General features: G+C 42.3%; 12 protein-coding genes and 3 long non-coding RNA genes across 35 annotated transcripts; 5 read left to right on the forward strand and 10 right to left on the reverse strand.

Annotated features, from left to right (window-relative positions):
• Positions 1-1,172: 1,172 nt before the first annotated feature.
• On the reverse strand, positions 1,173-33,260 carry srbd1 (S1 RNA binding domain 1). Its single transcript, XM_058058835.2, has 21 exons — positions 33,122-33,260; positions 32,792-32,853; positions 32,278-32,611; positions 32,006-32,212; positions 31,373-31,539; positions 30,647-30,764; positions 30,428-30,566; positions 30,215-30,311; positions 29,944-30,133; positions 24,882-24,985; positions 24,639-24,746; positions 23,901-24,058; positions 23,593-23,683; positions 23,348-23,455; positions 15,145-15,236; positions 12,815-12,897; positions 6,918-7,024; positions 5,970-6,137; positions 5,370-5,513; positions 2,740-2,924; positions 1,173-1,524 (listed from the first exon to the last, which is right to left on the reverse strand). The coding sequence occupies exons 2-21, from the start codon at positions 32,851-32,853 to the stop codon at positions 1,232-1,234; spliced, it is 2,955 nt and encodes a 984-aa protein (XP_057914818.2). The 5' UTR covers positions 33,122-33,260; the 3' UTR covers positions 1,173-1,231.
• Positions 33,261-33,603: 343 nt separating this feature from the next.
• Positions 33,604-35,494, reverse strand: LOC131108084 (SLC35A4 upstream open reading frame protein-like). Its single transcript, XM_058058839.2, has 3 exons — positions 35,382-35,494; positions 34,876-34,974; positions 33,604-34,541 (listed from the first exon to the last, which is right to left on the reverse strand). Exons 1-3 carry the CDS (start codon positions 35,481-35,483, stop codon positions 34,347-34,349), a joined length of 396 nt encoding a protein of 131 aa, XP_057914822.2. The 5' UTR covers positions 35,484-35,494; the 3' UTR covers positions 33,604-34,346.
• Positions 35,495-41,616: 6,122 nt separating this feature from the next.
• On the forward strand, positions 41,617-71,700 carry LOC131108082 (inactive phospholipase D5-like). The gene is made up of 10 exons (XM_058058836.2): positions 41,617-42,018; positions 60,023-60,159; positions 64,141-64,327; positions 65,651-65,759; positions 66,276-66,403; positions 67,431-67,628; positions 67,799-67,935; positions 68,013-68,178; positions 68,270-68,360; positions 68,434-71,700. The coding sequence occupies exons 1-10, from the start codon at positions 41,827-41,829 to the stop codon at positions 68,883-68,885; spliced, it is 1,797 nt and encodes a 598-aa protein (XP_057914819.2). The 5' UTR covers positions 41,617-41,826; the 3' UTR covers positions 68,886-71,700.
• On the reverse strand, positions 41,682-46,538 carry LOC144894493 (uncharacterized). The gene is made up of 3 exons (XR_013625123.1): positions 45,999-46,538; positions 41,814-41,991; positions 41,682-41,732 (listed from the first exon to the last, which is right to left on the reverse strand). It is a non-coding gene; the product is annotated as an uncharacterized LOC144894493 (long non-coding RNA).
• LOC131108085 (uncharacterized) lies at positions 54,463-72,478 on the reverse strand. The gene is made up of 7 exons (XR_013625121.1): positions 72,289-72,478; positions 67,428-67,626; positions 64,233-64,316; positions 63,710-63,779; positions 62,324-62,363; positions 57,877-58,036; positions 54,463-54,824 (listed from the first exon to the last, which is right to left on the reverse strand). It is a non-coding gene; the product is annotated as an uncharacterized LOC131108085 (long non-coding RNA).
• Positions 72,098-78,274, forward strand: cfap36 (cilia and flagella associated protein 36). Of its 3 annotated transcripts, none has more exons than XM_078787357.1 (11): positions 72,098-72,491; positions 72,866-72,930; positions 73,422-73,523; positions 73,601-73,715; positions 73,772-73,859; positions 75,356-75,521; positions 75,687-75,734; positions 76,097-76,157; positions 76,273-76,430; positions 76,692-76,859; positions 76,926-78,274. In XM_078787357.1, the coding sequence occupies exons 1-11, from the start codon at positions 72,386-72,388 to the stop codon at positions 77,007-77,009; spliced, it is 1,161 nt and encodes a 386-aa protein (XP_078643483.1). In that variant the 5' UTR covers positions 72,098-72,385; the 3' UTR covers positions 77,010-78,274. The 3 variants fall into 3 exon arrangements, with proteins under 3 accessions (XP_078643483.1, XP_057914568.2, XP_057914569.2); XM_058058585.2 differs by having other exon boundaries at positions 72,099-72,491; positions 76,097-76,202; positions 76,926-78,273; XM_058058586.2 differs by lacking the exon at positions 75,687-75,734 and having other exon boundaries at positions 72,100-72,491; positions 76,097-76,202; positions 76,926-78,269.
• On the reverse strand, positions 78,056-87,633 carry ppp4r3b (protein phosphatase 4, regulatory subunit 3B). Of its 4 annotated transcripts, none has more exons than XM_058058581.2 (16): positions 87,050-87,626; positions 86,476-86,531; positions 86,098-86,196; positions 84,913-85,536; positions 83,928-84,005; positions 82,360-82,476; positions 82,152-82,268; positions 81,923-82,054; positions 81,725-81,827; positions 81,599-81,640; positions 80,863-81,021; positions 80,609-80,778; positions 80,380-80,519; positions 79,417-79,565; positions 79,200-79,330; positions 78,056-78,984 (listed from the first exon to the last, which is right to left on the reverse strand). In XM_058058581.2, exons 1-16 carry the CDS (start codon positions 87,189-87,191, stop codon positions 78,883-78,885), a joined length of 2,361 nt encoding a protein of 786 aa, XP_057914564.1. In that variant the 5' UTR covers positions 87,192-87,626; the 3' UTR covers positions 78,056-78,882. The 4 variants fall into 4 exon arrangements, with proteins under 4 accessions (XP_057914564.1, XP_057914565.1, XP_057914562.2 ...); XM_058058582.2 differs by having other exon boundaries at positions 79,200-79,327; positions 87,050-87,619; XM_058058579.2 differs by having other exon boundaries at positions 81,599-81,827; positions 87,050-87,633.
• Positions 87,634-87,836: 203 nt separating this feature from the next.
• pnpt1 (polyribonucleotide nucleotidyltransferase 1) lies at positions 87,837-95,462 on the reverse strand. The gene is made up of 28 exons (XM_058058583.2): positions 95,242-95,462; positions 94,573-94,633; positions 94,416-94,490; positions 94,230-94,335; positions 94,093-94,142; positions 93,959-94,022; positions 93,830-93,877; positions 93,654-93,767; positions 93,384-93,570; positions 92,429-92,480; positions 92,303-92,360; positions 92,128-92,224; positions 91,950-92,052; positions 91,812-91,882; positions 91,660-91,696; positions 91,444-91,510; positions 91,270-91,359; positions 91,149-91,202; positions 90,960-91,069; positions 90,811-90,882; positions 90,660-90,723; positions 89,880-89,963; positions 89,720-89,803; positions 89,541-89,647; positions 89,110-89,165; positions 88,931-89,009; positions 88,808-88,855; positions 87,837-88,727 (listed from the first exon to the last, which is right to left on the reverse strand). The coding sequence occupies exons 1-28, from the start codon at positions 95,358-95,360 to the stop codon at positions 88,563-88,565; spliced, it is 2,322 nt and encodes a 773-aa protein (XP_057914566.2). The 5' UTR covers positions 95,361-95,462; the 3' UTR covers positions 87,837-88,562.
• A 522-nt stretch (positions 95,463-95,984) lies between these two features.
• On the reverse strand, positions 95,985-147,836 carry ccdc88ab (coiled-coil and HOOK domain protein 88ab). Of its 5 annotated transcripts, XM_078787352.1 has the most exons (38): positions 147,067-147,835; positions 146,873-146,973; positions 135,588-135,696; positions 126,546-126,615; positions 120,819-120,877; positions 120,662-120,745; positions 120,452-120,592; positions 119,691-119,863; positions 116,863-116,944; positions 115,555-115,713; positions 115,289-115,435; positions 115,076-115,220; positions 114,564-114,742; positions 113,109-113,246; positions 112,432-112,615; positions 112,223-112,353; positions 111,834-112,127; positions 111,570-111,752; positions 111,215-111,493; positions 111,010-111,134; positions 109,766-109,904; positions 109,233-109,409; positions 108,974-109,135; positions 107,498-107,775; positions 107,280-107,423; positions 107,023-107,209; positions 106,283-106,428; positions 106,111-106,203; positions 105,816-106,018; positions 105,612-105,659; positions 103,432-103,509; positions 101,236-101,463; positions 101,104-101,157; positions 99,472-99,561; positions 99,040-99,323; positions 98,395-98,839; positions 97,279-97,372; positions 95,985-96,712 (listed from the first exon to the last, which is right to left on the reverse strand). In XM_078787352.1, the coding sequence occupies exons 1-37, from the start codon at positions 147,127-147,129 to the stop codon at positions 97,314-97,316; spliced, it is 5,661 nt and encodes a 1,886-aa protein (XP_078643478.1). In that variant the 5' UTR covers positions 147,130-147,835; the 3' UTR covers positions 95,985-96,712; positions 97,279-97,313. The 5 variants fall into 5 exon arrangements, with proteins under 5 accessions (XP_078643478.1, XP_078643477.1, XP_078643479.1 ...); XM_078787351.1 differs by lacking the exon at positions 97,279-97,372; XM_078787353.1 differs by lacking the exons at positions 97,279-97,372; positions 99,472-99,561.
• A 4,151-nt stretch (positions 147,837-151,987) lies between these two features.
• On the reverse strand, positions 151,988-186,521 carry camk2g2 (calcium/calmodulin-dependent protein kinase (CaM kinase) II gamma 2). Of its 10 annotated transcripts, XM_058059098.2 has the most exons (21): positions 186,347-186,521; positions 185,319-185,413; positions 170,552-170,611; positions 170,294-170,348; positions 170,152-170,217; positions 168,399-168,471; positions 166,102-166,204; positions 165,929-166,012; positions 165,761-165,855; positions 165,453-165,575; positions 164,853-164,936; positions 164,739-164,781; positions 164,126-164,185; positions 162,305-162,345; positions 161,797-161,829; positions 159,298-159,342; positions 158,488-158,533; positions 153,649-153,724; positions 153,480-153,574; positions 153,121-153,364; positions 151,988-152,143 (listed from the first exon to the last, which is right to left on the reverse strand). In XM_058059098.2, the coding sequence occupies exons 1-20, from the start codon at positions 186,409-186,411 to the stop codon at positions 153,132-153,134; spliced, it is 1,575 nt and encodes a 524-aa protein (XP_057915081.1). In that variant the 5' UTR covers positions 186,412-186,521; the 3' UTR covers positions 151,988-152,143; positions 153,121-153,131. The 10 variants fall into 10 exon arrangements, with proteins under 10 accessions (XP_057915081.1, XP_057915073.1, XP_057915072.1 ...); XM_058059090.2 differs by lacking the exon at positions 161,797-161,829; XM_058059089.2 differs by lacking the exon at positions 161,797-161,829 and having other exon boundaries at positions 158,479-158,533.
• Positions 186,522-194,133: 7,612 nt separating this feature from the next.
• On the reverse strand, positions 194,134-214,966 carry LOC131108225 (arylsulfatase I). Its single transcript, XM_078787356.1, has 5 exons — positions 213,525-214,966; positions 213,236-213,435; positions 209,811-209,893; positions 195,876-196,208; positions 194,134-195,718 (listed from the first exon to the last, which is right to left on the reverse strand). The coding sequence occupies exons 3-5, from the start codon at positions 209,822-209,824 to the stop codon at positions 194,632-194,634; spliced, it is 1,434 nt and encodes a 477-aa protein (XP_078643482.1). The 5' UTR covers positions 209,825-209,893; positions 213,236-213,435; positions 213,525-214,966; the 3' UTR covers positions 194,134-194,631.
• synpo2la (synaptopodin 2-like a) lies at positions 202,112-208,630 on the forward strand. The gene is made up of 4 exons (XM_058059087.2): positions 202,112-202,478; positions 204,650-204,801; positions 204,875-205,584; positions 206,054-208,630. The coding sequence occupies exons 1-4, from the start codon at positions 202,377-202,379 to the stop codon at positions 208,591-208,593; spliced, it is 3,504 nt and encodes a 1,167-aa protein (XP_057915070.2). The 5' UTR covers positions 202,112-202,376; the 3' UTR covers positions 208,594-208,630.
• Positions 211,376-215,228, forward strand: myoz1a (myozenin 1a). Of its 2 annotated transcripts, XM_058059103.2 has the most exons (7): positions 211,376-211,444; positions 211,555-211,601; positions 212,813-212,899; positions 213,240-213,427; positions 213,519-213,792; positions 214,167-214,329; positions 214,633-215,228. In XM_058059103.2, exons 3-7 carry the CDS (start codon positions 212,815-212,817, stop codon positions 214,865-214,867), a joined length of 945 nt encoding a protein of 314 aa, XP_057915086.2. In that variant the 5' UTR covers positions 211,376-211,444; positions 211,555-211,601; positions 212,813-212,814; the 3' UTR covers positions 214,868-215,228. The 2 variants fall into 2 exon arrangements, with proteins under 2 accessions (XP_057915086.2, XP_078643484.1); XM_078787358.1 differs by lacking the exon at positions 211,555-211,601 and having other exon boundaries at positions 211,426-211,444.
• Positions 215,229-215,694: 466 nt separating this feature from the next.
• On the forward strand, positions 215,695-237,984 carry hhat (hedgehog acyltransferase). 2 transcript variants are annotated; one of them, XM_058059100.2, is made up of 12 exons: positions 215,696-215,935; positions 216,430-216,579; positions 216,659-216,723; positions 216,791-216,904; positions 216,978-217,172; positions 218,357-218,569; positions 218,754-218,931; positions 219,120-219,270; positions 221,322-221,357; positions 229,832-230,033; positions 231,849-231,993; positions 236,871-237,984. In XM_058059100.2, exons 2-12 carry the CDS (start codon positions 216,459-216,461, stop codon positions 236,954-236,956), a joined length of 1,506 nt encoding a protein of 501 aa, XP_057915083.2. In that variant the 5' UTR covers positions 215,696-215,935; positions 216,430-216,458; the 3' UTR covers positions 236,957-237,984. The 2 variants fall into 2 exon arrangements, with proteins under 2 accessions (XP_057915084.2, XP_057915083.2); XM_058059101.2 differs by lacking the exon at positions 221,322-221,357 and having other exon boundaries at positions 215,695-215,935.
• LOC144894492 (uncharacterized) lies at positions 218,082-221,536 on the reverse strand. Its single transcript, XR_013625122.1, has 3 exons — positions 220,900-221,536; positions 219,383-219,499; positions 218,082-219,301 (listed from the first exon to the last, which is right to left on the reverse strand). It is a non-coding gene; the product is annotated as an uncharacterized LOC144894492 (long non-coding RNA).
• Positions 237,985-239,442: the final 1,458 nt, after the last annotated feature.

The raw sequence follows: 239,442 nt of genomic DNA on the forward strand, positions 1-239,442 counted from the left end.
CTGAACCAAGAGCTTGAGTCAAGCAGCAGTACTTGGGATCAAAACAAATACAGTACTATCCTGGTCAAAATCTTAAGACCGGTTGGAAAACTGCCAAAATATGCATTTTGCACTGTTGGAGCTTAAGGTTCAAAATAAAAAAAGAAGAAAGGGAAGCATGAGACAAAAAGTTGGAGCTGGCTTTTGTTGAAAACTGCATTGAAAATCAAACAGAAAAATGGATTCAATGTCATTTTCTGTCACACTGTCATACCTTGTGATGACAAAGGCAGAAACACTTTTTGTCTTTGGAGTTTTGAGCTGCATCATAACAGGGAAGACCTGAAAAGTGTTTTTCTTCTATAAAATGCCTGCTCAAAACGTTTTGTTCCATTCCTTCTTTTTACACTTTGAAGTTCAAACTTGGAACCTTCTTAAGTTCCAACAATGCAAAATGCACATTATTGCAATTTTTCAAGTCATCTCAAGATTTTGATTTGGAGTGTACGAGCCAATGTCAAAGGAAGTTAGCGTCACACGGAATGAGGCATGCAGATAGGAAAATGCGATTCTCTCTAAAAAAGAAATGATTGTGCAAATAGTGGCTATATTATGCAAGTCGAGCTTTGTCAGCCCATCTGAAAGCAAATTGCCACATGTGATTAAACTTGATCAAATATTTCTTTGTGTTTGTGCGTCTACAATGTATTCTATTTGTAGCCCAAGGGGAGGCAGAGGCCCTTACGGTGATTAGGTATTCTGCATTCAGTATCAAGTTCAGCACAGGGGACCTCTGGCTTTCTCTGAACCATATTACGTTTTTTGCATCTTCTATTTACTCCAGCTTTTATAAAAACAAACAAATGAGATAATGTGAATGGGGAGCCTGGGATTAATTTTGAAGCAACTGATTAGCATGTGTGTCCTGGGATAATTATGTCTGGGACCGTGCCTAAAAAGCCTCCAGGCTTTGCTGCAGTCTAGAAAATAGACTCATGCTCCCCGCCTCGCATCTCCAATTCTAACCTACACTTGTCCCCCTGGAATACTGTCAATATTGACTACAGTCAAAACTACATGTTTTGACTTTTTTTAATGGCTGTCTTCTTTTATCTTCCATCAATCCACATGTCCTGTGTCTTACGGCTTCATCATTGGAAAAAAATCTAGAGTGACAGATGTAGTCCAGTTCGAGTCTCTTATTTATTAGAAAATGTAACGCTTCCCAAAAAAACAATAAATAAAGTGAAAGTCACTGCAGAACCGTGATAAGGTCCAGGCCGATGCGTCCCCGCTGAGCGTCCACATTTAACACCCGGACCTCCACCCTCTCCCCTGGTCCCAACGCCAGGCTGCGGCGGCGCTGAGTGACGGGCAGTTTATCCAAAGTAATGTTGCTCTTATGGATGAGACCAGCACGGCCAACGCCGATGTCTACGAAAGCCCCAAATAGACATGTGTTTTCCACCCGGCCTGTCAGGACTGTGCCCACCTGGAGGTCATGAATGGATACAATGCCTCGCTTAAAGTCCTCCTGCCCAAAATCTGGAGACGGTAAAGAGAGAAGATTAAAATATGACATCAAATTAGCTGTTTTGGGGGAGTAAGGACAAGGGAAATTGAGGGGGCATGGTAGACATGACAAAGGCTATTACATTTCGCAAAGTAACCAAATACTCGTCTACACATGCTTCCTCATCTTCCTCTTCCAAACATCTGTCCATACAGCTTGTACATGAGACTTCTTCTATTCCCCCTTCTGTAGTTTTAAAACAAAGACTTGCACCTAAGGATACAGCCGGGCCCAATAATGCTAACAACAGCACGTTTTAGTCTGTTTACTCAGCTGAACACGACTCAGAGGACAAGTGCGGTCTTCTGCAACCAAAGATATTGGATGCGAGAATTTTTTTTTTTTTTTTTGATGGAACATTCCTTCATTTTTGCATGGATACCTTTGGTGGGTTGCCAAATGAGACCATAAGAAAGGAGGTGCTGGTAAAAAGCCGTGGAAAGGATTTTACTTTTAAGTGACTTGTGAAATGTGAAATCTCCATTATTTTTACAGCTATGTACATTATTTTGTTAAATACATGTGATGCTGAGAGATGACATCACTTTAATGTGACACCTCATCATTCACGTCATACAATAATGATGATGCTTTATTTTGTTGACTTTGCTGTGTAATATGTATTATAATTCATAGTTTAATAGATGTGCTTTCTAATTCAACAAGATTATATAATGTTTACACATTAAGTGCAGTATTTGTTGCAATCATAGCAATACTCATCAAGCATAACTTTTTTTTAAGTTTTTGAAGTTGTCTAGAGTTAGCTACATGTTATGCTTTAATATCATTTGTCAGTATATAGACGTTCAAGGAGAAACCAACAATATTTTTTAGGATTTAGTCAACACCGAAGTTTCGAACACATTAAAATGCACCAGGAAGCGAACTGTAAACATTGTGCAATGTAAAATTCCTACGGAAAACATGCAAAATGTTTACTTCCTTCATCATCAGGAATGCATATGGAATCTAAATCATCACTTTGATAAACCTAAGTTGGAATTGCTAAACTTAATGTAACATGTGAATGTTTTTTTAATGTCAGATTTTAAACCATATAATTGTGTCATCCTGTTTGTATCAATGTGGAATCTAAACACTTGACGAAGAAAATGAAAACACAATTTGAATCCTAAAATGTGAGTCTGGAAGACCTCTGTATGACAGAAAAGGACCTACTGTACCTTGGCGTATGTCAAACCCTGGGGGCTGCGTGAGGCCGTCTATGATGAGCTGGAGGGTCTCAGGTGTGGTGCCCAGCGCTTTGGACAGCTCCTCGACGCTGCTGGAGCCAACTTTCCTGTTTACACACTGTTTGAGCTCAGCACTTCCAATCTGGTTGGCACCGCCACCAATGAGGCAAAGAAACCTGGCGAGGAAGGAGGGAGGTACAGAATAAAATGTGTCATTACGTGAGGTTAACACAAATACTGGACACATGTTTAATGGTGAACAAAAAGCGACTGACATGTAGATAGCACAATAAGTACAGGATGATTGAAAAGCAAAGCTGGGTGAGGATGTTTAGTCAATTCCTACTGTCAGGCCTCTAGAGACAAACGAGCCCCAAAAAAATTGAATATCAAAAGAGTCATATGGGCGTGTTTCCATCAAATTAAAACCTACTTGGAGCTATAAAACTTATTTGACCAATAAATTGAAGTGGTTTCCTTCAGCGTATTCTGTCTTCTTGTTCCTCCTGGTGGCATGAACCCACACTTGTTGCCACCTGGCAATTAGTCATGATTATTAATCCCTTTCTTAAACCTAAGTTGATTTCAGATCAACATTTGCAATAAATGTATTGTTACACAGGGGTCCCTGACCACCAGACTGGGCTGACGCAGAGCTGCGAAAAGACTACATGGAAAGCATAAACCAGCTGGAGCCACAACAGAAGGCTAAAAGAGTTGCAGACCCCTGGGTTAGGGAGATACTTTATTGATCCTGATGGAAATTCTTGAAATCCCAGCCACTCCCTTTTTCTAGGTCCCATAAAGCAGATACTGTATGTTTAGAGAAATGCACCACAATGTAAAAAGTGTGTTGTGCACTCCTTTGCAAGGGATATATTTACAGAATTTTGAATACTAATGCCTTGTGAGAGCAATACATTTTATTTTAATTTACTGCATTAATTTGCATTTGTTGAATTATGTTGTTGTAAGAGGTAAAAAATGTAAAATCTAAGCTGAGTAATGTTTTGCAGCTCCAGTCTAAAAAGAGGGCAAAATGGCTCCATTGATGGTAAAGGTTGCAGATACCCTGGTATAAGGGTTTATATTATTTACACTTTCCACATCTGGTGATAGATGGGAATGTATTAGCCTGTATATATGTGCGTGTGTGTGTGCATGCGTGTGCGAGCGTGGACCAGCTGGGTGGTGTCTGTGATGGATGTCGCGCACTGGTAGCCTGACGCCAAACAGACTCCCCAGCTGTCCCACCCACTCCCACCCGCTGCCCCAGTGATGGACTGAACAGGTGGGCACACACAAAGTTGATTCATAGAAAATGTTGTTGAGAAATGCTTATTTGGCAGTAGCAGGGGATGTAAGTGCGGATGTAAGAGGACACGGCTTGTGTACAAATTCGTATGAGACAGCTGTGACGGCAGAGGGCCTACTGTGAGGACGTGCTGTATTACGGAGAAATGTAAAGATTTTCCATTGACATCTTGCTATTTTTTAAAACTATTTTTTTCTTTGTCTAAAAACATCAATAATTTGCCATGCTTATTTGATTTTTTTCCCAGTCTCTTGTATCATTTGTCATGTTGAATTTGGAGGATTACTTAGGATAACTTTCACACACTGCATTGAACTACTAACAAAAATTTCCCAGAAATGAATGCATACATCCATTTAAACCTCTGTGTCATCTCAGTGACATTTTAATGGTAGCACCTGCTCCATTACTGATCATGTCAATATAATATTTTTGTCTGTCTATAAGAGAGGGAATGTGGGTTACACGAGGCTACACTAAGTTATGTTTGTGCCTCCGTGTTCATCCCTGTGTATGTGTTGTATTCAGTTACTAGTGGGGGGCGATGTGTGGGCCCTCACCAGTTATGGAGGATCCCGTTTCCCTGATGTGATGAAAATGATATTCCTTACACACCTCACACAGACACAGACAAACATGCACATTCTTAAACCATCCTCTATTGCAGTTTTAAATTGTATTATGCCGTTCAGCCAGACTCTCTCTGGTTATGGACTGTATATTATATTGTATTACATTTACAATACTTGGCCATGTGGTAGTTTTTTCCCCGATTGAAATAGATTTTTAAAAAAACTGAATTTGACTAGAGAGAAAGTGATTGGAAATAATTGGTTGGCAACGAGTAAAAATACATGCATCATCTTCACACACATGCACAGGGAGACATTCAGCCACAAACTTGCATTGAGGCCATTAAAAAGGCACATCAGAGCCTTTAGTGTCAGAATGTATGTAGACTAAACACACTTGAGTGACCACAGCTGTAGCAGAGTGGGATCCCCCACACTCACCCATGCCACATGAAACACACATTGTTGGACATGCTGTTGGTGGCTGCATCAGCCCTGCTAACAATCATAGCGCCTACAAAGACAGATGCTTACAAAGACACAGTAACGAGCAACGGCAACAGTGGAAAGCGACTCTGTGAAAATCACATCATGAATCCTTGCGCCAGAATAAGCAGCACAATGTGAGACGCTGTCCTAATCAACCTCATCTTTGCCCAAACATGCTTCAGCCTGTGGGAGAGGCTGATGTCCAAGTGTCCGTGTGTCGCTGTGTGTCTGTGTATGTGATGTACCTCTGTGCCACATCGTAGGACTCTGGGTGTATGCAGGTCTGGTCTAGAGGGTTGAAATGTGTTGGTATGATGACACTGGACTTTCCTTTGACCTTCTTTGCTGCTGGTTTATTCGGGACCGCTGGATGAGGTGCAGACCTGCCGCTGTTGTTGACATGACAAATGCATAAAAGTCCTATGAGGAAGCCATCCTTTACAAACCTCGACAGTAAAATGCCCCGGGATACAAATAATAAAACATCCCTGCAGATTTGCCAGTAGAAAGATGAACACTGGAAGAGGGATGGCAATGTACAAATACAGTGCATACTAGTTTTTGGATTGTGAGAAGCCACAGTTAGAAAATCTCCGGTGTGGGAACACTTGGCCTTTCCTGGTGAAATACATCAACTGTCAAAAACAGGTGGGTGACACAAAAGCAGTGTGTCACCATTGTTAGTAGAGATGGGGAGCTACTAACTGGGTGTTCAAACACACAGTTTAAACTCTTACTGTTTCACTTGTCTGCATTGTTGCACTTTAAACCCCAGGTATGGGGAAAAAAATGATTAGTGTACCAACAAATAATGACAATGTGGCACGGTGTATTAACTCAATCACCTGTGCATGGTTTGCTTGTTGATTCTGATGAAGCCGGCACACTGCTGGTAGCTCTTTGGTCCTATGCCTTTGACCAGTTTGAGCTGCTCCCTGTTGATGAAGGGGCCGTTTTGCTCTCTCCACTCGGCAATATTCTGCGCTCTGCTCGTACTTAAGCCCGCTATGTGCCTAGAAGAAAACAGAGAAACGAGAGAAATGCTGTGCATTAAAGTTGAATCATAGAAATAAAAAAATGTCAGTGTGTGAAATTCCACCCTCGGCCATCTCTGTGCGGAGTTTGCATGTTCTCCCCGTGCATGCGTGGGTTTTCTCCGGGTACTCCGGTTTCCTCCCACATTCCATAAGAAAACATACTAGGTTAATTGGTGACTCCAAATTGTCCATAGGAATGAATGTGAGTGTGAATGGTTGTTTGTTTATATGTGCCCTGTGATTGGCTGGCGAACAGTCCAGAGTGTACCCCGCCTCTCGCCCGAAGACAGCTAGGATAGGCTACAGCACCCCCGCGACCCTCGTGAGGAAAAGCGGTAGAAAATGAATGAGTGTGTGAAAACTAAATGGACACATTAACAAAAGACAATAAAGCCAAATTGGAGGGCATTTGTCCAGTTTTGTCTGAGCAATACAGAAAGGTGATCTGAAGCCCTGTGACTCACTGACTCTTAAACACACTGCTGCGTCAACACTTCACATAATACCTCAGTCATCAACACGTCTGTAAGGGTTTGTGTGCATGTGTGTCTAGCATGACTTCTTGGCAGGGCTCAAAAAAGCTCACTTGCAGCGCAGACAGGTAAACAGATGACCTGATGGCGGCATTGGCAGCCCAACGCCAGCTCGTTTCATACCGTGTTTGTTTCTGCTGTGTTTGATTGTCTACGTGCGTTTGAGGCAAAGGCATGTGCATGTATGTCATTTATTTTTGGTGCGCGTGAGCGTGTCATTTACCTCATCAGAGTCTCAGAGCAGATGTTGATGTCGACCCCGACAAAGCTCACACACTCCTGCACCACAGCATCCAGAGCCGCCTTCAGAGCTCCGGATGAAACATCATGCTGGAAACACACACAAACAAAGAAATGTTAGAAGGAAAACTGATACAAAGAACAAGTAAGCTCCATTTCACAGAACAGAATTTCATAAACCATATTTTGATATATCTATCTGTCTGGAATTTAGGCAAAACTTGTAGGCACAACATCCCCTGGGAGGATTATTAAATTTCATCCTGAAAAGAGATTAACAGCAGCTGGGCCAAAGCAAATCCTGACACACCGAGAAACATTTGATTGACAACTACTGTAAAAAGAAACATGAAAAAAAATCAGAGAGCTGATTGACAGATGGAAAGCGTACAGAGGGCGTAAAGACAGTGAATGTTTAGCTTGGCAATCGATAAAGTTCCTCTAATTGAACCCGGTCTCAGCCACCAACCCAACAACAATTTGGAAATATGTCCAAAAAGGAATGGAATGTTTTCCTTATTAAGACAGAGTAGCGAGCAAAAAGATAGGAGAGATTAGATCAAGTCTGATGATGGCCAAAGAGTTGGACACCTCAGCAACTGCTCAAGGATTAGCTGACAGGCTAACTCCAGGCTCGTACTGGTGCTAGTCGAGTCCTGACTAGAACAAGAAAATATGACCATATTAGTCCAGTAGTCAGGTCTCTGCACTCCCGCGGGTGCCCAGAGTCAGGACTTTTTTCATCTTGTAAAAAGGCCAATAAACATCATATATACTGTCTTTAAAAAAGCAAAGCTTTGTGTTTGTGTATCATTCATTATTGGTATTAACATTTCAGTTTTTTCTTGTGACATTATGCCTTTTGCTGTACTTTATTTTTGTATAATGTGCCGCGAGCCAATAAAAAACAAGTAACAGGCCATACATGGTCCCTGGGTAGCACACTACAGCCTACAGCTCTTTGCCAGTGTGCAACTTATGGCATGATGTCAACTCAAGCAACTACAACTATGGACTATTAAGCATGTTAGCTTCCTTCATCGCAAGTGCACAAATGTAATTAAAGAAAGAAGGGGCGTGTTATTGCAGCTGGATGTACGTTGCTGCGTTTCAACAGTCATTTTTATTGCGAATGTTAATCCAAAATTATAGGACCAGGTGTTCACGGAGGTGTACTGTACTGAAGGAGTCGTACACCCACAAGAAATGACCAATCACAGCTTTATGATCCACGTTGCCTCAACACTAGATTTGATTTTTTTTTTTTTTTTTTGGAGGTGCTTGTCACATTAGCCAACAGAGTTTGCACGTGGAGGAGCAATCCAGTGTGTGAAACTGAAATTGACAAAATGCAAGAAAATGCAGCAAAGTGTACAAGCATAATTAATAAGTGTCAAAATGCATGAAAAGTACAAAAAAGCAGTACAATTAAAATGAATAGCATTAATTCCCCCAATCATTGATAAAGGCAACTGATCCAAACGCCCATGCCCAGTGATGACAGAACCATTTGACGCCGAATGAAGAAGGATCCTGAAAGGCAGCACAGCTGGAGGCGACCTGAGGACAATAAAACAAACAAGGCATGCCCATGCAGGAGAAATGAATGATTTATGACTACGATTGAGGGGATACACAAGGTGGGAGGTGTCAAGGGAGAGTTAGCAGAGTGGAGGAGGAAATCACCTGTAACGTTACACCGGAGAAGAATGTTTTCACATGAGAAAAAAAAGGTGGAGGTGAGTCTTCACCTGCAGTAAGGCACCGATGAAGTGTTCCCACATTCTTAATGAAACATTAGAGCAGGTGAGAATAGGGCACTTCCTATGACACACTCAAAAAATGTGCTCGACTGAAACCGACTTTAAACTTGTAGTGTGTGATTCCTGTTTGCACCCACAGTGGTTTATATAACCGGTCAAACAACAGCACAAAAAGAGGTCATTGATGACTGACAACTGAGTGTTTAAAAAAAACTGTGAAACAGGTCAATGTTGCAGAAAGGAAAAGAGGTAAAGGTGCAGTTCTGCCCTATTAAACCCATTCAGTGTGTCATGACATCCAAGACGTCCAAAACCTCATGGCACCCTGCTTGGTTTACAGTAAGCACTAAATATACCAGTGGAGCATGTCATTCTGTATCAGTATATCTCCATCTTGACTGATGGGCATCTTCCTTCACAATGAGCATACCACACCTCATTTATGCTTTCCTATCTGTCATTTTCTTGGACGTCTTACTTCCTTCCTCGCTTGTGCATGAAGATGTCTTAACATGCGAAACCAACGTTATTCTTGTGAGAGCTACTTTTACGAAATGAAAATGGCAGAGAGCTACTCATTTTTGTAACATTCATTTTCATAGCTTACTTCAGTAAGCTTGTTTTGTGTCATTAACAAGACGCTGGTTTCCGTAACTCACAATTGGTATTAAAACAATAAAAATATTTTTGCTCATCTGCATCCTACCTACAGCCGTGCTGGGAGCTGGTGTGTGCGATCCAGCAGATTACCAAATTAAAGTATTTCATATCCACGCAAAAACATCACAATCCGGGAGATTTTTAACTTCAGCCCTTCAGGATGTCGAGAGGCAAGTGCAATTTCCGTCAGTCTGGGATAGTCGGCAGCTCTGCCAGAGTCACTGGTTTTATCCAAATCATCAAGTGTGTATTTTGATTGGTTACAAACTAGCCGTAGGCAGGCGACCTATATGCCGCAGACCTCAAGGCAGACCTTCTGTCTGCACCTTGACTGCTTAAATGCCGCAGTTACCACATCAGGGCTGAGATAAACTGTATACTGTACACTAAAATAAGCTTCAAAATTTGCCTTTGTCCTGCTAGAAAACCGCATACGGAACAGCGGTTGCCAGTATAACATTAGATAAACAGCCACAAACTGTAAATAAGAGGAAGCCGAAAGACAAAGCAAAAAGGAAAAAAAGTAAACTGCTGAGATGTGATGTGCTGATGGACGATGATGACAGGAGACCAAAATACCCTTCACCAATGATGAGCTTGGCAACTGGAATATTGCTGGAGCCACGCAGGCTGCAGACACTAAGAAGAGCCTTAGGCCTGTAAATGTTACAGGAGCCAACTGTTAGGTCCTTGCAGTCTTGTGGACTTGACATGTGCGGATTTAATAATCACAACAACAAAAAAAAAGCCAGAGACATTAGACATTATGTAGGAAACCTTTGCTTGTTGATGTTGAATGTTTGCAATGCATTTGAGGAATTTGAAAAGGTCATATGCAAGTTAATTACTCCTGACCTATTTGAAAAAATAAGTCTGGCTAAACTCAGGCATATTCTGTCACCTAGTGGCTCTTCATTGAAATGCACTGTGCAATCTTTACATTAAAATCCTTATCACTATCTTGTTTTACTTGTGTAGAATGAGGCTGCAATTCATACCTGCATGCACACTAAAAAGCTTAAGTGTTTTGCAGCCTTTCAACTTAGCTGAAGTGATTTTACACATTGCATTAAATGAATACAAAAAATGAGAATATCATGAATGAGTTCATCTTCCCGTATGTATCCATTTCCTCCATCATCTCATCACTCATACACTGACAGGATAATGGACAGTCAAAGTAGTAGTAGATTACATTTGGCAGCTTCCACCATTGATAAAATATTTTTTTTCCCACGCCTCCAAAAATTGGAGGAAGGAACCATCAGCCTTTGTCAACGCCCAATTTCTTACCTCTCTTTCCGTCTGGTCTTGTCTCGCCTGTGGGCACAACCATTCAAGAAAGGCAAACTCTGCACACTCACCTGCCCTTTCAGATACACTCATAACACATGAGTCAAGCCAAAGAAAAATTGTTTGTCAAGCATGATTTTCTTTTCCTGTCACTTTTGTCTATCTCCAAGATAGCTGCAGATTGGCCTGATGAAAAGTGCAAAGTTACAATTTGAGACAAGTGTATTTACTTAAGGTTTGTAGCTTTTATACAGACTCCGCTGAATGCAATTCTAAACGTCATACATCCCAAAAATATTCCATATTTTTATATTGAATCCTACTTCAACAGAAATTAACTTCATGCAGTCGAGTATGAAACCAATTAACCACAACAAACAAGAAATTATTGTATTCCAGCAAATCTATCATCTTTTCAGGGATCACACACACCGATGGGAATTTTGCCATTCAGCTTCTTGTTAGAGAAGAGAAAAGTCCACCAACATTGAACAGTTGGACATCTGCATTCAAAAGTTTAGGTCAGATTAAGTTCATCTGCAAAGGTTATAATGCATTTTAAGTTCAGCCTGATATTTCATCCTGAAAAATCCACGCGGGTCCCCCTTAGCTACGACTAACACCTCCGAAAGATGGGGTAAATAAAGGGTATGCAACACCCATCCATCCAGACAAGAAATCCTGAATTCAGTAAACAGTGGAGGGTGACAACACACAAATGAAGGGAGCAGTGGCAGTGGATTTAATATCCGGCAGGCATGGGCCGGCCATGTTTTCTTACTCAGCACTCTGCATGTGTGAGTGTGGAAACGGCAAGAGACTGACAGATGAAGAAGCTATCCAAAGACCACACCCAATAAGGGTCTGGGGGTTAAATCACAGTTTGAAACTTAAAGTTGTTGAAATGACTATATCATCATGTATTTCACTATATGTGACCATCTTTTCATAAAGACATTTGTGTGGACATTGATGTCTAACAAAGTATTTTGCCTGTGCTAGCATTGCAGCAGTGAAAAACGTTGTTCCCACAGCAATAGTTAAACTCAATCTGATTTTAATGGTCCTCACTTTTTTCACCCTTAGCTCATTTCCTCTATTCTCTCAGAGCTGTCACTCAACCGGGGCTAAAGCAGGGAGAAGTGAAAGTGTGATCCCGCTGTGCCAGCGATGCTAGAGTTACATCTGCCCTCCATCTTTTCAGGCCTTATGGGCAATAATCTTTCAGAAAGAGACCTCAGAATGTCACAAACCACACAGGAAAACTTGCAAAAAAAAATATAACGTTACACAAAGTTGTACGGTACTTTGACATACGGGGGCTTTAAATATACACACACCGTGTAGAAAGCTCTCGCTCACGGGTCAAAGTGATGTGCCGTCTCATATCTGTCAGCACCCGGGGTTTATTTACCCGGGTATATTATCATTTGTTGACCTAGTCACATGATCTGAGGGTGGGAGGTGCTGCACCCCCGGCACCCCGGAGAGCCATGTGATGAGAGATGCAGTCCTGTGACCTAACAAACTCACACACACAAGCACTTACACAATATGACCTATGGACTTTCATCAAATTTCACTCTGCACTGACCCGTCAATGTTCCTGTCGCTTTTTCCACTGACTTTTGTCACCATCTGCTGTCCTGTCTTAATCCCCATATTTCTCCTCCCTCCCTAAAGTCAATATGGGACTTCTTCCTGACCCCTTAGGGGCAATGACTCACAATTAATCCATTAGGCGAGCCAATGAAAATTGTTTGTCAAGCATGATTTGTTTTCCTGTCACTTTTGTCTCCTCTAAGATGGCTGCAGAGTGGCATGATGAAAAGTGCAGTGAAATAACTTGTTTTTGTGAACATAGCACACACACACACACACACACAAACTTACGTCACTCAGGGTCATTAATCAAGTTAGCAGCCACCATAAACGTCATCTATTCACACAGACCTCCACTATGGTTGATCTGTTTGCCTCTTCTATGTATTTCCTACTGTTAATTTATCTATTAAACAGACTCATTACTTCTACTTTTTTCCCTTCAGGCTCAAATACTATAGGCCTAATCAACACAATCAAATTAGTAGTGTGCAGTATATCTGTCAAATGTGTTTTTTTAAGTATATTTCCCATGTAAGTGCTGAAAAGTCAAGTATCTTACCTGGTATGTTCCAATGCCTATGTGTTTTGGATCTATTTTCACAAGCTCAGCCAACGGATCCTGGACACGTCTTCCAATGGACACTGTTAAACACAGACAAGCAGATAAGACGCCAACAAGACATCAATTGAGATTCATGAACTTCAACTATCCACGGTGCTTATTGGAATATTCACAGCTGTGTTATTTAGAATGAGTGAAAATGCAAATGTTCTAACAACGTGGGCCTGAGGGGTAAGGCCGAATCCAATTTCACCGTTCCTGCAACCCAATAATAATTAAAGGTGGCTTTAAATTAGAGGCGCTACATCTGTTATTTAGATAGATGTGGAAGACACACACCTTTGGAAGCATTCAATCAGCCAGCGCAAATAAAGACAACACATTTGTAGCAAAGCAGGGCTGAGCCTGAAAACATTCGTTAGCGTGCTTGTGCCGCAAATATATTTGTCCATGATGATGCTGACAAGGTTAATTGACAAAAAAAAAACTATTTCAAACACATGCATTATACGACATCACAATGGCACACAGACCATGTTTTTTTTTAATTTACCGTCATTTCTTACTTTTGAATCTCAGAATAAAACTCCTGAATTGAAAAGCCTGCGACAATGCATGGAGATAGTAGTGTTTGTGGTAACATTTCTGTTAGAAAGGATGAGACGCAGAGGCAGAAAAAAAGAAGGATGTGCTACAGTGGAGGGAGTATGTCTGGAATCAATGGCTTCTCCTCTCTCTTCTCTCGCTGTGGTGGGAGGCTGCAGCCTGAGATAATATTTAGACAGGAATGGAGTTTCAAACCTGCCCTTGCTCAGTGCACAACCAAAAGCTAGCTCCTATACTTTCTCTGCAGTCTATCTCAGCACTTATTAAAAGTTTATGGGCACTATAGTTTTGTGTTACTTAAAATACAAGAGAAAAACTGAAGTAAGAGTGTTAAAACGCACACGTGTGCGTTAAAAAAAAGCAAAATCATTTTGCATGTGTGTCGTTATTTATCTGGAGACAAAGCGAAAACGGTGGATTAAACTCATCTGTCACCTGTGGCAACCAGGTAAAACACTGGGGAGGGTACGAACGAGTGACCTTCTTCATCTCAAGGCTCCCCTTCCATGTCCTGTTGTTACATTCTAGACTTTGGATAGAGGTTGGGGTTGGCAGAGGAGACGTGCACAAAGAAGTGAGGAGAAAAACAGTCCTCCTGCTGACTAGTTAAAATATTGTCCTGTACCGCTATAGGTGTCCTTTATCTCAACTGTAGGTGGGAGGGATGGAAGCTCCATGCACAGAACAGCCCCATCACCCCTCTGTGGCCTGGTTCAAGTATATTACCACAGTGACACTGCTGCAGTCCAAATTCAGTTGCTGGCTCAATGGTAAAAAAAAAAAAAAAAGAAGAAGTGCTGCTGATCACAGGAAACTGGTAAGGAATAATTCCGTCTCTCTTGATTTAAGGCTTTTATAGAGGAAGTCTGTTGGAAACATTTGTTCTGGGCAAAAGTGTTTTTTTATTCTGCTGTGTTTTCAGTGATGGAGTATGTGGAAGAATGCCACAGAGACATGAGAAAATCTAATAGAAAAGCCAGATATTCACTGGTAGAGTGGCATTTTTTCTGCTGGAGTGGAAATTTAATCAAACGCAAAAGAATCTATAGAATCACTGCATAATGCTAAGTACATTTTGTACACAAAAGTGCTAGTAAAACTACTGACATGTTTATACTGAAAAATATAAATGCATAAATACACAATCCTTCACGGGTTTAAGTCATTTTCTGTGTTCACAAAAGGTCTGTATTGTCCAAAACTCTGTCGAAATCCGTGTTCGTGAGCACAGGTGGGGCAAGATGCTGGTGACACAGCGTGTGCCTTAAGCTGGCCACAATAAAAGGCCACTGCACAATGTGCAGCTTTATGTCGCAGATGTTTTAAGTATTGAGGGAGCATGCAATAAGTCCACCAGTCGACCCTCGCTACAACACGGTTCAAATATCGCTCACTCACTCTTTTGCAGTTTTTCTCTTTTGTGGTTGACTATAGCCAGGTATTCCGTGTGGAAGTGGTACATTTTTGGCTGCCTATTTTGTCCTTTTCCTCAATTTCAAACCCATTCTTATCTTTGGAACGAATAAATTGGAGGCTTATGTCTCTACCATAAACCATTTCCAAATTACAAATAATATTTGTGAGAAATAGGCTTTTTGTGTAACAGATAAAGTTGTAATCTTTGAATTGATGGTGTTTATATATTTAAGTTGTATTGCTGACCAATCACATTATCTGTCGCAAATGAACATCCTCCACCCTGGTAGTTGAGTTACCATTACCTGCGCTCCTCAGGTTGGGGTCCAAATCTGGCATCTCCTTGACCGCCTCGGGGCTAACACTGTAGATAGATGCCCCAGCCTCATTGGTAATACTGGTGTGGGACAGGAAGACAAACTCATCAACACAATAGATGAGGAAATACTGTAGTACTGACACACTAAGTGAGGAAAAAGAACAGTCAAATAGGGAATTTTAGGTGGTTAGGGGATGAGGAAGACAACATAGAGTGGTTGAAGCAGATGACCAGTCTAACATGTTCATTCATTCAACTCTAAAATCTGACATTATGGACAAATTATCACCACTCTGGCTTCACAGTAATAATACAATTAAAAATTGTGAAATAAATTCATCTTAAGGGTTCTTCTTCAGGTAACTGCAGAAGCTATAGCCTCATTTTGGTCCTTCGTGGTATTACGAACACTCTTGTTTTGACCATACGCAAAGAGACGGGGTGGAACTACCATTAGACAAACACAGGCAATTGCCTGGGGCCCCAAACGATTCATTAAAAAAATATTAATTTGTTAATTGCAAACATGTACTGTAAGTATTAAAGCGGTAAATGTTGATTAATGTTCTTATCAATTACAGTAAAAGTGTTGAGATAATAGACTTGTTAGGTTATAATAATCACCCAGGAGGATGTTAAGGACTTCATTAGTTCAGGCTATATAACTTTCTCACATTCACGCTTGTTAAAATATGATAAACATGAATATTTCAAATTGTTTGTGGGGGAGTATGTAAACATGACAACAAAACTAGCAACATAAACTGATAACTGCAACAGATTTCATGAGCATGAAAAATTACATGCTCACTTTTTGTAAAAATGTGGGGTAAAAGGATGTAGAAGGCCCCTAAGGTAGGTTCGCCTTTGCCTTGCCCCCAAATGCCTAAACACGCCCATACTAAGAGTCAAACGTTTGTTTGTTAACGAAGCCCTCCGTCTCTGTTCATGTGACACTACTGTCATCTAGCGGTCAGTGTGGTATACTGCAAATAGTTGATGAGACATTTATACATGTAGATCTGTAGTTTGATAGCATTATCTGGCTTTAAGTCATATCCAAAATTACAAAGAACATATTTTAAACAAAACTGTGTGCAAAAAATCACAATGATTTCTTTTATCTGACAAATGAAATACTGCAGATTTTAAAATGACAAGCACACACACGAAGATATGATGCAGGGAATCATTCATTGATGAATGCATGAAGGCTGTATGGAATTAATGTGCAATTTTGTGGTCTGTAGAGAAAATCTCAATATTAAATTAATGATAAACAACTTTGAAATCAATGTAATGATGATTATGTTTGGATGATAATACTTGGTCTATAGAAACAGTATACAAAAAGCCACCAAGGTACAATGAAGCTGTCATGTTGCTGTTTAGTCCTTCTGAAAAATGCAAAATGGGTGGGGGATGTCCTCAGGGCCTTCCAACGTGACGAAGTCAGTGCCTCCTCCATGTCCACAATTTAGAATGCAACCTTCTTTCAGTCACACGCACACACATACAATTTTAAAAAAGGACTCGTGCTCACTCGTCATTGTGTCCTATTCATCACCACCACCACCACCACCACCCCCCACGCTGCCCCACTGTTCTTTTTGTCAGCTTCCAATCCATCGTGCTGACAGCTGACATATCGCCATGGTGACGCCACTAACGAGCACTGGCACATGACCTTCAAAGGGGTCAAATCAGAGCTGGTCATTAAGCCAGCGACACACGACACAAGACATTCACACTCACCAAGATGACTAAATGCGATGAGACAGGAAGAAAGTCTTTTAAATATAAATTACAAAAACATCTCCACAAAGATGCAGAATGAGGCAAGGCTGCATGTGAGGTCAGCAGGTTAAAAAAAACACTCCATTTTGGTCAATGGAGGGTGGGGGTGAAACGTACCTAATTCAATCAAGAATGAGTAAAACAGGTGCAAGTGATGAAGAGATATCACAAAGCATAATAAGGGAGTCTTATTATATGGAAGTGAATTAAGGCCGACAGCGGGGCTGCTGGGTAACGGCACAGTCACAGATACAGCTCTGGGCCCTCAGTGACATGGCATCATTGGCCGTCGTTACGACGAGGGTATCAGCCTGGCAGCCAGCAGAAGGTTGTCTACTGGCCAGCTCTGAGGCCTCGGTGGATCCATGCTTGACATGCTAACACACACACACACACACACACAGCCAAAGTCATTGGTTGCCTCTGCTTGTAAAGCGATGACTTAGAGGCCCTGTGGGATGGGGATGGAGAGGGGGGGGTTCCATCTTTTTCGCGCCCTCTTAACCCCTAAACACACGGGCCTGCCAGTAGACCTCCGTGCCTCCCTGGGGCAAAGTCACAAGACGGCTACGCTATCTGTTCTTTGACTGGTGGACTGAGGGACACAGCCTTGGGCCTGATGCACACACAAAATGACTGACCCCTGCCTTCTTGAGGCTTAGCATGGGAGGAGACGGATACACACTTTGATACCTCATTAGAGCCTGGGAGAGTGCACGCATAGCCTTGATGCAAATCACAAACAGCGCATCAGATCAGTCAGAAAAGACGAGGGGCAATCATATCACTGACTAATCTGATACAGAGGACAAAAGAGAAGTTTTTGTCTTTCCTAAAGACGCCATTGTTAATATTGATATTTAACTATATCACAGCCATCTTGGTGACTCATTTCAATTTCAACAACGGGTATATTCCATTTCAATTTCCTTCATTGGGATTAACTCCCCCATTTCAGTGCTGTCAAAAGATTTGGACACTCTGGAAAAAAATCATGACTACCAAAACGATAAAACACCCCAGCATAAGAGATTGACAATGCTGAAAAGATCATTTACTATAAATTGTGCAATTAATTCCTAGATACCGCCTACATAAAACCCATGCATTTATTGACTTTGACTAAGGCAAATGTGGAAAATATACTGTACAATTATGTAACACAGGTGGATTAATAAGCAGAATGAAAAGGCTCTCTCTGACACAAGCCACAGTGCAAAGCACCAATGAGGTTTGAAATCCAAAAAAGTATGTCTCGCAACAGCCAACAAGTGCATGCTGAGTGATAAAATACACTTAAAGTCGTAAACAGGCATTGGTCCGACACCTCAGATGAAAAATATGACCTTATGAAACTTAAAACAATAACATGCCTGAAGCATATCGGTATGCAGAATCACATTATGGACCAGATTGAGTAAAGAGCTCAAATAATGTACTAAAAAGGAGCCAAATGTTACAAGCAGTTGATGTTTACAAAGTATCAGGTAGAAGAATCCTGAACCACAGTGTACATGCTATGTTGAACAAGTATTGCACTATGGTACTTTTCTTACGACATTGTATGTACTCACTCTATTGTGTTTCTGTCAAAGACTTTCATTACTTACTACTATATATTTATTATTGATTCAAAAGTTATATAAATTATTGGTATTGATTTACAAACCTTAACTCCTATTGTAGCACAGTGTTATACAACCTTATCATGTTATTTCACAATTGGTGATGATGATACATGCTGATTACAGGAAGTAAACAAACAGTATTAGCAATTGATGTGAAACAAAGAGGTGGGAGGATTAAATAAGCCTTGCTTCTTTCTGCTCCTTTTTGGACATGTGGAAATCTGAATTTTAATATGTGATATATTCCAACTTAACATATATGCATGTTGAAAATACATGAAATGCTTCGATTGGCATCATCCCCTTCCAAGTGTGTTAAAAAAGCTGTGAGGTCACAAATTAGCACTCCAAAACGTGTTCACAAAAAGCAAACACAGACACACACACACACACACACACACACACACAAGTTGCTCTGTCCCGGCTGATCAAACAGCTCTGGTCCATTGTTCAGTCAGCTGCAAAGCTTCACCTCAGGGACATAAAATGAGGGATGCCTCCTTTCTCTGTCTCTCCCTCAAACACATACACACACGTCGGGTTTGAAGACGATGACATTTTTCACAGAGAAAAGCGTCCAAATGGCAGGTGTCAAGGGCCGTCAGTCTCTAGCAAAAGATGCTAGAAGGCAGGCAAGGCAGGCACGCAAACATGCACACACAAAAACTCCAACTGCCAGTGTGAGGCACGTCTGAAAAGAGCAAAGCCTCACAGTCAGTCATGTCAATCGTGTTGCAGGACGGACTGTGTGTGTGTCACACACACACACACACACACACACACAAACATACACTAAAGACCGAACATACATATGGCATTTCACAGGGACTCATTGGCTTGGGTGGCAGATGCAAATGACAAAAAAGAGGGGGCAGAAGAGGATCCCCAGTGAGACCCAACAGGACAGCTCATTGGTGGCATAGAAGAGAATGGGAAAGCCACGAACTGCCAAGTGAAAATTTCATAAAATTTGTGAAATCATATGCTGCTTATGATGTGGACATAGTGGTAGCGTAGCAGCAAAAGCGGTATGCAAACGCTACAATAAGTAAAAAAAAAAACAGAAAAATATGTCTCATGATGCACAGAAATGAAATAGGTCAAAAAGTCATTAGGCAAGAAGAGAAGAACTCCACAGGAGTTTAGTTTAGTTTGGTGATGCCGCCTTAGAAGGGTGCCAGCGATGTTGAATGAAAAACATATGCCGATATAGCCTCACATACTGTGAAAAAGTGGTACTCAGTTCTGGCTGCTCAGTACAATATGGGAAAAAAGGTCCTGCAAATATTTTTTTTCCACTCGACCCTTGAGTGATACAACATGCCTCTGAAATGAAGATGCAGCAAACACTGTCTTTACATGCTTCTTGTCCCCTGTGCTTTACTTTCTTTCAGTCCCTGGGTGAGGCTCGGGTGCCTGGATCGGCCTCACAGTCCACACTGGTTCTGCCAGTGCATGTTCATCACTCACTCAGCCTGGCCCTTGGGAGCTAGCCCGGACACAGGACATGTCAGAGGATACACACCGCCGCCTTCACACGCAGTCATGAATACACTCTGCACCCGGCTGTCCTGCAGCTCCATCAGCTAGCCAATAAAAAAAAAAAAAAAAAAAGATCTCATCCCAGAGTGTGCTTCAGGGCGACAGGGTCAAGGGCGTATCGTTCCAGTTCCAGATCCAGGCATGTGTCGTCCTGCAGCTTCATGTGTCGCTCTCGGACAGTTGAGGCAATCAAGGAGAGGATGATGACTACTTCTTGAAAGAGAGATGGCCTGCCACTTTTTAAAGTCAGCCGGGGCACAACTTGAGGCAAAGACATGAAGACGACGGTGCATGTCCAAAACAAACGTAACCAATCCATGAAACAAAGCGGATCAAGTACAGTAGAAAAATATGTTACAATTCAAAATGAGTGCACTTCCATTGGCTTTCTGGGAGCTTTTTAAAGAGTGGGATGGGGAGGTTATCAGGGTCATTTGGCCTCTTGCCTTCAGGAGTCACAGAGCAAGTGGCCAAGAAATCAGTCATTTTTACCGGCCTGGAGCTCTCATGTTTGTGTGTGTATCATCACCATTGCCCAAAGACCTTTCTGACCCAGCCCACATCCGCAACTCCTCCACCCGCCATATTTTTGCCCTCTGATATCATTAGCATCAGCTTGTTAGGGCCAGACACTGTCAACTTGTCATTCTTTCTGCACACAGCCCCGATAACACGCTCACACACAAAGTACATCCTCTGTGGTGCAAAGAAACTAAAGACAGGGCTGAATGACACCAGCAACTACGATGTGAGATTATTTTCTTTAGAGGAAAGTGAAGACAAACACTCATAAGTGCAGACAATTAACTAAAGAAACGCAATAGGATCAAGTGAGGGGGTCCAATTTTAAAGGCTACTGCAATTAGGGTGATGTTCTCCTAAAAAAAAAAAAAATCGATTTTAGCTAGTAATGATGGAGCAAGGGACGCACAATGCTGAGCGTGTGCGTCCGTTACCAATTAGCCCAACACAAAGATTCACAAAGTGCCCACCCCTCGTCGATCCCACCCACACAGACTCACACAGAGGCACATCTGCACCGGTTGTTGCACTGCCTGAGCTGTTTTATGAGCTTTGACAAAGCCAGTGTGTGCTCTGCCAGTCAGCGCTAAAGCACAATGACAGACAAGGTCATGCTGCTAAGAGCCACACACAAAAAAAAACCCCACAAAGGTTAAAAAAAAACAAAAAAAAAAAAGTGGTGCTCTTCTTTACGGGTGTGTCACAAACTGACATCCAGCAGGAGGTCGTCATATTATTGGGGGCCATGCTGCACGGCGAAGAAAACTAATGTGGATGCAGAAGGGGGCCGTCGCGGGCACAGACAGACCTTGTCAGAGAAATAATAGCCCACGCTGCCGAAATGTCCTGCGGGATACTGCTCATTCCTCAAGAACTTGTTCAAGTATAATCATGTCATGTAAAAGGTGTTATAAGCCTAACAGTGAGATAAGGAGTCCAGGTCTAGCAATTTTTGCAACCTAATAAACTGTGATTCGAGTGACAAGTTCATTATTCAAGTCATGGGCATGTAGCAAATCAGCTGTATCTCATAATAAACACAATGTTCCGAATAATATAAATAAATCCTTTGAACTTGTTTTGTTTCTTTTTGCCTGGCTGCATACAATCGGTTGATTTTAAAGGCCCTTAAAACTACACAAACGCACACAAATATAAGTAAGGATTGCCCACAGGCTGCCATTTCTGGCCGTCATTCCAGCTGAGCACTGAAGCAGAAGGACAGACGGAGAGGGTGGCGAACACACACTGAGACAGGAAGCAGACGGTGCAAATGAAGCTGCGGCCTTGAATGGACTAATGGTGAGGCCCAAGAGTGCAGGCCATGCACTCACGTCTATGAGACATTATTTACAGTAACAACGGTCAGATTGACCCTCCCATTAAACTCTACAAGTGTACCAAAAATGATGACTGTTGAGAAGAAGCACTGTGTCACAAAGCATTCTAGAAAAAATGGTGACTTAATTGTAATGAAGGCAGTCCCAGCGAGCCCAAGACCCCATGCTGCTTATCTCGCTTGCATAGTTGTTATTGCATGTCACTGACATCATTGCTTATTGCTGGGGTAACGAGGCACGCCGAGGTCGGCTGCGGGTCAGTCAGCAGGGAAGAACGACGGTCATAGTTAGCGGCAAATGTAGCGCCAAAGGAGCTGTGCACCCCAATCATTATCCACCACTGAGGGACCGTGTAGTGGTCTGAACTGGCAGGGCAGCATTCCCCTCTGGATATGTTCATGGTGTCTTGATTAATGAAGGTCGGCAAATTAATTACTTGACAAAAGCGCTTAAATTATTATTAATTGAGAATAATTCATATTTGAATATTATATTATATATCATATGTGACTTTTTGTAAGTGGCATAATGAAGTAGTTTTTACTACTGCTGGGTAAAACCCCAAAAGTCCCAAACTTTTGTGCCGGTTCTGAAAAGTCAAAATAGTGCCAGTCGTAGGAGCAGCAGGAAGATAGCTTTTGCAACTCAACAGAAATTACATCTTTAATCAAAATAATCACCTTAATATAATAACGCCTCACTTTCACAGGCTGCTCTTGAAAACAGAACACAAAGTAAGCTATTAGAGCAAAGGTGTTGCTGCTGAAGTGCACATGAACCCGGAGACACGCATTCCGGTTACATGGTTTCAGGCTGCGGTCCCAATGCTAACCCCCAAGTCAACAAACAGAGAGAGAGAGCGAGACGGAGCAAAGTGAGACCAGTGGTTATTATGCTTGGACCAAACTCCCGCGGTGTTGTATGCCGAAGTGTGGACTGGGCCTTGGTTATAGACAACGTGGACCGCAAAGCGTCTCCTTAATTGGCCCAAAGCGAAACAAAGTCCAGATGGCTTTAATAGACAATATTCATTGGGGGGGGACACATTCCGATTCGCATGCACCCCTCTCGCTCTCTCTCTCTCTTGTCCATGTTTTGGCTTTTCTACATTCTTAACCCCTCTGCTCACTCGCCCTTTCCTCACTATTATTTATTATATACAGTATGTTCATCTACTTAAAGGCAGTGTCCCTCTTCAGCTCCAAATTACACTTTTCTAAAACAAAAAAATAAATAAAAGAACACTACCAGCTAGCAATACATTTATATAGTTGTCAAAATTCAAAGTTAAACTTTGTGGGGAAAAAAACAAAACAAAAGCAATGTTTGGCAGGATATAATGCCTAATGGGAGAGCTTACCAGTACGACACATCCAGTGGGTGAAAATAGCGTCTGGCAATAAGGTCAGCAAAGAAGGACTCGGTCTCGCGACACGCTGTCCCATTTCCAATAACGACCCTGCTGCAGCTAGTATTGACAAGAGAGGATATCAAAGAGTGAGATAAAGAAAAGGTATACCTTTGCTGGTAGTAACACCCAGAGTAGATTAAATAAGATTAAACAACACAGGTGGCAGTGAATTAATGATAGACATTCTGCAGTACCTGTATTTTGTCATTAGGTGGCGCAGTTTGTCTGCTTCTTTGTGGTTGCGGGAGCCATGCAGGTAGACTATGTCAGTATGGAGAATCTGACCTGGCAGCAAAGACACAAGGACAGGCTAAAAGACAAACCTGGGCAGTTCTTCTATCGACAGTAGGTTTACTTAAAGCAAGGTGTCTATCATAGAGGACCATATGGAGTATAATAGTCATATACCGTACAACCTACCAGATATTTATATTTGCTGCTGATTTGAAAGGTATATGCACATTAATAAAATGTGACACATTTTCATCCACTGTTGTCTTACCAGTCGGGGAGAGGACTGCCAGCTTACAGCCATGTGCAAAGCCAGGGTCCACCCCCATCATGACGCAGCCTCGAACTGGACACACTAACAGCCGCTGGCGTAGGTTTCGTACAAACATGGCGACTGACTCCTTCTCTGCTACTGTTGTAAGTTTGGTTCTAAAAAGAGGAACGAGAACAAAATGAAATTGATATAATGAAGTAACAAAAAAAAGCACAGTCCTGTATTATTGATGAAGGTCAGCACAGGGTTCCTGAGAATTTGACATTTCTAAATTCCATACTTTTTGTGAATACTTTTAATTTCCTTCGTGATCCATGAAAGCAGATCTATTATTTTTGAGTTTTAGGCAAACAGTGATTAACATGTTTGCCTCTTTCCTGATAACCACTAATCACCATTAATCGATTTGGTCTATCTCAGGACTAATTAATTACTAAATGGATTACGTAATCAAAACAACACCCTTGAGATGAATTGACTAAGAAAATAATTAATTGCAGCTCCAGAGTCAAGTAATTAAATTATGGAATCTTCCCAAATATTTTCCGGGATGCGTCACCCACTGCATGTGTGTGCTGACACAAACATCTTAACTGCCCTAGCGAGTGCCATAGAGAAACAGGTTGATCCATCTGTTGTTTTTAGTTATTCATAATTTTACTTTTTGAAAACTTTTTTTTTTAATCAAATGACATACACATCCATGCTTTGGTAGGAAAACCCGTCTTCATGTACCTGTACATCCTCGTGAGGAAAGGCAAAACAAGCCTTTTATAAGAATCCTCCACTGAACTCTTGATGAGTGCGTGATGCTCCTCTCTTGCATACGTCTTTGGTTTCCATCTGCAGTGGAAAATAAGGTTAACAATTGATGTCAACACAGTTTTACTGACATTCTTCTGATTAATAACATGCAGAATTAAAGTGTCTTTTGATATGCCGTGTTGGAAGAGTGTGTGCATTTTAATTGTGTCTGACCTGATGTTGACGCACCACCTGGTGAAGTTACTCTTCACACTGTCAGGAATGTTCACCTTCACTGTCAAAATCTTCAGACTCTCCCCTCTGTTGATGGCCAAAGTCTGTGCACAGACATTCAAGTAAACACCATTGATGAATTGATCAAAATCATCGGTTTACTGAACAGAATACGAGGCACACTTTTAATATGGTGTAAATTGATTAGACGTATCAAGGCCATGGTTTGTATTGCATATTTCATCTCTTTTACAGACAAAAATGTTAAGCTTGTTGATTCGGTTCCTCCTACCTATGTAACACAATGATACAAGAAACCATTCATGTTCCAGCAGCAGCTCATTTTGTATTGACATTCCAGAGCTAGCTAATTATTTTTAAAAAATATTAAAAGGTTAAGTAAAGGAAACAACATTAAGTTTTAAAAACATCACCTAAGTACCAGAAGTAATAAAATTAGGAAACATATTACGAATATTGCAAAGTGCCTCCAAAATATACACAACCATACAGAACACAAAATACCTTCTCTCTGCACTAACACACACACACACACACACACACACACACAATTGAGAGTGATGATCCTCGGGGTATGTCCCGTGGTCAGGCCTGTTGTGTTGCGTATTGTCCCCCACCCCTTCAAAGGAACTGTTACATGCTGTTAAGCAAACAGTAGTAAGTGTCTGACCTTTTCAGCGGGGAACCTTTAGCCCGCCACAGCACAGGGCTAAGAAACAAGACGTCAATCTGGAGCCCAAGTGGAAAAAGCGAGCTGACAAATGCCACCGCTGTGCCACCATCAGCGCTGAGCACCGAGGGGCCTGCCGCCCCCCCCCCCCCCACCCCACCCCACAAAGGCCCGCACGCGCCGTGTCGTGCTGCAACCATTAACCACTCAGCAGCACCCTCACACACGACATGAAAAAGCACAGCTCGTGGCATGGTAAGGGTGAGGGTAAATGCATCTTGCTTGAATTACAATGAAATTTACATTTCCCCTCTGCAGCGCTTGTCTTGACTGCAACAATATTTCTCAGGCCAACTACAGGCCCAAGAGTGAGACTGTCAAAAATAAACAATCGTAGACACAAAGCAATACGAGACGAGGTGATGCAAGGCACAGCCAGAAGTGTGTGTTTGTGCATTAAGTCAGGCCAAAAGTGACGGGTCGCGAGGTACCGGCCAAAGCCTGACGAGAGCAGACAGACCGCCACCACCACCACCACCACCACCACCACATGCATTCATTCATTCGTCCACCAGCTACCACCACCCTGGAGGGAGGGCAGCGGGCCAAGTGATCTGTCTCCTTGTCTCTCTCAGCCTTTCTTTAGAGGAATACTGTCATCAACACATCCATCCACACCATGGAACAAGTATAAACACACACACACACACACACACAGTGTTCGAGGTACAACTGGGACATCAGGATTACTTAAAAATCTCAAACAACTCAATTTTCAAGCATTTGAAAAAAATATTGTATAAAATATACTGTACATCGGCGACAAGCATTTTCGCTGATTAAAAATCTCACAAAATTTAGAGACATAACTTTCATTGGATTTCGTACAGATATTACACAGTTGTATAGAAATTAGTGAAAAGGGATAATAAATTAAATAAAAATGTAAAATAATTGATAATTTGATTGCATTTTAATTGAACGAAACAAAAACACACGTTCTGTGTCCATGTTCATTTTTCCTAAAAAATGTGATATAGTGTTGTGAAGTAAATAATTACCAAATTAGTGTAGACTTGCCCACATCAAATATATCCATCCGACCTACTTTTCCCACCAGGAGAAAAAACTACACAAGGAGATACAGAGAGTCAATACTCACTGAGGCGTTTGGTAATACAGTTGAAAATCCAGCATTTCAAGAAATGCTGCAAACGTTAGACAGTATGAATTGCCTGTGAGAAAATACATGTCACAAACACCACTTCCACAACTTTACAGACTGAAAGATATTAAAATAAATATTGCATTATTACGCATTATTATTATTTGATTATTATTATTGTATATTATGAGTGTTTTTGTCTAAAAAAAATTAGACAATATAATTTATTGTGTGTATCCAGTCATTTTTTTGATTTTTTTTTTTTATTAATGTTAAAACCTTGCCCTATCTCGTGGACTCAATCTTGCCTTTTTTTGTGTTGAGTGTCTCATGACACCGCTTTTACAGACAGAATAACTCTATGGACGCCATATTCAAAAAGATAATGTGCATTTCTATATCATTATATCATTTTTTGTGGTATTAAAACTTAAATTAGTGTACTACATTGTTTTGTTTTTTTCTAACAATAAAAACATTAAAGATTCACTAAGGTAAAGGTGTTGCCATCTTATATTATATTGTTGATAAACAAGCACAAGGAAGAATGATTCATCACAAGGGAAAACAGCAAGGCAAGGCCCACTCATCTTTACACATAGACCACACTCGCTCGGTCCAAACGTTTGGACCCTGACACTCATATTCAGCCCCTAAAAACGAACCCACAAATGCACTGTTAAAAGGGATCTAAGAACTTCAAAAATGTGATTTCATTAGTTTGTTTACTATCTTAAATTTATTAAATGATGGTATACGGTGTATAAGACTAACACTATCAAACAAGTGCTGCTTGTATGCAACAAAGCCAAACAAACTTGTTCCTCCGCACCTGTCCATCAAATAGGAGTGTTTAATTGATGAAACAGTTCCATTTATCCCCAGTCCCTCTGCAGGCAAGCCCCTGACTGGTGCGCTTAGTGCTGCGCAAGTGGCATCAAAAAGTAGTCCAGCGCACCCTCCACAAATCCATCTTGGCATACGCATAAGTGTGCCGGCTGGTAATAGCTATGAGCTAAATGCGTACACTTCAAATGGAGGCCTTAAAATCAAATATGATGGAATTAAGTCTGAGCTCAGTGTCCTTACAGATGTCAAGAGAGTTCTGCTTCAAGATGCCGACGTGTTATCAGTGGATTGTCATTGATTAGATTATCAAACTGCTCAGTCAATAAGTATTCACTAAGGCTCGTAAAAACTTTTACTTTCTCTTTAAACTGAAAATAATAATATTGAGTTTTGAATGTAGAAGAGACAGTAAATAAAATGTACATTTCTATAACACAATATAAAGTCATGTATTAAGGCCACACTGAAACATTATGGATTTTTTTTTGTCTTATTATTTTTTTCATGAAAAAGGCAGGCTTATTTGTAGAGCACCATTCATACACAAGGCAATTCATAGTGCTTAAAAATACAAAAAAATATTACTTTATTCTCACCATATTACAATTTCATTTTTTCCCAAAAAAACCCCACTTAATTGACTTTACTTTGACCATATTAAATTACATATATAATTATTATACAATAAGTACAACTTATTTTTTTCACTCAATATTACATTTCCCTTCTCCTGTCAAATTATTTTAAACTTACTGCTCATGTCAAAACTATGACATTATTGTTGTCTTGTGTTCTTTTCAGTGTGGCTTTAATGAGCCCTTTATAATACAGAATTCATACAAATTTGATTGAATGCAAATTAATGAAAATGAAAACTAGTTTTGAATTTGATTATCAATATGGTTCTTAATACATTTAAATCCAGCCTGTGAAATTCACATCAGTTTATTGCATTACAGGATTTTAAGGTTATTTAAAAATTTACTTAAAAATGGCAAATGTTTTCCAATCCAAGTGAACTGATAGAGGAGTAACTATTCTACTCTTGCGCTCTTAAGGCACCCCCCCATCATTCCCTCCAAGAAAGCAGCTGAGCTGGAGTTTACCAAAATGCGATGAAGCAAACGGGCAAGTGTCTGTCTGCACGCCCGCTCACTCACACACACACACACACACACACGCCTCCTGTCAAAACACATCCCCCACCTGCTCCCGCTTCCCGCCGACTTGACGGCTAGAAAAGGTTCATTTTAGCCGCAGTCCGACAGCTAGCAGGGTCACGGCGGTTTGTGGATTAACACTCTGTGACAAAAGCGAATCATCGAATTAAACGCAAGAGGGAGAGGACGGGGTGTGGGGTGGGGGATTGTATAGCTGAGCTTGAGTCAGCAGGGGAGGAGGGAAGGATGGAGATAAGTGATGGGCAATCCTCCTCCTTCATATGGGCTCGCTCTCTCCCTTCCTCCTACTCCTCCTCTCTCTCTCTCTCTCTCTCTCTCTCTCTCCTGGTGATGGGGTCCGCCTGTGGGCCTGGCAGCAAGAGCTGTCACAGCCGGAGAACACCTGTCAGTCACAGTGCTCTAATCCAATGGCATGTCGGCAGGGGACATGTCACATATGTTAAGAGGAGAGAACGAGGGGGACTTGCTGGATGTGTGTGTGTGTGTGATTTAACTGTAGGGCAAAGCCTGGTTGCCACACAGTGTTTGTGTGGCACAGAGGCAGCGGGTGATGGGAGCTGTGCTGACACATGAGGCCCAGGACCAACTCTGAGTAACCCACCAGTCACTGGGGGGACAGAGGGGAAGAGGGGAGGTGGTGGTGATGGGGGTAAATAAATTGGGGGGGCATGGGGCTAACTGCATCTGACGTGGCTAACATTCGACGGTGGAATGCACGAGGCAGGCAGCGATGGCAAACAGATGGCATGTGCTGGTATGGGGGCATGTGTCCTGAAAGTGAAAACACTTATGTCCTCTGTGATTTAATTTCAGAAAAAAAGGCACACTTTTATGACAATAAATAAAATTCGGTAATTTTAGTAAAAAGTAGTGCTGCTCCAATCAATATCGTGCTTGTTCACTGATAACATCCGATACTGATTGGTGGCCGATCGCTTGAAATATTTGTAAATATTTTCAACTATTACTCAAAGCTGAGATGCAGTTTTGTTGCCTTACCAAAACTGCATCAAAGTGGCCCTTGCATCCTTCCATTTTCCACTATGTGGTCCTTTTGTGGACACCCCTGGTAAACTACGTATACATAAAATCCAAAAAATAACTTTTCGTTGGATTAATATAAAATTCAATGATATTTTGGTGAATTAGTCTGCAATAAATTAAGAGGCGGACTACCTGATGAGGCTGAATGCGCTTGATGTTGCAGGTGAAGTCAAAGTAGAGCTGGAACTTGTCAACATCCTGCTTTTTTTTTTTCTGAACTCCTGGCTTCTTGTGGCCTTGGTCCGACTTCTCCTGCTCTTCTTTCTCCTTGAGAGCCGCCTTGGTCACTGACGAGTGGAGAGTCACCATGCTGGTCTCGCACCTAGACATGAATTAAAAAGGCAGATATGCAACACAGGAAAAAGACGACAGCGCAGATGTGTGCATGTGGATGTGACCTCACAATGTTTTCACAAAGCTGAGCGTTTCAGGGTCTTTGGCGATTGTGTAGGCCAAAATATGCTCAACACCTGTAGCCACCTCCTTCACAGATGACAGACCTGATGCATACGGAAATAAATGAATACAAGGAGGACAAGCAGTATAGAAAATGGATGGACGGATTTCCAAGGCCGAGGTGTGGACACAGTTTTAACATACTGTACAAGTCTCTTACCCTCGGTTCCAGGTTTAACCCATGCGCTTAGATCCAGATTGTGCGGAGACTCCATGAGAGCAGTGGCAGCCGCCTCGAGGCCGAGAGCTTTGGCCTTGCGGACTTTGGTCACCTTACAGCCTTTTTTATAAGGAGTATACTGCAAAAACAGAAGAAGAGTCAATCACATGGGTTTTTTTGTGCCTGTGTATAATTAGTTGAAGACTGTAAAACTCTGACCACATGGTCCAGTTCATCAGCGGATCGGCAGGTCCTCAGGCTTTGCTCAAGTTCAACAGTGAGGACCCCATCTTTTTTCAGGGTGTTAACCACAGACTGAGTCTTCTTTGCCAGCAAGCTATAAAAACATACACGACAGGTAACATACACACTAACACTGTAATATTATTATAGGCTGATGAAGAGAGTGCAACGTTTAAAAATAATGAAAATAAAAATTGTCCCTTGGCTCCACCTAGTGGCCAAATTTTAAAAAGCACTCTGGAAATAATAACTGCATTTGGGGAAAATGACAGTCTCTTGAATAATTATTCATTCATTCATTTTCTACCGCTTTTTCCTCACGAGGGTCGCAGGGGGGGCTGGAGCCTATCCCAGCTGTCTTCGGGCGAGAGGCGGGGTACACCCTGGACTGGTGGCCAGCCAATCACATGGCACATATAGACAAACAACCATTCACACTCACATTCATACCTACGAACAATTTGGAGTCGCCAATTAACCTAGCATGTTTTTGGAATGTGGGAAGAAACCGGAGTACCCGGAGAAAACCCACGAACATACAGGGAGAACATACAAACTCCACACAGAGATGCCCAATTGGAGATTCGAACCCAGGTCTTCCCGACTGTGAGGCCAACATGCTAACCATCATGTGGCTCATAATTATAATAATATCCTAAATTATATTCACACAGCCGCTCACCCTAGTTAACGATTACTCACCATAGTTCTTCATACACCAGCTGGACGTCCCGCACGGCATCAGCATCCATGTGGTTGATCATCTCCTTGCGATAGCGCACCATAAAAGGTACCGTGTTCTCTTCTCGCAGTAAGGTGACCACATTGCTGCACACCCATCGCTCCACGCACGTGAGGGTGGACAGCACCTGAGCGAAAAGAAGTCATGAATGCGGTTATATAATAGAATATAGATAGCGGGAAAAGATGTTATGATAGCCTTGATGCAACATTGACTTTATTAAGTATGTTAAAAAGAGTGAATGATAAATGCACACCAATTGGCAATTTCCTTCAGTCACGTACAGACATGGAAGCTACGTACAAGTTTAGTACTTTCATTTTTCTATAGCGAAAGGTCTAACCTAGCGAAATGTTGCTGTTAAAATGTGACTAAAGTTAGCCTGTTAGCTCACATAGATATAAGCGTTGCTAAAGTTTGCTTCCTCCTGTGCCACTCCATGTTATGTTGTTGTGATTGTGATATATTGCATGTACGTATTACACTGAACAAGTATGGAGTCACAGTGTACATGTAAAAAGGATAACATACACAAAAGAAGTACTTGGCTGAAAGAGCCGAAAGAGAAAGAAGACGACGACGGAGACTAATACCTCTATCATGTCCCAGTTCATATTAAGGTCCCCTTTCTCCACAGCTTGAGATCCTTTTGTCGGAACAGCAGATTTCCAGTCATTGCCTGTCTTCTGTTTCTTCAGCGCAGGTTCATCAAAGGTGAAGTCTTCCGCTTCTTCTTTCTTTGCTGTCCAGCCAGCAAACGATGTGCCTTCGTTGGCGTCTGACACAGTAAATGAAACCCTCTGTAAGGAAAAAAAACAGGTATGACATATCAACTCCTGATTAGATCTTTGTGTGTCTTCCATACCTCCTCTTTTGGCCTGACACTTGGTCCACTCTCTGCTGCTCTCTGACTGGCCGGCGATTCTTTTTTAATGTCTCTTTTGCCTTCACCTGCATTCATCTTGTCGTTTTTCCTTTCTGCCCGACCTTTGGGTGCCTTGCTTTTGGCATCAGATTTATGCAGCGTTTCTTTAACTTTAGGCACTTTGGTTGCTTTAGGCTCCTTGGCTTTTGAGGTTCTCTTGGCAGCGGCTGACTTCTCACCTGCAACCAAGGCTCTGGGGTTCTGGCATGGAGCTTTCGGCTCAGGTGGCCTCCATTCTTCTTCATTGGGGTCATCGCTACTGAAAACTCTGACCCTAGTAGGGTGTAAAAATAAGTAAAAAGTAGGATATACTGTACTGTATGAGGTATAGGAACCGCGTGGAGCATCAAAAACAGGCCAAGAGAGACATAAGCTAACCTCGACATCACTAACTATCATAATAAGGCAGCGGGAAAAGGCGGGAATTCAAAAATGTTAACCATAAAATGCTCACCGGTCATCTTCACATTCTCCATAGTCCACAATTTTGACAGTCGCTCTTGGTTGTCGATTCATCTGTTTAAGAAAGTAAACAAAGATAACGAGAATGTCATAAACCTCACAGACGATATCTGGCTAATTTGTAAGATTAATTACTACCAAGAAACGTTTGTTTATTTTGCTAATAGCGCAAACGTCAGCCAAGCTTGTTTGCTAGCTTGAACATTACCAAGCTAACTCATTTCAAATTTGGCGCGTCATGTCACCGCCATGACGACAAGCAACGACTTAGGCTCGACGTTTTCGCTTGACAGTGTGTCATGGGAAATATCACAAACATTACCTTTGTTTCTCGATATGCTCACATTAGTCACGCTTGGCAGTAAGTTGGTTAAAGGGAAACAACACGAGCAATGTCCCAACTTCATCTAATATCGAATACGAGAAGAGAGTTGGGTCTACATGCACACCAGCGCCCACTACTGGCCCGGAGGGAGCTGTAGCAGTTTAACAATACTGTAAGTGCAATGCAATATAATGAGTGGTATAAAAAAAGTGAGCTAAACTTGTACTTGTATATTTCACACACTCGAGAATTAAGTCATGTTATCATTAGTACTATTTTACTTAGTTATTTAAGTGCTTTTTGTGCAGCACTTCAGAAGCTGTTTATAATATGCTGTATATAAATGTATATGAACAAAGTGTAGTGGCCATTTTAGGATGCATTCTCATTTTGGCAATCTTTCCACTCAGGGATTACAACCTGTGAAATACATTATAACTATTTTATACAATGCAGATCATATAAAAACACCATTTCAAAATCAAAGTACCCATTTATTTAAAAATGCAGAGATGCAGCACCATAATCCTGCGTCTTACATGAACCTAAATTACATAAAATATTCAATTGTAAACAAAAATAAGCATGCAAAGCAAACTAAAAATCCACCAAATTTCCAGCAACTAAACATTTTCTGAGGCTTTCCAGTCAAGATGAAAATAAATCCCAACAAGTGTATGTTATAAACGATGTTCCAGTATGTTAACACGAGTAATATTGCACACCACACCAGGCAAGGCACATCAGATAATGTTTTTGTGCAGTATTTTCTCTACAACATATCCACAACTATTTAAATTTTGGCATATATATTTTTCTCTTTTGATAAACTGCTGCACTTGTGAACTCCCCATCTTTTGCAGTGTCAGCTTGCATAGCATCAATAAGTCACTCATAAACAGTGATTTATACATGTAGAAAAATGACTTTACAAGTGCAGGATGTGAGACAAAAATGTTTCAAGTTCAAAGTTGACCTATAAGGACAGCTGTAGGGATGGATACACACGTCCTGCAAAAAGTGCATTGCGCTGAGTGCTGCTATAGTTGACCTCTGACCAGTAGGGGGGCAGAAAAACAGAGAGAAACGAGAAAGAGGACAAATATAGAGTAAACACCCATCAACTAAACACAAAATGAAGCAGTTTAGTTCCCAAATCCTTTGCCATATGTTGCTAATGGCGCCTTCTCCTCTCATTTATGTCCATTCTGATCTCTTCTCATTAGCGCCCTCCTTTCAGACTGCTTATGTAGTCTTTCACCGTGTTTTCAACATTGGGAATCTTGTAGTTTTGTGCTGCATAGATTCCCGTACACGTTCCGACCACCACGCCAAGCAGTGCAGACGAGCGGAACCTTGCCACAATATACCCGGCCAGAAAGCCCTTCAGGAAAGGAGAAGCCAGCAGACTGCCACCCTGGTGATGAGGAGGAGACAGGAAGTTGGATCAATTGTTTAAAGTGGAAATGTGGATGCAGATGTTAAAGGTTGGGGCCGCAAAGTGGTTAGCATGTTGGTCTCACTGTCAGGAGATCAAGGTTTGGAATCTCCATGTGGGCATCAGTGTTTGGAGTCTTCCCACATTGCAAAAATATGTGTATGAATATGAGTATGAATAGTTGTTTGTATACAGTATGCGTCCAGGTCTGCCTCTTGCCCAAAGCCAACTGGGATAGACTGCAGCTCACCTGTGACCTTAATGAGGACAGAGGTACACAAAAATGAAGGATTCAAATTTAGGGGCAACTTACAGCAGGGACTCCAGCCTGTATCTCATCCTCCATACGCCTCTGGATGTCCTCCAGCTGATCCTTCAGCTCCACCAGGTCCTTCAGCTGACCCAGAGGAGTCTAGACATATTTATTTATAACATTAATACAGTAGGCCATCAGACGCTAGCTGACACAGTATAAATGTTAGCAGAAACTTGTTGCAGGCGGTCAAAAAGTTAACGATTCACTTCACATGTAGGGTAGCTATGCTTGTCTACTATTGGACCATCGATAATTAACAAGTGTTACCAAAACAAATGTTACAATGTTACACGTTTCTCCGGTATTCAACAGCGGTTGTTAGCTGGCTAAGTGTAGCTAACAATGCGGCTACATCAGCTTGCTATGTCGCCATTTTGGTTAAAGCTCACCAGCAATGACGAGTATAACGTTGTACGCTTATTCGCCCACTTTAAACACAATTAGCGTCTTTACGGCCACTAAAAACAACCGTTTGTGTACTTTATTACGTCAGGGATACCGACCTTGTCATTTGCCATATTAGCTTGGATGGACCTCTTCTTCGTCTGCCGTCCGGGTGACAATAATGGACCATACTGCCTCCTAGCGGTTACCTGTGGTATCATCAATTGATATTATCAAGATTTCTTGATATAATAATAAAAATAGTCAACATTAACCACCTTGAACATTTCTGAATATTATTTAATCTATTAAAATAACCATCCAACCGTCCATTTAATACACTATACAGGGATTCATATGAAATATTCTGCAAAAATGTCAGTTTTATGAGAACAAACTCGGAATATCCATTCAGTCATTTTCTACAGCTTATCCTCACAAGGGTCGCGGGGGTGCTGGAGCCTATCCCAGCTGTCTTCAGGCAAGAGGTAGGGTACACCCTGGACTGGTGGCCAGCCAATCACAGGGCACATATAGACAAACAATCCAAACTCGGAATAATATGAGTGAAAATAATGTCATTTTAGTAGTTAAAATTTTTTTGTCTCAATTTGAGAAAAATAAAGTATAATATAACAATATAAGGTATAATATTATACTTATTATATATTTTTTTAAATATTTTTTCAGAGAAAGTCAGTTGTAAGTAGAATAAAGTCAAAATGTTATTGGAAAAAAATCTAATGAGAAAAAAAAAGGTCACAAGTACAAGAACAAACCTGTAATATCATGAGAAAATGTTAGCCAATTCACCTGCTTTATACCACACAGCTGAAATACATTTGTTATCTTGAAATATTTGACCAAATATCAAAGTGTCCCTTCCATCCTTGCATGTTCCAGAGGAAAAAGTGTGGCCCCACCTGGTGTAAAGACTTGATCATACGTATGTCCACCTAAGAATATACAGTATCCATATCTGCAGTTGCGCTGGGAAGAAAATGTGTCTAATTAAGTGGAGTCCTCCTGTGCATACACTGTTGGTTGCTGCTGCTGGAGGCTCTGCATGAGCAAGCGTGAATAATGAGACATCAGGAAGTGAGAAAGGGTGTAAAAAGAAGGCACACGCTTGATAAATTCTACTTCCGACTATAACATATAATAACCTGCACACGGAGGAATCGGGATTTATGCAGTAAAAAAGTTTTTCCTTGATGATGCAGCCTTTGGTGTGTCACTTTTGACGGAATGCATTGTGAACTGAGCTGTGTGATGTGTGGAAAGGCTGTGAAAGTTAAGAGTGGCCAGAGAAGTAGAGACTTGACATACGACTAGTAGAGACAAGAACACAACAATACAGAATGTAATAACTTCTAAAAAATGACAAGAGGTTTTTAATCCTCGACGGGACAGAATGTCCATTAACCTCCTGATTCAAGGTTATCACCAAGTATTTAATGATGTGTCCATCTTGGAGTGAAAGACGAGGACGCACACTCCTCCTCTGGACCGCTAGCTGTGAAGAGTCGGACTTCAGGAGCGAAGCATGGAGGTACTGTATCATATTGACATAGTTGTGCTATCACTTTAAGTACTGTGTGTGCATGCACTGACTAACCACCTGTACATTCTAATGGGATCAACACAAGACAATATGATTTAACATTAGCATAGATGTTTTTGTTATGCATTGGATTGAATACTATATTGCATCATATCGACATTTTTTTCTATATGCTATATTCTGATATTGGTGCATGAAATAGACCACATCAGATTGAGTCGTGCTCCAAACAATCTCAATGGTTTGGCATTATTTCCAAGTTTCTGTAAATATGTAATTTCTAATGACTATTCAGTGCTGGTAATACTTCTAATATTAATCACACCTCAGGTAGGATCACTCGGAGTCACAAGCAGCGCATGTGATGTTTAAGTAACCAGTTTTTTCTATGTTTATTTCTATGATTGCATTAGTACGTTTTATAGTTTGCAGTTTGCTTTGTCCTTACACGACGTTTGTGCCGCATAGAAACGTGCATCTCTCCATAATGCATATCTGCTGCTGACAGTTGTAGGACTTTTATAATTGACTATTGATCGGGGTGTTTTTTATTTTGTTGATGGTATTTTTTCTATTAACATCACAGTAAAATAAGCAATAGGGTGGTGATTACATGACATTATTAATATGAGGGAAGAGCAGCTGCCAATATCAGTCGTGGGAATGAATTACTGGACGATATCAAGCAATATATAAGAATCTGCTCTCAGAATGATGCAGATTACTGCAAAATATATTTTCTATGCCGCTTATCCTCACCTGCTCAAGGGGGTATGCTGGAGCCTATCCCAGCTGTGTTCGGGCGCAAGGCGGGGTACACCCTGGACTGGTGGCCAGCCAATCAAAGGGCACATATAGACAACATTAACACTCACATTCATACCTAGAAGCATAGTCTAGATTTCCCCATCCATTGAATTGTCCATTCTAAATAAGCTTCCAAACTCAGTAATGTCCCTTCTGTGTGTTTCCTGTGTCCATGAGATATGCAGGTATGGATTGTTTTCCTCACTTGGTCGTGGAAGCCAACTCTCTCCCAAGTGCCTCTTGTGTCATAAGAGCAAAGTTATATAGTTTCATAAGATGCCACCTCTCAGGGGGCTCGCCTTGATGCTATCTAATGTGTGATCATCTCTGCTGCTCATTCCCTTGCACACACACACACACACACACATGCACACATACTAGCTTTATTAACTCCAGCGGCAACACTGTCGTAAAAACGTCTCCCTGAGCTTCATGTTGTTTGATGGTGGGGGGGGGGGAATGGAATGGAAGGTTTTCATTTAGTAGATGCATTTCTGCGTCACATAAAACATGGCAGGTTTCTTTTTTAGTGCTTTTCTGTTGGCTTGGCTCATGTTCAAGCATTCAGCCTGCATGCCAGACGCATAACGATGCGGTACATAACTGTTGAGTGTATGCAACGAGATTGAATAAAAAGAGTGCAGGACTTGAGTGAAGCTCCCTGATGGATGACTCAGCATTGTTTTTGATGAAAAATGAATTCGGCTGATTTATTTATGCATGTTTTTTTTTCATGGAGCCCTTTTTAGTACATTCTAAAAATGCATAAACAAATACACTAACTGCATCATTAATTCTAATGAGATTTACAAAAATGTTTCCTTTATAAAGATAATGCTGTTTTAGTGTAATATCCGAGTTGTTGCGTGTGCCATTAAGGAACGGGACCAGGGAAGTGATGTATGTGATGTCAGTCAGTGAGAATTTACTGTGTTTCGCTGAGTGTTAACAGCAGCGTCTTTGGTTCGAAATATGGAGAAAGCAGTGACTGCTTTGACTTGTGGCCAACAGCAGCTACCTAGCTCTACACTGGTCACTAGCTGTCGGTAACGTTACATTGACGAGACAAAGATATTTTGTCAGCGCAGGAAGTACGCTGTCAATGCTAATATGGGAGTATGTCTAAGATGCCTTATTTTCTATTATTACGTCTCCTATATTGGGTTATATGAGTGTAAAGGTGACTATAGGGGTGTTATTTGATGTCTAGAGGGCTCTAATAATGTTGAAAAAAAACATCAAAAAGGTCGTAACTACAAAAATATTCCACATGAAATATGATCTCAGGGAAGAACTAAATTTGAAACACTTATATGCTAGGACTACGTTAAAAAGCCATAGCATTTCAGTATGTGGAATCAAACTATGGAATGGATTGACTAAGGAAATCAAACAATGCACAACGATGAGCCAATTCAAGAAACAATACAAGCAGTTGATGTTTGCTAAATACAAGGATGAAGAGTATCGTGATATATATATCACGATATTGACAGCTACTATTATGTACCCATTATGTCATTGTATGATCATATGACATTGTACTTCGGTACGGGACAAAAAAAAACAAAAAACTTATATTAAAAATATATTAAGAAAGCAGGAAGTGAACAAATGTAACAGTTACTGATTGTAAAAGTACCAGATGGAGGGGTAGGATTTAATAAGCTTTGCTTCTTCCTACTCCTTTTGGACATGTGGAACTGTGAACTGATTATGTGATGCATTCAATTGTAATCTGATGCATGTTCAAATGAAATAAAACCATTACCATTACCATTACCATAAAAAGGGGGACCCCTCAATGCTATACTGTAGACATACCATAATACATGAATAGATAGTGATGGCATAATCAATGTTAAACCACATGTGGCAATCTAGTAATACTGTACATGCAGGTTGAATGTATTGTAATAGTGACAGCAGAGGGTGGAGACCAGGTCATTAAAATGGATTTTCCATTTCACAGAGTTAAGCTGTGTTGCTTCTTTGCAGCCAATTATTTCTAACAGTGCACAAACGCAGACTAGCTAGACCTATTAAAGTATTGCAACTACTTGATAAAGCAGTGTTACGTGACGCCTCAGAGACCGTTCGTCTTCAGACACCATGCATTAGAGTTTTACGTCTTGTGTGACATGGCAAGTGTGGCACTACATCAACATGTTAAGCAGTGAAAGCTGTGCATAATACATTTGCATGCACTCTTCCAAAGCTTCTTCCAGGTTGTTGCTGTGATTTATTTCAAAGAGTCGGGTTTGGACAGAGACAAGAGACTTGAGGAGGATAATTAACACTTGCAGGCTTTGCTGCGCTCTGTTGCTTCTCTTGGCACATCTGGGCAAGCGGAGGTAAAGCGAGAGCTCGGGACTGCAGCCTCACTGCACCACTCTGCTTTGTGTGCACGTGTGTGTACGTGTGTGTATGTGTGCACGTGTGTGTGTGTGTGTGTGGCAGCAAACACTTAAAAGAAACGGGGAAATGAACAATAGCAGCAGATAAAATAGCAAAAATGTAAGTGAAAGGGTGGTGGGTGTCTTTCATGGCTTGAATCATTGGAAAACCGGGGGACTGGTTGTTGGAGGGATACGGGGCACTGTTGAGGTGCTCTTAAGCAAGGCATCAAACCTCCTGAACACTAAGGAGTAGAGATGTCACTATAGACACTGAGATGATACATGACATTAGGCCTATGAGAATGATACAAGACGGGATTTTAACATTATTTTTAAGAAAATTGCTATGAAAAATGTATGAGTGGACAAAGAGACTTTTCAATTTAACTGAGTTACAAAACAATTGCATTTTGAAACCACTCGCATTATCAATTTTTTCATTTTTCATTTTCTACCACTGCTGGAGCCTATCCCAGCTGTCTTCGGACGAGAGGCGGGGTACACCCTGGACTGGTGGCCAGCCAATCAAAGGGCACACATAGACAAACAACCATTCACACTCACATTCATACCTATGGACAATTTGGAGTCGCCAAATAACCTAGCATGTTTTTGGAATGTGGGAGGAAACCGGAGTACCCGGAGAAAACCCACGCATGCACGGGGAGAACATGCAAACTCCACACAGAAATGGCTGAGGGTGGAATTGAACTCGGGTCTCCTAGCTGTGAGGCCTGCGCGCTAACCACTCGGCCCCACATTATATAGATATAAATGTAATATTTTGTGATGTCTGTGGCAAGTATTTTCTCATGGGCAATTTGTACTGTCTGTCAAACATTTGCAGCATTTCTCAAATGCTGACTTTTCAACTATATTAAAGGGCAGCATTTGTTTGCAATGTAGCAAAGTAAACTTTCTGTGAACGCACACCATTTTGAGCTGTTCTCTTTGTCAACCAAACACCAAAGGCTCTGCATCTCAATTCCTCATGGGAAAACTGGGTCGGTGGGGAATTTTGTTGTGTTGCCTTTTTGTTGCCTTGTTCATTTGGTTTAAAACCAAAATGGTCTATTTCCCTCCCCTGACTTCTCCTACATTACCTTGCATTGCTCCTCTTCTGCTGTGTGTATGCTAGCAGCCCCGCCTCCTCTCACAGAGACAAAGAGAGTGTATGACTGACAAAAGAGGGCTCACTTTGTTATTTACTGAAGCAAAAGTGATTTCAGGGGCTGAAATCAAGCACAGAGTGAACCTTCTTTGTGCCTGTCTGGAGATGAGCCATGGATTTGCTCTCGAAAGCAATTATATGATTGAAAATGTTGTCTTCTAATAATTGTCAAAACATATATCTTCAAAAACAGTCTAATTGATTATAAAAAAAAATACAATACAAAAATTTAGAAGTGTTTGGGTCGCCATCACTTTCTTTTCTCGCTTCTCTTCCTCAACCCCTCCCACCTGGGTTCTCTCACCCCTCCCTCGCACTGGGGATGTCTCACTGGAACTCCATCAGTGTGATGAATCTCAGCTAAAAAGCCAGTCTAGCTCAGCCTAGAGTCCAGACTAACGTGCGCTCAGTCCTATACTTCATGAGGACATGATGGCTACATGAAGACACCATCGAGGAATATTTGTTACTGACCGTTCTTGCAACTGCTGCTTTTTCTTTTACCTCGGCATCCCATCAGAAGAGACTTCTGGAGGAAAAAAATACTACTTTTGTTGCAGAATGAATAAAAGAAACCAAAAGTGCAGCCATGCCAAGATCAGAAGTATACCTCATGTTCTTCCATGAGATCGGAGACATCCAGAAACATGGATCAGCGAGGGAAACGGGGGCCGATGGTTGGCCTGCAGGACCTAAGGGGGTTTGGGTTCGGAATCCCGGCCACCGGGATCCCTGCCAGTAGCATCATTTCGGCCGTGCAGCAGCAGGACTACTCAGCCAGCGTGTGGCTGCGCAGGAGAGACAAACTAGAACATGTAAGTGATGGACACTGGAGATCATAACATTTCAATCATTATTTCACCAATAATTTAGAAAATTGATGGACTGATGTTACTCCACTTCAGCGTGATTATATGAAAATGTTCGGTGAAGACACCAAAAAATACCGTACATTCTAGAAAAGATCACCCATTTTTCTGCTTTTTTCCTGCATGTCGGTGATCTTTCAGGTTTAACAAGGTATAGTGCTTGCAGGTAAACAATGCAATACACTGCACTGATTGCCTGCAGGTGGACTAGAAAACACAAGAACTACAAAAATGGAGTGTATGTGATTAATATTTAATACTGAAGGTGGGAAATAGTGACTTATCCAGAAAGTTACTGTGATGAATTATGGTAATGGTAATGGTTTTATTTGATTTGAACATGCATCAGATTACAATTGAATGCATCACATAATCAGTTCACAGTTCCACATGTCCAAAAGGAGTAGGAAGAAGCAAAGCTTACTAAATCCTACCATCTAGTACTATCTAGTACCTCCATCTAGTACTTTTATAATCAGTAACTGTTACATTTGTTCACTTCCTGCTTTCCATAATACAGTTTAAGTTTTTTTTGTTTTTTTTATAATGTACCTTGTACTGAAGTACGAGGTGATATGACCATACAATGACATTATGTGTACCATAATGTATATTATGTGTATATAATGTATACTTCCAAAAGGAGTAGGAAGAAGCAAAGCTTATTAAATCCTACCCCTCCATCTGGTATTTTTATAATCAGTAACTGTTACATTTGTTCACTTCCTGCTTTCCATAATACAGTTTACTTTTACAATCAGTAACTGTTTCATTTGCTCACTTCCTGCTGTCCATAATACAGTTTAAGTTTTTTTTTTTTTTAAATAATGTACCTCGTACCAAAGTACAAAGTGATATGACCATACAATGACATTATGTGTACCATAATGTATATTATGTGTACATAATGTATACTTCTTTTCTCCCGAGCACAAATATATTAAACAGTAGCTGAGGGTTTGGTTCACTCACACACACACACACACACAGAGGTGTTAAACTGCAGCTTTGCACTGACATGATGTACTGGAGACGTCTCCCTTTGTCATTATTGTAAAATAAATGGCCACACTATGGAACACACTATGTATACGCTGTGATATGTAGCAGATGTAGCTGAGACTCAACGGACCAGAAATGATATTAACAGCGCTCTACTTCCATGCGCCTGTTGCAGTCATTTAGTGCTATTCCCTGCACAATATCATGATATTCATTTCCAGCTTGAAGTGCAGCTAAATTGGGTACTCATGCATGGGTAATTATATTTGTATGGATTCTCCATTACTTGACTCTGTGTTTTCATCGTCAGAGGCCCTTCCAGACACTAATAACTAATTAGGTTTTAAAATAAAGGATGCAGCCTCTTTATATGGATGTAGTGTAGTCAAAAGAAACATAGCAATGTGTCCCAAATCATGAAAAATGACTGTAAACGACAACATCTAGCCCTATGTGGACAAATAAAATAGATAGTTGTTTAACAATCATACAATGCTTTTGTGCAGTTCACTATATTGTAAAGAGTTGATCGGGGGTGTTTAACCTTTATCCACTTGCTATTTGCGGGGTTACGCTATAAGACCAACCATTAATTTGTTCTCGACTCAACAAGATAAGTTCATTTCTACGAAGTAGGATATTTTTGTAGTTATGGCATAGAAAACCTGTTTAATAACTGAAACATTTCCCAATTATCTAGACATGAAATAACCCCCATGGAGTAACCCTTTACTTTCATAATACCCAATACAGAAGATATAATCACAGAACACGAGTCATATCGGGGGTTCAGAGTTGAGTTTTAGCTTATTGTGGGCCATGGATACAACAGTAGCCTGTGTTATTATTATGATTATTATTATTGTGAGATCATTAGAACAAGAAACATAACAAAAAGTTATGTTTGAAGTTTTCCCATAATGCATTGTGTTTGAGCAACGCAATCATTGGGGCGCTGCAATGACGTCAGCCTCCCTCCGGGCTCTCAGCATATGATCTATGCTGCTTGTCCTCCAATGCAAAATTCATCAGAAGAAAATGTTACAATTTGTTATTTTCATTTTAAACTCGCATCGGTGCATATCTGTATATTTTTGATGGATACCTTTTGCGTGTTAAGCTGCTGCATGATGAGTTTAATTTTGTTTCTAAGAGTTTCCAGTGGGTGGTGAGTTTGTACACAGCTGATGATTATCTGTTGTCAAATAAACAACGCCCTGATGCTCAATAAGCCATTTTATGCCGTGGACATGTGCTGTTTATACACCGGTGTGGCTTATATAGCGGCTCCAGACCCTGCTTTGGACACCCCTGCAGTAGACGATGCATTCAAGCACTGTAATTGCTGCATGTAGCCAACAAGCGTGCACGTCTCGAGGTTCCGTTTGGATGGAATACGGGCTCAAGGTGGAGTTGTTTCCCACGCTGATTGCATTTCCAATTTCATGGTGACAGTGTTGATGTATGACACCCCCGCTTGTTAAAATTGTCTGACCCAGCATGAGGGAGGCCCTGACGCTTCACCTCGTCATTAATACAAGTTAAAAAAAATTACATTTGGACTATCATAAGTAAGATTAGCATTACCTTTTAAGTGAATGTAGCATGTCATGCTGTATAAGCTACAATAAACACTAAATGCTTTGCAGTGTTACACTTTTAAATCCAATTCTAAGTCACTGAGAAGAAAAAGGCTGTTAATGTTGGGTAAATGGGCCTTGTTGTATAAACAGACGCTATAAAGTGAAGATTTATGAATCCAAGTCCAGCAGAGGGAGCCATTGCCAAATGTTAACAGCCAGTGGGAGGACTTAAAATACTGTCATTGCATTTTTTGTTTGGAATCGTTTAGCGCATCACACATACTGTACACATCATAATGAAGCATATTAACAGTGACTAAGGATGCATGTGTGTGAGGTGGCTTTATCGGTGTCTCGCCACCTTTTCACCATCAGGCACAGCGACATATGTGATAGATTAAAAGGTCAAATTATTAAACAAATGAAAAAGAGTCGCAGGGAAAACATGTTTTTTCCCATTGGTCCCCAAAGTATACATCACAGGGACCATTTACAGTCCACAGCTTGTTTAAAACAGATTATTAAAACTAAATTAAGAGTGGAAGATGTGATCGTCACACCACAGATTGAATTTCACAGACTCTTATTTAAAACAATATACAGTATATTAATAAATCATGCTGTTTCATGATTGAATACAGCCTAGAATTACTGAAAAAATGCATATTTAAGCAAATTGTATGTATTGTTTTCCTAAATTAAGCATTGTCAAGCACGAAAAATGGTTAAATGAACTAAAATATTATATGTAAGTGATGTTATATTGATATTATATTTTTATATTATAATATAAAAAATTATAAAAAGTAACAAGTTTTATTTAAGTCTTAATAATAAAGATAATAACAGAAAATGAGTCATTTTCTGTTATTATCTTTATTACATTGGGTAATACCTGTGTAAAAGTACCTATAGGGCTGTTATGTCATGTCTAGAGGGCTCTAATCATGTTAAAAACTGTTAGTTAGAAGGTCAAAAACAGGTTTTCTAGTGTGTGAATATATTTGATTTATAATTAAGTAGTCGTACTTATGGCAGTTGTGTCATAATAAAACGAGGGATTACTATAATATTAAAATATGTTTGATTTCCGTGCCTGTATCTTGTAAAGACAAACTTGACTAGTCACTAACTTGACGCACAAAGTTGGCATTTCCTAATCCAATGAATGAACCCCCTCCTCCATCTCTTGTGTCTCGACTCTATCTCAACATGCTTTGTATCGATTTGCTTTCATGGAAAGTTCACGGTGCAGCCTTGCCGCCATGAGAAATATCATTGGCTTTGGCTGTGCTACTGGAAGGAGTGTATATGTTATCTTTACATCAAGGTCTCACTTACTGTATAGGAGCTGCTCAAAGAAATGACTCAGAGGACTCTCGGCTGGAGACTCTTGGCACAAGTCATGCACGCTGCACTTGGATCACGTTCAGCTCCTACACTGGAGAGGACAAGGCTAATTTGATTAGATCACAGCATGGCTGCTGCAGAATGTGAAAGTCTTTTATAGTGTGTTGTGTTGGAGACATCTTTTCTTTTAAAGTCACAGAAGAACTGCATCGAATTACCGGTTAAAATATTAATATGTACTGTCAGGGGTGACATTTGTGGGTTGTGAGGGGACAAAAATCAGAGATTTCAAGAATAAAGTCGTAAATTCTGACTTTTTTTCTCATTAATTAACTACTTTATTTACATTTTTTTCACAGTGCCCCTAATACGCCTCCGTATATGCATGCTAGCATGTCTTCCAAAGCATTTTGTGGAGTTTGCATGTTCTCCCCGTGCATGCGTGGGTTTTCTCCGGGTACTCCGGTTTCCTCCCACATTCCAAAAACATGCTAGGTTAATTGGCGACTCCAAATTGTCCATAGGTATGAATGTGAGTGTGAATGGTTGTTTGTCTATATGTGCCCTGTGATTGGCTGGCGACCAGTCCAGGGTGTACACCGCCTCACGCCGAAGACAGCTTGGGATAGGCTCCAGCACCCCCCGCGACCCTCATGAGGAAAAAGCAGTAGAAAATGAATGAATGAATGGTATCTAAAAATAATCATAAATGATCAAATGGCATTTACTGCTTGTTTTGTACCGGCGTCCTCTGTTGGTGGTTCTGTGTCAGTGCAGCGCTGCAGGGCTGTCACACTTGCAAAGATCCAACTCCAATCTGCATCTGCACAGGAACTGCATGTCAATGTGCCATTTTCAGACATTTCCAGAGCTCAGATTTCCTCACAGATGCTTTGATGTGCCATGCTTTTGCTCTCTTTCATGAATTGTGTCGCTTTGTGTGCGTCTTCGCGTTAAACGGCAAGAAATGATGCAGGGTGATATAAAAACACTTCAAGAGTTATTGCTTCACTGCACCATTCTACAGCACTTGTGAGAAAACAAGTGGATCCTATGTGTGTGTGTGTTTTGTGAGGGCAGGGCAGCATCACACACACACACACACACACACACACACACTCTCATACACACAAGGATAGAATGAGAGGAGACAAGAGCCGGACCTTCTATTTATTCTCCCTTTCCCTCCCACTTTCGGTGTCCATAAGGGAGAAGAGAGAAATGTGAGCTTTCTAACACGGGGGAAGAGAGGATGGAGGAGGCAGGGAAGCAGAGAAGGAGCGAGTGAGGGAGAGGGAAGGAGGGATGGATGGAGGAAGCGGGAGAGTTAGAAAGAGGTGGACGAACACACGATACGCAGAGAAGACAAGAGTAGGAAGGCAAGAAGGGAGCAAAGAAGAAGAAGAAAGTAGTGAGATGCTGTAGCTGGATAGACCGCTAGATAGATTACTTCCTTTTACCACTTGGGAACGAGGGATGCATCATGAAGGTGAGATCTTACAACTACAAGTGACTTTTATTTGATTTTACTATGCATGATGAGACGCTAATCTATAAATCCTCCTGTTGTTGGCCGGTATGGGGGGGATGATGTACTGTACATGCTTGGGGGTCGGGGGGACCCCATTAAAAAAAATCATATTGCACCAAATCTCTATTTTCTGGTACGGGCCCTTGGAATTGTCCTAATTTCTCGTCCCTATACGCGCCCCTGTGGGTGATGACAGGTGTTCTGAGTTCTTAGTTCTGATTGTTGTAAACCATGGCTGCCCATGTCGCCTCCAGTCCTGTATGTGGCGGTAATCCCTCGTTTATAGCGGTTAATTAGTAATGGTAATGGTTTTATTTCATTTGAACATGCATCAGATTACAATTGAATGCATCACATAATCAGTTCACAGTTCCACATGTCCAAAAGGAGTAGGAAGAAGCAAAGCTTATTAAATCCTACCCCTCCATCTGGTACTTTTACAATCAGTAACTGTTACATTTGTTCACTTCCTGCTTTCCATAATTGTCTCCAAACCCGTCCGTAATACATGAATTTCCATTAGAGCATAGAAAACCTGTTTACAACCTTAAACATATGGTTTGGAATATGATTGGAGCCCTCTAGACATACAATAACACCCCTGCAGTCAGATTTACACTCATAGTACTGAATATAGTAGATATCATTGGAAAAAAATAAGCCATTTAAGACAAAAATAAGACTTGTGTGCGCGTGTGTGTCAATAAACGTCTTCCGGGCATGTAGACAGGAAGTGACGTCGAGGACTGTACTGAATGACAATGTTAATGTTAATTTTTCACTGAAAAACAAAAGTGGTGCAACAATTTTTTTCAAAAAACACACAAAAGTGACTGAACATGTCAGGTCAGTAGCTGGCGATGTTACATAACACATTGGCAACAGAACCAATGTTGTAATAGCGGTCAGGAGCAAACTACTCGGCTATCATGAATAGCGCTAATGATGTTTTTATTGTAAACAACAGTACGGCAAGTGTAACTGGTGTTTTAAAGCGCATGCAGAGGTAGATAAAGCTGTTGGATGCTGACCTTTCTTGTTGTAGACCACGCACCACACAACGATTCATTGCATAGTGAATCGTATAGTGAAGTGTTTACAGGTTAGAAAAGTAAGCATGCAGTCCGCCATTGTTGTTTTGGTTGTGACTTAGTAGCTCATGCCGTATTTTTGAAAAACATACACTAGAAAGCTCAATTCCACCCTCGGCCATCTCTGTGTGGAGTTTGCATGTTCTCCCCGTGCATGCGTGGGTTTTCTCCGGGTACTCCGGTTTCCTCCCACATTCCAAAAACATGCTAGGTTAATTGGTGACTCCAAATTGTCCATAGGTATGAATGTGAGTGTGAATGGTTGTTTGTCTATATGTGCCTTGTGATTGGCTGGCCATCAGTCCAGGGTGTACCCCACCTCTCGCCCAAAGACAGCTGGGATAGGCTCCAGCACCCCCCACAACCCTCGTGAGAATAAGCGGTAGAAAATGAATGAATGAATGAATGAATACACTAAAAAGCCAAATGGCCATGTTTTTTTGGCAGCGTTTTTGTATAAAAAGCGTCTAATTGAGTAGAAACGATATTGATTGGCTGATTACTCTTCGTTGTAAATTTTCTGTTATCATATTACGGACGGCTTTTCTAACATCACACCCTGCTAGGCTCATTAAGCCATCGTTGTAAGACAAATCACCCAAGATGTTGCGTACCTGTTATTAGTATTACACAAATTTGTGGTTCAAAATGTAACTGATTACTTGATGAGCCATTTCCAAACACTCTTTTCCTCCATCTGTCTCTGCCTCTTTGTGTCATTTCAACCTGAATGAACACAACGCTCCTGGAGATAAAACAGGTCTTGTGGGGTTCTGATTGGACTGTGCACGTGTGACCCATTCCACTCACAGTGTCTGTCTGAGGGGAGACGAGAGAAGGGAGGGGGTCGTCATAGCAATAGTGATGAGAAGGAAGGAAAATATCATTTGTAATTCTGCTCACATACACTATTGATATTGCTTGGTATAGTGGACACACAATGCTACATCACACACACACACACACAAACACACACAGATGAAGGAGTTGACACACTATCATGTGAGTCAAGGCTGAAACACCTGAAACAGTATCCATGGCAACCAGACTAGCTCCCGCACAGTCAAAAAAACCAAAACAAAACCCCAAAATCAGAGCGTTATGGCTAAAGCCGAGTCCTGCAGGAAGTTTGTTTACATTGACGTGCTCATTTGGGAAAAAGGTGAAATTAGTCAGGAGCCTCCATCTGCTCGTCATCCGTTGCACTCACAACAGGTGCAAAACAAGCGCGTACACATTCTGACACTTGATTGGTGTCTCGGAGGCAAACAAACATTATAGAAACACTACAGTATCAAAATATATCCCTTATATCCAGTATACTGGAGCACTACTGCAAGGGTGTTATATATTCATCATATTCCATCCAAGCAACTATTCATCCATCCATCCAAGGTCGCGGAGCTGGGGCCTATCCTAGCTGTCTTTGGGCAAGAGGCGGGGTATACCCTGGACTGGTCGCCAGCCAATCACAGGGCACGTATAGACAAACAACCATTCACACTCACATTCATACCTATGGACAATTTGGAGTCACTAATTAACCTAGCATGTTTTTGGAGCTTTGTGATATACCGTCGGTGAACTTTTTTTCCACATTTTCTGTAATTTTGCTGTAATTTTCCAAATATTTCAACTTTTTTTTTCTGGAAATATTACGACTTTATTCCGATTTTGTTTTTATAATTTTCCAACTATTTCAACTTTTCTCTTGTAAACTTTCTTTTGCTAATATTGTAACTTTGTGGCTTTATTTTTGTCTGTTTCTCATAATATTACCACTTTTTAGAATGTCTATTTGTTGTCATGTTTCAGCTTTGTGCTACGACATGTACAATGTTATTCTTGTAAAATTAAAACTTTTTCTCATATGATTATAACTTTTTTCTCAATATTTGACTATTGATTTTTTTTTTTTTCGTTTTCTTGTTGAATTATGAATTATATTCTTAGAATGTGCTACAGGCTAATAAAAAAACAGCCACTAGCCAGAAATGCTCCAAGGGCCACATTTTGGACACCCCTGCACTACTATGTATATTGACAATTATATTGAAAAATAGTGAAACTCATTGTCAGACTGTGCAGCTTCTTAAAGGAATGATGTACTATGATAACGAACTGATGTAAATTCACCAGTTAATGTCTCTCACACTGAAGGTACATACATATATGGTCTACAAAGCAAATAACCACAAGCGTCTCTAATTAGCAGCAAGTCTAAAAACATTGGCAAACTGTCTAGAAACAACTCATCAAGGCTATTAATGCTGGCTGAGCCTGTTTTCTCCCGATGCATGTACTGTATGTATTACAACATTGGATCTGTCGTTGCTGTGTTCATAAATGTGGGACGTTTTTTCTTTCTCATGCACTACAAATAGAGAGAGTGGAACGCTGTCGTAGAGTTGCTGTGTTGGCATGAAATAGTTGTGGTGGGTCACAAATCCAATATATAGATACAACTCATAGTAGAGTGTAGTAGTAAAGTGCTGTCTTGACATTTTTTCCTGCATGCGGCCACCACACACAAATCACTTCAAGCAAAGCAAAAACGTGTTTTTAAAGTAGTCTATGTACTTGGGCTTCACATCACGTCTCAGGGTACTAACTTGCACACTACTAACGTGTCCAACTTGTCGCCTTGAGTATCATCAGGCACCGATACCAATATTTTGTAGGGCTCCGGATACGCGATGGTGTTGGTCACATTAAAATCTGCATCTATATGTGGCCAGCCACATATAGACAAACAACCATTCACACTCACATTCATACCTATGGACAATTTGGAGTGGCCAATTAACCTAGCATGTTTTTGGAATGTGGGAGGAAATCGGAGTACCCGGAGGAGAACATGCAAACTCCACACAGAGATGGCCGAGGGTGGAATTGAACCCTGGTCTCCTAGCTGTGAGGTCTGCACGCTAACCACTCAACCGCCGTGCCGCTGGCTGATATCAGTGTCTGATAATTGGCTAGGTGATATCTGAGATTTTCAATGCAGGCCAATCAAATCTTACCATTCTTTTTCTGATATCGGACTGATATCCGATCATCTAAAATGTCAGATATCAGCACAAGCACACGCCGATACTGATGTCGGATATCAGTCTGATGATGCATCCCTGATGTTTTTTAGATTTTAGATTGTAGATGTACCTTGAAGAACGTGTCTGAGAAGAAAAACAAAGCATTAAGAATTAAACAGGGAGGTCACAGACTGCAGTGCTTCCTCTATCAGGACACTCAGCATGGAACTGCTCGTTGCCTCACGTCACCGGACGACTGAGAAGTGAGCACTTGTGGACAATCGATGGCGACGTTCTCACTTTTTGCAGCCGTCCCTTATGTTTTCCCCCCTGACACGGCACTCATTTAGCAAAGGCCTGCAGCGGCTCGTCAGGGGATCAAACCCGAGCGTCACCGTACTGGCAAGGCTTTAATGAAACACTTTTGGCTGGAGCCGGATGCCTCTGATTGAGTGTGTGTGTGCACTGAACCAGCTACACCCTCACTCTGAGAAACGACTCATCAGTCCACACACACACACACACACACACACACACACACACACACACACACACACACAGCAGCTGAGGCAGTGGAATTAAACATGCCAAGTTGCTTGTGTCCAGCAGCAATGTGATACACCTGCTGGTATTGATGGCAAGGAAACGCTGTCGGAAGCGTGGAAGAATATGCAGGAGCTTGCAAAAACATCTGATCTCCTGCAAGACGAGAACTCTGTGGGTGCAAATACTTCCTGTGTCATTACGACAACACTTTATTCCCAAGTTGTGTTGTTTTATGCATCTTTGTTGGTTGTACGTGTTTTGTGTGGGCAAATTTGGGTGTGCTGTGTTCTGAGAAAACATTAGGGGATATTTTTCAACCCTTATATTTGAGTCACGGTTTCCTATAGAGCAGCTACACACAATAACCCACACAGAAAACTTTTTGGATTTTGCAGAATCTGCGCCTATTCCAGATGGATTTCCTTTGATTTGTGCTTCCTGTCAAAACAGTCTGTTTTAATTAATTCCACCCACGGCCCGCCTTCGGACATGCCCACTCTGCTGTGATTGGCCACACGCCCAAAGTGCTTCCAAACTTCTAACTTCCAAACATATAAGGATGTCTGTTCCTCTGTGATGTCACAAAGGGGCAGTTTGACCACGCCTTTTGAAACTGAGCGTTCTTTCAGGGCTCGCAGAGCTCATCATCTGAAACTATGGCATCGTTTAACACGAGAATACAGCATTCTAAATACATTTATAGTTCGGAAAAGTGGAAAAGCAGACTAGGTCCCCTTTAACCTTCAGTTGTAATGCTCAGGACTGCCGCAGTTTTATTAACAGTAAAAATAGTATGTATGCTGCATCTCGTATTATTTGTTTAGAAAGTACACTAAAACCTGAAATTGGCGTCTGAAATAGGGGCGGATACTAACAGTATAGTTCAGGGGTCAGCAACCTGCGGCTCCAGAGCCGCATGTGGCTCTTCAGCCTCTTTATTGTGGCTCCCTTTGCGATGCTTGAATATTTTTAACACCCAAGTGGGGAAAATGCACGTCTTTTGTAATGAGTTTTAAAAAATCCAACTTTGTCTGAGACCATGAATGCATCCTGAGTGAGTTCTGACTGCTATCCAGTTCAGTACATGAAGAAAAACAAGTAATACTTACCTACAAATCTAAAAAATAAATTCGAGATAATTTAAAAACAGCGGCATGGGAACTTGTTTTTACGTTTACAGTAGTTTACACATACATTTATGTAAGTTTATCTCCAAAACTAGCAAGAGTACTCCAACTCGTCTTTTCTTATCTGAACTACTTTGATACCCCCAAATTCCCTCCAATGTTGTTTTAAACATACTATATGTTTTGCGGCTCCAGGCTATTTTTCTTCAGTGGGCATTGGGTAAAATGGCTCTTTTCATAGTAAAGGTTGCCGACCCCTGGTATAGTTGCAAAAATAATAATTTGTGAAGTATTATTTGTATTTTGTTAGATTTTGTGCAAAGGTGGCTCTAATAGGGTTTTTTTAATCATTTTTTTTCATGGTAAATAATGGAAATACAAATACAACCTTGGTTAGCGTCAAAAATTTAGGCCACAATGTTGCTTTGTTTTGAGTGCATTCTCCGGTTAGCAATTTTTTTTAATCACAAAACATGCTTCCTTGTTAGCATCACATTACCTCGCAAAACAAAATGGCAACCGAAACAGAAAGTGACGTCACTCGATTGTGATGTCATCAGAGGTTGACAGTCAAAAAAGGTTAACACAAAACATGTTTTTATAATTTCACATGCAAAAAAACAATTCTAAAGACGTATATATGATGAATGAAAGGGCTAAATGAACTATTAAGGGTACTATTGATGTGCTTCACACATTTAATTTCAGTCACGTAAGTATAAAAAGAAGTTAACCACAAATTCGTTAAAAGAATAAATCGCCTTTAGCTTTGGTTGACATGGCTGACAAGGCTATCATGTCTTTTTAATGGCTCTATAATTGATTTATTGATTTGGCGTAGCCTTGCTGGGATCAATGGGCATGGCGCAGAGGGAGGATGCACGGAGCCAGTGATGAAGAGTATGAGCACGAGGGCCGAAAATCACATCGACAGTTTCCTTCTGTGCCAGATTAAACTCCGAATGTGGCCTCACGTGGCACACAGGAGCTTTACTTTTTGACATTCGTGACAAAGTGAGGTGCCTCCCAGAAACCCCCCTGGGGAGGTCCAACTGGTAGAAGGCCTTGAGGAAGACCCAGGACATGTTGGAAGGACAATGTCTCCCAACTGGCCTGGGAACGCCTCGGACAAAGTGGCCGGGAAGAGGGAAGACACAAGCCTAAAGACACAAGCAGCAGTGACTGCGATGGAATAAGCTGGGTTTGAACAGTCGACCCACAGTTTCCTGTCCATTGGTAGCTACTTATGTCATGCTAGGTCAACTTAAGCCTTGCACTCTTTGCTATTTGAAGAATTATTTCCTAAAAAAAAACACCCCTGAGAGGTTCTTACCTACTTCCAAACTGCTGATTTGTAGCGATGTTGTCACTTCTGTTCAGCGTGACCCAGTAACAATGGCATCTGCGGCATCAGTCACAGTAGCACATCAATTCCTCTCGCCTCTAAATTGAATGTCAGCCTCCGTGTGTCCCGGCAACCAGCCCGGCTGCTGCAATTGAAGTCATAAATTACTCTTGCTTGACTCGCACAACAAACAAATTGCTCAGGCAAACAACACATGGATGTTATCGGGCTAACCTGATATAGCATTAATGCTTTCACGGGGATGGATGCTGGGGGAACGGAAGAAATGTGCAGGCTTACAGATGGAATGACTCCATTAAAACACAGAAACCAGCAGAGCAGGAAGCAATGAGGTTTAAGGTTGGTCCGTCACGGTAAATCAGCAAGATGCTTACAACTTCCTGGAGGTAATCATACATATACAGTCGTATCTCCAATATTCAAGCAATTGAATATTGAAGCAGGTATTGCAGCTTTTTGTGTGTTTCTTTCGGCTTTTTCCTTATTACGGAGTCGCCACAGCGACAACAAGCACAATAATACCTATTAAAAATCCCTAATAAAAACATATTTTACTGTAACCCATGTCAAGCTGGAACTCAAGTTTGAACCTACTTCCTGTCCGCCCGCCACTCAGCTCCCCCCGGGTATCCATTTACAGCAACATACACAAGCATGAGTCTTACTTAGGTCTAAAATGGCTTATTTCTGTTATTATGTCTACGGTATTGGGTAATATGAGTGTAAATGGTGACTATAGGTGTGACGCCTTGTGTAGGTTCCCACGTGACAGTTTATGTTTCCTTCTTGGGCTTTAGTTTCTGTTCGGACGCCCTTATTTTGCATTTACTTCCTGCTTTGTCCCCTTTTCCCCTGTGTTGCTATTATCACCCACACCTGTTCCCAATTTCTGTGTCCTATTTAGTTCAGGTGGGCGCTTCTCCTCTTTGTGGGATCATTATCATTTGTCGGTCTGTTTTCCTCAGTTGCTGTATCCTGCTGCCATAATTATTATTCAAAATAAACATTTTACTTAATCTGACATATAGGGGTGTTATGTCACATCTGGAGGCCTCTAATCATGTTAAAAAACGTATTTCAAAGGTTGTAAACATGCATTATCTATGAAAATATTAAATTATAAATACTGACTGCCATAAACAATAGATTTTTTGAATTACTTTAAATGACATTTGTGTGCTTTGGAAAACACATTAACATACATTTAATACAGTTTTATAAACATGTAAAAAATAGCTTATCGACAATGTTAGTGTTTTGTTAAGTGCATGGAGCTGTGTGAGAAACTTCAAGTCCATATAACTTACAGCGGTGTAGTGTGTGGTTTTATTTGTCAGAGAAAGTGACAGTCCAGTAGGGGTGCATGGCTTATTTATGTACACATTTCTGTAGTGTGTATCTGTGCTGGTTCAAAGCCCTTGTACCACATTAGGGGTCAAAACATGTAGCACCTAATGCTGTGACATGTTGCAGATTAAAAGTCAGGACGTTGCAGACTAAATACCAACAACTAAGTCAGTCCCGGTGTCTTGTGATACAGATCATATCAAAACTTCAGAAGCCCAGATGGAAACCGGGCCGCTGTCCAGCCGCTGACTGAAATTCGTCGTCAGGTGCTTTGTAAACATTGGCTCCTCATCCAAGAAGCCTTTTGTCCCGTCTCTGTAAACATACGGCACTTCCCTTAATAAAGCAGCTCTGACAGACCTTAAAGGAGCCCAGATGTGTCTGGGAATCTCTTCCGACTATCAGAGAACGCAAGTAGTTGAGTTTAGCTTAGAGATTATTGCTGGAGCTGCCTGTGAACGTTAAAACAGTCAGAATTATACAGCAGTCTGGCCTTCAGGGATAACCCAAAGCGTGTAAACTGATGATTGACTGAAAAGTCGACATGCGGAAACACATTTTTGTGTCGTGTAAGTCCTTTTTCAGCGACTCTTCTTTCAGTGTCAGTCTGCTTTTGTTTGTGTGTCCATCACCTGGGTGTCTGCTCAGCCTTTCACAAGCTGAGTGATCCACCATTGGCATCACGCTCCACACACACACACACACACACACACATACTTCATTCCCTCAGCAGCACAGCTTGGTTACACCACCACAAAAGACTGCAGCTAACCACTGACGTGTCACAGAAATCACACAACTGATTAAATAAGACAGAATACTCACACAGTTGGAGCTTTTTGGATGCCCTCATGGATATGTTAACATGTACTCTATAGCTACCTCTGGTCATAAAAATGGTAAATATGCTGCTAATGTTGGTAACGTCTGTGATTTAGAATAGAATACCTCCAGAGAAAAGACAGGAAAGTACCGAGTAGACAAGACGCAGACGTCTACTGAGACCAAAAACGGACAAGAGTTAATGAAATTTGACTCATCTCCAAAGAGATGGCAAGTGTGAGGGAGTTTATTGGAAGTGAACCACATTCCTGGCACATATGCGCTTCCTTTGTCAGCAATTTGAGTGCTTGACAGCGCACTGTGATGTTGTTTTCCTCCTGTCAATCACTGTGCACCTCGGGGATTCAAACTATCGTGTGTGTGTGCGTGTGAAGACCTGTACACATTTCCCCTTGGACGACATGAAAGTCAAAGCTAGTGGTGAACTAATACTTTTTCACAGTACTGTTCGGTATCTCACAGATCTGAGCCCCCACCCCCAATTTTACCAAAACACAAGACTATTGAAAGCAAACCCTTAAACTTAATGCAGTTAATTGGTTCCAGAACCTAATGTTCCATTGTTAGAGCCCTCTAGACATGAGCTAACACCCCTATAGTCACCTTTACACTTGAATTACCTAATTAAGGAGACATAATTAGATAAAATAAGCCATCTAATACATAAATGGCATACATAAATAAGACTCATGCTCGTGTGTGTTACTATAAATGTGCTCCCCTCAGAGACCTGAGTGAGTGACGGACAGGAAGTGACAGTCACCTGTGTGATTGAAGCACTGAAGCCCAAGAGGATTAAGGCAGGGCAAGGTAATAATGAATGGTGATTAGAACAAATATTCCTACCAAGACAACAATTGACTAAATTTCAATGCATAGTAACAACTCCATACACTGTCCACTGACTACTCTAAAGTATATCCAAGTTCACTTTTTACAGTATTTTCCCTTGTGAAGATATATTGAAATTCTGGCGGTGTACTCACTTATGAGAGATACATACTGTCGACTTCCGAGGAGGTCTTCGAGCTTGGTCAGATGAATTAAACACGTCATTGGGTACAGTTCCAACTTTCAAGGACTGCACTTTGATGTTCTTTCGGAAGCGCTTCCATCACTTGTTGTGTCCTAACATGGAACAGCCGCCTTTATAGGACCGGAAAAAAGCAAATGTCAACAATGGCATCATCTGTGTCCATCTTTCATTTCAGTGCATTCCTCTAATTCCTCAGCCTTGCAAGCCTGAATATAGTGCATTGATGTGATTGATATTAGCTATTCCTACTGAGAACATGACTGCTAGTAATAGAAGGTCTATTGATCCTTGTGCCCCGCCCCAGCGTCAGGTAACACTTTACACACTGTGCACACAACATTATAGCTACACTTAACAGGATCAATATAACAGTTGTATTAAAATTAGCCTTTTCAAACACAAACACATTACTGCTCAGCTATTCAACAATAACCGATATATGCAACATGGGCGTGGTGTATCAAAAATATTAGACACACTGCGCACAATGACAATAATGCTGCTTTTCCACTGCCAGACACATTTGACCTCCACAGACGCCAGTCCGGTCTGCACTTGTAAACCCAGTGACCTTTAACCTTCATTCAAGTGACAAGCAGAATTCCACGATGCATGCACAGCAGCAAACGGGGATGACATTCCATCCCGCAGAGCTGGCGGGTGGGGAACATAAAACCGTTTTCCCATGTCGGACATCAGTCCAGATGGCTCGCGGTGTGTGTGAGCATGAGACGCTGAAAGCAAATATCCCCTCCAGCTCCGCCTTGGGCCCATCGGGCATGACTCGATTTACTGGTGGCAAGATTAATTTAATTCCCACATGCGCCACAAATCAGTGCCCGACAAAAGCAAGCGGCTGCGTCTAAAGAGCGCCTGAGAGAGGCTGATGGCGGGCGTAAGATGTGAGCAATATGCGCTAGCTGTTAATGAGCTGTCGTGTTCTCGCATAATGAGTTTTGCTTTGGTGTTATTGTTTTACAGCATGATTAAGCAGTTCTTTCTTGTGGGGGTGGAAGCCCATCTCTCTTCGCTATTCCACTAATTTGAAATTATTGAAGTTTTCCGGTTCAGTGAGCAGAAATGAGAAGAAACTAGCTACAACAGAAAATTAGTCGGAACGAGTAGGAAAGGAGCCAAGGTAAATATCAGTGGCCGACACCATTGGCTGTAGGAACATCACGTCATGCCGCCAAGGAAAAAAGGAGCCATCAAGCTCCCCCACTAAGCGCTGGCACATCACGTCATGCCGCCAAGTAAAAAAGGAGCCAAGCTCCACCACCGGCAGTCGGCACATCAAGTCATATCGCCAAGGTAAAAAGGAGCCAAGCATGATTAAGCAGTTAGGAACAAATAGGAAATGTGCCAAGTTTGCCACTGGCTGTAGGAACAGCATGTCATGCCGCCAAGGAAAAAAGGAGCCACGAAGCGCTGGCAAATCACGTCATGCCGCCAAGTAGAAAAGGATCCAAGCTCCACCACCAGCAGTTGGCACATCACGTCATGCCGCCAAGTAAAAAAGGAGCCAAGCTCCACCACTGGCTGTAGAACCATCACGTCTTGCTGTCAAGGAAAAATGGAGCCAGGCTTACGAATTTCAAATGCCTTCCAAAATGTGCAGTGAATTTTGAAACTTTTTCAATTACAGTTCTGTGACAGGTTTGGAGATTTTTCTTTCCATGGTAACTAATTAGAATTATAAAGGAATAATTTTGCTACTAATTCAATTACATTTTGGGAAAGTAACTGGCAACTACAAAGAAATATTTTGACCAACACTTCAAACCAGCACCGCTTCAGCGGCCTTACTAAACATGGCGGCACATGTGAGGATTTCCAGCCCAAAATGTTACTGTGCATTCATCATTGCGGCTGGTGTTATTTCCGTGCGAAGCCTGTGAGGTCAGACATTCATCACATGTTTGTGTGCAATCAGTGTCGTTGAGCCTGTGTGTTAAATCACATGACACACACAGCAGCTAATGGAAGTCAAGGTTGAGGCACTTTGGCCTCTTTTTTGACTGTGCTATTGATAATGTGCCGTGTAAAATCAATGTTTTTTCTTTTCTTGTTTTTTTTTTTCCCCTCATCTATTACAGTCTCAGCAGAAGTGCATCGTGGTCTTTGCCCTGGTGTGCTGCTTTGCCGTGCTGGTGGCTTTGATCTTCTCGGCCGTGGACATTTGGGGCGAGGACGAGGATGGAATCACGGAGGACAACTGCAGCAGGGACTGCAGGTGGGAGGTGGACAGATAGTAACTCTGACACGTTTACTACCAAAGCCAAGGGCAAACAAAAAAAAAGCCTTGGCGAGAAGTTGTTTTGGGTTACTGTGCTTTGAGTTGTCACTAAGCTTAATATTCATGAGTGTACATGATATGCTTGAGCTAGTAAGGCATTCTCTTGAAGGGGCTACATACTGTATACATAGCATTCATACCAACCAAATTGCACAGGAACCATTCTCCCCACCCCAGAATCAAAAATGGTACTACTTTGCACTTTGTGCATCTTTTAAGGATGCTCATCCGTGGCCAGGATCATGGCAGATGATGAGACCCCGTAGGTGGTGATGAAAGTGTCTGATCAGCAATGGTTAGGCTGATACAGCAGTCCTGTCTTCTGTCCATTAAGACTCCTATCATAACATCAGCAAGCCAGCTGTCAATTACGTCCTTTATCTCCTTCTTTCCATCCCTGTTCATCTCCTCTTTCATTCCTCAAATCTGACCGTTAACAAACACTCATTCATCAGCCTGACATCCTTGTCTTTCCAATAGAGCTCAGTTGGACCTCTCCCAACTGCTGCTGTACCAGAAAAGTAATGCAGAAAGAGAAATTTGAGGATGGAATGATCAGCAAATCCTGAAGCTGAACAACTAGACGTTGTCGGAATATACTGTAACTACCAAAAATATGCCTCTGAAGTCAAATAGAATCACCGTACTTCACAAGAGCTCAGTTCTGGTTCACTTTGTCTTTCTTTTGTAACACCAAACAACACAGTTTGATTGTTTTTACCTTTCATGCAATGCTTAACTTCTTATTACACTTTAAAATCAATGTTACAAAGTGAGTTTCATTGATTTTAAGTTTCAATAGTAACAGTAGTACAGTTAATAAAAACTTTATGATGGCAACAGTTTGCCGCAGGAACTGATTATTTTTATTCCAGGTGTTAATGGAAAGAATCGCTTCAAAATCCAAACAAAGATCATTAATGACTTATTTATTCCAAACTATTCCCACAGAGTACCGCTACATGATGGTGCAAGGTGCAACGCCGCTAACGATTCCAAAACAGACAGCAAGGTGATAGATTAGTGTGAGGCTCACACATTTTTAATGAGCCAGCCTCAACGTTGCTTATTTGCACTTAAATGCCTAAAAGAACTAGCAATCCAGCATTGGAAATGCAGGCTATTTTAACACCTACAACATATGCTTGAACCATTAGATTGCTTTTAGGCTCTATGTGGTATAAATACATCATGCAATATGATAATAACCATATTTTAAGCATTTAAAAAATATATAGTATAATTGTAGTATAATGACATAAAAGCAGAGCTTATACCGGTAATTAGTACGTGTGATATTTCACATATTAGCATTTATCGTAGGAAGCTACAGAAAATTGACCTCCTGTGCAGTACAACAAGCGTTCCCTTCAGGACTCACAAACACGGTGAAGTGCACGTTGTAATAACCCAGTATCGGTCGCCTCGTAAAACAGCTTACTATTGATCTCCAGCTGCCGTGCAACAAGCCTGGTCACGCCTCTCCTTCACCGTTTTGTCTGTTCATACATAACTCTCACTTTTCGACAATAGAAGGTCACTCCAAAATGTGATGTTTTATCACACAACACAATGACGCTGATGTCACATTGGTAATGCGGTCATCCCTCGTTTATAGGAGTACACTGGTTCCAGACCAGACTGCATACATTAATTCCTGTGATATAGGATTCAATGTTAATAAATTGAATATTTTTGTAGTTAGAGCATAGAATATGACTTTCTAAATACAGTTTTTAACATGATTAGAGCCCCGTAGACAAGAAATAACATGCCTATAGTGACCTTTACACTTCTATTATTCATTGCTTACACCACATTGCACAACTCTTACGCTGGGACTCGAGATGGCTAGCTAGCTAGCTAGCGAACTAACCAATTGATTTCTTCTAAACTCAAGAAGATATAGCGAGGGAGTGATAATCGAACCGCGATATCACAAGTGAACGACTGTACAGTAAAACCGCACATTTTGGAGGAGCCTTTTATTGTGGCCAGCACCTGAGCAATAATCATGTTGTCTAATCAGTCTCAGCCAAATCAGCCAAAAGGAGAACACACAAGCATGTAATTTATGGAGCATTTTATGAAAGAAACTTACTAGAGTGGCCCACTGGGATCCAATATCATTTTAAAAGCCCCTGAAAAACAAAGCAGTTCATTTGAAATGGCATTAAAAAATAACAAAAATTAAAAAACACCCTTTGGAAGGGTGAAAGTCTCTACTAGCGCCTGGTGAATTCAGCATGTGGTCATTTTGAGGCTCCTATGCTGTCTATAACCTTTGGCCGCTTTCCAAAATCTGAGCTTTGCTTCTGCCAGCAATTTCTAATGTGTGAGCTGGCAAAGCGATGCCAGGAAATGATCACACAAGTGCCCTTGAATGAGTTGGCTGGGTTGGCTGCTAACACACTGACGCTCATGTAAATGTATTAGCAACTACATGTACTGTACATATATGAAGGATGCCTGGTGGTTTACATTGTGTTGGCCTACAACCATACATTTCCTAGTTTACCTCTGTCTTTGGTTGTGTGCATGTTTTGGATTGGCAGTCGTTCAAAAGTTTTGGACTCAACCCTGCTATTGCTAGCTCATTTACAAACAGGAAAGCGGGTCACGCTAATCACTAATTGTCCTTATTAGCCCAGTGGACAAAACAGCTCTGGGTGGAATGAGCAACATACAAACTAACTAATATATTCGTGCAATGACTGCAAAATATGTAGAGGAGTGTAATCAGAGAAGTAAACCAGGAGTTAGCATAGTCTTGATACCCAATGTTCATAGTTCATTAATAACGCAGCCCCCCTCTGGTAAGATTAATGAGCAAGGTGAGCTCATCAACACAAACAAGCCAGTACACCAAATTAATGCAAAAATGGTAGCAGCATAAAGGGCATCAAAACGAACTTGATCATCTCAAACATCCGCCCAACCCAATTTTTTTACGCATGGAGATGCAGGGCCTTCGTCCGACAGTTTGATTGGCAAAGTAAATACAAAAGAAGTGGTGAAAAATGGTGTGCGCTCACTGAAAATCAGCGCAAAAGAAATGCTGTTCTTTAACAGTTAATAAAGCAGCATTTCGAGAAGTGCTACAAACGTTAGACAGTACAAACTGCTTGAGAGAAAATGCATGTCACAAATTGTAATTCCATAACTTCACAGACTTTACAAGACTGGTGTGGAATGGAGGGTTGTAATGGCGCCGAGCATGAAGATATTAATACCACAGCTTCTCTCGTTTATTTTGTGTTTACTGAAAAAATATGTTACATGATTAGTACATGAAAGCATAGCTTTTATTATGAGTTTCCCTGCGTGAGCTCAATTAGTGGCTACTGTACTGTATCATGGTTTTGTTCCTCCTGTTGGGCGCCATAACAATCTGCATAGCTCACTGAAATTTATGCCTCCCCAGGTGGCAAACAGTACAAAACACAGCACGAAGCAGTGTGGCACAATTTACTGTGTACGTCCTCACCTTCTGTGGAGACTCCGAGTTTACAGTAAAGAAGACATCATAGTTGATTTTCTCTTCATGCTCAGGTGACCTATTGGGGTAGAATTAGAACTGAACTTCATTTAAAGTGAAAAAGCATAATTTAATAACTCACTTGAGAACCCCCCCAAGAAATGAGAGAATATGCGGCAGTGCTTCCTGATGGCGTGGAATCACATTAACACTGCTGAGGTGCAAGAACCCACCTGCAATTAGTCTCAACAATGTGTAATAACCATGCCTGGCGTAGTCTAGTCCACATTAAAATGACGTTGCTGAGAAAGCTAATTTAGGTTGCGGTAATGTCTCTCGTGAAGGCAGGATAACACATAACCTTGTTTGTTTGCTACTTGTACAGTATGGCCGAAGCATTAGTTTCTATTCATTTGACAGTTTTGTCATGTATTACTCAGAGTTGTCCTGGTGGAGAACATCCCGGAGGACCTCTCCTTCCCAAACAACACCGCGTCCCACCTCCCGCTCTCGGCAGGGCTCTTCAACTTACTGGATCAAGCCATGCGCGTTGTGGAGATTGTGTCCCCGCTGTGGCTTCTCAACTCCTCAGAATACGAGTCCAGCTTCCAGCCAGCTGCCAGACAGGTAGGACAAACAATCTAAGGAAATACAGCTGGAATAGGTGCAGATTCTGGAAGATCGAGAAAGCTTTCTGTGTGGGTTATCGTGTGAAGCATGTGTGGAATTACAGATGATACTTCAGAGGTGGGAATTAGACTGAAAATTTCATTAGAAATATGATTCAAAATTGAATAGGCATGACGAATCCAAAGAAAAAATGCTAGCTAGTACTTGGATGTGCAGTTTTAATGTTTGTGTTTTTTGGCCTGTGCTTGTGCTTTATTGTTTTTGTGTTTTACTATAAATATAGTTCCTTTTTGCACCTACATGAACTATGCTATAATGATTACAGCCGTTATGTTTGACTCTGGTACAGATTAATTTTATTTCCACTGTTTTCTGCTATTTTTGCCATATCTTCTCTTAAATTTGGATTTCAATGAAAGGAAATCAAACCACAGTCAAATACAAAATATTCAATAAATATAGCATTATTTGGGAAAATATATTGTGCTTTTAGCTTATTCGAGGAAGATCTTATGACTGGGCTTGTTGCATAAAAGTCGTCCACTCAATATAGCGCTGTCTTTTGCATTTTGTACAATTGCCAACTACTCTAATGTCCCCTGAGAGGAGGTTGCATGTTGGACATAAAAGTAATAAAGGTGGAAAACAGCTACAGTGGGAGAGCTACTTGTGTTGTTGCTGTTTAGGTTGCATTAAATGAACTACTCATTTCAGGTTTTGGAAAATGAATAACTGTTATTGACTCAGTTTGAAAGGCTTGGCCAGGCACAGGCACATGCATACTGTACACGTACAGTACATCATGAATGATAACAGCTGGAGGCTGTTCATTAGGAGGTACAGTAATGCCCCCGCCCCCATCCCTTTATAAGCCTCAGGACCAGAGGAGCTAATGGCCTTTCAGCTGCACGGAGGTGTGTGTGTGCTCTGTATGTGTGGTTTGCTTGAGCATCCGCTGCCACTTTACTGATTGATGAGGTTTTGCTTCACATTAACAAACTGATAGGGCTGCGAAATTGGACACTTCCCATTGGAATTCATGTGAATTTACTGGGATTAGTGGTCACAAACTGGCATTTTGTAGATTAGTCTGTAATAGGGGACTTCGATTGCATTGAAAATAAACATCTTGCGGGATGATCTTGCAGATTTCTCAATTTGAATGTCTACCCTTCACTGTGCATCACATGGAAAGCCTCCATGACAGTTTCTGGAAATGTACCTCTAACAGCCCTATAAAATGTGCATGCAGACACACAAGCAATGATATCCTGTTTAGATATGTGTGTTTTTTATTGTGTGTGTGTCGCTCCTTAACAGGGCAGACTTCTGCTGTCCAGGCTGCTGGCACTGAAGGCCAAGAAAGTCCAGCTGAAGATCTCCAGCGGGATCGCAGAATCGACGGAACTGAAGCTGCTCACCAAAGCAGGTGGAGGGCATGGTTTATATTTTATATATTATATTTTGGTGTAGAATACAAATTAAGGAAGCTGCACGGTGGACAGGTGGTTAGGCACACAGCTAGGAGACCGTAGTTCGAGTCCACCCTCGGCCATCTCTGTGTGGAGTTTGCATGTTCTCCCCGTGTATGCGTGGGTTTTCTCCGGGTACTCCGGTTTCCTCCAACATTCCAAAAACATGCTAGGTTAATTGGCGACTCCAAATTGTAGATGCATATGAATGTATAATCTGTATGTGCCCTGTGATTGGCTGGCGACCAGTCCAGAGTGTACCCCGCCTCTCGCCCGATGACAGCTGGGATAGGCTCCAGCACCCCGTGATGCTTGTGAGGATAAGCGGTAAAAAATGAATGAATAAATTAATACAAATGAAGGATATTTTGGGGCCTTGGTGGAGGTCTATGGTCTCCAGACTGCCATTCTAGTTAAATGTTGTGTTGTCTCCTTATGAGAAAGTCACGTATCCACCCTCTTAATGCTTGCAGGTGCCGAGGTTCATTTTGTGAACACCACAGTGCTGACCAAGGGTCACCTTCACTCATCCTTCTGGGTGGTCGACAGGAAACATTTCTACATCGGCAGCGGCAGCATGGATTGGAGATCCCTGGCCATCGTATGTAGCATGCACACACGTACTGGATGATAAGTACCATCGCCTACTCTTTGATGCTTACACAAACCGTGATGCAGGGGTGTCCAAGCTTTTTTCACTGAGGGATACAAACTGTAAAATGTAAGGATGCATAGGCCACTTTTATCTAATTGCCACACATGTAGAGACGTTAAGAAGTTACGTATATACTGTGTATATTTCAAGAAAAAAAACTGCATCTCCTTTGTAATACAGGTGAAAAGTGTATTATTAATATTAACTCTGCTAATTTTTCAATTTCACTTTTTAAAATTTTGCTTTAATTTTCCCCACATTTTAATTTTTCAAATAGTTCAACCTTTGAAAACATTTGTAAATTCTCTTCTCATAATATTTTGACTTTATTCCCATAATATTCTAATGAGGGTGTCACAAGATATATATCATGGTGTCATTATTCTTGTAAAATTGGAACTATATTAATTTCTGCTGTTTGTTTTTACATATTTTTAGGTTTTCTTATCATATTTGAGTTTATTGCTGTAAGATTTTGACTTTATTCTTATAACATTTACTTTTTCCGCAACCTAATTTTTCAAAAAATGACACATTTATTTGCTATTTTGTTTGTTTTTCTAAACAAACTAATTCCTACTATGCTACCAAAATGATGTTTTTTTTCTAAATATTGCCATGTCATTCTCCTAAAATTACTACTTTTTTATTTTGATTCTCTTCTTGTAAGAAAAAAAACGGTTTAGAATGTGCTGTGGGCTAATATAAAAACAGCGGTGCGCCGCAAATAACGCCTAGGCCGTACTTTGGACACCCCTGCCATTACACCGCTATTCAAATATTATTTTTTATGAGAACAACAGCTGAGAATGCATGAATGGTTTGTGTGATGAAGGCCAAAGGTGCCTTTGTGTGAAGGGGGTGATGAACATCCATTATGTTCAAGTGATGATTTGATTATTGTCTTTTCCTGTCATTCTAATCTAAGCCTTAGTGACAAATCCACTGGTGTGCTTGTGTGTGCGCTCACCAGAGGAAGGAGCTGGGCGTGCTGGTGTACAATTGCAGCTGTCTGGCGTTAGACCTCCACAGGGTGTTCAACATCTACTGGGGGTTGCAGTCCAAAGAATTCATTCCTTCCTTCTGGTCCAAGCGCCTCTTTGCCCTCTTCAACAAGGACTCGCCTCTGGAGCTCAACTTCAACAACACCAAGGCTCAGGCTTACATCTCTGTGAGTCAAAACATCATGTTACATGTTTATTATACCCAACGGGTATAATAAATGGGTTTGTATGACATTAGAAGCAGATGACATTAGTTTCCATGCAAGGGAGTGTAAGAACACTGTGGACCAAGTATCCACATTGCCATCTTTTTAAAATGTGTTTCTTCTTTTGATAGACCTCCCCAGATGCCTTCATTCCCAAAGATCGGAGCAGTGACCTGGAAGCCATTTCCCGGGTCATTAAAGACGCCCGTCACTTCATATACATCTCCATCACGGATTACCTGCCCCTCCTCAACACCAGTGTTTACAGGTTAGCCACCTGCGACTTTAATAAGTGTCGTATCTGTATTTAAATCCTGTCTGCTTTATGTGTACTTCCATGTCAAGGTACTGGTCTCGCATTGACAGCTTCATTCGGGAGGCTCTGATCCTGAGAAGAGTCAGAGTTCGTCTGCTGATAAGTTGCAGGGAAAACACTCATCCACTGACGTTCAACTTTGTGTGGTCTCTGAGGAGTCTGTGCATGGAGCAGGCCAACTGCTCCCTAGAAGCTGTGAGTCCAACCCCAAGGCTTACTGAGTTACACCATAAAGATGATCAATGCAGCTATTTACGGTAAATACTGTATGTATGTGCGACTGCAGAAGTTCTTCAACCCGAGGGTACAAAGAGATGGAAGTCTCCAAGGGATAAACCACAACAGGTTCATGGTGACGGACAGAGCAGTTTATTTGGGTATGTCGTATTTGGCTTCATTTTCATTGCCGCTAAGCCAAAAAATGACCTGTCTGTGTCGATGTCCTGACAGGTAATTTGGACTGGGTGGGGAATGAGTTCACTTACAATGCAGGAGCAGGCCTGGTCATTAACCAACTGGAGGGCGTGGAGGAGAAGAACTTTACGTTGGTGGACCATCTCCGAGCTGCCTTTGAGAGGGACTGGTTTTCCAGTTACAGTCGCACCCTTCAGGCCAACAAGATCCCAGTGTGCAACAATAACCAGATGAACAAGATGGTGCCGGTCAAAGCCAGCCAGCTGGATCGCAGACCAGCACCGATGAGGAACAATCCCAATGACGAAGGACAGCAGAGTGAGACCAACAGACTGGATCCAGTTGGAGACACTTTGCAGCAGAAAATCCGCCTTCTTGAACAGAAACAGGCACTAATCAAAAGGACTGCGTGGGAGGACATAATAGGAACAAATAGTCCGTCGTCTGACACCAGCAGCAGCAGAGAGGTCCTCCATGGTCCCCTGTGACTGGGAAAACCGATTCCTGGATCTTTGTAGCATTTTATGATTGGCCTTTTGTAGTTAACTAGAGTAGCTCTTAGTTTCCAGAACAGGGGGCCTCAGGAAGAAACCTCAATGCTTCTCTCTGATGCTACTCGTGCTGTTTGGGAAAGACTTAGCGGTTCTGAATAGGGATGCTCTGATCAGGGTTTTAAGCTACCAATTACGATATCGATCACTCGTGAGCGTGATCGGCCAATACTGATACCGATCACATGGATTAACACTACATTTTTAGATTTTTTTTTTTATAATGATAGCTATAGGCGGCACGGCGGTCAAGTGGTTAGCGCACAGACCTCACAGCTAGGAGACCAGGGTTCAATTCCACCCTCAGCCATCTCTGTGTGGAGTTTGCATGTTCTCTCCGTGCATGCGTGGGTTTTCTCCGGGTACTCCGGTTTCCTTCCACATTCCAAAAACATGCTAGGTTAATTGGCCACTCCAAATTGTCCATAGGTATGAATGTGAGTGTGAATGGTTGTTTGTCTATATGTGCCCTGTGATTGGCTGGCAACCAGTCCAGGGTGTACCCCGCCTCTCGCCGGAAGACAGCTGGGATAGGCTCCAGCACCGCCCGCAACCCTCGTGAGGAAAAGCGGTAGAAAATGAATGAATGAATGAATGAATGAATGAATGAATGAATGAATGAATGAATGAATGAATGATAGTTATTGGTCAGGTGTGGCGTTACAATTTGGGATCGGCATACGCTGATCACATGATTTATTTTATTTTTTTACAGAAATCGTCTGACATTGATCAGTGGTTGATCGATCACAACATCCCTAGGTCTGACGCCATGGAATTGCCTCATAGCACTTACTAAAAATCCAATAAGATTGTTCTGATGTCATCAGTCACTAGGGGTCATATTTGCATGGTATTCTGGAATTGCTATGATATGCTGTCATTCTAGTCCCCCTTTTTAGTGTTTTTCTCAGCATTTGAATACAATTTCTAATGAAGTGCTATTGCTAGCTGATGGTAAAATTATATGGCTTTGCACGCACAAGCTGGGAGACATTTGCATGTTTATGCAAAGAAAGGAAACCATTGCAAAATCTTTATGTAACCATGAAGTGTACTCTCAAACAACTTAAGAGTAGTTAAAGTTATCAACGCTACTAAGTACGTGCTGACATTTAAGACTGCACATGTAATTTAGTCATCTAACTGCACCGCCGCTAAAAGCACTCTTTAAAATTAAAAGTATCAGGGTCTGCACAGATTATTTTTTTTATAATGAACATAAATAAAAACCAGTGAATCACGGCGCTCTAAAACGTCAAATCATCCCTTCAGTACATTTTAAGCAGCTGAAAGCATTCATTAACATTTAAGCTGCTGCATTATTTTCTGGCGTAAAAGGGTCTAAGAGTTCTTTTAGACAAACATTGCAGTGTCTGTGACACTGAATTTCCACTGAATGAATACCAAAGGCGCAATTAGGGGTGGCTTCAGGGTGTGTCCATTGTCGGCCGAATCAGTATAATTAATTTTGAACACAAATTGACTCATGTCATGTTCAGTCTCTTGGACGTGACAGAGCAATTCATTTCGCCTGTACTTAAAGCTTGTAGTCATTTCGAATGACTACTATTGCATCTTTTGTGTAATGTAGATGTCTTTATTAAACCTCTAACGCTATTCATCTGGGATCATTTGCAGACAAAATTCTGTAAATAGGATTTGCGCCTGCCCTATAAACATTACATGTATAATTGAGCCAGTATCAACATTTTTACAGCCATTTAGGCGTTACTCAAGATGGGACTGAACCTCAGTGGATATCCAGCACTGCCTAGTGGTGACTGTGCAAACGCCAGGATGGCAAACAGCATCGTGATGTTAATAGTGTTACATCAACAGAAGCACAATCCAACCCAGAAATATCATAAATATCAGTCATATTCCCTTGTTATGCACTGAGGCAGTACACAGGCACAATACACACATCTGGTCTGTTTTCCAGCAAAATAGTCAATAGTATTGTGTCAGTGTAACGCTTATGGAATCAGCTACAATCTATAAACTGCTGATATTCTAATGGGGGTGTCACAAGATATATATCATGGTGTCATTATTTTTGTAAAATTGGGACTATTTTCATTTTTGCTGTTTCTTCTTATGTTTTTTTTAGGTTTTCTTATCACATTTGAGTTTATCGCCGTAATATGTTGACTTTTTCCGCAACCTAATTTTTCAAAAAATGGGTTTGGGTTAGGGTTGGGGTTATCATCTTTATCTGCTGTTTTGTAAACAAATTTGCAAACTGCAAACTAATTTATACTATACTACCAAAATGATGTTATTTTTCCAAATATTGCCATGTCATTCTCCTAAAATTACTACTTTTTTCTCTTTTTTATTTTGATTCTCTTCCTGTAAGAAAAAAAATGGCTTAGAATGTGCTGTGGGCTAATATAAAAACAGCTGTGCGCCGCAAGTAACGCCCAGGCCGTACTTTGGACACTTAAAATGGAAAATGTACACTTAAAGGTGTTTGTTTTTTTCTCCAGTTTTTAACCTCCACATACAAATGTAAAACTTTTTTGTTATTAAAAGTCGCCTACCTTTATGCTGCTTCTGGCATGACCGCTGCCTTGCATGCCCTGCTCACTTGTGCACTGTAGATATGCGCCTTTCTACTCTTAACACCCACCCAACGATATATACCTTTAAAACACATGAGGAGGAATGCATATTTATTTTAATAATAATAATAATGATACCTTTGTTAAAGCACACTGCTGGATTATCTGACTGCTGCATTTTTACTGTTAATAAAAAATGTGTACTCTTATATTGGTATCATTTTTATGTATTGTTTGGAAAGAATTATGGCAATTTGAATATGGCATTCCATAGCCGTATAGCTATATGTGTGAATGTGAGGATGTGAATGGTTGCTTGTGTTAATGTGATTGGCTGGGGGCCAGTTTAGTGAGTACCTAGCCTCTCCCAAAGTCAGCTGACACCCGAATGAGAATTGATTGGATATGGGAATTTTACAGGAATAAATGGGAATAAAGTCTACATTTGCACTGCTGCATATTAGTCCATGCCATGGAGCTAAAGTGTAGCTTTTGATATGATACTGATGCAAAGTATTGTGTTAAAAACAGATTTGTGTTAATTATTTATAACCTGAGTGAGCAGCTGAGTGACGACACTGTTACCATAACAACCAATCAGGCGTCATCGCTCTTCTGCAAGAGAGCGCGATTCTTTCTGCTCGTCCCCTTCAAGAGGGAAAAATAAACAGCGCCCTCGCCCACCTGGGATGTGTGCGTAATGGGGGGCGTTTTATGATTGTCAATATCCATAAATGAGTGCATCTGTATGTGCGGGCTGCGTGTGTCTGTACCGTAGCGGAGCTGGACGCGCTCAGGCCGGAGGAGCGAAGCTGGTGGCCGGCCTGCCGCCGCTGACATCCCCCGGCAGCGGCAGCAGCAGCAGCCAACATGGCCGAGGACGACAGCGAGTGGGTGGTGGAGAGCATCGTCGGCTACCTGGGGAGTCCAGAATGGGTTATTCCAGTCACGGACTTTATGGAACACAAATGCACAGGTAAAGCACCTCACCTGTTTTTTTTAAGACAAGCTTGTTTATCTTAGCACCATGAGCTTGCCAAGTTGCTAGCTCATCCGGCTAAGCTAATGTTAACACGCGTCGCCATGTTTATCACTGCCGTTTTAACCTTTGACGCCCAGTAGTGTTGTTTATCGAATATAAAACATTTAAATGAACTTTACATTTATCTAGTGCTATCAACGAGACGAGAGAAAAAAATATGGCAATTAAAATAAAAACAGTAACACGAGCTAGCTAAGTTGTCGATATGCTAATTGACACGCGTTGATTACAATTCCCGTGATATGAATTTCGACAGGTAGGACTCTAGGACCTTGTTATAATCTACTGTACATGTCATTACTTTTCAGTGTTTGATGATGAAGATGAAAATAAATTGTCATACACGGAAATCCATCTGCAGTATAAAAAGTTGGTGAGTACGTATGTCAAATAAACAAATAATGTAGCACCCAATGCGCATTAGGGGTGGACGGATCGATCCAATACCGACGGATGGTGTCTGTGTTGGGTTGATACAAGCCGTTTGTGAGTCGATAGTAATTTTAAAAGGACAATATCAACAAAATATGTCAATAATCCTGGGATTATTGACAACTAACAATATCAACAAACTATGTCAATGATCCTGGGATTATTGACATGTTTTGTTGGTATCGCCCACCCCAATGCACAGGTCGTTGACTTTGAAATAACTTTATTTATACCCACAGTGCAATTAAAGTAATAACTTAAAAGTACATACATAAAAATAATATATATATTTTATATAATATATATTTATATATTTTTAAAATATATTTAGATATTATATATATATTTATATATATATATATATATATATTTTTTTATTAATTTATTTATTGTTTTTTAAAGATACATTTTGCTTCACCTTTGCTCTTGCAGGTGGAAAAGCTGCTGGAGAATTACATGCAAGAGGTTGGCATCAACGAGCAACAGTTTTTGGATGCGTGCACCTCCCCTTTTGCCAAGTCCAAAACTGTGCAAGTATGTCAGGCTGTCACACAGATACTGTAAACTACAATAATATGACACTCTGGTTATCACATCTCTGTTGGGTTTAGTCTGTTTTCCAGCCAGTCCTGGCCACAGATGACTTCCAGATGTTCCGCTCGTTGATGGTCCAGAAGAACATGGAGCTGCAGCTTCAAGCCCTACGTGTGATCAAAGAGAGGAATGGTAAGCTTCATTGTTGAACACAGACATGGCTACAAGTAACAAGAGCATGTCTCCAGGGGCTCTTCCCGAGTGTCTGACTGATGGCGTGGATGACCTGACGGAGCTGCAGCAGCAAGAGATGAAGATCCTGCAGGAGGTCCTGAAGTAAGTTCTGTTTTTGTGCAACATTCTGTCTTCATCACCAAGATACTAATGTTCGGATTTGAGGTATGACATGAACATTATGTTTGATTATGGTCATAGTTTGCAGTGGTAGAAGTGACTGGATGGGACCATATTCCGTATTGATTGTAATATCTCCTGGAACGTGCCCGTCGTTCTTCAAGGTCCCACATGTTGCTGCCCTACCTGCTCTCTAATGGGATTTAGATTCGTTAGAAGAGCACACTTTAAGCTCCTTAGCGTGCGGCTAATTTAGGTTGGAGCAATTGACACCAGCGACCAGCAGCTGAAGAAAAATAGTTTGTTTTGGTTTTTTTTTTTAATCCACTTTGTCCAACCGGGGTCACTCTCAGATCTTTCACTTCCTCTTGTAAAAGCTGTCATGCACCAACTCACCCACTAGGTGGAGCAACTTCACTGCTCTTGCCTACCAGAATGCATTAGGGAAAGATATTGGATCTCATTAGATTGTGTATTTGAGACTTAGCATTTGCGACTCTGAATTAATGGATTTTCAGTCAAATTTTAATTTTTTACGGGCATCTGGTTTACTGTTTTGTTTTTTTCCGCCGGGGTCGTCTCATAATGTAACATCTCATAACTAGAAAAGCAATTGGAGAGCCCATATCCCCATATATTGTGATTTACACCTTAAATATTACTCCTATATTTATTTTATCTACATATTTATTTATTTATCGATATAAACTTTATTTATTGATATAAACTACATACTATGGATCATTATCATTATCATGCTAGCAATGCCAACATTAGCATGCTAACACCGAGCATGATACTGCTAAGTCTATACAAGTGTCAACCTTTGAAAATGGCTAAAAATGCTATTATGCCAATGTTAACATGCTAGCAATGCTAACACGCAAACACTAGCACGCTTACACCGAGCATGATAGTCCTAAGTATTGATATATGTGTAGAATATTTATATATCTTCTTATGAAAATAGCTAAAAATGCTAGTAATGCTAACACATAGCATGATAGTCCTAAGTATTGATATATGTATATATCTTCTTATGAAAATAGCTAAAAATGATAGTAATGCTAACACCGAGCACGATAGTCCTAAGTATTGATATATGTATATATTTATATATCTTCTTATGAAAATAGCTAAAATGCTAGTAATGCTAACACCTAGCATGATAGCACAATGTACTGGGAAGGCTAAATGCCTTAAATTCACTTATCGCCAATTAACGGTGAGAAAAGAGGGACAACTGTATAAATAAAATAGCATACACAATACAGATAGTGAATGACTTACCATAGAAATATTCCTCCTTTTTCCTGTCATAAAAAAAAACAGCTAAATTGTCAAACGGAATTTGAAGTATAATTCTATAAAGTGATGTCAAATAATTGTTATATATAGTGGAACCTTAGTTTTCATATGATGATGATTATTATTATGCCTTTTTGTTGTCTCGATAAACTTTGTCCCCCTCCCTTCAGAAAGTCCAAAGAGGAATACGACGAGGAAATGTCGTGGAGGTTGCTCCTGGAGGAGGAGCAGGGTTCTACATCCAGCGGTAGATGTGACCCCAAGCCCCAAGGTGCTGGTGGCGGTGGCGAAGTGGCCAAAAGCTCTCCTCCCAGCCAAGACAGCAGCTCTGTCAAGGTAAGATGCGGCTACTGCTAATTGCCAAATTGTGCAATTAGATCAGTCGTACTCTCACCAAAAGGAATTCCCCCCCCCAGCCCCCCACGAGGTTAACCTACTGGATTTACCAAAGTGGTTTGTTGGATTGAATGGCTTCCAATGTGCTATTTATTCCTCGCTCAGGCCAAAGCTGACGGTCACCTGGTGAATGGGAACACTGCAGCTAATCTGGTAACTCACTGGAGTTGCTATGGTAACGTAGTAGAAGCCCCTATGATTAGCAAGTGCTAGTATCCTAGCTTCACATTTTAACTGCTGGGGTGTTTGAGTGTCAGTTGAAAGCAGGTGTTGGGAGGCTGTTATTTATTAAAATGATTTTATTTATTGATTAAAATGATTTTATAATTGACTATTTATTCAGCCTACAGCTGCAGCGGTTAATGCCAATACGCTAGAGATTGAGGTTATTTGCTTTTGTAGACCCCCCCCTCCTCCCCACCCTTGTGACTTAAGGTTTTTTGATGGCTAAATATAGATGTGTAGTTATGTGATGGACGTTTATGTAGATTAATGTGTCACTTTTTTCCCCAAAGGTCAACGGAAAGACACCCAGAAACACTGAGATCAAGATGGCAGCCACAGGAGACGGAAAGCATGAGGAGAATTACAGTTCTTCTTCTTCTTCCATGCGTACCTCTGGTAATAACAGCAAAATGTATATGTTACAAAGTGTGTATATTATTCTAAAGTGAATCTGTGTGTGTTTTAGATGGTGTCAGTGCTTGCCTGCAACCCAGAGTCCTGCCTCCTGTGAGAGCGCCCATCAGCTCCATCCCTGACCGCAAGGAGCAGAGCAGCAGCCAATCAGCAGGGGAATCCTGGCTGGAGGAAGCACACAGGGAGGCGGGCTTCTCTCAGCCTTACACTGTGAGTACATGGGGGACATTTTTTAGTTATTTTTTTAATTTAATGCACACATTTATAACATATTCATTGACTAAATAATAAAAACAAATAACCCTAAAAATTTAATAAAAAACTTATTTTGATTTAAACTAAGAGGTAAAAACAAAATTGGACAATAATATTTGAGTGTATAATATAAAGCACTAATATAAGAGTGCTTTATCTCGTCCTTGCCGGGTTTCATTTTAGAATCTTACCCCCGTCCTCCATCTTTTCTTCCAGGAGTTGTCGGCGTCACAGCAGCATCAGCTCCAGCAGAGGGCGGCTTACTTGTGTCAGCAGCGAGACAAGCTACGTGCGCTCAAGGAGCAGCAGAACAAGACCAAGCAAGCCGGCACGCCCGAGGAGGCGCCCGGCACCCCCTCACCACCGACACCTCTTCAGACCTCTGTGAGTCCATTAGATGTTAAGATTGGGTGGAATATATCCTCATTAAAACCCACTTTTCTCCTGTAGGAGATTTCTGCAGAGGAGCGGAAGAAGCTTCAGAAGAGAAAGCATCTGGCTGACAAGCTGAAAGAAGAAGTCATCAAGAAATGAGCGCCGCGTGCATCCACGTAAAATACGAACTCTCCTTTGAATGCAGTCTAAGGTTCCTAAACTCACCTTTGTTGTGTGGAATCAGGGTTTGTGCACCATGTCCTCGCTCAGTACACATCAAGACAAGTCAGAGATCTTCCTTTGTGACGATATGACTGTTTCCTTGTCTTCTCCAGAGGATGTCAAAGAGTGTGTCGAATGGAGCACTCTGATCTTAAAGACTGTTTTTTCACGTCATCATTGGACTTGAGTGTCCAGGTGGAAGAAAATCATTGTACATATGTTGAGATGTAAAAAAAAAACCCCAAAAAAAACATTCCACATGCATGCAACTTGCAGAAAGATATCTCAGAATGCAATGCTTGGAGCTTCAGAAACTGGACCCGCTGGTTCATGCACATTTACACCACTAGATGGCAGCATTTAGAAAGCATGTGTACGTAATAGTTTCTAAGTGGAAACAACTGTGATGCAATATTATCCCATGTTGTTACATAAATAATTCGTAAAGTGGATGTTATTAAAACAAATGTTAAGTAATATGCCGTCAGTACCAGATTATATCGGACATTCAGGGTCACATTTGGTCAAAATGTTACAAAAATGTCAAGACAACCTGCCAGGTGATAGTTGGGTCTATTCCCCTTTAGAATTCCTAGAGAAAACAAAGACTATGGCCGAGTCAATCCCTCCTTGCATGTTTGTAAGAAGACATTTTGTAATAAAAATATATGCAACCCTCATTCGCAACTAAATTAGTGCTTCATTAAGATGTCATTTAATTGATGGCATCGCTCCTCCCATTTGCAATTTGGCAGACACCGCTTAATACTCAATTGAAATATAACTTGAAATAAGACTGGAAATAACCCACAAAGTAAGTGAAATTGCAGAAACAGCTGAATAGAAGTAATGGGCCGAGGTACAAATGTTCTGATTGAATGTGTGCCAGGAGAGGAAAGGGTGAAATAGCACCAGAAGGGTAAGAACAGCCTAGTAAGTAAAAAAATACATCTAAAATTCAAAACTCAAGACATCCCAAAATGTTGGCTGCAAAAGTGAATTTACTGCAGTTTTAATGTTTGTTGTTTTTTTTAAAACCAGCATTTGCAACTTACATTGAATCAAAGGAACTGGACTGAAAGGGAGAACAATGACATCACCGCTGTGCGATGATTACAAATTAAAAAAAAAAAAAAACAGTTGGGTGAGTATTGCTGTCCCCCTTTCCAAATGAAACGGGCAAATGATTTAAAAAGAGGCAAAAGGGAAAAAAAATCATCATCTGTACAGTACTTTTTAACAAAAGTGGTGAAATACGGGATCCCTGGTCGCCTGAGACGTCCTGCTCCTGTGTTCCTGGTTCACACTTGGACATGCGTGACCAACGACATGGAGCGGCCAGTCAAGCGTCCTAACAACTACGAGGGCTAGTCCTGCTAGCCTGACTGGCCTGTGGCACGGTGTGTCCACGGGCTGCCTCCATCGCGGAGCTCAGCGGCTCGGGCTTGGATGGGGGGGGGAGGTGGGGATGAGGCGATTCCTGTACCACATTAGGCTCTGTTGCTATAGCAACAGAGGCAGCAACAGGAGACGGCCTTGGCACTTGTATTTCCGCTGTAGCCTCTCTGGTGGCGTCGGTGTGGAGGGCTAGGAGGACAGTGTGGGTCAGACCTGGGACGGCGATGGAGGAGGCGAGCCGTGAGTTAGTTAAAGGTTAGTGAAGGTCCTCGGGAGGAGGAATGGAGCGAGGTGGTCTTAAATCCGCCTTGACGTGGTCCGAACAGTTCCAGGGGGGGGACCAGTGACCAAGTCCAGCTAGAGAACAGGAGGGACCGTGACGCCCGTCCCGACACTGGGGGGACATTCAGCCTTAACAGCTCAGGCGGGGACGCTTTCTCGGGGAGTGCTCCTCCTCGTCTTCTTCCTCTTCATCCTCGTCGTCGGGGTAGTCCACCAAGCCAACCAGAGTCGTCTAAGAGGAACATTTGTCACATTGACAACATGATACCTCAATTTATGTACTGGGAAATACCGTTATGGCCAGACCGTATGAGGAAACCAGTATGAACTCGAAGCGGGTGATAATTGTAGAGGTGGTATTTAAATAGATTTGGAATGCAGCCTTTAGATAATCATAATAATAGTGTCTAGAAGTACCGTTAGCCAATCACGTTACTTTATTTTTACCTTCACTACAGGAGAGGCGGGCAGAGCGACCGTCTTGACCGAGGATGTCGAGCTGTTGTTGGGTGTGGCGGCGGGCGAGGAGGGCGGGAGAGCGGCGGCTTTGCCGTTGTTGGCTCCGTTGGCGGCGCCTGCTGAGACAACGCGGAGTTGGCTCACCTTGGAAGGAGAGTCCTAAAAGGTGGACTTCGCGTTATTCCGAATGAGAGCCGCTGTTTACCTTTTTTGGCCTCCATGTATTTGCCGTAGCCGTCGGAGTAGTCGTCCTCCATTCGGCTCTTGTCCACGGCGTCTGCTTCGTCGTCGTCTTCCTCGTCGTTCAACCACAGCTCTTCGTCCTCGTCCAAAGATCGAGCATCTCTGCGAAATCTTTAAATGACGCAAATGCATCACGATGAGGATACTTAGTAGGGATGAAAATGAGTCTATGATTTTCATTGAAAACCTGTTTACAAACATTAGTAGAGCCCTATAGACATTGGATGGATGGATGGATGGACGGACGGACGGATGGATGGATAGACTTCCTTTATTGTCATTGCACAATAACACAGCAGTGAAATTGCCAACGAAATGTCGTTGCCTGGCTCCCCTATAATAAATATTAATAATAATGTGGAGAATAAATAGATGACAAACAGTAAATTACACAAATTATTTAAATAATTTTGAATAAATAATTATGTATATATTATAAAATATATATATATTATATAATAATTTAATGTTTTTAATGTCTAACTTTTTATATCTGACTGCTGTGCCCCGCCCCGCTTTTACTCGTGTTTTAACGAATGAATGTTGTATTTTAATGCATCTTTTACTCAGTTGACTTGCTTTTATTCAACTCTTCTTTTATTCAACATTCTTCTGTAAAGTGTCTTTGAGTATTTTGAAAAGCGCTATACAAATAAAATGTTATTATTTTATATAAGTTTTGTGTGTGCGTGTGGGCAGGTAGAGGGGCTTATTTGCCAAGTATAAATAATATGTGTAAATAACACAATATAAGACATATCAGACTTAAATAGGATAACTGACGCATTTGTAGTTCCTTTCAGGAATTCAGGTATCTGGATCAGAGGTGGAAAATATGTGGTTGGGTCACGAACAGAGCTGCTGAGTTAGTCCACACAGATGGACCGTCGACATCATTCCATTGTAGGGTAAAAAGCGTCCAAACCTTGTGAGCTTCTGACTCTGCCTGTCTTTCTCCTGCTCGTATCGATCTTTCAGGCCCTTGAAGGTCTGCACGTACTCGATGGATTCAAGTGCTTTGTAGAAGTTGTCCACGATGTGAGCAATGAGGGACTTGACGTCCTCCTGCAAACAAAAAAAGACATCCAGTGTCCAAACCATCTAATCGGGGCGCCTCAACATGAATGAACCCTTTTTTTTTGTCGAGGGCTCACCACTTTGATGAACTCAAAGAGCTCGATGATGGCCGAGTTGAGGAGGTTGTATCGTGTGCCGTTGTCCAGCAGGGCGTTGATGACCGGCTCAAACAAGTTCCCTTTGATGATGTAGCGGTTGTAGTACTCGTCCTTGAGACCGATGATCCTGCGCATGAAACGCAGGGCGCCTTGGACCGCCACACACACAAGTCAACTTGGTACGAATCAGGCTGTGGTGTGTGTATGTGTGTGTTTATATACTGTACACTCACAAAGAGCAAGGAAGGTGTGCTTGGAGTTCATGAGCACAAGCACTCTCCTCAGCAGGTCTTTGTTCATGATGTAGGTCTTGATGTGGTACGTGTGGTGCTCCACACAGAAGGTCAGCAGCTCCAGGATCAGCGCCAACAGCTGAGCCGTCTGAAAGTTATCTACAGAAAAGGTTGAGGAGTTTTACTGATTGGATTTTTTTGTTTTTAACGTCCCCTAAAATGCCAAAGTGACTTTTTAATGAGATTCCAACAGTATTGTTATATCTATCATCTCCCTCATGCGTTTGCTTTATTTTTTATGAAGGACATGATTGGTGGAAACACTTAGGATGAGCCCGCCCCATGGATTGGATTGGATTAGATTAGATATACCTTAATTCATCCCTCAGTGGGGAAATTTACATTGCAGAGCAGCAAAGAGGACATAACCAGTTAAACAGTGACAAAATAAACAAACAACCTAAAAGTAATAACAGTTTAACAATTTTAATTATATGACATAAAATGAGATATATGACCAGTATATACACGCCCACCACAATGGAAAAAGCAGGCTTCACTACACATATGAAAATAAAGTCTGACTTTCTGCAAACTATCCGTCAGTTAGTTCCTGACATGAGAGCTGTGAGTTCAAAGACGGGGAGTTGAAATGTTAAAATGCTACTAAAAAAACTTTGCCAGTACATTTAAGAAAAGTTTGAAGACTCGTGTCACGGAAGGGAACCGAACTAACCTGGACACACGGGGTTGATCTTGGTGGATCCCTCTTGTAAATCTTTGAAAAAAACAAGCATAAAAGAGTGAGAACCTCCATTCGTTGCACACGTTGAGAACGTAGCATGTGTACAGCCCCGCTCACCCTTTGAGTTTTTGTCATGAGCCGTGTTGGCCAGCAGCGGTGCGGTTAGAACGTGCATGCAGTACTTGTAGAAGAAACTCAGGAATTCCGTCTTTTCCGTTTTCTGGAAGGACACAGAGAGGCGTGTGATTCCTGGGTAAACGCTGTCAAACACAATACAGACTTGCGGCTTCTCTAAGAGTGTCGAGATGTGCCTACATTGGTGGAGGCCAGCATGTTTTCAGGGTCGATTAGCGTCCTGAGCAGCCCCATCAGCTGGACGGCGCCGCCTAACTCGGGGTCAGAGTCGCAAATCATTTGCTTGATGACGACATTGATGAGGAGCACGTCCTGGAAACAAACACAAAGTCAGCACGCTGACACTGAAAGGCATAAAGAAGAACGTCAATCAAATGTACGTATATACGAAGGGTACTTGATTGCTTACATCATCAGTCTGCTGTGGCTCCTGCATGACAAACTCTCTGACCATGGACGGGCTGAATTCCACCAGGTAGGAGAAGATGTCTGTGGCCGCTGCCCTCACCTGCAGGTCATCCATTCCCTGGAGGAGAAAAACAAAACAGCAATCAGCAGCTGAGATTCCGCACTCCATCCTCGCGGTAATTCCACCCGAAATATGCACAGCGCCTCACCATGACTATTTCCAGCGCAGGCAAAATGCCGAGATTTGCCAGCATTTTGAAGAAGGCGTCCCTGTTTTGAGGCTGCAGCGTTTGCGAGAACGCACAGAACTCCTTGACGAAGTTCACCTGAGCATAAGAGAATCGAAACAAGGTTAAAGAACAACAAAAATGCTTGGTGTAAGTACTTTTTAAAACAATAAGCAGCTGTGATATGAAGTTTTTCTCATGTATGATGTGTGGTATATACTGTTGTATGTCAATTGCATGAGTACATGTCACTGTTTATGCTTATGTCATTTTATTGTATATGATGTTAAGTGTTGGATCTCACTTACACGATCTTTCATGTGTACCAAGCATGAGTGCATGTCAGGTGATGACTATGACGCGTTTAAGGACTACAGATTAAAATTTCCTCAATGCTACATCTGGTGCATGCGTCCATTCTATGTGAATGTGAAGTACACGCTGGCCATAAGTTAATATATTTTGAAAAATCAGTTCCACTTGTCCAGTAAAGACGTGACTGCTTTGAATACATGACATCACGTTGCAATTGTATTGTATTAGTTTTGTAAGGCATTACTACTATGGGAGGGGGATTGATCCAAATATCGATAGTATCACTACCAGGGTGGTAGGCCTGTCACGATAATCAATTAAAGGGGATCTATTATGATCATTTTCTGGCCTTTTGTATTGAGTTGTGGAATGCTATAGAGCAGCTACACATGATAACCAGCACGCCAAGCTTTCTAGATCTTCCTGAATATGCACATATTCCAATTGTATTTCTTTGGATTTCGTGGTTTCCACGACAGTCTAAACAGTCCGTTTTAATGTATCCCACCCATAGTTTGTAGTTTGAGGATTTCCGGTGTTGTGTCGCTAGCTGCAACCCCAACTTTATAGGACTTGATAATACAGGTTTATCTTTTTTTAAACGTACGGTTTTAACATACAGCCATATATGTTGGATCCCGAATCCGATCCGGAAGTAGAGACTGGACAGTCCGAAGAGGTTACTTCAAGGTGTCGCTCAATGGTAAGTAGCTTTAGCATTTTAGTGTTAGGTTTTCAACAGCATTGGTAACATGTAATGTGTTTTTTTTTTGTGGGACTACCAGTGTTAAAACAAAAAAACTCAGGGACACCCACTAATTGGGGTGGGAAAAAACCCCAAAATTGCTTGTGTTTCCGTCTGACATTTTGGAAGGAAATAAGGAAATCTGAGGTACCAATGTATATTCTTAAATTGTTGTCATAAATGTGTCATTAAAATGTCGATTACCGCAAATATTTGTCTTGTCCTATGTTTTATTCAATTATGTCCAACAAATTGAAAGAAGTCTCAGCGCTGCATTTAGTTGGAATTGGACTGAGGATAAGTGGTATAGAAAATGGATGGATGGGTGGATTGATTCATACCAAAATTTGACGCATCACCCACCTCAAGCTAGGACCACTATACTATAGCAAGTGGAAGTTTCTATTAAATTGTACTTCAGGTATGCAGGGAGTTAAGTATATATTACCATACCAACAGATTCCATTCAAAAAAAAAAGTGTTGACTTACAAGTTCCCGCCGTTTACTCTCCTCTGTGGATTCATCTGTGAGCTGTGCAAAAACCTCAGTGAGGAACTTCTCATCCTCCTGCAGCATAGGAAAATACTGATGGTGAACAAATCAACACCAAAGGAAATAACCTGGTCGAGCATCCAGCAAGTTAAATGTGACATACCATACACAATCTTATCTTACTAATAAAAATACAGGTGTGTAAATGTGTTGGTCCCCTTTCTGATTTCTTCTTTTGGCATTTTGGTCACACTTCAATGCTTCCGATCAAAAAAAATGCTGTTTGTTTGTTTTTTTTAATGAAAATTACCCCAAGAGCACAACGACGACTCATCTGAGAGGTCACAAAAGACCCCACAACAACATTCTGCAGGCCTCACTTGCCGCAGTTAACGTCAGCGCTCACAGCACCACCATACTGTATGGCGGTACGAAATCTGATGCTGAACAAAAAGAACATTGAGGATCGTCTCAATTTTGCCAGAAAGCATCTTCATGATCCCCAAGACCTTTGGGGAAAATACTCTGTGGTCTGACAAAAACCCTCGAATGTGGCTGGCCTCTCCTTCCTGCTGTGGTGTCCTCGGACTTTGAGGCATTCAGGCACACTCGTAATTTTGAGTGAATCGGTGGTAATTGTTTTTCATTTTTATTCATGTACCCCCTGTGGCAATAGACGTACCCCACTTTGGGAACCACTGCTATATATGATATGCACTAAGAAAAATTATTTGACTTGAATTATGGATGGTAAACTATTTTAGATACCTGTAATGCAATTCACCGGACAACCACGATATAACAATGTTGCATTGAATTGGTGCAATAACAATAAAACATGAAACTTGATAAATAATTTAATATAAAATTACAAACTTCAACTTTTGCGCTGAAAATAAAACATGTAATTAATGCATGTGTAATAATCCTGTCCAAGAAGTGATGTAGACGGTCATTGTGATCCAAAAGTGTCTGTTCATACCTGCAACATACTGACGATCTCCACCTTGTTGAAGAAGATGAAGGAGTTAAGCGTGGACAAGAAGTTCTCCTCAAAAACCGATGGCGTGGGAAGGATGATGTCCTGGATGTACTGCACACGGTAGGTCTGGTGGATCTTCTGCCGTAGCTCAGAGTCCGTGATGGGGATGACCTCCTTGAACTTTGCCGTCTTGGTCAAGAACTCCCGGTGCCGCTTGGGCTGGACCAGCGCAGGGTCGTACTCCAGACAGCCCACCACGTCCATGATGCAGTCGTCGGAGAACATCACCTCGAAGAGGGCGGCTTTGTTGAGGAACAGGACGCCCCGGACGATCTCGTAGAGGTGATGGAGGCCTTCCCTGTTGTCCAGGTCCTCGCACACTCTGAAGAGGCCCAGCAGTTTCTTGAGGTAGCCTTCGTTCATGAGGGCCAAAGCCAGTTTTTCCCTACGGATGGGCGACGACAACACCGACGTCACCAGGTCGGCTATCTCCTCCAGGCGGCTCAGCTCGCAGGGGGGCAGCTCGACAAGGTGGCTTGTCTCTGGGATCTCCTCAAAACGCTCCTCCTCTGACTCGTCAATGGGGTCCTGGGTGATGTCCAGAGCGGGGTCCTTCCCTTGCACCTGAAGTCAATAAATGAAAAAAAAACAAGGTTAAATGCCATACTTTCTACATGCCAACCACTAGAAACAATCATTTTCTGTTATGCCCCCCCTTTTTAGCCCCAGCCTGATTTGAAATGCTAGAGAAATTGATAATATTTATTTAATTATCTGTATAGACCGGACTTGAAACTGAAAAATGTAAGAAAAAGAAAAATGAAGAGCATCCAAGTGTATTCAGGAGTCAAATTGCATTCATTCATTTTCTAACGCTTATCCTCACAAAGGTCACAGGGGTGCTGGAGCCTATCCCAGCTGTCTTCGGGCGAGAGGCGGGGTACACCCTGGATTGGTCGCCAGCCAATCACAGCGCACATACAGACAAACAACCATTCACACTCACATACATACTATTTGGAGTCGCCAATTAACCTGACATGCAACCGCACTTGTCCGTTATAACTAGACCCAAAATGACAAGTGTCAACGCACCCCAATACTGCAGTATCATGATTATATCCAGCCTTCACATGACATAACTTTCTTATCCAAAACAACACCAAGACTAGACTTTGCCTTTACCTGGCAAATCTTCTCCCAGATCTCATCGCAGCCTGCCTTCTCCTGGAAACTCAACGCCAGATCATAATTGTCGGCCTCGGACCAGACAATCAGTGTGTCCTGCAAAAAACAATGATGCGACAATATATGTGCATAGTTTAGCACACATATAAAATGATTGTGCCTGTAAATATTCTCATGAATCCAGTTCATTGCATGAAAATGAAAGAATTCCAAATAAAAAATGTACAAACTAGGAATGCAAATGATTATGTATGAGGTTTAAGTGACCGTTATAAACAGTTGAACTATTTTGGTAGTAAAGATTGCAAAAATAAAACATTGTTTCAAATGTTGTGATTTGCTTTTGTGGCTTATCCAGACTAGAGCTGCACTTACCTGTTGTTTTTGATATGCAGTATTGGGGCTAATCTTCGACTCTAACAAAAGTGAGCCTAAAACAAAATCAACAAGTTAGACTTGGGGAAATAAAAACAAAACGAGGAAGTTGTTTGCTGGTTAGTTTCCATCTATTATATGCTAGTAAGGACAGACAATGTGAGACCTGGCTTATGTTTAGCTTCGGACAAAGACAAAGTTCGACAGAGCTTGTTAGTCACCGCAAAACATGTGCGTTTTTTGAAAAAACACACCGAATATCGGATACAAGAAGAAACCGGTTTAAAGGAAAGTGTAAATACAAATAAGATCAGACTTTAAGGGCCCCCATGCTGAAGCTATCACGCCAATGCTAAAGAAATTAGCTTGCTAGCACACATTGTCCTAACAGCTATAACATATGCTAAAAGATACACACATTTTTAGATTAAACAGCACCGCACTCTACATAGTTCGCTCTCGACTCCCCCACACAAACTTGACTCGCGGTTAAAGCAAACAACAATAACGGAGCACACAATGCTAACCTTAGCTAACCTAGCATTAGCGTGGCTTTGCTAACGTGGGAACTTACCGTCCGATTCCGCACGAACCAATAAAGATATCCCCTTCAGGCGCTCCACAAAGGTGGACGAAACGTGCCCGGTACCCCGATCGTCCCACTGTCGGTCTTCGTTCAGCGTATAAACCTTCACACGCCGCCGAGTGTCCGACATTGTGAAGGGAGTCGGGGAGCTAGCAGGCTAGCTGTACTGCTAACGAGCTACTACGCCTTTCGCCGTCTTTCTGTTTTCCTCCCTAGCCTGACAACTTTGTTTGCAGCCGCATGTTATGGAACATGCAGCGTGAAACCAAAGTGTTGGAGAAATGCCTACTGCCTCCTTAGCATACCCGGCGACGGAAAAAGTCAAAGTGGAGCCCTCGTTCGGAATAGTTTTTTTTTTTAAAAATGCCAGGAAGACAACAACTACGGCGGCCTCCTCGCTAACGTCCACTGGGCGCCATCTTGTAATCCGATCTTCTGCTCTTTGGGTCGCTCGACGTCAATCAAATGCACCCAAAGAGGAAATCATTACAGATTCTATCATGAAAATCACGTAACGCAACGAACTTTATAAAACTAAAACGCAAATCCTCAAAAACATGTCAAACAAACGGTCCAATTCATGCTATTATCACGATAACAATCAACTACAATTACTTTACTTTATATTGTAATTACGTATTAAATTTTGTGCCAAAATTATTTTTTACATACATATTTAATGAGTTATATTTAAAAACTTCATGTTTACAATTGGGACTGGAAACGTGCATGTGCATCATACTGACGTTTTTTTGAAAAAACTTTATTCAACACCATTAGAGGGACACAACATTAGAAACACTACTACTACGCTATGACGCACCCAACAATAATCATATTTAATGAGAATTATCATCCTCGGAGATGCACATCACTGTCTGACTGCCACATTATATAGTTTATCAAATAAATACCCTGATAATTGGGACTTTCGTAGTACAGACAAAATGAATACAACTGAACACAGTACAGACCATACTGAAACTAATCCTGCAAATAATTGTGGTTGTAGCTTGCAGTTGTGGCGTATTATTTTCTTCAATTAAACTGATTATCTTTGGAAAGCCAGATTTGTGTTCCCAAAATGACATCGAATGTAAATTGAAAATATAAAGACGGTCACATATGTAGATTTTTCCAATTACTTAACCCGACAATTAGGACACAGTCACAGTAATGCACAATCCAAAAAGTTTATTTACATAATGACTGACTCGGATTGATAGCTAGATACATACTGTAGATACAGGACTACTGGTCATTACTGTATTGTGAAAGATAATGACATATCCCACCCAAGTGGACCACTGATATTTAAAAACAATATTTTACACCTTTCATACGATGCCTTTGTCTGTCGCATAATTCCTCACAGCTCGAAAGTCACTTTGTCACAGTAAATGCAAAACAGAGCACGTTTATAACTTGTGCTCCGCATCCAGGCTGGACTGCATTCAAGTGCCACATCCAAATCCACCAGATGATTGGCATTTAGTGTCATTCACTTGAGATCAGCTAATGAATCTGTTGTGTTGTTTGCGTTGGATCCCATGGAGATGCTCTGCTTCTCGCTCAGCGTCTTCACCACCGTGGCCGCAGGAGACTGGAGGACTTTCCGAGACAGTCTCATTCTGCCGTCTGTGGGGTCCCGTCCAAAATACTTGACCTGGTGAAAGAGTCACCGTGTGAAGTTTACATAGAGTGTGGACTGTTTGCTCATAAGAAATGCTTCCTGTGACGGCCAACCTGAATCTGCTGCCCCACGTCTAAACCCAGAGCACTTGGATGTTTGATCTATGAGGGGAAAAAAAAAGAACATTTAAATGGTGACTGGAATTGCAAACATGTTGCAGAGGGCGAGCTACATACCCGTTTGTGGTCCAGTTGGGAGTTGTGCAGAAGCACGGCACTCATGTTGGGATAGAGCTTCACCATGACGCCAATGTCCCTGCAGCACAGAACAAAAAAATAATAAATACAATAAAAAAAAAAAATCTCAATTACCATTGAAAACAGCCATTCCATGTTTTTTAAGGGCCTGGACTTACCTTACTTCAGTGATGGTGGCAGTGTAAATAGCACCAAATTCTAGTTGCTGCTCTTGCTGCAACAGAAAATGCACTTTATGTACACACGAATAGTCATAGTAGATGATCAGTCACCAAATTTTGAATTGGGCAAGTGGTAAACTTCGCTACAGATGTTGGAAACAAATAAAACCTTTACCATTACCCATCTAAAGTATGTTCAAGTGCAAGGACAATCACTCCTCTGCATTTTTGTTGACTGCTTGCTGCTTACAAGTAATCTGTTAAATAGACAATCTATGTCAGCAGTGTTAGTGTATACGTGTTTGGCGCAGAGTCCTTAGCTTTTTGAAAATTCGGTACCTGATTTAGTTGAACATGAATGAATGTTTGTGGTTATTTTAGATTAAATTTACTTATATTAAAAAAAGACAAACATCTTGGAGGCTCACATCATCTCTGCAGATCTCACTGATGAAGTCCTGCGCCTCGCTGAGGGCTCCTGGCGTGGGTGCGAACACGGAGAAAGTCTCCTCGTCCACCTGACTTATTGTCACACCTTAAAACGACACCAAAGCCTTCCACATACGTATATACTGACCATATATAAAAACCAAACAACCGATGTTACCTGTTTGAGCTTGTAATCTGCGAAGGTTGTACCCTCCTGGGCCCACAAAGCGAGCCCGTCTGGACACGGGGACGTGCACGTTCTCTGCAGACGCACGAGCCATAATTTTGTTTAACTTCATTAGGTCAAAAGGTTATACTCGTTTCTATCCAAAACTCACCGACAACTGGCCCGTTCTCCTTCCTGGCTGCCCTCGGCTTTGGTATACATTTGTTCATGATGCCCAGGATTTCTCGCTTTGCCACTGAAATGTCATTAAAAGAGGTTACCAAACCCCCACATTACAATTACTGTACACAGAAGTAAGAACACCCATGTTTAAGGACAGTATACTTTGCCAAGACACAACACAATAGAGATGATATGCTTTAGAGTAGTCTGTGTACAGCTTGTATAGCAGTATCGATTCACTGAACATGAGTCAACACACGTTAGCAACACAAGTTACAACGTGCATGAGTGCTGCGGTCAACATGTACGGTGGGTGACACTGAAGCGGAAATTGGGTTGCATGGCAGTTTTCCCAAATAAGGAGCCCCAAAACACCTCCAAGATGGTGAGTGCCTGGCTGAGGAAGCTGAAGTGGAAGGTGCACCAACGAAGGAACCATCTCCACCAATGGAATCAGTAGAGCTCTGGTTAAGGCATTGCAAGATACAATGGTGCTGTCATGTGTACTCACTTGCGTTGTCAGCTGTTAATAACAATAATAATCATAGCCGTTAATAATAATAACTAGTTGTCAACCATTTGAGATAGCTATTTATAAAAATAATGGCTGCATGTTGAAGCATTTTCAATGGAGAGCAAATGTATACTGCAGTACAAGCTGTACACTGACTACTCTAAAGTATCACCGAGTTTACTTTCTACAGTATTGTCCCTTGGCAAGGTATAATAAAGTAGCTGAAATCTACGTGTCTACGTGTATAAACCCTACCTGTGCCCTGCTGGATGGCCTCCATGACCACCCTGAGAGGCAAACCTGGAATCTTCACGTCAGCCTGGAGATGTAACAAGCGGAGTAAATAAGTGAGCAACTGGTGTTGTGGGAAAAAAAAAACACTTCAAGATGTCGGCGCCCGTGTTACCTGTAAAGCAGTGATGCCTTTGTTTGTTCCTGCCAGCTTGAAGTCCATGTCTCCAAGGTAGTCTTCTATTCCCTGGTCCCCCCCAAAAAACAACCTCATCGTCGGATTTATAAGTGCTTTATAGTCACTGTTATTTCACCAGATTTTACCAGAATGTCGGTGAGCAGTCTGTAGTCGAGGATCTCTGTGGGTTTCTCTGGGTTGGACTTGGAGATGAGGCCCACGGCGACACCAGCCACAGCGGAAGAGATGGGCACGCCTGGTAGACAGCGGAACTCAAGTATCCGTTTTTCCCTTTTGCACATAAGTAATATTTCCACACATTTTGTGAAGAATACCTGCGTCCATGAGAGCGAGGCTGCCGCCGCATGCCGAAGCCATGGATGAAGACCCTGAGAAGTAACGCAAGGCGCGTGAATAAACAGTGAGGAACGGGGTCATCATTCGTCAGACCCTCACCGTTTGACTCCAGGACCTCGGCAGTGACCCTGATGGTAAAAGGGAAGTCTTTGGGGATGACGGGCCTCAGCGCTTTCTCAGCCAGGGCGCCTGCAAACACACACATTGGGTGTTCCTAATCAAGTGTCCAGTGTGTGTTGCTGGTGTATTAGGAGGAACGGAATCCACGCTGACCGTGTCCGAGCTCTCTGCGGTTTAGACCTCCCATCTTTCCGATCTCATTGGTTGCATAGGGTGGAAACTGGAATAACAAGAATTAAAAAGGTTTATTATTATTATTATTAATTTTAATTTTGCTGGGGTTTTGTTTGTTTAATTTTATTTCTACAACGTGCTGCATTTTTGGACACCCCGAGTGTAGGACAACGAGACAAAAAGGAGTTGACTTACTTCATAATGAAGCATGAAGTTCTTGTCCTTGATGCCACTGTTGACAGAAAAACAAATCACGCAAACTCCACACAGAGATGAGACGTGGAGAATCGAACCCGCGTCTTCACGATATGCTCAACATGCCAACCACTATTCCAAAGTTGAATTACCTTAATGCTGTGGTGATGATGTCGGTCTTAACGCTGGATTCCAGCGAATCAAACGTGACGCTGCACAGAACCTGAAAAACAACCACAAACATGACTCGGAATCAAACCTTTGTCCTAACTAAAGCCTCTCCAACACACCTGGGTTTGCCCCCGCTGGAACAAAGCTGAACCGTGAAGCGGTTTAAAGAGGTCAACGTCACAGGAGATGTTCCTCAAGGCACTGAGCTCCCTCCCATCACACCTAAACGTACAATCACGTGTTTTAAACGGATTCTATCATGGAGTGTAAAGAGATGGGAAAGTACATCTTGTATACCTCCTGTACTCGTTCAGCACCAAGTTCCTAAAGATCTCTTTGCTCACGGTGTTGAAGGACTCGATGACCTCAAAAGGTTCAGCTTGTGGAAATTTGTCTGTAAAGTAAAGAAAGGATTTCATCATAACTGATCATGAACACGTTTCTTTGTGTTACCCCGCAAACAAAAATGTACCTTTTAGTTCCTCTTCACTTTCTAGTCGAATCTTGTTGATGGCTTCATCTCTTGAAATCTACGTATGACAGTTGTTAACCACTTTATATAAACCCACACAGGGGGGCAGGTGGGGTTGATGCGTACCTTATCATGAGTGTGATCAGTGAAAACAGAATAAATCTTCTCAGAAGTTGATCTGCATGAAAATATGAAAAAAAAAGTTATGACTGAGGCCATGAATGGAATGGTGTTTCGTCTTGTTTGAAAATGACAACTTGTTCGTTACCTTGTGTTTTTTTCTGATGTCAAACTACCACGAATCATTCATAAAAGTAATGTGACATCTACAATGTACAGTATATAGAAATATGTATATATAGACACAGGCTGCACAGAGGTCCAGTGGTTAGCACACAGGCCTCACAGCTAGGAGACCCAAGTTCAATTCCACCCTCAGCCATCTCTGTGTGGAGTTTGCATGTTCTCCCCATGCATGCGTGGGTTTTTTTTCCGGGTACTCCGGTTTCCTCCCACATTCCAAAAAAAAACCATGCTAGGTTAATTGGCGACTCCAAATTGTCCATAGGTATGAATGTGAGTGTGAATGGTTGTTTGTCTATATGTGCCCTGTGATTGGCTGGCCACCAGTCCAGGGTGTACTTTTTAACATTATTAGAGCCTTCTAATCATAAAATGATTAGAAGGCTCACCCTTGCATCTGCATTACTCAATATAAGTGTAGATAAAACCCCGGCTTGCAACCTTAGTGGCGGGTGGACAAATGTGCGGAGGACAGGAAGTGATGTAAGAGGTTTAGAGTTGAGTTTGAGCTTGTCGTGGGTTACGGCCCCAACAGTAGACTGAGTTGTCTGATATTGGCTTTTTTGCCGAAAACCGATTTTTATTGGCCAACTCTCAATTTCCGATACCGCTATCAGCAGATACCGATATGTGAAACATATACCCAACACGTGTTGTATACAGCATTTTTTTTTAAATATCAGTTTTCATGATCAGGAAAAAATCTAATAGCGATAATATCCCTAATAATGATCATAGTTTTAGAATTGTGACCGTCAACCATCAGCATGAATCTTACTGTCGAATGTGGGCCACCATGTCCGCCGGGGCCGAGAACACTTTAACAGGCGTGCGCTTGGTCACTTTGAGCTCGCGCGCCAGCTGCTGGATGGCCAGGATGATCTGCTGGGAGTGTTTGACTCCCATTTTCACCGCGTGGGCGAAGTCCTGCTGCAGCATGTTCTCCGCCGACGCTTCTATCATCACTGACAACGAGTAAAGAAACAAGAGATGAGCGCCAAAGCCTTCAAAAAAGTAGATGATGGATTTTATTTTCTTAAAGACCTACCCACTTGACTGCTAGGGGCTCCAGCTACAATCATGTTAAGAGTACTGGAGGCCATTTCTGTCCTGGTGGGGTTGACCAGTAACTCGCCATCAACCATTCCCATACGCACGGCACCTGCAACACACACGTTTGTGAATTAACACAATGGATTCCAACCGATCCAAAGGATTGCTTACCAATGGGTCCATTCCAAGGGATGTCAGAAAGAGCCAGAGCAGCCGAGGCTGTAAAAGTAAGACAAAAGATCACTTAAAAAAAAACAATCGCAGTATCTATGGCCTCAAAGTGGAATATTGCATCATTACCTGCGTTGATGGCGAGTACATCTGGATCGTTGACACCGTCCACCGCGAGCAAGTTACACAGGATCTACAGGCAACTTTATTCTTATTTCATGTTAACAAAAAAAACAGTAAAATGTGCAGAAACGTAAACACACCTGAGTGTCATAAAAGTAACCAGGAGGGAAAAGAGGCCGAATGGACCTGTCTGAACATTGAAAAAAGCAAAATAAACAGCATAAATTAGCAATAACACAATCAAGTTAATATAAAGAAGGATTTCTCATCAAGTCACCTATGAGTCTGCTGGTGAGAATCTCATGGTCAGTGGTGCCCAGCTCTCGCCTTAAATAGTTAGTCGGGATTCGGCCGGCTGCGGCCGCTTTTTGTCTGTAGTCCACCTGTGAATAATCGCCATGTTATTTTGTATTTTGAGCTTCTTCCTGTGCAAATATATCAATAAATGCAAGGGTTGGTGTACCACAAGAGGCATAAACTGAGATGGAGATGGTTTGGTTTTGCTGACAGCCGTCACCATCACGGAGGTGTCGCCCAGCTTCACATAGCAGAACAAAAAACAAGTTAGCAATGCTATAACATGGATGACTATATGATGGAAGCAATGTGCATGGACCTACCTGAACTACAGCAGCTCCATCAGCAAACTTTGCTAACCTCCCAGAGGAGATCTCAAGCTTTCTACAAGTCACAAACATACATACAATACATATTTTATAACCAATGTTGAGATTTTTTGGGATGACACCAAAATTGAGTGTTTTGGTATCAAGTTGATGTGTTTGGAGGCAGAGAAATGATGAAAATGACACCGACAAAACCACCGCAACATCAAACATGGGGAATGTATGGGTCTTCCATGACAAAACATACAACCAAGGCAACAAAACAGTGGCTGGGGAATAAGTACATTAGTATACTGGGTAGGACTTTGACGGTCTGATCCGTCAAAACCTTGAGGTCTTGGATGGTGTCAGTGAAGAGGAGTGGACCAAAATGACACCTGACCTCTTTTCTTGCCAAAAAGTACGAAGCCATGTTTTGCTTTGACTGTATCAAATACAAACCCATTCATAACCTTTAATACATTCCCTTCTGGATTCTGTATGTTAAAGAAACCTACAATTACACGTCTGCCATTATGTATTATTCATGAAATGAGGCTAAGCTAACGCATTTTAGGACTTTGCAGCGTTTCAGGTGATGCTAAATCTTAGTAGCCCTTCCGAGTAAATCGAAACTACTCCATTAATGGGAAAATGAATGGGAGCAAGGAAAAGTCAACTCACTTCTCTCCAAGGTCCACTCCCACACGTCGTACGTTTTCATGACTTCTGTAAACACTCTGGTGGCACAAACGAACATGGCGGCGAGGAATAGAACGTCCTATATATCGTAAAAACCACATTATTAAAAAAACAATTGAAGAAAACAGTGACTTTACGACGCAGACAGACGCGTGCGGGACTCCATGACAGGGGGTCACATGTGCGGAAGTGACTTTGAGAAGGATGATTCCGATTGGACGTATTTGTTGACTGTCCGACAATAAAAGCGGTCCGATTTGCAACAGGACAAATCGTAGAAATGTATCGGTCCAGTTTATACTTCAAAATCAATTGTTACTTTTAAGGACCAAGGACTTTACCAAGGACAACATTTGAATTTTATTATATTTTTTATTGTATAGCAGGCTTAAGCGGACTGGAAAAACATGCTATATTTGTAGTTTCCACTTAAACTCAGATGTTTTCTGATCTAAATGACAACCTGCAGTTACTGCAGTCATCACTAGAGGTCGCCAGAGACCATCTTATCATTACTGATGGTTCTATTAAGTGGGGGTGGTGCTGTATTTTAATTTCTTCCCCCATAAATTAAAATTATTTATATACATGAATGACCCATAGATAAGTACATATACACTCATATAGAGATATATAAAAGAATTGGTACTGCATAATAATTTTAATACAGTATAACAGACAACTGCTACTTTAGAAACATTATGAAAAAAAACACACACACACTGTGCTCTTGATGAATTTTAATGACATCAAATGGATTTATGTAAAAGTGGAAAAGCAGGAAAACTCATCAGCGCCATCGTGTTCGTCGTCACAGCAACAATAACGGATCTGCAGGTCAAAGTTCAGCTAGACACTCCTGTAGGTTGGCTAACAGAAAGAATGTGTGTGTGCTTTTCTGTGTGAATAAGATGACAGAGAACTGCTTGAATTAATCCTATTGTTAACATGCGTTAAGATGACACATACATACAGTGCACACGCAACCGTCATGGCTTATGCAGTCATTTTTGAGTGTGCTGATTGGTCCACTGATTGCTCCATGCACATTGTCATTCTCCACTTGGAAGCATGTAAGACTTGTGTTGTTCAAACAGAATCATCCTCCTCGTTATCTTTTTTTTTTGGCTGTGATTTGAACATTGGCACTTAAATTGTCTTTTTATTTTTAGAAAGTTTAGTGCATCATCACAGTCCATCACGCTGAAGAACACGTGGCAGTTTGGTCTGCAACAAACAAACAAACAAAAAAAAGGGGGCGGAGAGATAACTGGGGCATCTTCGTCTGTTTCCTTGATTCAAGGAAGAAAAACAAAACGGAGAAAAAAGCAAAATTTCTCTACTGGAGGAGTGGGAAGAAATAAACAAGGATTTTACAATCTTTTTTTCCTCTCTCGCTGCTTCAATCGGCGTTCTCTACTCGGCTTCAGACACTCCGAGGCCGCCTCGCTTGCTGAGTTCCCCGGCCAGCCAAGAAGAAGAAGAAGAAAAATAGAAGAAATAGAAGAAGTGTGAAGATGACAAGAGAAGTTTAGAAACAGACAAGAAAATACAGCATCTCACATTTCAGCAAGCATGTCAGTAATACTCAAGAAATCAAAGCTGATTGTACTTAAGAGAAGTCAGTGTACAGCTTGAATAGCAGATTTACTAAACACTGATATTGTCTGAATAGTTGAACAAGATGCCATAAAATGCTTTCTGAAATGTGAGGGGTTGAGATTCACGTCGAGACAAACAGGAAGTAGAAAAGGAAGTTGATAATGACGATGAAGGGAATGAAAGGAAAAGGGAAGCAGCCAGCCGGGAACGACATGTAGAAAGCGGACGAGTCGTGGAGGGGTCGAGAGGGGGGTTGGGGGGTATGTAGGGGCAAAAAGCCATGCAGACAAAAAGCTCCACTAACGCGATGTTAGGCGACGTCTGTGCACCGAGTGAGGGATGACACCATGTTTGAGGTTCCCATGGAGACAAGCATCCCCCCTCCCACCCTGAACCCACCTCCCTGCATGCACTCACCACGCACTTCCAGCAGGGGAAGACGTGGGCGGGGCTTAGCAGCTTGGCTGCTGCGGTTCGCCGCTCCTGCTTTTTGACTTTCTGCCCTCCACATCTGTGGGACAAAGCAATGTGGTTGTGAAAATTACACACACACACACACACACACACACACACACACACATATTGATAACAACAACTAGAAGGAATAAATAATCAATCAAAACAAGTCTAGCACAGGAAGCAGTGCTCGTCTTTGACAGATGATAAGTTAGCGTGTATGTACAATCCTCGGCATCACGTCTGCACACTTTCATGACCTTCGCATAAACTTGCTTTTCCTTCATTTCCACTCCCCCCCCTCCAACCATCATTTTAGCCCCCAAGCAAAAGAAGCCCACACCCGAGAGGAAATAATATCCAACCACAAAGATGAAACCATGAATATGAAAGATTGGCAGCATGCATGTGAAGAATGACATTCATGTTGTGTTCAAGGTCGCCATTAACGGAAACAATAGCTCTCATGTAGCTAATAGTCAGGTTCAAAGAAACAACAGGGGTGGGGAGGAACAGACACCAGGTTTCCGAAATGAAAACAACAACAAATAAAAGGCACCCACGCCCCCCCAGCACCATGGAACAAACAGAACAGAAAAACAGCCCCCCCCACACACAAAGTAGAGATAGTGTTGTGATAAATATTCATGCACAAGTTCCGTGAGCGTGTGTCATGTGTCAGCGGGTCAGAACCTCCCCCTTCCATCCTTCACACACACCCGTACTCGAACCACAGCGACTGGTTCTCCTCCGGATCCAAATGGTCCATACTTTCAGTGCCAGACCTCATTAGGTCATCTGATTGGCTCTGCTGGGTGGTCTGGTTTTGGCTGGGGGTGTACTTGGCGAGCGGGGGTCCGCTGATGTTGCTGACCAGGGTGGGGTTGATGGAAAGGAAGGGGAGGTTTTTATCCGCCGACTCACTAAAGATGGAGTCCATGAAGACCGACTCTGCAGTGAAGGAAGGCCCGAGGAAAGACTCAAGGGTAGGGAGGTCGGGGTCATCCGAGGTATTGCAGGGTAAGCTGACCGACTTGGGCATGGTGGCGCTACAGAGTCCCTTTGGGTGGTACTCACTGGGCGCGGGATGGGCACGGACCCCGGGTTTGGCGCTGACGGGAGGCGACGCGTCGACGGACACGGGCTGGCGGACGTCCTTGGACAGCATGTCGTGGATGCTGGTGCGCCGCGAGCTGCCCTCCGCCGTGGAGATGACGCTGCTGGCACGGGGCAACGTGGAGGAGGCGGAGTCGAGCCGCTCTGACACCGACGTGGCCTTGCCCTGTGAGGACAGGACGGGGCGGGCCGAGCCCCTCACGCGGGTGCTCTCCGCCTTGCGTAGGGTCGGACGTCCCGGTTGCCCCGAGGATCTGGGCGGACGATCTGCGCTGACCGGTGCCGCTTTCCCGCTGGATGAGCGTAAGATGCCACGCCCTCTGGTGGTGGGGCGCTCTTTTGGGGTGCGGTCAGAAGACGCGGAGAGGCGAGGCGAGTCCACCGTCAGGTTCTCCTGGCTGCCCGACTACACAACAGAAGAACCGACCATCAGTGGAGGTTTTCTTCTGAACAAACGTAGCATTAGCATTAGCATTAGCATTAGCGAACTGTGTGCACCATGCCCAGCCTAGGGAGTACTTACAACGGGGGCGGGGGGGTCCAAAATGTTGAGGCCCACAGTTCCGTGACAGTCGACAGTGTACAGTAACAACAAAAACCACCCACCTCCGCAGGGTCGATGCCCTCATCAAGGAACTGCTGCAGAGAAAGCACCTCGCTGCCCGGGGACGCAGTCTTCCTGATCTGGAGCGGGGCGGGGCTTCCCGTGGTGGTCCCCGGCGGCTCCAGAGTGCAGCGAGGGGGCACGGGGCTCTGGTGGGAAGAGCGTGAGGATGAAGGCTGCTGGACGGGACTGCTGCCACTGCTGGACCACGCGTCCTGGTCCAAACTCAGGCTGAACTCGCCGCTGCTCTCGCTGTGAGGACGACTCAGGCTCCCGTTTAACGTGCCTGTGGGGGTTATGATGTCACATATGTCATATATGATATATATATATGTCATACAGTATGTTATACTGCATTATGTAATACTTGCGTGTACAACTACAACAAGAAAAGTTAATGAGGAAGAGATGGACGGGTAAAGGGAGGAGCGTACCTTTGCCCTCGAGGGGAGAGGTGAGCTGGGAGTTATTGTTACTATTACTACTGGTGGTCCTGTTGCTATGGCAACTGGAGGGTCTGGAGGCTGGGGAGGGAGAACAAAAGGGAAGACACACACAGATTGAACACAGAACACTTAACATGTGGTAACACACACACACACAGGAAGTAACATGTAGACTTGACAGCATCCACACCCCCCCACTCCCCCCCTGCTGGGGCAGCAGATGGCACGTGCCAGGCGGAGGGACAGGAAGTGCGGCCGGGTGCCAGGCTGCGGCCATAGGAACAAAAGAACACAGCCACAGCGAGCAAGAGGAAGGATGACATGCAAGAGTGACTTTTTTTTTTAATGATGCTGTAACGTAAAGCGTGGTTGTGAGCACGAAACCCTCACTTGTTTGCGACACTTTTGAGGGAAGACGCACTAAAACACTTTCTTCTTAAGTTGCGGCTTTTTGTGAGATCATGAAGGCAAAACATCTAACCCGCGCTAGCTAGGTGAGCTCACTCCGTGTATACGCCCACCACAAAAAAAGCTTCGCTACACATCTTAAATTAAATCCCACAGTTCTGCCATCTATCTGTCAGTCAGTTACAAATGCGAAAGCTACAAGTTTGACTGTTTACTTTTTATTAGAGAATAGGCTAACCTAGCTGCTAACCTAGCATGATGCAGCTGCTGTTAAATGCGACTGTATAAATGTTAGCGCTTGTGTCCTCCTGTCCCACTCCTTAATGTTACATTGTAGGCTCCAGCGGGGGGTGCTGGAGCCTATCCCAGCCATCTTGGGGCAAGAGGCGGGGTACACCCTGGACCGGTGGCCAGCCAATCACAGGGCACATATAGACAAACAACCATTCACACTCACATTCATACCTATGGACAATTTGGAGTCGCTAATTAACCTAGCATGTTTTTGGAATGTGGGAGGAAACCGGAGTACCCGGAGAAAACCCACGCATGCACGCGGAGAACATGCAAACTCCAGGGTGGAATTGAACCCGTGTCTCCTAGCACGCTAACCACACGACCGCCGTGCAGCACCGTTGTTGTATGAGACATCTATTAAAAGTTACAGACTGACCGTGATGAGTAAATTTCACCAAACATGCTCTCTTCCATTGTGGAGTTGCATCATCACCTCTTTTTGTCTGTAGCTCAAAAAAACGTCTCTGGGAACGAATGAGTTAAAAGTGCAAGAAGACAAGCGTAGTCCGTCTGCAGACGAGCAACAGTAATGGCTGACTCATTCGGGTATTAAGTGGATTTTTATGAGTGGATGCTAGGAAGTCATCATCAGCAAAGTAGCATCCAGAAATGCATTTTAAAAGGAGCCGTTTGAGGGATTAAGAACACATCTGTAGCGATAAAGCAAGTTTAGACCTGGCTTAATGAATGTCTAACATCTGGGTCAGTGACTTTAAGGTGGTGGTGATAAATTACTGCCTGGTTGTAGATTAATCGCCCTGAATAGCATCTTGCAGGCTGCGACGGAGTCAATCCTGCTTTGGATGGCTTCAAGTGTAGATCAGGCTTAGTCAAAGAGGGGGGGGGGCTCTAAGACTACCAGAGGGGCTGCTGACCTCAATTTCATGACATTCTGTGATCTTTTCATGAGCTTACCTTGACTCTTTGGGTCGTCCGAGGAAGCGGCAACATCTTCACAGGAGGCGTTATCTATCGGGGAGGATGAGGAAGGTAATGTCACGTATTATTTTTCCATGCAAATAAATATGTCTGATAGTAACTGCTGACCTTTGATTTGGAGTCTGTGCTTGGCCTTCCTATGTCCAGCAGAGGGCAGCGTGAGCGCCGCACAATCGATGGCGTTGGTGGAAAAGGCCAGCTCCTTCATGCGCTGGCCGCCGCGATGCCCTCCGTCCATGTCTCCTGCCTCGGCGCCATCTAGGTGCTCTGAGCTGCCAGCCCAGTCGGCGCCGGGGCCGCCGGCCACCGCCATGGTTTGCAGCAGGTCGTTCATGGCTGGATAGACGAGTGCGATGGGACACATTAAGAAAATGCTCCCGGATAATAAAACTGCTAATTATTTTTTCTTGATTGAAAATAGCACAAGCAAGCAAAAATGTGTCTTGTCAAAGTCAAGGCACATGCAGGCATTCGGCTTCATTAATATACAGTGGAACCTTGGTTAGCGTCCACCTCAGTTATCATTTTATTCAGTTAACATCCAAACTTTTGCCTCGGTTTCACATACAATACAGCGCGTAACATGTATTTTTATTACAAAAGAAGCTATCTTGCCAGGTTACAAAATGGCAACTAGAACAGCTAAGTCGCCCCGTCTATGATGTCATCAGCAGTGGACACTCAGAAATGTTAACATCTTCCTGTTTTGTCATGACTTATTTCTATCACCCTCTTTGTCAAAATACTGGCACTTGAAACTTACAGTGGCTCCGTTTTTGAGGGATTATTGAGGTGAGAAAGAGCATTGAATTCAAGAAATATGTCATGGCAAAACAGGAAGGTGGTGTCCGTGTGATGTCTTGGTGCTATAGCGTGTCTTTGGGAAGAGTCAGGTTAAGAATCACGCCTTCAATGAAGCTAAAAGTAACCTTAAAAGTTCATTTTTCATTTATATGCATTTGGAATTGTTTACTGCGTGTGAAATTGTAATTTTAAAACTATAAAAACATGTTTGGCTTTCTTGATTGGATTCATTTGACTTATTTATTATGGGAAATATGGACTCTGGAATGAATTAATTCATGACACAAACCAATGTTCCGCTGTGTAAGAAAAAATAAGAAAATGAAACTAATTTCAGCGACAATCACTGGCCATGACACAAATAAATGGTCTAATTATTGTCAGGGTGTTTACTATTATTTCCCAAAAGGTGTTGTTTAATTAATTAATTTACTTGAATCCAAGTCTATTGCACAACACAGCAGCAAGAAAACCAATGTTGTAATAAAAGTAAAACATTAACAGCGCTGACGAGTTTGTAAACAACAGTTCGGCAAGTGTAACACACTGAGTAGCACAATTTACAGCGCATGCAGAGGTAGATAAAGCATAAAATGACATCAGGAGGTTGCCTCCAGCCACAACCACTTTAACCCAGCACTAATAAGAGAGGTTTTTTATAGTCAACTTGGCAGTGAAAGTTAATAATGGCGTAAATTGGCGCAGTTAATCTAATGACATCCAACACTAGAGCTGTACCAATGATATGGTCCATCATGTAAATGAATGAATCCATTAAAAATTGAGCATTATTGTCTTTGTTCCAGCCTTCTGTCGTATTGGATCCTATTAGATTACACAGGTGTGCCTGACGTTTTATAGCCAGTGAGTGTAAAGTAGCGATAAAGGCGACCACTGCACTGAGCCGACACACACAAAGCAGTGCGATGAAGGCAGGCAGGGATGCAGCACGGTGCACACAACAATCAGGCAAATGCATGTTGGCAGATGTGAAATGATTCATGAGAGATGCAGAATCAGAGAAGGTCTAGGTTCCATTCCGTGTCCTCCAAGATGTGGCGAAGCTGCGATTAAGGGTTAGTTTTTTTGTTTTTTTTTGTCATGCAAACACACCAAAAAGCGCTTGAAAGGCAAACACACAAAGTGCCTTTCAACCAATCAGCACTCACTGATTCCAACACACACTTTGTTCAATCACATTGTCTTGACAGAGCAAGTGAAGAATGTACTCAATTGACGAGGTTAGTCCTGATTTGATCCCTTCTATGTTAACCACTACATCAGTGTCTATGGAAGGAAGCGGAGGAGGCGACACAAGGGGTGAAGGTCCACCCACGGAGGACAGGTCACTGATGTTCAGCACATTTGCTAAGAGTAGAAGTTCATGTTAACTAGAAGAGAATGTCAGCTCCAGCACCAACATCAGTGACCAGCTCCTCCTGGCGGCGGGAGGAAGAGGAGGCGAGGAAGACTAGCGCTGGCAGCTAACAGAGGTCTTACACATGGAGCGTCGGTAGATGGCCTTGGCCTTGTCTTTGTCCTTGGATCTGTTCCTCATGAAAGGCAACCTTTTTAAAGCTGTCATCGCAGCGCAGCCACACAGACAGACGGACGGGTGGGGGGGGATTGGGGCGACGGAGAGTTAGACAAGAAAAAAAAGGGGTGGGGGGGTACAACAGAGGGATTCTGTTAACGTTGTTACACAAAATGAAAGGCAGCAGGGAGCAAGCTGAGGCCCTGCACAGCCGGCACACATGGCTACGGCTATACAATATCACGGCAACATCAGCATGATGCTTAAAGTACAAATACAGCTCACTTCTACAACACTTCTCTGACGTCAAAAAGTGAGCATTATTACCTCCGCCAAGGACCGCATGGGTTTTGTTGGTTGTTATAGTACACTATGGTGACATTTTTATAATGTTTAACAGTCATATGTCTCCCTAAAGCGGTGTATGAGCACCACATAAAAACATCCAGCATTCGCTTCAGAAATAAGGTCTTATCATGACACCGTGACAGAGAACCCTGTCACACATTAAACCCGCCCCCTGCTAGATGATCCCCGCCCCGCGTGTACAACCACCATTTCACGAAGGACAACATTACAGTCCTTCCTCGCCACTTCGGACTTCAAATTTAGCGGGTTCGATCATCCGTTCTCCCGGGCTCATGATACTAAGATACATTACCCAGTTGCTCATGATGCTGTGAAACATAAAAACAGCAAAATTAACTAAAATGCATTCAAAGAGATGGACAATATGTAGTATTCAATGTTGGCCACTGGGTGTCAGTAATGTTTGGTGAGACAAGCACTAGATTGGATTGCCGGAACAATTTGTATTATTCTCAACAAGGTTAATGTTATGATTGGTTCTTGAAGATTCCCTTATCCTCTATTCGAAACCCACTTAGAGTCCTCAGGAGGAAGGATTTCTACAGGCTGTAACCCACGGCAAGCTAAAACTCACTCACTTCCTGTCTACCCCTCATTCAGCGATTTAAGCGAACATTTATAGCAACACACAAGCACAATTCTTATTTATGTCTTAAATGGCTTCTTTAATCTTATTACATGTGCTATATTGGGTAATACGAGTGTAAAGGTAACTATAGGGGTGTTATTTCATGTCTAGAGGGCTCTAATAATGTGAAAAAAACTATTTAGAGGGTAGTAAACAGATTTTCTGTGCTCTCGCTCCAAAAATCATGCTTTGCTGGCTCTGGAACCGATTAACTGTGATAAATAATGGACTATTGTATATAAAAAAGGGTGGAAAAGCATGATGCCGCTGCTAAAAAAGTCATGTGACATATTTCAGCCTTGGCGGAGGTCTAGTGTGGGTGGGTGTAGACAAATACACTAATCCACCCTACTACAAATATATCATTTAAACACATGATCTTTATAAAAACATGCAAACACAACTCTAGCAAGATGCTACATTCTTACCACATACATTTTTACACACATTTTGACCTAAACTCCCACTAAAGCTGACTAACGACTGCTAAATGATCCTTAAAGCTACAGCATCACAAAAAAAAAAACAGTGGTGCGGCAAACACACTTGCAAGCACACTCGTACACCAGTTGTGTTAATGGCCATCATTTCCGAAACCGAGCATCACCATCTGCACACAGCAACGCTACACTTTTACACTCCAACGCATCGCTACGGCAACACGACACACAGATGATGGCAGTATATTAAAGGGTGCAATCATGAAGAGCGGAAAATAAATTACTTATGTATTAACTAGTTACATGGCTGCAGCATTAAATATGAATGTAAATAACAATATTAGTGGAGCCTGTCAAATGATTCAACAAGGCCGTACTTAACCTCCACAAGTTTTTTTTTCATCTAAAAGTCTGATAATTATGTGCAAAAATTAGATCTCATTTGAATAACTATCATTGCACAGGATGCTTTGCACCATTTAATAATGAAAGCGGCGCTAACGTAATGTTTCCTCTTTACAGGTGAACTGCCCAGATCAACAGGTTGACCCAATAAAGCTTGACTAGTCGGGGAGTCAACCTCGTGGCCTGGCGCAGCTCAGCCGTAAGCCCAGCTGACCCACACAGACAATGGACTCACAAAAACATGCACCGAGAGAGGTGAGAGCCGGCTCGTGAACCCCACCCGCCCTCCCTGTTCGCAGCATACCATTGGTGGGGCCCTGCTCTTGGGCAAGGCACCGCTGCCCTCTCCTCCCTTTGGCAGACAGAGAGAATAAGGAGGCGTGGTTAAAGGGGGAGGAGTTTAGCCTAAGAGCACACAATCGGAACCTGGCTTTGGGAAAGGTTAGTCATGTTGCTGAAAAGATGGACGCCACTCTTTATTGGTGTGTGTGTGTTTGTGTTTACTCACTGCTGCTCCTCTTTTGCGTGAGCGTGTCATCCAGCGAGTTGGAGCCGGAGCCGATGGACGAGCTGTCCTGGCTGTCGGGTGGGAAAACCAAGAAACCGTCACTGCAATCGGAACGTGACGGAGTCAACGTGACTGAGCGAATTCTCTCGCGGCTTTTGGGCTTGATCAGCTTCTTCATCTTCAGGGTGATCCAGTTGCCACGCCTACGGAGGACAAAGAAGGGGACTCATGCTACTGAACTACAAGGTCACATATACGTAGACTGATAACCACGAGAGGGAGCTCCTGTTCTCACCTGCGAGGAGGAGAAGGGTCGTAGAACTTGTACTGGTCCATGATCTTCTCCTCCAGCTTCTCCTTCTGTCTCCTCAGCTCGTTCAGCTTGTCGCTGGATGGGAGACAACCACAGATGTGATGTGTTTTGATTTCATATTGTTATCTTATTTAGGCAGGAAGAGGGTGCTTACATATACTGTCTTTGCTCTACATGGAACAGATCTTTGCTCTCCATGGTCTGCTCCAGCAGGGTGCGGTTCTGAAGCATCAGGGTCTGGATCTGGTCCAGCAGGTGACGATTCTCCTCCTCCAGGTTGCCCTTCAGCTGGCTCAACAGCTGAAACACACAGGGTGATGGAAGTAATTCGGTAAACTATGTTTGCTGCCTCGACGGGCTGCTGAGGAATTCGAAACAGGAAGTGTGTGTTCCGTTGTGCAAATAAAGCAACACAAGTTATGTTGTGCCATTGCTATGTTGCGAGGGGAGGAACACCCTGGCAGTAATTCAGTAAACTATGTTTGCTGCCTCGACAGGCTGCTGAGGAACTCAAAACAGGAAGTGCGTGATCTGTTGTGCAAATAAAGCAACACAAGTTATGTTGTGTTGTTGCTATGTCTAAGGGAGGAAGACTTGATTTAACACCCGGGCAGTAAATCAGTAAATTCGTTAGCTGCCTCGACGGGCTGCTGAGGAAGTGCTGAGGAACTCAGAACAGGAAGTGTGTGTTCTGTTGTGCAAATAAAGTAACACAAGTTATGTTGTGTCGTTGCTATGTCTCGAGGGGAGGAAGACCTGATTTAACACCCTGGCAGTAATTCAGTAAACTCGTTAGCTGCCTCGACGGGCTGCTGAATGAATCAAAAGAAAATAAAAGTAGAATAATAGAAGATAAATACATATTTCGGACTTTGTACTGTCCAGTCTCCTCACCTCACACTGGTTGGTCAGCTTGGTGGAGGTGATGTCCAGCTGCTGGTACTGTTCCTTTAGCTTGGAGAACTCAGCCTCCAGTCGGGTCTGTTCCAGCTTGGCGCCATTCAGCTGACTCTTGATGTTCTTGTGATCCACCTGGAGGCTCTCGTTGTCCTTCAGTAACTGGCGGTACGTGGTGTTTAGTCTGCGTGTGTAAAAGAGTGTTGAAGCTTTCACTTGTGCTGAATTGAAGAAGACCTGAAAGTCGACCTGACCTGTCGTTTTCCTCTTTGAGCAGTTTGCACTGGTTGGCTGTGTCTCGGTGGCTCTGGTTCTCCAAGGTCATTTTGTCTTGCTGCTCCTTAAGATTCTTCTCCAGCTCCTCCAGATCTCCTTTCTTCTGTAGGAGCTGTTTGTACCTGGTATGATACACACCTGTCAATTTCTCTATTCTTACCAGTTCTTCCAATCCTGACCCGTGACGACTCCTCACTTGTCCTCCAGGTCTCGGTGCTGCTGCTCCAGACTCTTATGAGAGCTCTTCAGGCCGCCATGCTTCCCGATGAGGCCTTCATACTCTGCCGCCTGCCTCTCGTGAAGCGCTGCCAGCTTCTCGTGGTCACGCAGGAGGAGCTCGTAGGTGGACCGGAGTTCCTCCTTCTCCTTCAGCGCCCCTTCACGCTCGCCTTCCATGCTACTCTGCAGGCTCTGCAGCTGGGCATTCTGGGCCATGAGGGTGGTGCCCTGTGAGCTCAGGGTGGAGTTCTCCACCTGGAGGAACGACAAAGTCACACATTAGCCCCCATGCCTCACTTTGAACACCGCTGGTCTATGTAATGAAAGAACAAGTTCTGATCCAAATTGCACATTTGGCAGCCATTTAAAGTTATGAAGGAACATCCCGTTTACATGTTAAGAAGCTTATATCAAATATCATCAAATCAGGTTGCCATTTGTTGTGCTTATGTAAAGTTCCCTTGCATCTGGTCTGGGTTTGGGCGGATACTGAGCTCCGACATTGTAGTTTTTTGTTCCCGCTCATTGATTTATTAACAAGCAATAAATACTTTTGCCATGTTGGATGTCTGCTGTACTTCATTCAAATGTAATTCTAATGAAATCCCTTGTCAATTAGTGTCAAACAGCCAAACACAGCAACATATGGCACCCAAACACAAACATCTTAGCGACTAACTTACTTAACATAACCAGCGACACACCCTGAAAAACAGTGAGACCGCCGCCGCCGGTCAGCGTAAATCCTCGTGTCCCATAAGCCTGGGTTTGAAAAGCTGCCAAACAAGGAGTTCAAGCCTAAATCCACAGCGAGAGCTAAGCAGGCTGGGCTGGGTTGGACCGGAGCCAAAGATGGGCCAGCTTAGCCTTGCTAATGTGGGTAAAAAGCTTTTAAATAGGCTGCCCCCTTTTGGGCTTGGAACCAGGTGAACTTGCTGTATCATAAAGGGAATATTTAAAGACGGGACTGCCATCGTCTGTTGTGTCTGTGATAGAAACCCCAGTCACAAAGTGAGATACAAAATAAGCCGCGGCTTATTAAACAATTTGTATCTATTGTTTGTTGTGTGGTGGCACGGCGGTCGAGTGGTTAGCGCGCGTACCTCACAGCTAGGAGACCAGGGTTCAATTCCACCCTCGGCTATCTCTGTGTGGAGTTTGCATGTTCTCCCCGTGCATGCGTGGGTTTTCTCCAGGTACTCCGGTTTCCTCCCACATTCCAAAAACATGCTAGGTTAATTGGCGACTCCAAATTGTCCATAGGTATGAATGTGAGTGTGAATGGTTGTTTGTCTATATGTGCCCTGTGATTGTCTGGCAACTGGTCCAGGGTGTACCCCGCCTCGCGCCCGAACACAGCTGGGATAGGCTCCAGCACCCCCCACGACACTCGTGAGAAAAAAATCGGTAGAAAATGAATGAATGAATGTTTGTTGTGTGACTGGCCCATCACCTGCAGCTTGGCGTTCTGCGTCTGCAGGCTGGTGTTGTTCTCCTGCAGGGAGGCTGTCTGTCTCTGCACGGCCACAATCTGAGCCTGCAGGTTGGAGCTCTGCGTCTCCAGTTGTTTGAGCTGGCTCTTCAGCGCCACTTTCTCGGCCTGCAGCGTGGCATTCTAAAGCGGGGTAAAAAAAAAAAAGAAACAATGTCTTTACGTAAGAGAGCGGATAATCGCAGAAGGTGAGAGCCAAAAGACGAATGGGCTCACTTACGTTCCTCTCCACCTCTATGAGTCTGTCCTTGACCTTCAGGAGCTCTCTGGTAGCCTCGTGACTCTCCTTCTCCCATTTGCTGACCGCCTGTGGGTCCTCCACACCTCTAGGAGGCGAGCTCTGCACCATCCTCTCCTCTTCCTCCCTCTGCCGCAAAGCTTCATAGTTCTTTTTCACCTGAGGAAACAGAAGACGGAACCATTTTGATATTGTTTGAGTGATGTTTGTGTTAGAATCTCTGTTAAATACTTTGACTGGGATTAGGATCTGCAGGGTGTGCCAGTGAACATCTCCCTGAAGGAAAAGCAGACATCCTCCTCTGCACTCCACCTCTGTCTCTTCATGAATACATAAAGCCATGCATGAATAAATAAAGCAGGCGATTTGAGACACTCAGTGATTCCCGTGCTGGTCGAGAAGGTGTATTTTGGAACATCCTGTTTTCTTCCAGTGGACGTGGCAGACGTGATGTTGCAAATGCTGTCAAGCTTTGCATGTGTGTGTGTGTGTGTGTGTGTGTGTGTGTCGCTTACCGTCTTGAGCTCCTGCCGAAGCTGCTGATTAAGGTTAGACGACTCCTGCAGTCTGGCCTCCAGGGCGGCGATCTTCTCTTCTTTGATCTCCAATGAGGACTTCAGAGTCGACTCCAGTTTGCTTTCCAGGAGCTTAAATCTTCAAATATAAAAAAAAGAAAAAAATTTAATAGATTTTATTAAATTTTAATAGATTTTTATTAATTTCTTAAAATGGTTTATTAGATATTTTTTAAGTTTAACATAACATAACTCCAGTGGTGGAATGAACACGCGTGTGTTGTATACAGCATTTCTTAAAATATCGGTTTTATGATGGAGAAAAATCTATACCAATACCAATACCAACTGATACCGCATTTTTATGCTGATATCGAGCTGATAATTATCGGACATCCCCACCATACAGGCTCCAGCCCCCCCCCCATGACCCTCGTGAGGCGAAGCGGTAGAAAATGAATGAATGAATGAATGAATGCCTGTTCTGGCTATCACGCTTGGTGCATGTCTCACCGAACAATTACTGGCACCTAGTGGCCAATGTAAAATAGTACCGTCACAATTAGAATGTTTCTTCTTCCTTGTAATTGTATTTTAGTTCATTTAGTGAGCTCATTTAGCCATTTTCATGCTTGAAAATGAATTTAAACAAAGCTTGAGTACAATTTACATGAATATGCACATTTAAAAAATGATAATGGGCCGTATTCAAACACAAAACAGCTGCCATTTATTAATTAATAAACTTTGTTTACCGTACAGTTGTTGTGCATGTGTGTTATTTTTAAGGGTAAATCCCGATTGGAAGGCGACACAAAAGACAACATTGAAGGATAACAATGAAGGAGGAGGGCTAGTTTATGACTGGCGTGTCCCCCAGGATGACTGGATATATGCCCCAAGACCTACATCTAAATTGGGCCATGGACCAGATTCATGTAGGCTGTGTCTCAAATGGAATACTTGCATCAGTGTAGAACGTCATAGTGTACAATGTCGACTGCAGTATTTATCCACTTCCTACTCTTCTATGCTTTTTAAATTGTAAATTGCAAGCAGGCGGGTTAGCCCCATCCTTTCCGCTATGAGGGCGGTGAGATTCTTCTCAGTGTGAATGCACGTCTGCACTCAAAATGCTAAGTGTGCAAATTGAGAAACAGACTTAGTGTACTTAGTGCAGTGCAAACCCGAGATGACAAGACTCGGGACTAATTTCAAATTAAGATGAATAAAATGAACGCTACCTGTCGTCAGAGTTCTCGTCCAGCAGCAGCCTCTCCTTGTTCAGCCCAATCTTCTCCAACTCGTGGGTGAGTTTTTCCAGGTCGTTGTTGGTCTGCTGAGTACGTAGCTTCTCGCTTACTAACTCCTAGACACATTAAGGAAGAAACGCTGAATACTGCATCCGTTCACTAAAACTGAGTCTTTCCAGTTATTTATGATGAGTACCTCTCGAAGCGTGATGAGGGTCTTCTTATCGATGGTGCCTTGTTTGACCAGCTCCTTGTTCTCCCGTTCCAGGTCTTTGACCCGAGTGCACGAGTCCCTGAAAAATATCATCTCCTTCCCCATGGTGCGGTTCTCCTTCTCCAAACTGGAGATGCGCTGGTTGCTGTCATCCAGCTTGGAGTCCCGGATCTCGGCCTGCTGCCTCAGCCGCTTGTTCTCCTTCTCCAGGAGCTTCTTGTCCTTCTCCAGCTGGGAGCTCTCCTGCTCCAATGTCTTGTTCTGGTAGTGGAGAGCAGGTAACGGATATAAAATAGTTAATTGGAACGCATGATTTTTATTTAATTTCTCCAGCTACCTCCTGCTCCAGCTGCTCCAGGCGCTTGCTGGAGATCTTGAGCTCCTCCAGGTTGCGTTGAAGGGTTTGGTTCTCAGACTCGACCTCCTGCAGCTCCGCCTCCAACTGCTGGATCTTCTTGCTGCTGTTTTCCAACGCCTTCTGCAAACGCTGGTTCTCCGTATCCAAACCCTGGTAGCTCACCTAGTGAGGAGTTGAACAATCAGATTAGGACCTGATCATGACGGCCAAAATTTTATAGACAAAAGTCTATAAAAGTCTCACCTCTAGTCTCTCGGTCTTCTTGGAGGTTGCTTTGAGGAGCTCCAGGCTGCGCTTCAGCTGGCTCCTTTCGCTCTCCAGCTCCCGGTTCTCAGCCTCCAGCTGAATGGCCTTGGTGCCGGCTGAGCGGAAGCTCTCGGCCGAGCGTCGCAGCTCCAAGTTCTCTTGCTCCAGCTGGGAGTTCTCCTTCTCCAGTCCTTCCAGCTGGAAGGCCATATTCTTGAGAGCGTCCAGCTTCTTCTTGAGTCGGCGTCCTTCTGCCTCCAGCTCGGTGTTCTCCTTCTCTAACGAAGAAACCTACATAGAAGACCAAATGAGTTGATGTTGCTGTTTGAGATGCGGTGTTTGATAGTGCTTCTTTGCTTTGTATGTGCAAGAAATGGAGAGCAGACCTTCTCACAGGTGATTCCGAGGCTGGCCACCTTCTTATGCAAACTTTCATTATCCTTTTCCAGCTTCTGCATCAGAACCTCTAACTCCTCCGCTCTCTCGCCTTTCTCCTTCATGGCTTCCAGTTCTTTTCCTGAGGACAGACACCCACCTTGTGGCTCAGACGAGGAGGGAAGGGGGTGGGACACATACCGAATGAGATGTTACTCACGTAGTTGTTTCCGTTCAAACTCCATCTTGTTGAGTTTGCCCGTCGTCTCACAGATGGACTCGTGGAGGATGCGGTTTTCTTTCTCCACGTCCTTAACCCGAGCCTCGGCGCCGACCTGGCAACGCTGACGCAGCGACGACACCGTCTGGCTCAGGTGCTTGTTCTCCTGTTCCAGGCCTTTCATCTACAAGACAACACAGCTGGGTCAGTGCTGAACTCATCCAACATTTCATTTAGGCTGCAAACTAGAAAGAAACAACAACAGATTCAATTTTGTCTCTTAAGGTTTATGACGGAGCAGAGAGAGAATTAGCCACAGTAATCTGTGAGTGCAGCGCGTGGTGTCATCTGAATCAAACACAGGAACTAATCAAATGTGTCAGATTTGGGTCGAACAGCCACAGAGTCCCTACAGACCCTGCAGAGAACCAGAGCATCTGCATGTAGGCCACACCACATACAGTACAGGCAGCTGGTGCCACTTCAAAATGCATAGTAATGCCTTGCTAAATGCTCTCAGGAGAACTCTTAGTCATGTTATCTTCCTTGGAAAACGCCATCAATGAAGGTTTAGGACAATGACTGCACAAGTTCTAGAGCTTTTAAAGGCCTCATGTGATCAAGAAAAGACAACAATTTGGTCCAGTTGGCCGATGGGCATGTTTGTGAAAACTGACCTGTCTCTCTGAGTTTTCTCTGAGGGTTTCCAGAGTCTTCTCCAGCAAGGCCTTCTCTTTCATCAGGTCAGTACTCAGACGCTCGGCGCTGCAGAGCGACTCTCTTTCGGCTGCCAGTTCGCTTTCCAGCTGCTGCAGCTAAACACACATAGCAGAGGTGGGCATAATGTGTAAAAAATGAAATTAAAACGAGAAAAAAGGAGCAAAAAAAGAAGAAAATGTTCATACTGAGAATACGCTGTGTATCTGATAATAACGCAGGCAGTTTTTTCTGTGAATACCTCGATATCAAGATGGGTTGGCTTAAAAAAAAAGTAAAAGTAGCACCCGCATCTTTTCATTTGTCCGATTTGCCCTCGATGGCCCTGTTGTATGCGTTTGCCGTCAAAACGCATACTATGATACAATAATTTCTGTTCTAATGTGCTATTTTTTTTTTAGGATATGGGCCATTTTCTATAAAATATTCTAATGTAAGGGCTGCACGGCGTCCGAGTGGTTAGCGTGCAGGCCTCACAGCTAGGAGACCCGAGTTAAATTGGAGTTTGCATGTTCTCCCCATGCATGCATGGGTTTTCTCGGGGTACTCCGGTTTCCTCCCACATTCCAAAAACATGCTAGGTTAATTGGCGACTCTAAATTGTCCGTAGGTATGAATGTGAGTGTGAATGGTTGTTTGTCTATATGTGCCCTGTGATTGGCTGGCCACCAGTCCAGGGTGTACCCCGCCTCTCCCCCAAAGACAGCTGAGATAGGCTCCCTCGTGAGGATAAGTGATATAGAAAATGAATGAATGAATAAATATTATAATGTTCTTTGTGTTTAATTTTATCTGTAGAATAGGCCGTGCGTCCATAAAGAATGAACTGCAGGCCAGAAACGGGCCCCTCGGTCACACATTGGAAATCACTTGCTGAATCAAATTATCTTAATTACGTAGAACTGTCGTATTATGCTGCGTTAGATTTATCAAAGTGTAACCTGGCAACCGAGTAGCGTGCTGGAAGTGAACCCGTTTTATCACAAGCATGGACGCGCGGAACAATGCATAGTAGATTATGTCTCCTTTCATACTGCATTCACATTTTTAGGACATCAATCCACCCAGAAATAATAAGAAAAATACAATACAACGTCGCATGAGAGCTGGTGGGCCCACAGGAGGCGTATCTCCCTGCAAACAGCCCAGAAAGCTCCTCTTAGAGAGGGGAGTTTGGATGTCACTGAGCAGCAAAGAAAAGGCTGTCTGGATTTACAGCTTTGCTTTCATCAGCCTTTCCGCCCCTTTCTAAACACTCGCCGCTTCTTTCTCTTCTCCCTTATTTTCTCTGGGTGTGGGAAAAGCTTGAATGTGAATATGCTAACAGACAATAGCGCTACTAAAGACTATTATTATAAAGAGCATGGGACCGAGAACAGAGCCCTGTGGTGTCCAAAATGAATAACATTGCTCACTTTTTGGTTGAGTCTCTGATTCTCCTGGTTGACTTTGCCAAGTTTTGTGATGTTGTCGTGACCGGCAGCTCCTCTGAGTTCTTCCACCGTCTTCAGCAAGGTCTGGTTGTCCTTCTCCAGCTTCAGCAGACGGCTGGAGGTCAGCTCGTTCACCTCATCGCCGAGGGACTTCTGCGGGGCTGAGAGTGGGGAATGAGCAGCTTATTATCAGCAACCTTTTACCGAATATCACAAATGTGAGAAAACAAAAGCGAGTCTTCATAAATCCCAATGGGAGGTCCATCAAAATGAAATTAAGTCAAAGCTCCAATGTCTAACGTCACAGGTGTTAAAGCTTTTAAGTGTTATTTCAACAAACAACACACCCACCAAAATGTCTTTATCCAGATCCCTGGCTAGTTAAACCTCTTAACAGCTTTAATAACACAAAAGAACAGATTATCTTCCAGGAACGACTGAATATTAATTACAGTAGAGGTTGAGCGGACGAGAAGATATGATCCGGTTCTTACCTTCAGTCAATTCTGGTGTTTTGGACAGTTGTTCCAGCTCCCAGCCCAAGTGCAAAGACTCATCCATGCTCTGTTTCTGCGCCATCTCAAGCACAAGGTTCTCCTCCAACAGCTCCTCCATTTTCTTACGGTCCAAGTCTCGTTCCTGATGGGAACAGCTTGATTAGAAGTGCGACCCTTTTCAATATATTATGCGATTGATCCCTGTCACACCATCTCCAGGTCATGCATTTTGGATTTCAACTGCAGATTCTCCTTCTCCAGGAGGTGGAGTTTGTCAGATCGGGTTCGGCTGGCGTCCAGCTGCTCCTCCAACATAGTTTTGGTCTCCAGAAGAACCTGATTGTCTTCCTTCAGCTCCTACATGACCCATCACAAGGTGACAAAATACTATCAGAGCAGGATCAAACAAAACAGCCGGGCTATGTAGCTTGTAATATTAGCCACATGCTAACATGCACCGCTCCACCATTGCGTACCTCCACTCTGGCCTTATAAAACTCAATGTCGTGAAGCCTCTCCTTGTAGCGACTCAGCTCGCTCTCCAGTTTGTCCACACGGATGGCTTTCTCCCGAAGTGCGTCCAGCTCGTCGCGGTACGCCCGAGCCGAGCGGGCGTCCGACAGCAGCTGGTAGCTCTGCAGGAGTTGGCAGACCAATTGCATACATTAGAAGAGACTGGAAGCCGTATTAAAAAAAAAAAATACGGCTGAGTAAGAAAATCAAACAATGCACAATGATGAGCCAATTCAAGAAACAATACAAGCAGTTGATGTTTGCTAAATACAAGGATGAAGAGTCTTGAACCAGTCATGATGTGCTATATATATCACTATATTGACACTTACTATGGTACCCATTATGTCATTGGATGGTCATATCACCTCTTACTTTGGTACGTGACAAAAATAAAATAAAAAAAATATTTTTTTTTTTACTAGATTAGGAAAGCAGGAAGTGAACAAATGTAACAGTTACTGATTGTAAAGGTACCAGATGGAGGGGTAGGATTTAATAAGCTTTGCTTCTTCCTACTCCTTTTGGACATGTGGAACTGTGAACTGATTATGTGATGCATTCAATTGTAATCTGATGCATGTTGAAATGAAATAAAACCATTACCATACCATACATTACCATGATGTGTTATATATATGTATGTGTCATGATGTGCTATATATATATATATATATATATATATATATATATATATATATAGTATATATATCACTATATTGACGGTTACTATGGTACCCATTATGTCATTGTATGGTCATATCACCTCGTACTAAAAATTAAAAACTCTAAAAATTGAAAAAATTATAAAACAAATTGAAAAAATTATTTTAAAAGTATAAAAATTAGAAAAAAAAATTGATTTAAAAAATTATATTATGGAAAGCAGGACGTGAACAAATGTAACAGTTACTGATTGTAAAAGTACCAGATGGAGGGGTAGGATTTAATAAGCTTTGCTTCTTCCTACTCCTTTTGGACATGTGGAACTGTGAACTGATTATGTGATGCATTCAATTGTAATCTGATGCATGTTCAAATGAAATAATACCATTAGCAAAAAAGCTACATGCTTAATATCACGGTTGTTTCTTTGTACTTGATTATTGCTATCGAAGCAACGCAACCAATTCCCAAACATTCTTGCCACTCCAATGAAAGTAAGTGCCAGGCTCCTGCTTGAAGCTAAAGATAGCTGCGATAATTGCTACGCACCAGCTAGCCAATTAAACAACACACTTCATGTCCCACGACTGTGAATGTGTGGTTACCTCCTGCTGAAGCTTCTTGAGCTCCACTTCCATGTTCTCCAACTCTTGCCGGGTGTCTAGAAGCTGCTCGCTCTTTTCCTCTCTGGAAAAAAAAGTACATACATCTTTACCGCCTTCCTGACCTGAATTTGACTCTTACTTCATTCAACAACCTTCTTCTGCAGAGCATCACGTTCAACAACAACACAAAATGACAGTTACAACCTAAAGATAAACAGTAACCTGCATGTAAATCCACCCCCCCCCCAGCCCCAGCCCCGAGGGGACCTGAGCCTCATCTTGCTTTATTCTAGCATGCCTGCAGCTCTGTGGAGCCTCAGCACACATCTCAATAAGGGAATGGCATCCCTTCTGAAGACAACACATCTCCTTCATTCAGCGTGGTTTTTTTTCTCCGCAGTTAATCCCATTTGCCGACACGCCCCCTGACCCTTTGACCTCTTTTCCCAAATGACAAACACCTGTCAGATCCTGCATGGTGTATCAGCCCCGGGCTCATATTTTGGATACAGCTGGCTCTGCTGCTAACGGTTTAGCACGTCTTACATCTGAGCGTCCACTTGTGTTCGCTGCTATATTTAAACACTGTGTGAAAATATTCAACCAAGGGAATGGCATTGGAATATAACCCCAATTATTAATGGACAATTAAATTATGTAATTATGCATATGATTCATTTGCCCGAACATGCTGACTAAAAAGTTGACCAGGGAGTCCAAATTTAAAATTGACTTGTCCTTAAAGTTTATGAGCTGATTTTTTTTTTTACAGTGTTCAATCAAAATATTCAGTGATGACAATTATGATGATGTGGACACCACAAGATTTTTAGATACATAATTAACATTTTATTCACGTTGAGTAATTTGGCCCCATAACTATAACCTAGCTTCTTGTCTAGCAGCTGGTGTGTGTTAGGAGCAAAACAAAAAAGGCGTTCAAGGCGCTAATTAACACACAGAATAGTTTTCTTACTGCAACTTTTTTAATTAAATATTTAAAATTTATGCTATTTTTTCTTAATTTTATGACTTAAAAAAAAATCTAAATTCCAAAAAAATACACAAAAGTATCAGGCAACATGTTAAAGCAGTCTATAGTAACATTATCATTCCATTGACTTTCTGTGTTTGCAATTCATAGTGCCGTTGTCTCCCACGTAGCTTCTGTGGTAATAATTAGCAGACCTCAACTTGTGGGCTAACAGTCTAGTTAGCTGGTTTAACATTTCATCCATGAAGCATGGCAATACTTGCCTCTAGTGTAAATAATTAAGTCAATGTCAACAAATCTGGTATGGGGCGATGTCGAAAATAAAATAATAATAAACTTAGTGTGAGTGTGGTTATGAATGAGAGTGTGAATGGTTGTTTGTCTATATGTGCCCTGTGATTGGCTGGCCACCGGTCCAGGGTGTACCCCGCCTCTTGTGCGAAGACAATACAACTGGGATAGGCTCCAGCATCCCCGCGACCCTCGTGAGGATAAGCGGTAGAAAATGAATGAGCGTGGTTGAATAATAACAAGATGCATAGCAGCCAACAGGTCACCTGTTCTCCTTCTGGCACACATGACCGCACAGCAGACGCACACATTAGCATGCACGCTCAATCTGTGCATCTTTTAGAAGAGTCATGTGACCATGTGACCACACAACACCAGCTCAAAGACCTTCATGTCCCTTGTCGATGCCTCTCTTCTGGTGCTTTCCTGCACAGTTACCATAGCGACCAACCAACAACAACAACAACTGATGAGCTTGGCTGCACTCCTTGGGCCCAAGAATGGCGCCTACGGTGATCAAGCACCACAATAAATGAGTCTGAGACTTGTTGTCACCTCGAAGGTATTTTGACCGGGTGGGTGTGAACAAACAACCCCGTGAAACAGTACGCTTCAGTTTCTGGGATGCTGCTCGTGCTCGCTAATGAAGCTCAAAATGAATAGAGTGCTTTCAAAACGGAAGCGCCATTATTCATTGAAGGACTTTAAAAGGTCATATATACTTTATGAGAGTAGCTTCAATTCGATGTATGTCAGGAAATACATTGGTGGACCCCACTGACCCCACACTGCATTATTAATGCTGGTGTACACTCAAAAGCCATAACAACAGGTAAACCCACACAAAATAAGATCCAACACAAGAGCTGCAGCAATACCATAAATGCTATAAATGTAGCCAGTTGGTTTATTGGCCTAAACTGCAAAAAGGAGGCTGCACGGTGTTCAAGTGTTTAGCGTGCAGGCCTCACAGCTAGGAGACCCGAGTTCAATTCCACCATTCGGGATGGGCTCCAACATCACCCGTGAAGATAAACGGTAGAAAATGAATGAATGAAAATGAATGAACATAATGTAATGGCAGCTGCACGATGGGAAAAGTGGTTAGCGTGCAGGCCTCACAGCTAGAAGACCCCAGTTCAATTCCACTCTCGGCCATCTCTGTGTGGAGTTTGCATGTTCTCCCCGTGCATGCATGGGTTTTCTCCGGGTACTCCGGTTTCCTCCCACATTCCAAAAACATGCTAGGTTAATTGGTGACTCCAAATTGTCCATAGGTATGAATGTGAGTGTGAATGGTTGTTTGTCTATATGTGCCCTGTGATTGGCTGGCCACCAGTCCAGGGTGTACTCCGTCTCTCGCCCGAACACAGCTGGGATAGGCTCCAGCACCCCCGCGAGGATAAGCGGTAGAAAATGAATGAAGTGCAAAAAGGGCAGGACATTAATCAGAATAACAGGACCAAAATATTAGAAAGTGCTATAATACCACTTCCACACACAATAATGACTCAAATTTGCTTGATGAGGAATCGGCACTCACAATTCCTGCCGCAGACGTCGGATCTTGGCCTTGGCATCGGCCAGTTCCACAGAGAGGTGCTGCCGGCTCTCTGTCCTCCTCATGCTGGGGGAGCCGTTGGGGGACTGGGCCGGACCAGGACCCAGTGGGGAGAGCTGCACACAGTCTCTCTCCTGGGTTAGCTCCACGATAGTCTGGATGACAGAGAAACGGTTTTGACAGATGGATCTAGAAAGTTCACTGTCACATGTTGACAGATATAAAACACACATCGGGATTTTAAAACATTTACAAACAAGCCACCACAAAGAAGTTGAAAATGGGCACCATGAAGACACCCCCACTAAAACACACACACAATCTATTTAGATCCAGAGCCTGTGACAGGAAATGGGCTTTTAATTAAGAACTTCTGGACAACACAGTCGTAATCTGGAGGCTATTAGATACCCTGAAACACACACACACAACACACACACACACACACACACACACACACACAGCAGCTCTATCAGTGGTAGGCATCTGCACCCTATGGATTGGAAACTCAACTGAGGCATAAACACTAAGACAAGTACACACGCAGACGCACTAATCTTTCATCCGTGAGACCGTTAACAGTTTCAGCCCTTCCTTCCTGAGGCGGCTCACTCGGTGGTAATGTTTCCACACAACGCCCCTCCCCCCCTGAAAGCAGCAGCGCCACCTTCACTGTTTCGAGAACCTGGGCAGATCTCCATCAAGCAAAACATCATGTGCTTCATTTCATTTCATTTCATTACCTCCAGCTGCGTGTCACGTTCATCCACCACATGTTTGAGGTGAAGGGCCAGGTTCCTGGACAGGTTCTCCAGGTCGTCGGGAGGCATTTCTCCACTTTCCAACCACTGGAGGTCCACTACGTTCTCCTGGTTGTGCGTCACCTTTAAATCACAGCACAACAAAATAAAAAGATAGGAAAGTCACAGTAGGGAACCAGGTGGGACACCCACCTCTTGAATGTGGGACGCTATGGCTGCTTTGGTGTCGAAATTCAGAGTCTGGATGCGTTCGATGTAGTCTTCCTTCTTCTCACACTACAGAGAAGAAAGACCAAAATCAATGCTGTGGAACATCTGAAGAGTCGTCCAGCATCCATACTGCTTTTACCTGAACAGCACAGCCGAGCAGCAGGAGCAGCATCTTCTTCATCTCCTCCAGACCTCGCTCTGAAGGGGGGAACAGAACAAAAGCGTAATAAGAAAATAAATCTTCATGAAGACATCACATTTAAGAGGTTTACTACTAATTCCTGTTTCGTTTGTTCCAAAGCATGAAGACAGTATGAGCGTCCAAACATCTGTCAGCAAGCTCTACAGGCCTCCACTCATCTGTTGGATTTGTGTATGGGAACTAGGTGGTGTGTGTGTGTGTGTGTGTGTGTCACAGTGAGTAAGCGCTACGGTATACGCAAGAGGCACGCAGCCGCCGTCCATGGGTGTTGACATCTACTCCAGAGTAGCGACACAGATGATTGATGTGTCCCGTTTGAACACATGAAGCAACTCATTGATTAAGATACAAAGAAGCGAGTCATTGGCCTCTGACTTAACCTTTTTAAACACCGGAAAGAAGATTCAGAACAAAGAGGCACTGGAACGCTCAATTTGTAAAAGGTTAGAAGGTTAACTTCCATGCTACTCATTTAGGTACAACACCTCTCTTACATATTTCAGAAATCAGTCTTATGAAGTACACTTGGTTATACTTATTTTTGCCCATCATTCATAAACCTTATGTGAAACACAAACACACATTTCTTTCCCTTTTATGTGCATTCTCGCGCTAGAAAACAAATTAATATGAGCTAGCTAACAACAGACGTCATGGGAAATACCTATTTTGACACTAAAGCCCTCACAAAATAACTAAAAAAAACTGCCAACAGTGTTCTATTTACATAACTGGCTTGTATATTTGCCAAGCTACTGCAATATTATTACTGTAGCAGATAACATGAAAAACAATTTTTATCTGGTGGTCTAACACGACGCCTCGCTAATCGCTAGTCTCAGCGGAAGAGTGGATACCTAGCTCTCAATTTCGCTACAAAGACTCAACAAGATACTCGTTTGCCGTCAGCATTTTTTACCCGAGGACTGAAGCAGACGTTTTGTGCTGGAAGACACAGCCATCCCAAGGAGAGCAGACATTGTACGTTTTGTCGCTGCTGTTGTTGTTGTTGTTTGGTAGTGTTTTAAATCATCAAAATACAGCAAGATACTGCAACGATTATATCAGTGTACATGTTAATGCACCTCTAACTTCGTTTTTAGAGGGCTTCATAGTCAAAATAGGCGTATCCCAATGACAGCATTGTAAGCTAGCTGAAATTAACTCATTTTCTGGTGTTGCACAGAAAAAGGAATGAATTATGTGTTCATGTTTCACATAAATATTGTGAATGATGGGCAAAATTCCAAAATAAAAGTAGTCAATGCACAGCTCATATAATGTAATGCAAATGAGTCAACGCACAACTGTTATAGTCGCAACAGCTGGCAACACAAGAGAGTGCGCCTCACAGTGAGCAATTGTGTCCTTTGCACCATTGTTATCTACCACTGCCTTAATCCTCTTGGGCATGGAATTGTCCTCAGTAAGGAACTTGTCGTCTTGGAAGTGTGAAAACTGCCATGCAGCTCCCCCCGGTTTTTCCCAAGGGAGGAGATGATGCTAAGTTTACAGTCACAGTACATGTTGGAATTCATCTTTCTCTTCATGAACCGCAGCTCCCCAGTAACACTGGTAACACTCGTGTAGCACCTGACTGTGATGCTACCACCTGATAATATTGGTGGAATACGTTGTGGTTGTCTATAACTATGCGTTACTAATGATCTATAACCCATTCAGTTGGACAGGTGTTCCTAATGAAATGTCTCCTGGGTGCCTAAAAGTAGAAAAACAGCGACTTTGGAGGCGCAGATGGATGATGGGCTGACAAAAAGTTAATTCTCACAGCTGGAGAGCTTAGCAGGAACTCCATTAGAGTCGCTTGGAGACGGGGAGAGGATTTAGCTCGGCAAATCTCGCCGAGACAGGTAGGGCGAGATAAGCAGCCTTGCTAGGACAAATAAATGCAGCGAGCGAGGAGAGGAAGAGGAGGGAGACGCTGTTTGAGGCAGATTTGAAGCAACACAAACACCAGACTGGGATTTAGAAACAGAGAGGAGGAGGCATGATTGAAAATAGCAGCAGCAGTAGCAGGGATACGCATCCATCCTTATTCTTACACACACTTGATTCATCCACCCAGCCTTCCTTCCTTCCTTCCTTCCTTGTTGTGAATCATCTCCGCTTCCTTTCCTCTCTCTCGCTGCTGCATCCTCAAGGACAGTTAGTCAGGCTTTTTATCCGGCGATGCCATTGTTAGCGCTATGGTGAGTGAGAAGGAGGGATGATGATGTGTGTGTGCGTCTGTCTCATCTGCCGTGATGAATACACTCACTCACTCACTCACGGATTGCATGACTTGCATGTTTGCGGTAAAGCACACAGCCAGTCAGATGTTTCTCCGCTTTGACGGGTTGCCAGGGTTCATTCTGATAACTTCCCTGCAGCAGACGAACAAATATAACAACGCTCTAAGGAAAAAAAATCGATAAAATTTTTTTCTTTGAAAGCAGACACCACTATTGTCATAATAGTGCCCTTGAACTGGACCTAGACCTACAGCTTGAGACTCCTTTTGGTCCCCGACTCCTAGAAAAACTCATTTTTTAAGCATATTTTGTAGAGTTTTCCCATTTACTAAAAATCCATTCATTGTACCTCTAGCTTAAGTTTCACAGGTTTTTCTTTATTTTTCTCAAGCCTGCTGCACCACCCACTCTCATTGTGTGGATATTTCTACATTTTCCTGCATTTCTATTATTTCTGTTATTTCAATGGAATGAAACTAGTGGTCGGCGGTCGAGTGGTTAGCGCGCAGACCTCACAGCTAGGAGACCAGGGTTCAATTCCATCCTCGGCCATCTCTGTGTGGAGTTTGCATGTTCTCCCCGTGCATGCGTGGGTTTTTCTCCGGGTACTCCGGTTTCCTCCCACATTCCAAAAACATGCTAGGTTAATTGGCGACTCCAAATTGTCCAAATGTGAGTGTGAATGGTTGTTTGTCTATATGTGCCCTGTGATTGGCTGGCCACCAGTCCAGGGTGTACCCCGCCTCTCACCCGAAGACAGCTGGGATAGGCTCCAGCATCCCCGCAACCCTCGTGAGGAAAAGCGGTAGAGAATGAATGACTGAATGAAACTAGTGCCACCTTTGACACGATTCAACACAATCCAATCACACATACGCTATCATTTATCACAACACATGACTAGAAATGATTTCCAGACTGAAAGAAGCTCCTTTCACTGTGAGTCACACAATCTCGGCCAATGAATAAGTGATCCTAATGGTGGTTAAAGCATATTATCAGTACAGGGGTGAGTGAGTCACAGTATGATGCCGCCATAACGGAATGCAAAACAGTGTCAGTTGTCTTTGCACAGGTGATCTGGGGGATTTATTCACATCTACAGTAGATAAATAATGGCGAAAACAACATAAATATAGCTCATAGGGCACACAAACAGTGGGATCAGTTTGGGGGAAGGTCGATGAAAAAAGAATCAACATTGATATTCACCAAAAACACAAGACAGATGACTGTTGAAAATCCACTAGCTTAAAGGGAGACCAAACAAAGGGGGGTACTGTTGTACTGTCTGCATGCAACCATTACAACACGACTACATGCGCAGTCTCACTGTGCGGCAAACAGAACAGCCTACGTCGAAGCCTTCAGGGTCCACGGTGCATTCCCAACGTCGGGAAGACACCCCTCCCCCTACCAAACGCTAACGACTTAAAAAGTCACACACACACACACACCTACACAAAATGTGCCCCCTTTCCTACGAGAGCATAATAAAAGCCACATGGCAAATGACTTTTAGCTAGCAGTCGCTGGGCCAGACTGCACACATTACTGGTCCCAGTGGCTTGACTGGTTTGTCTGAAACACACACACACACACACACACACTGCAGAATTTGGCCTAAATCTTTCTGTCTGCTTTGGTCCACTTGCTCAAAGCCCCCCCCCCCCATGTTATTTTGAAGCCCGTCTGGAAACTAGGAATAGAAATGCTGAGAAATGCTGAGGGCAATAACGCTGGTTAAATAAAAGCATATCATAGCAATCCAGAAATGTTACATACCACGAGATGCTAACTGATTGGATAGTGCTTTAACGCGGTAATAACGCCATAGATCACCGCGTTTGTCCATTTTAACTCCTTGCAGGAAACAGTCAGAAAAGAATCATTTGTATTTGGAAAATTCAAGCACTACATTCCTTTCTGCTAACGGCCACATTATAGAACATGAATTTTATCCAAGAGGACACTGAGGGTAACGAGAAAACGGAGCGCCGCAGCAAAAAGGAGACTATGGAGTGTAATACCATAATATACCGTAAGCAACACCAGAAGCATGTGCGTTTGTTTTTAAGCCGTGCATTAATTGTGCCTATATGCTGTTGTTTTTTTAAATAATTATTGATTTAATAATTATCGATTTAATAATTAATAACTATTTAATAAATAATTTATAAATTATTTAATAAATAATATTTAATAAATAGTGATTTAATAAATAAAATACAAAATAAATAATTAAAAAAAATAATTATTGATTTAATAATTAATAACTATTTAATAAATAATTTATACATTATTTAATAAATAATATGCAATAAATAATTATTTAATAAATAAAATACAAAATAAATAATTATTTAAAAACAACAGCATATAGGCACAATTAATGCTAATTAGACAAAGCTGACAGATTATTAATTATGAATTATTAACTATTATTTATTTATTTAAATAATTGCATTTATGTAGACCACCTCTCGTAGACCAAAGACAGCTGGGATAGGCTCCAGCATACGTCCGCAAAAAAGCTAGCAATAAAGACTTGGACATAGTTTCTTTATTCCATCCAATAAACCAACAAGCCAGTTATCCTTTGGTGCAGATGCATATACGCCCGTCGGCCGCTTATTGTTCATTTATTTACCCTTCATGGCTCACGGCTGCGTGTTCAAATTAAAACTGTGAGTGCTGAAAGGTGATGAAAGACCTGAAGTGACAGGGAAGGCCGTGGTGAAAGCAAGATAAAGGCAGCCCGAGCGAGCGTTTGGAGGGTGTGTGTGTGTGTTCAGCGGAGAGAAAAAAAAAAGGCGCAGATATCCTTCAACTGAGTCTGAAATGTGAAGAGGTGATGATTGCAATAAAGCTTCAATAACTTCCTGGAAATAATTGAATTAGCCGAGTTAATTTTTTTTTAATATCCACCGTGACCAGACGTCTGCTGTTGGTTATCGCGCCTCCTCAAGGTCACCCAGCAATATCAAGTAGCATTTTGGGGCTGCAGAGGTCAAATGAATGTGGGTGCAGCTGCATGAAATTCAAACACGGTGCTTTCACTTTGATACGTATCAAATGGCGGCGAAGAGTTCAACGCTGCAAAAATGATTGTGTTTATTTAGCACTTTGTTTCCTTTCATTTTTGTCAGCCATGCCGCCTTCACTCATGAGCGTGTGGGGTGTGAAGGACGGAGCAGCAAGCCTCATTATTAAGCCACGGTGGGAAATGCGAGCGCCAAAAAAAAATGGAATCTCAGAGTCGGAAAGGAAACTCATTTTGAGACATCAAAGCGGCGGAAAATGAAAGCCGGTTTATCTCGGCATTGTAGCAATGTGAGAATAGCGCCATAAAAATTGCTTGTGACCTCTGAGTGAACTCTGTGCCAGCCTCGACTAAAAGCAGACAGCTTACCAGTGAGGGGGTGACGGCCCAGGACCAGCACATTCGGAAGGGGCATCATCACCAGCTGCTGGAGAGTCTCCTGTTATGGACAAAGGGAATAAAGAATACGTCAGGGGCTGTTTTTGTACAACGATAAACAAGATGGTGTTAAACTGCATGGCCATCATAAGCACATACATTATACGTAATACCTCATTTAGTGTGGTTAATTTGTTTCAGACTGGACCATGATAAGTTCATTTATGCAATGTAGGATGACTTATTTATTCATCAAAAACCTGCTTACAAAATAATTATTAGAGTCATCTAGACATGAAAAAACACGCATATAGTCTCCTTCACAATCGTATTACCCAATATAGTAGACATTCATTCATTTTCTACCGCTTATCCTCACGAGGGTTGCGGGGGTTGCTGGAGCCTATCCCAGCTGACTTTGGGTGAGAGGTGGGGTACACTGGTCACTGGACTGGTGGCCAGCCAATCACAGGGCACATATAGACAAACAACCATTCACACTCACTATGGACAATTTCATTCATTTGCTACCAAAGATGTATTTATACGTTTTTTTTTTTCAACCTGACCACTCGCTCCCAAAGATGTTTACGATTTTTTTTGTGTGAGAGACACAAAAGGGTGATGATGCAACTCTACAATAGAAAAGAGCATGTTTGATGTAGTTTTAAGACAAAAAACCCCACCATAAGTTGGCAGAGGTACATTTTATAAGAACTCCACCTGCATCTCTCACGTTGACATTATACACTGCACAGCAACCAGGAAGTCAAAAAGCATGTCACCGTGTTTCGCAATGGTGGTTACGCATTGAAAGGGAATTTTAACACATGCACACAAATGGGCGTGTACAATTTTCTTAAATATGCAAAATTATGCATTTTTTTTGGACTACACGTGGATTATAAAGTCAGCTGGGATAGGCTCCAGCATACCACAGGGACGGTTGGTTATCTCCAAGTATGATTACGCAACAAATTTAAATATACAATTTACAAATTATTAGACTTGAGCAACTCAGTTTCTTCGTTCATATTTGTCAAGTTTACTTTTTGGACCATTTTTACTCAATTGTACTTATTTTTGTTGTATCAAGTCAACTTAATCACAATAAGTATTAACAACCTAAAGAAAACAAATATTGGAAAATAAGTGTATTAGTTATTGTAACTGTACAAATAAACTGTTAAAAGGTTAACGACAAGCATCAAGAACAAAATAAGTAGTTTTGGTGTTCGGATATTATTTATTTACACAAATTGTTGTTTTCCCAAAGTGTTAAATATAGGGCAGGACATCACAAAAATGGGTCCTCCCTTATGCAGCTATAGCAATATTATAATATCTATCACTCCAAAAAACATGGAGTCGGTGGCATTGGGCTGAATGGAATTAGCATGTGGGGGACATGTGGACCTCACATGGCGCAGGTGATGGACATTGGAATTAACAGTGTCAATCTCCTGCAGTATTAATAGTACATGTGACCACACGTGTGCACAGGTGGTACTTGTGTGTGTGGTTGTACCACCGCCCCCCACCCTGCCCTTTCGCATGTCAATCACGTAAACTCAAAGGAAACAATTAGCTGACACAAACACACTACACACTGTCCCGTGTCTTTTGCATATCTTTACCGCCACATCCTTTCACAAACCAAACACTCACGTCCGACCTTCCTTTGTCCATTCAAACCGAGTCAGTTGATGAGGGTTAATCTCAGGTCAGGACAATTCAAACAGGAAATGGGCGGGGACGTACTACAAGGAGCGGAGGGAGACTTCCTGCCCGGTAACACAACAACAAACATGGAGGACGGCAGCGATACACAAAGATAAACATCGCTGATTTGACTGGTTTTTACTCATTCATTGAGTGAACCACGATATTGGACATATTTACTGTGAGGTGTTGACATTAATGATAATATAATAAGATGCTTGGTGAAATGCAGAGAGAGATTGGACCACCTACTGTACATACAGTACATGTGTCACTCATCCTTCCTGTATTAAGGAGAGCTGCAATGTCCACAATGTTAGTGAGCTTGTCTAAAACATTGCATGGCTTTTTTGGATTAGACACCGGGACCGGGGGGGGGGGGGGGGGGTTGATTACATAACCACTTCATTCATTTCCAAGTAACAGATGGATGGCGACATATTGGCACTAAACTGTCGTGTATGATGAGCTACTGTAGTTTTAGCACATTGTGCGTTTATGGTGGTGCCAGCATTGAACTCACTACATGAAAAGTTCTCTACTTTGACCCAGAATGCACACACCGCATAATCCGTGTGCAGTTTTTAAACTGTTGAGGACGAAGCATGAAGGTCACTCGTTATGAAGGTTGAGGTTCGTCAAACGAAACAATAACAAAACCTGCATTTCAATGCAAAGATGGAGCCATTTACCTCATCACACAGCAACTTAACACCCAAAAGGTACCATTCATTCATTCATTTTCTACCGCTTTCCTCACGAGGGTCGCAAGGGGGGTGCTGGAGCCTATCCTAGCTGTCTTTAGGCGAGAGGTGGGGTGCATCCTGGACTGGTGGCCAGCCAATCACAGGGCACATATAGACAAACAACCATTCACACTCACATTCATACCTATGGACAATTTGGAGTCGCCAATTAACCTAGCATGTTTTTGGAATGTGGGAGGAAACCGGAGTACCCGGAGAAAACGCACGCATGCACGGGGAGAACATGCAAACCGAGGGTGGAATTGAACTCTGGTCTCCGACCTGCGGGGTCTGCACGCCAATCACTGGACCTCACAACAATAATAATAATAATAATACACAATAATAATAAAATACTAATCGTAAGAATAACACCGTCCATAATAACTGTTGGAGCTTTAACCTTGAACCTTTGACATCACTTCCTGTCCCCTACACATCTGTCCGCCCGCCACTAAGGTCCCCAGGGAACACATTTATTGTGACGCATAGAAACAAGAGTGTTGTTGACATCTTAAATGGCTTATTTGTCTTAAATGTACAAGGGACGCTATCCAGAAAAAACAAGGAATTGCGTACACGAGTCTGTTAGCTCATGCAAACTCCACACAGAGATGGCCGAGGGTGGAAATGAACCCTGGTCTACTAGCTGTGAGGTCTGTGCGATAACCACTCGACCACCGTGCCACCAAGTTACAAAACAAACTATTTATAAATTATTTATCAGATTTTTTTATTGCCTTTCATACAGTATCTACACTAATGTGGCTAGGCTACTTGTGACCTGATAAAAAAAATGTTGAGTCATCTGAGAGGGGAAAGCTGAGTGGACATTATGAGGTTGGCAGGCACCACCTGTCCAGCCTGCAGCCGCTGCGGCCCCACCTGTCCCCCCCTTCTTCAATGGCAACATGTGTGGTGTGCTGTGCAAGCAGAAGCAGCGTTGGTGTGGACCAAAAGAAGCATCTGTCCAAATATGTTCTCCGTCCTCTAAGTATACTAAGTGCTTAAGGAACAAGATGAAGGGTTCATTCCTACTGACTTAATGACTGTGCACTAGATAATGCATGTCTTCCTGATGCAGCACCTTCAGCTTGTCCACTTTCTGACTGCATTTTTAAAAAGCGGCAAAAATAAAAACGCTTTGAGGATTAGCTTCAAGCTACTAAGACAGCTAAAACACAGCAGCCTAATATTCCTCTCCGATTATCCGCGTGCAGGGGCTTAGCGCTCTCGCTCTCATACATAAAACATGGACACTGCGGGAGAAGGAGAGCGAGAGAAGTGAGGGTGTCATGGCGATGCGCTGCTAATACCAAAAGGCAAGCACGTGCTCGCACCGCCTTCTTTTTTTTTTCGCTTCACTGCGGCCACAATGTGACTCTTCATCTCGTTGCCGTTTTGAACCTCGGAAGGGGAAAAGACAAATAGAAAGGAAAGCAGGAAGAGGAAAGGGAGGCGATGATGGGAAGGGAGATGAAGTCTTTGATTCCATCACTTCCCACTCCAGACACACCGGTCAACCCCTCCCTGGGTCCGCCTCCTCCTCCTCCGACATATTTCCTCCCCCACTCTGACTGTATTATATTGCTGTTATTGATCCCAGCAGGCCTTCCACTGCGGCTCATCTTCCGTCCCACAGAGACATTTAGATAAATTGATAGGGAAGAGGAACTTGTCACAACACAATAGCGTGTACTTCATTTCGTGTTGCCGCCATCGTCATGTCACACGCAAGTCAACCATATTGCGACATGTCTGCGGGACAAAAGACACCATCGCCACCTGACACACACACACAGTTTATCACACAAAATAACATGCCCTCAGTTTGCATGCGTGTTGCATGTGTTGAAGGGGTGGACAGGTTCCCCACTGTTTTTCCGTCTCACAGGCTCCCCTGTCTATTTACCACACAGCCGCCCAGTTCCGCTAAAGGGCGTATGTCTTTAACAGGGGGGCTAATTGTGAGAGTGCTTAAACCCCGCCAGCATGAATCACACCCATTCTGCAGACACCGAGCACCGTTACCCTAGCAACCAGAAGGAGACGGGTATAATCTCCACATGTTCTGATACATACTACGTGTAGTACAATACGTGTGCAAACATACACACGCCTCTGTGGAAATGGAGCCTGAAATATCATTGTCCATCATCGCTACCAGTGACAACAATGGGAAGAAGAACGCTTCCTCTTTTTGTCACAATACACGCATAAACTTCCACTGAAAAAACAATCTCAGAGTCTTTAATGGTCTGGGGGGGTGGGGGTTGTACCTCTGCTGGACATACTGTACAAGAAAAAGCAAGATGGCTTAAGTACATTAATTAAGGAGCATAAGGCAACATGATTAACATATTCTGGTTGTGTTTAGAAGCACTAATGAATCTAATCAACAGTTGTTATGGGTGGGCGCACTGAAAAGAGCAGTGAGGGGTGGGTGGGCAAGGGGGGGGGGATTCAGTGTGGTCCAGATGGAGTAGAGTTGATGTGCTCCATGAGGAGGAGGAGAAAAGCAGCCATTAACAGCATGTTTCTTTTGTTCTCCCGTGTTATCTATCAGCGAAAAAGCTTTTTTACAACGTGACCTAACCCCCCCACACACACACACACAAACCCCCCACACCTCCCCAACTTCCCCGAGGCTCAACTACGGAGCGGCTTCTGTCCAAGGTGGAGGCAGGTGGGCCGGGGGAAGTCTGATACCATCCATCCACCCACTCACCCCCCTCAAAAAAAAAAAAAAAAACCCTCTCACCCCCCCTGGGCTCTACCGCTTCAAAATGCTTAGAAGAGTTAACACAATCACACACAAACACACAACGCTATGTTCTTTGTCTGTTCTCTCATCTTCTCCATCAAATTGCTATTGTTGGTGGACGTCCACACGGGACGGGTCAAAGGTGCTATTATGTCCATGTGGAAGGAGGTACAGTCATCCCAGATCCAACCATGACCAGTGAAGTACGATTCAATATTAACTATATTTTCATAGTTAGAGTATAGAAAACCTGTTTGACTTTGTAAATATATTTTTTACCATTATTGGAGCATGTCAGACATGAAATAACACCCCTATAGTCACATTTACACTCCTGTTATTCTTTGTTTACACTACAGGCTCACTAGAAGGACATAAGAGACAGCCTCCGTTCATAGCATGTAGCATTCTACCGAGCTAACTAGTCGCCTCCAATTTACATTTTCTGAACCTCTTATCCTCACCCGGAGAAAACCCACGCATACACAGGGAGAACATGCAAACTCCACACAGAGATGACCGAGCGGGGAATCGAACCCAAGTCTCTTAGTTGTGTGGCCTGCGCGCTAACCACTCGGGGCCTCCAATTTATATGTTCTAAATTTAAGTGTTTCAAACGGAGCGGGGAAGACAACAAAGTAAGAAACCAAAAGCGTACCACTTCCACATGGAATGGGAGGAGAACTGGTTGACTCCATGCACTGTTCAGGTTCCTTTAACATTACTGATGCAGAGTGACAGGAATACTAAATATGACTTATCTTTTAGTGTTTTTTGATTTTTTTTGACAACAAAATAATTATTAATTAGTAATTCATTTTTGGAAAACCACACTGGGACGCTGGACGACTACTTTTGTGATGTTGAGCGAGACATAGTTAAAAAGACAATTTAGCAATAAACACGGAATGCCTCTAAATAGCTCAGTCCAAAATAAGCATTAATATATTTGTAAAGACAAAACATGTCCTGGAATTCATTAAATTGTGCAAGTGTACCAAACCCTAACCCTGGGGCCAGTCGCTATACGGGATGAGAACAAGTCACTTCCTCTTAATGCAGCCATCTTGCCAGTAGAGACGGAAATAGTTCAAATAATGGGAACCAAATCCACACTGAAACTAACAGTCCTCTGTGCTACACTTCATGCTGCTGCATGAGTGCAAACATGAAAAAGCATGAGTGCCTTATGGTTCCATAACACTGAGGGCTTGTGCTCTACGGACACAAATCCACTCTACTTTTCATGGCTTGAGTCAGGCTGATCAATCCGATCCACCCCCCCTTAGAACAAATTCCAGACTCCAAGTTCCAGACTCTGTGCTGCATCATCAACAGTATATTAAAAAGCAGCTCACATGTGAGCGTGCATGACAACACATAATTGGCCCTGGGGTGGTGAACACATGCCCTAATAAACTGATTTGCTTGTGACTAAAAAGAAACAAGCGGGAATCAGCGGGGAATTCCAGACCCGATACCGATATGTACTGTACAGTACAGTATGTATGCGCTGACCGAGTTCCAGTGGAAGGCTATAAAAATAACTACTTGAGGCAAAAAGCTGCAACAACAAGGCTGTAATTTTAGTGCAGAGCTACAGTTTGCAGTTTGGGTTGTGTCAGGGAATTTGGGGGGAGTTTTTTTTTTTTTTTTCGTTAACAGTGGATCTTTGTGAGGACTGAGGTCAGCGAGGAAAGGAAAAGCTTGTTATTGCATGCATCAGGTAACACTTAAAGGACTGGACACCTGCATCTTTCTTCAACTGGAGGGAAAAAACGTTAAGGAAGATTAAAAATAAGTATTAACAAGTAGACAGGAGACGTCTACCTTTTGGACAAAGCATGACAGAAATTCTCCTTTTAAGCACACAAAGCCTGCAACACTATAAACTGCAATGATGCTCCGTGGCATGTGACCTCTATTTTATGAAAATAATTCACGGAAAAGCAGACAAGAATGTAGTCCAGACAGCCAGGGATGAATCTCAGACGCCCCGGGAGGAAGCCATAACGGTGCTCGCTAAATTAAAGAGAGGCCACGGGTATATTTGAACTGACTGGGCAAAAAGAGTAAACCGAACATGAGGGAGGTAAAAAGGAGCCTTTTTTGTGATGTGACATTATTATTATTATTATCATTATTATTATCATTATGATCATTATTATAATATATTATTATTATACTCCGGTTTCCTCCCACATTCCAAAAACATGCTAGGTTAATTGGTGACTCCAAATTGTCCATAGGTATGAATGTGAGTGTGAATGGTTGTTTGTCTATATGTGCCCTGTGATTGGCTGGCGACCAGTCCAAGGTGTACCCCGCCTCTCGCTCAAAGACAGCTGGGATAGGCTCCAGCACCCCCGCGACCCTTGTGAGGAAAAAGCGGTACAAAATGAATGAATGAATGAATATTATTATTGTATTATTGTATATTTTTGTTTATGGTAATGGTTTTATTTCATTTGAACATGCATCAGATTACAATTGAATGCATCCCATAATCAGTTCACAGTTCCACATGTCCAAAAGGAGTAGGAAGAAGCAAAGCTTATTAAATCCTACCCCTCCATCTGGTACTTTTACATTCAGTAACTGTTACATTTGTTCACTTCCTGCTTTCCTAATGTAATTTAAGTATGTTTTATTTTAATTATTTATTTTTTTTTATGTGACATTACAAGTATGAGACTATGACAAATGTTGTAACATGATCACCATGTCTGCCGTAATAGAACCTTAACCGAGGAAGAGGAGGGATTTATCCAAGGGGAGCATCCACCCCCAGAGGTAAGGCTGGAAAAGGAAAAGGGGCTTAATACGCACCCCAAAAACATGGCATTTCTGGACCTATTGTCCCTTTGTGTGTATATACATGCGAGTTGGACTCATTTTTTAATGGCCGCAAAGCCGCCGAGCAGAGCTGAGGCATGCAGGAAGTGAAATTTGGGAGGGGGGGGTGGTTTGGGACAAAGAGGGTCTGAGGATGTTCTCCATGTGTAATGCCTTGGATGCTTCCAAAGCCCGATTCAATAAGAGCGAGCCAGACAATCTTTGGCGGGACTAGCTGCATTACTAGTCATTTGGTGGACAAGGTGGTCCCTGACTTATCAACCATAAAAGCTCACGATACCGCAGCTTTGAAGCCAGCAGCAGCAGACGTGAGTGGGCTGAGAATGCTGAGCAGTACAGTAAAGTGCAAACCTGTTAAGCCCATTAGCTTTAAGAGCAGAAGGGGTCCGTCTGCATCCATGCGGCTCTGGGAATGTGAAACCCATAAGTGACCAAAAAGAAAAAAAAACAAATATGGGACCTTCATGCAGACCCAGAGGTCGACGAGTATTATTAAGATACTTCTACTTAATGTCTTTCACTAGAACGAACCAGTGACTTATTTGTTTGGCTATTTAGTGTGGCCTGGGGATCTATTGTGGGTTTATTGTTTCATTAAACAGATCTACTAGTAACTAACAGGATGTTTGGGAGTCATTTCTTAATTGCTGGAATTAAGAACCTCCTTCCTGTGACCTTGTTGTGTGGGTGAAGTCATGTTTTGCAACATTGTTGCCTCTTGACACCAAAAAAAAAAAAAAAACAGTCATGCACTTCTTTATACGAATGCTAGCATTTAGCGAGATGAGTCGGTGACCTTTACACAGCCCCCCCGACTCCCCCCCCCGAGGATGTGGGTCACGGTCTTAAGTGTGGGAAAGGCCGTCCATGATAAAGCAGTCACAGCTGCATTGAAAGAAAGCATCTCCGATCAACAAGCAAGTGAAATACTGCAGTATTGTTTACCTGATAGTAAGCTTTGATCTGCCGGATGAGAATGGAGAGGTTCTGGATGCGTAGCGTGGGGTCGTTGTTCACCTTCTTGTTGGTCCTCTGCACCGTGGCCTTGGGGTTTCTGGCATGAAGAAACCAAATAGAGTGTCATTCATTCAATGGACATATGTGTTTTATGTCGTATTGTTTGGTACATGAACTGCACACGCTGATACGCTGCACAAATGAAGTTCCTAACAGATAAATAAAGTATTCAGGCATAGAGGACGGGTGGGGGGGTCAATGTTCCATAATTCCCACGGAAAGTAAAGCAATGAGATGAAAACATTTATAGAAGCTACAAAGGTCTCGTTCGTGCATACATCTCTGACATGAGCGCCTGAGGGCGTTTCGTGACGACTCATGATGCCATCACGGGCGTCAACACGTTTTAAAGGGAGTCTCATAAACATTCCACAAATTCACACAGCGGGCCTCGTTCCCCCGGTAACCGCTGTCGTCTAAATCATCCATTACGGGAAAACACCCGGAGCTCTGTCCGCATGCTATCACCAATTAAACCCATAACAGCTACCACTTGGGTAGTATTCTGCTAATGCCTTTCTAATGAGGGGTCGGACATGTGACCTTCATGTCATGATGCGGCGTGACATCACATGACCTGCTTGCGTACTTAAAGGGCTAGTGATGGCTGAAACAACCAAAATAAGACTATTTTTATTTGTTGTTTGTAACTTTGGGGGCTTGGGTGCTTTAAAAGGTGATTGAAAATAAAATATATAATATGTATAGATATGATATGTATAAAATAAAATAAAATAAAATAAAATAAAATAAAATAAAATAAAATAAAATAAAATAAAATAAAATAAAATAAAATGCGGCACTGCGTTCGAGTGGTTAGCGCGCAGACCTCACAGCTAGGAGACCAGGGTTCAATTCCACCCTCTGCCATCTCTGTGTGGAGTTTGTACTGTACAGCTGGGATAGGCTCCAGCACCCCCGCGACCCGAAAAGCGGTAGAAAATGAATGAATGAATTAATGAAAAAAAAATATATGAATATGTGCTATTATATAATATGAATATATAATATGAAAATAAAATAAAATTATTATTATTAAGAATAATATTGGCACTGCAATGCATACTATATTCCACTTTTGACGACAGTCCATCATTATTTGTAGGTATTATTTTCTGACTTTTATGGTGTATTACATAGCATTAATGGCATTTCATGATTGTAATAATGACCAATGACCTATTATGCAACTCTTGTAGCGAGCTTATTTGAGTGAATTGAATGTTTTATTTTCAGTAAAAATGTTGCAATGTAATTCGATTGCAGTCCTCCCTTACAAACAGACCTCCCACCTTAAAAAGCGTGCGCTTCCACGACCTATATATATATATATATGAGGGTCAAGTGTGGGGGGAGGAGACGGCACCAACTGTCTGTGTATGTATGAATGCATGCATGCATGCATTCATACATGTACGCACGTGGCGGGGAGCACATGAGTAGTCATGCATGCATCCTGCCTGTGCACGCCTGCATCTGTGCTCTGCATGGGTCCGATCTACAAGCCTCACCACCAAAACAAAACACTTTGATTTATTTGTGTTGATTTGTGGTCAGCGTTTGGTTTTAACTTCCACTACTGCATAGTTGCCCCCGTTTGAATACTTCAGAATCCCACACAAGAAACGGCGTTGTCTTAATTTTGACGTGTTAATTAGTCTTTTGATCAGCCTCTGCCCCAATGCACAGCGCCATTGATGCTAATCAGGAGGACACAAGGCTCTTTTTAATGGGTCTGAATTAGCGGTCATGTGGCCTCCTCACGCGGCCCCTTCAGAAGTCCATCGTAGGGGGTCTATTGAACCCCTTAATTAAGAGGAGGGGGCTGTAATCCTGTCAAGGCGAGGAGGATGACAAGCTGAATAAGATATGCGTGTGTGTGTGTTGCCCATTCTACATCGCATTCCATGACAGGCTAGCAAGAACATGGCGGCCTACAACAACAAAACTCCTGATGTCGCACACTTTGGCACGCCTCAGACAGAACCCCCGCGGAGGTCGGGCGACAAAACAGACTAAGAGCTTTAATAAGGGGTGAAAAATCCCAGATATTAACCCCCTTGCTGTTCCTGCTGATACGGCAAACTTAAGGCTTTGGGCAGACACATAGATTAAGGAGGTGCTGCTCAGGCGGGCACACGGACGTAATGTCAATAATCTGCACTACGGGTTCAGTCGATGGCCGATGAGGCGGTATATGCAGGGCCAGTAGCAGCCATGGGGCTTTCTCCTCTCCGAGGCTGCCTCTGATTGGCTGGGTGCTTTACAGAGTAGTGTTAACCTATATATGACAGCCGGCATTACAATCAGCAGGGGCAGCCAAGCACGCACACACACACACACACACACACACACACACATAAAAAGTGAAAAGACAGACTACATTTGGCCACGTGTTGGGATGCAGCCAGTCCAAACATGGCAGCAGCGTTTGTCATTAGCTCTGCAACGGGAAAGCCAAACAACGAACAGGAATGTGGGAGATGAGCTTTTATGGATGAAAAGGTTCAGAATTATGTGTGTCCGTTGGTGCTAGCATTTACTCGGCTCTCGTACAATGTTTTGTGTGTCTGTAGCTTTGATGCTAATGAGCTGCGTGCTAAAAAAGCAATTTATACACGTTTTAAATATACGGTTCCATCGCGGTTCATTGTTCTATATTGCGCCCTCGCGCTCTCGCTGTTTCCTGGTTGGTTATTATTATTTGATACCGCAGATCACATACAACAGGGGTCTCAAACTTGCGGCCCGCGGGCAAAATGAAGCCCACGGGATGCGAGTTTGAGGCCCCCACCTGAATATAAAGCTGTGTGCACACCGGACACAATTGACGCAATTTTGAAAGCTACGACTCCCAGATGTAATGATGCTAACTTGCTAACTGGGTAAAATGGTTACATTTCATTAATGTTTATGTTAAAGGTTAAATAACTCTTAATAATGTTAATTTGAATCTGGAAAAAAAATTCTCTACCCACCAACTATATGTGGTTTCTTAAGTTTTTCTTATTTGCAGTTTTATTAATATTTTATTTATTTATTACTGATGGATTTATTTTCTTTATTTTGATGTATTTTTCATCTTATTTTATTAAAGACAGTTTTTTATCTTAATTTTTTCTGTTGTTAATAAATAAATGTGTTTTTGTGTTTGATTTATTGATTTATATTGATTGATTTTCTTTATTTTGATGTATTTATTTTTTCATCTTGTTTTATTGAAGACAGTTTTTTTTATCTTAATTTTGTCAGTTTTTAATAAATAAATGCGTTTTTTTGCTGTTTTTTTTTTTCAAAACCTGAAAAACAGCCTCGCCCAGACCTTCGCCCCAGTGGCCCCCAGGTAAATTAAGCTTGAGACCCCTGACATACAACAACGTAACAATAAGAAATGGGACATGAGGATACAAACGTTAGCAACACTAGCATAGCTATGTGAGCTACAATGCTAACATTACAACTGCTACTTGATGAATAAACACAAAACAACCCACATGTGTAGCTGACTGACGGATAGTCGGAAGAGCTTGCAGGCTGCATTTTAATATGTGTAGCAAAGCCTGTTTCTTTTGTTTGTTTGTTTTTTTACCAAGTGGTCGGAGGCGGTAAGATATGGATTTTTCTCATGTTTCTCATGTCTCTCAAACAACAAAAATAAAGAGAGGAACTTACGGCAAACGCATGGCAACCCGAATGAGTTGGACACTCATGAGTTGCAAACTACAAGCGTAATAATAAGCCAATACTGAAGGCGCCATATAAACAGACCATGTGACCCTTGGTATGTGGAGTTCCTTGTCTTGGCTTTTCATGGAATTCCTTTCTTTCCGTCCTAGTCTTTGTCTTTTGTCTCGTTTCAACCGGGCCTCTCCGCCACTGTATCCATAGGCGGCTGGCTCACCATTTACATTCCAAACTGGTAAGTGAGTTAAACCATTAAAGCAGAGTACACACACTAAGTGGAAAGAGATGACGTTCAACATGGCCAAAATAATTGCTTCGATTTCCTGATAGCAATGGTGACTCATCAAAATAAAGCAAGCTCATAAAAGGAAAGTGGTCTAATTGATACCACTTTGCCTTTCATTCTCAATCTGCTTCAATTGAACTTAGCTCTCTTAGCTCAGTTGTTAGCTAGTAAACGTCCCCTCCAGACAGAGCGGATTATGCCCTGCGAGCCACACAAGGAGCTCCGTAACATGAAGCAGATGGAGGATGTGTCGAGTTGGCATTAATGCAGCAAACGGCAACAACAGCACATTATCATCTCACACATACACCAAATATGGCAGCAGATCATCTCAACTTCTAAGACCTCATACACGATGCAAAAACCTGACGTTGGAAGACCTCGGCTGAGCACGTTTTGTCATCTCTTTGAGGTTCAACATGTCCTTGGTTGTGGCTTACATAAAACACCGGATTGTGAAAGCTTCTGTCTACAAAGCAGGACTCAAAGATGACTGCAAGACACTGAACGCTTCCAAGACTGGCTAAGGGTGATTGGACATCTCAGCAGCAGTCCTGCATCCCTGCTTCCCTCCTGCAGCTGGAATTCCAGCTATGTCAGCTGGAATTAGCCCTGCTGAAAAAAGTCAATGGAGGCTTCAGAAGAAAACAACAAAGGGAGCAAAGGGAAAGAATAAGCACTAACAGTAGGATAAAAATAAGTAAAGGGTGAAAGAAGTACACCGTAGGTCCATAACGTTAGTATTACTTTATCATTCTTATGCATATTGTGTCATAGGGAACACTTCAAAATACTGATTATTGTGCTATCAAAACTAGATCACAATAAAGTAACGATGTCAAGATGGCTTGCTAATGCTGCATTCCAGACTGCGGGAAAGTAGGAAGCTAAAACAATTCAAAAACACGTGTGACGCAGGACTGAAAACATCCAATCACGTTGATGTCATCACGATATTTCTCACAGCCACTAGGGGGCACACGTTTGCTATGAGGTCATCAAACTCATAATCATATCATCCACAGACTGGCTGACTATATAACCAAAATGGAAACATACTTTATACTCCTTTGCTGGAGCCTATCCCAGCTGTCTTCGGGTTAGAGGCGGGGTACACCCTGGACTGGTGGCCAGCCAATCACAGGGCACATATAGACAAACAACCATTCACACTCACATTCATACCTATGGACAATTTGGAGTCGCTAATTAACCTAGCATGTTTTTGGAATGTGGGAGGAAACCGGGAGGAAACATGCAAACTCCACATAGAGATGGCCCAGGGTGGAATTGAACCCTTGTCTCCTAGCTAACCACTCGCACAAACATATGCAAGTATATCTGAAGGAAAATTTAAGTTAACATTTTCCACTTTTTCATGGTAATGCTGATCCTGCAACTTATATACACTTATAAACAGCAATGGCTGATAAAGATGGTGCACAAATACCGCAAAAAAATAAAATAATATCCTGCAGATTACAAGCGGCAAATTGAAGTACTACTTATGTTATATTGTTCATGCTATAGCTGTCTGAATAGCTGTTAATATGTTACCTTAACATACCAACTATTCACGTTACGTTAACAGGCGCCTATGTAGCCTGTTGTAGTTCCAAAAACATGCTAGGTTAATTGGCGACTCCAAATTGTCCATAGGTATGAATGTGAGTGTGAATGGTTGTTTGTCTATATGTGCCCTGTGATTGGCTGGTCACCAGTCCAGGGTGTACCCCGTCTCTCGCCCGAAAACAGCTGGGATAGGCTCCAGCATCCCCGCGACCCTCGTGAGGATAAGCGATAGAAAATGAATGAATGAATGAATCTTCATACTACATGTTCTTCTTAATATTTGGACTTTGTTCTCATAATATTTCTTTAATATTTACCATTCCCAAAGCTAGGGATAAGCGGTAGAAAATGAATGAATGGGTTCTATTGTAATTCCTATAACTTGCCTTTCAACATAAAATGTCTGTCTTGGTCTCTGATTTAATATTTCCTCCCAAAAAAGCGACTTATATAAGTTTTTTTCTTCTTTATTGTGCATTTTTTGGCTGGTGCAACTACTCTGGAGCGACCAAGGCTAACGACAAAAAAAAAAACTGTTATCGAATGTTTGCGCACAGCCAGTCCAAAGCATCCCACGACTCCAATATGGCCTTGAAGGCAAAGAGTAAACAAGCAGATGAGCATGCTAAGCTAATTCACATTCATTACCACATGCTTCATTCGTATAACATTCCAGTTCTACACAACTTCCTGTGTAGATTTGGCAACTCTTTTAAAAGGGAAGCAACAATGGAATGCATTTCCTGTTTGTGAGATTAGCCATGAGAAGCAATAAATATCTGCAGTTCGTACCACCTTTTGTAGCTAGAATTGGATATTCAGATTGTAAACAACTCCACTCTGGTGAACATAGAGCATCCAGGCCAAGTCCACTGGTTGACCCACCCGGCCAAATGTACCAGAGAGCTAAGAGATGACAACCCCACGTGAGTCTTGTCACTCTGACAGCATTTTTAATTGGCTGCCTCTCGCCGAGATGGCAAACTAATTGGTTTGACAGCATTGAGGAGGTCATCTAATTGGCTGGGTAATGACGGTCATGAGAGGACAGAGGAGGGGGGGTGGGGGGGGGGACACATTGCCATCTGGGTGTCGGCAAACCGTTAGATAATCCCAACGTCGCCCTCCGGGGGGGGACGACTACTGACCGCCTGGCCCCTCCCTTGCTAAGTGCGACACACTCACACTGCGCTAGGAAAAAAAAGTGCAGCGTAAATATGAGAAACTAGCAGCAACATTCGGCTCGGCTACACCAGACATCTGTTCTTTGTGTAAACGGACGCTAATAGCTTCAGGCAAGCGTAGCGTTTCTTATCCAGATCGATTGTGGTGAGTGGAAGACATATTTACACATTTTAGTACAAGAAATCTGCTGGAAAATAGCGCTCGTCTGCAGATAACCAGACATATCATTCACAACAGTGGGCCTTACGTGTGTGGGAAGAAGGTCGGGGCAACACAACCACAGACAGCTGCCCGACTCCAAAAACAAATGCACCCCCCCCCCCACACACACACACATACATACATACAAAGCACATACAAACAGCCAGTCAGTCAGTCAGTCAGTCCCGTGCTGACACAGAAACCCTGAACAAAAGGCCGCACAGCTGGCCGTGACTGGCGAGCGCTGACTTCCTGTCAGGCCACTCACAGCTGCCAAGCTAGCAACATTCATGCCCACCACAAACTTCAAAATCCAATCTCCGGCCTCCAAGACCCTCACATCATAATGTGCTTGGATCCTTCAAAACCAACCAAGATGGCCGCCGGTAAGTTCTTTTCAAAACTTGGGAATAAAGGTTCCTAAAAACAGCAGAGTGGTCCAAACATATTTAGGATTGCTAACTAGGTTTGTTGTAGGACCTCCTTAGGAACAGCAGAATGGTCCTTTCATAGAGAGGATCTTTGACTAGTGTTTTTGTAGTAGGTCCTTATAAACAGCAGAGCGACTCCTTCAATATAGTGGATCTTTGACTAGAGTTTTTGCAGTAGGGTTTCCAAACCACTAAAGTAGAGGATCTTTGACTAGCGGTTCTGCAGTAGGTCCTTAAAACTAGCAGAGTGCTTTCATCATATAGTGGATCTTTGACTAGTGTTTTTGCAGTAGGTTTTCAAAACCACAGATGTAGAGGATCTTTGACTAGCGGTTCTGCAGTAGGTCCTTAAAAACAACAGAATACTTTTATCATAGAGAGGATCTTTGACTAGTGTTTTTGCAGTAGGTCCTTCCATATAGTGGATCTTTGGCTTGCGGTTCTGCAGTCGGTCCTTAAAACAGCAGAGCAGCTCCTTCCATATAGTGGATCTTTGACTAGTGTTTTTGCAGTAGGTTTTCAAACCCAACGATGTAGAGGATCTTGGACTAGCTGTTCTGCAGTTGGTCCTTAAAAACTCCAGAGTGCTCCTGTCATCTTATGTAGGAGGAACTTTGATGAGTGTTTTTGCCATAGTTCCTTAAAAACAACCCAAAATTCCTGTCATATAGAGGATCTTTGACTTGCATTTTTGGAGCAGATACTTAAAACCAAGCACGCTCCTGTTAAATTGAGGATCTGTGATAAATTTTCGCAGTAGGTGCTTAAAAACAGCAAGGCGGCTCTTTCCATATTGTGGATCTTTGACTAGCGGTTCTGCAGTAGGTCCTTAAAAACTGCAGAGCGCTCTTGTCATCTCATATAGAGGAACTTTGATGACTGTTTTTGCCATAGTTCCTTAAAAACAACCGAAAACTTCTGTCATATAGAAGATCTTTGACTTGTGTTTTTGGAGCAGATACAGTGAAGAAAATAAGTATTTGAACACCCTGCTATTTTGCTATTTCTCCCACTTAGAAATCATGGAGGGGTCTGAAATTTTCATCGTAGGTGCATGTCCACTGTGAGAGAGATAAACTAAAAAGAAAAATCCAGAAATCACAATGCATGATTTTTTAACAATTTATTTGTGTGATACAGCTGCAAATAAGTATTTGAACACCTGTGTATCATCTAGAATTCTGACCCTGAAAGACCTGTTAGTCTGCCCATTAGAAGTCCACCTGCACTCCATGTATCATCCTGAATCAGATGCACCTGTTTGAGGTCGTTAGCTGCATAAAGACACCTGTCCACCCCATACAATCAGTAAGACTTTAACTTGTAACATGGCGAAGACCAAAGAGCTGTCCAAAGACACCAGAGACAAAATTGTACACCTCCACAAGGCTGGAAAGGGCTACGGAGCAATTACCAAGCAGCTTGGTGAAAAAAGGTCCACTGTTGGAGCTATCATTAGAAAATGGAAGAAGCTAAACATGACGGTCAATCTCAATCGGAGTGGAGCCCCATGCAAGATATCACCTCGTGGGGTCTCAATGATTCTAAGAAAGGTGAGGAATCAGCCCAGAACTACACGACAGGACTTGGTCAATGACCTGAAAAGAGCTGGGACCACCGTTTCCAAGGTTACTGTAGGTAATACACTAAGACGTCATGATGTGAAATCATGCATGGCACGAAAGGTTCCCCTGCTTAAACCAGCACATGTCAAGGCCCGTCTTAAGTTTGCATATGACCATTTGGATGATACAGAGGAGTCATGGGAGAAAGTTTTATGGTCAGATGAGACCAAAATAGAACTTTTTGGTCATAATTCCAATAAGCGTGTTTGGAGGAAGAAGAATGAAGAGTACAATCCGAAGAACACCATCCCTACTGTGAAGCATGGGGGTGGTAGCATCATGCTTTGGGGGTGTTTTTCTGCACATGGGACAGGACGAGTGCACTGCATTAAAGAGAGGATGACTGGGGCCGTGTATTGTGAGATTTTGGGGAACAACCTCCTTCCCTCTGTCAGAGCATTGAAGATGGGTCGTGGCTGGGTCTTCCAACACGACAACGACCCGAAGCACACAGCCAGGAAAACCAAGGAGTGGCTCCGTAAGAAGCATATCAAGGTTCTAGCATGGCCCAGCCAGTCTCCAGACCTGAACCCAATCGAAAATCTTTGGAGGGAGCTCAAACTCCGTGTTTCTCAGCGACAGCCCAGAAACCTGACTGATCTAGAGAAGATCTGTGTGGAGGAGTGGGCCAAGATCCCTCCTGCAGTGTGTGCAAACCTGGTGAAAAACTACAGGAAACATTTGACCTCTGTAATAGCAAACAAAGGCTACTGTACCAAATATTAACATTCATTTTCTCAGGTGTTCAAATACTTATTTGCAGCTGTATCACACAAATAAATTGTTAAAAAATCATGCATTGTGATTTCTGGATTTTTCTTTTTAGTTTATCTCTCTCACAGTGGACATGCACCTACGATGAAAATTTCAGACCCCTCCATGATTTCTAAGTGGGAGAAATAGCAAAATAGCAGGGTGTTCAAATACTTATTTTCTTCACTGTACTTAAAACCGAGCACGTTCCTGTTAAAATTTAGGATCTGTGATGAATTTTCTCAGTAGGTGCTTAAAAGCCCCAGGGGAATGAAGGACCAATCCATTTTCTATATTGCTTATCCTGGCAGGGGTGGCTAAAGTGCAAAAGGTGGACTACACCATTGACTGGTTGGGTTGTCAATGGTAGGGTGATGGTGAATGGAAAAGTCAGCTACTATGTGAACCACAACACATCAAAGGAAATAAATATGAAGTATTCTATTGTAAAAAAAAAAAAAAAAAAAAAGAAGAATTAAGCATCATGTCTCCCACAGCCCAAACACCCAAGTTAGCATTAATCGACTTAAAACCCAATGCCCGGCAGGGAGGAGGGATCTGCGTTGCTGCTAAATCTGTAACCAGATTTTGCGGTTTAATCTACAGCCCAGCGGGGAAACGTGAGCGGAGTCGCCTCGAGCAGGGGAGGTGTCCTCCAGTTGGCGGCGGATGACTGTCAAAGGTGGCTGTAGTAGCCGTCAAGAGGAACATGGAAACATTCTATACCATTTGAACCCAATATCAGCGTGACCCAGCAGCAAAGTGGGTTCTGCGATGACATCGGTGGCCTAAATACAAGGTCCCTTTGTATGCAGCCTATATTCACTTTGGTTAATGTGCTCCTGGAGGGGATGAAAAGTGGGGGAGTAAGAGTAGACCCACTGGACAGTGTCAGTGGTATGGTACTTTGCCCAGGTCCGTCATTTTAAGACGTGTAGCAAAGCCTACTGCTTTTTTTGTGAGTGCAACGCTAGCCTATCATGTCCATGTGGGAGGTTATTTTAAAAGCGGAGCTAACAAATGAGGAAATATGCAGTTTTCTTATGTTTTGTGTTCATAAACATGGTAATGGTGGTATTATTTCATTTGAACAAGCATCAGATTACAATTGAATGCATCACATAATCAGTTCACAGTTCCACATGTCCAAAAGGAGTAGGAAGAAGCAAAGCTTATTAAATCCTACCCCTCCATCTGGTACTTTTACAATCAGTAACTGTTACATTTGTTCACTTCCTGCTTTCCATAATACAGTTTAAGTTTTTTTTTGTTTTTTAATAATGTACCTCGTACCAAAGTACGCGGTGATATGACCATACAATGACGTTATGTGTATATATTTGTTCACTTCCTGCTTTCCTAATATAGTGCTAAGTTTTTATCTTTAATTTTTTTTTTTTTTATTTTGTCACGTACAAAACAGGCACCAGAGACACATATTTGGAATAACCGAGCACCAAATGCACATGTACTTACATCTCCAGCATGACCTCATTGAGGTAGACTCCATCCACTAATTCCACATATTCCGATAGTTTGTTGCCATCTTTCACTTTGGACTGCCCGGTAGTCTTCACCTACAAAATAGAAAAAGCAACAACTGCAGTAAACAATGAGTAGTACATGATGAGAATATTTAAACACTACATGTGTGGACTGAATGGACTTACCCAGCAGACCAGAGGAGACAGCATGAAGTGCTCCAGCAGAGGACTAAAAACCTCACTTTCCATATTTTCCAGCGGGATTATTTCAGCAGATATGGAAAAAAAGAAGGGGTGGCGGTTGGTGTAATTATAGCACACTGTTTGTTTAGGCGCCACTCATGTGGTTGATTGCATTAAAAAGAGGCGCATTTTGGCGCAAGGCTGTTTTTTTTTTTTTTTTTTTTTTGAGGGAGCTTGTCAAGGAGGTAGGGGGAGGGAAAAGAAAGGTTAATCCACGAATGTCTCGACACGACACAGCTGTTTGGACCCACTGAGCTCACCCACAGCATCGAACGCTGAATCACATTTTTTTTTCTTCTTAATCTTCCGATGCAAAACCTTAAATCACTCACAACGTAATACCTGAACCGGATTTACTCTCCCGGTGCAATTTAAACCACAACAACAACAAAAAAATCATCCACTTGCAGCAACTTCCAGGGAGGAGAATAATAAATCCTGGGTGGTTAAATAAAACCCAAAATGCCCCAAAAAATAATCCAACGTTTTCAATTCCAGTCTGCAAAATTCGTTTAAGTTATAAGTCCTCTTATGTCAAAGCAAAGCAAAGCAAAGCAATGCAAGGACGCTGCAGCTCTCCGTGTGACTTCATTCATTTGCAGCTCACTAGTGAGGAGGAGCACCAGCTGCTGCTGAGGAGGAGGAGGAGGCGGCAAAGCACCGCCTACATCCTTCTTTCATCCCTCCCTCTCTGGTTGGCTGGTGCAACCTCTACCGGAAGAAGAAAACATGGCATTGATCATTCAGGGCACATTATAACACAATATAAAACAATATAATGTTCTGTAACGAAATATACTGGATATAACTTCATACATTATGCCACGACGAATTAAACTAGTGTAGTCCAGGTTCACGAAAGGAACAAAGCTGACATCTAGCGGCCAGTAGCGGTAATTGCAACATTAAAGTACAACACAGTACAGTACAGAATTTCACTACAAATCGAACAACGTACAATATACTTTAATAAAGCTAATATAACCTATAAAAATTAAATTGGTGTAAATTTAAACAATGTAAATGAGGTACATGTGTTAAATGTCGCCGTTCATATTGTACTGTTTCTTTAAGATGAGTGAACGGTTAGCAAGCATGCTAGCTTACGCCTAAATCCAAAGCAGCGTTACCAGTTAGTTGCAGTTAGTTATACGATATGTATTATTAAATCATTTTGATATATGATAAATAATAAACAAAAAATCCACAAATGTACCCCCAACGTCAGACTCTTGCGTAGCTGTGATCTTCGTTGCAATGACCTTGTTGGACGGCAGATGGCGCTAGTGCTAAGATGTAGCAACGCAAAAAAGTAAACGGTATGGTTAGAATCCGTACCATAACAAAGCAATAATAAAGTAAATATAGAAATACGATACAATAAATATTCAGAAAAAAAATCAGTGAATGACGAATAGGTGGTCATTTGTAATCTCTTGGTTGAAAACAAGTTAGCAAGGTTAGCAAGTCTTCTCAACATGCCGCCATCTTTATCAGTCAGGAACTGTTTCCTAGTTAAACTAGTTTACTATCAATAGTATTGTACATTAAAAAGATATTTTGTTGTAAATCATTACATTATGTGTCTCAAAGTCAGGGGAATGTGAGCAAAAAAGGAAAGTCCAAAAACATGAGTCACCCCTCCTCTTCCTCCTCACATCCAAAAGATCCTAGTGTAAATGTTTGTGGTGACTTGTAAATTCCAGTGCTGGAAAAAACCAACAGAGGTTGCATTCATAGCACAGACTTCAGTATAGAGCTAGACTGAACAGCATACTGCTGTTCTGTACAAGCTGCACACTGACTACACTCATTTATATGTACAGTACATCTCTATGGTAATGTCCCTTGATGAGATATACTGTATGAAAATGTCCAAATGTACTCACTTTGGTCAGATGCTGTGAGTACTCCGGTTTGGAGACGTTTGTCCACCAACAGGAATAGTGTTTAGTCAACATGAAAACCTTGAGGGCTTCACAACGGCAACACAAAGTTCATTTTGCTTCCTTAATGGAACCATGTGATATACGTATCAATGAATACATTCCTTTCTAAATACTGACCTGAGTAATATAAGACAATGAAATGTCCCTTATATGTCATTAACAGGGTTCATTTAAACCTTAAGGGCCCTTAAAAAGATATACTTTCTACACTTGGGGCCCACAAAATGTCACTTTCAGTCAAGTCATGTCAGAGTGCTGAATTTTTGTATTATTATTATTATTATGGTCTTATTATTTTATTAACATTAATAAGTAAAGAATATACAAGTATATCAATTGAGGATGTCCGATAATTATCAGCCCAATATCAGCATAAAAATGCAATATTGGTTTATATTGGGATCTGATTTTTCGCTGATCATGAAGACAGATATTAATAAATGCTGTATATGTTCATACAGGAGATATGTCATGTTGTTACACATATTGGCTGAAATCAGTATTGGGAATTGAGTTGGTCAATATCGCCATATTGGTCCCCCCCCTCCCAAGAAAAAGCCAATATCGGACATCCCTACAACTGCAATATATTGGTTCCATTTTTTTTTACAAAAAAAATGTATGGAATTTTTTTAAAGAATTTTGAAAAATTTTAAATGTTTTATGACATTTTTTAAAAAATGAAAAAATGAAAATACAAGTAATTACATATGTCAAACATTTTTTCAAATATTTTGATTTACAAAAAATAAATCTAGTTGAAAAAATGCATTTTTCATTCCATTTTAGTTTAAAAAATTCGAATCAAATCTAGGTGATTTTTATCCCTTTTTTCCACAGAATGAAGTTAGACAACCCTTCCTTTAAATGCAAAAAAAACCCAAGACAAAAATACCCCCAACTTTCAAATGGTACTTTTTCTTTTTTATTAAATACACTTCAATATTCCAGTAATAACCAAGCTATTAAGAACAACCATCCAAACACACAATGTACAACTTTCATGATTAATTCTACGCTCATGCAAAAAAATCCAGCATCCAATGAAGAGGAGTGGGGCGAGGGGGGGGGGTCTCATGAATCCCCTGCCTATGTTTTTTTTTTTTTTTAATAGTTAGGCAAAAGGTTACAATGCAGTTTCACAAACAAGCTAAGGCTTTTCTACTCATTTGAATGTGACCTCCACGATGCAAACTTTTGTCCATCAGTTAAAAATGACTAAAAGAAATGACACATGCACATTTCATCCATCTGTAAAACATATATATATATATATAGATATTATATTATATAATATATTCATATAATTATATATTATATAATATATTTGGGTATGTTTGCAGTGGCCTTTAACATGAAGCCCCTGTTTCTTCTGCAGTAAATAGTCATTATGATGCAAAAGCTGCAATAAACCAAGAAAAAAAACCTACACAGTGAGTGATTTGTGTAAAGTTTTAGGTAGTTCTTTCAATCAGACACCCCCCCCCCCCCATTCCCTATTTGGTCACATGATATCTATGTACAACAATAAGACTCAAAACAAGTGGAAAGATACCCTGTCTGTCTGTTCTAAGGTTCTAAGCAAAGCTGCAGTGACCAAAAAACGGACAAAAACAAGTCAGTGTGAGTGACAACAATGCAGTGCACATGGTTGGCCACCAGAGGGTGCACAAGAAAGGCTCTGCTCCAAAGATGATTTGACCTCATTTAAAAAAAAATTGTGATATCTACGAATTTTTTTTATATATATAAAAAAAATAATTAAAAAGAAAGAAAAGAGATCTTAAGAGTCGGTGCCATTCATGTGATTGTGATACAAAAACCGAGAGTTTGAGTACTGATATTAAGAAAAAGTGTTGACTGTGCAGATATGTTTCCTCTTTTAAAGGGAAGATATTTGATTGCATGCTTGTGATGTGAGTGTGTGTGTGCGTGTGTGCGTGTGTGTGTGTGTGTGTGTGTGTGTGCTAGCAAAGGGTCGCAGCAGCAGCATTTAAACCCTTTTTTTCCAGTTGTGACTTCAACATCTGCTAATAAAACACCCAAACACTAGCAACCACAACATTTACAATAACAAAAGTGGGGGTTGAGTTGATTGCCTTCTGCAGCGTTCTTGCCATCAATCATGCCTTTTTTAGCCGTTCATTTTTTTTTTTGTACAAATTTAAAAACATGCTTCTTGAAGCGTCACACAGTTCATAGTACGGCAAGCCGGGATGGACAATAAAAGCACGCCGGAGGAACACAAGAGACGAGCGTAACGGGAGGGGGAGGAGAAGAGGAAGGGGTGACATCATTATCATCAATACTAAGACAGGAAGTGACGGGAAGTGGGCGCGGGCTCGGAGGTGGGCGTGGTCAGACGCTCCTTCAAAGGTGCAACAGCTTGGAGTCAAAAACAGTACAGGCCAGTAGACGCGTAAACAAGTCATGCTTACACACACACACACACATACATACACACAATAAACAGGAAGGAAGGGGCGTGTCCGCTTGGATGCACACACACATCCATCTGGCATATAAATATATATGTATACATTAAATAAACCCCCCTTTTCCAACACAAGGTATGTTAAAATGCACTAATAAGAGTAAAAAAGGAGGAAATGAAACTAAAAAAAAGGTCCCTTTTCGTAACACTATGAAGTCCAAAGAATTGAGCTTCTACTCTGCTCCCTTAACACAAAATAAACGGTGTGTGTGTGTCTGTACATTAAGCATGTGAACACTTTGCCAGCCAGCAGACAGGGGGCGCCATTGAACCTGTGTAGCCAGCACTAACATGCACCATCCAACACGGAGGACCGGCGTCTCCAACGCTGCTGCTGTAGTTGTCGGTCGCTTTTTCAGTCAAGCTAATTATTGTTTTTATTTTGTATCTTTTTATCGATATTTGTGTGTGTGTGTGTGTGTGTGTGTGTGTGTTTTTTTTTTAAATAACACTCTCTACGTTGTAATGTGTTTGTGCCCCCAACTTTGTGACGTTACCGTCGTTTCGCAGGCCAACATCCTTCTAGGCACCATGAGGAGAGTCAAGGCTCCAAACAGCTCTCACAGTTGAAACAAAGCTGGAAGAAAATAAGGCATATTATATTTATATTACAAAAAAGGCTTACATTAAGGACTATATACTGTTTGCTACATATTTGTATGGGTGGAGGGTACCAAAATAACTCATCCATAACACTCTCTGGTAGCGGAAGTCACTGGATAGCAATTAAAAGGAGTATGGGTATATTACTTTGTCAATAAATGAATACATTTACTTACATTCGTTTTTTAAATATTCATTTAGAATATTATTTAAAAATAAATGTAAATATGTATATATAATGTATATTTAAATAACCAGCATACTTTCGTAGCAGTTTTACAATAGGTTAACTGCTAAATATGATTGTATATTAATGATCTTTTTATTTTATTAAGAAAATATTTTCCCCCAATAATTGTGTTATTGTTTTCTTTTTAGATTAAAATCTTTTTTAAAATAAAAATTATATATTTTTAATCCACTTCTTGGTCTACTACTACTATTTTTTTTCTTTTAAAAATTATTATTATTTCAATAAAATTGAAACAAAAAATTTAAAAACAAGATAAATAGATGTATAAAATATTTTGTAAACAATTTATATTTTACAAAAAAATTTAAAAAAGCCACAACATATATCACCCATATATACTGTATATGTATATTTGAATATTTCTTCAATTACTTTTATTAAATAAAATTAAATAAAACACCCAAATTAATTTGAAATACATTTTAAATTAATTTCCTTTTTATATTATTAATTTTATCACATTAATTAATTTTTTTATATTATTATTAATTTAATATAATATATTCTATATTTATATATAAATGTATATATTATTACATTTTAAAAATGTAACATGAAACAATTTTGTTTTTTTGCATTTTTAAATCCTGGCCATTTTCATGCCTGCTATCTTCTTTAAAATGTTGCACCCCCAGCAACCAACAATCTATCATCCACCAATAATACTGGCAAGACACCAGTGAGTCACATGACCTCACCCGTGTGGCCTTCACTGGAGGGGTGCGGAGGGGGCTCCCGAGCGGTGGAAGTGCACGTTGAGCCACTTGGCGTCGCGGCGATGCCACACGCGCGTCTCCTCCGACTGGCAGGAGCGCGGCCGGCCCTGGCTGTCCATGTACTGCGTCAGGCGGATGTAGGCGATGCAGGCCGCGTCCTCGCCGATCAGGTGCACGTGAGGGTTGAGGATGGTGGTGTGCACGGGCTTGCTGTTTTTACTCAACACTGGGGACACCACCAATATGAACAAAAGGTTGTAGTACTCCCAGGTACTGGTATATTGGATTACAGCGTGCATGTGTACCTAATGTTATGTCTGGTGGGTATTAAAGGTACGTACGGTTGTCAAAGTAGAACTTGTGGAAGTCCATGCCCTCCACCAGGTTGCCAAGAGCTTCTGGCTCGAATGAGGTAAGGCCGGGGTCACAGATTCTCCTGCCAACGAGAAACACATCAATCTTTCTTTTCAGCATAAATAATGTTGCTTTGCAGCAAAAACAAAGACTCACGTGTAGGCCTCAAAGTCGCCGTTGTTGATGGCTTCAATCAGCTGCTCGGTCATCTTGATTATTTCCTGTTTGCGAGCTGAAAGTGCACAAACATCGAGGAGGACAGGTTAAAAACCGACTGAGGCTGAAACACTGGAACCAATGTTGACGTTATAATAGAAACGTTTTTAATGTCACTAATCAGGAACCAGGAATGAGAAGCAAAAACAGCAAACATAAACATAAACAAACTCCATATGTTCACTCGGCACCGTTATAACTAGGGATGTCCGATATAGGCTTTTTTGACCAACTCTCAATTTCTGATACCGATATGTGTCACATGACATATCTCCAGTGGTGGAATTAACACATATGTGTTGTATACAGCATTTTTTTTTAATGTTTGGGTTTTCATGAGGCGGCACGGCGATCGAGTGGTTAGCGCGCAGACCTCACAGCTAGGAGACCAGGGTTCGATTCCACGCTCGGCCATCTCTGTGTGGAGTTTGCATGTTCTCCCCATGCATGCTACTCCGGGTACTCCGGTTTCCTCCCACATTCCAAAAACATGCTAGGTTAATTGGCGACTCCAAATTGTCCATAGGTATGAATGTGAGTGTGAATGGTTGTTTGTCTATATGTGCCCTGTGATTGGCTGGACACCAGTCCAGGGTGTACCCCACCTCTCGCCCGAAGACAGCTGGGAAAAGCGGGAGAAAATGAATGAATGAATGAATGAATGAATGGGTTTTCATGATGGGGGTTGATACCAATATTGCATGTTAATGCTGATATCAGGCTGATAATTACCGGTACCGATAATTATCGGACATCCCTAGATAGAACTTGGATAATGTCAAGTGCTGGGCCAAAGGTTAAATGTTTTTTTGTACTTGAGAGTGAGATTTCACAACACACACACACACACAAGCCCAGTGCCAAAGGTGCAATCTGGATCAGATCAGGAAAAAATACTTAAAAAAAAAAAAAAAAAAGGACATTGCACATTTAGTTCAAATTTGAGTTTAAATAATTATTAAAAATCTAATTAATTATATAAACAATCTTCATAATTATCCTACAAAATTCTGAAGACTACTGGGTTTACTACTACTGAAATTAACATTGAATTTAACTAATAGTGACAAATGAGTGGTAATATGAGTGTAAAGGTGACCATAGGGGTGTTATTTCATGTCTAAAGGGCTCTAATAATGTTAAAACCACATTTAGAAGGTTTATAATCTAACTATGAAAATATTCAATTCATAAATAAGAAATCCTCCTTTACGGAAATTCACTGATCACGGTCTGTACTTGAGTGTAATCCAGAGAGCGACCCAGTAGGGCCTCGGTGCCAGGAGGTGGCAGCAGAGGAGAGTAAAACCATGAGATCACACTTGAGTCATTGAAAGAAGAGTAGTGCTGATGTTTATCTTAAAGGGCACACAGAGGTGGACTGACTTACACTTGAGTGTTTGTGTCGGCTCTTCCTCAGCAGTGCTGCACTGATTTAACACGGCCACGCCTGCACTAGCAGTGTCCGCCCACATTACAACACACACACACACACACACACACATAAATTCATGTGACAATGTACCAACACACCCTTGACGCCCCAGAGGCCACATTTACATGATGCAATATTTTTAAGAGCCAATAATTCATCTAATGGAGGATAAGAGGCATAGAAAATGGATGGATGGATAATTCATCTGATGACGAAAGAAAAACAAAATCACGAGTGGCGTCTTGACTATTCTGACAATCTATGACACTGTCAATCAAAATGGACTGCATCTTCATGCATCATGTACTGCAGTGGTCTCAAACACGCGGCCCGCGGGCCAAATGTGGCCCGCAGGACACTAGTTTGAGGCCCCCGCCTTGATATGAAAGTTTAACGTTAGTGCGGCCCGCGCAAGTTTGATATGGATGCTGTATGGTATCATGTACCCAGAAAAAATTATTACGTTTGATTAATGTTCATGTTAAAGGTTAAATAACTGTTAATAGTTATCCTCCCTATTCGTGTGGAAGTGGTAAGTTTTTGGCTATTTAAGTTTAAAGGAAATAACTTGAAGGGTACCGTTTAGGTCGCTAGCTCTCTAGTTTACGAGTTAGCATGTGTCTCAAGACCCTGCGGTTGCGCAATATGTTGTAAATAAAAAAAAGTATAAATGTCTATAGTCGTGTTTTGTCATGTCTACAGGGCTCTAATAATGCTTTGTTCATTTTAATCTGAAAAAATAATTTGTCTACCCACCAACTATATGTGGTTTCTTAAGTTTTTATTATTTGCCATTTTATTATTATTATTATTATTATATTTATTTATTACTGATTGATTGATTGTCTTCATTCTTAATTTCATCTATTTTGTGCAGAAAAATAAAAATTAAGGTATTTGAGAACAGTGGAATGTTTTATCAGAGCTTTTATTGTAGAAAATCGTAACCAAAGTACTGAAAAAGTTTGTATATTTTTCTGTTTTTAATAAATGTGTTTTTTGTTTTTTTTTTGGAAAACCTGATGCGGCCCAGCCTTGCTCAGACCCTAGCTCCAGTGGCCCCCAGGTAAATTGAGTTTGAGACCCCTGATGTACTGAATCTCAGATTAGATTGTGCTATTTTATCTAAAGTTTTGGTCAAACTGGCGCTGGCCACTAGGGGGCAGAAGAAGCAACATGAACACAAAACCACTCAAACACCCGGCTCATGTGAACTTTGGCTACATTTTGCCAGACGTGCATTTTTAGCAAGGTAACCTCATGTTGTTTACATCCTGACTCAATGATATTATGTTTTGTAGGCTAAATTCAAGGCCATTGTTACTTTCATTAACCTAATTTACAACATCACCTCACACGCACAAACACACACACACACACAAAGACGAGAAAGAAAGCAAGAAGCCAAAACAGCTGACAAGCCACCCTGGGATCAAGAGCGAGGAAAAAGCTACGGAAGGCTTCCACCCGGTAAGCAGATTAGTTCCTTTCAGGAGGTCCTGGGACTAATTACAGGCTTAAGTGTCTGTGTGATGCCACCATGTGTGATTCAGGCACGACAACACGTAGCGCAATGATGTGATGCACACGAGCATCCTCCATTTAGACATGCTTATATCCATAAGGCCCCGTTTCCCAGCCTCATTCCCATCGACGAGGAAGTTAAGCCGAGGGTACCAAAATAGCTCCCTTGCATTCTAGTATTTTGGCCCTGTTCTGCAGTGGTAAGATACTTTAAGTGCTGAAGAATTGTTACTACTCCCTTGTGATAATTAGAATAACGTGGGAAGAAGACAAGTGGCCAAAAAGGCACAGTGGGTGGCTTAATATACTTCTGATGAAGTTGTAAATTCATAAATTAATGTCAAGATACATTGCAAAACATAAGCACTGGCTGTGTTTAAGGACCTACAGTCGTCCCTCGTTTATCACTGTTAAACGATTCCAGACTCGATCGCAGTAGCTCAATTCAATATTACCAAATTGAATACTTTTGTCGTTAGAACATAAAAAACCTATATATGAATGGTTTTTAATATTAGAGCCCTGTAGACATGAACTAACATCCCTATAGTCGCCTTTATACTCATATTACCAAATATAGCAGACATGCTAAGGATAATAAGACAAAGTACCTCATTGAGGCAGTTCCTTGTTGTTGTAGTATCTCAAACATAATGTGGGTGGATCACATGACATAAAAGCCTGTCACTCATCCTCACCATAATGTTTGTCGCTTGAGTGATATACAGGCCAGCCAGTCTGACATTAATCTGCCATACATACTGTAGATGTACACTCTGACACGCCTACTAGCTTTGTTTACATCACATTGCACAATTCCTACGCACAGGCTATGGGATGTCTGAGGTGACACGAGAGACGGTTGCTGCATTTAGCCTGGCAAGCTACTGAGCTAACTAGTTAGCCTACAGTTTATTTGTTCTAAATTGAAGAATGGACTTGAATCAGTGTGGGGATAAAAGTAATAAATAAAAGTTTAAAAAAACTACCACTTCCACACGGAATGGGAGGATCCATGTAAGGTCTCATCAATGTACCATTACTGACATTTGGTGACCAGAATAACACATAAATATATGAATTGTCATAGGCCATAGCCACAAAACAGCATTTTTGTTATTAAATACAACATTTTTGAAAAACCGCAATAACGTTTTTTTTTTCTTTGGGGGTGTTCTTTCATGTCTAGACGGAATCTAATCTAATAATGCTAAAAGTGTCTTTAGAAGGTCAAAAAGAAGAAGGTATATGTGTTGCATATGTTATTGCATATTATCTTATTATGGCTACTCTATTGGCAAATAGCAGTATAAAGGCGACTATAGAGGTGTTATTTCATGTCTAGAGGGCTGTAACGATGTTAATAAAAAGGGTATTCAGGTCGTAAACATGTTCTCTGTGCTCCAAGGGACTGATGTTAACTAAGATGTAGCGAGGGACAACTGTACTGTAAAAAAGCCAGTCAAGGATCCTCTACATGGCAGGTGTGTGCTGCTGTTTTTTAGGTCCCATTCTAAAAACACTTTACAGTTTATGATAAGAGTGTACTCGTCTTTTTAGGAGCTACTAAGTTTGGAACTAGACTTGCGGTGCAGTCTCATGTCCATGGGCCACAAGCTGAATAGCCCTCATCTTATGGACTCCAACAGTTTAGCTTTTGTTGTGCCACCACAAATGGGCCAAAATAGACCATAACCACAGAACCAGATTTTTTTTTACATTTACAGCATAAGCTATACATATCCATACTGGGCTGCTTGGCGTGAGGAGCAAAATGCATGCAGAGAAGGTGAAAGTTGGACGACATGTACCTTTCCTACCTTTCATCTCCTCCTCTTCTGCGTTGTTGCAGCTCTCCGTGGAGCCCTGGGAACACGATGGGGGGGACCACGCGTGTTGGGAAAGAGACAAATAAGAGATGAAAGAGGCGCTGGGAGAAAATACATGGCACTAGTTTTGATGGCGTGGCTAGGGGACACATTGAAGAATATGACCAACACATGGACAAAAAGTCCCACCCAGGAGCACAAACCAGCCAAGGCAGCAGCCATCATCCAAGGAGACGACTTATTGTGTGCTTGCAAATGTGGAAATGGAAGTGGATTCTATTTGTAGTCTTGAGCAATTGTATTTATAATACTGCGGAATACGAGCATAGCATCCCAAATCGTTACGTTGTTGTGGTTATTATGGTTTCATGTTTATTATGAACATGCTAAGATATGTTAGGCTAACTGGTGACAAACTGTCCCTATAGCGTCAATGGTTGTTTGTCTATATGTGCCCTGCCATTGGCGAGCCACCACTCCAGGGTGTACCTCGCCTCTCGCTCACAGTCAGCTGGGGTAGGCTCCAGCACACCCTTGCAACCCTAGTGAGGATAAGCGGCATAGAAAATGGATGCATGGAAGCTAAGAGTGTGCACTGTCAGCATTCCTCTATTGTACTGTGTTGTCTCCTACTGGTTTGCAGTATAACCACGGGATGCTAGCTTGTCCGGATCATCTACAAAACTGTACATGCTAACAATTTCAACTCCAAAATAAAAACTAATAAAAATAAGATTATGAGATTATGTTAGCATCGGCCGACGCTAGTGTTTGCTAGTGGTTAGAGAGGGAGCGCCTTACCTTGGTGCCGTCAGCTGGGTTGTGTACCACAGTTGTCTGGGCTTCCTGGGGGGAGGTAGACACACTTTACCATGCAGGGAGGGGGATGAATAATGATGATGCCAGGGAATACCGACAGTATTCCATGACGACACAAACAAAACACCAAAAACAACGCTAGCGTACACAGCTGACGGGGTGACGGAATGAAATCATAGATGACAAAAGCCGTCGGTAAGATTAAAGCCATTCTCCGTAGGTGCTGCTGTTTTGGTTAGCAACAAACAAGCAGTTCATTCTTACAATAGTACCTAATGACGAAGCCATTATATTGATTTTTTTAGCATCTTCTTGGTAAAATGAGATTTATTGAGGACACCCCCCACCCCTGTGTTTGCAAGTTCCGGGGCAAGATGTACTGCGTTTCATTTTATAGCACACAAGCAGGTAAGCAGGTGACGCCTTGCTGCAAAATGAAAGTCGTTTGTCTGTCAAGCGTTAAGAGCGTAAATACCACACGAGTCCGCAGGCCACAAGCCGGTAGAGACCCTGGAGGCACAAAGCCCCGCTGTTTGAATTGCTAATGTCAACATCGCAATTTATGTTCAATACAAAAGAGGCAGAAGAGGTGGGAGGAGAAGATGGCGGGCCCAAGAGAGAGAGAACGAGCGAGACGATAAAGGCAGAAGAGGACACTGAGAAGATGCAAATAACAACAAAATAATGCAACGACGACAAATGAGGTGAGGGATGGAGACAATGAGGCTATAGTCTTTTTACTGGACAACAGTACTGATCTTGCAGCCTCACCCAGCACATGATGCTCCATTAGAAGAGGCTGATGGATGTATACCACCATGTAGGATGCCAAAGTACTGCCTCTATGAGTCATTTATCACAATATCTGCACCTGGGTTGTTTGGGTATTAAAATGACATCTTTCACACCATCAAAAACTGGCCTATTTTTGCACAGGAGCCAACTTTTATGTTGATGATTCAGGACTGCGCATGCAGCAAAAGGTTCTGTCCCATACTGCCAGTTAGTGATTCCCAATGCGTCCGTCTAAACATTTACGTCAGACGGTGTCATACTGCAGCAAATTTAAATGTTTTAGCTTTAAACGGCACATGGAACAGCATGAAAAATATTCAAATATGTTTGCTTGGGAAGTCTTCATTCAGCCTAGCTTACGGGACATCGAACAAGTATGAGTAATGAATGAAACGGCTGGAAAATGTTTTTTTTTTTGTCTTGTCCAGCCATTGGGCCAGATAATATTATCGATCTATAAATGTCCTTACATGCTAAACAGGTTTGCTCTGCTAGGGAAAAGTGTAAGCTACACCTTCCCTGTTTTTATAGAGTATTATTTGGCTTTATTTGATGTGTTTTGTTATGCAAATTTGAAGCAACTGGACCGGAGCAGGAGGGGATAGAAAAGAAGAAAAAAGAAAATGGAGGCGGGAGTGGAAAATGTCAAAAGGCCAAGCTCCGTCCGTCACAAGATTTGTTATATTTGGATCACTACTATCTGGGAATACTATTATTTTGAAGTACTATCATACTTTGAGGTCCCACAGCTCTGCTGCATATGAACTGTGTGAGTAAATAACATGTCATGACTGTGAAAACATTCAGTTTATCCTATTGTGGTCAAAACATTGTGTGTGGTGAGTGGAGGATGACAAGCAGGCCGCCTGCCCACCAGACATAAAAGTCTGGAAAGTGGTAAGCTTCCGCCTGAGTAAAAGTGAAATCGTCCTAAGGAATCGACATCTGTAAACAAGGTGAAAAAAACGAGATAAAAAAAAGTCCAAAAAACACATGCCTTAGTTTTTCCGATGGAATTGTTAAACGGTGCAATGGGACAAAGCCTTTAAGGACATATTTATCATTTGCACTGTCAAAGGTCATCGGTGTTGGGAATTGGCGGAGGCCTGTTCGCCTAACTCATCTAAGCAGATTTGTGCACTGGAGACAGACAAAGGCCTTAGAATTGTCCAAAATGTCTTGGAATCCACGTATAATTACATAAATTTTTGCATATTTCCATCACACAAGTCAAGGAATTGGGTACGCTAAATGTGTAGGTAAGGGGCAACCAAGCTTGCAGCCCACCGAGCGCTGCATACAGAAAAGATGATGGATGCAGGGAGAGATAACATAAACCAGAGACCTAAATATTGATAATATTATATTGCACATGATGATTTTACCAATGTAGTCTGACTACAGGTGAGGTAGCTGTGATTTATTATAAATTAATTCTGTCGTGGATCATCCAAGTGTGTGTCAGGATGGTTTTTTTTGGTGGCACAAAGAGATGCAAGGATGGAGGATGGACATCAGATAATCAACATTAATGCCATGACTATTGGCGGCCGACAGCTTAAGCATCTCCGCTCGGAGACACAGACTAATACCAACGTGATACAGAAAGGGGACGGTTTGAAGAGCCACGAAAGGAGACAACGGATGACAAAATGGAAACGGAAGCAACCGACGAGCTCATCTCACCATCAAACAAACACTCGAGCTGGACTTCCTTTTCTGACAGACAGCAAATGGAGAGGAGGAGGGAAATAAATAAAAGCTCATCGGGAAGCAAGAAAATCATATTAAAAAAAAAAAAACCCAAAAACAGAAGCAGTACAGTAAAAGAAGAAAACAGAAACGGCTACGTAAGCTGACAGATAAAAGGAAAAATGGCGAGCCATTTATAGAAAAGAAGGGGATACAGCTTGGAAGTCATACTGAATAATAAAAAAAAAAAATCCATGCTTGGGATGTTGTATATTTAATTATGCTTTGCTGCATGCACTACTTACACTGACCACCAGGCCGAAAGAAACAACTAGCTTTAGTCTTCCGGTAAAATCTAAGACAGAAAATATGCGTCCTATCTTGAAGTGATAATGTTAGCTCGTCCAGCTTACAACCTTTCCTAAATCCAATAAACCTTGGCAAAATACGAAGAGAGACAGAGAAAAGTCAGTTTTACTAACAAGCGCTCAAGAGAACTTACCTTCACACCGTCCGACTTTTTGTTTAGCAAGGTTTTGCAAGCTGCAAGACAGAAATATCAATAATTAAGTCAAGGCTGTAGCAGCAAAACATATTTAAAGAAAGATTACAGCAGCATTGCCACCCACTGCTTACTCAGCCGGACCCATTAATCAAAATGAAACGTTACATTATTTGTGTCTGCATTGAGTCAACGTCCGGTGATCCTTCCTTACCTTCCGTTTTTTAAACGTTGGAAGGAGTGAAGCGATAAAGAAGGCAAAAAGAAAAACATGGGTGTATTTATTTAACGTTGGCATTTCATAAAAGGTGCGGACAAAGCACCACGCAGAGGAGGTGGGGGGTTCATTCATGCGTTGGCATGCGGCATTCACGGCAAAGACAATGAAAACACACACATGGATTCCTGTTGTGCATTGAAGATGTTAAAACCAACCCAATGTAAGTCAGTATACTGTACTATATGTACTATAAGCTATATAGTATACGCTAGGCCACAGAGCAAATTAGTGTAATAATAATGAATTAATTTTATTCCCAATGAAAAAACAAGCTGTGGGCAGGAAATAGTCCCTGTGCCACACTTTGGCACAACTGGCTTAACGTGGAAGAAAAAGCATTTTGCCATACTTTGAGGTAGTCCATTAACATATTACATTTTAGTTTAAAGAGCAGGTCAGCAATGGTATACCCATTGACGTGCATAGGTATACGAAAGGGATGTAACATTCATGGTGCAGTCGGTGTGTTAATAAAATGCTTAAATCAAACTAAAACATTTTTTTTTTGGATGGCTGTTTATTCAGTAACAATTCTTAGCTGTGAGGTTCATCCATCTTTTTTTCTATACTGCTTATCCTCAGCGGGGTTGCAGGGGGTATGCTGGAGCCTATCCCAGCTGACTTTGGGATAGAGGCAGGGTACACACTGGATTAGTCAGCTGTGAGGTTCCAAGAATAATAAAACTACAAACATTAAATACTACAAGAAACTGGAGTGATGGCAGTGTATTTGTATCAATAATGCTGAAACTTGTCCACACACACACAAAGAAAAAAATCATAGCATTTGATGGAAGACATCCCAATGCGTTTTTAGTGTTTGCTACCTTTGAGTACAAGGTCACGTCTTCTCCTCAGAGAATCAAAAGAATACATTATACTGTAATATGCATCAATTGAGTCTGACAAAGAATTAATATGGTACTTTAACCATTGAAAAATGACCAACTATCTTATAAATGTTTTTTTCTAATACCGTACATGTACTAGAATAATAATAGAAGAAATAAAGATAATACTGCATGCATATCAACACAGCAGGCAGACAGGACACTGAAGTGCATTTATCATGTACTGTAGTACCATGCAGACTGGCACACTGTCTGCTCCGCTCAAACAACACATGCTTGGCTGGCCCGTTAGAGGCGAAGCCATGCAGGGGAGGAGAAGGCGGGGGCAGGCATTGACTGGGCATCGGCCTAGTACCGGGGAGGTAAAAATGATGCAAATGTGGCAGAAATGGGAGCATTACCAGAAGATACCTTTCGGATTGGAGTGTGATGGCTATGTTGGAAAGGACTGCTTATGTCAGTCACATCCACAACTGAGCTTTTGTTTTCTAAATCATGTGCGTCCAAGATGCCCTAGTGCAATGACAACCGATTAAGAGTGGTCCGTCAGTCGGGTGGGGGTAAAGTCAGGTGGGTAGGGAGGAGGGGGGTTGGGTCTATATTCAGGCAGCCCCAGGCCTTCATGCCGACAACCCAAATGCAAAGATGGCCAAGTCCTGACCGGACTGTAGCCGTCTATAGCAGACGTACCTTCCTGTGCCATGGCGGCAGTGCTGGTGGTGGCGGCAGGGCTCGTATGCTGCCGTCCCACTAGGGGACAGAGAGGGATTCAGCCTCACTTAAGTCTTTCAGGCTCAGGATGTCACTGACGTGAAACAGCCGGAATCCCGCGTGACCCTTAATAACTGGGACATTCTCTTACTTCACCCTCTTTTCCCTGCGCCTTCATTAAACCCTCTAATATTTGAGTGACTTCACACTCATGCTTGAAGCTTTCCAGATGTCTTCACGGTCTGGATCAATCCCGGCCAATCGAAAGCAGTTGGCAGTCACCCACGGGAGCGGCTTTGCTTACATGAAGGCATTAAAACACCAGCAGCATTAATGCATCAGCCTAAAAAGCCATCGGCCAGCCAGCCAGCCAGCTCACAGACTGGGTGCTCCATCAAGAGTGTACAGCGCCTTTCAAACTGCTTACAGGGAAGAAATTGGAGGCAACACCCTGATGTGCCGAGCCAAAACTGCACAATAAATAAAGACTTGCCCTCCCTGGGATGTCAGATGGGAGAAAATACGCAGAGATTTTCATCTCGATAGTTTAAAATCTAAATGGAGGAAGCATCAAATCTGAAATTGTACTTACCAGAGAAATTCCTGGACACCAGCATGGTTGTGAGGATGGCTCCCTACAGAGACATTACAAATAGAATCAGGAATCGGATAAGGTGTGCATGAGCACATGCATGTCTACACTTACTTTCAGTTTCCTTCGAGCATTAAATTTGCGCAGACATTCCACAGTCTCTTGGCGATGCATCATGGAAGCCACTGTGGAGCGTTGCTGTGTGTGTGAAGGAGACAAAAGCACACATTAGTACATGACACTAAATAGCACAGTGAGTAGGATAATAATGACCCTGCACCAAAAGTATTTAGTTATTTCCTGCATTGAAGTAACAGTAAATATGCATTTGTGTGTATCTGGACTGTTGGGCTTTAATTCAACAAGCTAAACCATCCACTTGCAATAAAATACAATTTTCGTCCACAAGGGGCAGCTGTTCTGTTGACTTGACTGTGTGGAACTTCATTTCTGAGTGAGACGTTAGCAAAGTAGCATGTTTGGCTGAGGAACATCTTGAGGAAATGAATGTAAGCCACTGTTCATGACTGTGAAGTGATGGAAAAACAGTACGCAAAGTTGTGCAAAAGTGCTTGTAGTCATGGCTGCACCAGGCAGACGTTACCCTATAACGAAGTTCCCTCATGACTTCATTAGGCGGGAAGTCGAGAAAATGTGACAGGTTGCATGAGGAGAACAAATTTGAAGTCAATGACTGCGAGGATTGTCACTTACGCAGACCCAGGGATGCTTGAGGGCCTGGTCGGCTGTGATCCTTTTGGCAGGGTTAATGGTTAGCATCTGATTGATCAGATTCTTGGCCTCGGGGGTCACTGTGTCCCACTCTGGAGATGGGAACTGAAAGAACAAAAACGACACGTTTGCTCATGCTTTGACCACCTCAGAACATTTTCGATATAAAGTGGATACCCGCAGTAATTACAACACTTTTATTGGAATGTTGATTGCAATTGATTGTTGAGTGGCGTCTAATATAACACAGGAAATGCATCATGAATGTGGAGCGTCAAAGATATACTGACATCATAAGCACCAGCTTTGATTTGCTGGTACAGTTTGTGTTGGTCCTCGTCCCAGAAGGGAGGGTAGCCCACCAGCAAGATGTACAAGATCACACCTGAAGCAAACACACAATGTCAACAATGTGTTATGAGTTCATGCTTTTAAAAGAAACTAATGATGGAACTGACCGCATGCCCATATGTCCACCGGCTTCCCGTACGGGTCCTTTCTCAGCACCTCAGGGGACAGATACCCTGGGGTCCCTGCAAAGCCTTTGAACACAAAACAAACATCGGTTAGAATGACGTGTTCAGGGTACATGTCAGGTGTTTGTAGTGACTTTGGCGTGACATGGACTCACCAAACCACGCCTGTTGGTCCCCCTGGACCTCAATAGCCAAGCCGAAGTCTGCTAGCTTCACCGCTGCTCCTTTCATCTTACTGGCTAAGAGCAGGTTCTCCGGCTGGAGACAACACACACATCAGGGTATGATAACAGAATAAATGTGTTCAAGTAGATCTAAAAGTCAACTAATGGGTCACATTTATCCTTAAATCACCTCTTGGAAGTTTGACATGACATGAGCTGAATCACAGAACAGTCACATTCTAACAAGATGGTGAAGGGCAGAAGTGATGAGTGTGCCTTCTATCATGTCTTGCATGAGTGGCCGAGCTGCAGGAACACTTTGACCTCTACATGTCGACCTTCTATTTTCGCCTTTACTTCAATTGTATGTTTTTTTTTTATGCTGTTTTTTCGTCTTTCTTTACTTTTGTCACGACATAAGTTATATTTTCTCTCCCATTTAAACACAGAAATTAACAACACAACACTGGGTGTAGCTAATTATTAGTAAATACTGATGATGCATGATATGCAAATGAAAGAAAACCAACTTTTCACTGTGATGTCCTAATGTGCATATTAGGGTACTTGACCCCCCACTGCATGTCCATACAGGTTCAGTGTAAACTGAATGCACATTGTACAGATGTTTTTCTTGGGAGTTGCAACGTGACTCAACAAGTTCCAACGAAAGAGTCTCAGTGCCCTCCAAACAAATTCTTCACACTTAGACTATACATCTGAGCTCTTGCTAATCCATGGTTTCCATCGGAGGAAGCATGGAAGAATAGCAGAGCAGCAAAGGCACATGAAACATAGACAGATAAAGATAGATAGATAATAAATAGGAGGTGGCATAATGAGCCCTTACGCCGGAGCAGCAGCCAGGTGACCTCACCCTTGCTAGGGTTACCATGGCAACTCAGCATTTTTGATTTTTCCCCCCCCTCTAAGTGGCCCTGCCTTTATGAGGGAGGTAAAACTATTACAAGTTTATCTTCTTCAGTCTTACGTGGCTTGGCAATGTTGTGTAGTTCATTTATCTCTGTAGGGAAGAATGAAATAAATCTAAAATCACCATCCGTTGATCCAAATAAGTTGACATTTTTAATACAAACGTGGTCGATGCCTGAGACGGTATCATTAATGCCTCCTGTGGACCAAAGTGGTGCTACAAAAAGAGACATACGATAATGAAAATAAACAAAATATATATCACAAAAATAAAATGCACTTTCTAATTAAGACATTTTTGGTACTTTTTAAAAATAGGAATAGGTTGAAGAGTTTGGTTTCAGACCCATTTCCAGTGGGGGTGCTGCCCTTGTTTCTTACTTTTATGGACAGAATTTCTAGGTTGGGGGTGGGGGGGTCTGATTTGGTGGTTACATGATTGGGTCTCTGCTTTTGTGGTCCTGCTAGCTTCAACTCTGACCTTGATGAGAATCAGCACTTCCAAGTCCTTGGTCCTCGCCCGGAAAAGGGTAGAGGGCCATCTCCAGGTTGGGGATGAGATCCTGCCCCAAGTGGAGAAGTTTAAGTACCTTGGGTATTGTCCATGAGTGAGGAAAGGATGGAATGCGAGATGGACAGAGGGATCGGTACGCCGTCTGCAGGTATGCGGACTCTGCATCGGTCCGTTGTGGTGAAGAGGGAGCTGAGTTGAAGAGAGAAGTCAAGATGCTACCTAGTCAAGATAGTGATTGAGGGTCGTTCGGGTCCATCGCAGCACCATTCAAGGCGTGTTGAGAGCAACATCAGGTTACTCTGACCAGACACTGCATCTTGCTCGACTTCCCAGTATGAACGGTGAACGTGCACAAATTGAGCCACATGAGATGAGATCCGCCCGTAGTCAATCTGTCATCTTTCACTGTATTATTGCCACGTCATAACAAAGCTGATGAGGTCAGAGTGCGGTCGGGGTGAATAATCTTGCCGAAGGGGCCTGGGTGCGGGGGTGGGGCATCGTCTCTAGACATGATCTCAACAGCAACCAGCTAAAAATAGCATCTGTCCTGCTGTCGTCACGCTCAGAAACAGCAGAAGGGGAGGGAGGAGAAAGGCGGGGGGGTATGCCGTAGACAAAACAGGGGCGTCTGTGTCGACACAGACTGGTGAAATTAGGAGAAATTTGGGGGGGGAGCAGGTGAGGACAGGCAGGAATGATCATTTAAGTTGCCGCTAACGTCACAGGCTGATGTCAGCACAGCTGTATGCTAATCCAACACCCTTCTCGTCTCCATTCACAACCCAAAAGCTATGACGTGTAACTTAAGGAGATGTGCAGATGTTACACAATAGCTCACCTTAAGGTCCCTGTGCACGATGTCATGCTGGTGGATGTGGCTGACGCTCTCGAGAATCTGATTGATGCAGTGGCTGTGACAGACACAATAGGACAAAGCATGCTTTACACACACACGGAAGGCAAAACTATCGATGTCTTTGTAGCGTTATTTGGCAAGCTTCACACAACAACAAGGAAAGGGAAAAACAAGTCCATGTGGAATGAGGAAACAAAAGGATCAAATCCTTGATGACATTTCTTTTTTTGAGTGCCACTGCCATTTTTTGACTTGTATATGAGCAAGCATTGCGGCCGACGCCACAGTGTGACATCACAGGGAGCACGTCTCTGCAAAGAAAGGCTGTATTGGCAGGATGAAAACCCAAAAGGGAAGGGATGTGTGTGTTTGTGGCGTCAGCACGACGGTCTTACATAAGCTAAGTCCTGAGCTTGCACATCTGCATTTTTTTCTTTCTGGTCTGGTGCACAGTTAAGATCACTGTGAATCACGCTGAGCTTGACATTTGTTATGAAGGTTCTGAAGATGAGCTGGCATGTTTTGTTGGCTGGATTACACAAGCTGCCATACTATATATAGGGCTGGGGCATAGACCGAGGTAAAAGCTATATAAACATTGCACCATTTTCCCTGGTGTCTATAACGGATCCAAATTCAGATTGTTGGTGGAGGAGTGGGGGGATAACATAGCGGCCAATTTGGTTGGTTGCGACCCACAGCTAGTAACTAAAATAATATCTTCAAATAGATTTCATATGCTATTCAACTTAGACTCCTATTTTGAAATACACTTTATTTTGAAAAGGCACACACTGAGACATATAGCAGAATATTTGATTGATGCTGCAAAGCACAGATATTATATTAACTCATTCACTGCAAAAGACGTATGCCCCCCCCAACCCAACCACTCGCTCCCAAAGATGTATTTATACGTCCCTTATGTTTTTTTGCGTGAAATCCACAAAGATTTACAATATTTTGCACAATTTTGCTAATTACCGTATTTTCTAGACTATAAGTCTCCGGAGTATAAGTCGCACAAGGCCAAAAATGCATAATTAGGTAGAAAAAAAACATACATAAGTCGCACTGGAGTATAAGTCGCATATTTTGCTGGTAATTTATTTTACAAACAACTTGACTAAAACAGACATTACGTCTTCTTGGAAGGCAGGTTCTGACAATAAAAGGCTGAATATGTGTAAGATATGCTAACACAATGGTTATTCAGCTACAAAAAAAATAAACATGAACGGAAAAGATGGCCAGTGTTTATGTAACATAAACAGTTTTTTCATTTATAAGTCGCTCTGGAGTATAAGTTGCAGGAACAGCCAACCTATGAAAAACAGTATGGTAACTCCTTAGTAAAAAAGTGTCCTATTCACATCATGATGAGTATTTACAGGCTGTTTTTATAAATACAGTACATTTTCTCACTTGGACCTCTGCAACACTGACGTCAGCTTTATTCTGTGTGGCCCGAGCAGGTTATACACGGACGTGGAAATGCTGATCACTGCAACGGCCGTGAACAAGCCCCCAAACTAAGGTTTCAGCGCTTCATTACTTATTGATAAAATGGCATTCAGAGAACCGCATGCTCACACATAGACTGAGTGAATACTGACTGCCTAGAAACCAAAGAGACTGCTTGCCCACTTAGAGCTTCACAGAATTCACACACACACGTGGAGAACATAGGATGGCATGATAACATGAGGAGATGTTGCATGAGGTCATGCCGTACCTGGCGTCTGCCTCGCTGTAATATTCTCTGGCGACGATGTCCTCGAACAGCTCGCCGCCAGTGACGCTGCACAGAGAATAAACTAGTCAGTCTGTGCTTGTCAACGTAAATGTGTGGTGTTGTGGTGTGCGTCTGTGCTTACAGGTCAAAGACGAGGTAATGGAAACCTTCCTCTGAGATGCTGTCATGGAGTCGCACTAGTGGGGGGGGGGATAGGACACAACTAATGATTAAATGTCAATGAATATGATGACATTCTTAGAATAACTCATCTTCATCTCTTGTGTGGATGCTAACTGTGTAATCCCGGGTTGAAAGCCTTATTCTAATCCAGTACATGCATGTTGATTTTCTATTATGTCTTATCCTCCTCATGCAAGAGTGAACAGGACCAACTCACCAATGTTGGGATGTTTGAGCAGACGACAGATTCTCGCTTCTCGCTCCAATTTCTGATGATCTGAAAGAAGAGAAAGGAAGCAGATGGGATGTTGAGTTACGGGACAAAAGCAATGGCCGGTTGACTACAAAGAAACGGGAACAAAATGAAGCCTTCATTAGTACCATTATATCAGGATAATACAAAAGATCAATGAATCCACCCATGGCTTTAATGTGGACAGTAGACCCTCATAATATATAACCCTTTTTTCCATTTATTTCCATTTTCCTTCCTTTCAGCTGTAACCGGATGCCAGAAAGATAAAACATAAAACACTTAGGGAGACAAACAAGCTAAAAGGCTAGAAGCAATTGACTTTTGTTGAGCTTGCACATGTAGGACGACAGACGGCTGCATATTGTACGCACACAGCAGCAAAAGGCTTTTTGCACTTAGTGAAATTAGTCTTGTGGGTGTGGCTTTAATATAATCATTGTCTATTAATGATTTTAATGGTGAGGAGAGGATGGCCCTGTGTGTGTGTGTGTGTGTGTGTGTGTGTGTTTACAACACACCGACTAGTTCTAGACACAGGGAGCAGAGAGTCAATGGTCAAGTTCAGAATGGACACCCCATCACCACCCACCAGCTGTCCCACCGTGGGACAGATGGGCCGCTTACGTGAGTGAAAGCATCTGTGTGGGTTTGTTTTGTTGCTGTTGTTTTGAGCGTGACAGGGATGGAGAGGCACCGGACACCCTTATTAATCCCCTCGGGTCTCTGCCCGCCCCTTCCATGGCAAAAATACTCATTTGGTGCTACCTCAGAGGGCCGAGGGCCGGGATTTTTCTCCACAAACAATGAGGGCAAGATGGGAAATATATATATATAAAATATTAAAGATGCCGGGGCCGTATGATGGACGAGTGGTTAGCATGTAGGTCCACACAGTCAGAAGATTGGGAAGACCTGGGTTTGATTCTCCATGTGGAGTTTGCATGTTCTTCCTCCCACATTCCAAAAACATGCTAGGTTAATTGTTGACTCCAAATTGTCCATAGGTATGAATGTGAGTGTGAATGGTTGTTTGTCTATATGTGCCCTGTGATTGGTCAGCGACCAGTCCAGGGTGTACCCCGCCTCTCGCCCAAAGACAGCTGGGATAGGCTCCAGTCGGGACCCGAGTGAGGATAAGCAGGATGAAAAATGGATAATTATTCATTAGCTAGCTTGTTGCCATCAGCAACAGTGACAGCCAAGGCAAAAGAGGATAAAGATTTCAGAAAAGTCGAACTGCAATGACTTTTATGGTGGAGAGATCATACAGTTGTTGTCAAAGGACTCCATTGACATTTTACTATTCTCACATTTTTAACAAATCCCATTACTGTTCACCGGCACCGATGTAGCGTGCCGGTGGAAGTGTCGGATGTGGCGTACGGTCATTGCGTTCTTTCCTTCAGCCAGTAATTATTCATCATAATAGCCATCTTTCAAAATGGATGTTTTGTTTAAATTTACAAAAAAAAAATCCCACAATCCAAAAAAAAATTAAGTGGCAATCGCAGGCGAGATTCCAATTCAGGTCTTCCAATCTCTTGACTGTGTGGCCAACATGCTAACCACTCGTCCACCATACGGTCCGATTATAATCATTCATTCATGAATTTTCTACCGCTTATCCTCACGAAAGTCACGGGGGGTGCTGGAGCCTATCCCAGCTGTCTTCGGGCGAGAGGCGGGGGAAACCCTGGACTGGTGGCCAGCCAATCACAGGGCACATATAGTCAAACAACCATTCACACTCACATTCATACCTATTGACAATTACAATTATGGACAGTTACTACGGTTTAGCAGTACCAAGTTTCAGTACACATCCCTAGTCATGCATGTTGTTTTTTTTTGGAGTAAACCTCAAACCCAGCTCTCATCTGACTTGTTCAGGGAGCGCAATCAAAGCAGTTGTAGACATCCCACAACCTTCCTCTCTGCGCTATAATTGGGCCAATTGGGCGTCTTGTATTCTTAGAAACTTGCCTGGGCCTGCAAAAATAAAAAGTACTATTTTTCAACTCTGGCTCACGATGAGGGCTCTATTACTCGTTCGTGATGGCGGGTGGTCCTGGCACGATAGCAAGAGGAGAAAGTACAGAGTGAGGGCAGAATTGAAGGGACCATTTGTAAGAGAAGGAACATGTGCGTCCGTGACAAAAGACCACAATTAGAGAAGCAACACTTAATGAAAGTAAGCCAGCAGGCTTTGGTGATCATCATTTAAGAACATTAACTGTGAGAGACAAACCTCTTGTCTGCAGGATCTGACCTCACTTAGACGTGATGCACATCCTTTTACAGCTTTATGATGCACTGATATCACAACTTTGGCTCCAGTGAGAACACCAAAACCACTTAGCACAACTAGATTGATTCATGGCCAACAGGAGGCCACATCATCACATTCATTTATCCATCAGGCCCTCCTCCTCGCTGCTGTCATGAAGCTGTGGGCAGGATGGATGGAGACATATATGGCGTCGCTCGGGTTTGAAAAATGTCTCCCTTCCCTTCTTGTACATCAATTAACTTGGGCAGGGAAACGAGCCTGACAATAGTTACAAAACACATTTCAGTAGGCTTAAAGAAAACTTGGTTTAGCATCTTTTACCACCCATCCAGTCATTTTATCTTTATCTTATCCTCACTAGGTGTGCTGGAGCCTATCCCAGCTCTCTTTAGCGAGAGGCGGGGTATGCAATGTGGCCAGCCAATCGCAGGGCGCATAAAGACAAACAAATAATCATTCACACAATCATTCATACCTATGACAATTTAGTAGTAGCCAAGTGTTTTTGGAATGCGGGAGGAAAGCGGAGTACCCAGAGAAAACCTACCCAAGCAAAGGTAGAGCAGAGCGTAGATTCGAACCCCGATTTTCCCCATCTTGTGACATGCCAACCACTCATCCACTGTTTGGCCTTGTGGACACTTAGCAGCTTTTAGTGTAAGAAGAATCCCTGCCTCTGGTCTTCTGCTTTTCACAGAGGCAAAGTCCTGCTGCTCTGATAAAAAATTATCTTGCACACAAAAAGGTGAAGGCCGCACGGTGGACTAGTGGTTAGCATAATGGCCATAAAGTCAGGGGATGGTAAAGATCTGGGGTCTAATTTCTGTGTGGAGTTTGCATGTTCTGTCTGGGTTTGTTTGTCTACATGTGTCCTGCATTTGGCTAGCGACCAGTCCAGAGTGTATCAAACTCAGCTGGGATAGGCTCCGGCACACCACTGCTACCTTCGTGAGGACAAGTAGCATAGAAAATGCACAGATGGATACACAAAAGTGTCAAAATGTGCTATTATTTTAGGACAAATTCAGCACATGTTGGTGCTCTTATGGAATTGATATTTCTCACACAGACTCGATGCGACTACAAAAAACACCTCTATGCTATTCAGCCCAATCGCTAGGACATTTGGTCCATACTGAACAGTACTTTTAGGGGACTGACAAGCACACGTCTGCAAAATTTCAGCAAGAAGCCATCAGGCAAAATAGCTTTGCACGGGCATGAGCAACTAATTGTCCATAAGTCACTGACGATTTGATGAGGTTTATAACTGCATTCATTGTGTACCGCTTATCCTCACGAGGGTCGCGGGGGTGCTGATGCCTATCCCAGCTGTCTTTCGGCGAGAGGCGGGGTACACCCTGGACTGGTGGCCAGCCAATCACAGGGCACATATAGACAAACAACCATTCACACTCACATTCATAACTACCGGACACGTTGAGGATATGCTAGCATGCCTTACAAAGCATTTTAAACAGCCAACGGCTGCACCATAAATGTTATTAAATAGAAGGCCCAAGATGCGATGGGATGTCCTAATTTTTTCACATGGCTCTATACAGAGTAGTGACAGCCGTCACCAAATTAATTAGAGACATCAGGAGAAGACGAACACTTCATTAGCTGGTCTTAAACGTATGACCACCCATTTATTAGGACTCATCTTGTGGCAAAATGAATCAGTTAAGGTAACGGATGGACGGCTACTCAGCATCCATGGCAACCTGTCTAATGAACACAAACATGAACAGTCAAGTATGGATCGCAAGAAAGCGTTAGAGTAGAAAATTGAAGTTTAGCAATCGGACATTATATAATACTAAAAGGTAATGTGTTTGTCTGACGGACATCAATAAATGAGTGACAAACAGACGAAAAGCAAAACAGTCATAGACTTTGGGTCAGCCCCGGCCCGCGGCAGACGAGACTATAAATAGAAGCAATCCACCCTTCGGCTTACAGACATGGATCACAGTGGCCGGGCCTGGCCGCCATCGCTGAGGACAATGAGACGAAGGAAGAGGATAGGGAGAGGCTGTCAGGCGTGGGCGTGTAGCGAGGAGAAAGCCAACCAAGGGGGAGAGTTAGTGAGAGCGAATTTGAGAGATTTCTCTTTCGGTTGCTGGATAGGCTGCGATCTGACATCGGTGTCATGGCGGGAGGTCAGTGTGAAGTCAATCATGAGGCTGATAGTGCGTAACGATGCCAACATTAGGAGGGCCTTCTGATCATGTCGAGTGTAATGACAGAACTGCTGGACGCCATCTAAGCGGCGCTGGATTCTCGCACTTTATCAAACCCTAATAGGCTAGGGGTATGTCTATTCCTCATCTGGTTTTTCAGTACGGAATATTCGGTATGGTGTTGACCACGGTGTCCAAAAGGTGCCGTCGCCACTGTTCAACTGTTCAACCTAGCATAATGGCTACATTGGAGAGACCAAGCAACCCTTCTACACCTCCAAAACAAGGAACATTTCTTTGAGGAAAATGATGTCCAAATTCTGGTTCGGGAGGACCAGTGGTATGAAAGAAACCACATATGTCAAACTACAAAGGCCCTAAATAAACAAGAGGAGGTTTGTGGCATCACGGATCATCTGCTTACAACAATCTACTGACATCTCTCCCTCAAAGTTTGTCTCATTCCACAGGAAGCGTGGCCACAAACATGTTTTTGACGACAGGCAGGCAAACAACCTATTGTTATGCAGGAAGGCCATTTACCAGTCACGCTGGGCCATAAAAACAATAAAGCAATTGTGACCAAACTCTCCAGGGACATAAATAGGAAAACCCCACACCTACAATTTTTGAACTGAAGAAGCAGTTTGGACCAAAGATGAACAAGAAGAGTCCAGTTGCCTCAAGTCAACCTTTGTAGATTTTTTTGTATTTTGTTATTTATTGGCAATTACCTGTTAGTAGTTTGTAATTACCTGTTGTAGTTAGTAATTTGACAAATCATGAAAGCTGCTTACACAAAAGCTATACTGTTTTATGTTTTGCAGTATGCTCCCTTATTAAATTGAAAGAGAGAGGAGAAATACGATCTCAGGGAAGAACTAAATTTGAAACACATATGCTAGGACTACGTTAAAAAGCCATAGCATTTCAGTGTGTGGAATCAAACTACGAAATGGATTGAGTAAGGACCTCAAACAATGCACAACGATGAGCCAATTCAAGAAGCAATACAAGCAGTTGATGTTTGCTAAATACAAGGATGAAGAGTCTTGAACCAGTCATGATGTGCTATATATATATCACTATATTGACACTTACTATGGTACCCATTATGTCATTGGATGGTCATATCACCACGTACTTCGGTAGGAGGTACATTATTTAAAAAAAAAAACAAACTTAAACCTTATTATTGAAAGCAGGAAGTGAACAAATGTAAGAGTTACTGATTGTAAAAGTACCTGATGGAGGGGTAGGATTTAATAAGCTTTGCTTCTTCCTACTCCTTTTGGACATGTGGAACTGTGAACTGATTATGTGATGCATTCAATTGTAATCTGATGCATGTCCAAATGAAATAAAACCATTACCATTACCAAAGTGAACCATAACAAACTATGATGATGGCGTCCCGTTACACCCTTCTACCACAATGTCCCTATATCACCAGCCGGAGGATAACTGAAAACAAAGCAAGAAGTCTAACAAGCTCCAAAGAGCCAGCAAACATGTCAATATTTACCCCATCATGGCAGTGTGCCAGGTGGTTCATGGAAGAACCTGTTTTTGGTGTACCAAAACTACGGAGACACGCTTCCCAGGGTGTTTGTGATGTAGAAGAACACCTCTGGTGTGAACTAGAATGGAACTGACCATCCCACAGGTCAGCTGATCTCAGAAACGGAGAAAAATTAACACACACACACACACACAAGTCTTCCCAGACGAGTGGAAGCTGTTACAGCTGCAAAAGGAGGTCTATCTTTCAGTAATGAGGTTATTTTTGGAGCCCCGTGACCTTTGTCTGAGAGCCACGTGTTTCTTCTTGTACACATCAACGATACATGAAGACATCCATCATCAGGTCAGGTAGAAATACAGAATTCATTGGTTGACCGATTGGGCTGTCAGAGGCTGATATTAGCAGACCAAGTACAAATAGCAATCATTGTGCGGTTTTGGTTCACTTAAAAAAAAAAAATAAGGCTTTGACCTTTTTATTTGGCCTGAAACAAAACTACCCATTGCTTCTTATTTTGGCAATAAGGCACCTTTAGCCAGAAGTGAACGATGCAGTCAGGTGGAGACTCTTGTTTCCACGCCGACATGGTGGCTTTAGTGTGGATGAGCAATTAGTATCCCCACATGGAAAGACGTACAAATATTACTATTAGGATTAATGACACATCATCAGTAGGGTAAAACCAACGACCGTATATCCTGTGAGTGGATGAACAATCCAATGCCCTGTATACATGGACCCGAATGTTCCAATTGGAATCGGTTTATTTGTTCAAACGGAAATAATGTAACCTTTGTATACGCCTCATTCCAAAAGAAAAGTCCCAATCCGAATGAACATATAATCGAATTCCCGGAGATGGAATATTCCTTTCCCCAATCCGATTGAGGTACCTTGTACCCGCTCAAACGGAAAGTTGTCAGGGTGCGTTCTTTTTCGTGGTGTTTTTCTTCTTCTGTTTATTAGCGGTTGACAAGCAGCTTTCGGTGTGCATTACCGCCATCTGTGGAACAGAATCTAAACCCTTCTATACGCCATTCACAAGTTCAGTTTTTCTTTAAAAATAAAATGTATATCTATAAAAAACATGACCAGAGTTTAATTATAAAATATATTAAATATTGATCTTTTCCTGTTTAAATTTATCCCGGGTGCGTTCTTTCAGCGCATGCTCAAATATGGTGTAACACGCAGCTCGAGACGTTCTTTGGTTTTAAAAATAGAGGCGAGCAATCGGCACTGCGGAAAGTTTGTTTTTGATCCAACCTAAATTTCAAGACTGGACGAACGAAAAACTGGCAATATGGAGTTATTCCAACAAGTACAGAAGAACAAGAATAACTCGGGGAAGCCGGTATCACGTGACATTGATGTTTACTACGTATGCCCCATTGACTATTCTGGTTGATTATAGCAGCACATGTAGACAAGAGATTGGAATTTTCCTTTCCATGTATACCATTGTTTTCGGAAAAGTAATTCAGAAAGATTCCATTCGGAAAGAGGAAAAACTCCTCATGTAAACGTGGCTAATGATAGGAAGAGCCTACGTCGAAGGATAAAAAAATCGACATTGTTATGAACTTCTGGCTGCCACATGCCAGTTATCCCTGTGGCAACACAGTTCATTACGACATATTAATTACAAGTATTTTGTAATTCAAAACCACTTGCCACCGATTTGTATACCTTAATAATAATAATAAACAATTTAAATCAACATATTTATTTTACCTGCATAGCTTTCTAAGTGTAGAACTCAACTGTGCCATGTATGGCTTCAAACTGTTGTTTTGAAAGGAGAACAGGAGGCTATTTTATTCATCCTTCATCCATACCGAATACCCTCCTGTGAGTTGCAGAAGAAAGCATGAAGCTGTAACGTCAGAAGCGATCTCCCTGCTTATTCTGAAGCTATCCCAAACTCATTAATTCCAGAATTTATGAATTAAATCCAGAATTCATGAATAGATATAAAAGGTAAAACATGTCTCAACCTTCTTACACTCATTTGCCAGTCAAACAAGATCACCAGCATCCTGTTTTGTTTCTTTTTTTGTGCCAATTCACGCACACACTAGCACTCGTTCTGCGTCATGACGCAACATCTTTGGACACAGACACAAATGCACACAGAATACATCAGCTCCGATTAGGATATTCACTTGACTCAACAAATGACACAAATTCTACGTAACAACATGCATCTCCGCTGTTTGGATGTGCTTAGCAACAAGAGTCCAGAATTTCCTTTCATTTTCTCTACAAGTCCAAAGACGGATGAAGAGAGGCCAAGACTGACAGGACTGTTTTTCCATCTTTGGTGGCACGCACCCCACCAATAAAGCCTCTTATTACTATGAAAGCCTATTTTGACTGTAACCTTGGAAGCGGACGAAAATGCAACACAGATGGTGGCGAGGATCTCATCACAAAGCGCTCCACAATCGACTCCACTGAACAGGTTTATCGGGACGTGCTTCCGACTGCAGCTTGTAGCAGCGGCGGGCCAGGTGAAAGTGGTAAAAAGAAAACATTCAAAAAGCACAAGGCAGACGCGCACAGTGTAAATAAGGAGGCGTGTCTGCGGTGCAAGGCTAATCAAACATCCTGCCTTTGAGAAAACAGCAGCCTTGTCCAAAGGTTGTGCAATGTACATGACAAATACAGTTGAATCAATATTTGCGCAGATGAGTTTGTTCAACAAAGTATTGTATTTTTGTTAACAAGTGATCCAAAAACAAAAAAAAAAACAGCATTCTTCCTGGATAAATAACAACTTTTCAAAATGAAATTAATGAATGAAAAAATGCACCAGAGGAGATATATACATAAGATATGGTGTCTGTAAAGCTGACTTGTCTTAACTCAAAATGAATCTAACAATCTAAATGCATACACTAGATGTACAATTAATTCTTAAATTTGCCATCTACACTTAATAAAGGCATTTTAAAGTACAGTATGAGATGTATGAGAATGAATAGAACAGATAAAACGGGAGCCATGGACTAGACCAGGGGTCGGCAACCCGCACAGCTTGTTGTTGCGACTCCCTTTACCAAGCCTACACAGTTCCATGATTGAATTATTTTGCAACAGGTAAAACGTTGAAAAGGTTGCCGACCCCTGCCCTAGCCTTTAACCTGGCCGTCTGGCTAGCCCTACTGGAATTATATATATAGAATTAACAGTTTAACAGCATATTTCGTGTTTACATTGGAACCCAGACCCAAAAAAATGGCTCAGGGACATTTCAAAAACTTTTAAATAGAAAGTAACAGTAGAGTTGTTGTATAAATGAGTCAGTCTGTTTATTGTGTATTTCTTCTTCTCTTTCACACTTACTTTCTCCAGTTCCTTTTTGGCATTTAGAGCTCCACTGTTGTCATGGCGACATAAAAGTAAGACCGTTCTTTTTACGTGGTGCAATAACACAATATGAACACGTGAAATATGACCATGTGACAATTCCAGAGCTAATCAAAAAGAAAAAGTCTAATAGCAAGAGTAAGAGTGTCGCCACCATAATGTGATCCGACTTTCTACACACACACACACACAAATACACACACAGTATCTGTTGCCGGATGTCTCTCCCTGGTGTGTGCAGGCTTTTATTACTTTCTCAATATCCAAGTGCCGCAATAAATAATCTCAATAAAGATGCCTCTCTTAGTTCACTTTCACTGCTGGTAACTTAATTCTCTGTAAAGTCTGATTACTGCTCCCATAAGTCTGATGCATGCACGTGTGACCTTATAAATAGGCCTGCCCGCGCGCACACACACACACACACACACACACACACACACACAGTAAGAGGCTTCAGATGAAGTCTGTCTGTTCCTTCGATATTGCTGTTGTTTTCATTGGTTTACGTGACGGCAGAAGCTGAATATTGCTGATGAATATTGATCTGGAGCGCTGAGGTGCTGTGCAGACATCTTATGTTCACAAACTGCGTGATCCAAATAGCAATAACAAAATGTGGGAGGAAAAATTTCAAGGAAAAAACAACATGTTGCGCACTTATAATGCATGCCAGTTTCAGTGGAGGTTGTGACAAACAGACCAATGAGGTCTGAGCTGAGATAGCATCATGTGTATTGTGTGTGTGTGTGGGGGGGGGGGGTCCAGTACCCTGCTCGGTTCTCTCTGTGTGTTCATGCACCATTCAATGTTGATTAATTCATTCATTTTCTACCGTTTTTTCCTCACGAGGGTCGCGGGGGTGCTGGAGCCTATCCCAGTTGTCTTCGGGCGAGAGGCGGGGTACACCCTGGACTGGTCGCCAGCCAATCACAGGGCACATATAGACAAACAACCATTCACACTCACATTCATACCTATGGACAATTTGGAGTCGCCAATTAACCTAGCATGTTTTTGGAATGTGGGAGGAAACCGGAGTACCCGGAGAAAACCCACGCATGCACGGGGAGAACATGTAAACTCCACACAGAGATGGCCGAGGGTGGAATTGAACCCTGGTCTCCGAGCTGTGAGGTCTGCGCGCCAACCACTTGATCGCCGTGCAGCCCCCATTCAATGTTAATTTACTATTTTTAATTTAACCATTGTCAATTACATTAAAATAGTAAATTGACATTGACTGATGTTACTGATTTCGATTTCGTCGCACAGTGGACGAGTGGTTAGCATGTTGGCCACACAGTCAGGAAATCGAGAAGACCCGGGTTTGAATCTTCTCCTCGACTAGAACTAGAACAGTAACTGCATGCTAGCTTTAAATCCACTAGCATGTCTACTAAAAAGCTCTATATGATGAAAATTTGATTCAGGTTGGCTTCCAGACCACGCCATATGCTAGTCACAGGCGGGGGGTCGAGATAAGATAAGAAATCGTGCACTCAGTTACCGTCCCGCTCTACAAAAGGGCCGACGTGGTGACATCAAACCACGCTTCTGTTCTAATAGTTGCGTTGCCGACGTCTCACTCCCGTTTGTTCCACTTGTACGTGCTTCTTCTTTCCATATGCGACGCTCCCCTGCTCATCTAATATTTACACTTGGTCTCATCAAAGATTCACGCCGCGGCGCTGCCACATCGAGCTCTCTTCTGCCAATCAGCCTGCAGCCACCAACGCCACCCCCACCCTCTCTCCATCCCGCTGGCCCCAAAACACGTAAAAACACACATTCGGCGTATTCCAGCAACAAAGACAACAGACCACATCCTGCATATGTCTGAACTGCGTCATCAAGATTAGTCACTGAAAAATGAAGTCCAAAAAAACAACACAAGCAGCAACAACTTATTTTGGGAAGACATCCTACAAGATGTTGGGTCTGTGGGAATTTTTTGCCCTTTTGTGAGGTCAGAGGGCACTGAGAGAGGGCCTGAAGGCTTGCCATCTTTGAGCTGGAACAAGAAACCGGCCTTCCCTAAAAATTGTTCCTGCAAGGTTGGAAGCAGACAATTGTCCAAAATACCCAAATACCAGAGTCATCTTTTCAACTTAAGATTCAAGAGGAAAAAAGGAATCTCAAGCAAGCTCCTATTAATTCATTTAATAAAATAACTCACACAAGGTCTTTTGACTGCCTATATTTGGACCTCCACCAAAAGGAAAACAGAACACAAGGAAGAAGAAAGACTGTAGAGAGCTATGAGGAAGCTTTACTTACTCCCTTTTATGGTATCTTTTAAATCTGACCACAAAATACTTGAGTCTTGACTATTAAAAGTATCATGAAGTTGTCCACTCCACTTCCCATGGTCTACTTTCACTCTGTGTAAGTGTTTTAAGACTGCAAATGTTCCTTAATTTCTCTGTAAATAATGAATGAACAATACAGGTATATGTAAGCAGGGTGTATCTATAGAGGCGTTGGCCTTGGAGGAGGTTCCATGCACTTTTTTAAACTAAGATGTGTCATTTACAATATGCTTAAGATTGTTTTTAACTCAAAACTGATACAAATGTGAGTCTTTTTAACCATTCCATTACAGTTATTTTAACGGTGACTGAAAACCAAAAAAGGGCGTCAAGGTGGTCGAGTGGTTAGCGTGCAGACCTCACAGCTAGGAGACCAGTGTTCAATTCCACCCTCGGCCATCTCTGTGTGGAGTTTGCATGTTCTCCCCGTGCATGCGTGGGTTTTCTCCGGGTACTCCGGTTTCCTCCCACATTCCAAAAACATGCTAGGTTAATTGGCGACTCCAAATTGTCCATAGGTATGAATGTGAGTGTGAATGGTTGTTTGTCTATATGTGCCCTGTGATTGGCTGGCGACCAGTCCAGGGTGTACCCCGCCTCTCGCCCGAAGACAACTGGGATAGGCTCCAGCACCCCCGCGACCCTCGTGAGGAAAAAGCGGTAGAAAATGAATGAATTAATCAACATTGAATGGTGCATGAACACACAGAGAGAACCGAGCAGGGTACTGGACCCCCCCCCCCCCACACACACACACACAATACACATGATGCTATCTCGGCTCAGACCTTTTACAAGTCGTAGTTTGGCCATTGAAATAAGCGTTGTTGAGTTGACTTACAACGAGAAGAGGTGATTCTTTTTCAAAACACAAAGATAAAGTGGTCTCTCAATGAGACAGCCTATAGGATCCTCCTGTTGCTGGGGTTACCAGCTCGGGACAGCTGCCAGAACAGCCAAGTGCACAATCCACATACGCTCCGCCAAATTTGTCTCGCCTTTAGGATTTTCCCCTCCAATCAATGAGTTGTTTACGAAGAAGAGAGTGAGGGAAAAGGAAAAATGACAAGGGTGGAGTGACGGGAAGAGACACAGCAACCCCGTGGGAAAGGAACAGCCCAGTACGGTCAGGACTGCGGCTACCATCAACATCGTAGTCACTGAGGCTCTACGGGACGCACATCACACAGCACGTACAGCAACGCATCAGGTAGACACGCACAGACTTGGCAACATGTGTGGACATTCCAGCAGGTGTGAAACTAAAGCAGAGTCACTGGAAATATGACTTGGAAAAACTAGGTGGAAGCATTGTGATCTGCATATGCATGCCAAGGATTCCAGTTGGAAACTAATTCATTCACACTGTACATCAAGATAAAGGATTCGACTTTGAAACTACATTACAGCTGCCCCTTTCATTCATGCTGTACAACAAGTCAAAGGATTCCACTGTTATTGTTGAATAAACACTAAACAAGTTGAACAATTTCATCACTTCATAATACAACACGTTATTATAGCATTATAGCTTTGCTGATGCTTTGAATCCTGTGGCTGAAACAATAATTCAACTAATTTATGGCGAGAAGAGCTACATTCCCCACGACACTTGAGAGTGAAGATTCAGGAAGTAGTGTAGCGAACGCGAATATCATACGTTTTGAAGTCTTAAATGGCGATTATGTTTTGATCTGACAAATCTGGCGTAAGTTTGATCAAGAGAAGAATTACTACTATTAGACTCTGCTTGGACTGCAGCAGCTGCTGGAACTCTGATGAAAAAAATAATCAGACCTAGCACGTGATGCTGGGAGCACCCAGTGTGGGTAAGATTGCAAGGTTTATATAGTGTCTTTCTGTGTAAATATCTCACGTGGACACCTGTGAATTTATAGACAAGTACGTATGTACAAAAAATAATGTCTCGATAAATTTGGTGGGTGGGCTTAATAGTCCAAAATTAACTTTCCAGTTTTTATTGCTATTATAAAAGTAGTGGCTATTATCAATAAGTGGTGGGAGGAATGGTCACAATAGTTATATGACACGTCTGCTTTGCATAGACAGCGTAGCATCGGCTTGCAAGTTGAGGATTAATTTTGGCCATTGTGTTTAATTTTCAGACGAGATGTGGTAGCTACCTTGAATAACTGCATCATGTGACATCAACTTTGCATGCCTGTGTTTGTGCACGACCAAGTGTACCATGGACTTATTTCTACTGTCCAAGGTGTTGGCTATGATTGACACTGGTGGGAGGAGCCAATGCATTAATTTCGGGCCTGTGTTCATACTGTGCATTAGCATAAGTGTGGTTTTGACTTTACGCAGTATTTCCACGCCTGTTTATTTCTATTGGGCAAAAAGTGGTTGCTGTCACTGATTGGCGGAAGAAAGAATCGCATGAAAGATAAGACACATCTACTACTGCTACATATTTTGTACAGCTACACTTGTGCTTGCGTAAGTGGCTACTAGTGCCTTTGACTTTATCATTAATAACTAATAACAAAAACATTCATTTCATTGTATCTATTTTCACGTGCCTGTGCCTGTGCAAGCCGACTGTGGGCTTCAACTGTAGTGGATTATTTGGAGTCATAGTCAATGATCAACAGTGGGAGGAACTATGACACACCTACGCTGCTCGTCTGTGCTCGTGCATGAGTAAGCGACCGGGCTTCGACTTTGTGAATTCTTTACAGTTCTGTTTGTTTCTACTGTGCAAAGTGGGAGCTGCCATCAATAAGAGATCATAAAATACACCCAAGGATATTACGGCATCAAATGTCAAGCTGCTGCTAATGCAAATATTAGAGGCTCGCTGAGCCTCACTGTGCGCGACTTTAAAAACCGCAGCAGGCAAACTCAGCCACGTGGCTCGCAGCTCTTCAGGAAACTCGGCTGACCAGGAAGAGGAATCAGCTGCTCTTCAGGGATTAAAATGAACACGCCTGCAAGCGGAGGTGACTTCACTACCCAACAGCCACATTTGTCAAGCTTTCCACACGGCGCCACTGCCCGCCTTGCATGCACTCACCTCTGGCAGAGAGCTTTTTTGTGTTGATGATTTTCGCAGCGTACTCCTGGCCGGTAGATTTCTTGACGCATCGCCTCACCACGGAGAATGCCCCCCTGGAGCAGGAAAAATATACGTATCAAATGTACATACATACTATGTCTCCCTCCCACATCCTTAAAAACATGCATGTGGTGAACAAGTGAGTGTGAATGGTTATTTTTCTATGTTTCCTGTGATTAACTGGAGACCCCAAAGTCAGCTGGAATCGGCTTCTCTTCCCACCCATGACCCTCATGAGGACAAGCCCTATAGATATAAATGTACATATGTATATAAGTATACACACTCAAAGTGCAAAGAAAGGCACATGCATGTTTACGATCTTAGATATCTGTGAGTGTGACAACTAAAGTGCAGTGCATGGGAGGGAGGCAACCTGTTCCATTGCATAGACCTCCAGTCGTTATTAGCTAAATGGTCGAAATGTGAGAAGGCAACAGGAAGAATAGAACAAGTAGCCTGCAGCTCTCATCTAAAGCCATGCTGCTGCTGCAGTTACTAATGGAGGTGCAGGGAGATTAGACAGCAGCTTTGCAGCTAGGATGTTGTGTGTAGTCATTTAAAGAAGAAAAAAAGGGTGCAGCAGGGTCGTGCAATGGTAAAAATATGCAGACCTGTTTGTGAAAGGGAGGTGGGGTCCTTGTGTTTTCCAGGAGCCATGTAGTAGTATTCATGCACAAAAAAAACAGAAAGCATGGCGCTGGTGGAAGCTGCAGCAGTAAAAATGCCACCACTAACTGCACTGACAGTCTTTTATAAACACGCTTGTACAGGAAACAAGTTCTTCCAACATGGCGTAATGCACCTATACGGGTGAGGATTTGGGGGATTAAAGAGCGAGGAGGTCGCTTGGCTTCCCTGTTTTTGACAGACCCGTCTCGCGCCGTGTCAACTCAACACGCGCGCGCGCGCGAGGCGCACACACACGCGCACACAATGGCAACCAAACACACAACAAGCAGATGGAGGAAAGAGCGAGCGCTTACTTTCCGAGTTCCTCGTAGAGCTGATATTCATCCGTGAAGCGGGTTGAGGTCACCACAGTAGCCATGTTGACCGACGTGAAAGGGGACAAGGTGGGGGAACGCCTGCCTCTCGCCTTGCTGACAGCCGCCGAGAGAGACGAGAAGGTAGATTGCTCGGTGCAGGGAGGGGCGGGGTTAGGAGGAGCTAGAAAAAAAAACACAGATCGTATATTAGCGCGAAGAGGCATTCTGTTTTGAAGGTTGTAAAATGGTGTCTAATTGTGAGCGATAGCTATTCAACAGGGTTTGTACCGCAAATACTGTACTGCAAATCTTGCTATCATTGCAATACCAAGCAAATAAACTCCTATTTCATACTACTATTACTGCTACTACTACTATATTATATAAACACAATACTACCATCACATTTTGTATTGATAGAATGATGTTTTGGATTAAGACATTCACACTGTCAATACCTTAAAAGGCAAAAGTGCTTTCTGTCTTTGAATGCGCATTTCAACTTGTTAGCATGTTAGCATGCAAATGAACATACTGAAAGTAATGTTTCTCCGGTCATCTGTCTTATTCAAATAGATCCAACACAGAAGAAAGCCAATAACTGTCAGAGGAAGACCTCTCTATCTCGTTTTATACAGCGGTAGTGTACATGTTGTTTGAGCAGCAGTTCTAGGGTCAGTTTAAGCTCCACTCCTCTTCATCTCATCATGCTTAACTGCACATAAGTGAATCTGACACCAGAGCAGCTGACGGAGGTCCGCATTCTCCTTTGAGCCAATCGTTGTGCTGAGATGAATGCCGCAATATTTTAATGTGAGTTGCTGCACTGACACCAAGGCAGGACCTCTTGAGTAATATTAAGGTTAAATGTGGATTCAGTTCTGCACTCATAGTAAAGCATTTTTAAATCATGTGCATAATTTGACTGGAAATTGTGAGTTTAACATCACTTTAGAGGACAATAATAATGATAATGCAGTTATGATTAAAAGTACAGCACATTAGATTATATTCAGCCATGAAAGGAGGATGGGAATAGTTTAAGGTGCTTTTGGGGGAATACTGAGAAGTACACTTCATTAGCCCTGGAAGTAGATCATAAAGCTTGTAAAATGTTGAAATAACCCCCATACTGACACAGCGCTGTGCTAATTTATTTCTCCACTCGGTACAAGTAACGCCTGGTCGCTGCTCGTTGCCGTCGTATTGCATTAGTGTCACCCTAAAGGCGGTGACGCACCAATATGTAAGGCCTCTGTGACACAGCCGCGTGTATGTTTGTTTTTTTTGTTTTACTCTTCCCACCATTATAATCATCATCACCCACAGAAAGTGTCACTAACTAAACTACACATTTAAGAAAATCATAGGAGGAAAAACTAACTTTCGATTCCCTGCATGTCTTTAAGCAGGGGTCTCAAACACGCAGCCACTAATTTGAGGCCCCCGCCTTGATATGAAAGTTTAATGTTAGTGCGGCCCGCGCAAGTTTGATATGGATGCTGTATGGTATCATGTACCCAGAAAAAATGATTACGTTTGATTAATGTTCATGTTAAAGGTTAAATAATAGTTAAATAAATAATAGTTAAAAGTAATAGTTATCCTCCCTATCCGTGTGGAAGTGGTACATTTTTGGCTATTTAAGTTTAAAGGAAATAACTTGAAGGCTACCATTTAGGTCGCTAGCGCTCTAGTTTGCGAGTTAGCATGTATCTTAAGACCCTGCAGTTGCGCAATATGTTGTAAATAAAAAGAGTATAAATGTGACTATAGTCGTGTTTTGTCATGTCTACAGGGCTCTAATAATGCTTTGTTAATTTTAATCTGAAAAAAATAATTTGTCTACCCACCAACTATATGTGGTTTCTTAAGTTTTTATTATTTGCCGTTTTATTATTATTATTATATTTATTTATTACTGATTGATTGATTTTCTTTATTCTTGATTTGTTTATTTATTTTTCATCTTATTTTGTGTAGAAAAATAAAAAGTAAGATATTTGAGAACAGTGGAATGTTTTATCAGAGCTTTTCTTGTAGAAAATTGGAACCAAAGCGAAGTTTTTAAACAATTTTTGTTTTTAATAAATGTGGGGTTTTTTTTGGTTTTTTTTGGAAAACCTGATGCGGCCCAGTCTCACCCAGACCCGAGCCCCAGTGGCCCCCAAGTAAATTGAGTTTGAGACCCCTGTCTTTAAGGGATTTAATAAAATACATAAAAATATACTGTATGTTATGCACAACTCATGAGTTGTGTGTGGTCTAAGTAAGTTTAGGCAATTCTTGAGTATTTATGATCTCGCTACTGTTTGCCTCATTGTGGAAGTACATAGAGAAATAATGTCGTTAATCTTTACTATGTGTGAATGTTCCAGCCTCAGTGAGCCTTTGCAGGAATGGAAATGTGTCTGCAGCCAGCACTTGCAGAGAGCAGAGAGAAGACCAGTTACTTGTGTAATTATAGGGAGCTGCTCTGATTCCAAAGCCTAATTAGCGATGGTGCAGAGGTAGCGTTGTATTAATTACGTCGAGCTGGCGGGTCTCTCTGTGACGAGGAGGCTTGTCAGAGGACAGTCTCGGTAGAGGTAGTGTGGAGGCATGATGACAGCTGGGTGGGAAAACAGCGGTGGAGGTTCTGAGCATTGAGACTATTGTGTGTCCACAAAAGTTGAAAAAGGGAAAATTATCCATCAACCCCCCCAATTTATCTGATTGTTCTGTTGTGGACCTCAGACTCTGAACTCCTCCCTGATGTGCTCACAAAACATATGCAGACTAGTTGTGCAACCTTCTATGCGTCCTCCAATACCCCACTCGGTACTATGGACCGGTTCCAGAGGTCTAATAACAAAATGATAACAGCACCCTGGATCCTGGATCTGAGATTTGACCAATTAAAGATTTGTCCAGGCAAACATGACCCACTGAAGTGCACAATAGCCGAGGTGCATAAAGTCCTGAAGAGGATTAACACCAGCAAAACACTAAGAACCGGCAACTTCTGGTTGGTGTTCTCACCTCCATCTTCAACCTGTCTCTCTGTCAGACCATCATCGCCAGGACAGTCTGTCAGGATTGGAAATAGAACCTCAACCAGCACCACCACAACAAAAATTGGCACCCCACAGGGTTGTGTACTCAGCCCCATTCTATACCTACAATTCAAGTATTCAAGTATGTTTCTTCACGTCTGTGACAGCTTCAGTAGACACAGGTGGTCAACATGCAGAAAGAACCAAATTTTGAGCAGTCATGGTTATGGAATTCTTCTAATGGAAACATCTTGTTTCAGAGAACGCCACATTAAAATAAAGGACACTGCCACATTTTTTTCTTTGGGTTTGTATGATGCTATTCAGACACTCATGACATGACAAACAGCTTTGTCATATTCTACTTCCTGTGCTGCAAACAGGAATCAAACATTCACATCTCGCTTGTCTGATGCCAAACGTGCGGCTCATTTCTTCATCTACTTCAGACTTTTCTTTCCGCATGTAAGATCATCAAGTCTGGATGCGGTCACTTACATGTCAGCGTGGTACGTGTGCAGACATGTGCAGCATTCAGCAAGTGCATGGAAAATAAGTCATACGACTGTAGACAGAAAGATAGTGAGTCACGTAAGACTGCTGATAAGAAGGTATTTTTTTACTTACCTTCCAATTTCAGCTTCCTCAGCAAGGCACTTTGTCAGCTCGGGTGTCTGTTTGGGCTTCATATCATGTCCATGCGGCAACCTCAATGAACCACAGCTCCCCCCAATGTTGGCAACACTCGTGCACAACACCACCAGGCAAGACACAATTATCCTGCTACTCACTTGTGTTGCCAGCTATTTAGACAATAATGGCAGTGTGTTGACTCAGTGGATAGTGAAACTAAACAAATATAAAAGCTGTACAATGACTACTCTAAAATATATCCAATCTTCTATGTACAGTATTGTCCTTTAAGAAGCCATATTGTAATACAAGCGCTTGCTAAAATGTCATGACTATACACACTTTACTGAGATACTGTATACATTCATTCATTCATTTTCTACCGCTTTTTCCTCACGAGGGTTGCAGGGGTGCTGGAGCCTATCCCAGCTGTCTTCGGGCGAGAGGCGGGGTACACCCTGGACTGGTGGCCAGCCAATCACAGGGCACATATAGACTGTATACAATGTCTGGTTATTGTAGCATTAATAAAACAACACATCTAATGGAGAACAATAAGACTTTTCTCAGGGTTCTGTTCAAATGTGCAATGCAGTATGGTGCTGATCCAGATCGGCCTTGTCGGAAACCCATGCTCTACTGTTGTAGTGTAATAATGGTGCTTCTTTCCGAGTCCAACTTCCTTCATGACACAGTAAGAGTAGTGTTGTGGAGGCCAAAGGGGAATGAGTCATTGAGTAAGAATGTTTGCAGCTTGGCTGACGGCTGCTTTATGGAGAGACTTTTCCTCCCTTTTCACTGACCACTGACATCGCAAAGCATGGCTCGGTTTGATGTGTCTTTTTCACTTCTGCATTTTCTAATTTGGCTCGTTTAGCTACATGAGAGGGGCAAAATATTAGAAACAGCTCACTGTTTTTGAGGTAGTGCAGTGACTACAACAGCTGTATACACTCAGTAGAAATATAAACACAACATTTTTGCTTTTGCTGCCATCTTTCATTAAAGATGTAAAGCTTTTCCTATTTATTAATCTTTCATTCATTCATTCGCTACCGCTTTTCGCGGGGGTGCTGGAGCCTATCCCAGCTGTCTTCGGGCTTGAGGCGGCAGCCAATCACAGGGCACATAGTACAGACAAACAACCATTCACACTCACATTCATACCTATGGACAATTTGGAGTCGCTAATTAACCTAGCATGTTTTTGGAATGTGGGAGGAAACCGGAGTACCCGGAGAAAACCCACGCATGCACGGGGAGAACATGCAAACTCCACACAGAGATGGCTGAGGGTGGAATTGAGCCCTTGTCTCCTAGCTGTGAGGTCTGCACGCTAACCACTCGTCCACCGTGCTGCCCTATCTTAAATGTAATTATAACCCTGAAATCTAACATGTGTCATGTCTAAATCTGTGTTAGTGATCACCTCTCCTTTGCTGAGATAATCCATCCACCTCACAGATGCCTTAGGCTGGCCACAATAAAAGGCCACCTCAAAATATGCAGTTTTATCACAGAACAATGCGGCAGATTGTTGAGGGAGCGTGCAAAATATGCAAGCTGACTGTAGGAATGTCCACCAGAGCTGTTTAACTGAATCTCACAACAGCCAAGGACCTCCACTTCCAGCATCTTCACCTCCAAGATCGTTTGAGATCAGCCACCCGGACATCTGCTGCAACAACCGAGTTGCATAACCAAAAACATTCTGCACAAACTCTCAGAAACCCTCTCAGGGAAGCTCGTTTGCATGCTTGCGTCATCCTCTGCGTCTTGACCTGACTGTAGTTTTGTTTTCAGAACCAACTTGGTTAATTAAATGCTGGCATTTGGAGAGATGTTCTGAACACAGGGGCATTTCATTGTGAATGCACAGAGATTCAAAATGGGACAAAATCCCATTGTTGTGCCATTCCTCCAAGACCATCACCTCACTCATGTTGCAGTATGATAATGCACGGCCCCACCTTGCAAGGATCTGTACACATTTCCTGGAAAATGAAAACATCCCCAGCTCCTGCGTGACCAGCATACTCACCACACCGGACATGTCATCCATTAAACATGTTTGGGATGCTCTGGATTGGCGTATACGACAGTGTGTTCCACTTCCTGCCAATATTCAGCATCTTGGTCTATGGCCACGCTGTCTGATCAGCATCTTGATATAGCACACCTGTGAGATGGCTGGATTATCTGGACAAAGGAGAAGTGCTCACCAACACAGATTTAGATAGATTTGTCATCAATATGTAACAAAAGCAGGCCTTTGGTGGACATGGAACAATTTTAGATCTACGAGTGTAGTTAAGGAAAGATGTTAGCTGCATTGTTATCTTTTTTAAACGTAGAATTACTAATGGGCGGCACGGTGACCGAGTGGTTAGCGCACAGACCTCGCAGCTAGGAGGACCAGGGTTCGATTCCATCCTCTCTGTGTGGAGTTTGCATGTTCTCCCCGTGCATGCGTGGGTTTTCTCCGGGTACTCCGTTTTCCTCCCACATTCCAAAAACATGCTAGGTTAATTGGCCACTCCAAATTGTCCATAGGTATGAATGTGAGTGTGAATGGTTGTTTGGCTGGCGACCAGTCCAGGGTGTACCCCGCCTCTCGCCCGAAGACAGCTGGGATAGGCTCCAGTACCCTCGTGAGGAAAAAGTGGTAGAAAATGAACGAATGAATGATGCCGCTTTTATACAGGATCTTATTACATTGTGCAGTTGTACCTAATGTTGTGGCCTGTCACTGTATGCCAGTGCTTGGTGGACATGCACACCAAATGTAGAAGATAACGTCCATCTGAAGAGAACCTTGTGTTACATTTAAATGAGTGAGCATCAGCCTACAATGAATATGACAGCTCCCACCCACGTACTGGATGCATTGTGTTCCAGCCTGTGTGTGCGTGTGTGAGTGTGGGTAGGCATGCGTTTGTGTGACACCTCCTTTGCGATTTACAACATCTGATGGTGCAGCCTTATTTCTGCAGGCCATCACAGTCGACTGGAAGTGGCTTGTGTGGGCATCAGAGAGCAGTCAGTGCAACATGTCTACTATCTTCATCACGCTGTAGTCCTCTTTTTGTCCCTTGAAACAGGCAATTAATAAGCTTTGGTTAGTTATGAGCAGCCTACTATACAATATCAGTGAGCATCAAATGTGGACAAAATAAGAATGCTCACTGACTCCAAACTACAACCACATTTATCGACATACTGTTAAATTAATGTTGAATTAGCATTATTATCTTTTTAAAAGGCTGAATTTGTTTTAATGCTAATTACAGATTTCAGCTTCACTAATCTTTCCTCGTAAGTTTGATGTGTTCATGTTTTCATAAGTGTTTTATTGAAGAACAGGACATATAAACTGCACTAGTTTAAATAAACAGCAGGAGGCGCTCTGTTGCCTGACTTTTGATAAAACAATCCTTATGAATTGTGTAAACTCAGTAAATTGGGATTGTGCAGTTTTAGAAGCAAATGCCATTGCTAATTTCAAGTCAGTGTCCATGCAACATACATCCATTGACAATACACATTATCACATACTACAGTATTAATTGGCCCTGTACTCTAGAAATCGCCCATGAATGATACGGGAAAAGGCCGAAATGATACTGTGTCAAAGCCCAGGGCAGTGATACTGATAAAATATAGAGTTTAACCATGTCCAGTATCCCCCGTAGATGTCCACTCAGAGCACGCAACAACCAATCAGAGAACAGTGCATGAGCGTGAACACACACTATAAATGTTCCTAGTCCTTCTCCAGTCACCAAAAACCCCAAACTTGAGTAATGGAACTTTAATTGTCAGACATTGATAAGATAAGACTGTTGATAAAATATTGTTGAAATATTTTTTGCAATTATTGTGTTTACACTGTTTAGATATAATACATGTAATAAACAATAAACAAAATGGTCTTTTGATTAAATAGTACGTGATAATAAGCTCATGATTAAATAGTATGTGATAATAAGATCATCACATGCCTTGTGATAACCTATAAGTACCAGTCAAAAGCATGGAGATACCATCTCAAGTTACTGAAAAAAAGGTGTCCCAAAACTTTCGACTGGTACCGTATATGAATATATATGTACATATGTATGCATAATTATGATATACGACATGCAACACAATATAGTACACACTACATTTAAAATGTGTGGGCGTATTTTGACTTTATTCCAATCATGTACTATATAGAGATGCATGTAACTCTTTTCTCCTCCATTATCAAAGTGTGCATCATGATGCTCAGCACAGAAAAGTAAGTAGGCAAAAAAAAGGGGGGGAGGGGGTTTGACCAGAGGGGGAAAGAAACGGCAAATGAGGACAGCTGAATATTCATTATCAAGCTACACTCGGGAGGTATCTCGTGGTTGTGATGGCATTGTGTCATGTGTGGGATTCGCTAAGCTACTCGGGCATCGTTGGTTTATCACTGATACAGGAAGTAGACCTTGCATGGTGGTTGTAGCTAAGACAGCTGATTCAATCAATAAAACTGTTAAGGGGTTTAGGATAGACCCCTGAAGGTCTCCCCAAACAACAGATGAATTGAAAAATCGTGCTTGGTGAGTAAATTAGAAGCCACAGCACTCAGAAGAATACAGCGGTCTTCTGCAGACGTGACTCCACCTTTTTAAAAAGGGCTCTTAATTTGCATAATTTGCACTGCTTCACTTTTGTCACCCTTTCGTTCCTGAGACCGCCCTCTACGTGATTCCCCTCTTGGCCATCCAGGCCCATCCAGGGACCCCATGCCCCACCGTGCAGCTCAGGGTCCGCCATCGGATCGTCAGGAGGATTTTTTGCCATCACAGCAGTCTGGTTGTATTCTGCCAGTCTGGTGAGAAGATGCTTGACTATCTCAGGACGAGCCTTAGCCATATCTGATCTCTCATAGGGGTCAGAGGAGATGTTAAACAACCAAACCGACTTCCCCACCTCATTGCGCCGCTTTTCCAGTCTCTGCCACCTCTCAGGACCGTCTGCGAAAGCTTGCGGTGGCGTCCAGTCGCCATCACCCACATTTCCAGTCAACAGCTTCCAATCGCCAGCCCTAATGGCCGCCCTCACTGCTGTGTCCCAGATGCCAAAACCGTTGAGTACCAAGGCCTTGTCATAGGGCTCCCCGGGCTTCCTGGAGACTGGGTCAATGTTGAAGAGGACTTCCGTGCGAGGAGATGGTAGACCCTCGCTGATGGTGCCCCACACATCATGACCATCAAGACCATGGTGGGACTGTAGTGTCCCCGACAGCGCAAGTAATGTAGGAAACCAATCAGAGACGTGGATCAGTGCCTTGCTGACAACACCCTTCCTCTTCAGAAGGGGACTATGGACAAAGCCCACTGCTCGAATGCCTCCTTCCCAATAAGTTCCTTTGCCGCCTCTAAGTGGCCAGTTGCTGCCTCCCGACAGAGGCTGCCCACCATTATCAGAGGAGTAGATCAGTACAGAGTTTTCATATAGTCCATTGGTCTTCAGCTCTTGGACCACTTGCCAGACCCCATCATCGAGGCAGCTTAACATGGCTGCATAGTGGCGCCTGAGACGATTTCCCTGAGAACTGTATGGGTGTAGGAAGTGGTCAGGTACCTGTAAAGGTGTGTGGGCGGCCTGAAGGGACAGATACAGGAAAAGGGGTATTTGAGGGTTGTGGCTCCTCAGAATCTGCTTCACTCTGTTTGGATAAAGGGAAATGGCTTAAGACACTCAGTTGGTATACCAAACTGGGACCACACGTCCCAGTTGAAAGTGTTATAACACTTTCAACTGGGTGTTATAACACTTTCAACTGGGACGTGTGGTTTGGAGCCTGAAATAAGTGTGATAATTACCTGTCAATGTAAAGTAAAGTGGAGTAATTGCCAGCCATCTCCCACGCCGGCCTGTCTCCATCATGCAGATCAAATCCGCAAGCTTCCGCCCCGTCACAACTCTGGTAAGAGAAGTGATCCCCGCTGCCGGTGAGCGTCCCGAGGAAGCTGTGGAAGCCTCGTCCCGTGGGTAAACAGCCAGGCCTGCAGAAGCCCAAATGCCATTTTCCTACCATGTGAGTGGCATAGCCTGCCTCAGCCAGACGCTCAGGTAGAGTGGGGATATCAGAGGGGAGGCAGAGAGGTTGACGTGGCCGGATGATTGAATGCTGGAGGCCGGTGTGAATTTGGTAGCTGGCTCCCAAAGAGAGGGAAGAAAGGAAGCTCGGTGAGATGTTGGTTGTAAATAAAAACGGTGTATTTCACAGAATGGTAAGAACAAGATTTCACTCTTGGGTGTCACAAACCTCATAAAACAGTTACAGCAGGGGTCTCAAACACGCGGCCCGTGGGCCAAATGTGGCCCGCAGGACACTAGTTTGAGGCCCCCGACTTGATATGAAAGTTTATGATGCTGTATGGTATCATGTACCCAGTAAAAATTATTATGTTTGATTAATGTTCATGTTAAAGGTTAAATAACTGTAAATAACTAATGCTTTGTTAATTTTAGTCTGAAAAAAATAATTTGTCTACCCACCAACTATATGTGGTTTCTTAAGTTTTTATTATTTGCTGTTTTATTATTATTATTAGATTTATTTATTTATTGATTGATTTTCTTTATTCTTGATTTGTTTATTTATTTTTCATCTTATGTTGTGTAGAAAAATAAAAAGTAAGATATTTGAGAACAGTGGAATGTTTTATCAGAGCTTTTCTTGTAGAAAATTGGAACCAAAGTGAAGTATTTTTTAAATTTTTTTGTTTTTAATAAATGCATTTTTTTTTTTTTTTTTTGGAAAACCTGATGCGGCCCAGTCTCACCCAGACCCGAGCTCCAGTGGCCCCCAAGTAAATTGAGTTTGAGACCCCTGAGTTACAGTATGTGCAAAAGTTCAAGGGATCTACTTTACAGTATGTCATATTTTGGTACAACACTGATTTACAATTTAGCTTAACCAAAAGCCTACAACGTGTATTTTTGTTTAATATAATCCAACCTACTTTGTCACATTTAAATAAAAACCGAAACAGTCATAGCAGGGAAATAATAGCTCACTGAACCAGATACGGTAACCTATTTTTCTGTCAGATACAACTATAAAATCAATGGTAAACAACTCACCGTCCTGTCATGAGTTGGCTGCGAGAAGGTGAGCAGATTGGTTGGACGTAATAATTTTCAAGTTTCACCCCATCCGCTGCCAACTGATCAAGTGCAGGAGTGTGGATATCGGAGCCGTGGTAGCCGATGTCCCCATAACCTTGGTCGTCTACCATGACAAAGATGAGATGGGGGGCTTTGGGCCCTGGCACCTTTCCTGTGCCAAGCACTCGTTCCCCACTGCAGCCCAAGCCTCGGAGCCAAATCTCCCAAATCATTAGGAAAAACGCAAAAGAGATACTGCTCTTCATCTTCAGTGACCGTTCTACCTAGTCCACAGATTGTTAACCTCAAACCAGATAACTTTTGCAGAAAATCGTGGCTCTCCCAAGTCCTATTTGCCCATTTTTGTAAATCCTAAACCAAAAGTAGTAGTAGACAAGACTAAGTTGGAGCCAGACACCATGGTAGGTGTCGGGTGAAATGCAGAGAGGGACAAGGAGTTGTGAATGTATGACTGAGCGTCAGAGAGACACACCTTTGCAGTACCTTATTACATTCCTCTGGACTTTTAGGCGCCTCACACTTTGGCTGGAAACCTCGGTCGACTGAAGCGCACACACACACAGACATACAAAATGTTTTCCAAAAAATCTGAATGAATTCCTTGGGCTCACAAAGGAAGATCAATACGGCTATATGTTGTTAGAGTGACATGAATGCACATGGAATCTATCAAACCACATGGATGTTCCCAAACCCATCAGAATCAGTGCCTATCAGTGGCGTTTAAAGTTGCTGTCACGACTTCAACCATTACTACGGTAACCAAAATAATTGGTCAACTGCTGTCTATGGTTTCCTAATTACCACTCCTATTAGAGTGACATTCAGAAAGCAGGAACTGATTACTTAACTATTTCTCCCTGCCCACCGCATTCCAAATCCATCCTGGAAATCACTAATAAAAATCAAACAACCCCAACCCCTTCCCCCCATCACTTTTCTCACGCTGCCAGATACCGCTCAATTAATAGTCACCTGACAACAATTACCGCTCCACTCGGGACCGTGAAAAACGATCTGACCACGAAGGAACATCCGGCGCTGTATTGGGACTCTGTATCGACCACATAGGCTCTCAGCCTTCACATCATTGCCATCCCCTTCCCATAACGCAGAGAGGAAAATCAATGGCTCACATTCTGAGTCAATTTTCAAGCGTATGTTTCCGGAGCAACCTCTTGTTTGCCTCACCCCAGCGGCAAATTTCTCGACCTTTTTTGTCTACAGAGAGAGTGAAGACCGTGCGAAAGGCAAGAGAGGGAAATCTGCCCGTGGCAAAGGGGTGGAAGCCAGTTAGAGGAATGCTGGATGGGAGTGAATCATAAACAAAGCTGCTTAAAACAGCTTGTCGCTTTTAATTTTTGAGTCTCAAGGTGTAGCCTCAAGGACAGGAAGAGATGAAAAAAAGCGTATTAAAATGGAAAGTGAAAAAAAAAACATCAATACCATGCAGTGAAAGTGCAAATGTAAAAAATACTGCGCGATGTTTGAGTGTGAACACACGCATCTTCTACATACAGTGAAGCAACTCACTAATTGATCCCCTGCAGACTTGGTAAGTTCATCCCTTACAAAGACGTTAGAAGAATGTGACGTGGTCAGACGGTGAAGCTTTGTGGTTTTGGAGGCAGAGAAATACTGAATATGACTCCGAGAACACCATCTTCACTGGTGGACGAGTCTTGCAGCGTCACAATGACACAAAGCATACAGCCAAATCAACAAGGGAGAGGTTCAAGACGAGTGGACCAAAATCCCCCCCGAGACAGGGTGCTGATCATCTCTGCACTTGCCAATGAGAGTTTCTCTACCAAGTACTAAAGAACTTCATGATGTAACAGCATCAAAACGCCGGTGTAAGTGATGGCAAAATTTCACGTGCACCTCCCAAAAAATTCTTACCTCACCATCAATTCGGACCACTGTGATTTTTTTCCATCCCACTAAGCAACAAATAGTCTCCCAAAACAAAAGAGACAACAGAGTAAATCAAGTCAAATATTTGGCTAAAATTTTTATTCCAGCTCCAACAATAATCTGGATGTCTTCTTCAATCGCATTGTTCTTTACGATAATTTTTCAAGATAATTGCAAGTCATGTGCTTTGCCCCCACGGAAGAGCCACAACAAACTCATGATGTTGTAGTAACAACACTGTAATATAATGCAGCCCGTCATGCTTTGCACAAAATTAATGAATTTTGACATTCTGTCTCTAGAGCTCCAGAAATATAGACCGTTCAAATCTTCGTAAGGGGGAAAACTTACAAAATCATCAGGGGTGGAATAATTATTTCCTGCAGTGTATGACAACATGGAGACCTTGATTGTGGAGACCCAATTTAAGAATTTTTGAGAATTTCAGTCTTAACTCAAGGTTGAAGTAACCTTGCCTCTTGTAAGCCAAAGAGAGAGAGTTACAGCATACAATACTAAAGATGTGGAAAGCTAAAGACTTGGAGTTAATATTTATCTTTATTTACGAGTTGGATGTGCCTCATCAAAAATTAAAAGAAAGGCACAAGCCCAATCAATGGGTGTGTATAAGGCGGTCATAAGGCCAGTGGAGGGTGCCATCCTGGGGATTGAAGTAATAATGCATACAGATGGACAGGAAACACAATGGCTAATAGTTTTAGCCCCAGGGTAATTGATAAAATACAATAAAAGCAATACTAATGATCAGAAATAATATAATTAATGCATAGTCCAAAATAACTATAATGTGCAATGCAGTAAAAATCCTACACACAAAGTGCAAATGTTATATTTTCTAATGGAAACAGAACCTTTCCAACTTGACATTTTGAAAATGTGAATCTTCCAGGGAGTCATGTGAAACGTGTTTCCTGAAAGGGCACGCAAAGATTTTGTGTGCAGTCTGCTGTCCTGACGTCATCCCATACAAAAGTAACTCCAATGACAGATACAAAGACAAGCAGACATGTTTAAGATCATTTGTAGGCGACAGGTGTAAAAATCATTACTCTCCTATATTCTCACTTCAGAGTAGTTATTTATGCATCGCTTAAAGATGCAGGCCCACAGGAGATTCAAGTGTATTCTTAAAAAAGCTGAAACTATGGCAGAATGTCCATCATGTACTAACAATGAGCCAATTCAAGAAACAATACAAGCAGTTGATGTTTGCTAAATACAAGGATGAAGAGTCTTGAACCAGTCATGATGTGCTATATATATCACTATATTGACACTTATATATATCAGAAAGGCAGGAAGTGAACAAATGGAACAGTTACTGATTGTAAAAGTACCAAATGGAGGGGTAGGATTTAATAAGCTTTGCTTCTTCCTACTCCTTTTGGACATGTGGAACTGTGAACTGATTATGTGATGCATTCAATTGTAATCTGATGCATGTTCAAATGAAATTAAACCATTACCATTACCATACTGCAATAACACTGCTTTTTAAACATTAGAGGTCAACTAATGAGAGAAAACCCCCAGGAGAGAAACAACTGAACCGTGTACTGCCACAAGAGGGAGTTATTGGCCCGACTAATCTGCAAAGCCGCATCCTTGTCGCTAATATATTTGCCCCCCTCCCTATCCGCGATGTAACTGCAGAGCTCTCGTAATCTGCATCAGTTTTATATGTATAAGGTAGAAGATGCTTTAACTCGTCAGATCTGACACCGTCCCCGGGAAAATGGGTGACATTTCCTCTTGAGTGTCTGACCTAGGGCTGATCTTAGTTACTATCCTGAGATCTGGAGACAGCTGCAGAGCCAAGCTGCCAGGGGGAGCAGCTATCATTGGTAACCTCCAGTAGCGTTCATATTAGCGACGCGGCAGGGGGAATCCAGGCTATATGAAACAGTTTAAAGGCCAGCCCGTGCCCCCAGAGGAAAATACAGCACGATTACGTGCACTTACTGCGTATTTCCTGGGAAACTATGTATACAGCAAATATGGCACTGTGTTTGTATGGGATTACATTTCTAATACTGCAACACTAGGGACAATAGTACTGTGTTCTAATCTAAGTTTAAGAGAACAAGAGAATTTTAGGTTCTATGCGCTGCATTCGTCACTGTTTGTATCTTGCGTAGGCTTTGTGTCAATATCTGTGGCGATTAATTTTGTCTAAGGTAAATCCCATTGTGTTAGATGATCAGCTTCTCTACGCTAAAGAAGACCTGAACATACAGTATACCAAATGCTGGGGTCCTGTTCTGCAACATTAGCTTCTCTACAGCTGCAACCACATCCAAAAAGAATGCGCAGAGACTAAAAGATACATGGTTTGTGGGATGAATCCATGTAACTGCTTGTTTGCACATAAACACAGCTTCACACTGAATTACAAGTAAATTTGCATAGCTTTCCTGTCATCGCACACTATCAGTGTGTGCATTTAATACAAGCCACCGAGGGCGCCATCTGTATGTCATTTACTAGTTACCTAGGAATGCCAACTTTGGACACATTTCACTGTAGCTATGCGGGCTGTTCATCCTGTATTTATCACAAAAGCTCAATGATGACAGCCTAGAATGTCTTCATACCCATGAGGACCCGACTGGATGCCACAGCAGCCTCAAAGGCCACAACGAGTAATAACTGTTGGTGACATACTGTAAATACAACTGATAGCAGAACTTGAGATGTTTAGTAAAAGTTACACAGGTGATTAAGCCCATGAAATATAAATGGGGTCTATTTAGATGTTCAGTGTTCCCCTTTTCTTGGTCTCCAGAGTGGTGGCAGTGTCCTATTTTTGGATGGGCTATCAGCAACTCAGGTCCACAGGTCTGAGTGACAGGACATGTGTTAGCGTTAGATCCGCCCCTCACTCGTTTGGGCCAGGCATTCCTCAGTGTAAGCAGACCCCCTCCCATCCGATACCTCCCTCCCGCACCCTTGGCTATGATTGTTGGCCCACTGTGGGCATGGGTGGGTGCACAAAAGTGTGTGTTGGTGTGTGTTCAGGTGTGAGCCTCGGCCTTGGGGTTGGACTTAGAAAGACGTCAGACCTCGGACAGTGTGGGAGGCAAAGTGTTGGTCAGAGTTGTTCAGGGGGACCCTGGCTGCTGACCATGGGGCCAAGGCACTGAGGGGCCCCAGGAAAAAACATTAAAAACACAAAGAGCAGGGGGATACGCAGGAAGAAAAAAATCTAAAAAAACCCCAAAACAAAACAAAAACAATAGGACGGCATCACGATGGTAGCGGAGGAAGTGTTGATTACATTGTCTGGTGGAGCACCGTGGGGTTTCCGTCTACAGGGTGGCGTGGAACATCATAGACCACTCCAGGTGGCAAAGGTAAGATGGGCCTCTCCTGGGTTAAATGATGCTGTTAAAAGTTCAGATGGAGCGGGTATTTTAGGGTTTGTCGGAGGGATAGCCTAAAGGAAAGTGATGTTTTAATGAATTATCCCAGACTAATTCGTCACAGAAATATGGAAATATGAGATTTGCGCTTAGGCTAAGCACTGATTTATTATGTGACCTTTAAACTTTCAAAATTCAAATGGGGCTGTTGTGCAAAAAACGTGCACACACAAAAACACTTCTATGAAGATCAACAAATAATAATGATAATCTGATATTATGTTATTTATGAATGACGTTGCCCAAACTATTTGTATAAATTGTGATTAGTGTCCGCATTGTAGCCAAGCTGTTTACACCTGACTACAGATTGTTAATGTGTCTTTATTGTGTATAGTTGGGTAAACATGCCATTGCAATTCTAATCACTGTGGTCATGTTTAACCTGTCAGGTTATGTGAGATTTATATGGAAACACGTACAGTATATCACAGCAGCATGGCATGAAAGTCTGGATCAAGATGCCGGGGATTGCAATAAATCAGTCAGCTGAAGCATTGTAGTCGTCTGTTGCTTACAATTTAGCATTTTGATTGTTTTGTCTGTTTGATTTATAGGTCTAACCTACAATGTAGTCATATTTTTATGAAATTAAATAGTAAAATCATCCCATTTTCCTGAATGTTAACATTGTCTTCAAACTCTGACTCCCTCACCTCAACTCTGTCAAGCTGAAACGACTCAAGTACACTCAAGTCCAAAAAAAGAACTTTTATGAGGACTTTTGTTGCGTTGTTCATATTGATATAATTGCACCTTTTGAGGACTTGACATCGTCGTTCATCACATGAGGTGTTAAGACTGCTCACAAACAATTCAATCCAAACACACTTTCATTAAGGGTTCACTGGGCAGGTGTCTATTTTTGGTCAAGCAGCAGCAGGTCATGGGGTTAGCCAGGGTGTGTGTTTCAGTTCAGCACTAAAAAATCAACCTCATACACTTTGTGCTTGCGGTCCTCAGTATGGAGAAGCGGATCACTCCCTTTCTGGGAAGGAAAGCCCGTTACTTTGACCAATCATATGTCTACTAATCTTGAATAAGATGATTAAGCTACTGGATACATTCTCTTCACATCTTAATGAAAATAAATGTATCACAGATCCTACATTAAACACATATACTATACACTTGAATATGTAGATGCATACAATGTTGCGGTGCATGCACAGCAATGGCGGAAACCAAATCACTTTTATGGCAAAGGGCAGCTGTTCTTGTTCTCATCTAAAACAGCTAGCTCCTTCACCCCAGAGAGCAGGAAGGCACAGTCATGTCAGACGTCATGTACGCCAACAGGTGTATGAGGTCTGACAGTTTGGGGTTTGGGAGCGTTGGGTTTGTGCCTGTGGATCTGTGGCTGTGCGTGTTTGTGTGTTTATTTATGAGTGAAGGTGTATTTCTGTACCAGTGGCGTGCTCCTGTGTGTGTGTGTATCGGAACTGTTACGCTTTGTAACCACAAGGTGACTGAATGAAAAACTGATATCTTGTACCATAAGCAGACCAATTTTAAAAGGCTTCTCTAAAAGTGGATGCGGGGTTGCGTTACGAGCAAACAGGAATAGCTAAAGAGAAAACTAATTAAGTTGACTAATGCAAGTCTAAACTCAGTTGTAGTACTGTCGGGGCAGTACCTTATACTGAATGTGCACTTGGGAAATTTGTGAACGTCTGCTTTAATGTATTATTTGACCCACGGACATGGTTTGCATTAGACATGAGGCACATCACCATGTTCCTAACAGACCTTGGGCACAAATAGCAGAGCTCCAAATGAAGACGGCTGCTGGCTGGCATTTGCCCGTTTAAGTGTGTATGAGTGTCCCACTTGAGCTGCAACATGTGGCATGTGTTCACAGCAAGACTAAGTTGTCAGGAGAAATCCACGCTTTACAAATAGTGGCCAACCACTGACGCATGAAGGAAGTAGAACATTGATTGGCTCATTACAATGACAGCTGTCAGTGGGTGCTAAAGTGGAATATTGTGTCTTTGACGTTCTATTAAATGCAGTGTTCGGTGTGCATGCGTTCCTTGATCAGGAGTGATGTACACCAGGGACAGGAGACCTGACTCTGAGCTTCATGTTTGTTTCTTCAGGTACGTAAACGCAGCAAGGCCTGTAGAGCAGGACTAAGGGAAGCGGATGAGCTGGTGTCCATCAATGAACAGCCATGTGAATTGCTATCCCATGCACAGGCAATGAACCTCATAGACAGCTCTCCAGGAATTCTACACATTCGCATCAAAAGGTCAGAGAAGAACAAAATTATGATTGAAAATGTAAATCTGTAATATTAAAAGGTAAACGCCTACTACTTTTAGAGCACCTGCCGGATTTCAGTCAGTGGTGCTAGTCACCCGCGCTCCATCCCCTCGCATCGACAAGGAGTATCGTGCTTCCCTGCAGTCCCTGTCACCCACCGACCTCCACCACCAAGCGCCCATTCGTGAGGTCCACCGAAGCCGCTCTTCCCTAACCAGCGGACTGACATCGCCGCCTGGTAGTGAGGCTTACTACGGAGAGACTGATAGTGCCGCAGATGTGGCGGGTTACGAAAGGCAACGCAGACCAAAACGACGAAGCCCCAGCAACTCAAACACGGCAAAACCAACAGGAAGGACCTCTCCCGAGGGTGGGGAGACGTCAGAGATGAGCGGCTATGACAGCGCTCCAGATGCACATGCGTACTCAAATCTGTCAGATGGACGTGGGGGAGGCGGAGACGGGTGTCTGCCGGGGGTGGCACGAAGGGAAGTGATCTACCAGCCACCTGGTCCAGGAATGTGGTCCTCCCAGACGTCGACTGAGACTTCTTCCATCATCTCATCAACAGACGACCAAGGGCCACGCGACGGAGAGCAGGAGGAGGACTTTCTAGAGATTGCTAATGTGCCATTGGTTTCCCCTGAGAGGGCAAAAGAGGCAATGATGCTGGGATCTCGCAGTCAGCTTGTGCCCATGGTGGGTCCTGTGAACAACCCTGTTGATGAGGAACTTACGACAACCTACATGGAGAAGGCCAAGCAAGCAAGTAAGTACAGCTACCTATAAACATTCTCACTGGTATCCCACACAATACTATAATGTCATAAAATTGTTCCTGACGAATCAAAAAACATGTAGCCTCCTTATATTTTATGCTCTCCTTATGATCACCCACACTACAACTTTCCACGAGCTTCCACATACATTACATCACTCACAGACTTATTCTTCACTCAAGCTAATGTGAGAAGCTGAAGGCTTGCCTGGAATCTTTTCTCAAGTGCTACTGCAGCAGATTAGGAGATTGATAGCTGTTAAGGCATGACATTTGGGATGGGTTGGTATGATGACCTCAGAAATATGATGACCTTGCCGCTGTATAGCATATGTGAGTATTCTTGCAATTAAATCTCAAATAATAAAACACATCCAGTTCGTATTTGGACAAAGTGCATACTTTAATTAATGGTTTGTGTAATGAAAAGTCTAAAAGGTGTGTCTTATATACCCTGCAGAGCTCAACCGAGGAGATAATCCACAGGACAGGCATGTAAAGGAAGCCAGAAGTAAATGTAGAACAATTGCATCTCTACTGACGGATGCTCCCAACCCTCACTCCAAAGGGGTGCTGATGTTCAAGAAAAGGCGACAGCGCTCCAAGAAGTATACCCTCACGAGCTTTGGCAGTGTGGATGAGGATCAGTGTCAGGACTCACAAGAAGATGATGGAGTTTTACCTGGCAGTGAATCGGAATTCGATGAAGAGGGCTTTTCGGCAGTTCCTGACCCGACATGGGATAGTGACTACTTGAATATACTAGAGAAGAGAGCAACTGCAGGCGTCGAGGGCCGTGGGGATGGGGAAGAGGATGCTCAAAGTCCAGGTTTGAATGACACTGCAGGGAAGGGTGCCCAGCTGTTTGAACAGCAAAGAAAAAGAGCTGCTGAGCATGCAAAGAAGGTGGAAGCGACCCAGTCTCAGGCCACCCAACAGTCTATTATGGAGCAAGCTCAGGTGTTTCATCCAGACATGCAAATACAGATGCAGCCAAATCTCCATCAAGAGGTATCCCAGACCACAGATCAGATTTCTGTTGCAACGTACAGCATGCCAAATGGAGACCTATCCCAGGCAGCAGGTAGAACAGCCAGCATGATGACCTCATCTCTACCTGTGGATATGATCACTGCCAATATACCACCAATGGAGATGTCCATACCAGAAGTACCTGCCGGTAATGTTCTCAATAGGACCGCCCGTCCTTTCACACCTGGCTTCATAGCTATTCGGGCTGCGACTGCTCCGGTGGCATTCAAACCACCTGCCCCGAAGACAAACCAGCGAGCTACCTCTACAGCTGCCGTGCCACCACGATTTTCCACCCTTCCAGAGCAGGCTATTAATGCTACGTCAGTAATGTTACAGCTATCTCCTGGTCCTCCTGTCCCTGCTAAACCTTCTGGTCCTGTAACGGATACAGCGGAGGCTCGTGTTATTCTAAACTCTCCAGCCTTTATTTCTTCTGTAGAGGCAACACAACCAGCTCATCAGACAACAGTGGCTTATCCAGTTCAGTATGTAACCGCACCTCCAATGCCCATACCGTCAATGCCCCCAGCTCCACCACAACCAATGCTTTCAGCTCCAATTCCTCCAATGTCTCAAATTCCCAATCCAATTCCTACTGTTCAACTGGTTCCTCCTGTTGTACCAGTTACTCCTCAACCACCCCCTCAAATTTCCATGACACCCGTACTTCCAGTGTCTATAATCACTGAGCCTGAAGCTGTTGCGCCAACCTCTGTTCCTGGTCCAGGAGGTCGTACTGGAATCTTACTTGAGGCTCGACGACGTGGAGGCAAACCCAAACCTATGTTCACTCTGCCAGAAGTCAAGAAAAACTCACCAAATCCTGACCTGTTGTCCATGGTGCAGAATCTTGATGACAGAACCACCCAGCACAAATATACCCAACCATTCTCAGAAGCTTTCTATGATGGTATGCAGGAAGGAAGCAGTGCTGAGGTCGCTGCAGGGAGGATGCCTCCCCCAGTAGCACCTAAACCTCGAGTTCCACAGGAGGCCCCACAGATTATCCAAGCAGGTGGTAAGGGAGCTCAGCTCTTTGCTCGTAGACAGAACCGCATGGGTATGTATGTTGTGGATACCCCCCCAGAAACCACCTACCAACAGGAAATGTCCTTGCATAGTGCCGCCCAACACCTTGACTATTCCTCCAACCCCTCAATACCTTCTCAATGGAAATATTCCCCCAATGTTCGTGCCCCTCCGCCCATTGGGTATAACCCACTCCTGGCCCCCTCTATTCCTACGGGGCCACAGAGGAACATGGGCAAGCCAAGCAGCCGAGGGAAAGAAGGTACCCAACGAGAGGGCATAAAAGCTTTGGATTTTATGAGAAGGCAGCCCTATCAACTTAACTCTGCCATGTTCAACTACAGCGGAAGTGCTGGTAATCTATCAGCTGGCCCATCTTTCCAGGACCAGAGGCACGGCCACCATACAACAATGGTGGGCAGCTCACTAACATCACCTAAGCAAATACCTGTAAAAACAGCTCGTACCTATGAGATAAAGCGATTCTCAACACCGACACCGATGTCTGCTCCAACTCTGGTTCCCAAAGTCCTAGCACCCCGCTCAGCCACTACCCTCGGAGAGCGTATAAATCACTCTGACGTGACCACTCCACCTCCTGGTCCGACGCCAGACACCAACTTAGCACAAGCCCCCTTCAGGGACCACGTCCCACCCACAGTTTCACTTTCCAGCCAAATGGCTGGGTTGCCCAGCCTTCCAAAATTATCTGCTATGCCTCCCCTGAACCCCGGGCCTGGAGCACCGACACCTTACAGTCCAGTTTCCTATAACACTGGACTCCAGGCAGCCAAGCAGTTTCAGAGTGCTCCTGAGCTCAGCATCCTTTCCTCGTTGCCTCCTCTAAAGGCCAACGCGGTTCAGGCACCCAAACCGCGTTTTGTTGCTACCAAAGGAGGTGTGCAGGCTCGTGTGTGGAGACCCGGGGCGATTTAAACAGGACATAAACCACTACTGCACCTGGACTGTACTGTTCACCTGTTGGGGGAGGGGGGGGGGAGTATGCTTTTGCTAGTGCTGCTTTGTTTATTGGTTGTTTAAGGAGCTTTTGGTTCTGATTGGGATTGCTAATTCACTGCTTCACCAGGTTTTTAGAAAGGGGTGACTATTGGAAGATAAAAATTATGAATGAATGAAAATTATGTTAATTATAGTTACTTTGCTGACATGACTATTTGCATGTGTCCATATGTACCACTACCACACTTTATGCTGTGTAGCCCACCATATACCAGGGGGAGATAACATTTTTGCATGTATTTCATATAAAAATATCAAATACATAACCTTCACTCCATTGTTAAAATACATACCTTCAGTCAAATGTAAATTCATATTTTTATATCAACTACTGAATTAAACACTGTGAATAACTACTGTGGCATACTGGTATTAAGTCACCATATACAAACTGCATGCTTTGTGAGTGGATATCACAGCTTCTAAATACAACAGTAGTGCAGCAGGAACTTCACCCTATTAAATGTGGCCTTTACGTTGTGTACATTTCATTAAACATATAACACAAAAGAAAGATGGGATATTTTATTTTGTTGGTTGAATTCAAAGTTGCACAAGGGAAGGTTGACTTACGATGAAATTGCACCAGAATTTAGAAAAAGGGCTTATGATACGAGAAAGGCTGTGGAGAGTGAGGTGAAGAATGGGCCAGTTGGAGGAACGGTGTCATTAATCAACAGTAGAAAGGAAAGGATCATCGTTTGGGATGCAGGATGCAAAGTGGAATTGTTAAAGTAATGAAAACCCACAGCCTGTAGAATTTAAAGACGGATGAGAAGAAAGGACCAGGACTAGAGATTAGATTAGATTAGATTGAAAACTGTGCGTGTGTTTTCATTCAGTTTTTATCTGCTGTCCATATACTTTTGATTGAACGTGGTTATTTCACCTGAGGTTATGGTTATTTTCTACTATTCTAAAAATCTCCTCCTGCTAACCCTTGCATTGATGCCATCCATGCCTCCAAAACGTTTGAGTGTATGAAGGTGTGAAGTACGATCATGAAAATGTGTCTGGAAACTGAGAACATGAGTGGAGATGTTTATATTTACAATAAAATGAGATGCATTAGATTAATAAAATTAGATCTGTGACACCCTCAACTTGTCTCATATATCTGTTCGTATACTGACCTTGTTGCATACATTGTGCAGGTACTGTAGGTGGGTGTTGTTACAAACTTCAATACACAGCAAACAGCCAATTGCGAGACAGCCTGTGGAGTTAAATTCACAATGTTAGTACCAATAATACTTCAATGTTAATATAGAACATAGACGTGAAGTGTACATTATATCCCAGAGTACAGATGTGAGTGACCCTGCCCTATCATGAAACACCTCTGACCTGCACAGGCCACTACAAAACTAAATAGATATTCATTCACATTGGTAACTAATCACATTTATGAAGGTGTAGTTCCATGAAGTTAATTCAACATTCAACACAACAATTTAACACTGATACATTATCATGCTTACATAAGTATACTAGTATTCTTTTTTTTTTACTAATGTGAAATCTACGGGACAATGCATATATATACTTCAGGGGACGATAACTGTAGGTAGTACAAATAAAAAGAGGAAAGTAAACGAACAAACAAATGTAGGGAACAAAAATTATGATGCAGAAATATTTTTTGCCACCGGGTGTCGCTGGAGTACTGCAGTGCTTCATGGGGCTTTTTGGTGCCAACCTGCAGACTCACAGGTTAATAATCAGTGCAGTTTAGGGTTGTTAATATCCACACAGCACACGATTTATGGTGAAAACAACGTTTAAGCGTTATACACAATTTCCTCCTATAGTGAATATTAATATATGTTGCATCATGGGTGCCTTTCTAAAGAAAAAGGTTAATAAGATCAGCAGTATATATAGGAAAGTCTCTCAGGTTCTATAAGACATTTAAGGTCAAAGGACATGAGGAATACAGTATTATTATTATGTTATTATTATTATTATCTATTTTATCCATCCATTTCATGTACACTTGCCCTGCTGAGGGTCGCGGAGCCTATGCCAGTTGACAGGAGGTACGAGAGGAGGAAGAGGCGGGGTACACCCCGGGCTGGTTATTGTGTACTTTATTATAAATATTTTTGTTTACTCAAACATGCAGCACACATTGTGTGTTCTTGTTTTCAGCATATGATGTACAGTATATGAGTGATATTGCTGAAAATCAATTTGACTTTATTCGGAAATTATGTGAATAGCCACAGTGTAAAATATCTGATACTGTATATTAAAGAGCTTACTGAATAAGGTATTTTATACAACAATATGCTATTATGAATATCATGATTATGAGGTGTGTATAATAGTCTTGAGTGTAAAGAAGATGACCTTCCCTTTGAAACAAAAACTGACTTAAACACACATGTGCTTAACCTCAGACTTGCACTGTGTACATGTGTGCATGACACTTTCTCTCACACCGTGTAGCCTAAACGCACCCTGTGGTCCCTTGAGGTTATCCTGTAACTGATTTGGCTTCCCAGCGTTCCTGCTGCTAAATATACGCTCCCAAGCCATCTGTGAGAATGATTTTGTTCCCCTAATATCACCATCAGCACTTTCAGCTGGCCAAAACACATACACCCCCCCACCCCACTCCCCCAACCACACCCCGCCATGCCTTAGGAGCCCCTCGAACCCTATTCATACTCCTCAAAATCAACCTCCTCCCCTCCTCCTCCTCCAACGCTGCTGCCACCCACACAGACCCAGCCTGGAAGAAGACCTGCCATCTGAGTGTACGGTGGGTATCGCACAGCCCCCGGACCGGGTTCCAGCTAGTACGCTTCAGAGGCGCTGAGGGATTTGTAAACTTGGAATCTTGGGTCTCTTACTTCTGTTTGGCATTTATAGGTCGGTCTCTCCCCTCAATAGGATTACAAAAAAAACAAAACTTTCAGGTGAGTAGATCAGGACGCAATCAATGTGCATACTTCTCTCTAGCTATGATTGGCACTGTAAAACAGATTGGAGATCAAATGCATGCTTCTTCTTTTCTTCAGATATAAGATGCAAGGAAATTAAAATTACATTTTATTATGTATTACTTTTAATGACAATGCTTTGAAATGATTTGAAGGTATAACTCGTATTTTGGATGTCCCTTGATGATCTGTCGCATCTTAAAAAGACCAAAGGAACGGGTGAATGTGCTGACCCTCCCTCCTTTGTGCACTGCATAGATTGAATATGGTGTCACCAAACCCTGAAAGAGGGGTGCTAAATCCCAACGGTGAGGGGGGTGTGGGGTCTGGACCTTGTAATCATCTTCAGGGACTCAAAAATGCATTCCAAAGCCTACAAATTTGATTATTTCCAGTTGTGTTCCACAAACAATGACTTTGTAGGGGTGTGTTTTGTGTGCTGAAAGGATGTATCAGTCCTATTTGACAGCCAAATGACGCAGTTACTCTTCACTAAGTGTCTTGGCTGGGGATGGATTTTAAAAATAGCTGTGGTGGGTTCAGTTACAGCAACCCGATGTGATGTTTTCCCTTTTAACGAGTCTGGCGGGCTAGACATGTCAAATCCTGATGGTGTTTAAATGCATCTCATAAGAGATATCACTGAATTTCATCTGGTAATACTGACTATGTGCACACCTGGGAAAAAGTGAGCATGCTCACTGTGTTATATATTGTCCAGTGTATTCCTCAGTAGGCATCTGTTTCACTGGGGGAATGTCAGGAATCTGAGGGCACCGACATCCCCCTTGAACTTGACAAATGAGCAGTGCCCACGGTGCAATGCCTGTGTGATGCATCCAGGTCCAAGCGGCTTGACTTGACTTTATGGGCTGTCCATGCCTATACGTGTTGACAGTAAACAGTGAACTGCGGAATGCCGCTGCTATGACACACCCCCTCTGTGCATCTGCACGGTATAGCAGATTTGAGTAATATTCCTGGTTTCATATAAACATTTTATAAACGTTATTATTTACGTTTTGCTTAATTAGATTAGATATACTTTATTCGTCCCACAGTGGGGAAATTTACAATTATGCAAAAATGTACAGCAAGTACTGCTTCTGCTTATTTAAATGTTGTTTTTCTGGGTGTTTGGACACTATAGTAGTAATAAACAATGTTATGACTGTGTGTTCCCCCAGCCATGCCTGTGAGAACACCTGCTCCCGTTACTAAGAGGAAAAAGCCCTCCAAAGTCATCATTGACCTATCAAAAATCAGTCAGGATGGTAAGGATGAATTATTTCCTCCGCATCACAATATGCTATCTGAGGAGACTTTCTGTTTTTGTGAGTCAAAATAAATAAGTTGTTGATTACAGTAAAAGAAAAATGCAATACCAGAAGCTGCTATGCTTTAACGCACATGTCTCAACAGAGGGTCGAAGCATTGCAAGTTTTCTTTCCAACCATTTTCTCCAGCAGGGGATTTAATTGACGAGCTCCTCCCCTCAAACCAAAGGAGTGGAAAGAAAACCTGTAGTGTCTCGGCCCTCAGTGACACCCCTGCTTTAATGTGATGAAGCTTCAGAGACTTGTTTATTTTTGGGGGGGGGTGTTCCTTACCTAGAGTATGAGATAGTGCCAAACATATCCGAGTTCGACTTGGGAAGAAAGATCGGGACACCCAAGGACATCATGCTAGAGGAGCTCTCGCTGCTCAAGAACAAAGGCTCCAAGATGTTCAAGATGAGGCAGCAGCGGGTGGAGAAGTTCATCTACGAGAACAACCCCGACATCTTCTGCGGTGACTCCATGGTGAGCACCTGGAGTATACGGAACACAGTCCAGTTAGAGCAGGTTCCTTGAGGAAATAACAATGGTTACATTGATGGTGTTCTTTTTCCAGGACAACCTGCAGGGGTTTGTCCCCTCACTGAGTGGTCACACGGGGAGTCAGACGATAAATCTGGGCGGGCATTTGGTCAGCAAGGACGTAGGGCAGCTGCATTACGGAGTGTTTCAGTACGGAGGTGGGGCCCCTGTGCCTCCTCCGAAGCCTGGAAGCAAGGGTGGAGTCGCAGCAGTTGATGGAGGAACGAGTGGTGCAGGGGGACAAGGTGAAGGCCAGCTTGGGAAAGATGGAAAAGAAGACAAATCTAGTGAGGGTTCTCTACTGACAGGTTGGTATGTCGGTCGCAAAAGGTATAGAGAATATACTGTAGCTTCCTAACCTTAAGAAATAGTGTGGGACAATGAAGCAAGTAGTGAGCAATGAGCAAATACTCTGAGTTGGGGGCTTGCCGCTTTCTTTAACTTTAATTTAAATGAATATTTGAAGTTAGGGCAATACATGTAGCCTTACTGATCAGTACAAACACTAATGATCACTAAAAAGAATAAACAGAATGGCTGCCGTGTTTCAGTAGTTCCTAAAACGTTGAGCTTTTGCCTTCAAAAAATATGAAAATGATGCCCTAACATTACGACTAAGTAGAAGTAGGCTGAGACCTGCCAAGTGTGTCTCATTCTCCAGCTGAGGACACTTCCTCGACAGGTGGTGGAAAAGATGACGCATCCAAAAAGATGCATGTGAAGACCTACATATCACCATGGGAGAAGGCCATGAAGGGTGACGAATGTTTGTTATCCACTCTAAAAATGGCAATGCCTAGCCCCGCTAAGCAAATGGAACTGCGCAAGTACAAAAGCTTCAACAGGTACTTCCCTCGAAGACTTTATTCATAAATAATGTCAATGTTTGTGGTTGAACTCACAACTTTTGGGGGTTTCACTTTGGAGGTTCCACAATAATGACTGAAGGAGTCAATGATTATATTCAGGACAGAGATAAATTGTCTCTTGTGCAATGTTACAATTTAGCAATGCTACTCTGCGGAGTACCTCAGGGTTCCATCCCTTGACCTCAGCTGTTTTAAATTTACATGAACATCCTCAAAGCAATTAGTTTAGATTTGTTTATGATTTTTTTTTTTTTTTACTGAATCACCCTGTATTGCTAGGAGTCCCCTGCCCTACGGTGGATATGAAAAGGCCAACCAACTCATGAAATTCCAGCTGCCAGACACTGTGAAAATCAAATTAGTGGTTGAGCCCCCAGTGGTGTACCAGCAAGACATCAACGTCCGACCTTCCTTCAACCGCACCCCCATTGGCTGGGTGGGCAGCAGCGAGCCCAGTAGCATCCACGTGGAGGTGGATGGCGTGCCCTACGACGGGGAGACCGACGAGCTGTGAAGAGTTGCCACGTTGCTATTAACTCCCACTGTGCTCAGTCTAACACATGCAGTACATGCAAGGAAAACATGACAGAATGCATGCATACATGCTGGCATGCACACTCACCCTAGAGGAGCTGATTTTACTGATGGCCCACATGTTCTTGCTCTGAAAGGCAGAAAAACAAAATGTACACATTTTACAGATTAAACATGCCTGATGTACTTTATATCAATGTGTCTGCATGTCTTGTTGTTATAGCTAAACTTCTCATAGTGAGGTTGCATGCATAGATGCAACTGCAGGACACTTAACCTATTACAGTATATTATCCACAGTTCATCTTAAATAAACCTGTGTTCCCAAACTGCAACAATGATCTTCGTTCATAAGACGTTGTTCATATTCATATTGCTTCTGAGGTAGCAATATCTTCAAATTTTGAGCACCAATTAAAATTGTATGACTCTTTTAAGCATGTAAAAAGAGATCTCAAAAGCCAAGAAAAGATGTGTGAAGATAGAGGATAAATATCTCGCCTTCATCAAGCATTTTATGCATCCTTATGTGTTTCTTTATTAGCAACACATAAAAACACCTGTGTTGGACATTCTGAACAATTACAGAATTGTTCTTGAAATGTTCTTAGTTAATAATGCATTGAGCTCACTAACAAACACAGGAAATACAGAAGGTTCACGGTCTCAGATTCAGCTTGTCTGCAAGATAGCCATTTCCCATTGGATCAGTAAATGCGTTTAATGTTAGTTATATCATTAAACTTTCACGTACAATCAATAATAAAGCAATTAATACTGCAAACATTCCCAAGACGAAACAATTACCGCCACAATCAAGGAAAGAAGATGACAAAAGTGCACTTGAATATTTTCCATGAGTCATCCCGGCCAGGTGAGGGCAGCCATCTTGAGGAAGCAAGCACCATCCACGGGGAAGAAGAACAGCAAACGGAAGCAGTACTCGCTTTTATATGCACTAAAGTTGCAATTCTACCATACATCTCCTTTCGGATTATGTGACCTGCTTTTGAAAACAACTAAATGGAGCCCAACCTCACATTTCTAGGTAACACGCCAAGTAAACATTTAGCCAGTGCTATCTCGCTACCATTAGGACGGAACTAGTATGGACATTTACGGCTTGACTGTCGCTATACTTAAATGACAAGACTCGAAGAGCAAAAAAAAATAATAATCACAAATTTCTGACTTGTTCGTATTGACTCAGTAGTTATGAAATATTTTTACACAATTGTGACATTACCTTACGTTCTCCTACCGAACACGTTTGCGACTACTTAACCGCTAACCTGACTGTCGTAAACCATTGGACGTTACCTAGCAACGGTCGGCACCTTCCCAACAAGCATTGCTGTATGTGATACTACAATAAAGTATGTTACTTCTGTCAGCAAGGTCACTAAAACAAACTCAGGTAACCGTTTCTAACGTTGATATTTATTATAATCGGCTATAGAGGGAGATATATGCGTAAGCATCGTGGTGTTAATAGAATTTATGCATGTGAATTATGAAGTTCTGTTATTCATCCTATTACAGGTGCAGTATAGCAAAGGGATTTTTACCAGATGACATCCAAACCTAAGGTCCAGTTAGCGCCGCTGCCATGGCCTGAACTCCTTCTCTACTGGCTGCTGTCCTTTGGATCGCATCTCTATTCTTTTTATGAACTTCACATATTCTCAAAAGGTATGATAATACTGTAGTTATTCTGGCTTGTTGATTTGACAGCAAAAGGTAGTTTATGTTTTTGTTCTATGTGTTTCAGAACACGAAGCGGGATTAGACAGAGAATTTCAACTGGAGAGTGGACTCATTCACGGTTTTAAAAGGGTATGTTTAGTTTTTAATTTAGAAATGACTTAAAACGCCCGTGATTATAAATGTATGTTTTGATCAGGATGCAGCAGACTTTGAGTGGACCTTCTGGACCAAGTGGGCTAAGAAGTCCCTGCTCTGGACTCTGATCGGACATGGTGTCATATCCAAATTCTGCAGCATCTTCTACCCACAGGTTGGAAGCATCTTAGACTGTCCCATCTCACAGAGCATTCCACTGAATATTAGTTCCACATTCTTTTCAACAGTTTAGAGCAGCGGCGCTCACAGTTTATGGATTCTTAGCCGCCAGCAGCGTGTTGGGGCTTAAAGGTGTCAGTGTGCTGCTCCTGCATCTGGTGTTGTCCTTCACCGTGGCCCAGCTGAGACGACCAGTTTTGTCGTGGACATGCAACTTGCTGCTACTGTGCACCCTTCACATTCGACCGCTTCAGGAGATCCAGGTGGGCTCTCCGGAATGCACAAAAAAACAGCCAACGAACAAACCTGTATGTGATTAAAGTGATTCCTTTGAGACTGAATGAAATGGCTAAATAGTCAAATAAACAATATACTTAATAGAATAGATGGAATAATAAAAATAGAATAATTTGGACTAAATTAATGTTGAATTAAGTGCCAACAGAGCTGTTCTATGTAGTTCATTAATGTACATTATCAGGAATAAGGTCAATTCATTAAAGTTTTGCTCAGAAATTACATTTTCAGTTCCTCTTAAAGAACACAAGAGGGCGCAGGAGGCTAGTGTGTACTTATGTGAAAAAAAAGTGCAAAGTAAAATATGCAAACAATCACAATTCTGCATTATTATAAACATATTTAGTCATTTCCTTAGTCAACAACTTAATCACAGTTGACTATAACAATATCCAATCATAATAATCCATACAATACGAGGCTTCACAATACTGATTATACTATAGTGAGTTATATGAATTCATAGTGATATATATAAATAATGAAACACCCACAATACAAAAACAACACTGACTCAGTGACTGACTGATATGGGCTGAAATTATTAAATATGAGCCTGGAGGGCATTTTCGGCTTGAAGATGGACTCAAACTCCACTCCCAAACCCACTGCCAGTTCATGGAAGACACTTTCTTCACACAATGGTAAAAAAAGGACAAAAGGCTGCATTTTTTGATTTTTATGCAGGACAATGCTCCCAGCTCATGCGTCAAAGCAAAGCAAAAATGGATGCCAGTATCGTTTCTGTACACAAGCATCGGACTTGTTTGCCATAATCAGCATCATACTAATATACTAACATGGGCTACTGTTGCGGCCGTAATCCACTTCATGCTAAAACACCCAACATCATTTCCTGTCCTCAAAACGTCCAGAACACATGTACTCCAACATACATGAGCACAAGTCGTATTTATGTTTTAAATGGCTTATTTTATCTGATTATGTCTGCAATATTAGGTGATATGAGTGTAAAAGGTGACTATAGGGGTGTTATTTCATATCTAGAGGTATCTTCCAAAAAGACAACCCTTTGGTGTTTTCCAGTTTTATTCCATCTAATACTTTAAACAGGGATTAGAATATTCTATGTATATGCAGAAGCTATGAGTGTTAATGTTGACATATTTCTCCTACCTTAATTGCACAGAGAGGCTGGTATGACAGCGAGGAAGAGTACTACCTGCTACTCTTCAGCGTTGCCGTGGGCAGTCTACGCCTCATCAGCTTCAGCCTGGAGCACTGCTGGGGTCCCTCGGTCCGCGCCGGCGCCTTGCAGCTCTGCTGGTTGTTTTCGTACGCCTTCTACCATCCATTTTTCTACAACGGACCCATCGTCACGTACAAGGACTACGTAGAGCAGGTGACCGAGGCCAACAGAGGCTGAAAGGGAAATTGTTGTTGACGCTAATGGCTGCTCTTTGGAGCGGGTGATGTGAGGTCACCTTTTTAATGTAATAGTGGGAGGGGCTTCTCCATAATAAGATTGCTTTTGTTACTTAAGACTCAAACCTGTTTTTGTTGAATACTGGTACTTTTACTTGTAGATGCAGAAGCCTGCGGAGGAGAGTGACAGGCGCAAATTCGGCTTCTCCTACTTGTTACTCAGGTCAGGACGTATTCTGATGTGGTGGTGCATTGCAGAATACATGATCCATGTCATGTACATGCACTCCATCCAGTCCAATGAGACCTACCTGGAGATTCTTCCACCTTGGGCATTGGGTAAGTCCTCAAGCTGTCACTTCACTTTAAGGCAGGATTGTCAAAAGTGGGTTTTTAAATTGAACCCTTGGCACATTGTAAAAATACAAGAAAACGACAAAACAGCAGAAAAATAATAATAATAATAATATGAGGGAGAAAGTTGTTTACATGTTATGGTTCTTAACTGTACTTTCTTTTTTCCACAGGTGGTCTGGCGTTGGCCTTGGTGCAGTTCTTCTTCGTCAAGTATTTGGTTCTGTTCGGCCTCCCGTCCATCTTGGCCACCCTGGACCAACTGGTTCCTCCGAATCTGCCTGTCTGCGTCAGCATCATGTACAGCTTCACCGGCATGTGGCGGTAAGTAAGCCCGCCACATTCCTCAAGTATCCTTGAAAAAAAAAAAGGGTGCATTTAATGTCAAGTGCTTTTAGAGTGTGTTGGCAATCAGACCTGCGACGGCGCTGCCCACATGCTGAATTGTCTCATCTTCTCTGCCATTACCGGCAATCAGAAGTACAGGTCACCTCCATGTTGGAGTCATTACGTCTGACGACACATGATGGTTCCTTCTCAACATTGGCAGGGTCTTTGCGAGTAAAACATACAAGTGGTTAAGGGTTAGAAGTTAATGTAGCAGAGCAAAGCGCGATATCCGTTCAGACAGTATCGTGCAGTTCGTCATCAGAGAGTGGGTGTTGAGAATAGGGATGCGTACCAATGTCGATGCCGATGTAAATGTAGCTATCAGTGTCTCATTTTGCGGAGAAATGAATGCAGACTAAGACATGTTTTAAACTTAATACCGACCTTAACACACTAACAGCTGTGCTCGGACAAAAACTGAAATGTAGGAAAACCAAGACAATTTTTCCCATAGGAAATCATACAATTCCAATTAATCCAATCCAAATAGCCAAAATATTAGCATCAAATGCATTTTTGGAGAGAGGAATTTGTAGTTGGGCGGCACGGCGGTCTAGTGGTTAGCGCGCAGACCTCACAGCTAGGAGACCAGGATTCAATTCCACCCTCGGCCATCTCTGTGTGGAGTTTACATGTTCTCCCCGTGTATGCGTGGGTTTTCTCCGGGTACTCCGGTTTCCTCCCACATTCCAAAAACATGCTAGGTTAATTGGCGACTCCAAATTGTCCATAGGTATGAATGTGAGTGTGAATGGTTGTTTGTCTATATGTGCCCTGTGATTGGCTGGCCACCAGTCCAGGGTGTACCCCGCCTCTCGCCCGAAGACAGCTGGGATAGGCTCCAGCACCCCAGCGGTAGAAAATGAATGAATGAATGAATGAATGAATGAATGAATTTGTAGTTTTACATGCTTAAAAAAAGTGAAATCATTATAAATGAGTTATTGGTTGAACTGCATGTACGTCTCGGTTCAACAGTGGTCGCTGGCATTTTTTTTTTTGGCCCCATGGCGGTTATTTAGCAGTCACAATATTTAAAAAAAAAAAAAGGACTTTGTTTGGGCACTTTATTTCAGTGCAATGTTGTTCGAAAACCAAGGTAGATTTTGGACACAAACCAAAGCAAACGAGAACTGGGGCGTACCAAAACTGAGATTTGACTGCATTTCAGTTCCTAGTCTCTTCAACTTGCTTTCGCAAAATTTCAAAGTACAAAATATATTCAAATTTACAAATATTTACAAATTAAGCATCGGTTATGTCATCGTTTAAGCACCCGCACTGTTTCAGAAGCACGGATTTCACAATAGTATCAGATACCCAACCCTACCTAATAGGCAAATGAAGCGTCTATGTTGTGTTCATACTGTAGGGGGCGCCAATGCTCAAGGTAATAAAAGCTATCCTGCAGGACAAGAAAACATAAGGAGGTGAAATTCAATTCCAGATGTGTTGGAATATTCCCTGCCTTCATCCAACAGGATGTGCAATCGCACTTCTACCATGAGAATAGATAATGTACAAAAAAACAAAAGATATTTTTAGTAACGGTGCACACATTACCGAGATGGAAAGGCTGCATCTCCCCACGGACGAGTGGCCCACTGCAATAATGCTGACGGCTGACGTACGCCAATCCTGCGTGTGTGCTGAGCTGGCCCACGTAGACAACATTGATGGAATGCATAAAGCTGTCTGCTGACATCACAGGGCAAAAGAGCCCGGGTTTTTATAGGCCTCGGCCGTGGACAACAACTCTGGAAGACTCTCTTCTTCTAATCTTCTTAATGACAAGAGAGAGAGGGAGAGACATGAGAGCTGCTGACACACAAACACACGCACCCCCTCAGTAACCTTCTCGACATGCTTCCGTTTATTTAGTATATTAGAGGTGTCTCTCGCTCAGCATATTCTGATGGAAATGTGGGGGTCCAATTACATGTCTTCCCTTTTCTCTCCCCCCTCCCATCTTTACTCTCTTATAGGCATTTTGACAAGGGCCTGTATCGATGGCTCCTCAGGTAAGAGGCTCTTCATTACATGAGATGTATCTGGCTACCTACAGTCATGATAAAAAAATGAAGCGACGCCATGGCGTTGCTGTTAATGACATTTGTGGCGCCCCCTGTGGGTTGTTGTGACAATGCTTTAAAAGACATGCTGGCATGCAGAACAGTAATCCCTCATTTCATTCAGGGAGGGGGGGTGCTGGAGCCTATCCCAGCTGTCTGTCTTAGGGCGAGAGGCGGGGTACACCCTGGACTGGTGGCCAGCCAATCACAGGGAACATATAGACAAACAACCATTCACAACCATTTTCCCCTTTTTTCCGAACCTGATAAAAAAAAAGAACTTTATTTTCTTATATTACTATTTTTAAAAAATATTAATATTGTATTTTTTTAATATTTCAACTCGCTACTAATTTTTTTTTTACTTAGTTATATAAACTCAAGTCATTCTTGTAAATTGCAACTTTTTTGGAGTCGCCAATTAACCTAGCATGTTTTTGGAATGTGGGAGGAAACCGGAGTACCCGGAGAATTTACCCCTATATTCCCCAAATTATGCCTAGTTTATATATGCATCTTTTTTTAAATAATTAAAACAGACCATATTCATCCATGAAACAGCATGATTTATTAAATTAATAATTTGTGAAAAAAAACTTGCTCATATTTTATACACACGTGCTTGCCAGTTCCCTAAAGCTGTGTAACAAATTACATGGCAATTGGGCTAAACACGCCGACAGTTCTGGTGGGTGTTTGGTTAGAGCACTTTGACCTGCATGAGAAATGTCAAGTGGGTTCAGACTTTGGGGTTTAATTCATAAATCATTTTTTTCAGTAGTAGTTAATCACTAGCTGACATAGCAAATCAACAAAGCTAAATTGAGCTATATTTATAGTCAATATGAGAATGCTTTTCAGACCAATTAAGTCAAATTGGATATTTTCCTGCTGCACAGCTCATGATCTCTCACAGCACATCAGGCTTGGCAATAAGTGCTTTCCAGTATTAATTCCACATTTTAGCACATTTTCTGTCTGGTATGTTATTGAAGTCATCACCAATAAAGTACTGTTACTGAAAAAAAAAAAAAGGGTGCCATTCTGCAGCTGCTAGCATGCATCATAAACAGACGCAGGACGCAGCATTTGCATGTGGGCTTTCTCATGATTATGAGCTTGCATGTTGCTGGCGAATAATAGCACGCGTGTTTGTTGTGTTTCCACCCGCTGAACCCTGGAGAAATGCCTCCTTGTTTAATATGTGCATATGGAACAGGAGCAGCAGCAGCCACCCTTCGCCGGCTTGTGCCGTGTATTTTTATTATTAGTTTGTCTGCCTCCTTAATGATGCACACCCGACTGGATGTAACCGTGACCTCTCGGGAGTCGGCGATGCGCTTTGGTGGATGCAGGTTGCTCCGTCAAGGCAGCGCCGCCATTGCACGCTTGTCTGAGAACACGCCGTGATGTTCTCTCTTTTTTTTTTTTTTTTTTTTTTACATAACACTACAAATCGGTGCTAATTAGCCGGGTGTGTTTTGTTTTGACATTGACGACAATGCAGGTGTTGGTGAATATGTTAAAATACAATATTTTGTCTGACATACACCATGATATACATATGTCAATCAAATGCTAATAATGATGCCACTCTGTCACTTGTAAAACATAGCTGACACGCTACATTGAAATATATAATCTTTTTTGTTACATATCTCCATGCTGGGGGCTGCATGGCGGACGAGTGGTTAGCACACAGGCCTCACCCGAGTTCAATTCCACCCATCTCTGTGTGGAGTTTGCATGTTCTCGCCATGCATGCGTGGGTTTTCCTCCCACATTCCAAAAACATGCTAGGTTAATTGGCGACTCCAAATTGTCCATAGGTGCCCTGTGATTGGCTGGCGACCAGTCCAGGGTGTACCCCGCCTCTTGCCCGAAGACAGCTGGGATAGGCTCCAGCACCCCCGCAACCCTCGTGAGGAGAAAGCGGTAGAAAATGAATGAATGAAAATTGTCCATAGGTATGAATGTGAGTGTGAATGGTTGTTTGTCTATATGTGCCCTGTGATTGGCTGGCCACTTCTCGCTCGAAGACAGCTGGGATGGGCTCCAGCATACCCTCGCAACCCTAATGAGGAAGAGCCGCATGGAAAATTGATGGATGGAAAGTCAAAATAATACATGAAAAAAGTTGCAATTTACAAGAATGAATTGAGTTTATAAAACTAAGTAAAAAAAAATTTAGTAGCAAGTTGAAATATTAAAAAAATACAATATTAATATTTTTTAAAAATAGTAATATAAGAAAATAAAGTTATATTTTTTTTATTAGGTTCGGAAAAAAGGGGAAAATTTACAAAAATGTATTCACAAAAAATGTGAGTGTGAATGGTTGTTTGTCTAAATGTGCCCTGTGATTGGCTGGCCACGAGTCCAGGGTGTACCCCGCCTCTCGCCCTAAGACAGCTGGGATAGGCTCCAGCACCCCCCGTGTGACCCTTGTGAGAATAAGCGGTATAAAATGAATGAATGAATCTCCATGCTGGAGCGTCCCTGCATCCTTGGATTTCTCTGTGGAAAAAAGTTTGTCCACACCAGTTTCTAAGCAAAGATAAAACCCCACGATGCATCTTATCTTTTCCTCCCACATACAGTAAGTGTTCAGCATGAAGTCTGCCGCCCCGGACTGTTGAAGTGCTTCCAATTAATTAGGATTTAAATTGCAAATTCAAGTTTCCATTTCAGGCCGTGTCCGTCGGAAATTGTTCTCCGCACCCCTGACTCACAATGATCCCGCAAAACGATAACCGGCGCACAATAACACACGGTGCGTTCATGCTGAGTCAGAGGGCTTTTAAACAGGCTTTAATGCAGTCGTGAGATTGTGTGGAAAATTTTGTCCAAGGAGCACAGCAGCGTAGGAGTGGAGCCGTGATTCATCGACACCCGTATCCATGGGCAGCTAAGTGGCTCATTCTTTGTCATTCCATTACCTGCTGCAGGTACAGTTAGCGGGCCTGCTGGAGGGCCCTTGATAGTCTTTAGATTGAGATTTTGCTGCTAGAGTGCATCTGAGAAGGAGCGTTTGAGCCCAAATCCTTGCATATCTGCACCTTTGATGGATGAGTTGTCCATTTAGCTCTCATTTACTTAAAGCGGGGGTGAAATAGTACACCGGAACAATTGTTCGTTATGTACGGTTCCTCTGTATTAATGTCACGGTTTGGTTCATTTTGGGTACGGTGAGGGCACGAAATACAACATGCATATGGCACTATGCATTTGGACTGTTTTTTCTGAAATTGCGGGGGTGCTGGAGCCTATCCCAGCTGTCTTCAGGCGAGAGGAGGGGTACACCCTGGACAGGTGGCCAGCCAATCACAGGGCACATATAGACAAACAACCATTCACACTCACATTCATACCTATGGACAATTTGGAGTCGCCAATTAACCTAGCATGTTTTTGGAATGTGGGAGGAAACCGGAGTACCCGGAGAAAACCCACACATGCACGGGGAGAACATGTACACTCCACACAGAGATGGCCGAGGGTGGAATTGAACTCAGGTCTCCTAGCTGTGAGGTCTGCGTGCTAACCACTCGACCGCCGTGCAGCCTAGAAGAACAAGCAAGAAAGCTTTGTTCTTGTTTTACAAGAAGAAAGTAAAAATATAATAATTGTATTCTAATGTCACAATTTTATGACAAACTCATAACATTAAGGTTTTTTTTATGTTTTAGTAAAATACAGTTGAAACATTAAATAAATACACAATTTATTAAAGTTGGAATAAATAAATAACATTTTGGGAAGAAAACTTCACAATATTAAAAGAACTAAATACACAAAGAGGCTGCACGGCGGACGAGTGGTCACACAGCTAGGAGACCCGAGTTCAATCCCACCCTCAGCCATCTATCTGTGTGGAGTTTGCATGTTCTCCCCGTGCATGCATGTGAGTCCTGTGATTTGTCTTTTGTGCACAAAAAGCTCCTTGTGTGCAGCGAGACATCACAGTGTCTTCACGTCCCTGCAGTCAACTTGGCCTTGGTCTCACTGTCCAAATATCTTTGAAGACAAATAGCATCTGGCTATAAACTTTAGGAAAATGCAGCATTCACAAGTTTAGCAGGGAGGACTTGAAGGAAAATATTAGCAGTTCAAAGTACTTCCTTATGTCTTTTCTTTTGATTTGTCTTACTTCCTCCTGCAGGCTATCAATAAAGGCCGTCCATCTGTCCCCTCTCCTCTCAAAGTGGAGAGTGCCTAACCTGCCCCTACCTGTTCTTGGCGCGCCCCTGTTTGCGCACCAGTTGATCATGTGCTAATTAGAGGAGGGCATTTACATCCAGGCAACCAATCGCTGACTGGTATGGTGGGTAAAGCCATTAGCACTCGGAGTGTCAATCACAACAAGGATTGACACTCCAGTTCCAGTTTCCAGTTTCCAGTTTCCAGTTTCCAATTTCCTATTTCCTATTTCCTATTTCCAATTTCCCATTTCCCATTTCCCTACATCCCATTTCCCTACATCCCATTTCCCTACATCCCATTTCCCATTTCCTATTATCCTACTTCCCATTTCCTATTATCCTACTTTCCATTTCCTATTATCCTACTTCCTACTTCCCATTTCCTATTATCCTACTTCCTATTTCCTATATCCTACTTCCTATTTCCTATATCCTATATCCTACTTCCTATTTCCTATTATCCTACTTCCTATTTCCTATTATCCTACTTCCTATTTCCTATTATCCTACTTCCTATTTCCTGTTTCCTATTATCCTACTTCCTGTTTCCTGTTATCCTACTTCCTGTTACCTATTTCCTATTATCCTACTTCCTGTTTCCTATTTCCTATTATCCTACTTCCTGTTTCCTATTTCCTATTATCCTATTTCCTATTACCCTACTTCCTGTTTCCTATTGTCCTACTTCCTGTTTCCTACTTCCGGGTTCCTGTTTCCAACTTCCGGGTTCGTGTTTCCTACTTCCGGGTTCCTACTTCCGGTTTCCTACTTCCGGGTTCCGGTTTCCTATGTCCGGGTTCCTGTTTCCTACTTCCGGGTTCCTATTTCCTACTTCCGGGTTCCTACTTCCGGGTTTGTATTTCCTACTTCTGGGTTTGTATTTCCTACTTCCGGGTTATGAACTCGTTAAGACCTCGTTAAGACTTCGTTAAGACCTCGTTATGACCTTGTTAAGACCTCGTTAAGAGCTTGTTAAGACCTCAGTAAGAGCTCGTTAAGTGCTCGTTAAGACCTCGTTAAGAGCTCGTTAAGTTCTCGTTAAGAGCTCGTTAATACTTCATTATGACCTCGTTAAGACCTTCCTATTTCCTACTTCCGGGTTCCTATTTCCTACTTCCTATTTCCTACTTCCGGGTTCCTATTTCCTACTTCCGGTTTCCTACTTCCGGGTTCCTATTTCCTACTTCCGGGTTTGTATTTCCTACTTCCGGGTTCCTACTTCCGTGTTTGAATTATCTACTTCCGGGTTTGTATTTCCTACTTCCTGGTTCCTACTTCCAGGTTTGTATTTCCTACTTCCGGGTTCCTACTTCCGGGTTCCTATTTCCTACTTCCGGGTTTGTTTTTCCTACTTCCGGGTTTGTATTTCCTACTTCCTGGCTCTTATTTCCTACTTCCGGGTTTGTATTTCCTACTTCCGGGTTATGAACTCGTTAAGACCTCATTAGGACTTCGTTAAGACCTCGTTATGACCTTGTTAAGACCTCGTTAAGAGCTCGTTAAGACCTCAGTAAGAGCTCGTTAAGTGCTTGTTAAGACCTCGTTAAGACCTCGTTAAGTTCTCGTTAAGACCTCGTTATGACCTTGTTAAGACCTTCCTATTTCCTATTTCCGGTTTCCTACTTCCGGGTTCCTGTTTCCTACTTCCGGGTTCCGGTTTCCTACTTCCGGGTTCCGGTTTCCTACTTCCGGGTTCCGGTTTCCTACTTTCGGGTTCCTATTTCCTACTTCCGGGTTTGTATTTCCTACTTCCGGGTTCCTACTTCCGGGTTTGTATTTCCTACTTCCTGTTTCCTACTTCCGGGTTCCGGTTTCCTACTTCCGGGTTCCTATTTCCTACTTCCTGTTTCCTATTTCCTACTTCCTTTTTCCTACTTCCGGGTTCCGGTTTCCTACTTCCGGGTTTGTATTTCCTACTTCCGGGTTCCTATTTCCTACTTCCGGGTTCCTATTTCCTACTTCCTGTTTCCTACTTCCGGGTTTCGGTTTCCTACTTCCGGGTTCCTATTTCCTACTTCCGGGTTCCTACTTCCGGGTTATGAACTCGTTAAGACCTCGTTAAGACCTCGTTATGACCTTGTTAAGACCTCGTTAAGAGCTCGTTAAGACCTCGGTAAGAGCTCGTTAAGTGCTCGTTAAGACCTTGTTAAGACCTCGTTAAGTTCTCGTTAAGAGCTCGTTAAGACTTCGTTATGACCTTGTTACGAGCTCGTTAAGAGCTCGTTAAGACCTCGTTATGAACCCGTTAAGACCTCGTTAAGAGCTCATTAAGGGCTCGTTAAGAGCTCGTTAAGACCTCGTTATGAACCCGTTAAGACCTCGTTAAGAGCTCGTAAAGGGCTCGTTAAGAACTTCCTATTTCCTACTTCTGGTTTCCTACTTCCGGTTTCCTACTTCCGGTTTCCTGTTTCCTACTTCCGGGTTCCTGTTTCCTACTTCCGGGTTTGTATTTCTACTTCCGGGTTCCTATTTCCTACTTCCGGGTTTGTATTTCCTACTTCCGGGTTCCTACTTCCGGGTTCCTATTTCCTACTTACGGGTTTGTATTTCCTACTTCCTGGTTCCTATTTCCTACTTCCTGTTTCCTACTTCCGGGTTCCTGTTTCCTACTTCCGGGTTCCTATTTCCTACTTCCGGGTTTGTATTTCTACTTCCGGGTTCCTATTTCCTACTTCCGGGTTTGTATTTCCTACTTCCGGGTTCCTACTTCCGGGTTCCTATTTCCTACTTCCGGCTTTGTATTTCCTACTTCCGGGTTCCTATTTCCTACTTCCGGGTTCCTATTTCCTACTTCCGGGTTTGTATTTCCGGGTTTGTATTTCCTACTTCCGGGTTTGTATTTCCTACTTCCGGGTTCCTACTTCCTACTTCCGGGTTTGCATTTCCTACTTCCGGGTTCCTACTTCCGGGTTTGTATTTCTACTTCCGGGTTCCTATTTCCTACTTCCGGGTTTGTATTTCCTACTTCCGGGTTATGAACTCGGCCAGCCAATCACAGGGCACATATAGACAAACAACCATTCACACTCACATTCATACCTATGGACAATTTGGAGTTGCCAATTAACCTAGCATGTTTTTGGAATGTGGGAGGAAACCGGAGTACCCGGAGAAAACCCACACTATAAGTTCTATGTGAAGTATTTCCATGATGCCTCATATTAACTCACTAGCAAGATCTCAGTGTATAGACTGGTCATATTATCTACATACTGTATTGTATATAACTCTGGGAAAAACTGTTGATTTTGTTAATACTTGGGTTGTTTATATTGTTTATTTTTCTATATTGTGTATTTTGTACTGCTTAACTGACTCTGTACTCTTGCTGCTGTGCAATGCAAATTTCCCCACTGAGGGAGGAATAAAGGCATATCTTAATCTTAATCTTAATCTTAATCACATATTTCAGCAAGAAGGCCAAGTGGAGACGTTTTGTTATACATTGCGTATATAGTAGAGGTACAAGTTTTTGTTTTTTTTTTAAACCAGTTTAAACTCCAGTCAGTCTGTATATAAATTCAGGGTGCACGTTGCTCGCACCATCTGCTTGAAGTGGTCGAACGTTACGCAACCAAGGTGGTAATGCATGCATTTTAACATGCTGCTATTCCGCATGCTGGTCGCTCTCCCATCTGCTGGCACACGCCCGCTTTCATCCTCCAATATGGCAGAGCTGGCCGCTCTAGTCAAAGCCTTCCCCCAAATTCTGGCTCGTCTTTCAGGAACTTTTGATTAGCCACAGGGTAGCTGAGATAATGAGTTTGCAGCCCAGCGGCACACAGAACCGCTCTAACCTGAGACCGTCGCTATCAATATTCTGCTGCTCTTTGTTGTGTTTTTTTTTTTTTTTTGCCTTCGACATCCCCAAAAGCTGACATTGAACATCAGCGATGTAAGTGATGGAAGATGTTTGTGTGACACGCAGGGAAAAAACAAGCACTTAGTTTCATCCGGTGGCATCATTAATAACAACAGGGCACCATTGTTATTCCCGTGGAGTGTCTATTTTTGCTGCGGGGCGTCAGCGCTGCCTTTATCTGATTAAAAATCTATGAACTTGACATGATGCATTGTGTGTGTGTGTGTGGGAGGGGGGGCATTTTTAACCCCTGTTTTCCCCTTTTACATCCGCACCAATCATTCACTTGATGCTGACAAATAATAAATGAAATAGACGGTGGTTTACATGATAATAACAGCCTCCCACTCGTGTTGCAGATACATCTACGTGCCTCTGGGCGGTTCGCATCACGGACTTCACTACAAGATGTTGTCCACGGCGCTGGCGTTTGGTTTCGTCTGCCTTTGGCACGGCGGCCATGACTACCTACAGTACTGGGCCCTGATGAATTGGCTGGGGGTTCTGGTGGAAACGGGCCTGAAGGCTCTCATTGGCTCGGCACTTGTTTACTCCTTTTTTGTAAGTTTTGTACACACACACACACAGACACACACACACACACACACACAGGGGAGCTGACAAACATGTCTGTAAAATTTTAGCAATAATTCATTCATTTTCGATCGTTTATCCTCACGAGGGTCGCTGTGTCCTTGACCATTTATCTAAAATGTATGCATTTTGACCATTTTGAGTACAAACCACAGCACTGGAAATTTCTAAAAAATATTTTTAATCAACGGGGTGTCTTAATTGTTTATTTACAAGCAATTTATTTACAAATATACCATCAACTATTTACAATGTTCACATTTGGAACTGAACTGTGGCTGCACGGCGGTCGAGTGGTTAGCGAGCAGACCTCACAGCTAGGAGACCAGGGTTCAAATTTCACCGGGTACTCCGGTTTCCTCCCACATTCCAAAAACATGCTAGGTTAATTGGCGACTCCAAATTGTCCATAGGTATGAATGTGAGTGTGAATGGTTGTTTGTCTATATGTGCCCTGTGATTGGCTGGCCACCTGTCCAGGGTGTACCCCTCCTCTCGCCTGAAGACAGCTGGGATAGGCTCCAGCACCGCCCACGACCCTCGTGAGGAAAAAGCGGTAGAAAATGAATGAATGAATGAACTGAACTTTGTGTGTGTGCACGCGTTTGTGCTTCCTGGTTGCTGTGCAATGTGTATTACTATGGGAAAGTTGCAGGCGGAGTTCTTATAAACGGCACTTCTGCTACCTTGTAGCCTTTTCCCCGGCTATTATTGCCTCTTTTTGCCTCTAAAAAATGCGCGAAAAAATGTAAAAAGATGTATAAATTCATTTGTGGGAGTGAGGAAAAAAAACATATAAATATGTCTTCATCACAAATGACGTGAACAGAGAAAAAGAAACCCATTCTCGATACGACAACGTTCCGTTAAAGGGGACCGATTATGCTTTTTCCATTTTTCTGACCTGTAAATGTTGTTAAAATGTCATGTTCTCGTGTTTGCGCATTTGGAAGTGAGCCCTGAAAGAAGTTTGGAATGGCTTAAAAGGCTCGGTTTCAGAGAATTTTGTCGAATGCCGGCTCACTGTGACATCACAGTGAGTCAGACTTCCGTATATGGGCATGCCCGGGTACAAGCTATACGAGCTGTTAGCTGTACAAGCTGAGTAGCGGAGTGGACGTGGGTGGAATAAATTTAAACAGACCATTTTGGAAAGCCAAGGAAATACAATGGAATAGGTGCAGATTCTGGAAGATCAAGAAAGCTTTCAGTGACGTTATTGTGTGTATTTTTATATATTATATAATAATTATAATATAATATATTATATATATTATATATATTATGTATTTTTTTACTTTTCTAAAAATGCCAAACCACTTTATACATATATCTGTAAAGAAACGCTTTGTGTTATTAGTTATGAGCATCAATATTTCAGCTTTTTTTTATTTACATTGTGCCTTTTTGCTCAGTTTTACCCATTTTTGCGGCAGGCCATTAAAAAAACGCTCTTTGGACGTCGGCGCCTTAATTGGTTGTTAACTTAAATGAGTTTGTTCATGATCAAATTTTTCCTAGCTTGAGAAAAAAAAAAAGAGTGGACGTAATGTGGTTTCATAAGTGCTAATGCTGCTACTGTACACACACACACACACACACACACACACAGTTTGGATGCTGTCACCGCTCACGTGTGACATTAAAGTGAACAAAAGTCCTGTTTGTGACACATTAACATTAGCGTTCTTCTTGACACCTTTTATTGGTGCCAGGCGTCCCAACGGTTACGCTCTCTGCTGCTTCCCCAACACTTCACTTATTTGTACACTGATTTCCCAGGAGCGGCATTTCTCTGCGGCAACGAGGAGGCGCTGCGCCGCGTTCCTGTCTGCATTCTCCACCGCCATGCTCATCCTCTCTAATCTGGTCTTCCTTGGGGGGATTCACGTCGGTAGAATCTTCTGGAAGCGTGTCTTCCTTCAAGGTAAGACGGCGCCGCGCAGTGACAGTCGCAAACACGCCCTGATTGTAGCATTTAGCGATGAGCGGGTTTGTTGTGGTAGCTGGCCGCTAGAGTATTTATCTGGGTCCTTCAGGAAAAGATGCTGTTTTTATGCCTCCCAACTGGAAAGACATCTGCTCCATCCTGGCTTCATTTGCTTGCCAAAGTCATATGCTCATCAGTCTTTATCGAGCAGGCATCCGCCCCATCATTCAACCTGACATTTAAACCGGGGGACCCCTTCCTGTCCGCTCTCGACAGCATCTTCAGTCTCCTTTATATCATTCCCGTGTAATATAGCAGTAGTAGTAGTAGTAGTAGTAATTCCACGTAGGAAGCATTTGAAAATAAGGGGCCTTTTCCGGAACATGAGGGAATAATGCAAATATATTAGGGATGTTCCACATATCAGTATCGGCTGATATCAATATCGGAAATTGATAGTTGGAAAATATCGGCAAAAAAGCCAATAGCGAACATCCGTAAAATATATATACAAATATATGAAACGATGTTTCAGGAAATAATGACAAAAAAATATATACACTCTACAACAGTGGTGGGCAAGCTACGGCCCGGGGGCCACATCTGGCCCGCCAAGTGTTTGGTTATTTGATGTGGTCTGTTGTTTACAAAGTGCTCCTGACAAAAGAAACACAAGCACATAAAAACAATAATAATAACAATCATCATAATAATAATAATTATATAAATATTATAATATATATAATAAAAATGTAATTAAAATAAAAAATAATTAATCTAAATTATATAGATTATAATATAATAATAAATAAAGTAATAATACATTTAATTTATAACACACTTTACATCAAATAATAAATACAAAGTGCTCCTGAAAAAGGGACACAAGCACATAATAATATTATTATTATTATTATTATTATTAATAATAATCTAATATATAAAATAATATATATAAAATAAAAATAAAATAATATATATATCATAATTATATATTAATTTATTAATTATTATTGATAAAAAATATATAATAATAATAATTATTATTATTATGATAATAATAATTAAAAGAATCCATTTAATTTATAATGCAATTAACATCAAATAAATGATCTCAAAGTGCACATATAGCAGATTGCATGACACTTTTACAGATACAATAATTCCAGGTTGACTGTTACGTGTAAAATATAAAGTCTGGCCCCCCGTCAGTTTTGTTAAATCAATGCGGCCCGCAAGTCAAAAAGTTTGCCCACCCCTGCTCTAGAACTATTTTTATAAAACTCAAAAAATGGCATAAATAAATAATAAGAGGAAATCTCGGCTTTACAGATGCCAGTAACTACATCTTATTAGTATTGAGTCCCCTTTTTTCCCTCCTCAAGTCCATTCCCTCCGGTGTTTGACAGGCTAGTTCTTCCATACCAATCTCCAATCACGCCTACAGTATATGACCCAAGCTTTGTGCACTGGAAACAGAAAAAAAAGGCCTTCACCATCTGTTCCCACAAAGTTGCTCTTGATGTGATAAAAAATTAAGATTGAGCGACAAGTAAGGGTTTAGTCCATGGCAAACCACTAGACTATTCTATGCAGGTCCAAAGAAGAAGCACGGCAGTACAGTAGTGGCCTTCGTAGGCAGCATGGAGATGTTGCAACATTGCAGAAAAAAAAAAGTAAATATTTTGTGAAGTGTTTTAATTGCTTTGGGGCAACTGAAGGTGATTAAAAAAGTAATAATGCTCCGAGTACCGCGTCTCGCAAAACCGCGCACGGCCTAAAAAAGGTTATTACATTACAAAGTACAAATGTCTCCAATATGTCTGATGAGACCTGAAGCAAGAAGGGTTTTTTTTTTTCGCCGCTTCATGCGCTTGTGAGTTGTGTTTATTGGCTGAATAGTGAGGACTTTTCTTGTATTGAGCCACAATATATATGTTTTATTCCGCTGTTTAATTTAGGTCACATTTCCCTCAGCAGGTCAGCGCCACAGTGTTTCGCTCTCCTGACCGTGGCGTAAATAAGTCAGGAGGAACTTCTGCATGTTTTAAAATGACATTCCTTTCTGGAGGACACTTTAGCAGAAAGCTATGGGAATGGGGGGAATATTCTCTTGGCTATTATTTTTATATCATATACTATAATGTCAATACAAGGCTCCGTTATACCCTTATACTTTACTTAAGTACTGTGTTCATAAATGAAGTCATACATTAAACTACCTATATCTTTAAGCTAGACACAGATCCTCTATATGACAAGAGGTGCTTTTCTGTTTTTAAGAACACACTGCAACAACGCCAGACAGAATCACTTATTTTTAAGGAATGACTGCAAAAACGCTCGTCAAAGATCCTTGATATGATAAAATCATTCTGCAGTTTTTCAGGATTGACTGTAAAAATGCTTGACAAAGGATCCTCTACATAAGATAGAAGCGCCCTGCTGTTTTTAAAGGGACCTATTTTGCTTTTTCCACGTTTTTGACCTACAAATGTTGTTAGAATGTTGCCAGCAAGAGAGAAATGCGGGACTGTTTTGTGAACATGGGCAAAGCTGGACGATCCGAAAAACTGTTGCTAAGTCTGACGGCTTTCCAACGATAATGCGTCATGTTTAAAAGTCAGAAGAGCAAGCTGTAAGTCACAATTTATCAGTGTCCTCACTGGATTTATTTTGGATACGTAGCAAAATGGACAAATTCAGACAAAATTCACAAATTCGGACAAAATGCTCGGCAGCTGTCTGGAAGTCCTCGGGAGTATGACCACAGCGGTATAAGGGAGTAAATTAAACAGACTGTTTCGGTGAAAGAGGTGCAGAATCTGGAAGATCTAGAAAGCTTCCTGTGCCAGTTATTGTGCGTAGATGCTCTATAGGAGTCCACCGCTCAAAGATCCTCTCTATAACAGCGCTCAGGTGTTTTTGTCGTTTTTTTATTTGATTTCCCACCAACAACCGGGAGACGACGTCAGCTGTCCCTCTGTTCTATAAAAAGCCGATGCTGAATGAACGACTCTCAATCCCATCGATTCGTAGCGGCCGTCATCGCTGCTGTCAAACGGCAGTTTTACACTCCTGCTAAAAATAGAACCATAAACCAGGCGGCCGACGTGTTCGTCGTTAAGCGAGGAGGCGGAGTTTTGGCCGCCTTCATCAACTGGAGATCGATGTTTTTAAATCAGCCGTGGCCAAAGTGGAATTGACCTCTGAACCCCCCCCTCGCAGTCCCGTATTACTCAGAAGATATTAGTTACATTTGTTGTCATTTTATTTATAGCGCCGCACAATATGTTGACATTGGGCATAGTCAGCGGATGTCAGGTGGTATACATAGTGGTTATCTACAACCATGCCTTTCTTGCTATTTTGTTGTGATGGTCAACTTTTTGGTTTTTTTTCCCTTTTGCTTGTCTGGACTTGCAAGCTGGTGTCAAAAGTGTTAATAATCAAGCGGCCAACGCGGCAATTATAGAGCTGCTTGATTAAAGCCACAGCAGCAATCAGCCCAGGGAAATTGGATATTTAGTTTCGTCTGACCCATTGTGGCATCTGTTGGTGTGGAACACAACACAATTGTGTGTCTTTGTGTGTGTATGTGTGTGTGTGTGTGTGTGTGTGTGTGTGTACACGCAATGGATACAGGTTTGACATGGCGTCTCAGTTCATGATTTACTTGCAGCAAAATATCATGTATCATACATGGTCAGTGGCATTTACTTTACTGCATATTTTTTTTCATTATTATTACACATTATCACACCTCGGAATTTTAGTTTTTAGCATTTATTATTAAGTTGTTGTTTTTTTAATAATGTTTCACCTTCACGCAAACCTTTTATTGTAGCCATTTTGTCAAGTTTCTGGTACTATGAATCTTTCTGAAGTAAAGACTATCTACCGGAGGTGCGGTATATGGTCATATTATTTTTATATATTATTTTCTATATTATTTTCTATATTTTTTAATTTATTTTTATTTATTTATTTTTAAAATTTAAATATTTAAATATTTTTATTTTATTTTATTTATTTCAATGTTTTTTTCCGCAAATAATAAATTCTGGTACTCAGCCTCTACAAATGAAATAAAAAATACTGACAGTTAGGCAGTATTTAATATACTATTAAAGTTTTTAGATTTAAGTTATTAATATATAATAAAAATACTGACACTCACTTACTTAAAAAAAAATTTAAAACTAATTTTAAAAAATAGCAACCTGAATATAATATAGTATTTCTTCCCTGAGGGAAAAAAACAAGCATGGAAAAAAAAAACTTCTAGAATGTATTATTTATCATAGAAATATATATTTTTCTACATATAATAAAAATTCTAAGAAAACAAAATCAAATATAAGTCATATTTTTTAAATGTATATATACTGTATAGAAATGCAAGATATATTTGTGCACATATAATAATTATTTTAAAAACAATGTAAACAGTTAATGAATGGAACCATAAGAGCGGTGTTTGGGAACTTACATACGTGTGAAGACAAGCAGCCAAGGCGTCCTCTTAGCGCCGCGGCGGGGCTTCCTTCGGGGTCACGCAGGGCCCAGCGGCGACTCATTTGCACGTCCAACCAAATTTCAAGGTGTCAGCAAAGATAGGAACCGCTCGTCTCGGCTCAGGTGAGCTTTGAGGGAGCCGTGCATGGAGCGTACTTGAATAAATGAGGAGGGAAGAATAGCGCGTGAGGAAGTATTGTGGGTGCAGGTGCACGCTCCTGGAGGGACGCCAGCCGGCCGCTCTTACCCGCTCCAGCTGCTATAAATAGAAGACCAAAACAACACACACTCATTAGTATTTACAGGTGACTTTGCATGGCTGCTCAAACACACCTCTCGCTCTGCTTTGGTACCAGGCTGGTCCACCGTGGCGCCGCCCATGCTGGCCTTCCTCTACTGCTTCGCCCAGGTCGGACTGGAGTGGACTTCTCACCCGTCGTGAGTCACCTTGACTTTGCAACACGCAAGCCGAGATGCTTGCAAACTTGTCAATAAAACACCAACACGGCCAAAAAAGCTCACTCGGAGCCTGGCCGACGGCCACAGAAGCTGGCCAAAAAAAGCTCCGAGTGGGGGCGGGGGGGTTTAGGTTGTTTGTTTTTGGTCATCTCCACACTGTAAATGACTACTGCACATGGGTGATTTGACTTGAAAATATGTCCGGGAACTTTCATCAGTCTTACTGCAGAGGAAAAAAGGCTGATGTTTACACTCACACTAGCGTTAGCTTAATGAGCGTCGCTATTGCCCCTCCACATGTAATTTGGGTGACACTAATATCGGTAGATGCATTAGCTGAGCCGCCGGGCTCCTTCTTAATAGATGACATTCATCCTACCCAATGCACAGACTAATTGCTCTTTTTGCCGCAAAACTATTTCCGACCAGTTAGTCTAAAAAAATATATATATATCTATATATATATAAATATAAATCTACCTCATATTGCAGCGTGTCGTCCACCAGAAATAAACATCGGCTTTGATTTGATCTACAGCTGTTTTACCTCAATTTGTGCGTATTCTATATTCTCATTCATGTACACATCTTTCTCATTTAGAAGACGTATGTTGCTGACGTCGTTTAGCAATAACGATGACGTTAGTAAACACTACATGTTGACAAGAAACAGTGCTTCTCTAAATGTTTTCTTGTTGGGGGGGTATGACAGAAAATAATTGAGACCCAAGTTGACCTTTTTTGTCATAAAAACAACACGGTGGATGAGTTGATCAACATATACGATATCGCAAATGACAGCTTTACAGATGCCATGTAACGTCATAGCAACAGCAATTTGACGCCATGCAACACTAGGGTGTTGTTTTGCGGCGGTGCAGCAACTAATGACAGGAAGTGATGTCCCTCCAGCCTGTGCTTGAAGTTGACAGTGAAAAGCGCACAATGGAATAAATAAAAAAAAAAGGACACACTGAGTGAGTTTCCATTAGCTGATTTTGTCGTCGTCGCGTCTGAGCTGGGGGGGGGGGGGTGTTGGGAGGGTTGGGGGGTGGGGGTGTCCGCCAATCCTCTTAAACGAGCAGCAATCTGTGAAGCTTTATCTGGCAGAGAATAAAACCTGCTGACTTACACTTTCTTAGCGTCACAGGCCACAAACGGCAATATACGGGATGTATAGTATTTATGGATTCAGAAAACACTCAACTTGCAATTCATGAACGTGACCTCGATTTCCGGGGGGGGGGGGGGGGGACTACTAAAAAAACTAAAATAAACGCAATAAACTTTGTCTTTTTGTGCCTCAACAATATACCGTAAAAGGCTCCAATTTAACTTTTAAAGGGGAACTGCACTTTTTTTTCCCACATAAGGAGTTTGAATGATGGGCAAAACTCCCCAAAAGTGCACTTCCCCTTTAAGTGTCATATAGTCTCCAGGTGCTTGGTCAACAAATGCAAATAACTGCTGGCATTCCTGTCAATCAATCCAATGTAATTGTTTAAGAGTTGGAATATTATTTGAAAAAACAACTAAATAAAGTTGATATTTTGGGAAAATTATCTTGGCGGAAAAAGTCAAAATATTATGGGATTACAGAAAATTTTAGTAGAAATTTGAAATATTAGTATTTAAATGTTATAATATAATATAATATTATTATATTATATATATAATAATATTACCTTCATTTAAAACATACAAATTAAAAATATAAAAATATAATAATTATATTATATTATATTATACATTACATTAAATACTAATATTTCAAATTTCTACTAAAATTTTCTGTACTCCCGTAATATTTTGAATTTTTCCTCCAGGATAATTTTCCCAAAATGTCAACTTTATTTTGTTGTTTTTATATTATATTTTTATATAATAAAATATAATATAATAAATAAAAATATATAATACAATATATAAATATATATACAATAATAAAAATATTATTTATAAATATTAATATTTTTAAACACAGCATTTCCATACCACAATAGCAATCCCCTCCTGATTGGCTGTGGCTGATGTATGAAACAAGGATGCGGTAAGATGCACACACCTTTCACAATTACCACCGATCTACGCCTCGGAGTTATGTCCGCACTCTATATCATAAAGACCCCATCAATAACCTGTGTGGTTTCGGAGGCGGAAGGGCCACACTTTTGTAAAATGCGAGGTCGCACATGTCATCAGCTAATTGCGGCGCGGGCCAATTAGCCGAGCCGTGTGACATTGAAAAAGCTTTATTCCTTTGTCGCTAATGAGATTAGCGACACATTAATCCACGGCTCACGTTAGAGCTGCGAGATAATCAATTCAAATAGGCTCAGTGCGTAGGCCTGATTAAACATGTTCAACGTATCAACACGCTACACGTTAAAAGCACGGCTTCCCCTTTCAAAGAAGTCCCAATTGTTGTCATTTGTGTTTGTGGAATAGGAGCTGCTGCATTGTGGAGCG

Source organism: Doryrhamphus excisus, linkage group LG20, assembly GCF_037039965.1.
Source record: "Doryrhamphus excisus strain RoL-2023G ecotype Guam linkage group LG20, RoL_Dexc_Guam_v1.1, whole genome shotgun sequence".
In the NCBI taxonomy this organism is placed as follows: Eukaryota; Metazoa; Chordata; class Actinopteri; order Syngnathiformes; family Syngnathidae; genus Doryrhamphus; species Doryrhamphus excisus.

Excerpts from the sequence above, each read along its gene's own strand:
- srbd1 (XM_058058835.2), bottom strand. The coding sequence starts at position 32,853 with ATGAATCGACAACCAAGAGCGACTGTCAAAATTGTGGACTATGGAGAA. Across the intron at positions 31,540-32,005 it reads TGAACTGGGACATGATAGAG|GTGCTGTCCACCCTCACGTG; the intron begins GTATTAGTCTCC and ends CTTTTCGCTCAG. Across the intron at positions 24,059-24,638 it reads TTCCTCACGAGGATGTACAG|AACCAAACTTACAACAGTAG; the intron begins GTACATGAAGAC and ends TCCTCTTTTTAG.
- LOC131108084 (XM_058058839.2), bottom strand. The coding sequence starts at position 35,483 with ATGATACCACAGGTAACCGCTAGGAGGCAGTATGGTCCATTATTGTCA. Across the intron at positions 34,975-35,381 it reads CTAATATGGCAAATGACAAG|ACTCCTCTGGGTCAGCTGAA; the intron begins GTCGGTATCCCT and ends AAATATGTCTAG. Across the intron at positions 34,542-34,875 it reads TACAGGCTGGAGTCCCTGCT|GGTGGCAGTCTGCTGGCTTC; the intron begins GTAAGTTGCCCC and ends CCTCATCACCAG.
- LOC131108082 (XM_058058836.2), top strand. The coding sequence starts at position 41,827 with ATGAGATCGGAGACATCCAGAAACATGGATCAGCGAGGGAAACGGGGG. Across the intron at positions 66,404-67,430 it reads ATTGGAGATCCCTGGCCATC|AGGAAGGAGCTGGGCGTGCT; the intron begins GTATGTAGCATG and ends TGCGCTCACCAG. Across the intron at positions 67,936-68,012 it reads CTCAACACCAGTGTTTACAG|GTACTGGTCTCGCATTGACA; the intron begins GTTAGCCACCTG and ends TTCCATGTCAAG.
- cfap36 (XM_058058585.2), top strand. The coding sequence starts at position 72,386 with ATGGCCGAGGACGACAGCGAGTGGGTGGTGGAGAGCATCGTCGGCTAC. Across the intron at positions 73,860-75,355 it reads ATCCTGCAGGAGGTCCTGAA|AAAGTCCAAAGAGGAATACG; the intron begins GTAAGTTCTGTT and ends CCCTCCCTTCAG. Across the intron at positions 75,735-76,096 it reads GGAACACTGCAGCTAATCTG|GTCAACGGAAAGACACCCAG; the intron begins GTAACTCACTGG and ends TTTTCCCCAAAG.
- ppp4r3b (XM_058058579.2), bottom strand. The coding sequence starts at position 87,191 with ATGTCGGACACTCGGCGGCGTGTGAAGGTTTATACGCTGAACGAAGAC. Across the intron at positions 82,055-82,151 it reads AGCCACAGCAGACTGATGAT|GACGTGCTCCTCATCAATGT; the intron begins GTAAGCAATCAA and ends GTTTGTTTCCAG. Across the intron at positions 81,022-81,598 it reads GATCAACCCCGTGTGTCCAG|ATAACTTTCAGACGGCTCAG; the intron begins GTTAGTTCGGTT and ends CCTTTTCTGTAG.
- pnpt1 (XM_058058583.2), bottom strand. The coding sequence starts at position 95,360 with ATGTGGTTTTTACGATATATAGGACGTTCTATTCCTCGCCGCCATGTT. Across the intron at positions 91,360-91,443 it reads CCGCAGAGAGCTCGGACACG|GCGCCCTGGCTGAGAAAGCG; the intron begins GTCAGCGTGGAT and ends GTGTGTTTGCAG. Across the intron at positions 90,883-90,959 it reads GACTGCTCACCGACATTCTG|GGAATAGAAGACTACCTTGG; the intron begins GTAAAATCTGGT and ends GGGGGGGACCAG.
- ccdc88ab (XM_078787350.1), bottom strand. The coding sequence starts at position 147,129 with ATGGAAAGTGAGGTTTTTAGTCCTCTGCTGGAGCACTTCATGCTGTCT. Across the intron at positions 120,593-120,661 it reads TAGCGTCCCACATTCAAGAG|GTGACGCACAACCAGGAGAA; the intron begins GTGGGTGTCCCA and ends TGTGATTTAAAG. Across the intron at positions 109,905-111,009 it reads GACGAGAACTCTGACGACAG|ATTTAAGCTCCTGGAAAGCA; the intron begins GTAGCGTTCATT and ends TTATATTTGAAG.
- camk2g2 (XM_058059098.2), bottom strand. The coding sequence starts at position 186,411 with ATGGCTACTGTGGTGACCTCAACCCGCTTCACGGATGAATATCAGCTC. Across the intron at positions 165,576-165,760 it reads TCAAAGCTGGTGCTTATGAT|TTCCCATCTCCAGAGTGGGA; the intron begins GTCAGTATATCT and ends TTGTTCTTTCAG. Across the intron at positions 164,186-164,738 it reads GGTGTCCAGGAATTTCTCTG|TGGGACGGCAGCATACGAGC; the intron begins GTAAGTACAATT and ends TCTGTCCCCTAG.
- synpo2la (XM_058059087.2), top strand. The coding sequence starts at position 202,377 with ATGGTAGCGGAGGAAGTGTTGATTACATTGTCTGGTGGAGCACCGTGG. Across the intron at positions 202,479-204,649 it reads GACCACTCCAGGTGGCAAAG|GTACGTAAACGCAGCAAGGC; the intron begins GTAAGATGGGCC and ends TTGTTTCTTCAG. Across the intron at positions 204,802-204,874 it reads CTACACATTCGCATCAAAAG|AGCACCTGCCGGATTTCAGT; the intron begins GTCAGAGAAGAA and ends TACTACTTTTAG.
- LOC131108225 (XM_078787356.1), bottom strand. Across the intron at positions 195,719-195,875 it reads ACTTTACTTTACATTGACAG|AGTGAAGCAGATTCTGAGGA; the intron begins GTAATTATCACA and ends TTATCCAAACAG.
- myoz1a (XM_058059103.2), top strand. The coding sequence starts at position 212,815 with ATGCCTGTGAGAACACCTGCTCCCGTTACTAAGAGGAAAAAGCCCTCC. Across the intron at positions 212,900-213,239 it reads ATCAAAAATCAGTCAGGATG|AGTATGAGATAGTGCCAAAC; the intron begins GTAAGGATGAAT and ends TTCCTTACCTAG. Across the intron at positions 214,330-214,632 it reads AAGTACAAAAGCTTCAACAG|GAGTCCCCTGCCCTACGGTG; the intron begins GTACTTCCCTCG and ends CTGTATTGCTAG.
- hhat (XM_058059100.2), top strand. The coding sequence starts at position 216,459 with ATGACATCCAAACCTAAGGTCCAGTTAGCGCCGCTGCCATGGCCTGAA. Across the intron at positions 216,905-216,977 it reads GCAGCATCTTCTACCCACAG|TTTAGAGCAGCGGCGCTCAC; the intron begins GTTGGAAGCATC and ends TCTTTTCAACAG. Across the intron at positions 217,173-218,356 it reads GACCGCTTCAGGAGATCCAG|AGAGGCTGGTATGACAGCGA; the intron begins GTGGGCTCTCCG and ends TTAATTGCACAG.